The sequence below is a fragment of the Pipra filicauda genome, unplaced genomic scaffold, assembly GCF_003945595.2.
Source record: "Pipra filicauda isolate LSUMZ 115617 unplaced genomic scaffold, ASM394559v2 scaffold165_size2600900_pilon, whole genome shotgun sequence".
Classification (NCBI taxonomy): domain Eukaryota; kingdom Metazoa; phylum Chordata; class Aves; order Passeriformes; family Pipridae; genus Pipra; species Pipra filicauda.
In genome coordinates this window covers 814,133-1,091,792 of record NW_024104162.1, presented here as the reverse complement: position 1 = coordinate 1,091,792, position 277,660 = coordinate 814,133, and the positions used below count along the sequence as shown (strand labels likewise).

Genomic DNA, 277,660 nt, shown 5'->3' with positions numbered 1-277,660 from the left:
TACGATAGGCGCAGACTTCCTGACAAAAGAGGTGATGGTGGATGACAGGCTAGTGACAATGCAGGTAAGGAGGGACCCTGCTCCCTGCTACAAGGGGTACCTGGCTGCCTAGACCCCACTTGTGTGGAAGCATCTGCTCTGGTGTAGTCCAGACTGTGTAGGACTCAGTGTACTGTGTGTGGACCTCGTTTGCACTGAACTTTCCTTGGCCATAGGTGCTTCTGGGCTTCTCTAATAATTTGTGCATGGGCTGAACAAGAGAGGGCAAAGATTAGTTTGGGCTCAGCTAAGATCAGCTTTGCCGGGCCCAGTTTAAAAAGCAGAGTTCGATACTGTAATCTAGATCTTGCTAGAAAGATTTACTTCCCTGGTGCTTAAGAACTGGAAAGGCTGGGAAAGGACTCCTAAGTCAAGTCAACTGTTTGTGTTGCCCCAAGTCCTGTGGGTGTAGTGTTAACCTGCCAGCCTGCTTATATCTCTGGTTAGGTGAAGCTTTCATCTCTCCATGGTGAGACTGCAAGGCAGCAAAAGCCCTGTTGGAGCCCAGGTGCACCCAAGCACTGCAGGCAGGTCACCTGCTCACCCTAATACCCAAGTCCTGCTTGCCCAGAACAAGGATCTATCCCTGGCTGAGGCTGAACACTAAAAGGGTCAACTATCTTTAGAAGGTGTTTCTGGCTCTTAATGGTTAGTGCCTACAGAAATTCCCAAGCCTTAAGTTGCTGCTGGCTGGGGACAGTATGTGCCTGGTGGGGAGTTTTGGAATTAATGTCCTAATTGTGGACTGACTGTCAGAGTAGAGCTGGCTTATCTGCCCTCTCTTTTGCTCCAGATATGGGATACAGCAGGCCAAGAGCGGTTTCAGTCTCTGGGAGTTGCCTTCTACAGGGGAGCAGACTGCTGTGTGCTGGTGTTTGATGTCACGGCCCCCAACACATTCAAAACCCTAGACAGCTGGAGGGACGAATTCCTCATTCAGGCCAGTCCAAGGGATCCTGAGAACTTTCCTTTTGTTGTGCTGGGAAACAAGATTGACCTAGAAAACAGACAAGTGAGTACTGGGACTTAACTAACCTCCTCTTAAGAAATCGCTGAAGTGGGAGACCTTGTGGGAACGTGGGAGGGCTCTCTGGGAAGCAGGAGTGGGAGGTGCCTGATTGTGGCTCAGATGTTGACTGCTACTGGAGAAGGGTTTCTCCTGCCTGGAGAGGTCAGACCCCTGGGCACAGCATGCTCCTGCCCACTGGTGGAAGGATTGCAGCAGCTTCCTGGGGAGATGCAAGGAGAGGAGCTGCTTCTCCTCCCCCAGATGTGCTGAGAAGCTCTTATAGGAGAAAGCCAGTGCTCCGTGGGTGCTGGATCAGGCTGTGCCCTGTGGTCTCATCTCCCTCAGCCACAGTGCTCCTTGCCCTGGGGCCGGGTGTGTCTGGTGGTGGGCACTGGTCTCCTGTGTTCTGTATCAGGGCTGTGGCTTTGAGGTCAGAGCTGCTCAGGTTGGATATGAGGGGTCTCTGCCCTTGTCCTGGAAATAAAACCCCTTCCTGTGCAGCAGAAGGTGATGCTGCTCTCTGTCCACCCAGGTCACCACAAAACGGGCGCAAGCCTGGTGCTACAGTAAAAACAACATCCCCTACTTTGAAACCAGTGCCAAGGAGGCCATTAATGTGGAACAAGCTTTCCAGACGATTGCACGAAATGCACTTAAACAGGTAGGGAGAGAGCCGGTGGGTGGCCCTGTACTGGTCCTGCCTGCAGAGCTCGCCTGCCGTGGGCAGCCTGGGGCTCATCCTTAGTCTTTCCCTTCCAAGAACGGCTCCTTGCATGCTCGGAGCTGCCTGCGGAGCTGTGGCACTGACTCCTCCTTCTTTCCCACCAGGAAACCGAAGTGGAGCTTTACAATGAATTCCCCGAACCCATCAAACTAGACAAGACTGACCGAGCAAAGGCTTCCGCGGAGAGCTGCAGCTGCTGAGGGGAGAGGGAGGGGTTGAGCACAGTCCTTCACAAACGAATATCACACTTAGGCCTTCAAACACACAGCCCCTCTTCTGTGTTTAAAATGAAATTTAAAAAAAAAAAATTGCATCTCCAGCTGCCAAAATCCACCCATCTCCCATGAGCGTCTGAGTCCTGCACTTCAGAGCTCACGTTCCCACACCATCCACATCACACTTCATGGTAACAGACCTTTCTCTTAGTTTAAAATGGAAACTCTTATGTATGTTTGGAACTGAATCTAATTCTGGGTGTCCAATGGAGAGAAACTGTTTACAGGTAATCTGTGTAACAAGTTACATACATTTTTAACTGTCTCGTGTTTTCCCCTGTGAAGGCTGCAACTGGAAAGGCTGATTACCCATAGTTCATTGCAAGCTCAGCACTCAGTCCGACTAGGTTGAGTTTTGTATGTATCTCTGTTAATGCTTGTTACTTTTAACTAATCAGATCTTTTTACAGTATCCATGTATTATGTAATGCTTCTTTAGGAAAAATCTTATAGTACATGTTAATATATGCAACCAATTAAAAATGTATAAATTAGTGTAAAATTCCTGAATTACATGTTCAAGTACTGAAACACAGGTTGTGTAGAAAGTGAGGAGGACACTTGTGACCTGCAGTGTGCTAGCAACACAGAGTCCAGATAGAGGCAGTATTCTGTACAGTAGAGATGAACTATGTAAGCCTTCTTGTTTTGAGGCCAAAAAGGCTTCATCTTCTGGAAAAATCTGTCTGGCTTCCTTGTATCTAAATTCTCAGATTCACATAACAGCATTGATATGCACACTGGATTATTGGATTTAAAATTAAATACAGCTATGAAATGACCTCATTTGTTCACCTCCCCTACTGCTTAACTCCTAACATCCTGGAGCGAGCGTGAGGAGCCAGAGCTGAGGTGTCCCTGTGGCTCTTTGTGCTGTGGAAGGAGCTCCTCTCCTACCTGGGGTGTGGTAGCTGTTTCTTGATGAATGACCTGGACTATGAATCTTCCCTTTCTTCTTACAGACTGCTAATCTGGATTTTTGGTATGGAAAAACTTGGCAATCTAGTCCCTTTCCTCTCTTCCTTTCTTCCTGGTATTTGTTCTTGCGTTCGTAGCTTGCTTAAATGGAGCCCTTCTACCTGTTTTCCAGAGGTCTACATTCTAGTACGTAGGCTGAGCTCTTATGTAAAGAGACAAACATGATGCCAATAAACTTAACAAGAACAAACCTTCTTGTTTACTCCTGTTTCTGACTCTCTTTTTTTCCTTCACTAACATGCTTGCTTTCCTCTGTCTCTAGTTGCCATTCGTAGCCAGCCAGTGCCTGCTAATTGAAGGATATTTGTGCTTCTTACTTGTACCTTTCAGGTTGGTTTTTGTGAGTGGGGTGAACTGGCCCTGCTTGCTTGGTTGGCTGGGGAACTAGGAGGGGGTTACCCCTCTGCTTCTCTGGAAGCTGCTTGCAGGGCCAGGAATGGTGCTGGATCAGATCCCTCCTCCATGAGCACAGTCCTTCAGCCCTGTCCCAAGGACATGAAAGCCTCTGTAGAAGGGGGGCAAGGAGGGCAGTGCTGTAAAAGCTCTTGCTGCCCTCCTCTGGGAGGGGGTAGTGAGAAGAGCAGGCTAAGCCCTTCCAGCTCAGCAGCCAAGGCTGTTCTGGGGTACCTTGGAGTGTACCCTCCCAGGCCCTTCCTTGGTTAAGCCTTTAATTTCTCAAGGCTGGGCATGACCCTCTGCTTGCACTCATGAATGCTGAGCTGAGTCCTGTACCCAGAGGAAGATGGAAAACAAAGTTTAGAGAAATGAGGGCAGTTATTTCAAGAGCCTTCTAACAGTCTTTGTGCTCCATATCCTATTTTATGGCTTTGTCCTATAACGCTTTTCTCACTTGACTGGGCTTTTGCTGTCCACATCAATTTCGAATAACTCTGTGATTGCAACATGGCCTAGTGGGACTCTTCTGTCTGCTTCTTTTGAAAGACTTGGACCTTCTGCTCATCTCCATTTAAAGCAGTGCTCTGCACTTGTTTTCTCTGGATACAGTTCTAATGTGGAGAAGGCCAAGCTGGGGGAGGGGGAGCAATAACCATGAAGTTTTGGGCAAAGGGAATGGTCTGAACTCTTCACCTACCTCTGCCTTCTTTAGCCTTGGGTGGTGGAGCCGAGGCTGAACCCCTAAGAGACCCTGTGTTTAATGCCTTTCCAATCAAATAAACTAGCACTGACCCAAGGCAAAGGGAGAGTCCTCCAGAGGAGGTAGTACAGCTACGGAGCTTCTTGCCACAGGATGTTACAGATTCTAAATGAGAGGGGAGGATTCCATTTGCCACCTACAGATCAATGTTTTTGCAGGTGGGAATACACACGAGTGTACAAAAACCAGTGCATGAGGCAAGCACTGTGGGAATTGGTCCCCTGCTGTTACACTCAGGACACTGATGGTGTCACAGATGGGGACTCATGTTCCTGCAAGAATCGCTCGTCATCACTGTGGTCTGGAGAATCCTGGGACTGGAGAAGCTGGCTGGACAGTGTCCCTGCAGGGTAACAATGCACTTAAAACCACTCCCTGCATCAGTGGGGCCTCATGGCTTTTACTTCTCCTCTGACCTTTTTGCCTGAGGAGTTGCTGGTGCAATGACCACGTGTGCAAGGGTGACTTGCTGCTGGGTGAATCCCAGAGGAAACCTGGCCCTGGAAGAGGCTGAGCTGTTCACTGGCTCATGGAAGCAGCTCAGCTCGAGGGCAGGAGGGAGAGACCAAAAGAAGGAGCTTGGCTGGGTGAGGGTTGGTTCCCCAGTCCACACCAAGTGCAACAGGCAAAGCTACACCCAGCCCTGAGCTTGCAGGGTGGGGGAAGCCGTGCGAGGTCACGGCAGGGCAGGTGCTGAGTCTGGCGGCTGCGGCTGCTCTGCCAAGGGGCTGGAGCCGTTGGGGAGGCAGCTGTGTTTTGTGAGATGCTGGTGCAAATATGAAAGTTGGGGAATCACACAACCACATCTGTGCTGCAGGGGCTGCGTGGGGTGAGCAGCATCAAAGGAATTAAAGGCCAACTGCCATCGCTGGCACGTGGGAAGCAGCACGGAGACACCGACCTGCGAGGCCTGGGGCGGGAAAGCTCAGTGCGTGCCTTGGCAGTGCCACCAGGCTGGGCTTTGGGGCTGGACATGTCCTGTGCTGCAGCCTGCCCTGACCCTACAGCAGGAGCCCTCCTGCGGCAGCCACTGCGGGCAGGCAAGGTGCCAGCCCCATCCCAGCACACCTGGAGCCCCAAACAGCTGACACCACACCAGCCTGCCCTGCCCCAACACCCAGGTGTGCAGGGACCCCCGCCTGGCACACACCCCGGGGTGCTCAGAGGGAAGCGTGTGGTATAAACACAAAAACACGTTCAGGATTCTATGGGTACACAAAATGTTTTTAGCTAAACACTGGCACGTACGAGGTTTGCATTCTCAGAACACACACAGGCAGAAATATGTGTGTGTATTTGTTTATCAGGACACGTCTTCTGCGAGCTGGAGAGCAAAACAGCAAGGAAGTGCAAACAAGACAGCACAGAGAGAGTTGTGTGTGTGTGTGTATTGCTGTATTACACAGACACGTCTCCCAAGGCTCAGAGACAGAGCACAAGTGAGCTTGGTTACAGTTTTCCATTTATGAGACACATGTGGTTGCAGCCTTACCCATGTACATACAGCAGCATGAAGTATTTCTTTCTTCATATACCTATATATTCAGAGAATGAGAAAAAATTATCTCACACGGACATATGGCTATCCTCATATCTATTTTATTTATATTTTTATATAAAAACATTTAAATATTAATTATATAGATATACACATATGCAATATGTATTTTCTATCATCCCCTATATGGAGAGACAGAGATGATCATACACAGACACATTTTAAATTATTTTATATGCTTTGTGTATGTGCATGTGTGCTTTTTCTCTTTGTCTACACACATTTTTCTTCCACATGCTTATGTGTGTGTGTTTTATATATATTTAGATTTTTTAATATAGTTATGTATTATTTCTATATTTCTGTCTGGTTTATATAGAAAAGGGTCGTTTACATGCAGGTGTAGTTTAGCTATTTTTGTAGTTCTTTGAGAAAGAGGAGGGGGAGGGAGGTGGGGACAGAAAATAAAAGAAAATGCAGACTCATAAATAAATATTTAAATAAATTGGATGTAGAGGTGGATATGGCGGTACTTGTGTGTGAGTTGGGAGAGGGGAATGACTGGCTCCCCTTGTGCTTGCTTTCCATATACACACATACAGGTAGTCAGAATATATGTCAAGATCGATACATGAACACACACACATATAATCATAGAATCAGCTGGGTTGGAAAAGACCTCCGAGATCATCAAGTCCAACCCTTGATCCAACACCGCTGTGGTTACCAGACCATGGCACTGATGCCACATCCAGTCTCATCTTAAAAATCTCCAGGGACGGAGAATCCGCCAATTCCCTGGGCAGCCCATTCCAATGGCTGATTATTCTTTCCGTAAAAAATTTCTTTCCTAATATCCAACCTAAACCTCCCCTGGCACAGTTTAAGACCATGCCCTCTTGTCCTACTGCTGGTGGCCTGGGAGAAGAGAGCGATGCCCACCTGGCTACACCCTCCTGTCAGGTAGTTGTAGAGAGTGAGGAGGTCTCCCCTGAGCCTCCTCTTTTCCAGGCTGAACAGCCCCAGCTCCCTCAGCCTCTCCTCACAGGACTTGTGCTCCAGTCCCCTCACCAGCCTTGTTGCTCTTCTCTGGACCTGCTCCAGCCCCTCAATGTCCTTCCTGAACTGAGGGGCCGAGAACTGGACACAGCACTCCAGGTGTGGCCTCACCAGCACTGAGTACAGGGGAAGAATCACTTCCCTGAACCTGTTGGCTACACTGTGCCTGATCCAGGCCAGGATCCATTGGCCTTCTTGGCCACCTGGCACACTGCTGGCTCCTGTTCAGCTTCCTGCCAATCCAAACTCCCAGGTCTCCTTCTGCCTGGCTGCTCTCCAGCCACTCTGTATATGAATATAATGCATATAAATCCTAGATATTATACATGGGGATCAGAAGAAAGGGTGAGAGAGACCAGAGTCTCACACACATAGATACCCTATGTGCATTTTTAGGGGTGAGAGGATGTCGGGGTGGTATTTTTTACCATTCTCCGTGTAAGGTCTTTCTCTCCCTCTTGGGGGGGAGAATGGTAGAAAATACAGACACACACACACACACGGTCAGTTACACATATAAATAAAATAGTGGAGAATGCTCAGTGTGTGAATAGTGCATGCATGCTTCATGTATGTATATATGCACATATGCGTGTGTATGTAGAGCAAGAGAAAGAATGAGCAGATCACAATCTCACTGTAAGGATGTATGTATCTATGCAGGCAGAGAGAGAGGGTGTTGTGTGTATAGATGGGGGGATATAGTATGTGTGTGTGAATATCTCTAATTATATGTGTTATAATATATGGAAATATATAGGCATATATATGCGTATATATAGCAAGAGAGAGAACAGTGCTCTCTCTCTTGGTGAGTGTATATGTATATATGCAGCAAGAGGTGAGTGAACAGGTCACTCTCCCCTTTTTGTATAAGTATATATGCATATATATGTTCTTGTATTTACAGCAAGAGAGAAGTGTGTGTGTGTGTGTGTGTGAGAAGAAATCTCTATATATACACATGTATCTATGTGTGTATATCTATCAATGTATCTAGCTATATCTATATACATATATATATATCAGATTTTGTGCATGAAAAGCTCTCTATCCATTTCTAAGTATGTGAATTATGCAGATTTGTGAACAGCTCACGTGTTCTTGCTCTGTATATACATATGAGCATGTAAATGGCACTTTAGTTATATATGTATATATATATTATCTGTGTGAACAGTTTATATGTATATATATATGTATATAGATTTATCTTTTATAAAAAAGAGCAATGTGTGTGTGAGAACATATGTATATACATACAGAGAGAATTTATATCAAAATATTAACATATGACTGTATATATTTATGCATCCCAGAAATTATATATGAGGGGAGAGAGGGCAAGAGGTAGAGAAAATGAAACAAAATGTGTGTATGGGTGTGTGCTTTAAAATGTATTGCTCTTTTTCTTGAGTATATGGGTAAATGTATACTTATGTATAGACCCCCATCAGGAGAGGATAATGTGTGTGAACAACTCTCACCGTGTGTGTGTGTGTCTATATGTATGGCAAGAGAGACTCCTGTGTATGTATTTGTGCATGAACAGCTCTCTCAGTATAGATTTATACATGGGGGGGGGTGCAGAGAGAAGGGGAGGGGAGAAAGTGTGAAAATCCCTCACTCTCCCTGTATATGTATGTACATGTATTTACATATAGACAGAGACTGAGAAAGGAGGGGTGTAGTGGTGGGGGTGTGAACTGAACTCTCAAAGAAATTAATGCCTATATATGTGTGTGTGTACACATATACATATTGAGAATTATGTTTGTGTGCTTGTGAACAGTCTCCTCTCTGTATATATATGCATATATATATGTGCATATACACATCCAAAAGTGTTGTGTGTATGAAAACAGTTCCCTGAACAGCTCTTTCAGTGTGCATATATATACATACCATCTATACACACACACACACACACACACACACACATATATATATATATATATATGCAGAGTGGGGGAAGAGTGAGAGACCTGCTACCTCATCCCCCCAATATCTAAGTATATATATGTATATATGTATATACATATACAGAGTGTATGTGTGTGTCTGTGTAAAGCAATAAAGAATTGTGTAATTGTGTGAGTAAACAGCTGTCTCTGTATATATGTATGTGTATAAATATATACATATATTTATGTATATATTGTATATCTATGTGTATATATAAGAAGAGAATTTTGAGTGTTAACAGCTTTCTATATCTGTAAGAAGTGTGTGTGTGAGAGAGAGAAAAGTAGGCTTTCTATATGTAGATCATATATATATATGTGCATTCATATGCATATATATGTATTCATATAGAAAGAGAGAAGAGTATCATGTGTGAAAACTGAGTATATACCTATGTATGAATAGAATGGAGAGAGAATAGTGTTTCTCTGTAAACAGTATGTGCTTTAATTATATGTGCATATATGTACATTTGTACATATGTAGATATGGATAGAGAGTGAGAACTGTGCATGAACAATGTCTCTGTGTATATATGTATATATGCATATAAATATTCATATATAAGGCAAGAGAGATTAGTGTGTCTGTGAGAATGGCTCTTACTATCTCTACTTATGCATACACATACAGAGAGAGACTATTTCAACATATGTACTTATATATGCATATATTTATGCATCCCAGAGAATATACACAGGGGGAGGGGTGAGGGAGAGTGATGGAAACTGTGTTTGTGTGTATGAATTGCTCTCATACGTATATATATATATGTATATATACACATGCACACATATATAGCTATGGTATATAGGCATGTGTGTGTGTGTATATGTATATATGCATATGGAAAGGGGGGTAACTTGTGTGTGGGAGAACAGCTCTCTCTGGATACAGACATGTGTGTGTATATATTTATATATCTCACAAGAGAATCTGCATGTGAACAGCTCTCTCTCCCTAAATAAATGTAATAAATATACATGCAGTGAGCAAATTATGTGTGAACAGCTCTCTGTATACATGTACACCTCTGCATATGTGTATATATATGTGTGTATAGCATGAGAACTGTGTGTGTGAACACCGTCTATAATTTAGTGAGAGAATTACATGTATGAGAACAACTCTATATAGAATATATATATGTATATATATGTATCCATATAGTAAAAGAAAGGACTGTCATGTGTGTGAAAACAGCTCAGTATGTAGGTATATATATGTATATATGAAGAGAGAACAGTGTTTGTTGGTGTTTGTGTAAGCAGCACACTAATTTTATTTATTTATATGCATTATGTGTGAACAGTCTCTCTGTATACATGTATATGCATCTATAGAGATGGTATTGTGTGCGTGAGAAAAACTCTCACTTGCTCCCTACAGAGCAACATATGTATGTCCATACAGAGAGAGAATATACATACATTCATATATATATATATATACACACATATATATATACACATTTATGTACCCCAGATACTATACATGTATATGGGGCAAGGAGAGAGACAAGTGATAAAAAATATGTGTGTGAGAGACAATAGCTCTTGCTCTTCTTCTCAGGTTATGTGCACGTGTATCTGAGACAGCAAGAGAGAGAATAATACGTGTGAACAGCTCTGGCTCACTCTGTGCCTGTGTCTCTCTGCATATGTGTATGTGTATAGTGAGAGAGAACAGTGTGTACAGATTTTGTGTGTGAATAGCTAAGTATAGATTTACATATGCAATTCCTTTTATCAAGGGGGTAGCATGTGTCTGATATCACACAGTTGCTCGCTCTCACTGTGTGTGTGTACATAAATATATGTGTATGTGCATACAGAGAGGTCAAGAGAGAAAAGAGTGTGTCAGAGCTCACCCTCATATATATATATATATATATGCATACATTATACATACATGTGTGTGTATAGTGAGACTGCTGTGTGTTTGAATAGCACACTTGTTCTCTCATCCCCTGTTTCTATATATGCCTGCATATGTGTATATATAGTGACAGAGAACTGTGTGTGAACCTCTTACACTCTCTCTGTAATATGTATATCTGTGTATGTATATGAGAGATGTGTATGTGAACAAGACTCACCCTTTGTGTCTATATAAGTACACATGTATGGGGAGAGAATGTGTGTGTGTGGTGGGGCTATTTTCTCCCATTCTCTGTGTCTCTTTCACATACACACGCACAGCCTCCCCCATACATTCAGCTCAAATATTTATACCTCCATATATTTATACATATGTGATCCATTCCCTACCCCCTCTTTAGGAAGGAGAGAGAGGAGTCCTCACACTGACACCCCTGGTGCTCTGCGGGATGGGGACTGTTGCTGGATCCCTGTGCTGGATGCGCTGCCAGCCACCCAGCTGGGGTGAGATCCGTGCACTCACTGCCCAGCCACATATATTGTATTTAAATATATACTTCTGTCAATATTTTAAAACTATATAGCTAGTTCTTTATGTGTGAGCATGCACTTACATTTATTTTAAATTTACATACAGCTTTCACAATAAATAATAACTATTAGATATCACTCATCTATAATACACGTATGACACACACATTCCCCCTATACAACCACTACCTATAGATGGCTTAGCTGTAGGCTTCCATTCGGCTACAGCGTTACCTTTACATGTCTGCAGGTACGTGTTTGTGTGTTACACACACACACGTACACATTATACATCCCCCCCGGTGACAGCCGTGCCGGGGGTGCCGTGTTCCAGGGGTGCGCGCTGGATGCTGCCCGTCTCCGGGGCCGAGCGGCTCCCGCTGGGGGGTCCCGGGGCCGCGCCCCCGCTCCTCGGGCTGCGCCCCCTCCTCCTGCCCGAGCGCCCCGCAGCCCCCAGAGGCCGGAACAACTCATCGCAGGGGTGCTTGGCCACGGCTGCTGCGGGGGGTAGGACCCCGCTGTTCTGGGGGGCTCTCTCCTCGAGGGGGGGACACGCACCCCGCTGAGGGATGGGGACACACAGACACACGGCCGGGCAGGATCCGGCGGCTGCAGGGACCCCCCCACCACCGCGGGCAGTCGGGGCGGGGGCTGGGCGAGGGAAATGGCGGAGGGAGCCGGGGGATGGGGAGAGAGGGGGGCGGAGGAGGAGGAAGGGGAGGCGGCGGGGCTGTGCGGGATCGGAGCGGCGTGCGTGGGCAGGGGGCGGGGTGCGAGAATGTGTGCGGGTGTGACCGTGTGTGTATATCTCTGTGTACATGTGTGTGTTACACGCGTGTTACATGTGTGTGCATGCCTGTGTTATATGTGTGTTACACGTGTTATATGTGTGTGTTACATGTGTGTACATGTGTAGGCGTGTTTGCCCGCCTGTGCACACCCCCGTGCTTGCTCCCCGCGTGTGCCGGCTGCGGGGATGGCCCCGCGCACTCACACCCCCGGCCCACCCGTGGCGGGGGCACACGGATCCCACTCCCAAGGAGCGGGAGAGAGGGACCCCTCCAGGCGTTGGGGACGTCGTGCATCCTCTGCCCCCCTCTCCCCTGAAGCCGGGTTCTCCCGGTGGGATTTGGGGGTTGGGGTGAACTCGGGGGGGTGTTTCATACCACCGCTGCTGCCCCCCTCCCAAGCCCACGCGGAGCTGCGCCTGCAGCGGGGCTCAAGCCCCTCGCCCCCCTCCCACGGCGCGCCGGGGCTGCGGGGGCGGCAGCGATTCACAACCCCCCACCCTCCCCCCCCGCACTGAGCCAGGCCTGGGACCCCCCCAGCCTCCCGCTCCAGACCCCCGGCCTCGCCGCGCTCCCCGCATCCCTCGCTGCGGGGCGATGCCCACGGAGGGGGGGGGGGCCACAGGACACGCACCGCTCCCCCGTCGGGGGCCCCGCCCGGGCGGCCGCGGGGCCGAGGGTCGATGGGGGGGCGGCCCCAGTCGCCGGGGCGGAGACCCCCGGCCTCGGCGCGGCCCCTCCGCGCTGCTGCCGGCGGCCGCGGGAGGGCGTCGCCTGTGTTAGTTCCCTCCGGAGAACCCGGGGCCAGCGCCGCCGCCGCCGCCCCCCGCCGCCCGCCGCCTCCCCCCGCCCGCGGCGGCCCCTCTTGGGCGGCGGGCGGCGGCGGCGGCGCCGCGCGGGGGGGCCGCGGCGAGGCCCCAGTCGCCGCCGCGTCGGGCACCCCCCTTCTCGTCGCCGCCGCCGCGCCGGGCGCGCCCCCGAAATCCGGGCGGGGGGCGGCGGGCGGTGCTCGGCGGGGGGCGCGGGGGCGGCGGCGGGGCCGGGGCCGGGGGGGCGCGGGGCGCGGGGCGGGCGGGGCGGCGCGGGGGGGCCCGGCGGCCGCGCGGGAGCCCCGCGAAGAGGCCCCAAGAAGCACAAGTTGGGGCTGGCGGCGGACCAGGCTGTTGTTGTTCTCAACGTGGTCCGCCCCGCGCCCATATAAAGGGCGGCGGCGGCGCCCGCCCCGGCAGAGCGCGGACCGAGCGGAGCAGATACAGTGTGCCCGCCGGGCCCGCTGCTGCCCCCGCCCGCCCCCGCTCCGGCCCGCGGCCCCCCACACCCCGCATCATGTCTGTAGAGCTGGAAGAAGCCGATCTGCCCCTGACTGAGGCGGAGGAGGCACCGCTCTCCCCGGAGAAGAAAGCGGCCGCTAAGAAGGCGAAAGGAGGCGGCGGCGGCTCCTCGTTGTCGCCGTCGAAGAAAAGGAAGAACAACAAGAAGAAGAACCAGCCGGGCAAATACAGTCAGCTGGTGGTGGAGACGATCCGCAAACTGGGCGAGCGCAATGGCTCCTCGCTGGCCAAGATCTACAACGAGGCCAAGAAGGTGGCCTGGTTCGACCAGCAGAACGGCAGGACCTACCTGAAGTACTCCATTAAGGCGCTGGTACAGAACGACACGCTGCTCCAGGTCAAGGGCACCGGCGCCAATGGCTCGTTCAAGCTCAACAGGAAGAAGCTGGAAGGCGGCGGCGAGGGGGGCACGGGCAGCAGCGCCCACAAGTCCCACAAGAAGGCAACGGCCTCCACGTCCCGGCGGGCGGAGAAACCCGCGGCCAAGAGCAAGAAGCCCGAGAAGAAATCGCACAAGAAGGGAGCCGGCGGCGCGGCGGCGAAGAAGGACAAGGGCAAAGCCAAGAAAGCCACCAAGAAGGGAGCCGCGTCTCCCGGGGGCAAGAAGGTGAAGAAGTCGGCAAAGCCCAAGGCGCTCAAGAGCCGGAAGGCATGAGATCGGGGCGCTGGGAGCCCCCCGCCGCCCCCCGGACTGTGAGCCCCGCGGCACAGACTGCTCTGAGGACAGACCCCAGGGGACCCGCTTTGTCTTTGTGTTGCTGACTCGGCTCCGCAGCCGCCGCCGTGCGCGGTGAGCGGGGCTGCGGCCGCCCCAGCCCCCCTTTCTTCTCCGCCGCCTTATTTTTTTTCTACCCCACCCCCCCATCCCGCCCCGCGGCTTCTCCCCGATCGCGCCCTTTTGTTTTCGGCCGTGCCCTTCCCCGCCTGTAGACGGTTCCCAGCCCCCCCCCTTGTCCGCCCGGTTGTTCCCAGGGATTTTTCCCGCCCGGTTTCCATAGCAGCCATTTTGCGGCGGGGCCCCCCCGCGCCACGTGGGCCGGTCCCGCTCCCGCCGCCCGCGCGCGCCCCGCCCCGCCCCTCCCGCCGCGCGCGCGTCCCGCCCGGCCCCGCCCCTTTCCCCGCCGTGCGCGCGCGCGCCCCGTGCCTGCTCGCGGCCGCCCCGAAGGGACACGGCGCCCCCTGCCGGCCCGCGGCGCCCCCCGCTGCCATGGCAACGGCGCGGCGCGTGGGAGCGGGCGCCCCCTGTCGGCCGCCGGCCGCACCTGCGATGGCCTTCAATGTTTTTGTATGGGTGTGGGGTGGGAGGGGGGGTCCGGGTTAGCGGGGTCTTTTTTTTTTTGGTTTGGTTTTTTCTTTTCATTTATCGTCGTTTCAAATAAATTGTTACAAAACACCGCCGCGCTGACGCGTGTGTGCTCCCTGCAGGCGCGGGGGAGCGGGCGGGGAGGGGGGGAGGCTGGTCCCCGCTGGCCGGGGGTCCGCCCGGCTGTTGATGTGCCAGAGGCCACGATTCCCTCCGGGGGAAGGGCAGGAGCAGAGGGAAGGTCCCCTGCCATGGAGTCGGGGGAGGAGCGCGGTCCCTGCATAGCTGAGCTCCCAGGGGGGCACCCACAGCACAGACCCCCACCCCAACCTGGATCGACCCCCCCGCACCACCCTGCTTGGAGGGGGAGCAGCTCCCAGGGCTCACCCCCACCTGCCTTCCCGGCCTGGAGCGTTCCCCCCCGGCTGGGTCCCCGCGGAGGGAGCGCCGGAGCCCCCCGCGGCCGTGCCTATTTATAGCACCGGCGAGGTTGCGTAAATCCCGGCAGGGATCTGGGCCATCTCGTTCTGCCGGCTGCGGGAGGGCTCAGCCCTCGCCCCGGCTCATCGCCCTCTGCGCTCCGGGGACCCTCGGGGCTGCAGGAGAGGGAGGGGACGGGAGAGCAGCCCCCATGTCAGATCCCTGCCGCAGGACGGGCTGTGAGTGCAACCCAGGCCGGCTGTGGTTAAACCCATCCCGCACCCAAACCATCAATACCAACCCCACACCAGGGCCTTGCCCCACTGCCCTCACCAGTCTCAAGCAGGAGCATCACCCCACAGCTGCTCCAGCCCCGGCGAGGTGCTGTGCCCGGAGCATCAACATGCTCCCAATGCCTGGGGAACACAGCATGGATCAGCCCCATGCACAGCCATCCCCGTGACGAGGGGACAGAAGGACAGCAGCCAGAGGGGACAGAAGGACAGCAGCCAGTGGTGCCTAGGAACGGCCACAACACGAGGCCATGGCAGGGCCTTTTAGCATTCCTGGGAAAGGAGCAGCCCCTTCCTCCAGGGCCCAGAACCAGCAGGGAGAAGGGAAGAAAGTTTTATTCCCTGAAGCAAAGTCAATCCACTAGATCCAGCAAGAAAAAGCTGCTGGAAGAGACCAGCAATGCTCTGCTCTGCTCCAGGAAGCTACAGCCTCCCTCCAGGTCTGTATTTAGGACAGGCCAGCCACCATCCCACTGCCCATGCGAATCTCACACCAAGCCTGGGCGCCTGCCAGCAACCTCGGGTCCCAGGAGAGAGCTCTTGCTGTCCCAGGAGAGAGCTGCTGCATTCCAGCACCGACCTGCAGCTGTGTCTTAGAGAAGAGCTGACACTGCAGGTTTGAGAGGGAACACCCTCCCCGAGGGCTGACAGTGACACCTGGGGCAGGGGGGTCACCCCCTGTGGTTGGTCAAACCAACCACGTCTCAGGGCACAGCTCCCCTTGGCACTCACCTGCGAGGCAAACAGTGGCTGTAATAACCACCCCTCCAGGTAAACCAGCAGGGCATTCCTGTGGGCAGGTAAGGGCAGTGGGAAGGCAGTGAGCCTCCGGCTGCCCAGCACAGGGACAGCACCACGGTGACACACTGTGCCAGCCCAACTGGAGCTGTCTTACCTCACAGGTTGGGATGCCAGGAGCCACGATGTTGGATCATCCCCGAGTGAGCTGCCAGGGGTGCTGCCAACCAGAAGGGCCAGGCTCTGGAGAGAAACCCAAGCCCTGAGGACATCCAAGGGCCAGTGACTCATCTCACCACCCAGACAAATAAAACCAGTCCCAGAGCTGAGGGACTCAGCTGGCAGAGATCCTGCTGCACGTGGCACGATGCACAGCAGCCTCCCAAGCAGGCAGCTGCAGCTCCAGATCTGTGCTCCTCTCACTTTCATGTACCCAAGGAGGCAGGGGAAGAATCCTGCAGCCCCCCTGCCCTCTCCTTAAGCACAGATCAACACTCTTCCAGGCTTGCTTGACCTTTGAGAAGCCTCTACCGAGCCAAGTCCTTCACATTTTATGAGCTCGGCTGCTCTAGTGCTATTAAGCTTTAGAAGAGAGAGCCAGCACCAGCAACACCAGCTCCAGAAAGCTACAAGACCAGTCTCTGGAGCTGCAGGATTAAAGGTGACCACATCCACTCCAGTTTTCTAATAAAGATCAAGACTTCCAACTCTCCTGGTCACAACAACATTCAGCTGGGAGGTTCATGAGGTGATAAAGGCCAAGCACTTCAGCAACGCTTGGTGCGACAGACAGGATTTCCTTCAGTCTGGCTTCCAACAGCCCAGCTTTCCCAGCTGGTCCGTCATATGTCTGCAGAGGAAGCTCAGACCCCGGCTGGAGCTCAGTGTTGAGGGCACTACGTATACACCAGCACCCAGCCATAGTGCCCACATCACCCACAGTCCTGGGCAGAGCCACACAATGGCCAGGGTGGCTGCAGAGCTCCTCAGGAGCAGTTTCCCTGTCCTTGTTCCTGCCTCGAGTGCTGGCAGTGTGGTTGGCAGGGCAGCAGGCAGGACACTGCCCCACAGAGACTGTCCCAGCACCCCCAGTCCAGCCCCACACCTCCTACAGCCCAGCACAGACCAACCAGCACCCAACCATGACCCCACTGGGAACTGTCCAAGCTTCCCACAACCCTTCCTCCCCAAAACCCAAGCAGAGCAATGCTGGTCTGCAGAGTAGCCACCAGGACAGCAAACTGGGAATGTCCAACAAAGGAGAGGGTATGAGACCAAGAAATAGTCTATCTCCAGGTTCCTCCCTTCCCTTCAGGATCAGCTTTTCTCATCTCTACCTACCTGCCTGCAAGGTCACCCTGAGGGTCCTGGAGGAGCCCACTGGGAGGAGAAAGTGCCTCCAGCACTGGGGGAGGGTCCTGGTCCAGCCTCACTCTTTCTCTGCTGTATCCAGCCAGGAGCAGCCGAGGCTTCCTGTCACTGGTGACAGAGCAACCAGGCAATGTCGCATTCCCATAGCAGGGAGAAGAGCCAGACAACAGTATTATCTGCTCCCGGGATAAGAAAAGACTGTCTGAGAGAAGGGCCTACACAGCCTAACAGTGGTCCTGTCTGGTGTTTTACTAATCCTTCCTGTTGGAGAAAACTGAGCCCAGACAACAAGCTGCCACCAGAGCCTGCCAGATTCCATGGGTTTTGTGAGGTGACAAGACACAGCACATTTGACAGCATTCAACAGGGAACCAGTTTAATCAGATATTGGGTTTGCACCGTTCTTTTCAGTATCACAAGTTCTGCATTTTTCTAAGAAATACAAAACACTCTCGGGTTTACAGAACACTGGTCCTGGAGAAAACAAGAGGGAGAGAACAAGACACTCGGATACAGACACATCAACCACCACACTGGGCAGCAGAAAGCAAACTGCTCATCCCCACCTTGCTGATTGTAACAGTCCCTTTACAGGAGGCAGAGAGATCCCAGGGGGGCTGTGCTGCCACAGCAGGGCTGTGCCCCTCACCCATCCGAGGTCAGTAACCGTGGGACACCTCCACACCCCCATTAGCACACCAGCAGTGAACACACCGCTTCCACATTCCAGAGTGAAAACCCCCTTCCTAAAGCCAGTTGACAAGCGTCCAGGTTCATCTACTCTAGATCTAAACATTACACTGAGAGCCGGGGTAAGTTACTTCATCCACGAGATTAACAGCTGATTCCATAGGTCGAACACATGCTACTTAACAGCACATAAATAGGAGATGCTCTTTTTTTACTTAAAAAACACGTGATGAAGGTCTATGGTCGGGTTGCCTCGACACTGCCGCATGCACACGGGCTCACAGAAGCGGCTGCGCTGGGCAGCCAGGAAAGCTGCCTCTGCATCAGCTATTCCAGGGGTCACGGGACAGCTAGCCTGCCCCCATGCTCGCACACTATCCACACAGCCATTAAATAAATACAGTGCTAGCTAGGAGTGGGCTTTGATACAGGTTTTGAAAAGAAATATTAATCCATAGAGGGTTTACAGTTAACACATATCATCGTCACTTTATTTCTCAGAACCAGAAATAGTGCTGAACAAACAAACAAACAACAACAAAAAGGGAGACACAGGATATCATTTTCCAGAAGTGCAACCAGGGTACAGGGGAGCTCTCAGCGAGGCGAAGGGCTTCTGCAGCTGGGAGAGGAGGGGAGCCACAGCAGAAGATGGCAGCTCCCGCTCCCGGCGGGCGCCTGACCTTGCGACGCTCTCCGAGGGGATTTGTCACCGCAGCCTCCACCCCACCCTGCCAGCAGGACCCACGGCATGTGGGACCACCGAGCCCCCCAGCACCCACCGAGCCAGGGAGCTGCGGGGAGGTGACTTTGCAGGGGAGTACCCCAGAATAAAAGAGACCTCAAAATAAATAGGACCAAAGCTTCTTTACAGTAGGCGATGCACTAGCTTTACCAAGAACAAAACTAAGACTAACAGCCACTTCTTGCCAACGGAGAAACTTTTCCTCCTCTTCACATTTTCCAGCCCCCCGCTCTCGCAGCTGCAGTGCGGCCGGAACGGCATTGCTGAGGATGGAGGGGGGGGGCACGGCAGCAGCGAGTCCCATCCTCACACCAGAGCGAGCAGGGCCAGCTGGGGGGGCCCTGCACAGTCCCAGGGCTGGCAGAGGGGAGAGGCAGCCGGGGATACCCGTGTCCATCCCCACACCAGCCAAAACAATCCTCAGCAGCTCCCAGCAGCTCTGCACCATGACCCAACCATACAGCTCCAGATATCACCGCTACCAACAGCTGTGATCCAGCTGCCTCCTCCAAAACCACTTCTTCCAGAGGGAAGAGGGGCAGGGTGGGGGCACAAGTAGGGCCTAACCTCACCCATGCTCCCCCAGCACCCTGCCGCAGCCCAGGCCGGGGGGGCTAGTGGAGGGCTGGTAGGGTGCTGCCAGGGCTCACCACCCAGCCCGGGCTGAGGGGCAGGACGGGGAACCCCAGCCCCATCGGGAGGAGAGGTGAGGCAGTGGTGAGAAGGGAGCTGGGGGCAGGGGGACGGGGGGCAGCGCTCACTTCTTGGAGCTCTGCGTCTTCTTGGGCAGCAGCACGGCCTGGATGTTGGGCAGGACACCGCCCTGGGCGATGGTCACGCCGCCCAGCAGCTTGTTGAGCTCCTCGTCGTTGCGGATGGCGAGCTGCAGGTGCCGCGGGATGATTCGCGTCTTCTTGTTGTCGCGGGCCGCGTTGCCCGCCAGCTCCAGGATCTCGGCCGACAGGTACTCCAGCACCGCCGCTAGGTACACCGGCGCCCCGGCGCCCACCCGCTCCGCGTAGTTACCCTTCCTCAGCAGCCGGTGCACCCTCCCCACGGGGAACTGCAGCCCGGCCCGCGACGAGCGCGACTTGGCCTTGGCCCGCGCCTTCCCGCCGGACTTCCCCCGGCCCGACATGGCCGGCAGGCAGCGGCCCCTCGCCGCCGCCTCTCAAAGCAGCGCCGCGCACAGAGAGTCCCGGCGCCTGCGGGGAGACAAACGCCGTTACACCGCGCCGGGGCCGCGCCGTCCCCGCCCGCGCCGCGCCGCCCTTACCCGCAGGAGCCGCCGCCGCTCCGCCCTGCGCGCCGCCCGCCGCCGCACTGCCCGCGCTGCCGCCGCCGCGCCGCGGATATCACCTCCCGCCCGCCGGGCGCCGCGCCCCATTGGCTGCCGCCGCTGCCGCCGCGCCGCCGATTGGTCTCCGCGCCGATCCCTGATTTGCATAGGGCTCGCGGCGCCCCGGCCGTGCCGGCGACCAGCGCGGGCAGCGCCGCGGCTCTGCCCCGGCTCCGGGCGGGCCCGCTCCCCAACCCGCGGAGCGCTTTCGTGGCTGCGCCGCAGCCGAGGAGAGGGGGTTTGGCCGGAGCCCCCGTGGGTGTCCCGGCAGCGCTGCTCCTCACCGGTGCCCCGCTTGCCTTGCCCGAACTTGTGGCCCCCTCCCCGGCCAGCGGGATGCCTCTCCCGGGAGGATGCCAAAGCCTGCGGGCGGGGGGTGATGTTCCGGGGGAAAGAACCCCCCTCTGGGAAGAGCTGCCCGCAGCAAGCACTACCTTCTCTTGTGTCATCACGCATCAAAGGGGCAAGTTGCTCCCCAAACAGTTTTTGGGGACAGGTCACGCCGGGTGGATTGACTCCTCGCCAGGTTGCTACAAACAGCGTTCGGCAAGCAGCCAGGCTCCAGTTTAAAGATGATGTAGTTCAGCAATAACAACTCCTCATTAAACACTCAGCATAGGGGTTTTTTTGTGATGCTGCTGCTGGAGCTCACAGCCTGGAGGGAGATAATCTGTACCCTGCGTCTTTGCATCGCCCCTGACTCCCCAAGGGAAGGATTATGTTCCCCAGAACAGGGAAAGTTGAGCATCCCCAACTCGTGCTCAGCATCTTCACTCCCTCTACAGCAACTAGAGACCTGAAATGAATTTGAGATGAGCTAGTGACCTTTGGAAAAGCCTGATCTGCAGTTAGCACCGACCAGGCTAGGTCAGCTGAGCCGCTCATCTTGGAAAAGTGATGGCTGGGCAGGGAGAGAAACCTCCTGCAACAACAGGTACCACGGTGACAGCCCACAGCCTGAAAACCTATTTATTCTGCCAGGAACTGCTAATACAGTGATTCTCTTGCCTCAAGTCATGGTGGGAGCAATGAAGAGCCAGCTAGCAAGAGGCTTTCTGGCTAGAAGTCCTAATCCCATCCCTGCTTCCCATAAGCCAGGAAACCTGGGATCAGCTGCCTCCATAGCACGCGAGGGATTCAGAGGCAGATTTCGCTCCAAGAGCGCTCAGGTCTCCCCAGGTATCCATCCAGGGCTCCTGCCCTGGCTCTGCTATCCCTCCCCAGGGACAAGCCTCACCTACAGCCACCCCTGCAGCTCCCTAGGAACAGATAATTCAAAATAAATTCCCAAGGAGTATTTTCCACTGGCAAATGGAAATGCTCCAGCAACGTGGTCCTGCCAGTACCATCAGAGCTCAGCAGTGGGTAGATGGTCTTCCCCTCAGCACATGGAGAGGAGGTACAAGCTCTGCCTGTGAAAGAGGAGCACTGGGCAAGGGGGGACACAGCCAGGCACACAGACAAGGGCACTGCACAGTCAGCCAGTGAAGCCCATTTTATTGTTTCCAATACAAAGGAAGTACTGATTTCCAGCAAGGATTTCACCGTGTAAGGCTTTTGGTCTGTAACATCTGGCTGTGTTTACAAAATCCCTGACCTCAAAAACATGCTGCCCTATGCTGCTCTGTAATGGCACTTTGGTTATCTGGGCTTTAATGAATGACCTTTATGAACAAGGCAGAGTGCATCCCTCCACAGATCAAGGAAATCCTCTCTAAGTCTTCAAATCCCATTAACAAAATGACTGTACAAACAACGTGACTGAGACACACTGTCCCACCCCACTGCCCGTAGGGAAAGCCAAGCTAAGTGTAGTTCCTCCCAGGCACTGCCTAAACATCTCCCTGTTTAGGAGCCATGGATGTATGTGGCAATGCTGGTGCAGAGCGGGATGGCTCTGGCAGATCTTCCCAGCCTGGAGTTTCCTTATAATATTTACATCTTGTTTCTCTGTACTACAGCCATCTTTTGAGGGAGAGAGTATTGGAAAGGAATTTGTACAGAATCAGTGTGGAATTAAGTGGAAAAGAGGTATCGGTTTAATACCAAAAAAAGGGAAGAGAAAAGCAAACAGAAGGAGACCTGAACTATGAACGCTGACAGGAGGCAGAAGCTATTCCTCCCTGGCAGACTGAGATGCTTCTCAGGGCTTTATCTGTGTTTGGCACGAGTGACTGGCAGGGAGGGAAGCCAGCAGGTTATATTCACTCCCGTCAGCACAAGACAAAGACAAAATCTTTAAAGAAAAACACCAACTTTTAACAAAACACAAAGAACAGAGACAACAACCTAGAGCAGCGGATCAACACCTGAGAGGCAATCTCAACACCAGTCTGCAAAGCCTTCCAAAAAAACATGACTCACTCCACTTAGGAAAATCAGGAGGTAAAAGGATGGCCAACCATCCCAGCTGGTGCCTAAGCCTTGTGCTTCTTCGCAGCTGGCTCTCCCTGCTTCCCCAGCCACTGCTGCAGGATATCTGCACTGGTTTTCTTGGGCGAAGGGCTGTGGATGAACTGACTCTTCCACTTGGGCAGATCGTTTTCTTTCTTCTGGGGAGAGCCCTCCTGGGAGTTTTTTAACCAGCCCAGCAACACTTTGTTGCTTGGGGTGGCTTTGACCTCCTGGAGAGACAAAAGGCAGTGTGGGAGAGGTCAGAAGCGTGGTAAGAGCAGGGCACTGCGAGAGCTGGTCCAGAGCAGGATGTGGAAGCTGAGCAATGGCCCTGCCTGCAACCAGGCACATCTGCGGGAGGCTCCCCAGGCTGCTGGGGAACAGGCTTGTTCCAAGACCCGTTTCGCATGGAATTTGCCTCATTTGGCAGAGAAATCCTGGCACGAGGTGACAGTTTATTTCTGGAAGCGGAGGGAAGGGAATCTGTCCAGGGCTCTGCACTCCAGCATCAAGCACGGGCATGCCCTGCAGTTGCTGCCTGCTGCCACCCATCCTGCAGCCTGGCAGCTCTGTCCCAGCCCAGGGACACCACCATGACCGAGATCCCCCTTGCCAAGCCCCCACCAGCACCCACCTTCTTGGCTCCCAGCTCGATGGGTGCAACACACTCGGGCGTGTTGTTGCGGATGCTGTTGACAAAGGTGGACACTGGGTGGAAAACAATGTTCTCTGTGGGCTGGATGAGTTTAACAGCTTCTTGGGTTGGCACTTCAGCAAAGTCCAGCCATTTCCTGATGGCTTCATCCCCATCCAGGATGGCTGGCATCCTAGGGCATAAGACAGTTGGAGCTAAAACTCAGCACCGACACAGCAGTGTGTGGTGGCAAAAGCCAGACTTGTAGCTAGCAAGGAGCTGGCAGTCTGGGGGGGGAATGGGGAAAACTGAAGCAGCAGGATGCTCTTCTGCAAGGCAGAGCACACATTCGCTTCACCAAGGTAGCTGCTCTGCTGGAAGAGGCAGAGAGGTTGACTGCCAGGCTGTGGTCAGGCAGAAAGTGATCCAACTCCAGAGAGTGATCCAACTCCAACTGCCTCCCACAGGGCACAAAGATGGTGATTTATGGAAAGGGCATGAGCTGGTGACCCGAAACAAGCCGGTAATGTTGTAGTGTTTTTCTCTGAGGGCAGGAAGAGGAGGCAGGGCTCTCTGCCTGCATGCTGCCAGGCTGGTGTCCAAAGGTGCAGCTCTCCTCCTCCGCCCCCCTCTGCCCTGCAGCCCCTTTGCCTGCTCTCACTTACCTGTGATGGATGAAGCTCACGTCCTTGGAGGCATCCACAGTGATGATGGTGTAAGTGTACAGCATTTCCCCTCCCGACGGTGGCTCCCAGCAGTCAAAAATTCCAGCCATGGTGAGCAACCTCCATCCTTTCCACTCCTCATCTCCTTCCGTTCCCTCATCCTGCAGGAGAGGCCCCATCACCCCGGTCAGTGCTGGCCCATGGGCAACCAAAGCAGCACAGATTTTCCAAAAACTAATCTGAGGGCTTTCCAGGAGCCTTTTTCCCGCAGGGAAGCCATCACTCCCCTCCCCTTCTGAACATCCCAGCCACCAGCTCAGCCGAAGGAAAGAGGTAGTGAAACTCCCAGCCCAGTCCCCTGTGAGCCACATTGCCCACCCATGCAAATACCCAGCACGTGGGGAGCAGTGAGCGTGACGGCGGGGACGCCGCATCACCTTTCACAGCCCGGGGACCGCCAGCTCCAGAGGGATGCCAGAGTGCCGAGCCCACTGCTAAACACAGCCCTATTGGGAAAGAGGCTCCTAGAGATGTGCACAGCTGGAGGGAAAGGGGCTTTTTGCCAGGGAGTTGGCAGGAGCAGGGGCACAAGTGTTAAGACACAGCGAGGGACTCCATACCACGGCGTCCTTGGTCTGAGGGAAGTAAATGAAATACGGCTGCTTCCCCCCACTCTGCTGCTGCTGCCACTCATAGAAGCCATCGGCCAGGACCACGCAGCGCTTGCCCTTGAGGAGAGCACCCTGGGGAGAGAAAGCACAAGCGAGCGGTGAGCAGCAGCCTCAGGCAGCCTGTGAGGGAGGACAGGGCTCCTGGGACCACTCAGCCCACTTGCTCCCTCTCAGGGCTTTCCTAAACTGCCCCGTGGGGTGCACAAATGCCACTAGTGCTAAATGAGCTTTACCAGCAACTACCCTTTCAGCTCTATTTTAATGAAATCCACCAGTTCCACAGTACAGGGACTCGCTCCCCTGTGCAGCAAGCAAGTGGAGACCAGTACTCCCAAGGGAGGTGCTTCAGCCCTGGTTCTGCCGACTACAAGATCTCTTCAAGCGGGGCACAAAGCAGCAGCTCACCTTGTAGGAGGTCTTTTTCAGCATGGTGTCACTGCGACAGTTGGAGGTGTTGAACTGCAGTTTGGAGGGATCGTCATTTTTGAACCAGGAGGGCACCAGACCCCAGCGCATGTCCATGAGGACCCGCTCCGAGGAGTCGGCATCCTTTTGAACGAGACAGAGAAAGACCTCAGGTCAGAGCCACGTCACAGGGACCATGAGCATCCCCACAGCTTGAGAGAGGGGCTGTGGGAGGTCCTGTTGAAGCAGCTTCTCCCCCTGCAAGGGGGAATCAGCCAGTATCTCTGCTGAGAGCTGAGCTGGGGCTCACCGCCCCTCCAGCACTAACTCTGCCTCAGTTCTCCTGCAGGGATGCCCCTCACAAGCCGTGCAGAAACAGCCACTGATTATAACCCTCTGCATACCTTTAACAACTTTCCTGTAAGAATTAATACTCAGCAGAAAGCATAAGAATATTTTGCAGGAATAAATAACTGTCTCACTGAAGCTCACGTGACAACTCTCTGGAAGAATTAACACAGGTTGTTTTCAGTGGAAGTGGCTGGAGACATGAACTCCCCAGCTCTTGAGTAAACAGCCATGTCAGGCTGGTGTCACAATCCTCAAAACACCCCTGGTGACAGTGGACATCCCAAACAGGGTAAAAGCCTCACCTTCATTTTAATAACGTGATTTCTGCCGACCTGGTGCACTTCCACTCATGTTTTGCATATTACCTGCCTTAGGACAATGGAAACGGCTTGTGGTTTTCGGTTCTCCCACAGCTCACTCTCGCTTTCTGCCCACACGTGCCAGTCCAGGCAGCGCCTGCTGGGGCGAGTGGGGCCCCAGGGAGCACTCATGTGCTCCCATGGGACTGCAGCACATACACACACATATACACCTGCCACAGGTGTGTGCATGCAGGGACGTGTATGTGCCCAGTTTTGTGAGGTCTTTCAGAGCCTCCTTCAGAACAGGAGCGGCAAAAAGGAACACCCTACACCGCACCAGCATCCCAACAACTTGAACAGCGATGGACAACCAAGCAGGTGTCTGCCTGTGTCCTGTATCATGTTCCCAGACTCGTACTCCTCTGCTGCATCAGCTTATTGCCTGCTCTCTGGGGGATATGGGACCCCCAAGGCAGGAAAGGAGGGTATGAAGGATGCCTGATGGCACTTCAGAGCGGTCCCACCGAGGTGTCCCACCGAGGTGTTACCCTGTGCTGGTAACAGCTGCAAAGTGCAGCAGCCCCTTCTGCTGCCCCGCCAGCTGGGGAGGGAGAGCAGAGGGGGTTCAGAGCAGAGTGTTTCGATTTAGCACACCCTGTTTCACCCCACTGAACGCCAAAGAGCAGCAGTTGGCCGGGCACCCTCTTATGTGGAACCAAATGAGCTGCTCAAAGAGTCGTACAGGCTGCCCAGGTTGTCTGGGGGAGGTCGGGTGAGGCTTAAATTAGCCAGGATAACGGTCACCACAGGTGTGCAGCTACTGTACAGCTCTGAAGCTGAGATTTTTTTTCTTTTTTTTTTTTTCTACTCTCCCCTACCATCAATGTGACCTGGGCACATGCAGCAGTGTTATGAAATGCAAACAAACAAAAAAAAGCCTCAGGAAAGCCGATTAAAATCAGCAGAGAAATTATAGGCATTTGGAAAAAAACCCCACAAACCTCTACTATGGTTAAGCACTCATATACACATTTCTGCAGAAAACATAAACAACATGCTGGAAGCACGGTACCGATTCCCCCCCTCCTTCGGAACACGTAAATAATGAGACATTTTTTCAATTAGAAAATGCAATACCTGCCACGTACAGAGAGCAAAGCGAAACCAAACAAGCCGCGGCCGCTCTGGCCGGTTCCTACACCCTCTCCCCGGGACCCAGCACGGTCCCTTTCCCACCGCTCCGCTTTGAGCCGCAGGATGCCCATCACCCGCCCCTCGCCCCAGATGGCCCCCGCCGAGCCGGGAGGAGGTACCTGGTGGAGGTGGCGGCGGGAGAGCAGCACGGGGCCGCTGGACTGCGGGCCCTTGTTGTAGGAGGGCTGGTACCGCTCCCCCCGCACCCAGTCGGGCTGGCGGCGGCGGCCCCGGCGGTCGCGGTAGGCGCAGGCCCGGCGGAGGTTGTCGGCGGCCAGGGAGCAGGCGGTGCGCCCGCACATCCCGCCGGCTCTGCGGGCCCGGGCACCGCGCTCCGCTCCGGGCCGCCCGCGGGGAGGGGCCGCGCCGGGGGCAGGGCCGGTCCGCGCCGCGGAAACGCCGGTCCCGCCCCCGACACAGCCAGGAAGAGCCACAACACGGTTTTATTGGAACGACACCGGGAGGAGGACACCGGGAGCGGCGGTCAGGGCCGCCCGCCGCGAAACGCTGCGGTGCGGGGACAAAGCGCGGCGTAGGCAGAGCTTAAAAACATGGTGGTTTTATAGACAGAGACCCAAGTACAGCTGTACTGCAGAGAACACAAAAGCTGCTCTAGTGACCGCGATTCCTATTCTGCTGCCGGAGAAAGAAGCGTTGCCCGCGGGGGCTCGGAGTCAGGGCAGTCCTGGAGAGGGGGGTTTATCCGACGGAGGCCATGATCACATCCACGGGCAGCTCCTCCCCGCTGCGGGCCGTGACCTGCATCGTCACCGTGTCGGTCAGGACCAGACGAGACCGCACCAGGAGGTCATGGCCACCCCGGAACACACCTGGGAGGGGAGAGGGGAAGGAAGGGGTGAGAGCGCTGCAGGCTAAAAATGAACACTACTGCTTGGCACGGACAGGTTCCCCACAGGTAGCCTGTCAAATCCCAGCACTGGGCCAGGAGAGACCCTCAAGCAGCATTATTCCCATTCATTATAACATATCTGGGACTCCTGCTACTGTAAAACCCATGAAAGCAAAGTGTAAAATAAACTTCAGGTGAGAAGAGATCCAGACACTCATCCAAGAGCTCCAGTACTGATCCGTTTTGCTGGGCAAGGCTGCTCTATTTCCTGCCCCAGACTAATTCCAAACCAGGATGCCACAGATAACTAAGATAGTAAATTCCACCCAGCTCAGCCTGGGGCTAATCCGACATCCCCCCACCACAGCACCCTCCCTGATCCCAACACCAGCTACTCTACACTGCAGAGACAGAAATCATGGCAGGCAGAAGCCTCCAAATCCAACTTGAATTGCAGTGGGTTCCATCAGAAACTCCTGCCCCGATTCTCAACAGGCAGCTCTGTGTGACCTCCCAAAGAGCTGCTCCTCATGCAGAGAACCTCACTCCACAGCTCACCTGCCAGGTACAGTGTGTGAGAGTTCTTGTTATCTGGCACTTTATCCGACCGCTCACAAGGCTGCATTCCCAGGAACTTCACGATATTGCTAACTGCCTCTGTTAGAAAAAAATAAATAAAAGGGGCTCCATGTCACAGGTATCTTAACAGGGGCACCTAAAGGTGACTCAAGCCTTTCCAACATGTTAGGGTTCGTGCTCATTGTCTTGAGGGACACACAGCATTAGTCAGAAGGGTAGTTTTAGAAGGGAGGCAAAGGCAACACACAAAAAACCCACTGCCATGAGAGAGTTCTGTGATGTAGCAAAGGTGCAACAGAGAAGGTGAAGGAGTCAAACAAGGGCAGTAGGAGAGTGCAGCTGGCTGCACTTACTGCACAGCCCTGACAGTCTGTTCACCTCTCTGGAGAGAGATGCAGAAGGAAGGAAATATCTTGCAGAAGTCACAGGTCTTCAGGAGGAATCTGAAAAGGCCTCAGGGAGGGTATTTCAAACCCCAAGGGGCTGTGCAAGGGAGCACAGAGATGGTTACAGGACAAGGACACCCTCCTAAGGCATCAAAAGCACTGAGTTTTCATAGGCTTCTCAGTGAAAATAGGACTCTTTAATACATGATGAAAGACAAGAGGGCTTACACCACCAGCCTGCCCACCAACCTCATGTCTTCTGCTTTTTGCATTTTTTCTTACTGGCCTCAAGAAGAATGGTGAGAGCCCACAGCTGAACTATGGTCTGTCTGCTTGGGAGGGTAAAGTGTGAAAACAAACCAAGATATTCTCTTGCCTCCCATAATCCTGGTTTCCACTGGGCCTAGAACACTCATTTGTTTTTTTTTGAAACCTGAGCTAATTTGTTATCACAGTAACTGTAGCTCCACATTAAACAGCTCTGGTGAAAAGCTTATGAAGGGTTTTGCCCCATTAGCTTTTCTGTGAGAGCTCTAAAGTGAGCCAGATTGGGCCTCCAGACTCTGCCACTGGAGGGAACAGTACAAGCTCTGCTGTGCTCAGACACCCCCTTCCTTACCTTCAAGGGTTTTAATAGCAGATAAAGTAAAGGTCTCTTCCTTTTCAAACTCGTCACCCACTTCATCCCAGGCTGCTCCAAAGTTTGGCTTCAGAACTCGCTGGATGTGATCAGCCACTGTTACCTCCAGGTCTTCAAGCTGGTGGTAGAAGAGGTTCAAGTGAAACATGGTTGTTCTTGACCCTGTTCTCCACAAAGTGAACCTTAGACTGGATTCCCTGAGATCAGGTGAAGGCAGGAGACTGCCTCCACTTCCACTTCTGGTTTGCTTGAGCAAACACCGCTTGTTTGAGCAACTGCTAGGCCTGAGAAAGGCCCTGGTGATGCTCTTTCCAGGGCTTACAAATCAGGTTCTCCCTCTGAGCACAGCCCTCGGCCTGACAGAGATCAAAGCCCTGGACAAACAGCCAAAACAGAAGGAAACCCAAAAGCTTAGAAATAGCTGCTTGTGCTCACACAGATGCAGCATTTTCCCCTGAAATGCACATAAGCTTGTGTTTTGCTTTTCTGGCTTATCGTTTTGTAGGTTGGTAGTGAGACACTGTCAGACTGCTATCACCTAATACTGGCACTGGGGTAGCTGAGCTGCTGCTGTGACTACACCTGTGCAAGGCAGAACTGGGCTTGTCCCTCCAGAGTGCATATTGAAGGGCAGGCAGTGCCAGAGCTGGCTGCACACCAGCCTGCATTCATTTCAGCAATCGCTGCAGGAAAGAATCTCCTCCTGATTCCAGTTGAAACACATGGAAGATTTTGTTTAAATATCACTTGGTGACTTGGTGAGTGGTGGGAAGCTGAGAGAGGGGTTAACCTTGCACATTCCATTGAGAAAAACCCTCCCCACTCCTGCTGGGAAGACAGTGACTCACTGCACAGCAGTGCCTCTAATCAGATTCACAGCAGTGACAGGCAATGCATAGAAAACAGTCTCTGGAGCTAACAGGGCAAGCTGAGGCTGTGTACAACATCCCTTCCTCTTTGAGGAAGAGAGATGCTTCTGCAGCATTGATGCTTTCAGCAATCTCACTGCTGGGGAGTGAAAGCCCCACGTTCCCCAGAAAAACGACAAGGATGGCAACTTTCCTGTACCAGGCAAGCCTCTAGACAATTAACTGTGCCACCATGGGAGCAATTCATGGAGAACAAAAGATGCCCAACAGCCCTCTGTCTCCACAACCCTGAGTGTGCCATTGCTGCAGTCCATAGGGCACAGCCAGCCAAACCTGGGGGATGCACTGTGGCCCCCAAAACTACATATCCTGCAGTCAGGTGTCCATCTGGAGAGCAATAGGAGAATACTCCAAATGAGACAAGGCAAGCTCTGCAAACCCCCATCTGCATCCTTGGACAGATACCAGAGACAGCAAGAACTCTCTCCTCACGTGATGCTACCCACATCAGTGTCAGTGGTCACATCATTGCTTGCAGGAGTCCAAGTTCAGATCACAAACCCCTCAAAAGGACAGGAGTTTCCATGACCAGGTACATGCCCAGCTCCTTACCACATACTCATCCTCGTAACCCTCGTCGTCTGTCTCCCCCGTGTTTGGGTCACAGTCCTTGACAGTGAACTTCATCATGCAGCTGAAGGTACAGGCCACTGGAGGCAGGGAGACAAAGGCAAAACCACAGTTGCCACCACATCCCCATAACTCTGCAGAAGGGGCTGGGAGGTTTGGGGCAGCCAGGTTCTCCCTGTCACTGTCAGCAGCACAGGTTTAGCCAGTGACCTAGAAAGGGCTCTCCAACAGTTTCTGTCTCTCATGCACAAGGTATTTATTTGTATATTAAGGCTAGCACACAGTGATAAAGACAGGCTCATGATGGTTCTACGAGACGATAATCCCCAGATCAAGTGCTATTACTGATGAACCTCATGTTGTTTTGGGAATACTAACTAAACATGTCCCACCAGCACATTGTGAAGAGGCAGGATCCGCATCTAGGGATGGGTTCACGCGCCTCTGAAATGAAACCACCTTGCACTGCAATGCTGCAGCTGATTAATACCACTGAGCTGGGATGGGAGAGGAAGCGATGACTCATTCCTAGGAACTGGGTACTGCTGAGTGAACAGCAGCAACACACACAGGTGAGCAGTGCTAGAGCACAAAGCAGGGAGACCAAAGCACAGGTTCATGTTCCGGACAGTGGCAAATGGGGGGATGTTCAGTTCAAATAGGCATCCCTGAAATTCTAGTGGTTTGTCTGAAATACCCCTTTGCTCCTCAGAGCATTTGGGGACTCAGAGCACTTTATAAGTACCAGCCTCCCCTCATCAAACATAAAGACAGACCGAAAAACATGCCAGAGTGCATGGGAGACAACTCAGCAGAGAGCTGAATGCTCATCTGCCAGCTCTCATAGCCTGACTCGACAGTGCTACAGTGCAGGGGAACCAGGAGAGGAGAAGGGAGGCCTGACAGCCCCCAAACAGCAAACACAAGTCATGCTCAGCATCACTCAGGGCTGCACCCACACAAAGGCTATAAATATCTGGCTAGGATGCACGGTAGGATGTGTGGGGATGAACAGTACAGGAAAAAACAGAGTGCAAACTGTTTACCTGCTGTCGGATCCTCTTCAGACAGTGCCACCAGCGTGTAGCAGGTTCCCGGCTGGTTGTACACCAGGGTTTTGGCAGGTACATAGCCAATGACCTCATACCCCTCTGTTGGCTCCATCTGCACTGTGACATTCTCCAGGATCTGATCGTTCAGGGTATTTGTGCAGTCAAACTAAACAGGGAAGAGGAAGGCAGCAACAGCTTGAAGCTGTTCACTACTCATCTGATAGCAGGCTCAGCTTAGGCAGAGTGGGAGCGTGGTGTCACCTGGTGAACCTCCAGCTCTTTGTGTTTCCACCGTGCTCCTTGCTATCAGCTGGGCAATCACAGAGCAATTTACAGGAGAAACCAAAACCCTGAAGGGGAGTCCTTTTTCCTCCAATGCCCTGGGTGGTCATTCCTGGGATAACTCTTTGCTCTATGGAAATGCAAGTATTGTGTTGCCTACATCATCCCACCCGATGCTACAGGGACACAGTGCCCCATAGCAGGTGGGAAGATGATCCTTTGCATAGCTCAAATTGGGGACAGCTTGAGCAAGTTTCAGCAAGCTTCATGTTTTTAGCAAGTCTGAACTTTCTGATTAGTCTTTGTTCCAGCTGCAATGCCATGTCTTTTAACCTCATACAATTGCATCTGGTGGATGGACAACAGAAACAAAGATCAACTCCTGCGAGGGCTGTGTAAGCAGTTCTGAGCTTTTGAGGAAGGAGCTGGCGAAGGACAAAACACGGCCCTTCACAAGGTACTGTAGGACTCACTGTGCTTCAGAGTCCCTGAGGCCCAGGAAAAGATGCTGACACATCAATCCTAACACCTCACATGTACGGCCAAGGCCAAGATGTACAGAAAACAGCACGTGTGCTACACAGGCTAAAACAAAAAGAGCATGAAGAGCTCTGCCCCCCCACCCCGCCTCCCTTTCTTGGGTACCCTTTTCAGCTTCTCAGATGTAGCAAGCTTTGCTCTTTGATGCTCAAACCACGTGCTTGGGGACTCTGAGGGAAGAACACAGCCCCCCTTGCCAACTGCTCAGTGAGAACAGCCCCATCTAGTGCTTGTTGGATTTGTTTTGATTGTACCTGTAAGCATTGTTCAGCCACACACCCCCCCCCCCAAATTATTACTTTTCTCTGAGGCTCTGCTGCCATGGATAAGAAACTAAGGACTCATCATTGCAGTGTCCTGCTTTGAACAAAGATATCCCTTAGTTATTTCTTCCCAGTGGAGCTTTTAGCCAGTCAGGAGCTTCTTTTCCAATAGTTTTCAGTACCACACCCCATAGCTACCCACCTGGAACACCATGTGGTTGACAAACGTGTGCTTGGTGCAACGAACCACATACTCTGTCTCCAGCTCTGTCAGGGCGACAGGCTCTGGGGAAGACTTGAAGAGTGGGCCCAGTCCCCGAAACTCTGGGATGGCCCCCAGTTGCTCTGAAATAGAGGACACAAACCATTGCCTTCCTCAACCCACAGGAAGGTGTTAGCAGACTCAAACCCCTTGTTTCAGCTGCCAGAAGCTGCTACAGCAAGGAACTATCCATCAAATACCCATAAACATTCCCTAGGAACTTCTAAAATTAAAGGCAGAGTCATACTTTGCCCACATCTACTGCAAGGTAGAATGAACAGGACTGCAGGCACCCCCACCCCTCAGGAGTGAACAGCTGATCTTCAGATGGGAGCCTGTGTCACTCCCTGCAAGAAGATGAGAGAAAGCCAGAGGGGCTATGGCAGGCTCAGCAAGAGGTGGCTGCAGAGTTCTCACACACAGACACAGAAGAAGCCTTGCATCAGTTTACCTTGGAATATTTCTTGCCGTGTTGCTGCCACCTTCTCTGGCTGTTTCACTACAGCAACAGGGGCATTTTCTGCAAAAGAAAGAACCAAACATATAAAAACAAACCCAAAAAATTTGAAGGTGAAGAGTAAGAAGCAATCAATGTCTGGAGAACGATTTGACTAAGGAAAGGAAGGGAGCTCATTTCTCATTTTGATATAGACTAGTCCCCTGTATTTGGCTTCCTAAACACCTTTAGAACTGCAGCAGCTACAGTGAGGATTGCCAGCTACTACTATTATTAGCAGCTGGACTAAACTGAAACACTAATGTGGGAGCAGCCAGATTTGCTGGTCTTAGTCTTTACAGAAGATGTAATCCCACAAAATTCAAATAGGATGGAGTTCAGCAATCCCCAGCAAGCTCAATGCAGAGAATCACTAGCATCCAGGGGACTGTTCCTCACCTGGTCTTTGCTCGATGATAGGAGCTGTTGCCAAAGGAACAGATTTCAAGTCAAAGGGCTTCTCGGAGGGCTCCAGGGTGTACTGATGCAGAGCCCTCTCCAGGCCAGGGATGGAAACCGTCAAACCTGTGGATGGAAGGGACAGGGCAGTGAAACCGCAATAATGCATTTAACTCTTGTTAAACCAGGAAAGGGGTGCAGACTTTTTTTAGGCCTTCCTAAAGGCCTAAAGCCTTTTTAGGCCTTTAGACTGTTTTTAGGCCTTCCTGCAGTACCATTCAGGATGTAACCAGCATTGAGGGCTTTCTGCTTCTGCTCCAGAACGTTCAGGTAGAAGGTGGCTCTGTCTCTCACTTCGTTGTCGTCATCCATCACACACCTGAGAGGAAAGTCGAAAAATTTCTTCAGAGTCCACGTGAATAAATCCAGGTGACTAAGCCACTTCACAGGGCCAGAAAGAACGTGCCACAGGAGGGAACCAGCAGTCTACCAGTAATTGTATTAGAAAAGCAATAATCTGCCACACATGGCTTCTGTCCACTATGTGGTGCTGAATGCAGTGGTGATCCCATCACAGGATCCCAGGAACAGACTGTACCTTCTCAGATCCACAGCCAGAAGAGACTAGACATGCATGGGGATGCTAACAAGACCTCATGCAAACAGTGTTTTTCACCTAGGATGTTGAGAAACTCTGAAGTACAACTGACCTTTTCAGTAAAACCAGGATACTGGGTAACATCTCCTCGTTCTGGGCTCCAAACTTGGCCAGGGCACTTACAGCACCTGTAAGCACAAGTCGTGGAAACAGAATTAGAAAGCAAAAAAAACAGATGAAGTTTCCTCCATTTCTTGGCCTTGATCAAATGCCATATCAGAGATGTTACATTAGGAAAGCATTACTGTGACTAGAAGAGGCAGAGGTATTACAGCAGAGTGCCTGCAAAACTCTGTCTAGTTTCAGAGCCAGTGCATATCCCTTCCCATTTCTCAGCTGCAGGCCACCTCTTCCATCAATACTAGTGCAGGATCTTTGCTGTGTAAAAAGATCTGCTTAGGCCTAGAGCAAACTACAACCCTCAAAAGCAGAGGTGTTCCTATGCTATAGTTCTTGAAGATCTGTCATAAGGCAGACAGTTTTGCAGGTCTGTCCCTTACCTGCCCGGACTTCTTCATGCTCCAGAACAACCCTGTTGTAGATGAAACGAATGTATTTGGAGGGGTTGTTGGTTTTGGGCCCTTCCTGCCCCAAGAGGTGGAGGATTCGTGTGGCCAGCACAGTGAACTCGCAGTCCTCGATGAATTCACAGAGGTGAGACAGGCCTGTCTCTTTGCTCTCCGAGTTCTCCTCAATGATGCTGATGATGCAGTCCACGATGGCCCTCTTGTATTCAAAGCCACCCTAAGGAGCAAAAGGGAACTGCTCAGCTGGAAATCTCAAAGTATTTTAGAGACTGAGCTAGCTAGACAGGAAAAAACTTCCTTAGAAAAGGTCACCCACACTCAGTTCTTTTAATCTGTGTTTTAAAGGAGAAGGGTGGTAATGTTGCCCCCACTTCTGACCCTCTTTACACCCAGAGGGCCAGCTAACATTCAAGCTCTCTTGCCACAGCCCTTCAGAATGGCTGCAGTGAAGAGAAAAAAACCCCAAGTCCTAAAGAGGGCAAAAGAATCCATCTGCCTGAAGAGTTTATATCTCCTTCAAAATCCTCTGATGCCAGAATTAGTGCTTAAAAACAGCCATATGGGAGGAGAAAAAAACCCAACCCTCTCCCCTTTAGCACCAGACATCTGAGGATGAATCACAAGAGAAATATATGAAGGATCATATCTGCCACAGCAGGATGCAGCACATAGCCCCATTAGTGTGGGATGACAGACAATCAATACCTCCCCAGGTACAGCCCATAACCCAGTAATGCTTGCTTATCTTCAGACATTATTTACTGGTGTCCTCAATACACACCAGAGGATTAAACCACACGCCATCCTTTGCCAATTACATGCACAGTGCTGGCCATTTGGATCTTTCCGGAGCTACTTTGGATTAAAAAAAGCTTTAAAACAGAATGGTTTGAAGTACAAAACCACATTCAAAACGATACCATCCACCCACAGAAAATCTGGGAAAGGAGAATGGTCCATTTTTCACAGGAGCAAAATGAGATGCTCTGGTTTGTTCCCAATAGAGAGGCTGTAATAGGCAGAAAGTGATGTCAGAGCAAGCAGCGGTGCCAGTTGTGTTGCAGGCATGTTTGCTCATTTAGAAACGGCCTCAGCAAACCTCTGTAAAGCTGTCTTTCCGCAATTTATGTCTGACTGAATGCAGAGAATGGTTATAGGTACTCATGATCCCTTCACTGCCACAGCACAGACACCAGAACAAAAGTGGTCCCGTGTCATCAATAAATAGGTTGTTACCGAATCTTTGCGTACAAGACAAAACTTCTTGGAATTTGCTGTCAAAGTATAAAAGAAAGCTGGTTCAAATGTGAAACACACATGGACTGCCAACAGATCTGCTGTTGCCTGCATTTGCTTTGAGAGTTAATAAACCCCCAGGAAAAAAAAAATCAAAGAATGAAAACCACACTAAAAATATGCCTGTCAATATGCTTATAACTGTTGTGCACAGCTGGGCATATCTGCAGTTAGGCTGCAAACCTCTTAGAGAGAGGCTCTTACCGCACAGCATTATCAGCAAAAGCTTGACTTGCACAAGGGCCACGGTTCACGCACACAAACAAGGAACACATGGTTGTCCTGCAAACTTACCTCTTCCCGAAGCATAGTGAAGAGAAAGTTCATGAGGACGGCGTGCTTGCGAGGGTACTTTTGGCACAGCGCGTTGATGGCCTGCACCACCACCACCTGGGGGAAGAGGGTGGGGAGTAAAAAACAATTCTGTTTCACTAGGCAGGAAAAACTATATGAATTGTGTCAACTTTGTGCTGGTCCCTGGCCTGGAAACCACGATTTTGTCTTTACTGATGCAACAAATGCAGTTCCAGGAGGTACAGTCCTAGGAACCGGAAGAGATTGATCTTTATGCACAGGTTAGCCCCCAAAAAACCCCCACACTCACTGGAAAGAAGGAAGAGATTTGATTCTCAAAAGGCATCTCCCCAGAAGAGAGCATGTGACTTTAGAGCTAGGTGCTGTACAACCAAGGCATATAGCTTCAAATTATTTCTCTTCCCTGCAAGTATTCCATGGCCCAGCTGCTGGAAGCAGTTCCATGCAGGTTTCAGAGTGCACACACAAACATGGACAAAGACCATGGGGTTTCTTCCGGAGCCTGGTGTCCCTCCCTCCTCCCACTTCCTTACCTTGAACTCATCTGAAATTTCTGACATGAAAGAGGAGATCTGTTTCATGAGCCGGTCAATGCTGCTCTCACTGCCGGTTTTCAGTAGCGTGGTGATGGCCAGGGTGGCGATGCTGCGGTTGGAGTCTGTCACAAGGTTCTCCAGGTCCAGATTACAGGCAGTCACAGCAGATGGGTGCTTCATGGCCACCTACAGCAGAGGAGGAAGAATGAAAATCACTCAACAGATGCAAAAGGCCCAGCTGGCAAAACCCACCAAAACTCACTCCCTTCCTATAGAAATAAATGGTATAGACTGTACACGAGGGGCATCTCAGACAAACAGCTAATCTGGAGTTAAGGTAACAAGCTCTCATTTCCTGCAGAATTGCACTCATTGCCAGAAGAGAAGCAGTAGTAAAATAAACAATCTTTTACTATTTTTAACTCTCTCATTCTCTTCTATATAGAAAGAAAAGAAAGCTATGAACTCCCAACAAAAATTCAGCCAGACTAGCTGGGCAAAACACCTCCGTGGGTGGAAGCACAGCAGTTACCAGACATTGACATTCTCTTTTTCTTTTATAGACTTTGTAAGGTGAAGGGAAAAGCAAAGACTGCCATGGAGCAGGCAAGAAGCAGCATCAAGGTTTGATCCCTGTTTTACAAGGAGCTTCTTCACCATGGGAAGCTCAGAAGTGAAAGCAGTAACACCAAGAGCAATGACACTCTAAGAGACCTGTGAAAATTATTGGTTTGTTTTTTTTCTTCCTTCTGTAGAGTGTTCTTTGAGGTTTTATTCCACTCAGAAAGCAATGAAATGTAAGGCTGTAGCCACAGAGTAGAGGTTATTCACACAAAATCATCACATAATCTGGCCCCTTCTTCTTCTGAAGTCTGCACCTCCCTAACACAAGGCACTGTGGGAGCTCCCAAGGGACTGGCTCCTACCTTGTTGAGGGTACGGACGGCTGCATATCTCAGTGCTGCCTTCGGGGAGCTGCAGAACAGCTGCAGAACTGCAAGGTGGGAAAAACAACAAAGGCAGACATTTAGGCACTCTGTTATTGAGAAGTGTTTCATACCCAGAGAAGAGCTTCAGTGAAAAGAGACAGCTGCAAGCACAAGGTAACTAGAAGCATGTTTAAGAAGCAACTGTGAATTTACCACCTTCCTCCCTTCTTGTTGTCCCCTTTGCCACACATCCCTGCTAGCAACTAGCTCCTTCTTTTTCCATGGTGCTGCTGTCCTTCACTCCTCGTGAAAGCCAATTTCATCACTTTGTCATCTTTCCGATTAAGTCAATTTGAACTGCTGTTCTCCATTTCATGCAAACCCTGCTCCTTTCCCAGGGCTGGCCCATGAAGGGCACCCTCCCTGTGCAGAGAGGTGACATACAACCTCCCTGCCAAGAGTCTCAGCTCAGAAGAACCTTTGGATGGACTGAGCTGATAAGGCAGGACCCCAACACCTTGGCTTCTTGCACAGTTACACTCAGCCTAAAGCAGGGACATTTATCAGTTATAATTCATCCCTGTTTCACAGAAAAAAAAGAGACCCCTCTAGTAACCTACACTTGAACACACCAGGAAATACCTTTATACAGGAGCAAAGCTATTTACAGACACCACAGGCTCTCAGCAGCAGCATAAAGCAACAAAGGGTACAGCAGCATTACAAGCCTGAAACTACACAAGGTCCTTGTTTCTTGGGGCAATCAGCAGGTGTCCCCTGTAGGTTACCACAGGCCCATAATTCCATGGCCAGGAGCACCACACTTACCTGAGACAGCTGGAGCTAGCTCCTTGGCAGTGCAGTTGGGCAGGTTAACAATGGCAGATGCAGCTTCATACACCACCATCTCATGCTTGTTCCTTAGGCAGCTCTCGATGAAATCAAACAGGGGGCTATCGCGGCTAAGGGATAAAAAACCCCACAAGAATGAATTAGAGCAAAGGTACTAACAGAAATGAAGAATTCAGCAGCAGAAATGGGCAGGTACCATAACCTGTAGAAAGGTAGAAAGGTAAAAGCAGCCATAAACCCACTCTGTCCCCGGATTTTGCAGTGATCATTATACTGTACTTTCAGCTTGCTTGAAAGTCAGGCTGTCTTCTGAGAAGACACCCTCTACCTCACTAAAGGGAATCTCCCTTAACCCTCACACACTGAGAACTGACCGTACACACCACAACTCTAATCCAGGAAGCCACACTGGATACATGGTCAACAAGTAATTACAGAAGAGAAAATTAAGTAGAACATCTCCATAAAGAAGAGCTGAGCAAAACAGTCCAGAAAAACAAGAAAGCATTCAATGTGCTAGCACACAGACAAGACTCACAGAAGCCATCTCAAAGCAATGAAAACATCCTCTATTTTCTCTGCTTTTTGACCCAACAATAAGAGGGTAGAACCTGCATGCTGCTCTTCAAAGACAGAAATAATGAAATGGCAAGGGAGCCTGCAAGAGGAGATGGAAGCAGGACCTGAGGAAATTCTTCCAGCAGGGCAAAGGAGCACCCCCACCTGCCAGCCTCCTCCTCCAGCAGCTTTGTGGCTATCCGGATCATCAAGCAGTAGGCAAACGGGGACTTGAGGCCGTGGCGCGTGAACTTGCTGAGCATCTTGTTGACTGCCAGGCGGTCGTTCTTCCGCACGTGGTAGAGCAGGCCCAGAGCGTGGTACTGTGCAGGGAAAGAGAACGTCACAAACCCTTTCTGTCCCCTCTGTTGCCCAGAGGTGGCTGGCTGAGCTCTAGCAGCTTGCTCCACTCCCAGCTGCTGCTGGCTATTCCCTGTGTGTCCTACCTGCACCATGATATTGTCACTGGAAGCTGCCTCCTGAGCCTCGTTCACCCAGCGTTTTACCACATCGTAACTGGTCTTCAGCAAGTGCTGGAGGGAGATGAAGCCACGGACAACCCATGAGATAAGGAAGCTTTGGGAATTGCAGCTCATATTAAGAAACAGTGAGCCCTCCCCATGAGGGTGCTGGCAGCAGCAACTTATAGAAGAGCAAGGCATCAGCACGCAGAGACCTGGACATGATGGCCGAGGCCTCAAGAGGTCCACAATCTCTCTCAAAGTCAGCACCACTCCCTCAGTTCACAAAGACAGGAATAGCAAACAGGAAACCCTGAAACTGTCAAGGTGTCCAGTCCCGCCACAGATGACTTCCCAGCTTGACAGAGCCTCAGGCCTGTGCTGCAGGGAGTACATACCAAGGAAGACACGAGAGCGGAGCTGGATACACTTGGCACTTTGTCAACAATTGCCTGCTTCATGTAGCGCTCAATGGCCTGCAACATGGTACTCTGCAGGGAGAGGGAAACAAGAGCTGATATGGAAAAGCTGTTAGGAGTGTGAAAGGGGAGATGCAAAGGCATGAAGAGCAGAGTAGAAGGTGGGATGGGGTGAAGTAGGAAAAGGTGAAGGGCCTAGGGCTGCCCCAAGGGAAAAGCAGCACTTACATCAGTGATCTGACAGAGCGCTCTCACAGCGGGGCCTCGGTAATTGTCATCCTTCCCAGTCATGTCTTTGGTTAAGCTGGGAAAACAGGAAGCTCTCAATACTGCACTCCTGAGCCAGCAGCTCCCAGGTGCACACACAGTGCACACAGAGCAGCAGGCAGCCAGCATCACAGCTGAATGCCAAGCAGGCAACTGCAGGCCTTGGGCAAGTCCCACCAGGGTGGGCAGGCAGGAGGAGATCAGCACCCAGCTCCAAGCCCATCAGCAGCTGCATGGGCTCCTGTTCACCAAGTGGGGCTGGAGCACACACACGTACCCTCTGAGGCATTTGTCTTCCTGCTCATTCCTGCCCTTTCCCCAGGGTCCTGGTCAGTGTGAGACAATCGATGAGCCCTCAGCAGACCCTATACCCTCAGGCTCCTGATTCCCCACAGGGCATTTCAGTGGGATGATCAGCAATTCAAGAATGAATCACAGAGAGAATTTTGTTCCCTGGTGAAGTTGCAGTCTGTGCTGCTACAGAAGTAGTAAATCCTTGTCTACTTGTTGAAAGCCTTGGGATTTATGTCAGAATTCTTCAAAAAGCTTCAAGGCATTCAGACAGGAGTTAATGAAACAGCCTTTTGCAAAAAGGGAAAAAACAGCAGTGCTGCTGTATCAGGTAATCAAAAGAGACAATCCAAACACCCATGGGCATAGGATATGGGGACACAGCACATTTCACATATATCACTATGAGTCCCGTGTCTGTATTTTAATGATCTTTTATAAAGGAAAAGTTTTTCCTCACCAAGGTCGTTCCCTATATAAGCACACTGCTTAGGGACTACAGTCATCTCCAAGAGGTTGGACAGACATTGCTGGAGGGCATGTCAATATAACAGTAAGAGAAGTGAAGTGACTGACCTGCTGGTAACAATGATCACATCTTCTGCAATTGAAGACATCTCTTTGATAGTTAGGTAACACATCCTGCGGAGAGTTGGCTGACAGGGAAAGAGGGAAGAAAGACATCAGCTGAGATGATCCCAGATAGGAAGGGATCTCAGTTTTCCCTGCTTGCATAATTTTATTGCGAAGATCACACGAACCTGATACCTTCAGAGAGCCCCATTCCCCAAGTGTAAAAGATGTACAAAACCCATATTGATTAACAAAACACCTCTTCCTCTTCTAAATCCCTCAGTCTTAGGGTGAATCCACTTAGCTGGATCTACAGTTTCATTTTCCACTTGTCATTCACATGAACAAGGAGAAAAGCTTGAAACCATTAGCTGAAAGCACCGTGTAACTTCAAAAGCAAAAAAGCAAGTGACTTATATTCCTGAGTCTGGGGATTTCTACACTGGTCTCATGATTTTAATGCCTTGCGGTTTGGGGGACAACTAGTGACAGTACTACTGCTGTGGGTAGGCACTAATTCCTGGCCTCCTCCAGGACATGCAATCATTGACTATCAGCAGGAAGTAGGATCTTTTAATGCTGGGCACAAAGCACAGAAAATTCCAGCTGATCACACGTTTTATCTGTGCCTAGTACAATCTCAAGAGTTAAACATCAATTCAGAGGTAGGAATCTCTGTCTCAAGAGCAGAGCATGTTTCAGTTAAGCTGCTACAAGGTCTAGGAAGGGCAAGGAAGCTGATCACTGTTTCTAAACTTTCACCCTACTCTTCCCACTCAGATCGGGTACCTCCAGCCAGGACGGAAAAGCTGTGTATAAAAATGCACATCTCAAGGGACAACTTGTCCCACCAGGTAAATACAGAAAACAACAAGCAGACTTACATCATTGGACTGAAACAGCTTCGTCATAGCAAAGAAGGATTCGGTAGCTTCCGTGACACCAAGGTGTTCCCCCTAGAAGATGTTTGGAAGGAAGGAAGTTAATCCCAGCTATCACAACCAGCTTTAGGCCTGATGTACATATTTGTATAGCTGTACATTTTCTCTCTCTTACCTGGTTTATGAGATACAGGATCTTGGTGAGGATATGAGCACATTTTCGTGGGTTTATGGGTGTCTCATTAAACACTCGAGCCTGGAAACAAAGCACAGACAAGGATGCTGCCACCAACACCCCCTAGTAAACACTGTCCTGTCTGGTCTTGGACACTGATACAAACAACACACTGTGAGTGAGGTATGGCAAGATCCTCAGTGACTTTGGATCAGGTTTCCCCTTAATTCCTGTTAAACATGGAACCCTTTTAAACAGCGGGTTGTGCAGTCTAGGATTGCAAATCCAAGTGCAATGAAGGTTTAAAGGCTAAATCCTCCCGACACTTTCACCCACACAAGTCTGGATTGTGTGCTAGCTGAAACACCACTCTTCTGACAGACAAACAGGAGGTCGGGCGCCAACACCGAGCAAACAGAGAACACTCAAACAACAGGGTCTGGGGATAGAGACATTCACCTGCTCTTGAACAGAAAGCCATTTTTTCAGAGGGAATTCATAGATTATTCAATAACCACTCACACCCCACTCACTAACTTTGTCATCCACAAGACATTTGGGCTGCTCAAGGCCGATTTCCCATCCTTCCTGTTTTAGGGTGAGCTTTCCCAGATAATTTTATTCCTTTTATTACCATTTATAGTTCACAGTCTTTAATTTGTTACAGAGACTATTTCAACCTTCTCCCTTCCTCTGTCCAATAACAAAATAAGAACTGTTGCCCAATTCTTTCAGAGCTAGCAGGACCGTAAGAAACCCCCACTTCCTTGCTGAAGTTCTCCAGTGACCTACTCAAGGGAGGGAGACACTTGATCCAGAAGGGGGTACACAAAAAGATTGTCTGAGGATTTACCTCTTGCAAGACTGCACTCTTCTCCAGGTGTTGGAATGGGTTGGAACTCCCACCTGCAAAATAAAGAGAGTAAAAATCTCTCCAGGGATGGTGCTATGGGGAAGCAACTTTCTAACCAGACCCATACTTTAAAAACAGACTGAGCATTTCGGGTTGATTTTTTTCATGAACACCAAGCAAACCAGAGCTCCCTCTTTAAGTAATATTAATTAGATGTCTTCATGGCAGTCAGGGAAGTCAGAGCAGACAGGACATTCTTCAATTTGTCATCCCCTCCACAAGTAACTGACTTTGAGCCAAGGTAGACTGATTAGCTGTAAAATAACTGTGCTCCACTATATCCCCAAAGACCTATTTCCAGCCCCTGGGCTGGGAGCTTGCTGACAGTTAGAGCATCAATAAGACAGGCCTAGAAACAAAAGCTTAGACAAAAAGAAGTATTGCTTGCCAGACTGGTGAGTCAGGAGTGTTTTATGCCTCCCATATAAACCAATCAGGAATCCACCAGTAAAGTATTTTTGGCTCTATCACTAATTAAGATAACAAAACAGCAGACTAGATACACTGGACACAGAGTCACTTTCATTGTTCCACTTAACAAAATAAATTATACTAAATAATTAAAACCCTCACCAATTAAGGACAAAATAATCAGAGGGAAAAGCACTATCATTCTGCATGGCCTGGATTAGCTTGCCTCCCAAGCATTTGTGAGCTGCAGCTTTTCAAAAGCTGCCAGTTATTGATAAGCAGGTTTTAATTAGTACCTATGTTCAGCCTGGCCCTGGGACAAAACGCAGCCGTTTTCATGGCTGTGCCAGTGCTTGTTCCAAAGCCTGATCTGCCAAAGAAAACATGTCCCAGGGCCAGATCCGACCTGACCCAGGCATGAGGCATCCTAGGCTGGTGCCAGGAGCCCTGGCTAGAGTCAGCCTTACACCCAAAAGCAAACACATTTGCACTCTGGCTCCTTCCTGCTTGATAAACTGCCCTCCTCTGGCTCGGGAGAAGTTTGTAAAGGCAGCAGGTGGCTGAACAAAGCACGGACTTTATGTGGGGTTGAGGAGAGAAAACAAGGGAAAAGAGCAAAACCACCTCTAGTGTGAGTATGAACCAGTTCCAGTTTGAGCATGTGAATGTGTTCCAAAAAACCTGCCAAGCAGCACAGTATTCCCAGAGTCTACAGTCCCTAAATCAGCCATGAACAATCAGCCACAGCATTGGCTCTTCATCTTTCACAGCACTAAGGATCTTGAAATACATCGTACATGAGGTCTCAGTCCTCACAGCACCTTGTGCCAAAGTATTCTTCCATAGAGAAGGAGAAAGATGCAGGGGGGGCAGAGGCTGTGTGTTCAGGAAGCTCCTAATATTGGACGACTAGCAGCAATTTGTTTTAATTTGTAGAGAGACAGTCACTGGCAAAGCAAGGATCTCAGAACAATTTTATGCCCAAAATAACATGTCAAAGGGCATTTCTGAGCGGAAGCAGCCCATCCAAAGCTAGCTAAACTATCCACGGAAAGCAAAGAGACAGAAGCAATTAAGTGGATACACTCATCTCAACAAAGACTGTCCTGTTAGCCTTTACATGGAGAGAATGAGAATTCAAGGCCTGTAAATTCAGGGATGATGCATTCCACCTAATACTGAGAACATCAAGCACTCAGGATATACATTTTGGACATAGATACAGTCCACAGAAGAAAGGCAGGCACAGTAAATGCTAAGAATCTTCATTCTAGACAGAAGCAACAGGATGAGAAGTAAATGCAATAGCAAAGAAAAACTGCTGTGAAGCCACAAGCAGCAGTGGCAGAAAGAATAATGGAGGGTTCTCTGAGCTCCTGGCATGAACAAAGCCAACAAGACTCATCACCATAATACAAGGAAGTGCATCTCCTGCCAGCCTTGGCCATAGGTAATGTAAGTACCTTGAAGAGTGTGGCAGACGTAAATAAAGAATATTTCCCAAAAGGAAAGTAAAGAGCAATTCCCCTCCAAGAGCTGCCTCACTAAATTCTCTGCTTATCAAGATGTCACTGGAGGCTTTGGACAAGGGAAACAAGGGCAAAGCATTTAATGCACATTAAAATAAAAAGCAAGCAGAGTCACGCAGAACCATCACCAAGATTTACACTGAATCAATTTGCTGCAGGACAGGCTGATTTGTTATGCAGAGTAGTCTGCACAGAAAGCTTCATAGGAAGATGAAAAAGATACCACAAGGCACAATCATGAAAGTAAACGCTGTCTTATGAAGCATCAGTTCCACCTGAATTACACACCACAGAAAATATCAGAGTTTTCCTTACTACTCAGTCTAAAGTTCTGAAAGGTCAAGCTATCACTTCATGTTCCTTTGGTGCTCTCAGCTTTTCCTGATCCACTGAAAGTCGCAGTGATTGCATTGGAAGAGCAGACCATACGATTCAGAAAAAGTGCCAGAAATTACGAATAGGATTCTGCCTGGCTTTAGCACCTGGTTTGAGAGCTAGGCGACTGTGAACAGAGCTAATATGCTCAATATTTAGTCTCAGACCTTGCATCTGGTGATGTGGCCGGGTAACCTCGGCGTGTTGTGCCAATGCAACCGGTTTAGCCCCTGGCTGCAGCTGTGAGGAGACGGCAGCAGAGCAGAGTGCTTCTATGGTGCTCCTATGGTGCTTCCACGGCGTTTCCCACTGCGCTCCGTGCGCACCAGCTCCCGCTGCCAAGCTCTCCTGGGGGTCTCCCCGCACAGCTCCCCCCACTACTCACAGGAGGGGTCCCCCCTCACAGCCCCCCTCGCACCCACAGGAGGGCCCCCCCCTCACTGATCCCCTCCGTAGCCACAGGAGGATCTCTCCCCTCACAGCTCCCCCCATACCCACAGGAGGGGTCCCCCCCTCACAGCCCCACCCCGTACCCACGGAGGGCTCTCCCTCCTCACAGCGCCCCCCGCCTCCCCTCACCCGACTCTTCGTCCTTCTTGTCGAACTTCTTCAGCATGGTGCTGCCTCGCTGCGGCCCTCCCACCCCGTAGCAGTGGCAGTGGTAGTGGTAGTGGCAGTTCCAATCCCGGTCCCAATCCCGATATCCCGGTCCCGGTCCCGGCACCGCCCCTTCCTGCCAGCCTGTCACTGTCACGGCGGCGGCCGCATTGCGCACGCGCCAACCCGCCCCCCTGACGTAGCTCGCGGGGGCGAGCAGGAGGGGCGGGGCGCTGTGGCTTGATTGACAGGGGAGGAGGCGGGACCGGGCGGCAAGAGCGCGGTGTGATTGGCGGAGAGGCGGGGGCGGGGCCAGGGATCTTGGAGCTACCCTGGTTCTGGGGTTGTGCTGGGAATACTGGGGACACTGGGAGTGGGGTTAGGGGGAGCACACTGGGGGACTCGGCCTGGCGCAGGGTGCACTGGTACCAGAGGAAATACTGGGACTGGGGAGGGGCCCACCGGGATTCTTGGGGAGACACTGGGCAGGGGAAGGGCGGAGCGGGACACTGGGCAGGTGAAGGGACGCTGGGGACAGAGGGGGCTGGAGCGTGGGGTCACACTGGGGTTGGGGAGGGGAGATGGGGCGCTAGGGCAGTACATGGGAAGGAGATCCTAGCAGGGGCTCAGCACCCCAGGCGGCAACTGGGGGTGGTAGTGGGAAACCCCCTTCTCGGGATGGGCAGTTGTCACCTGGGCTGCCTGCCCTGGAGCATCCTGCTGGGTTGCACCGCCTCTGGAAGCGTCTCCTGGGCCCCCTGTCCCCACTGCTACCGGCATCCTGTACCTTGCACCCACAAACCCCAGGCCCAGCCCCGGAGCACCCACCTGCTGCAGTGGGGTGTCCTCAGGGGTCAGCGCTGCCCGACCATCCCCCGAGCCCTGAGACAGGCAGGGATGACAAAGGACCTGTTGGCCACCTCACCACCTCACCCCAACCCACCATCTACTGGCACGTCCCTTCACCAGCTACTGAAATATGTCCCTCCCATGGAACGTGGGGTCACCTGAGTTGCTTGGCCCCCTTTCCAAAGCCAGTGCCCGCTCCAAGGCCAAAGGGCTCACTCACCCTGCACCAGGTATTCCTCGAAGAGCATGGCCGTGTCCCCCACCAGCTCCAGCGGACCTCCCACGGGTGTCCCCCGGCCTCTGCCTTGCCTGCACCACCCTGTACTTTGCACGGGGCGGCCGCACTCTGCTCCGTGCTGCTCTTATCTCCCATCTGTGCCGAAGACGGTGGCTCTGGTGGCACAACACAACGTCCCTGCTAGTACAGAGCTGCTGTGAGCTCCCTGGGCCGGGGGCTGGCCCCACTGCTGGTGCTGCTGACACCCCTCATTTGGAGTTTAATGAGTTCCTGTGCTGGACCCAGCCCAAAACATGCCCTTGTTGCAACTTTGGGGAAAGGGAACACGAAATGGGGGTGTAAAGGGGTGCAAAACCAGTATAAACCAAAAAAAGTTTCATTTGATGCTGCATTTTATTGTGCATGCTCACCAACTCCAGCTCCAAGGCTCAGCCAAGCTTTGTGGAGGGTTTTGTATGCTGCAGTCACACAGGGAGAAGCAGCACACAGGAAAAGATGCCTGGCTGGATGCAGCCCCTTTGGAGACATCCCAGTGGTGGATGAGCAGGGAGCAAAGCCAGGCACAGAAATCCCCGTGGTTCCTGAGGCTGGGACTTGGCTGTGCTCCAGCGCTGGCCTGGGCAAAGGCAAACCCGGCTGTGTCTTCTCCAGTGGTGCTGAGGTGATGGTTATTAAACCAAATCCTACCATGGCTGCTGCTTGTGCCATGAGCACCGGGACTAGGGGGATGAGATGCTGTGTCCACAGCCCCCTGCAGGCACACCAGTGCCACTCCACACTTCCCTCCATCTGTGCCCCCCTGCCCTCTCCGGCCCTGCCTGAGCAGGCATGTCCCAGCCAGGGGAGTTCATCTCCTACGCCCGAGCTGGGCCATCAGCTCGGCATTGGCGGCCGCCTTGTCCTGCTGCTCCTTTTCTCTGGCCAGGTCGAGCAGGATCTCCAGTAAGTGTGTGTGGACATCAAGTGACAGGGACACCTTCCTCCCCTTTTTCCTGGGAGCAGGTCTCTTCGTGGCTGGGCTCGTCGGCCAAGGCAGTGCTTTCCTTGCTGACCCCTCTGGCAGCAGCGGGCTGGCTTTGTCTGGATGAGACCCTTCCCCAGAGCCAAAGTCGCCCCTCCTCATTTTGGGGAGAGCTGGCAGCATCTTGTTAGTGCCGGTGGTTTCCTGGCTGGTCACGTTACGTCCATCCCCAGCTCGGGGGGCTGGTGGGAGCCGCTCGAAGTTCAGTTCCTTTTGGGCTGTTGCTGGTGCCCCGAGGACCACCAGGAAGGTGAGCAGCATCCTGCCTCGCAGCACGGCCGGGAGCGCCTGCAGGGAGCGCGTGGTTGAGCATCACCCCCCCACCACACTGCCATGGCCCCACAGCCCCTCCAGCAGGACACATCCCCACCAGGGTGCCACATGTAGACCCTCCCTACTCCCCATGCCAACTGGGGTGGTTCACCTCCCTTTTGGGAACCCCTAATTTTTCCACCCTGATTGTAACCTTTTTGAACAGGGCGGGAAGTTTTGAGGAGGATGAAGGGGATGTGGGAATCAAATCAGTGGGGTGCCCCTGTCCTTTCCCACAGCCCCTGGCCAGACACTGGCTGTCAGCTCCATTTCACACTCTCCTTTGTCACCCAGGGTAGGGGACATTCCTTCTCAGGAGGCTGCCCTGGGAGTGTGGCTGCTCCCCAACCCATTACTGCCCTTTGGCCAGGGAAAGGTGACGTGCCCGGGATTTTGGGGCTGGGCAGGCTGTGGGGCTTTCTTCCTCCCACGCCTTCCCACAGGGTTCCTGGGCTCTCTGGGGCAAAAGCCAAGCTCCCTAGGAGGGATATGAACCACCTGGCCCAAAATACACAGCAGATTGGTGGCAGTGGGGTGACAAGGGCATGAGTTGTGCTGAGCCTCCACCCCATCCCTCACCCTCGTCCCAAGGAGGGCCCTGGGGGTTCCAGGGTGCTGTGATTGGAGATGGGAGTCAGAACAAGTGCAGGGGTACTGCTGCACAAATCCTGCTGTATTGGTGCCTCTCCCCCAAATCAGTCACCCAGTCAGGTTTGTCCAGCTGGAAGGAGAAAAGTGAAAGGCACCCAACCTGCTGCAACTTATCTCCTGGGTGAAACCCTTTGGAAAGTCCCAGAGCAGGTAGCCAGAGGTGGTTTAACTCACCTGGAAGTGGGCAATGAAAAACATCCAAACCCTTGCAACCTGTTTCCCAGCTAAAAGCCCCTGAAAAGCACCACTGAGGGCACAGCCTCACCATTTCCAGCAGGTCTTCGTCTCCCCGATGCTCAGGCAATGCTCCTACAGTGCAGGGACCACGAGCTGGGTATTTGCCCTGCTCCCTGCCAAGCCCTTGCTCTTATCCTGTCCCAGCTCCACCTCTGACCCGCAGAGGGGGTGACGGTGACATGGGGAGGGGGGATGGGGGAGGAATGTTATTAATACATTTTGTCTAATAGCAGATGAATCATCCCGGGATGTGGGTGGGTGTGTGCCCCCTTGCAGCTCCATGAGCTGCATTTAGAGGGGGTTCCAGGAACCTGGGGCATCTCAGTCATAATTGTTTCATATCTGACTTGTGAGATGTTTCTTCTCCATCTAATTAGGCCTGTCAGACTTCCTGCTCCTGTCAGCCTTAAGGAAGGGAGAAAACATGCATACTGGTGCTGGCCAATGGCCATGGCACTGGCTGTGAGTGCCAGCCCTCTGGGTATTGTGCCTCAGGAGGCTCCTGGATATCTCCTGGTACTGGTCTGATGCTGTGTCCTGATAGACTTCCTGGCCCTGGCCAGCTGGAAATGTCACCTCCCTGCTGTTCCAACTGTTTTGCAGCCCACCTTCACCGAGTCTAACTGTGATGCCACCAGTTTGCAGCCTACCTGTACCAGTCCAGTCTGGCCCAGCCCCTCTACCAGCTGCCCGTGGTAGGTAACAGCCTGTAGGCATTGCTGTGGGGTGAGTCCCACATGGAAGGGCTTTGCCCCAAAGCCCCCTGCTTAGGGACTGTGGGAGCATCCCAGGTCTCTCAGGCCAGGCAGGAACCTGCATGAGATGAGCTGTTGAGTGCTCAGCCCAGAGGGCTGGCCAGGGCAAGAAGCCAGGGTGCTCTGGGTTCAGACCACTGGGGGTCTACCCACCCTCATGGCCGCAGGGTGACTGGTCCTATGCCACCCTCCCCAGCAGTGGCCTGGAGTAGAAATAATGCTAGCTCTGTTCCTCCTCCTGGGGACAGTCAGGAACTCACACCCAGCAGCCAAAATTAGCACTGATTCACACAGCACATCATGCAGCACCACAGACTCATGTGCTGACACGTCAGGGCCTGGACAGGGGTCATGGCCTGGCTTGCGTCAGCTGGGCACAGGGATGGGACACTGGGTTCCCTCAGGGGGGTGAGGAACCCCAGCCACTGCTGCCAGCAATGGGCAGCAAGAAAGGGCAACCCAGCTGGGGTGGGCAGGGGGCATACCTGACTCAAGAGCCGTCCCCAAACTCCACGGGCATCTCCAGCAGCATGCCAAGAAGCATGACACCTCCCTGTGAGCACAGCTTTAATATCACATCCCTCTCACATTGGTACACATATACATTCGCTGTATACAGATATACACAGAGAGCAGCGGTATGTGTGGGGGCCACAAAGCCCCCCAGCGGCCTCTCAGGCCCTGGGGCAGTGAGGGGCACATTCCTGTCAGCCCTGGGGTTGGAGGGAGGCAGGGGCTGCGACCCCGGGAGCCGACATCGCTTTCACAAAGCCTTTGAGAGTAAGCGTGGGCAAGCAGGAACCTCTTCTAACATAGCACCATCCTCAGGGTTTCCCTGATGGGCCAGGGATGCAGGTGAGTACCCCCCCGACTACAGACTGATGTGCTGCTGGCAGTCATGTGAGCTGGGGGGCAGCACATGGAGAAAGCCTCCAGTCTCCCCACAGGTCATTGCCAAACCATCACAGCCACAAAAGGGGAACTGGGCCCCAGCTGAGGTTAAGGTGAAATTCATTCAGATGGAGCTGGTTGCAGGGTGGGGGTGGGGGATGATATGCAGGGGGGTACTGCCTGGCCCAGGGATGCAGGCAGCTCTCCCAGCAGAGAGAGGAGGGGAGCCCAACCCTGCCAAGTCCTTCTGGGCTGCCAGAGAGGGGGGACAGGGATAAGAACCATCCTGTTGGCAGCAAATAATTTAAAAATCAAACTGGAACAGCCCAGGAAACCTCCGTGGGGGTTCAGAGCCTTGGTGGGAGGTGGTTTCCCATTTGATATAAATTTCACCTTAACAACAATAAAAGTGGTGTGAAATGAAAAACCCATGAGCAGCATAAAGACACGTTAGAAATAGCACCAGGTTCCTGCCAGGGGCTGGTGGGTACGTGGCCCCCACCACCACGGGCAGCCCAGCCCCAGCTGGGGTGGCAGCCGGGCCCCACCTCCAGGCAGCCCTGCCTGCCGGGACACTGCCCACACCTACACCTTTGGCTGCCCTCCCATCTTGCCACCGGCAACATCACGGGCACCTGTGGAGAGAGGTGAGGTGGTGTCAGAGCCAAGGTGGGGGACCAGCATCGTGCCCCCAGCTCTGCACTGCTGAGCCCACGGGCACCGGGTGGGGATGCTGCCAGGCCTGCTGGTGCCGGTGGCTGTGCCAAGCCCTGCCTACCTGCCCCTGGGCGCTGCCTGCAGTGCAGCTCACACTCCTCCTTGCTGTCGAAGCGGTTGAGGTTGCCCTGGCAGCCACTGTAGACAAAGGGCCGGCACTCAGTGACTCTTTGGTTGTAGTACCAGCGCAGGGTGTAGTGCTGGCAGTGCCCCTCATCCAGCGGCAGGCTGCAGGGCTCAGCTGCGGGGGCAAACAGTGATGGTGAGGGCAGGCAGGAGCTGGCAGCACACTGGCCGTGCAGGCAGCCAGGCACACTTGGCAGAGGAGGGGAAACTCCAGAAGGAGAAGGCAGGGGATGGCTCCCAGCTGAGCATGGGCAAGGTTTGGCTGGAGGGGGCATCTCTGTGCTCTGCCCAAGTGCTGGAAGTGAGGGCAGGAGATGCCGCTCTAGGCAAGCCCTCTTCCAGGGGCAGCCAGCAAAGGCTGGAGATAAGAGCTGGGAGGGAGGTGGCATGGCCACAGCACACCTTGGAAGGGTTGTGGGGGGACCTTCTGCATGCTGCTGACACTGGGGCTTCCCTGATCTCCTGGGGCCTTTGAGATCCCCTCCTGCAGCTCATGACCAGGAGCACAGGAAACCTGCCAGGGGCAGCAGATCCCACAAACACAGCAAACCACCCATCACTGCTGGTGATGGCTTCAGCAAGGGGAACAGAGTGTGAAGTCTGCATGGCGTGTACAGCACTGTGCTCCGATGGGGACGGCACAACGTACCCAGATACCAGCAATAGGGCTGCAAATCCTAAATCCCCACAGCCAGAAGGCACAGGGACCCAATGCCAGGCAAAGGCCTGGGGCAGCCCTGGGGTCACCCCAGGTCATCCTCAGTGTCAGGGAAGCTCACCATCCATTGCAGGTTGCTCCGAGCTGTCCATCTCCGGGGCCTCATCGTAGTCCTCCTCCTCCCCATACATGCTGTCGTACTCGAGGTCATCGGTGTCGAGACTGATCTCCCTGTCCTGCCCTGGGAGACAGCACCAGGCATGAGCAGCTCTTGCCACACATGTGGAGCAGGGAAAAAGGAGGACAGGGAGATGACAGACCCTCCTCCTCTTCAGTGTGTGACAACTTGAGCACAGGGACTGTGTGAGTGCTGCCAGCGGACTCTGTGAAGGGGAAGAACATGGCACAGGCATCAGGGAAGAGGTGAGGAAGTCTGGGGCACTTTCCCCTTCCTTCCCAGGGGAAACCCACGCCTGTCAGGTGCAGGACAGTCCAGCACTACCACAACACTTCTGCAGCCTGACAGGATACATGGACAGGGGTTGGGGACCTGGGAACACCCTGTCCTCTCTGTGCACCACAGACCAGGGCTGCCAGGGGCTTCTGGAGGGCAGACAGGCAGGAGAGGCCCGGGGAGACAGCACCCACTTAGAGCCCAGCAGGATGGGGACAGGGGAGGGCACAGGCAGGCACACATGCCCACGGGGCCAGATCTTGTAGGTCCTCTGGGCTCTCCATCACCTGTTTGGCCATGCTCCCTCTCCTGGCGAACGATTCTTCCTCCTCCCTGGGCAGAGCGGAAGCTGCTCCTGGCCTGAGCCCCCCAGCCTCCTTGGAGAGAAAGGACCCACCTCATCCCAGCCCACCCCTTGCTTCCATCCCTCCAATCCCACTCCTCCAGCCCACCCTCCCCTCCAGCACTCCTGACCCCCGAGAGATCCCTGCCCCAGCTCTGACACCCAAGCATGGATGGGGTGCAGTCCTCGTGGTCCATTCACAAACGGGCAGACCCTGGCAGCGCCCAGACCCCACTGGTACCATCCCAAGCCAGCTGTCCTTGGGGATCCCTGCTGAACCATCACTCCTGCCACACACCATCCCTTCTCCCTGTGCATGCTCCCACATGGATGCTGACCCTGAATGAGGGGGTCATGGAGGGCCCAAGCCACATCCAGCTCCCCAAAACTGGCGGCACACCCGGGTGCCAGGACCCTTTGGTGCCACACGTGCAGGGCAGGGGGGTAGAAAGGAAAAGCCACAACCTGAGTGCTCACGTGAATCCAGGTGCCGTGGGAAGTGGCCGCCGCAGGCTGTGGGAGAGACAGGACGGGGGTCAGGGGCAGCAGGGCCAGACTCCCAGCCCCAGGGCAGCAGAAGGGGTGCTCACCACAGTGCTGGCTCATCTCCTGCCTGACGAAGGCACGGATCTCGTCCTCCTGCCGGGCACATGGAGGGGCAAAGGTCCCACATTGCAATAGGGGATGGTGCAATTAAAGAGGAGAAAAAACCCTTTCCCCAGGCCCCAGCAGAGCCCGGAGGTGGGGGCAGCCCCTCCATCAGTGGCAGTGGGATCAATCCAGCACCCCTTCCCACCCCGGTGACCCAAGTGCCATGAATCTATGCTGGCTCCCTCCTGGTTCCTTACCGTCAAGCCCGGCTCCCCCTTCTCCCCACGGAGCCCACGGGTGCCAGGACTGCCCTAGGGACAGTAGAAAGAAGGTGGGACACTGGCCCTGGCTGGGGCTCCACCGGGCAGGGCCAGGCACCCGCTCACCCACCTGCTCTCCTCTCTCACCGGGGATGCCAGGAACGCCACGTGCACCCGGCACTGACTGTCCAGGGGGGCCTCTCTCCCCCTGCAAAGGACACATGCTCAGGATCTGGCTGGTAGTGCTAGAGTCTCTCTGCTCTCCTCAGCACTATGGATGTGCTGCTTTCCCCACCCCTGCACCCCGGAGATGCCTGTGCAGGCTGGGATGGGGATGGGTCCAGCTCACATCAAGGACAAGCAGGGTCGCAAACCCCTCAGGCTCCTATCCACTGGGCAGGGGGACACAAGGGAGGACCCCAAAGCCAGTGATCTGACAGGGCAGGACAGAGCCGAGACATAACTTCAGATGCCACCAATCCCTCATCCACTCAGGGGACCGGGCCCTCCCTTCCTAACAGCCCCCAGAGAGGGACCAGCCACCCATGGTGAGGACTCACCTTCTGGCCCTGCATGCCCTCAGGACCTCGTGGGCCAATGTTCCCTGGGGGGCCAGGGGGGCCAGGAGCACCATCATTACCCCGGGGACCGGGGCCACCAATAATGCCAGGGGCGCCCTGCAGGAGAGCAAAGGGTGAGACCAGGGGTGTCAGAGACCCTGACCCCAGAGTAGGTATCATGGGCATCCTCTGACCCCACAGCTGGGCATCCCTGAAGCACCGGCACTGGTGCCTTCTTGTAAAGAGCGGGGAGAGTTTTTGTCACTCATAGTTCAGTGATATAATTTAGAGCAGCGCCAAATGACTCTTCTGGAAGCGTCAGGCTCTGATGTGCTTCTGACCAAGGCCATATCCTGGTACAAGCAATGAAGTGCAATGCATCCCATCTCTTTCCAGCTCACTCACCCGGTCTCCTTTCTCCCCCTGATCTCCTTTAGCACCCTGCTGCCCGTCAAATCCCCGGTCACCCTGCAAAGAGGAAGGGACAGGCAGCAGGGGACAGGCAGCAGGGGGGAAGGCTGAAGTGCCAGCACAGCTTTTCCCAGCACTGCTCTGACCTACCTTGGGTCCCATGAGCCCTTCCTTCCCGGGGATGCCCGGTGGTCCCGACAGACCCAGCTCTCCCTGGGGGACAGAGCAGATATCCGGCAGCCATCGGCCATGTGCTCCTGTCCCACCCTGGTGTCAGTGAGGTACTTACCGGCTCACCTTTCCTCCCTGACAGCCCTGAGCGCCCCGGGATCCCCGGATCCCCCTACAGCAGGCAGGAGAGAGGCAGGACAGTCAGTCCTGCACCCCTCAATGCTCACCCCAGAGCCACAGGCTGAGGAGGGGACCTCATGACCCTGTTGCAAGGTCAAGGTCCAGCCTCAGCCATCTCCCTGCTCCCACTGGCTGGCGGAGGGGATCCAAAGGGCCACAGCCTCCAGGTAACATCCAGGCTCCTGCAGCACCCTGTGGGCACCCACTCACCTTCTCACCCTTCTCCCCATTGAGGCCACAGGCACCTTTCATGCCCCGTTCACCCTGTCAGGATGAGGAGGGGAGTCAGAGCTATGCCACACTGGCACTGGTCCTGGCCAGGAGAGCACCAGCAGCCAGAGAGGACAACCCACCTTGAGGCCACGCATGCCCACGGGTCCCATGTCCCCCTTCTCTCCCCGAGCTCCAGGGATCCCATCACGGCCAGGCTGACCCTGTGGGGAGAGCACACAGCATGACAGGGGTCCGCTCCTGTCCCACAGCAGGGTGGCAGCAGCACCAAGATGCAGCTCCTCACCGGCTCACCAGGCTCTCCCAAGGCTCCAACCTCTCCCTGGGGAAGGCAAAGGCATTGGTCAGGGCAGGCAAAGGGGATGGTGCCACCAGCAGTGGGGTATGTTCAGCTCCTTACCTTCTGCCCACCAGGGCCGCGTGCCCCAGGAAAGCCCATGGAGCCCTTCTCGCCTTGCTCACCCCTCATCCCCTGCAAGAAAACCCCCAGATCAACACAGGACAGAAGGAAAAGCTCCAGCCACTGTGTGGCCACAGTATAGCTGTGGTCACCCCCGAGGCTGGATCCAGCAGCTCCCCTTGCACCATGTCAGGGTGCCCAGAAGCATCAGCCCATGGGGCACAGGGATGCCGTCATGCCCTGCTCCTTCTGTTCAACATCCTGTCAACAGCCCTCCATGGTCCCCAACCCAGCCACCCCCAGTCCTGCACAAGTCTCCCCAGCCCTGTACCTTCTCTCCAGGCATGCCTTGCTCCCCCTTGTCCCCCTTGTCCCCTTCTGTGCCCTTCAGGCCTCGGTCTCCCTGCAAAGGGGGAAACACAGGGAGGGGTCAGGGGATGGGGAGAAGCTCAGACACACATGAGGGTGGGGGGACAGATTCTCTGTGGGCAGGGACAAGGGAGTCCATAGCCAGGCTGAAGGAAAAGAGAAAATGTGCTCTGCAAGGGAGGGTCCCTCGGCAGAAAGAAGTTCCCTCAGCACCTCCCAGAGGGACAGTGAGGATGGGAAGGGGAAGGTTAGGGACAGCTCTTACCGGCTCCCCTTTGCTGCCCCGTGCTCCAGGCGGCCCCTCCACCACCACAGTATCGCCCTGTACACCCAAAGGAGAGAGACAGGTGGGGATGAGCAGCAGGGTCAGGGCTGCTGTCTGCTCTTCCACTGCCCCCCCCCCGCTCCAGGGACTCACCTTGTCTCCTTTAGGTCCTGGGGCCCCAAGGTCCCCCTGTGAGGAAGGTGAGATGCTGCAAGCACGCACAGTGGGGAATAGGCAGCACCTCCCTGGAGGCCCCAATCCCTGGAGGTGCATCATTTGCCCCCCCCAGTTCCCCAGCCCACAGATTCCCTTACCTTGTCCCCACGCTCCCCCCGGTTCCCAGGCAAGCCCTGTGGGAGAGAAGAGAGGGTTGGTTAGGGAGGGGTCTGGACTGGGGTGCAGCTGGGGAAGGGAGGTACTTACCACTGGCCCACGGTCCCCTTCTGGCCCTGGACGCCCATCTTCACCCTGTAGGAAGGAAAGGATGTGAGAAGGGGGCTTGGAATGGGGGCACTCCAGCATCATCTCACCCCAGGAACAGGTGCAGATCTGGCTCAGAGTACCCTCAGGGCTGATAATGTGGGATTTCCTGTCCCTGCCTGTGGGCACACAGGGGGCTCTGGCAGTACCTACCCGTGGCCCCGGGTCTCCACGCTCGCCTCTGGCTCCTGGCAGCCCAGCCCCTGGAGCGCCCTGCCAAGGGAAGGCAACAGCTCATACCTGTCCTCCCAGCCCTGTCATGTACCCCCCATGCCAGGGGACACCCCACAGTCCCCAGCATCTCCCCGGGTGCCTGGCACTTCTTCAGGCTCCCATGTGCCACCATTCAGAGTGGGCTCAGCACTCTCAGGGGGGAGGTGGCTGCAGGGACACCCCACAAGAGGAGCAGCATCACACTCCTCATGCTATAGGGTTGTCCCCATCCTACCTTGTCACCCTTCAGGCCAGGGGCCCCTTGTATGCCCTAAAAGAAAGGAGAAGGGTGAGCAAGCCACAGGAGGAAGACACTGCCAGGTGCACTGCGAAGCATTCCTTAGACTCCCACAGTGGTTCTCACCCAGTACCAGAGACCCTGGCAACCCCCAGGCTCAAGGGCCAGGGAAGTGCAGGGTGGGTCCCTGTTCCCCTGTCTGAGCCAGCAGAGGAGCCAGGGCAGAGCCTACAGCCCCAGGACTGCTGTGGCACCATACTCACAGCTGGCCCTGGGGGCCCCACAGGTCCTGGTGGTCCAGCAGTGCCATCTCTGCCTGGAAAGCCGATCAAACCCTGGCAGGGAAAAAACAGTGAGTGGGCAGGGACTGTGGCTAGGAGGCAGTGGGGCTTGCAGGGGCCTTGCTAACACTGCCCAAGGGTCCAGTGTCACCAGGACCAGGTTGTGGTTGCAGTCTTTACCCTCTCTCCTGGGGGACCCGGAGGGCCAGGCTGCCCATTGTCCCCTCTCAGGCCTGGCTGTCCTGGCGTCCCAGCAATGCCTGCTAAGCCTGGGGGTCCTGGTAATCCTGGCAAGCCAGTGTCCCCCTGAATCAGGAAAGAAGGAGATGGGGCCCATGAAAGCAGCCCCTTAGGACTGTGCTTTTCCCTTGGCCAGCCAAGCTAGGGCATCACCTGGGCATTGGGGATGTGATGAGAGCCAGGGTGACATGGGGACAGGAATTACCTTCAAACCTGGAGGCCCATCCTGTCCTGGTGGTCCCCGTGCACCGACACCCGGTGATCCCTGTGTGGTGGCAGAGAGCATGTGGCACATCCCCTGGCTGGTGGGCACAGGGGTGCCAGGAGCACTGTGACATCCAGAGCATCCCCCCAGGGCTGAGGAGCCCCTCTGGGAGCAGGGAACATGTACCTTCTCCCCTTTGGCTCCGGAAGACCCCTTGGCTCCCTGTGAAGACATCAAGCCCCCAAGAAGGGCTGGGCAGGTGACAAGGGCACAGATCCCACACCCCGACAGCAGCCCCTGCCCCCAGCATCCACATGCCTCCTACTCACATCTTCCCCAGGATCTCCTGGATCCCCAAATCTTCCTGGCTCCCCCTGGCAGGAGAAAACAAGGAAAAAGGAGACGTATGGGACAGTGGATTGGGGGAGCAGCTGCAGCTGGATCCCCACACTATGACCAAGCAGCGAGGAAGCCCAGGGCCCCCAGAGCCCCCTCCTCACCATCCTCCAGGGTAGCACCCACCTTCTCGCCCTTGGGGCCTGGCAAGCCTCTGTCACCCTTGGAGCCCTGTGGGGGGAGAGCAGTGTTAGGGGAGGGGGCAACCACAGGGCTGGCTTGTCCCACAGAAGGCAGGGGTGGTGGGAGGGGGAATGACATTAATGGGGGGTACAAAGTTAATGCGGGGGGAAAAGTTAACGGGGAGAGATTAGGTTAGTGTGGGTGATGAGGTTTACGGGGCCAACTCACGGGCTCTCCCAGCACACCCTCCAGCAGCACTGGCTCTCCCTGCAGACACACAAGTGATCAGACGTGCCCACAGTGGATGCCAGCACCCTGCAGGCCCCTGCCCGCCCCAGCTTTGGGGGCTTTGGCAGATCCCAGGGCTGGGGATTCCCCCACCTCCCACCCTGGCTCCTCACCTTCTCGCCTTTGGGGCCGGGGGGGCCAGCGATGGCCTGGGGCACAGAGGAGAGAGGGGGCAGGTGAGCAGAGCTGCATGGGGATGCTCCCCCTCATCCCGGCCAGGAACACCAGGCAAGGCAGCTCTGAACTCACCTGCCCCGGAGCTCCAGCATCCCCTGGCTCTCCCTTGGGACCAGCAGGGCCCGAAGGTCCTGGCATGCCCTGGCACAAGCAGCACAGTCCTCAGCCTCAGCCGCAGACACCCCAGGCTGAGCCTCGTGGGGCTCCCGCTGGGATGGGACAGGGTGAGTAGCAACATACCATCTTCCCAGGCATCCCTGCCTCGCCGTCCTTCCCTGGCACACCATCCCTGCCCGGCACACCAGGCTTCCCACTCTCCCCCTGCAGACAGTAGTAGTGGGGTTGGGCCATGGGAGTCCAGGCAGCCCCCCAGGCAGCCCTGAGCACCCACAGTGAAGGCAACCAGGCAGGAGGGACACAACACTCACCACTTGTCCCGGTTGTCCAGGGACACCTGGTGGGCCCTGCAATGGAGACATGAGCAGAAATCAAGCAGCATCCCAGGCACCAGGAATGGCCAAGGGGCAGGTTCGGGGGGTTGCAAGTACCTACCCCTGGGCCAGGGGGGCCGGGGGGCCCTGGCAGCCCCATGCTGCCCTGGGGACCTGGCAAGCCCTGCAATGGAAACAGCCTCATCAGAGAGGGGACAGCACAGCCAGGACCTTGGCTGCCCCTGTGGGAAGATGTGTTGTGGTGGGACTGGCTGATTTTGGGGAGGCTGGATGGCTTTGGAGGGGCCATGTGGGTGCTAGTAGGGATGGTGTGAGTACTCACACGGATGCCGGAGCCAGGTTCCCCTGGATCACCCTGAAAAGAATGCACTTGCATCAACCCAAAATCATTCCAACCCACCGGCTGCCGCGGTCATAGCCATGTCTCCACACCTGGATCCAGGCCAAAATGTCCCTCCCTCCAGCCCAAAACTTCCCAAAATTTGGCCCTCCCTCCAGCCCTCAAATCTGGCAAGGCACCATTTCCCTCTGCCAGGTTGGAGATGGCAATGCCAATGCAGATGCCAATGCCATACCTTGGTCCCAGCTGGGCCCTGGGTCCCTGGTGGGCCAGTGCTGCCCTGCAGAGAACAAGGAGACATTATTGAGGTGGTGCTTGTTGCTGGCCCAGGACAGGGAGAGAGAGGGCAGCAGGGCTGCTTGGTCCCAGCACTGCCACCCCACCCCTGCTCCCTGGGGGAACACCCGGCCTGGCTGATGTCTCCCTTGCATGTGGTACAGGGTGGCACCTTACCGGAGGTCCTGGGGGTCCTGGGTCTCCCTGGTTGCCCTGAAGGGAGAAAGAGATGGGGTCACTACAGGGAGGGGTTTCCACCAGTGAGGAGGGGTTTCCATGGGTGAGGAGAACCAGACAATGCCAGTGGCTCTGGAAAGCACCCACACCAAGTAAGACAAGCCTAAATGGTTCCTGCTAAGATGCAGGGGGCCAAACACCCACCCCCACAGCAGCATGACCCCACAGCTTCACCAAGAACTCATGGCTAGGAGCCCCCAGGTGTGTGCTGAGATGGGGAAGGCACAGGGACACAGGGGACACACAGACACCTACCGGGCGTCCCAGCACGCCAGGGAAGCCTGGCAAACCCTGCAAAGAACCACATCAGTCAGTGGGCAAGCAGGAACACCCCACTCCCACACAGCCCTGCCTCCCTCCCAGGGATGCCCCCCATTCCTGGCATGTGGTACCCAGCCAGGGTGCTTATGGGGGGTAGGTGTGGGGGGAGGCCCCCTAAAGGCCTGCAGGGCCTGCCTGGGGTGGGGGGAAAGGAGATGAAAGAGGCAGGAACACTCCCACTGGTGTTGGTGGAGGCTGGTGTGGGACCACAGGACCTTTCCCCACTCCCAGCCTGCATCCCTCCACCATGTCCCCACTCACCGGCTTCCCCTCGGGGCCAGCCAGCCCTCTCTCACCAGGGAGACCCTGGAGCAAGAGATGGAGACAAGGTCAGTGCCAGGCAGGGGGCTGAGGTCAGTGCTAGGCAGGGGAACAGTGCAGTACTCACTGGGGCACCATCCCTGCCCTTCTCACCAGGCTCCCCTCGGTCACCCCGCAAGCCACCTTCACCCTGCAGTTGGGACAGGCACAGAATCACAGGACAGGCAGGGACCTTCCCATGATGTTTCAGGACCTGCTGACGCCCAAAGAGGGGTGCCCCCAGCAGTGCCCCCATGCAGGGCTTTGCTCCATGAGGCTGCTACTTTGGCAATGGGACAGTTATGACCTCAGACCTTATCTCCTTTGGGTCCCCGCTCGCCCTCGACTCCAGGCTCACCCTGTGTTGGGAAGACAGATGCCATCAGCCCCTCTACCCTGCCATCATCCCCAGCCCTAGCTGATCATGTTGCCCTGGCTCAATTGCCTTGGCTGCCCCCCTCCTCCCTGCCCAGCCACACACCTTCGCTCCCTTGGGTCCAACGGGGCCACGCTCGCCAGGAAAGCCCATCAGGCTGCCCTCCACCACATCTGCCTGTGGGCAGGGAATAGTCAGGGCCAGCACCCAGGGGACCCCAGGAAGGGGGCAAAGCCCTCCCCAAGACCCTGTGCCAAGGGACTGGACATGACTATCCATCCCCAGAGGCGCAGGCTGGCATCCTGAGGATGGTCACCAGCAACAGCCATCACCTACCTTGGGTCCTGGGGGTCCTTGAGGTCCAGGCAAGCCATCCCTGCCCTGGGAGGGTAGAGAAATAGCTTGAGTACCAAAGAGGACAACAGGGCATGGGGGAGCAGAGCCATCCTGGTATGGCCGCTCCTGGCCTCCACAGGGCATCTGCCAGCCCGTTTGAGAGCCCTGTGTCCCTTCGAGAGGGACACAACACAAGGGGAGATGGAGTGGACCATCTCCCTCTCCCAGCTCACCTGCTCACCTCGGTCGCCCTTCTCGCCCCGGTCGCCCTGTGAACACAACGTGATGGCTGTCACAGCGCTGTCCCCAAGCCCCTGGACCAGGTGCCCCAGCCTCCCCCTCACACTTCCACACACACTCACCTTCTCACCGGGCCGCCCGGGTTCCCCCAGCTCCCCAGCCCGGCCTGGCACCCCGGGAATGCCTGGCTTGCCAGGCTCCCCAGCCTGCCCGGGCAGGCCCTCGGGACCCCGTTCACCCACGGCCCGGCCCATGGGGCCTTGGGGGCCAGGGGTGCCTGGGTCCCCCTTGTCACCTTTGGGTCCTCGTTCACCAGGGAAGCCTAAGGAGCCCTGCAAAAAATAAGCTGTGCTGCAAAGCAAGCCCTGCAGTTGTCAGTCCCCCCGAGCCTCCCAGGGCTGAGCTGGCTGCACACCCCTCCCAGCCAGAACAGGTACCACGAGTGGGGCAGCATGTTGGGGCTTGACATCGAGCCTGGCTCCACTCACCTCTCGGCCTGGGGGCCCCCTCTCTCCTGGATCCCCCCGACTGCCCTTCTGGCCCCGCAGTCGCTCCGACACGGGCAGAAGTGAGTCTGAGCTCCCATCATAGGCACCCGTGAGCTCCTTCAGGGATGAAATCTGGGAGGGAGGAAAGACACACCAGTCAGGACATCAGTGCAACCCAGCTGTGGCAGCATCCCACAGCCCTGCTAAGCTGCTCTGGATTGCTCAGATCTCCCACCACCTCCCATGTCCCCCTCCTGCTGCCATGTGGCAGGAACAAATCCCAGCCCAACAGCCAGGAAATACATACCTTGATGCCAAGCGCTTCCAGGCTACGTTCGACATTCTGCAATAAGGACATTAAAAACCAAGTGGGTGTTAGCCTGCTCCCACTGTCAGGGCTGTGGACAGTCCTCTGTCCCCCAGAGCTGATGTCTCAGTCCAGCAGTAAGGACAGAGACTCACCACTGCAGTCCCAGGGTCTCCACGTACTCCAGGGCTACCAGGTCGCCCCTAGGTTTGCAGAGAAAGAGGAAATGAAAAGACGTGCAGAGGTGCAGTAGGTGAGGTGAGCAGTGCTGGTGCCGACCTCAGAAGGCTTCAGAGTTAACACTTTTGGTGCCGCCTGAACAGGGGCTGTGGTTGCCACCACCCTGGGGTGCTGGCAGCTTGTAAGGCTCAGTGCTGGGTACTCACCGGCTCTCCTTGCAGCCCAGGCTCTCCTGGGTCCCCCTGAAACAAAGCAAAGGGGTCAAGGGGGGCAGAGTCAGGCTGCCTGGCACCGACTGCAGCACCAGGGTCCAGCCCTGTCATCTTGGGAGCCTGCCAAGGACTTGTTCCCTCTGGCACAGGGCTCCCCAGACCTTTGCCTTGAGGGGCTCTGGGGCAGGAGCACACTTACCTTTGGTCCAGCCACCCCACGGAGGCCTGGGGAGCCCTGAAACACACAGAGGGGACACAGTGGCACGCAGAACCCATGAACACAGGGCAGTGCCCTGAAGGAGCCGTGGACAGGGGTCCTGCCTGACTCCGGGGTCTGGTGCTGGGTGGCACTGTGGGCTCGAGAATTACGCACCTGGCCTGGGGGGCCGACCTGCCCTGGGACACCGGGAAGGCCAGGGGGGCCGAGAGGGCCTGGCACACCTCTGTCCCCCGGCTCGCCCTTGGCACCGCTGCGGCCCTGATGAGAGAGCTGTGTCACCCCCAGGACCTGGGACCCAGGTCTGTCCCTGGAAGGGACATGTACCTAGCAGCTCCCATCAGCACACTCCTCTGCAGGGAGTACTCACCTCTCTGCCAGGTGGTCCTGTATCACCTTTGTCTCCCTAACCAGGAGAGAAAGGAGTTAGAGGGGTGCTACCCCATTCACATGCCCCAAAATGATTCTCCTGGTCCAGGCAGGGAGGAGCCACCAGACTTGTGGGGATCACAGGGGGACCGTGCAGGGACCACACAGGGACCACCCATGGCTCATCTCCTTACCTTTCTCCCATCCTCTCCTGGCGTTCCATCTTCTCCCTGGGGACAAAGGCTGCCAGTCAGAGCCCAACTTGACCATCTCAGCATGGGCACCACACAGGACAGGGGGTTGGCTCAGAGCTTTGCCACATCCTCCCTTTGCCTTTATGTTGTACTGGGATCACTGTCCCTCAGCAGCCCTGGGAGAGCTCCAAAACCCAGCCCTGGTCCCCCTACTCACGTTCTTGCCATTGAGGCCGGGTTTGCCATCCTCACCAGGTTTGCCCTGGGAGGAAGAAAAGGCAGTGAGAGAGGCCCCCTAGCTCTCCACCAGCCAGGGGCCCCTGGGCCTCACTGCAGCCCCAGGGTGCAGGGAATGGGGAGCTGGGCACAGGGCAAGCCTCGGAAGATGGACCCAGCTGGGATTCAGCAGAGGGCATGGGGCAGGATGTGTCCCAGGGTGGAGGGTGGCTGGTACTTACAGGGATGCCAGGTGGTCCCAGTGGGCCCACAGGACCAGGTGGTCCCTGCTCCCCACGCAGCCCAGGCAGCCCCTGCAGGGAAAGGAGATGGAGGGAGCACAGGGCAGCAGGGCATCCATCTGCCCCAGCCAGCTCTGGGAGGAGGGAGTATGACTGGGACAGTGGCACGCTGCTGGGTCGTTCCTGCTGCACTGCCCCAGACCAAGAAGAATGGAACAGGACATCAGTGCCTTGCAAGTACAATGGCCCCAGCAGGAGCACAACCAAAACCTGCCCTCTCCGGAGGTACTTACATCTCGGCCAGGGTCCCCCTGCTTCCCCGGGTCCCCCTGCAGACAAGGAGAAGGTGAGAGCAGGGACACCCCTATCCTGCCAAAGGCCCCCCCAGGAACATCCCCAGCCTTGAGCAGAGGGTGTCCAGGGGAACAGCTCCTCCCACACCATCGTCCCTCTATCCCACAGCTCCCAGCTGCACTGCCCAGGGACAGCCATGTCCCCCACCCCGGACCATGCTCACCCGCAGCCCAGCAGGGCCCGGTGGCCCAGGCTTGCCTTCCAACCCATTGCGGCCATCCAGACCTGGTGGGCCACGGTCTCCCTGTAAGAGAGTAGGGCAGGAGTGTTGGAGCTGTGAGATGGGATGGGGGTGTCATGGGGCAGCCCCCAGCCCCAAGTCCCCTCACCTTCTCTCCTGGAAGGCCTCGGTCCCCAGGGTCACCCTGTGGGGTGGGAAGAGCAGTGAGCATCATCTCCCATGAACAGTAGATGAACAGGGCACAGGTCCCCTACCCAGATCCCTGTGGGAATGGGGACACTCACCCGTGCGCCAGGGGAGCCACGGGGGCCCTCCACACCCTGCAAGAGAGAGACACGCTCAGCACTGGGGCAAGGGGGGAATAGGAAGGGATCCTGGGTGCTCACCAGCCACCCTCTGCACACCAGGATCCCCAGCTCTCCTGCAGAACATCATCGCCTGCCGTGCTGTCCCACCACTTCCCGCACCAGGGACCCAGCACCTACCCTCTCTCCAGGCAGGCCAGGGGAGCCGGAATCGCCGCGGGCGCCCTTCGCGCCATCCTCGCCAGGGTCCCCAGGGTCCCCCTGCCAGGGAAGGGCATGGTGGTCAGAGGGTACTGCCCTGTGCTGAGCCCGTGCCTGAGCACACGCTGAGCACCTCTGTGGTTTAAGGGTGGGATGATAGCAAGGGTCTCAAAATAAGAGATTGAAAAAGAAGTGTCTGGACTCAACACAGCCCCTGAGGGACCAGAGAGCAGTCATAGAAGAAATGCACTGGGCAGCACTGCTGAGCCAGGAGCCAGCTTGGTCATGGCTTGGGACCATGATGCCACCCAGCACAGAGCACAGCCCGAGGCCAAAACTGCCCTGACCTAAGCTGGGCCATAAATGCAGAATGCCAAGAGTGTGGGGTGCTGCCACAGGACCCCTGTGGGGCTGGGGAGCTAGGAGCATGCTGGCTCCTTTGGGGACCTCAGCCCTACAGGGACCTTGCAAAATGGCACCCTCCTTTCAGCACTGCGCAGGAGCGTCAGTCCACATGTCCCCCAGATCCCACATGTCCCCCAGATCCCACATGTCCCCCAGATCCCACATGTCCCCCAGATCCCATGTGCCTCTCAGCTGTGGTGCACATCAGCTCCACATGGCAGGGGCTGTTTCGGGCAGAGAGGGCTTGATGGACCATGATCCCAGTGCCCAGGCAGAGTCCAGCAGGGGACAGAGAAGGGTATCCCAGCACCAGCATCCCAGGGACTCACTCATTACCTTCTCACCCTTTTCCCCCACTCCTCCAAGCCCCACATCGACCTGTGGGGCAGAGAGGAGCTGTCAGAGCACTCGGGGCAGGGCAGCAGCCCGTGGGCAGGGAGAAGAGAGGGCAAAGCTTACAGTTCGTCCTGGGGGTCCAGTAGGCCCCTGAAAGAAGGGCAAGGGAAATGGGTTAAGAGGAGCTGGCATGGGCCCAGGGAGGGCAGGACTGTCTCTGAGGCGGGGGCCACACATGGCCCTGCGTCACTCACCGGCTCTCCACGGTCACCCTTGTTCCCTGGTGCTCCAGGGCTACCCTGTGGGAAAGAGGGACTGGGTGAGAAGGGGAGAGAATGGGGGACCCGTGGTGTGGTGGAACCCCTGGGGTAAGTGTGGGTGCAGGGCGATGGGGTGCGAGGTGTGGTGGTGCCCATGGAGCAGTGGGCACACACGAGGGGGTACTCACGTTCCTGCCTTCAGGACCTGGGTCCCCTGGGTCACCCTTCTCCCCAGGGAGGCCACGGTAGCCAGGGAGGCCCTGGTTGGAGGGCAGAGGTGTGCATTAGCAGGAGCCACCCCAAAGGCCACAGGCATCTCCCCTACTCCAGGGTGTCCCCCAGCCCCGCACTTACCCGGGGACCCCTGTCTCCAGGTTTGCCAGGTGGACCAGCTTCACCCTGTGGGGAAAGAGGGGGTGAGTGGGGGGCAGTGGAGAGGGGGACAGTGGTCCTGGTGGGCCCTCACTTACCGGGGTGCCTTCATCACCCTTCTCTCCTGGTTCTCCCTGTAGCACAGGTCAGCAGGCACCGGCCAGGGTAGAAAAGCACAAGTCACCAGCATCCCCCTGCTCCCTGACAGCCCCTCATCTCCTCGGGGCCACAGTGCCCCATGGCCCCTGGTCCCACCTCCCTTTTGCCCCATACTACCTCCTTGCCTCGCATCCCAGTCTGCCCCGGGGTGCCCGCTCGGCCCGGCTCCCCCTTCTCCCCTGGCTCCCCTGGGTCGCCCTGGGCAAGGGAAGAGGCAACAGGTCAGGGCAGCATGGGGGCAGCACAGGGGCTGTCAGGGGGAGAAGAGGCACAGCCTACAGGGACAGCCCCTCCAGAGTCCGATGGACAGATGGATGGATGGACAGATGGATAGAGGGCAGAGCTTCCTGCAGTGACAGTACCTTCGGGCCACTCCTGCCTGTGAGGCCAACGATACCCTGGTTGTTGAAGAGAAGAGCATGTGTCACCAGGAACCTCAGTGACCCCGTGCCAGGGTAGGGACCAGGACCATAAGCCAGTGCCCTGGGGTGCACTCAGACTCACCCGATCGCCCTGCTCGCCTTTGGGACCGGCTGGTCCCGGGATGCTCAGGCCAGGGGCGCCCTAGACACAAAAGGATGCAGCGTGGAGCAATGGCACAGGCACCATGAGTCCAGGGAGGTCTGTGCTATGTGCCCTGTGCTTTCCATCCTCAGGCAGTACTCACACGGGCACCTTTATCTCCTGTATCGCCCTTGGGGCCAGGAGGTCCTTCTGGTCCTGGGAATCCTCTGTCACCCTGGAGCAAACAAAATCAGCACGCCAAACCACCCCTTTTCCCCACTGCAGCTGTGGATAGCCAGGCCTGGGACTAGGACAAGCATCCCCTCAGGTCAATGCCCAGCTGTGCAATCCCCCTCCCAGGCCATGGCCATGCCCAGAGGATGCTGTTGCAGGACAGGAGGGCACAGCTAGGGCAGGGTTACCTTCTCTCCTCCAACACCAGCCACGATAGGAGCCTGGGGGGGAAGCAGAGGAGACCGTGCTGGGTGCTGCCCGTTGCTCCCTGTCCTGGGGCTGGGACAGGCAGAGGTGGACCCGCTGGGCAGCATCACTTACTGGCTTGCCAGGTGGTCCTGGATCGCCCTGTGGAAACACAGGTGTCATCGCCAGCCCCTTCCCCACCCATCCCTTCCACCCCACTGGGACCCCACTTTGCCCTCACCTTCTCTCCACGGGGGCCAGTCAGCCCTGGAGCTCCCTGTGGCAAGAGAAGAGACCTCAGGGGCTGGAAGTGCCTGGGGACATGCCCCCAGGGCATGGCAGCCCCTGCTCCACAGCACCATGACCGCTGCCTCAACTCACCTCTCTGCCTGATGGCCCTGGGCGCCCCGGGGCTCCTGTCTCACCCTGCAGGAGAGGAGGAAGAGGAAGGTGTCAAGGGAATCCTGCCACCCCATTCCAGGGTGGCTGCTCCAGCGCAGAGCAGGCATCGCTCCAGCATGGCTGGAGTCACCCCAGCACACTTACCTTCTCACCCTCAGGGCCCGGCACACCACGGTCGCCCTGCAGAGCAAAGTAAAGGAGGGTTTCAGGGAGCCTTCCTCCCTCCATGCCACACTATTCCCACCCCACACTGCCCCAGAGCCCTTCAGAGCCCAGCTGAGCCCCAGAATCCCATCCAAGACCACTGAGTTCTGACAGCAATCCCCAGACACAGCCGCCACGGAGCCACAGGGACATCAGGACCTGACAATGCTGTTGAATGGCACAGTCCCTCTCCAGTGCCATCTCACCTTCTCTCCCGTCTCTCCCAGCTCTCCTGGCGCCCCACGGTCTCCCTGGTGCAGGAGGAAAACAGGGTCAAGGGCAGCAGGACCCATGGGGGGACATCATGGGTCCTGACACAGAACCCAGAGCCCTTCTCATCCTGCCGAAGGCAAGGTGAGAGCATCCCTTCAGTCCCTGCACCACTCACCTTCCTGCCCTGCTCCCCTGGTGGTCCCCGAGGGCCCTGCAAAGGAGGGTAGAGACTGTCTGAGGCTGTCCAAAGCGGGTGCCCTCGGGGCTTGGCTCACCAGCATGGCAGCTCCTGTTCGCCTTACCTTCTCTCAGGAAACTCACCCGATCTCCTGGGTCCCCGGGGCGGCCAGGTGACCCTGGGAAACCTTCTGTGCTATCACCCTGGGGATTAGGAAAGGTGACAGCCACTCCCATGACAGGGGGATGCCCATGAGGTGGGGATGGGAATCCCCCCTGGAGAGTGGTGTGAGGTCCAGCCCCAGCAAGGGAGCATCCTCTCTTACCTTCTCTCCCTTCAGGCCGGGGGGCCCGGCAGGTCCCCGGGGCCCGGGGTCCCCAGGCAGGCCCTGCAAGACAGAACAGCTCAGCCCCTGGGGATGCAGCTTGGTCCTGGGGACACATGGCCACTGCAGCCCTGCTCCCTTCTGCTGTCCCTGCTGGCCTAGGGGCCGGACTCACCGGGGATCCAGGCTCCCCTCGAGGTGCTGCCCCATCCACAAGTCCAGGGGGTCCCTGCAGAGACAGGGTTCAGCTCCTGTATGGTTGCACTGGGGGCTCAGTCCTTCCCAGCACCCTAAAGGGCTGCAGTGCCCTTGGACATTCAAGGGACCTCCATCCAGGAGAGCAGAGGAGTTAGGGAAATGCAGAGACACTCACCCTTTCCCCTCGGTCACCCTTTTCTCCCTGTGAGGGCAAAATTGCAAATAAGGGCATGTCCATGCTCTTCCCATGCCCTACTCAAATAGAAGGGGAACACACTGGGCGGAGCCCATCATCAGTGGTATCAGGGCACGTGCACACCATGTGCCTCTCCCCACACTGCCCAGTGCCAGCCACAGCTCACGCAGGTGTAAGTGTGTGCAGATACAGCTGGTGGGGGCACAGCCCACAAGCAGGACCAGGAGGAGTCCACAGGGGAGCAGCTCCAAGCTGCTGGCTGTTCTCCCATCCATCTGCCCACACATCCTCCCAGCCATTCCCATGCAGCACCAGGAGGATGTACCTTTACAAACTCTCCTGGAGGTCCTGGTGGCCCCATGGGTCCAAGTGGACCAGGGGGGCCTGGATCACCAAGAGGCCCCCGTGGGCCGGGGATCCCAGGGGGGCCGGGGTTGCCCTGGAGGACAGAGATGCTCCATTAGCTGGGCCTGTGACGTGGGCTGGGGGTTCCACATCCATACCCCCTGACCTACCGGCACACCTGGCTCCCCTCTCCGGCCTGGCAGCCCCTGTTCTCCGTCTGTGATCACCCTGGCCTCTCCCTGAACAAGGACAGGGAGGAAAAATCAGTGTTCCCATGTGCCCTGTTGTGCCCTCAGTGCAGGACAGGGGCCACAGTGCCACAAGACCAGGAGTCTGGCAGGGAGATGGGGAGACCCTGGGGTCACCCAGCCACCAAGTATCAGGAGATGCCAGGGACCAAGATATGCCCACCAGGGTCCCCACTGCTCCCCAGGGACCCCCATGGGGCAGCCCCTGCTCATCACCTACCGGTTCGCCTTTCTCTCCCTTTGGACCAGAAAGTCCCATTGGCCCCCGTGGTCCCTGGGAAGGAAAGATGAGAGTGAGAAGGGGTGTTGGGTGTGAGTGAGTCCGGGGAGGGCTTGAGGCCATACTCACAGGATCCCCTCGGGGACCAGGGACTCCCTGGATGCCCTGGAAAACAACAGCTCAGGAGGTGAATGCATGTCCCTGCCAGCTGGGGGAGCAGGGATGGGATGGTATGGGATGGGATGGGATGGCATGGGATGGCATGGGATGGGAGCTCCAGCCAAAACAGGGAGAGATAGTCCCTTCCCAGTACACTTGGCCTGGGTACACACACAGGAGACAGCAGTGACTTTGCCAGCTACTGAGACAGTACAAGGAAAAGGTAGGCAGAGGTCGGGTCAGGGAGCAGGCGGGGTGATGGGAAGAGCTGACCATGCAGCAGCAAACCCAAGGGACATCCCCACTCACCGGCTGCCCAGGTGATCCAGGATTCCCTGGGCGTCCAGGGCTTCCTGGTGTTCCATCGGCTCCAGGGAATCCCTGCAGGACAGAGAAGTATCACACCAGCACCTGATGTTCTCCAGCACTGCCAGACCCCCCCAGTGCCCCAGGCAGTGCTGCTTCTGGCACTGGGAGCCCAGGGCAGCCCCATGGCAGAGCTGGGTTCAGGGGTGCCTTTCCCCTGTGTATTGAGCTGGGATGTGAGGGACCAGTGTGGGGCTGGACTGGGGCTCTTCAAGGGGATCCCTCCTCCAGCCTGGGTGAGGAGGAGAACAGAGGGATGAGGGGCACAGAGAGACCCTGGGGGTCAGGTTATTGTGCCCAGGAACCCTGGGGTTCCTGGGTGAGGGAGTCAGCTGTACTCACCCTGTCCCCCTTCTTGCCTAGACGCTCGATGCTCTCTCCTGGTGGACCCCGTGGCCCTGGGGGTCCTGAAGGGCCAGGCAGCCCATGGCGACCCTGGAGGGAGAGTGGAGAGGATGGGCTGGGTGGCAGGTGGTGGTCAAGAGGTGCTCCCTGTCTGCCCCTGTGGCAAGGGTTGGACAGGTTCTTGCCCCACTCCCACCTGCTGGCAGGACAAAGGGACAAGGGAACAACAAGGAGATGGGAACTATGTCACTGCCCCTGCCAGAGATCTGTCTCCCATCTCCCCCCCTTCAGCAGGATATTACCGGCTGGCCAGGGGGGCCTGGTGGTCCCACCCGTCCTTGTTGTCCCTGCAGAAACAAAGCCAGTGGTGAGCATCCCCTGTGGGCTGGAATCAGTGTGGTTTAGGGGATGCAGATGCCCCCCAGAGCCATCAGCTGGGTGGGGACACCAAAGCACTCACTGCCTCGCCACGGTCTCCCTTCTCGCCCTGCAAGGGGACAGAGGGAAGGGGTTATGGGCTGGCACCCCAGCTGTTCGACTCCTCGCTGGGCAGCTTCCTCTGTGCATGGCAGACAGTGGGGATGCTCACCTTGGGGCACTGCATAGTGCAGGGCTTCGGCTTTGGCTCTGGCTGGCAAGACAAGACAAGCCTGTGTGAACCCAGGGGTGGGAGAACCCCCTGGCTTATATAGGGCTGCCCCCAGTCCACACCCCCTGAGGCACTCTGACCTTACCCTGGTGGAGATGATGGTGCAGAGGTCATCGGTGAGCTCTCCCTCCAGCTCTGCCAGGTTGTCACCATGGTAGATGTACCGCGGGTCCTCGCTGGTGACCATGCGCCGGAGCTGCTCCCGGTCTGCCCCCTCCAAGCCCACCGCCAGCACCTGCACCCCTGAGCAAAGAGCACCCTCAGCACCCCACAGAACTCCCTGCACACCCTGCTGGGATCCCATCCATTCTCACCCCCAGCCTTGACATCCCTGGCTGCAGCGATGGCATCGTCCCCAGAGGGGCCATCAGCCAAGACCACCAGCACTGCTGGCACCCTGGGCCGGCGCCCTGCGCCAGGGCTCAGCAGGTAGGTCCTGGCAAAGGTGATGGCTGCCCCTAGAGAGGGAGAAGGAGGAGGGGACAGTCAGCAGGATCCCGGCAGCCACTGCCCCAGCTCCCAGTGCAGCCCCTCACCGATGGCATTGCCACTGGGCTCCTCATAGCGCATGGTGCGGATCTGTTCCAGCACGGCGGGCAGGTCACTGGAGCGGTTGAGGAGCAGCCAGGGCAGGCTGCGGTAGCTGTATGTGGCCAGAGCCACCTGCAAGGGTGCAGAGGAGCAGTGGGCACCGTGGCCCATGCTCTCTGAGCCCCCACCGCTGCAGCAGCACCCTACCTGGGTGCCCTCAGGGCCCAGGCGCCCCAGGGCAGACACGGTGTTGGAGAGAAGGGTGCGGACAGCATCGGCACCCGAGGAGCTGTCACGGGTGCCATGCACCAGAAAGACAACATCACCGTGGGCATCCCTGCAGACTGTGGGCAGGGAAGGGGTGAAGCCACCATCAGAGGGGAGACAAACCCAGCCCATCCCCGCAGTGACCACACCGTACCTGTACGCTCGCTGACAGATGTCTCGGTGCCTGGTGCACTCCCCAGGAGCGGGCGGAGGGTGAAGGTGTAGCGCTGGCCCAGGCGCAGCCCGGAGACCTGCTGGGAGCTGGCAGCGCTGGGCAGTGTCCGCCCCTTCTCCCCACCAGCTGCCGCCCAGGGGACAGTCAGGGGGATCAGCGTGCCCCCATGGGGATGCTGCCCCCCATCCTGGGGCCACCCATTCATCTCACCTGCAGGAGGGCTCCAGGAAAGGACGTAGCCAGAGGCACCGGGGACTGGGGTCCAGGTGAGTGTCACCGAATCTCTCCGCACCTCCGTCACCCGCAGGCTGGTGATGTGGCCTGGGGCAGCTGCCAAGGAGGAGGAAATGATGTCCCAGCCCCATGGGGAAGCCCTCAGCCTGCTCCCAGCTCCCTCCCCAGCCCAAGGCTGGGACAGCCCAGTTCCTGGGTGCCCCTCTGGGCTCAAGCCATGTGTCAGGGAGCTGATGTCACCTTGGGACCAGGCAGTCCCTTACCAGTTATGGCAGTGACAGTGGCTGGCTCGCTCTCCCGGCTGCCAGCCAGGCTGGTGATGCTGATTTGGTAGCGCCGGCCTGGCTCCAGCCCCGCCAGGTCATAGGATCTGGAGGTGGCTGGGAGTTGCTGGCTGCGCTGGGGCCCCCCTACAAGGGGCAGAGAGAGGTTAGCAGGTGTGGGTGGGGGCTGTTGGGTTTGCAGGAGTGCTGGCCGGCCACGCTCACCTTCAGCCAGGCGCCAGACCAGGCGGTACCCCGTGCTGCCATCCGCCGGCAACCAGGCCAGGCGCAGGCGGTGCTCCGAGGCTTCTGTCACCTGGAAGCCACTGACAGGGGTCAGTGGGACTGCCTCCGCTGTGGGGCAAAGGGACAGGCATTAGGGGCAAGGGTGCCCAGTGCCATCCTGGAATGCTGTCACCTGCTCCAGCACTCACGGGTGGTGACGACAATGGAGACGGGGTTGCCCTCTCGGTTGCCAATGAGTGCCGTCACCTTCACAGTGTAGGAGACACCTCCCTCCAGGTCAGGGATGTCAAAGGAGTTGGTGTGTCCAGGAACTCGCTGGCTATTCTCCGAGCCCCCTGTTGAAGACTGCGGCATCAGCCCACCCACCCTGTCACACTCACAGCCCAGCCCCATCCTCATCCCACATTACCATCCCTACGGCTCCACACCACACGGTAGGCAGTGGCTCCTGGCACACCGACCCAGGTGACACGGGCAACGTTGCTCCTGGATGCCTGGACCTCCAGCTGGGTCACTGTCCCCACCTGCTCAGGTGCTGTGACACCAAGGGGGTCACTGTCACCAGGGTTCACAGCAAGTGGCACCAAACAGCACTGACGGGCAGGAGGACACCTCACCTATCCGTCCCGTGGCAGTGACAGGGCTGCCCTCGCGGCCATCCATGATGGCCGAGACACTGACTGTGTAGACGATGCCAGCACGCAGCCCCTCAATGGTGAAGGTGGTGGGGTCAGCAGGGAGGAAGCGGGATTGCTTCAGACCTAACACAAATGGCTGGGATAGGAAGGGCTCCACCAGTACCACCACAGCATCTCACAGTCCACACACTCACCGTCACTGCCTCGCCACGTCAGCAGGTAGCCCCCAGCGCCTGGCAGCCCTCGCCAGGTGACCCGTAGCTGGCTGGGACCGGCCTCTGTCACCCGCAGCTCCGAGATGCTGCCCACAGCTGGGTACTCTGCACCCCCCCATGGCACCACAGCGTCACCTTGGGGAATCCAGAGGGACCCCAGAGCCACCCTGCCACCTCAAGGGGTTGCAGGGGGATAGAGGACAAATGCATGCTGGAGTGGGAAAATCCAGGACCAGCAATCCTGGTGCCAGATGTGGACTTACTGAGGCGGACGGGGAGCGTGGCAGCACTGCCTTCCCGGCTGCCTGCCAGCGCCGAGACACGCACCAGGTAGGTGATGCCCTCCCGGAGGTCACCCAGCTCCAGCCCCGTCTGGCTGCCTGGGATGCGCCTCGTCCTCTCCGTGCCATCTACCGGGAGCGGGACAGTGCGGACCCTCAGTGTCAGCTGGTCAGAGTCCCCCAGGTGCCACCCCTGCCCCTGCCCACAGACTCACCCTGGTTGTTGCGCACCACCACTTTGTACTCGGTGGCACCAGGGACGTTGGTCCAGCTCAGCCGCACCCGCCTGCCTGATTCCTCAACAAGCCGCAGGTCTGACACAGCACCCACGGGCCCCTCCACACCTGCGAGGGGACACGTGAGGCACAGCTGGAGCTGCACAGCCTGGACAGCACAGCCCCTCATAGTCATCCTGGGCCATGACCAGGCAGCTGAGGGGTCTTGTGGCCAAGGGGATCCCCAAGCTGAGCAATGCCATGTGGGGGACAACCCAGGGGACCCACAGCAGTCACTCACCTGTCTGGAAGGTGGTGACGGGGGTGGCCACCTCCCCACCATCATAGAGCGTGTAGAGGGTGATGCGGTACTCGGTGCCTGGCTTCAGCCCAGTCAGCTGGTAAGTATTGGTGCTGCTGGGGAGAGACACTGTTCTGGGGGGCTCTGGTCCTGTGGGGAGGAAAGGGTTACTGCCAGCTGCTGGAACGGAGGGTCCTCAGGGGCAACGGGCACCCTGAGCCCACCTGTGGCTCTCTTCCACTCTAGACGGTAGCCACGGGCATCATGGGCACTGGTCCAGAGCACCTGGATGGATGTGGGACCCAGGATGTTGGTCTGCAGCGTCTGGTCCGTACCTGCCTCTGCAAGAGGAACCCCATGGGCCAGGCTACCCTGTGCCACTCTGCTGCCAGCCACAACGCCAGCAGGTCTCCAGTCCCCACACACAGCAGGGTAGGCAGCATGTGGGGCGATGGCAGACGGTCCCGGCCTCATCCCAGGGCAGAATACAGGCCAGCAGAAGGATGGCATCACCTGTACCAAACACCTACCTGTCCTCTGCCGCACGGTGGCTGTGGGTCCCTCCAGTTCCCTGAAGAGCGGGGCCACTGTCACCACATAGTCAGTGTTGGGCTGCAGCCCCACCAGAGCGTGTGACGTTCGACCGGCATCCAGGTCCACCCTGTGCTTGTCCTGCCCTGTGGGAGCCAGTGCAGCAGTCCCTTGGGGGCTTTGGGCAGCAGGTGCCACCAGCCCCCTCCTGTCCCTCCTCCTAGGGGCCACAAGCTCTGGGACAGGCACCTACCTGCGAGGGTTGCCCAGGAGAGCCGGTAGCCGGTGGCACCACTGACAGGCTGCCAGGCCAGCAGCATGCTCTGTGCTGAGATATTGTGGACAGCCAAGTGCTGCACACCCACTGGATGTCCTGCGGGAAGAGAGGTGCCTGTCCATCCCCCACATGAGAGGGGCAGGGTGAATCACCTTCGTCTGCAAACTGCCTGCTTCAGGGGCAAGAAGCCCCTCTTGCCCCTGCTGACAGATGCTGAATTGCATTGAGGTCACTGAGCGCAGCCCGCGCCCAGGCGGCTCCTTCAAAGCACGAAACTCCTGCAAAGTGGAGCTCAAAGCCTTCCTCTTAATGCCTTAAATAGTTTCTATGGGTTAAGACTGCCTGGGGCAGCTGAAGGAATTGGTTTGCCAAAATTTGAGGCTTGTAAAGGTGTTGCCCCGGGGGCCTCACCCTCACTTCTACTCACTTTCCACCACTCTTTCCTGGTGGAAACCACATTTTCCTCCTGCAGAGCACCACACTCAAATTAAAAAAAAAAACACCACTGCATTTTTTTCAGTCAGAATTTTTTACGTCATGCGAGGAAAGCTCTGGTCGACACACTCCCAGAAGGCTGCAAAGGAAATTGGAAGCACACAGCGCTGCACCCTGCCCTGGGACCAACTTTTGGGGCTCAGAGCATCCCCTTGTAGTCATGCTTACCTCCATCCCACCCCCACAGGCAGCAGTGGGCCTGGCAGCCCCATCCCAATGAGGCACAGTGACTGGAGGGACTGTGCTGGGAACCCATCCCTAACCCTGGCTGAGCCCAGGGCCAGGCAGTGCTTACGTGTCCGGGCGGTGAGGGTGGCAGGGACAGCAGGCTGCTGTGCGTAACGGGGTCGGAGCATCACCACGTATTCCGTGTTGGGGCGCAGGTTGCTGAGTGTGGCTGATTGTGCACTGGCCCCCAGGCTCTTCTCCTCCCCCTGGGCTTCTCCTGAAAGGACAGCAGAGGAGTGTGGGTGGGCGCAAGGACATGGAACACACCAGGCCCGGCAGGGAAGGGGTGTTTATGGGCTGGCATCCTGCCCTGAGGATGCCAGTTGTTGCCAGGGGTGGGGAGTACCGGGAGAGGCTGGGACATGGGCCAGGGCAGGGGCACCCCTTGGATCACCCAGGGCCAGGGTGGGGCTGCCAGGTGTGCAGCTTCAGCCCAGCCCCTGGCTGGGACGGGGGTCTGCTGCCTGCCCCCCCCCATGCAGCAGTCATAGGGGCAGATATGTGCCTGTGCTCCCAGCCCTGAGTTGGGGTGCACACATCAGGCCCCTGGCCATCAAGCACACCCAAGCACATAGAATCATAGAATCATAGAGTCGATTGGGTTGGAAAAGACCTCCGAGATCATCGAGTCCAACCCTTGGTCCAAATCCAGTCCATTTACTAGATCATGGCACTCAGTGCCACGTCCAATCTGCGTTTAAAAATCTCCAGGGATGGTGAATCCACCACCTCTCTGGGCAGCCCATTCCAATGCCTGATTACTCTCTCTGTAAAGAATTTTCTCCTGATATCCAACTTAAATTTCCCCTGGCGGAGCTTAAGCCCGTGCCCCCTTGTCCTATTGCTGAGTGCCTGAGAGAAGAGACCAACCCCCACCTGGCTAGAACTTCCCTTCAGGTAGTTATAGACGGTGATGAGGTCACCTCTGAGCCTCCTCTTCTCCAGGCTAAACAACCCCAGCTCCCTCAGCCTCTCCCCATAGGACTTATGCTCCAGTCCCTTCACCAGCCTTGTTGCTCTTCTCTGGACCCGCTCCAGCACCTCAATATCCTTTCTGAACTGAGGGGCCCAGAACTGAACACAATACTCAAGGTGTGGCCTCACCAACGCAGAGTACAGGGGAAGGATCACTTCCCTGCTCCTGCTGGCCACGCTATTTTTGATACAGGACAAGATCCCATTGGCCTTCTTGGCCACCTGGGCACACTGTTGGCTCATGTTGAGCTTCCTGTCAATTAGTACCCCCAGGTCCCTTTCTGCCTGGCTGCTTTCCAGCCACTCTGTGCCCAGCCTGTAGCCTTGAGCCTTGTGCATGAAGCCTCCAGGAGTACACAGGCTGCCTCCACAGCCCTGCACACACGTGTGCCCCACAGCCCACGCACGCGTGCTGGCTGCTGCAGCAAAGGCAGGCGTGCACACACCCGCAGCACTCTGGGCACGCATCCCTGCATCAACCCCCATCCATGCACTCTCCGTGCCCATGGGGCTGCTGTGCAAAGGCAGGGCATCCAGGCAGCACCGACCCTTGTAGGACCATCCCCTCACCTTGCACAGTGTAGCTGAGGCTGTAGCCCTGGGGGAGCTCAGGGCCAGGCTGCCAGGCCAGTCGCAGGAAGGTTGGTCCAGTCTCCACCACGCGAAAATCCAGCATGGAGCCAGCACGGCTTTCTGGGGGCAAACAGGAGCAGGGATGAGCTCCCGGCCTCATGTGCTGTGGGCACCCAGTGCCTGTGCTCGCCCCTGTCCCCAAGTGTATGGACACTCACGGGTCCGTGCTCGGCTGGACACTGACTCGCCGATGCTGTTGGCATACTGGGCGGTGACAGTGACCAGGTACTCCGTCCCCACACGCAGTCCCCGCAGCACAGTGCTCGTCTCCCGTGGCCCCAGACTCACCTGGGCAGGAAGAGTGTCACCCCCTTGCCATCCCTAGGTCACATGTAGAGCCACCAGGGACCCCCAGGAACTCTGAGCAGCCAGGTAGGAGCACTCACCTCCTGCCTCTCTGCCATGATGGGCTGTCCCAGCCCCGTCAGTGGCACGTGTTGCACCCGGTAGCCAGTGACGGGACCGCTGGCTGCCGTCCAGCGGATCCGCAGCTGGTCAAAGCCCCGCTCCAGGATCTCCAGGTTGGAGGGGCCAGTGTGGGTTTGCCCATCTGTGGGGAAGCAAGGGCTGTCGGTTCCAGGGTGCATGAGGCAGAGGGGAGACCTTGCTGGGGCAGCACAGACATGTGTCTGTTGGGATGGGATGGCCAGGAGGGCATTTTGGGTAGGGATGGGTGCTAAGAGTGCACCCATGGTGAGCACAGCCTGGCTCCTGTCAGGGAGGAGGATGGGGGCCCATACCCAACAGACGCAGAGTGCCCCCGACACTCGTGCACACCCTGCGTGTCATCAGTGGCACCAACGTGCTCAGCAGCTTGAAGTCACCAACATAGAAGAAGAAGGCCTCGGTAGGTGTTGAGGCCACACGAATTAGCTCCTTGTGGTCAGCGTTCTTAACCCCTGGAAGGGATGGAGATGATGGGTGAGGGAGGGACCCGAATCAAGCAGGAGACCCCCTCACGTGGAGCTGAAGCCTCGCTCACCCACGGCAAAGATCTTGATCCCCTGGCTCTTCAGCTTTGCTGCCGGCCCCTCGGCATCATCCTGGGACTTGCCATCTGTGATGAGGATGCAGATCTGTGGAGGTCGGGCAAGAGATGTGAGACCCAGCACGGGGCCCATGGACCGAGTACTTCTCCCCATGTTGCCAGAGCCTTGCACGTACTTGGGGGACCCCGGGCCGGAGCTGTGTGGGGCCAAAGAAGTTGTCAGCAACGTAGCGGAAGCCAGCACCAGTCCGCGTGTTGCCGCCCTTGTAGCTCAGCTGCTGGATGGCCCTCCGGACACTTGTGCCATCAGTGTGCTGGGAGAAGGTGAACTCCACCCTGGGGGGGTGCAGAGGGACAGTGTCACCTCCCAGCCCTGCCACCTTGTTGCCCCACATGCCCCCTCCCCAGTGCTCACCGTGGGTCGTCACTGTACTGTGCCACGGCAAAGCGCACCGCCTTCTCACCCACCACCTGCACAAAGGGCCCCACCAGGTCATCCATGAAGGTGCGGACGGTGCGGAAGTTGTTCCTGCCGATGCTGGATGAGCCATCCACCAGGAAGGCGATGTCAGCCTCTAGCACATCCTCGCACACGGCTGTGGGGCAGTGACAGTGCTCAGGGTGTGGAACAGCAAAATGGCACGGTGGTGCTGGCCCTCTCTCATCATCCCACCTCTCTCATCATCAACCCAGTGCTCAGCACCCACCTTGGCTCCTCTTCTGCGCCATGGCAGGCAGGGGACCCAGGAGCAGGGGAAGCACAGCCAGGAACAGGTGCTGGCCGCTCATCCTGGGAGCCTACAAGAGAGGATGCTGCCACCATTGCCCCACAGCAGCCCCACACCTCGGGGACAGCAGTCCGGGAGGTTCCCAGCACCACCTGTGCCAGGACGCCTGGCAGCATTAGGAGGGCGGGGTGCCAGTGCCGTCCCAGGCACCCCACGGCGCAGGGAGAGCCCCGCTTCAGGCCGGGGCAGGCGGGCAGCAGCTGGCCCGTGTACACCCGGTGGGGTTGCCCAGAGTGCGGGAGATACGGGCAGCGCCTGGCCCCACTCTAGCCCTCCCGGTCCAGCCCGGGCTCTGCCTCCCGCCAGCCCTTCCCCTGCCCATGCCGCGGCACCGGCAGCAGCGCACCCCGGCCGCCCCTGCCTCCCAGTCCCCCCACCGCCCGCAGGGGCTCCCTCCGCCCCAGGAAAGTGCTCTAGGGCAGCGGGGAGCCAGCGTGGGCAGCCCTGCCCACCAGCCCCACGCCCCGCCGCTTCCCACCCACGCGGCGCCGGGGCACACCTGGCCCGACACCCCCGCGATGGCCACGGCGGGTCCCAGCCCCAGCACCGCCCGGCCCGGGCGGAGCGAGCCCCGCCGCGGGAGGGTGGGCGAGCGCCCGCGGGTGCCCGCGCGGGAGGCTCGGTCGCCCCGCAGCGCCGCCCGCCCGCGGCGGGACCCCCGGCCCGGCCCCGCGCTCACCCGCCGTCCCCGCGGGGACGCTCCGTCCCGCACCGCTCCGCGCCGTTCCGCGCCGTTCCGTGCCGAGCCGAGCCGGGTGCAGGCGGTGCCAGCGCGCACCGGCCCCCGGCGCTCCCGCCCCTTTATGGAGGGCGGCCCGGAGCGCGGTCCGGGGGGGGAGCGGAGCGGCGCGGCCCCCGCCCAGCCCGGCCCCCCCAGAGGGCTTTTCCCACCCGCTCCCCTGGGAGGGAAGAAAGGGAAGCGGCTCCTCGGGCTGTCCCCCATCAAGTGCCGCCCTTGGCTGCACCACGCACAGGGGCTGAAGGGCTCCGAGGCCGGGATGAAGCAGGAGAGGGCTGGACCCCGGGGAGCGTTTCTGATGGACTTTCTACCGGGACCTCGTTGAGGGGCCGAGTGGACTCCAGTAAGGCCCAAGGCAGTTTTCCCTCCAGCATCTGCATCCTCCGGGAAAATGAGCAGCTCTGGGACCTGCCAGCCAGGAGCTGGCTGCTCATCTCCATCCATCTCAGGAGAATGTGACACCAGGGCCTCACCTTGGGCAGAGCTGGATGGAGCTGCCACAGGGACCTGAGCCCCTGACCCCCTCCGTGTTAGAGGCTGACTCTGAGCGCCAGCCCTGGGAAGGACGATGGTGGTGAAGGGCTGCTCCCCACACCAGCAGAGCTCCCACAAGGCTTCAGGACCACCAGGCCTTGGCTGGGACCTTTCCTGCCCCCACAGCTTGGGGGCAGGAGCACGTAGGGCTCTAGTACCCACGGTTCTTGTACAGGAACTGCCCTGAAGCCATCTGTGGGGCATCCTCCTGCCCTGCTCTAGACATCATCTCCCAACAGTTATCAGAGCAGACCAGTACCTGAAACCTACCCCAGAGCTGGAGAAACTGTCCACTGAAGATGTGGCTGCAGTTGCTGGGAGGAGGCAATAGGGAAAGGATGCCCAGCAAGGTGAGCAGGGACCTCATGTTGCCCTGGTCTCACTTCCTGCCCACCCAGTGACTGGTGGAACTGTGCCCTGGGGCTCCTCCACAGCCCAGGGTGCACCCCTGACCCTCAGGGCGCCCCTCACCCCCAGAGCACCCTGTGGGGCCACGCTGCTCCTTGGGGCACATCACACTGCACCCCATCCTCCCCCCTGGTGTCTGTGCTCACCTGAGGCTGACCCTGGCTCATGGCCCTGCCCTGCACCTCATGCCACCTGCGCTCTGTCCCCTTGGTCACCCAACATTTCCCTGTCCCCAGCACCTCACATACCTGTGCCCTCCCAGCCACCGGTGCAGAGGCTCCCCTCCGGCTCCTGGCAGGGCAGTGGGTAGGTCCCGGGGCATCTTCTTGCAGGCAGCAAGGAGAGCGACAGTGGGGGTCGCTGGGACCCAGGGCCACCTCACAGCTGGGGGCCCGGGGCAGGGCCACCGGCCACGGAGCAAAGATGCTCCAGGGTCGGCTGTAGGCAACTTTCCCAGGCACACGCTGTTCCCGAGCAGGGGAGGAGTGGCGATGCCCCAGCTCTTCTTAAAGGCGCAGCAAGCAGTGCATCCCCTCCTCTTCGTTAGCCCTCCTCTCCTTAGACCCCAGCCCTGGCCCCCACACTTGGCCGGGGGGTTCCGAGGTTCACCGTGGTCACAGGTTTCCCCCTGCCTGCCCCAGCCCTGTGAGTCCGGCCGTGAGTCCCGCATCCTCAGGTCAGGACCATCCCCAAACCCTCCTCCAGCCAGAGCTCGTTTAATGAAGACAAGGCAGCCTGTCCCAATTAGACAAGGGGCTTCGTTAAACAGGGAGCGGAGGGGCCTGCCAAGGGCGCTGTGTCTGGCCCCGGGCCCGGAGCTGGTGGAGCAGCCCCAAGGCGCGGTGCCGGCGACAGGGCACGGGCGGCCGGGGGTCACTCCGGCAAACGGGGGCAGCGCTGGGGCGAGCATCGCCCAGCGGGCACCGCAGGCAGCGGCACCGGGACAGCGACACTTCACAGCCATGCCAGGGGCTCTGCCTGCCACCTCGGCCCCCACGACTGTGGAAGGCACCAATTTGGGGTGGTCCCCAAACCCCAATCCCCCATGGACAGCATCTTGACCATCTTGCCAGCAGCATTCCGCTTACGTTGGCGCTGGATGGGGGTACGCAGGTGTACTGGGTCCCCAAAACCAGAGTGCCTCCCCCTCTGCGGTGTTTCCCAGCTTCCCCTGCATACCAGGGCCAGGGAAGGAATCCGCGGCCCGCGGCGCGGGACGGTACTGCCTCTGCAGAGCGAGAGCACCAGGTGCGAGTGACTCACGCGGCGCACCGCGCCGCTGCAGCCTGTCCCTCCGGGAACATCCCGAGAGGCTGTCAGCCCTTCCTGAAGCCTGGCAGGCTGGCAGCCAGGCCACCAGTCACTCCTGTAGCCCAGACTTGGGGTTCCCCATCTCCCAGCTGGCTCAGCCCCAAAGCACGCTGACTCCTCTTCCCTGACACTAATAAAAGTTTGTAGGGCTGACCCTGACCCCAGCTTCCTGCCTGTGCATGCCATCCTGGTCCCCAAATGCCACTCACCAGCCGATCAGATCACGAGAAGACAAAAAACATATCCCCAGGTCCCACTGACCCTGCTCAGGCAAGCAGGAGGTCACGCCACCCCCAGGCATAGGAACCCCCCCAGTTTGAGAGTGCACACAAGGGAAGCACCAGGGCTGAGCTTCTCCCTGCCCACACTTGCCAGGCGTGAGGCCTCACCACTGCTTTAGTGGGAAGTAAGAAGTGAATCTGTTTTCTTCAGCCCCAGGTGAGGTTTTAGCTCTACCGGGTGAGATGAGTCATACATACATCATGGTGAGATGCTGCACGGTGAGACGGGTGCTGGGATGCAGAGCCAGCTGTGCTTGTGGTGCTGTGGAGTCTGTGCCCTATCCTCTGCTCACCCCCTCCACATCCCACAGCCACTGCCTCTGGTGCTGATCCAACACAGGCTGGGATTCAGCACAACTCTTACAGGATTTCAGTTTTCTAGTCCTACAGTGATCCTGCAGTGCTCCTCACTCCAGCATGACACAGGCCTTCCCCAGCCAGTGGGAATGCATGGGGCAGCTCTGTGGGTGCTGGGAGAGAGAAACCCTCTCTCCAGGCACTTTTAAATTGGGAAGCTTTCAGACAGAGGCGAGCAGTGGGGAGCTGGTGCAGAGGCGGGTGAGGAGAAGAGAAGCTGGCCAGAGCCCGGAGGGGGAACATCGCCTGCCACAGGGGCCAGTTGGGACACGCTCCAGGAATGTCTCCTTGCACCACTCACTGCCAGCTCTATGCTGTGGCACCCAGCCACCCAGTACCAGCATCCTGGGAAAGGGACCCATGACCCCTTGCCATCATCTCCAGTCAGCTCGGGGACAGCCCAGAGGGACAGCATCACACTCACAGTGCAGCCCTGGGGAACCCCTGTGCCACCCCATGGGACACCCCAGCAAGCCCAGGGGCCACAAAGTAGGCCAGAGTGGGTAACTGGTCACCCCTTACCTCCTACTGACCTGTTCCAAGGGATCTGGGGTGGGAGACAGCTGTGCCAGCCCCTCCAGGCTGCAATTCATGCAAGGGGAACAGACAGCAGACCCTCAGCTCCTCCATGCCGCAGGGGACAGCTTGCAGCACCCCCTATCCTGCTGCTGCCCAAAGCCACATCCCTGCAGGAAAAGGAATCAAAGTATAACATCAGGGTGAAACCATGACCCGCGAGCTGCCCTCTCTGCCCAGTGGCTCTGGGGATGCCCAAAGCGAGGGGGATGCTCCCAGTTGTGGGGTCGATGGAGGCAAGTGGTCCCACTGCAGTAGGGCTTGGTTAGGATGAGCCCACTGTGCCCCCAGATCAGGGCTCCACGTGGGGTGGGTGCGTGTCCCAGCTGTCTCACAACTGCTGTGCAAGGATGGGAAGTTTTTCCTGCCCATAAACTGTTGTGTCTGGAGGCTGCTGCCAGCACGGCCGCACACGGCATCGCACGAAGCTGCACTGGAATGCGGCCAGGCCCTGCTGGCCGCACAGAACAGGCTCAGGGAGAACGGTAACACCATGAGGATGTGACCCCCCCTTGGCTAAGTCGGGCAGGAGAAGGCAGCCCTGGTCAGAAGACAGCAGGCTGGCTCTCAGGGACAGCGAGAGAGAGGAGAGCCAGGCACCGCCAGGGCTCTGCAAAGGGCCAGCGGTGCTTTGCAATGGCATGTGGCCAGCATGCCAGAAGGGGAAGGTGATGATGGGGATGATGGAAGCAGGACGAGGAGCCAGCAGCACTGCATGGAGTTCTAGAGTTGCCAGTTAACAACTTGCCTTCAGCTGCGTCCTGTGTCTGGGCTTTGGGTGATGCTGGGGCTGCACAGTGGCTGGGGGTGGGTGTCAGGGACCCAGGGAGAGGCAGGGAGAAGGGTTAAGCAGGCTGCAGACGGGAGCTGCAGGTGACCACTTACACAGCCCGGCTCATCTGCAGGAATCAAGCTTCTCCACTTACTGAGGCAAGAGCTGCTTCCCTTCAGTCCTGGCCCTACAGCACCAACTTTGCAGCAGGGTCCAGGCTCAGTAAAATCAGCCTTGCTTGCCCTTGAGGATGAGGATGCAGGAGACAGTGGAAATGCAGGGACCAGTTGCAGCAAAGCTCCTTCAACACCTTTGTGTGAAGCTAATGCTGCTTTTCCTCATGCTGAGGATCCCATGGGGTGCTCATGCCCTAGAGATGCCCCAGACAGCCCAGCACACACAGCTATGGAAGGGAAACTCCTGCTTCTTCGTACGGGCAGATGAATTCCCTGCCTTGGGGTTATGAGGATCGAGGTGCTCCCAGCCCAGCCCTGGCTGCAGGGTTTGCAGGCAACAGCAGGCAGTGTCTGGCAGCACCTGGGGCACAGCCAGGCTTGGGGTGCATGAAGGGAGAACCAGGGACCCAAAGCAGTGCAAGAGCAGGGACTGACAGAGCAGAGGGAGTGGTTTCCCCTTGGGTGTCTGCAGGAAGGAGGAGATGAAGGGAAGCCGAGGGAGCGCTGCCAGCCCACGCTGTGCACGCTCAGGGCATGTGTAGGCTGGGCGGACGGTGCGCAGAGCGTGACTCGACAGGCAGGGTGGCTGAGCCAGCCCGTGCCCGCCTGCACCCACCAGAGCTGCCCAGCCTGCCTGCTCAACCCTGCGGGGGTCCCCAGGGACAAGCATCATCGGCAGCGCAGCACCTCGGGCCAGGTGATGAGATGCAAAGGTGAAAGGTGGCATTCCTGCTGCCCCGTTCCAGGGAGAGCAGCCCGGGGCAAGGCCAGGTCACTGGTGCTTCCCTGCAGCGCTGGGGAAATCGAGGGGATCATCTTACCTGCAAACACTAAGGTGCCGTATCTCTGGCTGCCTCAAGCCCTCACCAGCATCCCTCTGGAAAGCTGTGCGGTAGATAGGACGGTTCAGCCCCTGCTGGGTGCTGGGGGGCTGTCACTTGGCCTTGCAGGGTGCTTGCCACACTGCTCCAAATCTGGCTCCCAGGGGCACACGGCTTCAGGGAACTGGAGGGGCACACAGGAGCCACAGCACTGCTGCCAGGTACCTCACAGGAATGCAGACCAGCACCACAGGCAAGGTGGTACCACAGCTCTCTGCTTCCAACCAGACTGACCTGGGAGCAGCCAAGCAGGGGTGTCCACAGCAGCTCAGGACAGAGCCCAGCCCTGCAGAGCCGGGGCACTTGCAGCAGCACAGTAGCCCCTGCCACAAGCTGCCTGCCAGATCCCAAACCTAGCACTGCCCCCCCACCACATCAGAGGGGACAAGCACCACGAAGCCATGGCTGCCCCATCCCTCCCCATCCCGTGCTGGGGAAGGCATCACCACCTTCCCTGTCCATGGGAGCTGCTCTGCTGCCTAACATTGAGCTCTTCTGGGAAACAGCAGTTGCCCAGCTCCCAGTGCGGCACCCAGGGCCACAAAGCCAGCTGTAGCCTAACCTGGCTGTGGGAGCCCTCACAGACCCTGAAGACCCTGCAGGAGTGGGCAGCAGCATGGCAGGGGGTGCCAGGGGAGCAGCACGGTGGCAGGGGCTCACTGAAACTGCTCGCCAGGCAGGGAGGAGGAAGGGCAGACAGGCAGCACGCAGGCCTGGGAAGCTGGAGCCGTTCCCGAGATGCTGCCAGCTGTGCTGCAAGAAGCTGCTCCTTGTGGGGGGTTCACACAGCTTGATGGGGCTGGGAGTATTTGTTCCTCCCTCCAACGGCAACACCAGATGCCTCCCCGGCTGCAGGGGCTCAGGGCAGCTGTATTCCCAGGGGAGGAGCGTTGCCAAAAAGAATAGCTGTGAGTCCGAGGAGCCAGCCCTCAGGGGCTCACTGTGGACTGCCATTTCCTTCCCAAGAGATGGAAATAACGAGTTACTAACGCCTTGTGCTCAGTCCCTCCTGCTGCCAGCCCACAAGCATTGGCACCACCGCCCGTGGCAGAGTAGCACACTGGCCTGTGCTCACAAGTGACAGCAAGAGAGACCCGCTCTGGAGCCGCCCAAGAGGGAGTTTGCTCACCTCAGCTCTCCAAAACCAGTTCCCTTGTGCCAGGGAAAGGCTGTCCCTCACTTGCTCTGCTTTCAGCTGATCCTGCTCTTAGTTCCCCAATTCTGCATCTGGGATGCAAGTCTGGCATCTGGGAGGATGCAGTGGTTGCTCAATTCTTCCTCTCAGCCTCTATTCAAGTATTCCACAACCTGCACCAACACCCCCCTAAAAAATACCTGCAGCTTCTTATAAAGTTCTGGCAGGACTCATGAAAAGAGCCCCCAGCTCACTCTTCCTGGGGCTTGGCTGCTTCTTGTGCAAGGGGTGCCCAGCAGAGCCATGGAAAGCATCCCCTGCAGCTCCGAGGGCTGGGGAGGAGACGTGTTTGGGGGGGCTCTGCAGCCCAGCAGACACTTATGGGCATGTGCTTCACCAGGGAGGGGACGGCACAGCTCACACCCTGCCTGTCCCAGGCAGGGGCACAGGACAGGGTACTTACCTCTGGAGAGCTGGGACCACGCTGCAGCCTCTGGGGAAGGGGCTTTGGAAAGCCTTGTGTGCTGGTCAAGGCACATGGATGACACAAGCTCTTTTACCTGCACCTGCCTGTAGAAAGGGTATGCTGGCTAACAGTGCTCGATCCCCAGCAGCTGCAGGATGCTGCCCTGAGTGTTTTACACATGGGAAGGACGATAAAGGTCTGGTCATCAGTCTGCTGGGGTAGTGAGGAAACTGCAGGGACCCCACACCCAGGGGACCAAGGCTGCAGGAGGGGTCAGGATCGCCCCTCCATGTGGGGCAGCAGCCAGGCTGCAGGGGGGACTGTGCTCCAGAGGAATTTGTGCAGTTCACAAGACCAGACTTGTCCTCATGTCTCTCCCCCGCGAGGCTGGGCCATTGCTCCTTCAGCTCTTTGGCTGGGTGCCCGACTCCAGAAGAAAGGAATAAAAAGGACGAAGCACCCGCCCTGCCCCGTCGGGTGAATCGCTGTCTGTCACCATGGGAACTCCTCCCTCCCCAGGCCCCCCCAGGATGACTTCATACCTCCACTGAGCAGGAGGGTGCGTCACTGGGATGGCACAAGGCGGGGGGACACGTACACCCCACACAAGGACCCTGTGGGGTGGACATGGGGCAGGATGCTGCAGAGCTCCAGGGGGAATGCTGAGCAGCCCAGGTGGGGGACCCAAAGACAGTGGGGGTACTGCACCCAAGAGAGTGCATTCCCAGGGGAATGACAATGGGGGGCTCTCAGAGCTCCAGCTCCTTGCAGAAAAAGTGTCACCAGCACCTCTGCACACCCCCTGTGCTTCCATGAAGGAGGGAAGAGTGCAGCATCCTGTCTCTGGCCCCTCACCACCTTCTGGAGTCACCTTGAACCACGAGGACCTCATCCTCCATCCCCCTTAGCAAAGCTGGGGCAAGGTCACCTGTGAGTCACCGCTGTGCGTGTGAGGCAGGAACAGGAGATACTTGTGTTCCCATGTCATAGGGGCTCCTGCCAAGCACTGCACATCTGGAACAGCTGTAAACAAAGCAGAGGAAGACTGAGAACCACAGCGGACAACTGCCAGGGGCAGCAGGGACCTCCAGCCTTGCAGCAGCCAGTGGGGGAAGGGATGGAAAAGCAGAACTGCCACGTGGATCCTGGATGCCCAGGGCTCAAGCACACTCACGGGCTGCCTCTCCCTCACAGCCCCTTGGCACACCAGGGCATCCTGCTGCCAGGGGAGCAGAGGCAGAAACTTGCCACAGACACAGTGCCTGCTACTCCAGCTCCTAAAGCTACTGCTCACCAAGCCTTCCGTGAGAGACACCAGCCCTGCTCACCATACCCATGGGCAGTTAGCCCTACCTGGAAATCCCACCCTCCAGACTTCATGGGTAGCACCAGGTCTGTTTCTCAATCACTACAAGTTCTGCTCAAGAGCGACTCGGTCTGAATGGAGGGGCCATGGGTTTGTTTATACAGCAATCTGTACGGTGCCAAACTGTGCATTGCACCCTGAGAAACTCAGAACGCATTTTTCTGAAGCTGAAATACATCAACTGCTAAATCTTGAAGCAACATAACTTTAATTCCCTGGATTAAACATTCAAATAAGGAAGAAAAAAATACCCCCCAGAAGAGTAAACTCATCCTTCTCTGAATGTAACAAATCAAAGATAAGCAGCACGCTCCCTTTACAGCATTGTCCAAGTGCCTACTCTGGATAAAAGTCACATGCAAAGCAGAATGCAGTGAGTGCACACAGTACTGGGGCTGTTTTACAAAACGCTTTGCACACCTGAGTCACCGTGTGCTGAGGGCAGTGCACAGGGAGCAGCTTTTCCTTGTGCACTGCACCTGGTGTCAGCACCCACCATCACAGCAGGACAACACAGCACCCAGAAAAGCTGAATGCATCACATTGCAGGCTCTTGGCAGAACCAAGAACAGCGCTCAGATATTCAGGCTCCTCTTTCAGTATCTTAAGCCTTGCTCAAATCAGGCCATGTGGCATTCAATCCAGCCTCCTTCACTGTCCCTGTGCTGTCTGTGCTGTGCAGTTCTTGCATCAGAGCAGGATATGGAACCTTAAATAACCCCAGAGCACAGCAGAGGCTCAGCGATGGATGGTGGGACACTGAGCAAGAGCAGTGTCTTCAGGGCACCTGAGAGGTGATCCAACACTGTTGATACCTCCTTGTACAGAAAAAGTCCCTCCTGCTCTCACAGACCAGGGCTGGAACCTCCCTGTGCTGCCATCCCAGCAGCCCAGCGCTGGGTCAGCAGCTCCATTTTCCATTCCTGGGCAGGTAAGGAACCTGGGCAGATCCTCCTCCAGGTCCCACGCCTGAAGTAGCTTTTCTGGGCATCCCCACTGATGGGCTGAATGGACAGCAAAGCCAAACCTCTGCCTGGCAGCCCCACTAAAAACCTCAGAGCTTTGAGGAAGGAAAACATATAAGAGGAAAGGACTGGAAAGCAGAGACTTGCATGGAAAAGTGAGAACCACTGATCCTCTTTGGATGGCACGTGGGGTAAAGCAGCTTTTAATGAGGATGTTCAGGGCTCTGAGTCACCCCTTCCTGATACACCATTGAAGACAGAGCCGAGACAAAGACAAGTCCTGCCACCATGCCTCGTGCCTCAGAGCAGCCTGGGTTGGCTGTAGCTGGCAGTCAGGCCTGGATGGGCCTTTTGTCCACTGCTTTTCCACGCAATGAACACGCTAAAGCTTTACACGAGGCATTTCCTTTTCCAAATAGGAAACAGGATCTCTGTATATGTGTCTGGATACCACTGCTCACTGCTCCTCTCTTCTGGTGTATAAAGCCCCAGTAGTGCACAGAAGGGTAAGGTGAAGTGTAGGAGCCCTGGGCAGGGCAAGTCTGTGAGTCTGCCAAGCACCAGGTACCACCCTCCGCCTGGCAATTCTGCAGCCCCGCTGAGACGCTTCATCACAAGGAGAACCCATCCCTCTTCTGAGCAAACCACACCCCCTCTCAGGGGCTGGCTGGGGGAGAAGGCCCCTGGTCACAGCCATGCTGATGCACCAGGGGTCTGAGCAGAGCCAGACTCCAGCTACACGATGCAGCACAGAGCTGCACTGCTGCCCTGTCTCCTAACCCCCACTCACCTATGGCTCCCACTGCTTCACCAGCCTTGGCAGGAGAGCAGGTAGAGAAGCAGGCCCAGAGGGCTGTGGGCTCTCCTCCCAGAAGCTCTCTGGCACCAAAGAGTGGCACAGCTCCAAGCCTCTCATTTCTGTGAAAGCCTCCCTGCAGCTCCCTGCTTCCCCAGGACAGGCTTGGCTCAGCACCTATGATTAGTATCAACTGTACTTTCCAGGGCGGGTAATTAGTTCAGGTGAGGCAACTCTGACAATTGGCTGCTGTGGCCCCTCTCTTGGCAAGCACCCGGATCCCAAACAAGCATCTCACATATCAAAGGGGCTGCCTGCTCCACAAGCAGATCCACCCTGTGCATCTGCCCAGCCCTGCACTGGGGGTACTGGCAGCTTTTCCTGTAGAGAACAGGGAAACACGGAGCGCTCAGCACACGGCTCTAGTGAGTGCTCTCCATTTTCACTGCTGGAGTTTACATAGCTGGAATAGCTCTGCATGGTGGACACAAGCCACTGTGCAGGTAAACTGCACAGAGCCTTGCACAGGATGCCACAATGAGCACAGTATCCTCCTTTCCAAATCCTCCTTTTTGACAGCCAACAGACAGAATGTCAAGGTGTCATGGAGGAAAGGAAACTGCCTAGAGGTAGGTGGAAGGTGTGAGGTTCAAAGAGGGAATTCACCAGAAGAGGATGAGACCGTGCAGAAGGGGAGAGAGCAAAGGCCAATTCATACACCAGGCTAAATTTATCAGCACAGTCTAATGGGATCCCAAGTAACCTTCCAAGTGAAGTAGCAAAATAAAACACTTAAGCCATTGAAAACTAAACTGGTCAAAGAGCCCCGCTGAACAATCCCGCATTGTCCATGGAGCCAGGAAACAGATTTATTAGGTCACCCAGGCCATCTCCAGTTACAGTGAACTTGGGATGGTTCTAGGGATGGTTCCAACTCCCTCCTCTGGCACTGCCACTGTCCTTCACTGGGCAGCGGAAACTGCAGGAAGGGGAGGGGAGAAGTCCAGCAAAAGATCTCACTTTTCCAAGGTTCAGGAAAAGCACTGAGGTTGGACACTTCCATCATGCCAGACACTTCCCAGTTTTGATTCCCTTGGACTGAGGCTGCTACAGTGGAGCAACAGAAACACCCTTGGATAGCTCAAACAACAAAGGACCTGCCAATGAGATTAGAGCTTCAGTTCCTCCAGCATCAAGGGACTCAGCTGCCAAATGCTCAACGACTCTGCACCAATTCCAGGCTACACTTTCCAAGTCCCAGACAAGGCTTAGAGCCTGGGTGTCTTTGCCAAGCAATAACGCTCTTGACTCCTGAGTGGGTTTCCCCCCACCATCTTTTAGATTCCCAATCTGAATGCTCGTTGTTTACCAAGGAAAAGTTATATGGCAAATCTCTCAACCCTTGGAGCTTGGAAGATGCCTGTGTTTCTGGAAGCATGGAGTGCCACAGCACGCAAATACAACAGGCACTCACTACAAGGCAGAGTGCCATCAGAACTGCAGCCAGAAGATGCCAGCATCTCAACCTCAACTCCTAGCAGGCACCCAACAGCCCTCTGCATCCAATGCCAGTCGCCTGGGCATGGCTCCTAGTCCAGATCAGCCCAGATACTCGAGTCCTACATGGAAAAAGCATCTACAAAATCCACCTTAGGCTGCATAAGCCAGGCACCCTTGAAGAGCTGCAGCCCTTTAGTCAGGAGTTATCTTTGCTGCGGTGCTGGGAGCACACTGCTCAGCACAGCCAGCTGCTTTTGCAGAGAAACAGAGCAACTTGGAAAGCAGCAGTTGCAGAGGGGTTTGAATCTCTTCCTAGTATAAACTGGTGCAGGAGAGCCTGAGGAATTAATTACTCAATAAAAAGATACCTCCAAAGAAGAAAACTTGTAGGAAATGCTAAAGCAAGGATACACATCTGCCTTCCCTTGTATTTCTCACCAACTGCAAAACACCCTGGGAAGCTCACCCGGGAGGCGAAAATATACAGCAATGGAAGACAAAAGAGGATTACAGTCTGATTGCAGTCACCGAACTGAGACAGAACCATGTATTGGTTCCACAAGGCTTGGGCATAAGTGAGCTTGTTTAGTTTTTCAGCCCTCAGTGCACTTGTAACGAGCCAGAGCTTGTGATGTGAAACCCAAATTGCATCAAGAACATTTAACAGTTTCAAACTTGCCTTGTATACGCAATGAGTTCAGACACACTGACTCTCTGATCAAGAATCCAGATTCAGCACAAATGATTTAGTACACTGGATTAGTCTCAAGTGTAATGACTAACTCTGAGAAACTTTTACACTATTTTTAAATCTCACTTGTCAGGGCAGAACCTGGAAACTAAATGAGAATCCCAGAGACATTCATCCCAAGACAAAAATCAAACAGGAGTACCTCGCAGCTTCCAAGGGTAGCTGTGTCAGGCTAGTGCCACCTGGTGGGAAACTTTTCTCCACCCCCCTTGCTCAGTTTCATCCTTTCTGTTCCACGTTCCAGCTTCCCAGAGGCAAGACAAGGGAGTAACAACCAGATTAACACCAAAAAAGCAGAAAGGCTGCATAGCTCTTCCAACTATTCAGATTATCTTCCAGGTATAGGCCACAGATTCTCAGCTATTGTGTAGCTGAGCCTGACTGGATGGATGGAGGCTCATCTGTAAGAAGAATGTGTAGACCAACACCAACACACCTCACAACAACCTCTGTGCATTATTAAGATGGTTTACGGATAACCAGGAAGATTAATTGACACATCTCCCTATAGAAACACATGGGTTATTATAACACAGCTCCTCTGGAGAGATGTTTGTCTACCAACAGCTCCAGCTCCTCACACCATCCTGACTCTGCTAGAGCAGCACCAGTAAGGCCCAGCTGACCACCCTCAGCAGGTGGTGGGGACTCAGCTGGCCAGGTCTGGCTGCAGCTGATGAGGGATAAAGGGGTTGCACAAGCTGTCCCACCACACTGGTGCTCATTTCAACACGAGGGTCAATACTAACACCACAGCCCAGGGACAGGACAAGGACCCACCTTCCATAGATGCATTTTGATCTCCTTGGTGAGCAGGAAAGTGCAGAGGTTCCCCCAGACAGTGCCCTCTACTCTTAGGTCAGCACAAACAGCACAGCTCCAGCTCCAGTTTGACCAGGCTGCTCCTTGCACAGAAGGGCACACTGGGCATAACTTGAGGTACCCTGGCAGCCTCATCCCAGCGGAAAGATTTCATTCAACCAGCCTAGAGACAAAACCTCTAAATGATGCTGCCAGCGCAGGACAGAGAAGGCAGGGCTAATGACAGACACATAGACAAGATTCTAGCATGAGCCCTGACAAATGAAGACTGATTGGTCCAATATCTCCCCAGTTTGGTAAGATTAACAATGTCTACATACACAACCCAGCAAGAAACACTTGAATCCCAGCAGAACCAAGTCCACATGGGATGTTTTTATTTTTATACATTTAACACCGAGAAGACAGCTGCTTTGAATGGACTCAGCCTGCCCGTGGTGCACAAGGCATTCAGTGGCAGAAGGAACCTGTCACAGTCCACAGCTTCACTCCTTCCAACCTGCAGGCACACATCCTAGAGACGGATCCAGTACATGGCACTGCGGAGACGGTTGTAATCCAAGAGCTGTTCAATGGGACCTGAGTGAACAGAAAAAGAGTTAGTCACTGGAGACACAGTTAAAATCCCTGTGCAGTTTCTCATGGTCTTAAAGCAGATGGTAGCAGAGCAGACCGTGTTCACAATCCAGAGCAGTTTTGCACAAAACCAGGCAACCACAGCTCAAACCTGCATCAGGAAAACCAGGAGATACTATCTCCTGACAGAATAAGCTATTTTCTCACACTGCTCAACAATGCTCAGTACAGCTCCACATACAGGTTTGCAATACAGGGAGCCACCAAGTCATTCCAACTTCCTGTTCATAAACTCTCCCTTTCCAAGCTGCTCCACTTTGAAGGCCAGAGGAAACAGCTGCCTGGAGGAGGGGAATTTACAACACACAGGAAGGAGGCAGCAGAGCGGAGCTGAGCTGCTTAGGCAGGTTTTCCGAAAGGAATTTGTCCTTGGCCAGACAGACATGCCAGAGCAGCACAGGAGAATCAGGTCCCTTCACTTCCCTTACATAAACCACCCTGACCCCAGGGTAAGGACACCTGGCAGACGTGCTGGGCCCGCACCCAGCTACAGGACTCCCAGCCTTAGTCACAGCTCCACAGCAAGGAGAGGTGGGAGGACAGCCAGCAGCTCCCTGCCACTGTGTCTCCATCACCTGCAGGTCTGATCTCCTGGAAAACGTGCCTTGGCACACCTCATGTGCACAGGCAGGAGGATACCAGAAAAGAACCAGAGTGGTTAAGGAGGTCAGGGCAGACACACGAGAACTGCCTGCAACTCACTTCCGCTCAGCTCTTGGCCCCGTCCTGTTTTTTAAGCGAGTACTAATTGCCTCACACTACTTACCCACTGCTGCAATTGCCGGGCATTTGTCATAAATGTATTTACTGCAGACATCTCTCACCATTCTTGCATCAACAGCCTAACAAATATCAAAGAACCAATTAATGACTCTTCCAGCACATCTGCACTTCTCAAAGTTGCAAGTTTGTTGCCATTACATATCAAGATCATTAAAAAGATACACTCAGACTCTTGGGGACCAACTGCCCAGCTCTGCCTGCGAGGATGGCCAATGTCACACACACAGCACATTCTTCTGAAGGTACAGAAGACAAGGCAGTCCAAAATCTGAAGCCTTCGAAGGGAAACATTGGCTGCAGAACTACACAAACTAGGTGTTGGACACCTCTAGGGGAAATATTAAAGGGATTTCAAGTTGTGCTGCTTGAAACACATGTATGCCCCTCTTTCTGGGATGTCCACACAGACAGAGGATACAACGAGTCTATGCCAGAGATTCGGACATCTGTATCAGTGTCAGTGGAATAACCACCCTGGACTCCAGGCAGTTTAAGGGATAAATAAGCCACACGTTACTCCCCAGCAAACTAAGGCCAGAAAATGCTGACACTAACCACGCTCAGGTACCCCAGCCAACACAAATGGATACTTACAGAAATCCTGGCATCCCACTCCTCCAGAGGGATACGGCGTCCATAGTTCAACAGATGGCTTGCAATATTCTCACACACTCGTGTAGTACCTAGATATTGAAAATATCACATGGTCAGTGAAGCAGAAAGCCTTCCACAATAGCACAGCCTGATCACCAGCCAAAGCACAGAGAAGAAACTCTAACCATTAAACTATTGTTAACAAAGCACAGTCCTAATTCCCACTCTATGCAGCTCCAGCAGGAGTTAAGCAATACAGAGATTGCTTCAGTGGTCTCCAAAGTCTTACAACTAAGGCAGACCAGTCTGAGGGTCTCAATGTTTAGGTCACCAGGCAGTATGTCACCCGCTGGAGCACAGTAGGCTGGGGTTAGCTGCTTTGACAACATGGCAGAAGAATGAGGAGCAGGGAGAGGAAGTTTTGCCCAGTGCCTGCCAGCAGAACTGCAACATCTAGCACAGCTCCTGCTGCCCAGGAGAGACACAAGCAATAACCCTCTGAAAGCTGCGCAGTGGTCCATCCATAAACCAGAACATACCGTCCAGTTGAGCCACCATGGCATTTCGGAGATAGTTCTTGGCTCTTGTCACCTCTGACTCTGTGGTACTGGTGCACAGACGCATCCTGGAGAGGAGATGGAAAGACCACGAAAGCTCTTAAAGTTGCTTGTCTGCTCAGACAGAAAGGGAATTCCTCCCTTTCCCAAGCCTCTGCAAAAATAAGCTATTATCAACGCCACTTGTCTTGCAGGCTGAGATTCATCCTTGATCACCACAGAGCAGCTAAGAACTGGGGAAGCACTGAACAGCAGGAGGTAAGAGCTCAAGCTCACAGGCAGGGGATTCAGCCAGCAGGATACACGCTGAGTTACACTCACAAAGGTCTGAGCAGCCCTGGTGCTGGCTCTGGCTTGCCCAGCAGGCCCAGCAGCATGTGGAATGTATTGCCCTATCACAGGAGAAGGAAGGCGTGTCAGCCATTCCCACGCATGGCAAGCTGCTATGGAAACTGATGCTGAAAGAACGAGACAGCTCCACAGAGTCTGTTTGGACTCCAGCTGCTAAATCCCTTCCTCCCCTGCCAACGGCAATGTCTCTGGGGCAAGGGCTCACTCCACCTGCTCCATACACAGCACAGCTTGGCTCTGAATCTCAGATGTAGCCTCAAACCATTACTGGTTCGTGGACACAATAAGATGGACAGCCAGAAGGTTCCCAAAAACTGGCATGACTCCAGCAGCAGGACATTAATCAGCTGCAACACAACAGCCTGAGTGGCAACAACTCCGCCTGCTTTGCTTAGGCTTAACAAGACAATGGAGATATGTCTCTCGGGCACCCAGGAAAGCCTTGTCTCTGAGGAATGATCTCCACTGTATATAAAAAAACCCCAAAGCCTCGGTGCTAATACTTGAAAGTCTGAACAAAAGACGTGAAGAGCCTTAAGGGATTAAAACAGCTCCTCAAAAACCACATCCTACGAGATTTACAGAAACCACTTACAGGATCACTTAAACAGAATGCAAGTTACCAAGAAGTTCATAAAGAGACACAGCTCTCTGCAGACTTAATATGCTCCCCCAGCAGCTCAGTCTCCCACGAGAGGGTCAAATCTTAAATGCAACTTCTGCCAAAGTTGTACTTACCACTCCCCCTGAGCACAAAACATCATATCATCTATGGACAGAGGATCGGAAACAAAATGGAAACCGAAGAGGCCAGTGTCAGAGTAAGAGGTGTTGAATGTCTGGAAACTGTGGCAGAGATTATGCTCCACAGCAAGTGTAGCCAGCCTGCTAGACTGATTCTGTAAATAAGGAGATACTGTCAGCCATTTCGCTCGCAGCTTCCTCACAGCTCAAATTCTTTCCCACTGAGCTGTTTTCACAAAGACCACAGACAAGACAGAGCGGAACACTTTGCTGAAGGGGATCTTAATTTAGACCCTTCATGTGGTCAACAGATGAGAATCACTGCTGGAAAAGCCACAGACAAAGGCCTAGGAGTCCATCCAGCAAAACCATTTCCTTTCCCAGCTGCAGATGAGGAGCTGGTATGCATACCACCGTAGGAGTGGGAGAAAATGGGAAGCACACGGTCTCCCAGCAGCAGGGGTTAGCACAGTTATACAGTCCAGACAGATTCCAGACAATAATGGATGCAATACTGGGGTTTTGAACAAGTTCCACTTGCTCTGCAGTTGTAAGGCAAGCTTGCATCATGAGATTGTAGACTACTCAATGTGCTTCCACCACCACCCCCACCAAGTGGTTAGTTGTGAGAGTAGGAATAAGCTGCTGAGAATTCACCAGCTAAACCTCTTCCAAACTTAGCAGAGAAGGCTCAGTTCATCTCCCAGCATCACCCCTCAAGATCTGGCCCGGATTACCCTTGATTACTCTTCTATCCTATTTTCCAGGCTCCTAACCCCTTCACAGTTCGAAGCTAACCACAAGAGCCTTCCCTAAGGCACATTCACACCTAGAATCCCCATAGTACTTCATATTAAAAGGCTCCAGGCTCTCCCTGTCACACTCAGAAGCCTCTTACCTTCCCACCTCCAAAAGTACGGTCGTAGCGCCCGATGATGGCATTGGCCACGTTGAGGACAACGTTGTCTGGATCAGCCCATCCTGGCCCCTCCACAGCAAGAGCAATATGGGCAAGGGGCAGACCATCATCTCTGGCACGGATCTAGGAAATCGTCAAGGAGTGGAGGAGAACAGCATGAGCACTGTGACTTGCCCGCAGCCTGCTGCAACGCCAGGCTGACAAAGTAGGGTACTTGATGTGATTCCAGTGACATGAAAGAGTCTCAGGCATTACTGAGCACACACTGCTCTGATGTGAGTTTTCCAGCAGATGATGTGAGCAATGGCCTCTCATTCCTAATGGATGTGGGTCCCATCTAAAACCCAACACGTGGCAATAAGCCCCAAGAACAGAACATGGGAGCACTACCAAGATGCTGCATCATCAGCTTCTCCAAGATACACAGATTTTTTTCCCTCTCAGAAGCAGCTGTAATTGGTTTCACATTCATTCAACAGTTGGGCAACACCTGCTTGTTTTGATGGGGACCAAAACAACTTTACCTCACTCCCTGTGAAGCGACAGTGCGGGAGGATAGGCACAGCATCCTCTTTGTACGCGACAGGCACTCCACTGAAGTGTTGCTTAGCTGCATCTACCAGCTCTTTGTGTGAAATACCTGGCAACGGCAAAGAGAGAGACTTACAGTCCTAGAGCAATTTAACAAAATGATCTGATTTTACATTAGAGATGCGTGACAGGGGTTTGGGTATTTGAAAATACCAAGGCTTCCCAGAATCACAAGGATCTAGAACTTACCTCCAGCAGCTGCCAGGACCATACGGGGTGCCTTGAAGTGAGTATCAACATATGAAGCCAGATCTGCTCGAGTCAGCCGCCTAGAGAGAACACAGAGAGAGAACGTCAGCATCTCTGACTTGGAGGAATGAGAGGCTTAGGAGAAGCAAGTTTGCAGTGCAGAGACAGCAGTGATTCTCTTTGTTGTGGGGTAACAATACCTTTTAGAAACAATACATTCTAGAAACAAGACTGTGCACTGTGTTTTCCCCGTGCTCTAAATCTAGAACACAAAGAAGGGGAACCAGCAGTGAAGATGAAGAGTTAAGGATAAAATTCAATGCAGATTGGAGAGTACTGAGCCCGGTCACTGACCTAATGCAAGGCCACTGCTTCAATGACCACCCTATCTCTTAATTTCTCTAACAGTGTCAAATTGACAAGCATGGGAGAAGGTTCAACCTGTCCCTTCTAACCTCAGGTCTTGCACTAGGGCTTCTAAGGAATGTGTGCAGCATTATGCTTTCACCAGCTCCAACGAGGAAAACACAGTCAGGGCACAAGGAGAGCCCCATGGGTACAGATCACCTCCGTGCACACACTGGTTTCCTTGGGCAGTCACCACAACCAAGCAGCAGCAGTCATGCACCCCATGGACTGAACCCCTGGGCTGTGCCCTGCATCCAGCCTGTTGCTCACTTGATGTTCTCTGTGGTCCCCTCAACAGTGTGGGCCAGTGGAGTGCCCTGGAAAGCAGTGGCATGAAGGTAATCAAAGGTGACATCCATCAGGTTGCTGTCCATTTCTTTCAGCTCCCGAAGAATGACGCCACGTTCCTTCTCGATCTGAGAGTCCTCCAGCGCACAGTTCTGTACAACGTCAGCCAGGAGTTCTACAACTGCAACACAATTCCCATGTTAGCATCCCACTGCCTGACTGCCACCCAGTGCTGCTGAAAGAAGAGACACAGAGGAGGAGTGAGCAACAAACCACACTGGGGAGGGGATGCAACATAAAGAGCTGAGTGCTGCCTGTTCCCACAGCACAAACAACACCAGTTTACCAAGAAGTCTTCAAGTCAGATCATCACTGCCAGTGGAAAGCGGGCAACATTTGCAGAAAGTGAAGCATGTCAGAAGCAGGGCACTGCTCCAGAAACACACTGAATCCCTACAAAGGGTTTGTGATACCTACAGCATAGCCCATATCTACAGCAAGGCCCACAGCTCTGACTCAAATCGCTGCCTCTGGCCAAAACCAACCCAGAGGAGTCTGCACATGGCAGCAGAGCACAAGCTGCACTCACAAGAGCTGCAATGAGCACTCCTCACACAGCAGCTGTTGCGGACCTCAGTTTCCCAGCTCCATAAAACAACCACAGACTCCTGAATCCCCCCGTCCTCCCTCCTGGCAACACAGTCCAGCCTGACATAACTAAAGCTCTTTGTTTAGGAACACATGAACTTGCAGCCCTGAAGCACCATGTCACTGCACTGCTCTCTTCAACTACCAACCAGAACCTCCAATTTACCGTTCAGCTACTTCAATCCCTGGTTGGTAGAAAGGATGCTTGGGGAGAGAAACACAAGTACACGCACTTCCTTAAGTTCCCGATCAGACTTTGCCCCCTGGCCATCCTACCTTTGGGCATGTCCTTGGACAAGGCTTTTATGTAGAAGGCAGTATGCTCACGGGATGTGTACCCATTCAGGTGAGCACCCAGACTCTCCACTTCCTTCTCAAAGGCAGAGCCAGGACGCTTCTTTGTGCCCTAGAAGGAAACAGATAAACTAAATCATGAAATGAACAACTTTCCCCCCACCAGGCAGAATTAAAGCAAGGAAAATAACAACAAAGACCTAAAGCAATAAAAACTGTCATATGATTCATAAAAGCCAAGAGCAAGCACAGAAGGCAAGAGATTTAAAACTTGGCTTATTTTCCCTAGATAAAGGATGGGTGAGGTGCATTTTCAAAGACCAACAAAAATTCAGCAGGGAAAGAGAAGACTTACACTGAGAGACAAAAATGGTTGAAGAGCACATCTGTGGAAGTAAACCAAGAACAAGCCTAAACCAAAAATAAGCAGGCGTATAACTATCCAAGCAGTGAAACTCAGATGAAGCAGAAAACTTCTTCTAAGATCTTATCTCCTAAGGAGCAAGCCAGATACTGCAACTGCCCATGAAGGCACAGGCTGGACTCAAGTCAGCAAGTCCCAGGCTTAGATGCCCTCTGCCCCGTTCAGCAGAGACTTAGGTTATTTAAAAAGCAACAGCTATAACCCCTAAGTTTCCCTCAACTGCTAAGAAAATCAAAGAAAAACAAATGGCTGTAAGAAACACTGCTTTGAGTTCTCTCTGCTAACCTGAGGAAACATGCTTCATACCACAGTGCTCCAGGTGTGTTATATAGAGGCTGGGACAGCCAAGGATTGGAACCAAGATGTCAGACACTCTGTCTGAATTATCAATTACAGCATTTTTTACTTTAAGAGGAAAGACAAGCAAATAGCAAATAAGAGTCAACAACGTATGGACAGAGCATTCGGCGCAGCTCTGTGCAGACCCAGCACACCTCCTTACCTTAAAGGCCAGGTGTTCCACAAAAAAACCAGCCCCGTTGTTCTTTGCGTTTTCATAGCGGCTCCCGGCCTCGATCCACACACCCACCTGGCAGCAAAAACAGGGAGTGACATCAGAGAAGAAAACAATCAGCATCCTCGTGCCACAAACACAGCAGCAGGGACAAGAAGTCTGCTACCCATACATTACACCAGTAGCATCAAAAGAAGCAAACACAAGCAACAGTTTCCTGCATGTGTTTTGGCTTTTTATCCGTCAGCTTCACCAAAGCTGGTTTTGCCAGAGAGAGAACTCCTACTGATCACTTACTGCTCACACAAAAAATGTAAGCCTGAGAAAACTTGTAGAGCACAAAAGCTTGACTACAGACTTAAGACAGCACCAGGCTGGGCCTTCTGCTGTTACATTAATCCCACCAGTTCACAGAAAGTAACAATAGAGTTACTGTCAAAAGCTTTGGTTCAGACAAGGTTTGTCACTTTTTAGAGACCAGATACAGGCTTCAAGGAAGCCCTCAACCTATCTTAAACTTACCGTGCAGGTTGGCTGCCTGGACTCCTCTGAGGCCACACGGAGCCCGTTCTCCAGGGTGGTGACCTGGGTCTCGGGGATATTTTGGAGTGTCTGGGCATAGGTGGCAGCACCTCGCTTCCTTGTCAAAGTCAATAAAGCTGCCTGAAAAGACAAAGGCTGTCACGACCACTAGCTAGGAGCTCCCCTCGGCAGGGCCGGGAACCCGCCGCGGAGCCAGAGGTTTGGAGCAGGTTGAAAACTCCAGGGAAAGCCCCACGGACAAGTCACACCTCGGCACTGGGGTGTGGAGCGGACGGCGGGCCCTCGGCAAGCCCCGCACCTGGAAACAGTGACAGCCGCCGCCGCCCCCCCGCCCGCCCAGCCCCGCTCCAGCCCCGGGGGTCTCACGGCCACCGCCGCCCGCCCCGCGCCGCCCGCCGCGTCCCCGTGACCTTCCCGGCCGGCGCACAGGCTGGGCCCGGCGGCAGCACCACTGCACCGCGGGGCCGCCCGCGCCCTGTCCGGACTCCCCCGCCGGCGCTGCCCGCGGCGGGCGCGGTGACTCACGGAGGGGCGCGGCCCCCACAGCAGCGCCCGCCCGGCCGCGCTGCCCGCCCGGCACACCGAGCGCGCCGCCATCTTGTCCCTGCGCCGACCGACCGACTGAAGGCACCGCGCCTGCGCGGGGGGCGGGACCTGCGGCTGGGGCGGGGCGGCGCGGGAGGGGGCGGTAGGGGCGGGTGGCGGGTGGCGCCCCCTGGTGGCGGGAGGGCGCGGGGGGGTGGGCAGGGAATGGGGGTCCCGGGGAATGGGAGTCTCAGGGGAATGAGAGTCCCAGGGGGTGGGGATCCCAGGGATAGGAATTCTGGGGGATGGTGGCCCGGGGGACAGGGGTCACAGGGAATGGAGGTCCTGGGAACGAGGATCCTGGGGAAAGGGGGTACCAGCTCATTCCACTCCCTCGGCTGCAGCCCCACGGCCCTGGAGGGGTCACGGGGAGAAGGGGCAGAACAGAGACAGAGGGTGTCAGGGCAGCCCACCTGCAGGGCGGCGCTGGGGGGCAGCTGGGTGGCCTGACCCAAGAGCGCTGTTATTGAGAAAAGAGCATTGAAACCAACCCTGAGAAACACCACGTGGCTTTATTGGCAGTGCCAGCCCACTGCTGGCAGCAGGACCCCCTTGGCCCCTCCACCACCCCCCAAACCACGTCCTGGCCTGGTGGGACAGGCCCGTGCTGGGGCAGTGGGAGCACCAAGCGGGTCACCAAGCGGGAGCACCAGGCAGCCCCTCGGTGTGAGGGCCAGCAGCAGCTCTGGCCAGCAGCAGCCCCATCACAGGGGGTCACAGTCAGGGCGGGACCCTGGCGGTCAGAGTCCGGAGGGGCTGGTGGGGGTACAGGGCCTTCGGGCCCTGGGGCAGGCGAGTCAGTGCCATCAAGGTGGCAGAGTCCTCCTCGCCCACCCAGCTCTTGGGGGAGACGTCTTCCTCTTGCACGGCTACATCCTGGTGCTGTGGTCCGCCTAAGGGGGATGAGACGGGGAGAGGTTGGCTTGGCTGCCCCCTCCGTTCCCCCCCACCCGTGATGGGGATGGTGGGGCTGGGTGCTCACTGAGGCCTGGCGCCGCTCCCTGCTGACATGCTCCACGGCGTCGTGCACAGAGGGGAAGAAGGAGTGCTTGGTGATGGTTGAGCTGAAGAAGTTGCCCCGTTCCAGCTGGGCCAGCACAGGCCCTGTGTGGAGGGAGAAGCATCTAAAGTGATGGCACCTAGCTAAGCCCCCCACCCCCCACCTGAAGCAGCCTCCTGCCTCCTGTGTTGTGGGGGAACACCAGGATCAACCCTAGAGACCCACGCTCAGATTGGATCCATGGGACAACCTGCAGCACCCATCCCCTGGGGAAACCCTGGGCATTGGAACACCATGGAGGGACCCCCAGGCCAGCAGCTGTGTGCAGGAGGGGTGACCATGCCCGTCAGGGGCTCATGGCTCTGCAGATCCCCCTCACCCGGGCAGCTGGCAATGAAGACATCCACTTCTATGTCACGGAAATCCCTGAAGATCTGCAAATGGCAGAAAATATTTTACAAAGGAGGAGGGAGGGGGGGCCACCCCACGGGGCCTTGGAGACGCCCTCGATGAGGCTGCTGCCCTGGGCCCTTACATTCTTCAGGATCTTGATGGAGACAGTATCCACGAAGTTGACAGAGCTGAAGTCCAAGATGACGGCGTGGAAGCTGGGCTGGGGCAGCCCCAGGCTGCGCAGGGTGGGCTCCGAGGACGCACCGCTCTCCCCTGCACTCAATTCAATCACTGCCACACCTGGACCGTCCTCTGTGTTCTGGGGGAGGGAAGGAGATCCGGTGTCACTGCTCTGGGGCTGGAGCCCCCTGGGGTCACCCTGCCCTACAGTGCAGTGTGGCTTGGTGAGGCTCTTTGGCTGCACGAGGGCATGGGCAGTGGGTGGTCCCAGGAGTGGGTGCCCCTCTCACACCTTGACCCGCTTCTGGGCTCTTTCCAGATGTGTCGAGACCCACCCCTCTGCCCAGTGCTGCTCTCTGGAACCGGGCTCATTAGCTGGCACCAGGCCAACCTTTGCTCTTGCTCTTAATTCTGATTAACTTACCAAAAGGTTAATGACTATCTGGTTTCACCACCTAATCATTAACAGCCTGGCTTTCCCCACCGACCTTGGGTATGACGGTGTGGCCCAGTTCAATCCCAGTGCCTTTCTTACCCATTGGCCCCAAACTGAGCTGGGAACTCTGTGGGCCACCAGGCCTGGCCAGTGCATGGACAATAGGGCCAGAACCAGGCAGAGAGGCAATGCTAGGTGGCACCAGAGCGGTCCCCTGTGTCAGGGAAGCACCTTTTCCCTCTTTGCCTTTTCCTTCTCCGCTTTCTTCTGTTGTTTCTTCAGCTTCTTGAGGGCTTTCTTCTTCTTCTGAATGAGGCGGTCCACATCGATGCCACTCTGCGAAGCAGCGCAGCTTTGTGTCCCCAGCTGCCCCACTGCTATCCTGGTGTTGGCAGGCAGGGGGACACGGGGAGCACTGTGGGGCTGGTGATTCTCCTACCTTCTTCTTCAGGGCATCGGCATACAGCTCCACATTGGCAAAGTAGAGGGTGCAGGAGGAGCGGAAGATCTTCACGCCAGGGACCTCCTGTGCCTGGGGGCAGATGGGCAGGGTACTATTCCCAGGGATGAAGCCACCTGCTCCCCTTCCCTCCCTTCCCCAAAATGCCCCCAGCTCCTTTCCCCAGTGAGCAGCCACTGGGGGTGCATTGGAACGCCCCCCCGTTGCAGGTGGCTCTTCCCCCAGCCCGGTGCTGTTACCATCTCATATTCCGCCACATCCCTGTAGACATCGGTGTTGGAGATGCGCCCCAGAATGGAGTAGTGGGGGCTGTGGGGGAACACAGTGAGGGGCTGAGGTCACCACGGGCTTCTCCTGCCCTTGGGATACAGCATCAACCCCAGCCCCAGCGTACTCACAGCTGGGTGCGGAAGATGACCGTGAGCAGCCCAAAGGCCACCGAGGCCGCCAGGCCAATGTCCAAGTTCAGCAGGAGGGTGGCCACAAATGTCACAATCCAGACCATCTGGAGAGGGGACACGGTCAGCTGCAGCATGGCCTCCCCCAAGCACCCACAAGCCTCAGGGAGGGTGGAGAAACCCTCTCCAGGGACAAGAGCACAGCCCCAAGGCTGATCAGCACCTTACCAGGTCCACTCGGTTGGATTTCCAGAGCATACTGAGGTCACTGAACTGCTTAAACATGCCCTTGAGGTTGATGATGATTATGGCAGCTAAGATGGCCTAAAAGAGAAGTCTCTGCAGCTATGAGGAAGCTGAGGGCAGGTCTAGGAGTGGGCTTTGGCTGTTCCGCTGCCACACTACCATGCCATGGGATAGGCACAGGGGTGGGATGTGGCACAGAGGCCATGGGACTAGTTGTACCTTGGGCAGGTCGTAGAAGAGCTCTCCGATCTTCAGGATGGTCACCAGGATGACCAGGGATGAGATGACACCAGCTACCTGTGTGGAAGGAGAGAGGGAGGTGAGGGGTGAGCCCCTACTGCTCACTGTGCTGCCTGCCCCTGCTCCAGCCCCACAGAGGGAGGCAGTGTTGCCCAGACCCACCTGACTGTTGCCACCTGTGGTCTCCTGTACCAGGCTCCGTGACATGGAGCAGCTGATGGCAAAACACTGGAAGAAACCTCCCAGGAAGTTGCAGAGGCCCAGCGCAATCAGCTCCTGTAGGGACAGAGCAGCAGGAGGGCAGCACCATGCTTTCCTCTGGCTGCAAGGGGAAGCTTGGCTTTCACCCAGGGTGGGGGGCCCTGCACCTCAGAGCATCACCTGGTTGCTGTCCACTTTGTAGCCATGCTTCAGGGCAAAGATCTTGCCCAGGGAGATGCAGATGGCATAGCCAACCACAGCAATGGCAAAGGCATTGCCTGCCACCTGCCCAAAGTAGCTGAAATTAGGGACCACAGGTGGCTTCAACCTACATTCAAGACAGAGAGATGTGGCTCAAACAGGGGTGCTGTGGGTGGCTGTGCCCCTGCCCAGCCCCCACCACCACCTGGCCCTGCTCACCCGCTGGGGATGGTGCCCACCACGGAGATGCCAAACTTGTCACTCAGGTTGACACCGTAGGAGATGCCAGTGGAGATGATGATCTGGGGGAGAATGACTGGGTGAGGCAGGGCCTTTCTGCACAGGGACCGCGGAGAAGGAGGAGGAGGAGGAGGAGGGCATGACGTGTGCCCTGGAGCTGCACTCGCCAAGGAACCCCATCCCACGCCTCCCCTCCCTGAAAGGGACAGGAATATGCATGGCTGCATCCCCACAGCAAGCTGGGGCAGCTCTGGGTACCGTGATAAGCTCGATGGGGATGGGCATGGGCAGCTTGGTGGCAAACTTGTGGTTGAGCTCTTTCACAATGAAGATGGCCACCATGGCAATGATGGCGGTCACCAGGGTGCCCACGTTGGTCTGTGGCAGCTTCTTGCAGATCTCAATGACAGTCTAGAGGATACAGAAGGAGGGAATGTGCTCAGGAAATCAGATGTCTCCCCCAGAAGGTTTATGGAGGACTCTATGTGCCCCACAGGTGAGCCCCCAGGGGGTCCTGGGCAGCAGCGAGCCCCCACTTACCACAAACAATGAAAGTGGCCCTGAGTACTCGCCCACGGAGACCCCGAAGACATTCTTGAGCTGGGAGACGAGGACATGCACGGAGGCAGCAGTGGTGTAGCCACGCACCAACGGGTCCGAGAGGTAGGTCACCACAAATCCAAACTGCAGGAGACCCAGGGCCACCTGAAAGGAGAGGCACCAGAAGTGACCCACAGCTTACAGCCCACTGTTCTCTGCTAGACTAGGCTGGGGCCACCTTACCTGGAAGATGCCTGCCAGGACAGTGACGGTGGCCACCAGCTCCACCCTGGCAGCATCCCGCAATGCCTCATTGACTGTGGCGTTGCTGCCATTGACGGACTCCAGGAAGTCCTCACTAGGCAGCAGGGACTCCGTCAAGCTCCCGATCATGACAGAGATGACGGCGAAAGGACCTGAGGACAGGTAGAGTGTGGGCAGGGAGCCCAAGGTGAGCACCAGGACCTCTTTGAGGGTACCTCTTAAGGGGTCAGCTCCTTTCCCCTCTGGCAAGGCTCAAAGCCCACCCACTGTGCTTTGGCTCTGGTTTGGCCAATCACCTTCTTGATGGGGCAAAGTAAAGACAAGAAAGGCCCCCCCCAACCATTCATGTGGCAATGCTGTGCCATGGATGAAGGATTGTCCCTCTCATCCTCGCTCCCTCCCTCCCCACCGTTGCTGTCCAAGCACATGGTCCCTCAGCTCACCCACAGAGTTGTGCCTTGATGTCCCAAAGAAGAAGTAGAGGAAGACAGGGTAAAAGGAAGAGTAGAGACCGGTGACGGGTGGCAACCCAGCCAGCAGTGCATAGGCAAGACCTGGATGGTGGAGCAGGGAGAAATGTCATGAAGGGCCAACTCCTGGCCCTCCCCAACCCGCAGGGAGCCCCTGGAAGCCTGGGCATCACTCACCCTGGGGCAGGTGCATGATGCCCACACTGAAGCCTGAAGTAATGTCCCCCAGGAGCCAGTCCTTGACTGGGTAGCGGGGCAGCCAGTACAGGAAGGGCAGGAAACGGAACAGCAGGGACTTGGCAGCGGAGCCTGTGCATCTGGAGGGAAAGGAGTAGGAGCTGAGGCTGAGCACAAGTGCAGGGTTTTGGGGACATCAGTAGGGGTAGACAGGGCCCCATGAGATGCAATGGGTCCCATGGGACACCCAGCTCCATCCATTGGAGCCAGGTGTCCCTCCAGTCAGGAGAACAAAGTAGGGACACGGGTACTTCAACTTAGGGGAAAGGATCCCCAGGTCTGCAGCTCCCCGTGGTGGTGGGGCTGGGCTGTACAGTGCCTGGTGAGGTCCAGGCACATCCCCCTGGCGATATGGTCCTACCTGATCTTGCGGAGACGCACCGAGGGCTTGGCGGGAGGTTTCCTCTGTGCCACCTCCTCCAGTTCAGCCTCACTCAGCACCTCACGGGGTGCTCGGTGGCTCAGTGCCATCTCTGCTGCCATGCCCACCTGACCTTCCTGTATGCCAGTCTACTGCAAGGACATCAGGGACAGCTCAGCTACACCCCCATAGCTGGGGACACCCAGCACCCTACCCGCGCCCCAGCCCCTCCTCCAACTCCATTCGCCACACAGAGCCATCCCATCTCGGCCAGGCAGGCAAGATTGGCCCTGAGGATAAGCATGAGCCAAGCTTTGGGAGTCCTGAAGCAGCGGCAGTGGCTCACAACGGCAGGTGGGCAGGGAGGGAGCTGAAGCTTCGGCAGTCAGTGCTGCCCGCTCCTGCCCCGCACCAGCCCCCTCTGCGCAATGGAATGCAGAGGCGGGGTCTGCCAGCAGAGCTGCCCCAGGGGGCTCCCCCTCTGCCTGCCCGTGCAGGACCCACCTTGGTGCCCGCCACCCTTCCCCTCCGTGTACCACAGCAGGGCAGGGCACAGCCGCCGAGCAGAGCCCTGGCCATCCCACAGCCCCGTCTGCAGACTTTGTCCCTTTGCGCATGAGGGGAGCAGGAATGTGAACCCCCGGCAAAAGTCACAGCTTTTCATGTCTCTGGCAGTGTCCTCCCCTGACCACTGCACTGGAGAGTCGAGGTGAGCCTGTGGTCAGAGGAGGGAGGCTGGGCTGAGGTCTCACCCTTCTCAGGGCTGGGATGGTGGGACTGAGGCATCTCCGTATAGATCCACAGCCTAGTCTTGATCAGGGCTCAGGCTGAGAGCTGCACCATCCTGCTGGGCTTACCCAGCTGGTGACCTGCCTGGTCCTGAGGTACAACTGGACCCAAAATCCCCTCACAGGGTGCCTGGGGTTGTGCCAGCCCGAGTCCCTGTGTTGCCCCGTTATCACTCCTACCTGCTGTGCCCAAGCTGGTCAGGAGCTGGCAGGCAGGTGCACGCTCTGCTTCCTCCTATTTATTAAAGCCAGCCCACGATCTTTGAGACACCGCTCCCTGACTCCTGTCCTTCCTCCTGCCCTTCCTCCTGCCCTGCCGAGAAGCTGCCTGCTTCCCAGCCCCACTGCTGCACCCATGGCACCCACCACGCTCCCCTCCATACCCTGATGCGCTGAGTTCCTCAGCTGTGGCAGGCCCAGAACTGTCACCACTGTCCCCAGAACCATCCCATATTGGGGACTGTCCATTCCAGTCTCAGCTCCTGGTCTGCAGCCATACCCAGGGTGCTGCCATGCCCAACCACCCATGCCAGGTGCAGAGCAGTGGTCTTCTTGCCATTGGGCACATCCTAGTGCCAACCTCCTGCCAAGAGCTTCTGGGCACTCACCACCCCAGGGCACTGCTCAAGGTCCTGCCATCATCCTCCTGTGCTCCCACGGCTCCCATGGGTGGCCCTTCCCCACCCCATGTCCCAGAGCAGGAGCTCTGTCCAGGACAAGAAGGGCTACCCACAGCCTCAGGTCATAGCATCCAGAGTATTTTCCACAGCCCCTTGCTTACCTTGCTTGGAAGAGGTGTGCTGTGCCCTGTGGACTGCCCCGCTCTCCCACAATTTGCACAGACCCAGCCGTTATCTTGTTCCAAAGGTCCCCAGCGGGCACCAGAGTCCCACTGAACCCCTCACTCCTTCCTGGGCTCCATCGTGACCTAGAATTGGTTTCAGAGAATTTCTGAGTCATGCTTGGCCCGGTCCCATAGGGACATGACCGAGGAAATCCAGGCACCCGTAACTGACTGGTACCAGGGTGTGGGGTGAAGGCAGTGGGCAGGGCCAGGCATCAAAGAGTCCTGGGTCCCCTGGGTGGTGGGATAGGGCTGGAGAGCAGAGTAAGCGGTGACATCCAGGGCCACAATTTCCAGAGTCAGAGCAACTCGTCCCCCTCCCTGGTGCAGGGTAACCCATGGCCACCCTGGCTCTCCCTGTGGTGAGCATGACCCAGGTCCCACAGCAGCCACGCACCTTTCAGGTAGCAGGACTGAGCCTGCTCCCTCAGCCTCTCCCACATCCCTGGCCCCTGCCGTCCACCCACATGCCCATCAGTCCCACTGTGGCCAGGTAAAGGCACACTGATGCTGACACAGGCACCGTGTGACTGTTGCCTCCTCATTGTTTATTCACTCACCCAGCAGAGTGAATCAGAGGCCATCCTAGGGCTCCTGCTCGGAAGCAAACAGCACCAGTGTCATTTAGTGCCTTCCTTATCGCTGCTCCTTGTCCCCACCCGTGCCATTCCTTCCCACATCCCAGCATCCAGCCCCTGACCTGCACCCTGGGCTGGCCACTCTACCTGTGACTCCCCTTGCCACCCCAGCCAGCTCTCCCTGGCCCTTACCCACGCCCCCCAGCCTCAAGAAGGGCTGCAGGACAGGACCACAGCTCCTGGCACTGCCGCTGCAACTCCCAAGGGCCACCCTGAGCTGGCCCCCAACTGCTTAGAGGATGGAGCCTGTGAGGGACAGAGGGACGGCAATTGATGGTGACCCTTGCTCAGGGTGCTGTGGATCGATGCTGCCCTTCGATCTCCTGCTCTTTCCTCTTCAACAGGAAGGGAGGGACAGAGGGCATCAGGATCACGCTTGGCCTCTCCTCCACACACTTTCTTCTCCTTGCTGGCAGCCAGCTTGACACCGCTGAGGTCAGGTAGCCTTTGGACAGTGGATCTTCTTCCCTTGGTCTAGGTCTGATTGGGGGTGCCAGCTGCTGCCAGGCACAGGCCCCACGGCTAACCACAGCCACTCTGGCACCACAGCCCTGCTGGCAGTGCTGGGGCCACTGGCCACCACTGCAGCTGATCCCAGGTCTGGGTGAACCGGCCTGGACACAGCCCAGTTCAGGCAACTGACAGCACCTGAAGTCCCTGTCCCCTGGTCACCTCACTCTGTTCCAGGCAACTCCCCTTCAGCCTACGAGCTGGCTGGGAGCTCCCACCCAAGCCTCCTCCCACCATCAGCTCAAGCCCAGGCGCTGCACTCATTGCCCCATCCATGGATCCACTGCACAGGGAGAGATGGCAGAGAGGCCAGCACCATTTTATAGACTTTTATTTCCAAATCTGGTGCTTCCATGATACACTTTTACACAGCCAGAGAGGGGGCACGGGCATCTCCCCGCTCCCTGCCAACAGAATCGGGAGACAAAGAGAGGAAAAAAAACCCAACCAAACCCCGCAAAGGAAAAAACCCAAACCCAAGGAGGATGCTTCCCAGAGCCCAGGTCACAGCACTACAATCAGGGACCAAGCCAAAGACTGGTCTGCAAGAAGTAGACTCCTGCTTCTTGACCGGCCCAGGTCTGCAGGGACGGTCACCAGCTCCGCTGCTCTCTTCTTTTTGGCACTTGTCACTTGCTCTCCATTTGGCACCAGCATTAAGAGCCCCATACCCAACTTGGCAGAAACATGGGCCCTACAGCACCATAGGCAGGGAATCCCAAGACTCTGGTGCTGGCACTGCACAGCCGGAGAGAAACATGTAAACGAGCTTGTTCCCAAAGGCAAAGATGGGCAGCATGGAGGGGCCTGGCTGTTCCCAGCATGTGGGGCCAGCAGGTTTTCCCTCTGCACACTGGTTCCGAATGGCATGTAAACATGTCAGCAGGCCCTGCTGTCCTCATCCCTGGGAAAAGAGTGAGCCTGTCTCATCAGGGCTGTGCCGGGGGGCCAAGGCACCCCCCCAGTCACCAGCCCTTCTGTTCCCTCCGCGCTCTTCCCACTGACTCTGGGATGTAGCCAAGAGGCCTTGGCTTCCCCAGGGGCCTGGAGGACAGCAGCACAAGTCCTCTTCTGTAAACATGTCAGGCTGGGCTACAGTAAGATGCTACGGCAGTGTGGCAGTAAGGCAGTAAGGGGCATACGGTCACACAGCCCCAAGAGCACCACGCTCGGCCAGTGAGAGGGAGCATGCCAGCCCCCTGAGCCAAATGCCCTGGCCCGAGGCTGGGGTAGGCACAAAGGAGTGTTACTTCATGGCAGGGCTAGTAGGAGCCCCAGGCCAGGCCCCAGGCTGAGCAGAGACACCATCAGGGCAACCTGAATTTCCAGAGAGGGCAAAGTGCTGTTTATCTCCATCTCCTAAAATCCAGGCCACTCTGATCTGGGGTCCTCTGTTAGAGGATAGCAGATATATGCAGAGCTCCCAGGGATCCAGCTAGATACAACTTTTGTGGGCAATAGTGGACCCCAAGACTGAAGCCACATCATGCTCCTGCAGATGCTAATCCTCTGCAGAGGGAGCACTGGCTCTGGGAATAGCCTAGCCTGCTGCTGAGCAGGACAAGGGTCATCCAGCTCCTTGCCTGGACCTACAAACCAACAGAGATTTGCTTTGTAACATCCAGGTTAAAGAGCACAACACCCAGTGGGTAAAAACACAGTGCTCCCTTGCTGAACAGAGGTAACCAGCATTGATGAGATTGGGACCATCCTGGTACAGGACAGGGCTGCACAGCAAAGCTTGTCTCCTCCCCAGCAGGTCCCTACTCCTGAATTTGCTGCCCCATTCGTCTGTGCTCTCACTGGCACACAGCCCCTCACCGAGGTGGGGCAGCCCCAAGGGGGAGGGTTCCATGAGAAGGCAGAGGGAGGCCTGGCTGCATGGGGCTGAGGGACACCAGGCAGGAGGAGGGTGGCAAGATGTGTGGAGCTGCACAGTGGGAGGGTGGGGGGCAGCAGGGCCAGCTGTCCTGCAATGGGGCTTGGGCAAAGCAGTGCCAACAAAGACTTAAGGACTGCCTGGCACTGTCTCTCCAGTCCACTGGGACTGTGGTCCTCATAACCCCAGGGAAGGTGGTAAAGGGCTGTTGGTGAAACAAATGCTCCAGGTCCTGGGAACAGACCATCCGTAAAAATAACCATAGAAATTTCTTTTCTCTCTGATTACAAAGATACAAAAAGGTAGAAAACCCTCCCCTGCTCCCACGTCCTGGGCTCCATCTCTGTCCCTCTGCCACCGCCCACCCTCCACACACACACAGGCACACCCCATGTACAAACAGCTCGCGGAGAAAGAGCTCAGCCCTGGTGGGTTGGATTTGCCCAGTACCACCTGTCACACCGGGCAGGTGATGGGGAGCACAGCAGCAGTTGAGAGCCTGGAGGCTCCTGGCAGTGGGTGGTGTGCACTGCCGGCCCCTCGGCCCACAGGGCAGGGGAAGGCAGGGTTGGTTTTTGGCCTCTGACCACCATCGGTTCTGGCCCCTGCCCCCTGGGGACACCAAACCTCAGCTGGCAGTGCCTGGCGAAGGGCTCTGCTTCTTCCATCTCTCTTCTGGACAACTTCGGCCCCTCAGGAATGGCCCTCGCTTCTCATTATTCTTCTCAGAGGAAAGAAAAACAGCATTAAGACATGGCATCTCCCCTGGGCTCCAGCATCCTTCCCCTGCTAAGCCAGATGGGGACAGGGCAGAGACTCACTCCCATGTCAGGGCAGGAACAACTGTATCCAAGTCCCTGAGTTCAGGGAAGAGGAAAGGAGGGATGAGGTGGGGTGGGGTGTGGTAGCAGCAGTACCAGCAGGGAGCAGAGCTGGAGGGGAAGAAATGACAGAATGGGACAGGGTCCCTGGGGAGAAACATGGCTGGGGCAGGCAGAGCTCCGCTAGGATTTGGGCTCCCTCCTCTCCAGCCAGCCTGGCCCTTGCATACATCCACTCACTGGGACTTTGAGCCAGCATTGACCAAGGGGACCAGCCATGAGGCCAGCCTGGCTGCACAGAGCATCGTCCCCAAATCCCCACAGACCACAAGCAAGGGCCATTGTCTCTGGCAGAGTGGGCAGACTCACATACACAGATGTTCCTGCCCGTGCTGCACTGCAAACACCCAGAGCTGTCACACCCGAAGCTTCTCCCTGCCCAGTCACTGTTCAGGACCAGGAGACACCTGCCGTTCACCCTGGGGACTCACCCTTATACAGCCCTCTCCCTCCAAACCAAACCCCTTTCGGGAAGAAGCCAAGCAGGTGGACAATGCACAAGATCAGCTGAGGAATGCACAAGAGCTGGCTGAGGAAGGAAGGAACACACTTACTCTGAGTCTGGTGACAGCTCCGAAATGCTGTGGGAGGTGGCAGAGCGAGGCGTCGAGGGACACATTGCAGAGGGTGTTGAGGTCTGCAAGGCAGAGGGGGTGGCAGTGGTCTGGGGGCCTGAAGGCGTGCTGGAAGATTGCACTGAGGACAGGACGGAGGAGTTAAAAGAAGCAAGGATAGAAGAAAGGATATCTAACTGTTCAGTGGAAGGATGTCGGCTGGGAATGGCCTCCAGGTTCTCCCTAGAAGGGTGTCTCCTCGACAGCGGCTCTAGGCTTTCCCTAGACAGCTGCCTCCGAGAGAGACTTCCCAGGTTGTCCTGTGAGGGCTGCCTGCTAGGCACTGTGTCCAGAGGCTCTCTGGAATTAGATCTTCTGGATAGAAAGTCCAGCTGCTCCCTTGAAGCTTGTCTAGCTGATGCTAGCAGGTCCCTTGAAGGCTGTTTTCTAGAAAGTAAATCCAATTGCTCTCGAGAAGTATCTCGACTTGGTAACATGTCTATTCGGTCTCTGGACACTTGCCTACTTGGCAATGTGTTTAGCCACTCTCTAGAGACTTCTCTTACTGGCCCACAGTCTAGCTGCTCTCTTGACCCAAATCTGCAGGGTAAAGTGTCAAGGCAGTCTCTGGAGCCCTGTCTCCGAGGCAACGTGTTCCCATGATCTCTCTGACTGGGTCTAGCAGTGAGTAGATCCAAGTTTTCCCTAGATGCATGTCTGCTTGGGATACTTTCCAGGTGTTCAGTAGACCCATGCCTGCTGGGGATAGTGTCCAGCTCCTCCCTGGACCCATGCCGACTGGGCACAGCTTCCAAGCACTCTCCTGAGTTGTGTCTGCTCAGCTGCTCCCGGGACATCTGTCTCCTCATCAGCATGTCAAGCTGCTCCCGTGACGAGTACCGGCTGGCTGGCTGCGACAGGCTGCCAGCTCCAGAGTAAATCCTGCCATAGGAGGCAGCAGGGACAGCCCTGTGACCCAGCGTGGAGGTCTTGTACCACGTCAGCTCGTTGGTCATCCTGCCAACGGATGGCAGGCCCTGGAGAGTCGGTGGGTACTGGAGACGGTTCTTCAAAATCCCTGCACCAGACAGAAAGAGAAGTCAAATCTTCGCACAAAAGCAAAAAGAGCAGGAAAACCAGGGAGATAAGCCATACCTCCCCAAGGGCACAGCCAGATGGATCTGATGCTGTCAGGCCAAGTCATCCTGACACAGGCAAGGCCACCCTTGCCCGCTTGCTCCAGGCTGTTACCTTTTCTCTGCCGTTGGGTCTGGGTGAGGGAGTTCTCATCCCCACTGGTCAAAGCCAGGTCTGGCTGATTATTGTTGGCTGCATCCTTGTTGATGTCAAATCCCAGCTTCCGCTCGGAGCCCCACTTCTGCAGGGAGCAGGGGTGAACCTCACACTCGCCCAGAGCCGGCCAATATGACATGAGGTCATTGCCGTCCACATCTGAAGGATGCAGCAAAACAGGCCCCAGGGAAGAGGGAGAGAATATTTCCTTGAGCAGCAATTGAGCCATCACAAGACATGGCCTGTCCCCCAGGGACCTGAGCTCATCCCTTTCCCTGCCAAAGCCCTGGGACTTGCCTTTGGGAGTGGTGTTGGCAGGGTTAGTGAGGAGGCGTTCGCTGTGTGCCGCCCGCTTGAACTGGCGCTGGAAGCGGCCCCGCAGGCGTACATTCTCCTCGCTCTCCGAGGATGGGATGGAGAGGCTGCGCTCTTCATCCAGAGACAGGTCACTGTCAGAGTCCGAGTCCTGGTCTGCAGGAGCACAGTGTGTGTCAGGGAGATGTTTGGAATGAAGGTGAGAGAGCCTTCTCGTGGCAGTGCCAGGAAGGTGGCAATACCCTAGAGCTGACCACACTTATGAGAGTGACTTACCCCTCACTGCCTTTCCCTCAGCAGCAGCCTGTGCCAGCTGCCCTGACCCTATCACCAGGTACCCACGAGGAGCCTGGCTCCCTCTCACTGCACCTCCCTGTAAGGCAGCTGCAAACAGCCATATGATCCCCTCTGCCTCCTCCTCCAGGCTGAGCAAACCCACCTCCCTCAGCCTCTGCTTGTTTGCTCCATGCCCCAGCTGCGAGGGTGGCTCCTGCTGGTCTCACTCCAGTGAGTCAAATGTCTGTACTGTCCTGGACAGCCCAGTATTCCCACAGATCCCGCAACAGCCAATGTTCTCTCTCTTGCTTTCTCCATCTCTAGCCCCTTGGGGCTTGGCTATGCCCTTTGCTATCTGTCCAGGAGGAGGCTGTGCTAAATGACACAGTAGCTGCCTTTCCCTCCTATCCAGTGTTTGGAAGTCACAGTTGAGCATGGGGTGGAGGGTGTAACCATATAGCCAGAGCCTGCACTGGGAAGAATTTCCTTAAGCCAGGAGTTAATTTAGGATGCACAGAGTTGGCCCCAAATCCAGGCACAGGGCTGAGTCTTACCTCCCCCAGCATCACGGTGGAACATGGCCACGTCGATGTCCGTGGGTCCAGCATGAGCCAACAGGCTGTGATCCAGGACCGAGCCCTGACGTGCCGTCACGTTGTCTCTGAAACACAGGAGGCCCAAATGGTCAGGAGCCTCTGTCTGCCCGGGCACTGTGGCCCCCCAGAGCCCCGCTCCCTACCTGAGGTACGCCCGCTGGCTGGAGTGAGTGCGGGCAGAGCGCACGCTGCTCACCGAGGAGACTGTGGAGGCCCCCAGGGTGATGCGGATGAGCCCACTCTCCTCAAACAGCGCTGTGTTGTTGTAGGCACTGGGGCCCTGGGAAGGGCAGGGAGAGGGTATGTTAAGGAGTTGCTATGGCAGCTGCCATGGGGAAGTGGGGACATGCCTGTCAGCTCCAGTCCCAGACATGCAGCCTGACCCCAGAGCCCTGGGCTGCTCTGCCCTCGCCCACCTGCGTGCTCCTCGTGGCCTCCTCGCTCTGCCCTTTCTTGCCGAGGCAGGCTAGCTTCCAGGCCTCCCACACCTCCTCATTTAGCACACAGAACAGAACCAGCACAGCCAGGCCCTGTGGGGAGAGATGCCCTGAGAGACAGCCCCTCATTGCCAGCTGACCCGCTTGCCCACAGCACCAGTGGAGGGACAATCCCTGGCTCCTCAGGAGCCCAGCACATTGGCTCTGGCGGCCACCAGGACTGGGATGCACCAAAGATGCCCCAAAGCTGATCAGAGGTACCACCCATGGTGGCCATGGGTGAGAGAGGAAAGGGTGGGGTGTCCTCCTGGCTGGCAGTAGCCAAGGAGCAGATGGCAGGGTCCCCTGCAGCAACACCAGCCACAGTGGTACCAGGAGGTTGGCAAGGTGCTGCCGCGGGTCTGATTTTGGGTGTCCAACACTTCTGCTGCACGCTGTCCTCTTGCTCTGCCCTCTGAGAGCATGGAGGTACCTTCCCTCCAAAGATGGGCCTTGCTATCCCCTTGGATGTCACCTCTGAACCAAACACCTTGCAGCCACCTCCTACTCACCAGAGGCACAGCAGCAAGGACTGGTAGGAGTCACTCACTGCCAGTCACAGTGTCACAGTGGTGACAGCAGAAGGGACAAGGAGCACAGCAAGATGCTGGGAGCTCAGCGCAGGCCACCCACTCTCCACAGATGGTTGTGGGGACCACAGGGACGCTCTCCTGGGCTGACCCACGCCCTCCCCAGCAGAGGCTGGGCAGTTACCTGGAGGCTGCAGAGGACAGTGTAGAGGTAGTGGAAAGCCAGGACACTGTTGTTGACAGCCAAGAGGCCAAAGAGCCAGGTAGTGCTAATAACTAGAAGCAGAACAAAGGAGCTCCGTAACGTCATGCTGGAGAGAGAGAGACAGACAGACAGACAGGCACACAGACACACACCAAGAGGTTAGTGCGTACTGTTAATCTACAGTCTAGTGCTCACAGACAGAGATCCAGAGGGGAAAGCAATCCTCTCCAGCCCTCCCTGTCATTCCCAGCACTGTGGGCACATCCCTGCAAAGCAGTCCAGCTCCTGCCAACTCCCAGGCCTTCCCTTCTGGATCACACATGGCAAACACAGGTCATTTGGAGCCACAGAAAGCTGAACCATGTTCCAGGGCTGGCTCAGAAGGGAGTGGGAAAAGGTCCTCAGGAGCATGTAGGAGAGGAAGAAGCAGGTGCTGGTAGCTGACAAGGGTGAAGTGTTGAATCCAAGCAGACACATGGGGTGGCTGTGAGGGCAGGTGGTGAAGGAGGACCAGTTGGTGGGTCAGTGTGGAGATGAGGACGTAGGAACAAGAGGAAAGGACAAAATTTAGGAAGGGTTAATGTGGCTGGCAGGTGTGGGAGAGGAGAGTGGCTGCGAGGCTGACACTGATGCACAGAGGGGCCCTCTGTGATGGTGGAAGAAGGAGGATGGTCACTGAAAATGCTAAAAACCACGAGCTGTCGGAGCTCTGCTGGGAGTTTGGCCACTAATACTCACAGAACCGATTTCTTCTTGGTCTCCTTTTGGCCTGGGGAACAGGACATCTTGGCCACAAGCAGGAACATGACCCCATTCATCTGAAAGCGTTGGCACCGATTAGAAGCTGTGCCAAGGGCTGGCTCTGACCTGACTTCCCCAGTGCAGAACATGGGCAGACTCCAGGTCCACCAGGCCCATGTAAACATCCCCTCCTTTCCCCTTCATGCCCAAGCCATGGCCTCCCCCAGATTTGACTGGAGTGAGGAGGGACAAAAAGAAGGCCTCTAACTGAGGGAGGGGTGGGTACATAGAATGGGGCAGGCAGTGGGCAGCCAAGGAGGAGCAAGTGCCCATGGTGCGGAGAAGGGAGGCAGGAGAGGGTTGTGGGTGAAACAGGACAGGGTTTTACCACAATGACGACAGTAATGGGGCCTGCAAAGCTCCAGACCAGCTTATCATGAATGGAAATCCAGCAGAAATCAGGGTTCCCATAGCCCTCAGGATCCAGGCCAACAGCCAGCCCTGCAAGAGGAAGGGAGAGGTCAGGTCCAGACCCAGCAGCCTTGGACTCGTCCGAGCCATATCAATCCCATTGCAGCACTGAAGGCAGTGAAGAGGCTCTCTCCCTGCTCCTTGCCCTGTGCACAGGCTTCCCCACCACAGGGAAAGAGCCAGGACTGCGAACCCCAGCACTAAGGGCCTTTATTTCCTTTTCCCCAGGTATCCCTGATACAGCCCAGCCCAGCAGGCACTCACTGCCAGCAACAGGTCACCCAAGCATGCAGGCTTAGGAAAGCAGGAGACCTCAGCTACAAGTCCTGGGATAAGCCATGGGGAGGTGTGCTGAGAAATTACTTCTCCCCAGGAGGCAAGAAAACAGCCCTTGATACATGGTCCCCAGCTGACCACCCCAGCACTGCTTGCTGCCAGCACTGCTGTCCATGGCAAACCCACCTTCAGCTCTCCACGCTGGGTGAGCTGGGCAATACCAGGTGGTCAGGAGGCTGCTGAGAACCAGCACAAATGGTTTTGGCACGGCTGCAGGACAAGCAGCTCTTACCAGTGATGATGGCAGGCACTCCCCAGCCGATGGCATAGTAGAAACGCATGGCCCCGAAGTTGACGTTGCGGGCTTCGGTCTGCATGCGGTAGATGTGGAGGCCCTGGACGAAGAGCCAGGCGAAGGTGGAGAGGAAGAAGCAGTGGAGGAGGATGGCAATCACAGTGCAAAGAAACTGGGGAGACAGAAGCCACTCAGAGATGGTGCCACTGTGCCAATGCTAATGGCATCATCCACACCTCAGCCTCACCCCACGGGCATGCTGGTTCAACCACAGACCTGGTTCTCAGTGCGGTTGATCCCCAGGAGAAAGAGCAGCTCAGAGAAGAAGAGGGTGACTGATATGTTGGAGTGGATGCCACGGGTGTTGGACTTGAGGCCTTTGAGGCAGGTCAGGAAGGAGAAGGTCAACAGCAGAGACACCAAGGAGAGAGACACCAAGGAATAGGTGACAATTGCCAATGTCTCCAGGTCACCTTCCAGTTGCTGAAGCAGCAGAGAACCAAAAGCAAACAGTGGTGTTAGGGGAAGACACAGGATGCTTGCAGAGTTCTCAAACTCTAGTTGTGCCCACAAGAAATTTTCTGCCTGTGCCTGTTTATTATTATTTAAGTCTCCACCACTGCCCACAGCCCCACGGGCAGAGTTTACCTCTCGGTGCGAGCTGTCCATCAAAACCCCAAAGGTGCCAAACTGGGAGCACTGGCAGTGGACGTGCGTGGTGTTTCGGTACACAAGCTCGCAGTCCCTGGCTGTCCAGAAGCCAGAGGGGTTGGTCCTGCAGCCACCAAAAAGCAAAGTGCACTTAGGAGAGAAGACAGATGAGTGTGGTGTGTGGGGGAGGAACTGCAGAGAAGATGGGTGACTGGCAAGGCTCTTCTGCCAGCAGATACAACTGCACTCCTACAGCTTAACTACTGGAGCCAGAGTGTGGATGTGGCACTCAGGGACATGGGTTAGTGGTGGGCTGAAGAGTGCAGGGTTAACATTGGACTCAGTGGTCGTAGAGGGCTTTTCCAACCTAAATGACTCTGCTGTGCCCTCCCAGCAGGGAACCCCACCAGGAGAGAGTGGAAATCCCCCACATCCCAGTGCTGCCCAGGTACACGGACTGTTACAACCAAGGAAACCTGGGGAATGAGGAGGTGTCTGGGGAAAGCAGCTCAAAGAGAGCGGCCCAGCCATGCTCGACTCACGGGTTGGAGTGGTTCCACTGGACACAGAGAGGTTTACTCCTGTTGGCTGTCTCCAGCAGGTAAAATTCCAGCACAAGAGGGGTGTCCAGGGGCCCTTGCAGGAAGGTGTGATTGCTGAATACAGACACACTCACGATGGGGGAGTTCATCACAGGATTCTTGGGGAGCCTGCAAGGAGCAACAGAGCTCTACCATCACTGTGCATGGCACCCACAGACCCTTGGGGACTTCCCAGACATCCTGTCCTGACATCTCACAAGGAACAGGTCTGCATAGGCTGTGCACAGGTCCACATCAAGGGGCTGGGAAACATGGGACAGAGCAACACCAGGGTGGGGAACAGGCAGAGCACTGTGGGACTGCCTGGCTGAGAACCAAACCCACACCATTGCAGACACTCTTGGCAATTGCTGGAGGGAACAGAAGAGAGTCCAGCCAGCCCCTCTCCACGAGTGCTTGTGGGAGCAACAGGGAGGGGACGTACCTGACACTGCGACGATCCACCTGGTAGCGTGCAGGCAGCAGCCCCCCGAGGGTGCGGTACATGATGAGAATGACCACAGTGAGAGTGGGCTCAGGCTCTGGCAGCGCCTGCCTTGGGGAGGAGCTCTCCACAGTGTAGTTCCCTTCGCCCCCAGCCAGTGTGGGCATTGCTGTAGGGGCAGCTGAGGCACACAAGGGGGTGGTGAGAACACATACACACGTGCTGCTCCGAAGACAACTTGCAAGGCCATCAGGAGCCTTTGGGATGTGGTGAAGCCAGAAGCTCAGGCTATCAGGGGTGACTTGTGGACCCCTGACAAGAGCCAGGTCTCAGCAGGGTATACCTGCAAACTAGGTGGCCTTTAAAGGTCCCTTCCAACCAGAACCATTCCGTGATTGTACATCCTTCCTGCCAGCCATACCCACCCAAGCTGTTCCTTGAGTGATGCTCGCATGCTCACCTTCAGCTTTCGGCGGGCTCAGCACGGAGAGTGGCAGCACAACGTGGGTGTGGGGGTCCCAGGCGGGCTGGCCCCGGAAGAGGCTGCTGTGGTAGCGAGGGTAGCGCCGGCGGATATGGGAGTGGTTCTCCATGCGATCGATGCTCAGCACTGCAGAGGAGCAAGAGAGTGAAGTCAGATCTAGAATGGCCACCTGGAGAGAATCACGCTCCAGGGCACCTCAGGTTTCAAGTCGCTGGCGAAAGGACCACACGAGCCACAGGCTGGGTTGTGGCTATGTCCTGTGTTTGGGCATGACATATGACACAAATCTCAGCACCCACAGTGCTCCTTCCCAGCCCAGATCCATGCTCTGCTATAGGGCAGACTACTTCAGCCAAGATCCGCTGCTTTTTCACTCTAGACTGGGAAGTAACTGGGAGTGGGCAGCACACTCCTGGCTCTGCTGCTTTTGGTGGTGTGTCAGCTAGTCCAGGCAGGGATGGGCCCTGGAAATCTCTCATGAACACCTCCCCACATTTAAGAGAGCCACCAAGGACATTATCAGCACCCTCCCTGAGATGCAGTGAGATAAAAAGGGAAGCAGGTGTAATGGAGGAGTGTCTCTGCACCATCCCAACCAGCCCCAGCCCCAGACAGCTCCTACTCACTGATGTTGGGGGTGACGACACCAACGGGATTGAGGTAGGTGAGTTTCATGTTGCTGGCCAAGGTGCCTGAGTAGTCCCGCAGCTGCTCCATGAGGCTGGCGCTGCCGTGCTCTCCGTGTGGCAGCATGGCCCAGTGCTCCCGGTTCTCAGGCGCCAGCACGGAGCTGCCTGCGCGCAGCAGGTTCTGCACAGGAGAGACACGGGGGTAGGGGGTGAGGAAGCACTGCCTTTGGGACCTTTCTGGCCACCCCTAGACTGCAGCACTGTACTCTCTGCCCAACTTGCTGCACAAGGGCTTGGGGTAGAGAGGTACTTTCTGCTACAATGGGCCTCCACCCTCATCGCTCATCAACCAGTGCCCTACAGAGACATCTTCCAGGCACTCCTGCCATGAGGGACTTGCAGGCAGCAATAAGACCTCCCTTTGCCTTCCCAGGCTGAGCGGACCCAGGTCTCTGCCTCTCCTCAACCAGCTGGTGCTCTAGTCCTGACCATGCCTGTGACCTCGCTTTTGTGGGCCACTGCCTGTGTGGCACTGGGGAGCCCCGTGCTCCTGATGGGGTCTCACCATATCTTCAATGCCCTCAGAAACACAGGCTCACGGTGGCTGACAGGAGAAGCAGCATCAGAAGTCGCTGATCTGGGGGAAGGACTCACCTCATTGAAGTGGGCGTCCTGTGTGGCTGTCAGGCCGAAGCCACGCTGCTGGCTCTCGAAGGCCATGAGGCGGGACAGCAGGCGGAAGGCGATGTGCACGTCATTGCCAAAGTAGTGGTCCATGTGGTCTGTCACAGCCCGGAGCCGGTGGGCCAGCTTCTTGGCTTCAATTGTGTTGAGCTCAGTCTTGTTCCTCTCCAAGCCCTCCAGCTGCCAGTGGTGAGAAAAGAGGGGATTAAATAATTAAGCAGGTTCCTTATTGGGAAACTGGGATGCTGCGGGCCCCACTGGACACAGAGATTACTTTTGAAGCCATGGCACAAGCCACTGACAGTCACGGTCATGGTCACTAGAACAGGGAGCACTTCTGGCAGTCTCCAGCAACACGCCAGGAGCTGCACTGGCCCAGCTAACCCAGTGCCACACACAACAGAGGCCAAGATGAAAGGACAGGGCAAGGCCTGGCGATACTTCCCTGGAAACTCTCCTGGCTTCAGTTTCAATTCAGCCCAGGTGAGATGCAAGTATTGAAGACACTTGCCTGGAAATGTCAAAGGGATTTGTCACTGACAGAATCTGGGGGCTACAGAGCTTCCATGGAGCAGACATCCCATCAGCTTCAAACCACTCAGCCCAGCTCAGGGTTATTTATTTTCCTCTCAAATGCTGTGGCAGGACACAGGTAATTTCTGATGGGGACACTCAGATTAGACAAAGCCAAGTGAACTTAAGCTCAGACCAGTGCTCCCACAGGATGGGTTTGGGGGCAGGAGATGAAAAAAAAAGGTGCTGAGCACTGCAGCAAGTCCCTCTCATACTCCAGGCACTCCTGGAGAGCTGAGTGCTTTGAAATCTGGCTGTGAGCCAGTGTCAGAGGGCCCATGCTCTGTCAGGGCTGCAGAGCCAAGAGGATTACCAGCACAGACAGTTCCTTGAAGGCAGGTGAAGTGCAGTTGAAGAGATCTGGCTCCAGCCAGCCCTTTTCCTCATCACAGTGTCTGACAGCTGCACCTGAAGCAAGAAGGAAGGGCATGTTGGAAATTCAGCACAGGATACACATCCCCAGCAGGGACCCTCTGCAGCAGCTAATCATAAAGAACAGCACTGGCAAGTGATGGGGAGGGCCTATAACACCCCAGGGCCATTGTCCTGCAAGTGTGCAATTCATTCTACCCTTGGTCTGTAAAATCTGCAGCTGCTGCTGTCCCCTCCCTCCAGGAGCTGGATTCCTGTGTGCTGTGGGGCTGCATCACACCAGGTGCCATCACACAGAATTGCAAAAAGGACTAAGTGATTTGGCAGGACTCAGGCTGGAGAAGCTCCACGGCATGTGACTGTGTCCTCAGGGCACATCTCACCCGAAGCTACAGAAGCCCATGCAGCTCTAGGCATCCCCTGGCTGACAGCCTCAATGCTTGCTGAGGTCCTGCTCTCTCTACAGGGCAAAGTCACTCCAGGAGCACAACAGCCCTGCTATGGGCTGGCAAATCTGCCCCAGAGATGAGCCCCTGCAGTTGATGGGGATGGAGCAGTGGGATGGAGAACCCCAGTGTGGAGGATCCAGCACTGTGGGTTCAATATTCAGTGACAGACCCCAACCCCTGGCTGGGGCCCAAGCACTACTGCACAGCAATGGAGTCACCAGCACTGAGTGGGATCAGCTGTTCAACATCACCAGAAACCCTGCTAAAGCCGACACCGAGAAAAGTGTTCTGGGCCACTACAAACACTTTACACAAGAGGAAACAGGCAACCCCAGTGTACCCAGCAGGACTGTGGAGGAGGTCCTCTTGGGGAGAGCACCAGGGCACAGGAGCCCACCCGAGTGCCCATGGCTGGGAGAGGGCAACAGCATGGCCAGGGCAGGGAGAGGGAGCCTGAAGGAGACTCCAGTTGCTGCTCAGAAAAGCCCCAGTAATAAACGTGTCCCTCTCACCACCTCCACCTCCTAGCTGTCCTCCCAGACACCTTTCTCCCAGCTGCAGAAGCACAGGGACCAGTGGCACTGCAGCTGGGAGCAGGGAGGACAAGAAAATCTTCACACTGCTGGCCTTCCTCTTGGACAGAACAGAGATCGGCTCAGGATCTGACCCCCAGGTCCCTGTGCCTCCCCCCACCAGCTGGGCAGAGGGACCAGGACCTTGTGCTGTGCCTGCCCATCAGTTCCTGACCCTGTCCTACTGCCCCCCACTCTAAAAACTTCCCCCTTCCTCCACCCCACGGCCATTCAACCGTTGCTCATCACCAGCTCCTTCCCCTCCCAGCCTAAGCAAGCAGGTACCACCCAGGAGAGCCAGCATCCATCCCAGCCAGGGAGCAGGGCACGGGCCCACCCAGAGCCAGCACTGCAGGCTCAGGACAGTGGGTGGTGGGGGCTGCATGCGGCTGCAGCTGGGTTTGTGCTGGTTAGTGTGCTGGGAGCAGGGAAGAGCGTGTAGGAGCAGTAAGGCCAGGCAAAGCATTGGGAAGACTCTTGGCAGCTCCAGAAGCAGAAGGGAAAGTGCAGGGGTGTGCAGGGTGTCAGGCAGGGAGCAGGAAGGGAAAGCCGTGTGGTGCAGCCCTTACAGCACAGGAGGAAGGAGATGGGAACAACCTTACCTGCACCCCTCAAGCCTGAGCACGGAGGGCGAGAGAACCGGGGAGAGAAGCGACAACAGTTAGGAGCCGAACCTGCCTCCTCCTGGGGCGAACGGCTGGAGAAGGACAGGGTTTGTATTGTCCCCTGGGGCTCCCACTGCCCTACATCCCAGACACCCCGTCACCGAGGACAGCTTCGCCTCCTCCAGCTCCAGATGCTGCCTCCTACCCAACATTCACCTGCTTCCCTTGCAGGGCACATGGGGATGGGGCCGGTGGAGCCGCAGAAAGGCACTGTGCTGCTGAGCTGCTGTGCCAAGCCTGACCTCAGCCTCAAGCCCACTGAACCCAGAAAGCAGCAGGAACAAGGTGGGAATCGAGGCTGAGGGAACAGCACAGCCTCAGGGCTGGGTGATGTGCCTAGACCTCACAGCTTTTACCCAGCCTCAGCCCCATGTCCAGCCCCCTCTGTTCTCCCCCAGGCTGTGGCATTTTCTCCACCAACTTCCTTCTCCCAGACCTCAAGTCCAGCTAAATGAGCTAAATAATATCACAAGAACAGAATGGTATCACTGGGGCTGCCACAGCCCCTGGCAGGACAGCCAGGCTGCCCCCTCCCCTCCCCATTGTGTCCATCACTCACCCAAGGAGCCTTTGGGACACAGCACTGCAGCTGAGAAGCCAAACTTGGTCTGAGGCCACCACACACCCGCCTTCAGGCTTTTGGGGCAGCCGTCATAGAGCACTGTGGAGACAGGCAGCCCGAGGGGCTGGTCACATGGGGAAGCCACTGACACTGAGCCCCACAGCACCAGCTCCCCACTGTGCCCACACTCACCCTCACAGCCGCTGGGTGTCACCTCAGCAAAAGGGCTGTCACAGCTGTTGCACTGGCGGCCGATGACCCCAGGACGGCAGTGGCACCGGCCTGTCTCCCTGTCACAGGAGCGGGAGGTGGAGCCCACGGGGTAGCAGTCGCATGGCAGGCAGGTGTCACTGCCTCTGGGGCGGTAGTGGAAGTCCTGGGGGGAGACAGGGACAGTCATCCAAGAGCCCCTTGGAACAGCAGCTGAGGCCGGTGCCTGGGGAACCTCTGGAGCCAGAGCAGAGAAGAGCCAGGCTCTCCTGATTTGCAAGCACCCACAGTGCCCCCACTATCACCATGCTGGGGCAGGAGGGCCACACAGAGGAGCTGAGCAGGGATCCAGCCCAGAACTGGCACACAAAGCAGGGCCTGGGCAGCTGCCAAGCCTTTGGAGGGGACAAGGAGCAGCATCAAAAATAAGCAGAGCTTCAGGCAAGCCACGGGCCACATTCCCATTGGCACAGCTGCCCCTCACCTTGCAGTGGCACTGCCCGTTGGTTTTATTGCAGTCGGGGTCAAAGCCCTTGTTCGCATCACAGTTACAGGGCCCGCAGCTGGGGTTCCCCCACCAGCCCTTCGGACACTGCTGGTCCATCCTAAGGAGAGAGACACATTCACTGTTACAGCCAAATCCCCCAGACCTTCTCCCTCCCACCAGCCCAGCTCTCAGCAGCTCCAAGGAGCCAGGTGGCACTGAGAGGTGCCAGGATGAGAGGTCAGCATAGAGCCGGGCACAGAGGATACGGCTGTGCCCTGTATCTCACCTGTGCTCACAGTACTGCCCAAAGAAGTTCCCGCTGCACTCGCACACGTAGCCCAGGGAGGAGCCTGGCTTGCGGCGACACACAGACTTGTTCTTGCAGGGGTTGAGGTGACACACATCCACACAGTCCCCTCCGTAGTACCCTGAGGTGTGGACAGACACCACCATGTAAAGCAAGTATCTTCCCCCTGAGAGGGGCCAGAGCACCAAGGAGTGGACTCAGAGGGCTCAGGAGGGATTCTGCCCTCCAGGAAAATTGATGACTGTCTGACAGGGATGTGACTTGCTCAAGGGGTGGACAGGAGAGCAGTCACGGGCCAGGAGACAGTCACGGGTAGAGGAGAAGACAGGCAGGCATGGAGAGCAGAGGAGTGGCAGTGTGCTGCAGGTCCTACCTGGCTGGCAAACACAGGAGTAGCTCTGCCACTCATCCTTGCAGATGCTGTTGGCTGGGCAGGGGTTGGAGTCGCAGGGGCTTGGCACACTGCAGCCAGCCTCCACTCTCAGGGCATGGCTGGGTTTGGGCAGCACAGTCCCAGTGACGCTGTCACCCAGTCGCACACCCTGCAGTGCAGGTGACAAATTCACAGTGAAGCTTTGACAGATACACAAGGCTCCAGCTCCCTGCTCTCCACAAACCCCCAGCAGCAGCCACTCCCCACCACCCCTATTTATGGCTGCCCCACAGCACCTCAGAGCCTTGAATGCTCAGAGGGAGAGTGACACCAGCAGTATGGATGCTGACAGCAGCTGCCAGACCTGTGTTTTCACCCCTTCAAGTAACATACCCACTGAGGAAGGATCAGAGCAATGGACTCACCTGTATGCAGCCCCTCAGCCCGTTCTGCACCTCGCCAGAGCCCAGGACTCCCCCCACATGCAGGTGTTTCACCTTCAGGCCATGTAGTTCATTTCCTACGACCACTGTATCCTGCAGAAGGAAAGGGAGTAACATGAGGCAACCGGCACCAGCCCTGCCCCAGCCCTCTCTGAGGGTGCAGAGGCACAGCCTGGTCTGTGTTTGCCAAGCACCCCCTACAGTTCCTGTCCTGGTGCCGGGGTCTCAAACAGCACCTACCTGGTAGAGCCCAAAGTCCAGGGTGAGGGTGATGACGTAGCGCGAGTCTCGCCCACTGCGGACGTCCCGCAGCTCCAGCTGGAGGTCGTGCCATTTCCCATCACTGAGCTGCAGCTGGTCCAGGAGGAGGCTGGTGCTGCGCCCGGACCCCCTGCTCACCATGAAGGAGAGCAGACCCCCAGCCAGCTGCAGAGAGGCAACCAGCAACGCCAGCAGTAAGCAAAGACGGCGCCAACTCTGGCTGCTTCCTGCCTATCCCCTATCCAAGAAAACCCAGCCCTCTAAATGTCTCTCCCCACAATCACACTCTGCTTGGGATGGAGCCAGCAGGGAGAGCAGTGTCCCCCTGCTCTCCTGGGGCAGACAGCAACAGAGGCTGAGGCTGTGTCCCTACCTGGCAGAGCAGGGTGGTGTACTGGCCTGCATGGGCCTGCAGAAGCACCCCATCCATCTGGCGTGTCCGAAACGCCAGCCCCAGGTACCACGGCACTGAGATCTTCACATCTGTCTTGAAGTCCCAGGTCAGGACACTATTGCCCTGGAAATAGTGGGCATGGTGCATGGCTGGAAAGGAAAGTGGAGGTGAGGAGAAGGGACAGGCACTTCACAGGGAGCACTAGGTGCAGGGACAACAGAGCTAGTTCAGCTCACACAGATCCCTTACTCTGCTTCCACAGCAACCCCAGCACAACCTTGCATATACCCACCCTGCCTGTGCCCAGCAGTGCCCGCTCACTCACGGTGGTGGCAATCTTTGCCCCCGAAGCCAACAGGACAGAGGCAGGAGTAGGTTCCCCAGCTGACAGAGCAAGTGCCACCGTTCTTGCAGGGGTTGGAGTCGCAGAACGTGTGCTTGGCGTGACAGCCTAGAGATAGCAAAGTCACCTGTATCAGCATTAACCCGCTCACCACCTCCCCCTAGCCCACATGGAAAGGGGGAGAGCCTGCCAGCCTTTTCCCTGGCTGCCAGAGGGGCAAACCCAGACACTCAGTCTCTCCACACAGGCCCTGTGTGCTCAGCAATGAGGGTCAAGGCTGTCACTACTCCTTATGCCAGAATCAAGACAGGGTAGAGCTGAGCTGACTATCTAGCATCTCCCAGACAGGCCAGCTCTGCAGGCTCTGCACTTGGGATCAGGGGACATTCCCGGAATATTAGCTGAGGTGGGCATTGGCTCATTTAGGAGGATCTGGAAGGTCCATTCCCCAGTGGGAAGCTGCTCAGCTCCAGCTGTGCTGCCATGATGCTGCTACAGCCCAGCAGTGCTGCTGCCTGAGCAATTCCCAGGGCAGGGGCTGGCAGGAGCAGACAGAGGCACTGGCACCTGCAGTGGTTCCGTTGTTGGCGATGTAGGAGGCCAGGTCGATGCGTTTGCTGTCAATATACAGGTCTCTCATGCATCCCACAAAGTCACGGTGAGTGATGGGGAAGTTTTCCGGAAGGTTGGGGACCCCTCCAAGGAGTAAGGGACCTGTGAGATCCAGGGACCTACAGGAACAGAAGCCCAGGGCATTAGGAGCTACAGCACCTCAGGCTGGCCCAGCCAGCTCCCCAGTGTACAGGGCGGGGAAGCAGACATCCTCGGGAACAGGCACACGCAGCCAAGGTCCCAGATGTGAAGAGCTGGCTCCTTAGGGGACCTCTCCCCACCACAGTAGTGCCCATCAGTCTCCAAGGAACTCACTTCTTCGAGCTGGTCTGTACACCTTCTGCAGCACAGGAGTAGTTCCCAATCTCGCTGCCGAACTGCAGGGCCACCGAGGCATCGCATTCATCTATTGTCAGGATGGCCACTTTGTCCTTGGAGGGGCCCTGCACTACCCCCAGGGTGCTGACCTTGGGCTGAAAGCAAATGCAGGGCGTCAGCAGCACATGTGCCCCAGACCCAAGCACTCAAGGGTTCACACAACAGCAAGGAAAGGCCTGAGCATGACTCAGGCACCGCTGCACTGCTGGAGGTTTGAGCAATGCAGGGGGGACACCTCTGGCTGAGCCCAGCAAGCAGCACCAGAGAGGGGCATGGGCAAGGACACTGCATGGAGAGCATTCCTGCAGCCTCCAAGTGCTGTCCTGAGTTTCAATCTCCCCCTGCACCTGGCTGCCTGTTCCACTGAATCCATCCCTAAAGGGCTGAAAACCACCTCTACCTTCTCTCCACAGCCTCCCTCAGAGAACAGGAGAGCCAGAGCCACTCACTGGTGGCAAGAGAGAACCAAACGTACCTTGTTGTAGTAGCGGAGCTGCAGCGTGTGCCACTGCCCATCACTCACACCTCCTGGCAGGTAGGGGCTCACCACCGTGCTGGACTCTCCTGAGGAGACAGGGATGATGGCAGGCTGAGGGAAGCTGGACAGCCCTCAGATGTGCCTGCCGTTCCTGAGGCACCAAGCCCACTGTGCTGCCCATGGCCTTGTGAAGTTTGTGGTGACATAACGGGCCAGAACAGCAGCAGAGACCCCAAAAGGGTTTGTCCTGGTTTGTGCTCACAAAGCACTGCTGCACTTGCACTCCCGAGCCCAGGGAGGGTCCTGAGATACACACCCATCCCCTGTGTTATCCAGTGATGCTCACCAACACCTCTCACCCCTGCCTCCCTGAGCATGAGCTCCATCCAGGGCAGCACTCTGCTCTCCCCGCTCAGCACAGGCCTTCTCACAGCTCCCGTGACACCAATCCCACAAGAGGCAGGGCTGAGCATACCTGTGGAGTATTTCAGTTGGACCTGCCCCTGGATGATCTCCACTGCCAGGAAGTCATGCCTCTCGTTCAGGCGCCCATTGTAGAGCAGGAGGCCACTGGGCTCCACAGTGCTGAACCTGGGGCAAGGGAGGAAGCAGGAAGGCAGAGTGTGTGCAAGGAGCACGTGGAGATCCCCGCTCTCCTGTGGCATGCACCAGCATCCCAGCACAGGGACACTGAGACCTGAGCAGGGAGGCAGTGAGCTGGCAACATGGAAAGTCTGAGGCACTGAAGGGAGGGATGAGCTGATGCCAGGGCAGATTCAGAGCCCTTTGGTCAAAGGTGCCACGGCAGCCCCACGGGGAAGCAAAGCCAGTAACACACAGGTCTGGAGACCATCAGCCAGCCCCTATATTGGCCCAGCGTGCACAAGAGCCACCAGAGCAGGGCCAGGTGAACCGGGGACACTGGTGTCCAGCAGAGGAAGGAGAGCACTCACGAGAGGGCCAGGGTGAAGTGGAAGCGCTGGCGCAGGCCCCGGAACATGACGAAGGATCGCGGTGGGAAGGAGCGCGTGGACACCTCGCAGAAGGGCATCTCGAAGCCGCCCGCCGGGCACTGGCAGCGGAAGCCCCCGTCGGCAGCGTTGGTGCAGGTGCCACCATTGCGGCACACGCCGGGCACACACCGCCCCGAGCGGCTGTCCACTTCACAGTTCTCACCTGGGGGAGCAAGGAAAGAGTCTTGGGACACAGGCGCAGTGGCCACTCATCCTTGTCCCGGGAGTGCAGACCTCAGTCAGGTTTGGGGCAGGGCAGCCAAGGGACAGGACTCTGTGGAGCAGCTGGGGGCCAACAAAGGATATGACAACCCAAGTGTCACCCAGGTGTTCCCCATAGTAGCAGTTCCCCACAGGTAACCAGTGAGCGAGCTACCACTGCCAGCCCTGCAGCACAAGCCACTGGGCTGGATGTGATGCCAGCTCTGACTTAAGGGGCAAGTTGGATCCAGTATGGCATGGGAATGGGACAGCAGGCGTTGGGCTGCACAGTCCTAAGGATGAAGAGGCAAGGACAAGCCAAGGAAGTCATGGGAGAAAGTACTTCCTTGGTCCCTGCCACCACACAGGCCTGGGAAGGCATCTGTCTCTGGGGTATGGGGACAGCCCAGTGCCACTGAGCTCCCTTGCCAGGTGCCTCTGAACCCTGTGTGCAGGCTCTGACATAAGGAGCAAAAGCCAAGTGGAAACCAGTCAAATGAGGGACAGCAAATATCCTTGCACCTTGCTGCCATGGGTAACAGGGATGCCTCATGCCAGCTCAGCAGTGCAAGTGCAGGGGGTCCAGCCAGCCCCTTTTCCCATGCTATCCCCATAGCACACTCAGCTGCAGTCCTACACCCCCAGCACTGCTCCCACTACTTGCTCTGTGGCACGCAAGGAGGATGAGGAGACAGCATGAAGTGACGGGGAAATGAGCTCATTAACCCTTCTGCTAATGGCTGTTCACGCTTCAAATGCTAGGGGTTAATTACCACTGACTCTGCTTATCTCACCAGGAGCCACCAACAGGAGAGCAGCTCCGAGGCAGCCATCTGCTGCCACGCTCCCTCCCAGCAGCAAGGGCAAGGCAGGGGATCCCTCCTCAGTCGCCACAGACCACCTCCCCTTACCCACAGTCGCCAGACATGGGTCTCCACAGCCTGCTGGTGACTTGTGGGAACAAGACACTGGTTGGACTGGAAATTTGTCCCCCACAGCTAGCACCAGATCTGCCTGGATCAGATCCTACCTGGTTGGGCAGCAAGGTCCAGCCTCCCCTTCTGTTCTGGGTGGGCAGCAGCTTACCCATTGCACATGGGGCCAGTGTGGGCTCCACACCTCTGCCAGACCAGCTGAAGCACAGGCAGACACCAGCAGCTCAGATAGCCCCAGAGCCTGCTAGCATGGAGGATGGCCAAGAAGCCTCCTGTGCCCCAGCCTAACACAGTCCAGCTTAGTCCTCCTGCTCTGTGAAAAAGGCTCCCCAAGAGCCTTTCATGCCACCTCCCAACAAGACAGATTTCTATGGCAACCTCAGCCCTGCACATCCAGCACCATGGAAACACGGAGAGCTGGGCTCCGACACTCGCTGCCCTCCTGCGAAGAGCACCCTGCCATGGTGACAGCAACGCCAAGGGACCTGCCCACCTGTCCCCCCACAATCCCCCAGCTCAGCACTCACCGCTGAAGTGCTGGCGGCAAACGCAGGTGTATCCCCCCTCCTTGTGGGTGCAGATCCCACCGTTCAGGCAGGGGTTGGAGTAGCAGAGGTTGATCTCCGTCTCACAGTAGTCCCCGGTGAAGCCCTGCGGGCAGCGGCACCGCAGGCCAGTGATGGGGTGGATGGGCCTGAAGAGGGTGGAGGGGGAGGCGATGAAGGGGGCCGAGCTGTCAAACTTGAGGACAGAGATGCACTTCATGTAGTTCTGGCAGGGCTCCCGCAGGCAGACGTTGTCGTCGAAGGGCAGCACCTCCAGCATGGAGGCGCCCGTCAGCACCATGCGCTTCATGTACAGCTGCTCCTGCAGCTCCTCCGAGCTGAAGTAGCGCCCGCCCCGCGGCGCCAGGGCCGAGAAGCTGACGTTGAGCACCGTGCCGCCCACGTCCGTGTCGTTCTGGATGTTGAAGATGAAGATATCCTCCTTGGGCGTCGCAAGCACGGTGGCCACCCCTTCCAGGAAGGTGGACAGCAGCGGGGAGAGGAACCGCTCCTGCCACATGTTCTCCAGCCGCACCGTAATGCTGTTGGCCAACATGTCCTCCGTGATGATGATCACCCGCAGGACGCACTGGGCCGTCACACTGTGGATCCCATCTGTTGGAGGGAACAGGGACACACTGCAGGTTTCTGCCACTTGGGGGGTTTCCTCCCTCCCTCCCCAGAGCAGAGACCTGCACCCCAGTGTGGCCCTCGACAGGTCTGAGTCCTCGGCTAAGGAAGCCTGGAGCCACAGCCCCAGAGGCCAGCAGGGTGCCACCTGGGCTGGAGGGGGAGTGGCTGGTGTGGCTGCACCCTCTCCCTCCCATCAGCCTCTCCACTGAGAGAACTCTCAGGTTTTCTCCCTGTCCTGAATCTCGGCAGCAAACTGAGCTCTGAGGAACAAAGGTGCTCAGGAACAGAAGGAAGTCCCAGCAGGAGGTTTGGCAAACACAGAAGCCGATGCCAGGGCCCGGGGTGTTTTGCTTCCCTGCTGTGTCCTGTCTGCCTCCCCCACGCTGCCTTTCCCCTCGCTCTGCTCTCCTCCTTCCGTTTCCTTCTCTCCTCCAGGCTCTCCCAGGCTTTTGTGCTGGTCTCCCTGCTTCCCCCCTTCCCACCATCTGCTCCGCATCTCTTCCTCCCTCGGTCCATCTCCGGTTTGTTTAATTCCCTTTAATCTCTATTTTCCTTGGAAACAAACTCCCTCCCTTTGGGACCCCGCGATCTCCCAGGCAGGAGCACAGGAGCATGCAGACACTGGGGCGTGCCCGCCTGCTCTCTCCCAGGACCTTGGCCAGCAGCAGCAGCTCACCCGCCCCACGTCAGGTGCACTCACAGGCAGCAGCTCAGGCTGCAGGGGCACAGGCAACACAGCACAGCTCAAACGGGCAATGGCAAAGCTCCCACCCCAGCAGTTCTGTGATCAGGGGCACCTGTCTCACCCCACCTACCCAGCTCCCAGTAACCCAACAGATCCTGCTACCTTGGAGGGTCATATGTCCTCCCCACCAGGCCACCCCGGACACCTCTGCTAGAAGCTTTTGCCAGACACACAGCAGGGAGAAGCCTGTCTGCTGCCCCCAGGATGCCTCCTTTCTCCTGTTCTGCTTCTTCTGGGCCCTCTAGCCCCAGCACAGGCTCTGGCAGGCAGAGCCAGCCTTCAGCATAGCAAAGCAAGGACCACACCAACCTCTGTGGCCCCAGAAATGTTCAATGAGGCTCATCAGGAACCTCACTGCTCCTGAAATGAGGCAATCCATCTTCCAGCCCATTGACAGCAGCCCAAAGCTGGTGCCTCACGGGCATCAGCAGCACATAGCTGTCACCTGTTGTTCCCATCTCCCCCCCCACATCCACCTGAGAGCCCTAAACCCCCACATTTCCTTGGAAACCTGGCTCTCCATCATCATACCAAGACAACACTCACACTCACATCAGCACATCTCAATAGTGACTACCAGGACTAACCCTGGATCCCAAGCCTTGCTGCAACATCCCCTATGTGCTTCACCTCCTCCAACCCAGCGCATGGAGGCACAAAAGGCAGCAGGTTTCCTGGCACCCTGGTCAGCCCCAGTCCCAACAGGGACCAGGAGTGCAAATGCCAGCCACCCGTTCCCCCATCCATGCCCCAGCTCCAAGCCTCATGTGCAAAGGTGCCTTTACTGTTCCCCTCTTCCAACGGCTGCTGTGCTGCAAAGCCTTTTGATTTCCCTCAGCCCTGTTTGAAGTTTGCAGCGTAGGAGGATTTAAAGATTGTAACGTCTCCTTTTCTTCCCGCCTCTCTCTTCTGCTCTTCAGAAGGTGAAAGCTTTCTGGCGACCCTGCAAATTCCCGCGCAAGCACCAGCCTGCACACCGGGACTGCTGCTCTGGAGATAAGGCTCGCTCCAGGCTGGGGGAGCAGCGTGCCAGTGCAGTCACCCAGGAGCTAATCTCCTGCAGGAAAGGGGGGGTTGCTTCTCTCTGAAATCAAACTGCTCCCCACCCCACATGGAAGCAAGGTGAGAAACCACCCCTCCGTGTGACACCCTGCCAGCTCTGACATGGAGGGCAGCACGAGCAGCAGTTACTAAACGGCTCTGTCTGGCACCTGGCTGGACATGCCAGCAGATTTAGACCTGCCTGGGCTCAGGGCAAGGAGCTGGCATCATCACTTGCATCCCCAAGGCACCTTCTCTTTGCAAGAGGCTCATGGGGTGCCAAGATCACCCAGACCTTGAGGGGCAGGAGTGAGAGGAAAGCCACAAGCCTGACTCAGTGGCATTTGGCATAAGATGCTCCCCAACCCACCATCAGCCTGGCGTCCCTCCCTGAGGGGCCACTTGATGTTGGAGCACCCCGGGATGCCATCACTTTTTCACCAGCTTCCTTCTCAGCACACAGCTGGGTCATGTCCCAGCTCCCCCTCCTCTCCCTTTGTCCCCTCCTCACAGTTTGCTTCTCTGGCCAAGGCAAGGGTGAGCTCAGCCCAAGCCCAGCTCCCTTCCCCCTCCTCTCTTTGGCTCATAGTTCACCCGGAAGCAGCCATGAGGCCCTGGGGACAGCTCTCTCTCTCCCCAAGGGCTGCTCAGTGCCCAGACATCTGCCTGATTTATGGCTGTTATTAGGCCTTGGCTGACACGATGCTGAGTCCTGGGGCAGGCCAGGGGCTAGCAATGCCTCCCAGGAGCAAGAAGGCTGTGCCTGGAGAAGAAGGTGGCCTGCAGGGTGCCTGATGCCTTTGGCATTGCCCAGCCCATGGCAGAAAAGCCAAGCACCCCCTTCCCATTTCCCCACATCAATGTGGAGCTGGAGCCAGCTCCAGCCCCACAGCCCTCCTCAGTAAGCTCCCCATAACACACTGTCCCACCTCAGCATCACACCCAGGGCTGCCTCCAACCTCAGCTCCGTGCAAGGAGAAGCAGATGGTTAAGAGAATGACCCGCTGCAAATGGGGAAAGCAAAAAAAAAGGCAACCAGAAGAAAGCCCAAAGCTGGCTGGAGGCGCTGACCCCCCATGGGAGGCATTTTAATCACAAATGCTCAGCCTTTCTGATTAAATCCTATGGCTGGAGAGCTGGTGCCTGGTGAATATTCATGTAGCAGAGTGAGGAGTCCTAGAAACATGGCTACAGGGAATGGAGCAGGGAAAAGGGACAAGGGGCTCTAACCCCCGTGCTGGGCAGCATCGTGTTTGCACTTCCAAGACTGACAATTAGCAGCTTCAAAAGCACCAAAGCTAAAGAAAGAAGAGCTCTGTCTGGAGAGCAGGATGGACAGCAGACTCCTCCTGGGAAGCTGCACTGTCAGTCTGGGAATGGACATCTAGGCTTGTACTAGAAACCTTTTGCAGGGAGCAGGTCTGCCAACCGCTGCCAACCACTGCCCTCCTGGGTCTGCCAGAGTGAGAGCCCATCTCTCCTGTTCCTTTGTGCTGCCAGTGGCTCCCTGGATCCCCGGGCAACATCTCAGCCTGCTGTGTGGCATGAGGCATGGACTCCAGCCAACACTCCCACCCCAACAGCCATCAAGTCACTAGCAGAGGTTCCCCTTCCCCTATAGCAAATGGTTTGGCCTTCAACCTCTCAGGAAGCTCCAGGGATTGGGAAGAAGGCAGCTCAGCTCCAACAACCTCCCTGATCCTGTCCCTCACTTGTGGGGACCAGAAGCTCACAAATAGGCTCCAGTGTATCGCTGCCTGTCCTGTTCTGAGTGGCAGAGACAGTGTCCAAGAGAGCGAAAGCCACCACTCTGCCTGCAGTGGCCACCCTAGGGACAGCGAGGGTGTTCTGGGGACAGACAGGGTGGCTTTCACGTTTGCAGCTGAGGAGCAAGAAAACATGTCCAAAGGGAGAAGTCAGGAAAGAAGGAGATGAGTATGGGTATGGTGAACATTCCTCACCACTGCTGAAGGGCTTTGGCAGACCTTTCAACATTTTGATGATACTTTACCAGTTAAGAGATCTTGGAAATAAATTAGGCTCCCATCACCCAGCACAGAGGAAGAACGTCACTGTCCCACAGCTGAGCCTCCACCCTTGCCACCAGGCCCAGAGAAACTAGTCTGAAATGGTTGAAAGTCAACACGATGTCAGTCTCCTACACTGTCCTGATTTCACACAGTAGTGCTGGCCCCTCCACCCTGCTGTCCTGCATCCTCAGCGGTCAAGAGCAGATTTTAGCAGCCATAGGTGTCCACACACCTGTGAGAAGCTGGGGTCAGTTTTGGGGCTGTCAGTCCCACTGAAAAGGCACTGGTTTGTGATGGCCCAAGTCCTCTCTGTCTCCTACAAGGGACTGAGCTAAGGATACACGCAGCTTATAGGCAGGCAGGCAGAAGGGCCCCTTGCCCTGTGTTTTAGGGGGATCCAGCCTCCCCCAAAGGGGTGATAAAGCTCACAGGCAGGCAAAGAAGCCACTCCCTCCTTGGATGCTGACCTTGGGGTACCCACCTAGGTGCTACTGCTGCCTTCCAGCAGCAGGAAGGTGCTCCGACATGGTGCTGTGCCCGGGGCAAACAATGCAGCCAGGTCTGAATGTCCTGGCTGCCAGCTCTGTAAACCCACCCTCCCTCTGCACACAGCAACAGCATGGGGCTGACAGAGCTGCCAGCTGGGCGGGGGGCTTCCAACAACAAAGACAGAAAAAACAAACCAGACTTCCACCTCCACAGCCAACACCAAAGCCAACAAAAGGCCCGTTTTCCAGTGTCTCTCTTCCCTCCCCGAAACGGCTCTTCCCCTTCCATCTTCCCCCTTCCTTCATGAGCACACCTCTCCCATTCTCCCTTCCCACTGGAAGATGACGACATTCTAATTGCAAGGGCCCCCTTGCCGCGAGGCGGCTCGATACAGGACTTCGGGATGTGATTGTCTCCTGCCTTTGTGCAGGGTTAAGTGTGTGAGGAGGCAGGGCTTGCATAAACACACTGGGGCAGAAGCTGGAAAGGTCAAAACCACCCCCCATCTCCAGCGACGGGCATGTGTGCGCCTGCACCCGCTCTCAGCCAGCCCTGTGGCTACAATTAGCCCCCACAGAGCCCCAGCCCACCGCTCGGCTGGTGCTGCCCATGCAGGATTGCCTTGAACAGGTCTCCTCTTAAAGCCCCCGCTCCATCTTTTGAAAAAGATCCTCCTCTCACTGAATAAGCCGGATAGAGAGAGGTAAAAGGGAGGGCACCTGGTAGCCGATGGTCGGGGGAGCATCATGATTTAGTGTACGGCTCCCCAGGCACTCTTGGCAACTCGGTGCTTGGCCCCTCCGGAGAGGGCTGTTGCCCTCCCTCCCCCAGAGCCACTCCACGGTTCAGCGATGGACAGACGCCTCCATTTCCAGTCACACATCCGCCAGCAAAGAAAGGCTGATGGTGAAGGCAAACCTCAGACTTTGGGAGCTCCAGGTCCAAACCCCACTTGCTGATGGGCAAGGCCCTAGGTCCATCTTTGCCCTGTCCTCAGCTGGGCTAGAGAGACCCCAACACTCTGCAAAGCCATCCCGGCAGCTACCACTAGCATTTGCATTTGGATACTCCGACAACACACACTAGGCAAGAGTTCCGAGCACTGTGCTCTGGTTTGTCACAGCTGTCCCTGGCAACAATAAGTTGGCCACAGAAAGGTAGTACCAGGCTTTAGAAGTACAGGTGTTGGCAGGTGCCACAGCCAGAATCGAGACTGAACCATTTGCTACCAGCAAATGGGTATTTTTAGGAGGGTTCCCTTTACACTGAGTTCAGTCCCTCTCTCCCACACTAAGTCAGAGGAGCACTCAGTCCCAGCTGGGAGAAGAACCACCCAGGCTTGGGAGCAGAGCAGTGTACCAGCCCCTGGGCCAGCAGCTTGGCCTTCCTGGGAACTATCTGCCTGCCTGGCCAGCAACCTATGGCACACAACACAGCCTGGCTGGCCACAGCACCTCCAAAAGTGCCTCACTCGCAGCTACAAGCGATCCCCGCACCTGAGTAATGATGCTTTGTTCTTGCAGACCATCTCCAGCCTCAGCCCCTTTACAGAGCACTCCCCAGCACCCTGCCTCCAACTCCCACCCTTCCCACGACTCCAGTAGTATTCCCTGACTAGAAGGGACTCCCAATCCAAATCTTGTTGCTAGTCCCCAACCCGTCCCCGACACAGAATGGGGTCCCCAAGGGGGACTGCATGGAGCTCCCCCTAGGTACTGCATTGAAGGTTTAATGATTTTTCACTCCCTACCTGTGACAGTCACCAGCATGGAGGCCACAAGTGGACGGTTGTTATCCAGCTTACGACTCAGCCTCAGCTCCCCGCTCGATTGATTTACAATCAACAAGTGCAGTTCATTTCCCCGCTCAAAGGTGTAGAAGAGGTGGTCAGATGCATCTGGGTCATACGCTGGGACCTTCCCTATGATCCCTGAGGGGAAGGTGTTGGACTTATTGGACACGTAGTTATTGAACAGGATTTGGAAGTTCTTGAGAACAGGGCTGTTGTCGTTCTGGTCAATGAGTTTGATGTGGACTGTGGCTCTGCTGACCAGAGGGGCAGAGGTGGCCTGCACTACAATCACGTACTCAGGTTTTGTCTCATAATCCAAGTCTATCAAGGCTGTGAGCTCCCCAGAAAAGATGTCCATCTGGAATATCTCGGGGATGTTGCCCTCCACAATTTGGTACATGATCTGGGCGTTGGGTCCCTCATCTGGGTCAACAGCTGTGATTTGGGCCACCACAGAGCCTACAATGCTGTTCTCCTTTACCAAGACCTCAAACTCTTCAGCAGGAAAGACGGGGGCATTGTCATTCACATCCTGAATGGTGACCTGGATGTGGACAGGAGTTCGCTGAGGAGGGATGCCCCTGTCCACAGCATACGCAGTCAGTTCGTAGACGGGAACGTTCTCTCGGTCCAGCCTGCGGACAGTGCGAATGATCCCCGAGGTGGGTTCTATCGTGAAGTCTCCATCTCCATCCTCCCCGTTCTGGAAGGTGTACTGCACTCGCCCATTGGTGTGAGCATCCCGGTCAGTGGCAGAGATCTGGAGCACGCTGGTGAAGGGAGGAGCATCCTCAGAGATCACGCCCTGGTAATGGGGGCTGACGAACTGGGGGGCATTGTCATTAACGTCATTCACCATGATTTCAACATACGTGGTGTCCGCTTTCTGGGGGATCCCATTGTCCTTGGCAGTGATAGCCAATGTGTACGTGACCTGGTCCTCATAGTCCAGTTCTGCCTGGAGAGTGATGGCCCCAGAGTCTGGATCAATGCGAAACTGAGGGACGTTGTCTTCCAGGTAGTACGTGATGCGGGCGTTTTCCCCCACGTCATCATCTGTGGCGCTGATCACCACCACGGTGCTGCCCACAGGCCGGTCCTCGTTGATGCTCACAGAGTAGTGGGCGCTCTGGAACACAGGCCGGTGGGTGTTGGCATCAGTGATATTGATGTGAACATGGCAGTTGTCACGCAGGGTGCGATCAGAGGCTGTCACGGTGAGCACGTAGCGCCTCTCCTGCTTGTAGTCCAGCGGCAGAGACAGAGTGATGAGCCCTATCCCACCTTGGGTGCTGATGGAGAAGCGGTTCCTTGTGTTGCCTCCCGTGATCTGGTAGGTGATGGCACTGTTCACATCCCGGTCGATTGCTGTGACGCTGAGGACGCTGGTTCCCACAGCTGCATCCTCGTTCAGGCGGATGAAGTACTCCTTCTGGGTAAACTCGGGGCGGTTGTCATTGACATCCATGACAGTGATGGTGACGCTGGCCGAGGCGGATAAAGACGGAGAGCCATGGTCACGAGCCTCTACTCCAAAAAAATAGTGCTCGACTGACTCCCGGTCCAAGGGCCCACTGACCGTGATCCACCCTGTGGCACTGTTCACCACAAAGGGTGTGTCAGCAGAGACCCCTGTCAGTTTGTACTCCAGGCGTGAGTTCTCCCCGTAGTCCGCATCCACGGCCTGGATGTGGATGACAGAGTGGCCGAGGGGAGCATTCTCCAGGACAGAGATTTGAAAAGGGGTGCTGACAAAAATGGGGGCATGGTCATTGATGTCCACCACCTGGATACTGGCCATGCCAGTGTTGTTAGAAAGGGGAGGACGCCCCGCGTCCTGTGCCCGGATCCTCAGGGCATACTCCCGCTCCACCTCAAAATCCAGCGGGGCCACCACCTGTATCTCCCCAGTGACACTGTCGATGGAGAACTGGCCCCGGCTGTTCCCACTGATAATGTTGTAGTGTACCAGCGCATTGTTGTCCTTGTCCAGGTCCGTGGCAGTGACGCGCAGGATCTCAGTGTGGGGCCGTATATCCTCTCTCACTTGGACAATGTAGCGCTTCTCACTGAACTGAGGGATGTTGTCGTTCTCATCAAGGACTGTGATGTAGACCTTGACTGTGGCAGAGCGGGGCCCCGGCTCCCTTCCCTGGTCATTGGCTTCCACCACGAGTGAGTACCTCTCCATCTTCTCCCTGTCCACAGGCCCGCTGGTGGTGATGAGGCCGGAGCGGGGGTCAATCTCAAAGACATCATGGGCAGCCCGTTCATTGACAAAGCGGTAGCGGATGTTGGCGTTGGGCGGGGAGTCGACGTCCGTGGCCCGTAGCTGCAGGATGGGGTATCCCTCCTCCACGTTCTCCCGGATGGTCTCCCGATACTCGCCCTGCTCGAAGACGGGGTCGTGGTCGTTGCGGTCGGCCACGGCGATGGCCACCATGGTGGTGGCAGAGAGCCGAGGCACCCCGTGGTCGGTGGCCGTCACTCGGAAGTAGTGCAGGTCCATGCTCTCGCGGTCCAGGGCCTGGGTGGTGGAGATGAGCCCGTCCCGCGGGTCGATGCTGAAGAGCTCCCGCGAGCGGCTGTTCATCAGCGCGTCCATGGAGTACACCAGCCGCCCCGCCTCGCCCCCGTCGGGGTCCTGGGCCGCCACTGCCACCACCGCAGTCCCCGCCGGCTGGTTCTCCGCCACCTCCGCCTGGTAGTTGTACTGGGGGAACAGCGGGTGGCGGTTCGGGGCTGCGCGCCGGCTCCGCCGCCCCGAGCCCGGCGCCGGGGACAAGGGCAGCGGGCGCGGCGGGGCGGCGCGGGGCGGGCAGCGCGGCGGGGACCGGCGGCGGGGCAGCCCCGGGGGCGCGGCCGCCGCCCGGCACGGCACGGCGGAGGGGCTGCCCCCGCGGGCCGGCGGCCCCCAGCCCGGCGGCGCGGCGGCCCCCAGCCCGGGGGGGAACAAAGGGAGCAGCAGCAGCGGCAGTAGCACCAGCAGCAGCCCCCGGTGGTGGCGGCGGCGGCAGCAGCAGCGGCGGCGGCTCGGGGCAGCCACCCGCTCCTCCGCCGCCGCCATGGTGCCTCGGCGGCCGCCGCCCGGCCCGGGCGCACGGCGGTGGGCTCGGCGCCGCCCCCGCTCAGCGCCGGCCGCCCCCCGCCCCGCCGCCGCCGCTGCTGCCGGGGGAGGCGGTGGCTCCTCCCGCAGCCCCAACATGGCTCCCGCCGCCCCGCCCCGCCGCGCCCCCGCCCGCCCCTGCCCGCCCCGCGCCGCCATCTTGGGCGAGGGACAGCGGGCGGCGGCGGCTCCGCGGCCCTGGGGACACCCGGGCACCGTGCGGGGACACCCGGGCACCGTGCGGGGACACGCGCCCGCCGGTGCCAGCCCTGCCCCTGCCCGCCCTGCAGCGAGGTGTGAGCCCCGCGGTGCCGGGCACGGCTGTGGCGGGGGGGCTGACACCGGCCAGCCCCGGGCGAGGGGCTCCCGGAGCCTCCCTGCGAAAAGCGCAGGGCCCGTGGACACCGACACCGTGACATGACACAGCACACACCTGCTGACCCCGCCGACCCGCTGCTGCGGCGCTGCCCCTGCACCAGCACGGTCCTTGTGCCGCCACCAGCGTCCCCAGGGCCAGGCTGCTCCCCCGGGGTGGCGCGGGTTTAGCTGTTCCACTCCTTTTCCCAACGCGGATCTCAGCCGCCACCAGCCACCAGGTGAAGCATCAGCACCAGCCAGAAAGTCGCACGTTTTCCTTCCTGCATCTGTGATAAAAAAAAAAAAAAAAAAAAAAAAAAAAAAGAAAAAAAAAACGCCAAACGCAACCAACATTTTTCCAAGGAGAGTTCAGTTTGGAGCCCTTGCACCGGGGTGGGTCATTAGCTCATCAGCCTCATAACTTAGCTGTTGGTTTGATCTCAATCAACTAATATCGCAGCCTAATCCACTGGAGCTTGTAATAGGTTTAGGAATAGCAGGGGTTTAAGTCCTCATTAGCGTTCCATGCCACAGTGGGGGGACACCCTTGTACACGTCCTGTTGAAGGAGAGGGCACACTGGGGTGAACGCTAGGGAAGAAATAACTGTGTCAGGGAGGAAAATAGGGCAAATCTGGGAGATAGAGGGGAATTTAGGATGGGGTAGGGAAAGGTAGGGAGTACATGGGAGGCACAGTGCCTCTGTGCACATCCCACCTCCAAGGGGGCTGCACGAGCCCCCTGTGCCACTGTGTTGGATGGGCTCTGGTTTGAGGTGGGTAGGCTGGGGAGCAGCCCTTGTGCAGCCCCTGCATAGCTCCCCAAAAACCTCACAAACTAACAGCGAGATGGATTCAGACTGGGGAGATGGGGCTTCGCTGCTCAGCCATCACTCCCAGCACAGCAGGAGCCACGCCCACTCTCCAACAACTCTCCCATCCCGCAGGAAACCACACAAGGCTGTGCAAGGTCCCACAGTCCCTTGGCAGAAATCCAAGTGGTGGCTTGAGAGCCACACACTGCTTTGGACAGCACAGGCCATCCGCACAGTGAGGAGGGGGTCAGAGGGACGTGCTGGCCCCAGGACACAGCAGGTCTGGGGACCTCGAGGGCGTCCAGCTGCCACTGCCATGCTGGTGCCCTCTGCTCCAGCTGCTGTAGCTGCAGCCCTGAATCCTGATGTCACTAGTGCCTTGCCTCTGCTGATGCCCCATGTTCCCCCCCCAACCACGACCACCACCAGCTCTTACCCAGCTTTGGTTCCACTGACAGTGACAGATGGTCCCCTAGAAATTATTGTTAATGTAGATGAGGGGGTGGGATGAGCACATGCTGCCCACTGATCGGGGGTTTGACAGCAAGCAGGCTTCCACTCCCAGGGTGGAAACTTAGCGAACACAACGTGGGGTCTGCAGCACACCCAACATGTCCCCAAATCACCCTGCATCATCCTCATGGCTGGTTGCTTTCCACGTGAGGCTGGTGTCTTCCAACACCATCACCCATGAAGAAGCCAAGGCCTGGCCATCACCTGGGCAGCCATGGGGTGGGCAGGGCAGGAAGGGCTCTTCCTTGCCCTAGAGCTTGTAGTAAGTATGGGTTTTAGGACCACTATGGGAAACAAGCAAGCTCTAAAGTGGTGGCCAGCCCAGCTCAGCACGCGCTGAAAAGAAGTTCCCCTGGTGCTTACACAATGCTCAGGGCTGATAGTCCCCGGGAGTGGATTTCTAACCCTCCAGAGACATTGGCATGTTAATTTATAAACTCCTGGGACTGGCATCTGCTGTGATTAACTCCTCAGCCACCACAAAACATCTCTGGCTTGGCTGGTCCAGCACCAGCACTGATGGGGCTGAAGCCATGCCAGCTGTGCAGGTGCAGTGCACCAGATTTACATTCTCTGCTCCAGACCCCCAAGCACCCACCTGAGCCCTCCTGGTGCCATTAGGCTGATGCCAGAGCAGCCCTGGCCCCACACACAGCTCACCTGAGAAACCTCATCTAACAGAGGGCAGCACATCACCCGTGTGCAACAGGAACATGCTGGCTGGATCATCCATCACGCCCCCTCAAACTGGAGATGTACCATCAAGAAACTGAATCAGGAGAGAGGCAATACTTTTTAAAAGTAATGAAGGCTTTCAAGTTTATTTGTTCTAATTGCCCAGCTGACAGCTCAGGGGAGGAAGAGAAAATTATCAGGGTATTACTGCCACAAAATAGTTGTAATTGAATCATTCCAGACAATAAAGCAGAAGCGCAAGTCACAGGCAACGCATCGCTCCCCCCACGCCAGCCCCCCAACTCCCTTCACTGTTGCACCACAATAAAAACACACCAATACACGGAGACAGTGCTCTAATAGCACCCTATTACAGCTAACAATCTCAAGTGTGTCACCTACATGGAGAGCAGGAACCGCTGAGCGGGCTGAGTTTACACACTGCAGTTCAATTTCCTGCAAATGTGCAAAGGCCTTTCCTGGGCAGTGAGTACAGCTTTCCCCTGGGATCCCCACAGCCAGCTCCCCCCCAGCTCTTCCAGACCTGGCTGCGGTGGCAGCAGGGTGGTGGTGCAGATGTGGTCCCAGCTGTGCAGCTGGGACACGGGGTGAGTGACCCCAGGGATGGCAATGGCTCAGGGATACCGACAGGAGGCACCAGCTCTGCCAGTCCAGGCTCCTGGCAAGCACAGCCTTGGGTTCTGCTGCTGCTGGGTTTGCCTGGCACAGCAAAGCCTGGGCTGCGTCACTGAGGGCAAGTGCCAGAGGAACATCCCAGCACGGCAGCAGGGCACGGGCCAACAAGCCCCAGCAGCACTCAGAAACAAGCCAAGGTTGGCTGAGGGGGACATGCAACCTTGTGCTGCACAGAGCAATGGGGCAGAGAAGAGCCACTGTAGGGGAGACACCACGGAGTGCTGGCAGCCCTTGTGTTGTGATTCTCCCCAGGTGTGCAGCTTGACACACTTCGAGGCCACACGCCTGGACACTTAGGAAACATGAGTCAAAGAGTCAGGAGCTGGGACGCAGCCCTGGCCCCATTTCTGCAGGCGGCTGTGCTTGATGCTGTCCTCATGTTTGGAGTGGCACAGCTTGCACCTGGCATTTACACCCCTACCCCTGGCCAGGGCTGAGCCCACTGCCTGGCTGGCTCCCTCAGCACACAGACCAGCTTCCCTGCTGCCAAGGCAGTGCTTTACCCAGCGCCCACTGCCCTCCCACCACACGCACCCCCGGCCATCCCAGGCACCCCCAAAGCTGCGCACGCAGGGCTGAGGTTTGGGAGCAGACATCCACAGCCAAAGCAATTCATTAGCACTTGATACAGACCATTAAACCCTTCCTGCCCGGGCTTGCTGCCTCGGCAGCTCCGCTGGGAGCTGGCTGAGGCTGCGCGTGCCTTGCAGGGAGCGAACTGCTGAGTCCAGCTCTGCCAAACCCTTAATCTGAAGCAGCCACACTGGGCAGGCCCCCAGGAATGATGGCTGTGCCCCTACAGCAAGGGCTGCTGCCCTGCACCACTCCTTGTTGGCCAGCAACATGGCAGAAAAACACAAGGCAAGAAGGTGAGTGTGGGAGAACTACTGGGTTACCCCCATTTGGATGTCAGCATCCACTGCTTTGCCTCAGTGGGCAGCAGGCACCCGAGTCCCCCCAGCACTTTGGTTCCCCCATGACAGGGCAGGGCAGGCAGGGCTACGCTCACAGAAATCCAGTTTAAGACATTTTTATTCCTCTGCAGGTTACACTTAGTGTTTAAGAAAATACAGGATCCCTTTTGACATTCATACATTTTTACAGGGGAAAAATAGGTTTCTCTACTAGGGTGGTTATTAAGCTTGGGCATTCCCAGGCTGACTTCAGGAGGTCCTTGCCTCCCTTGGCTGCCAAGCCAATCCCCTCTGTTCCCAAGCATCACTGCCCCAGTGGCCAGTCCAGGCCTGCAGAGCAGAGCTCATGTCATCACCTCAAGTTAACAAAAAAAAAAAAAAAAGTAAATAAAAAAAAAAGTCCCCAGTATTTCCAGTTCCACTTTCCAACAGCTCCTACATTGGGTACTGCAAAGGAAGACCTAGGGACAGAGAGTGACCAGACTGCGCACACAAATATCTAAGAGACCCACATTAGTGTGTGTGACTATCTCTAACAGGCAAATAGGTTAATCCCATTTACTAGAAACCTAAAGGAAATATAAATAAGGGTTCCCCACACTTAGCGTAGTCACAAACAGCTACTGGACACCAGGCTCACACTGCCTCCGAGTGCTGCCATGGGGAGATGGAGGGCAGCGAGGCAGAGCTACTATGAAGCTCAAGGCAAGAAATCCACACGCTTCATGAACAGAGCACACCTGCCCGCAGGCAGCCCCTCTGCTCGCGGGCAACGCTGCGAGAGGGCTGGCAAGCGGCAGCTTTCACTTGGCAGGACACGTCTTTGTGCTGTGTCTGGGCCAAGGGCTTCCTAAAGGCAGCATCATCCACATGGCTGTTACTTCTAGGCTGCCACAGTGTGCAAGAAATTCAAATTTAAACATCACTATAGAAAGCAGATTGAAAAAAGCAGCTGCTGGGGTAAGACCTCCGTGACCCAAGGTGGGCTGCTGCCTAGAGGCAAAGCTGAGGGCCAGGAGGAAGTGAAAGGCTCACTAGACGAGGCGTTAGACAGCGAGCAGCTACCTTCCCTTGGCAGGGCTGCAGCACATTGGCACTAGCAGCAGAAAACAAAACAGATGTTACGAAAGCTTCTTCCAAGCACCAGCAGACTCCACTTGGTCACTGCAGGGAGAGAGATGCACATGGAAAAGAAGTAATACTCTAAGGCAAAGGCCTTTCTCTTCAGGACCTTGGGACACCAGTGCAGCTAAACACACCCCCCCACTGGCTGCTAAGCCCCCCGCAAGCTCTCTGCCCTTCCCACTAACACCAGCTGCCCAAATAGCTCCTGCCCGAGCCTTGCAGGAAAACCACGCGCCAGCGCCCATCCCACTCCAACTGCCCCGGGCACCAGGCCCTGGGGGCACCACATGCCCCTTTCTGCCACTGGCGTTTCTAAAGGGCCAGTGAACGCTGTCCCAACCTTAGGCCTCGCACAGAGGGATATAAGGTATGAGCTGTACTGGGAGGGAATGGGGAGAAAGTGTCAACAAGAGACGTCATCGATCCAAGTGGTTCAAACTCCAGTCCAAGCTGAGGAGCATTAGCTGGTACCGGGAGAGATTTCTGGGAACTCCTTGTAAATCTCCAGGATGATCAGTTTGTCCATCTGGCACTGCTGGTCCTCCTCCTCCTCGCCCAGGATGCGCTGCAGGATGCCCTGCAGGTCAGCGAGGCGGTGCTGGTGCTGCAGATAGGGCGTGGAGCGGATGATGGCGTGCATCAGAGACAGATACTCCATCCTCAGCTGCCAAGTGGGAGGGGAGAGAAACCACAGAGCACAGTGAAAGATTTAAAGTGAGATAAACAAGCATGCCAGCCTCCAGTGCAGCATGAGCACAGGAACAGCTGCTGCTGCTCCACTAACCAGAGCACGACTCCAGAGGCACCTGCTTTTCCTTAAGGCTTATTAGTAACTATGGAAAACTCTGCTTTTCCCACAGCAACCCAGTGCTCACCCACCCTCAAACACGTGCACATCCCCTGCCTCTTGCAATACCAAACCAGAGAGGTTCCTCCTACTTCTACTACTCACAGAGGGTCCCTATTCCCAAAGATCTCTGGGCAGAGGGCTGCAGACCACCAGAAGCCTGGCAGATCTTTCTTCTAATATGCCTATGGCTGGGCAGGATAAATCCCCCCTTTTTTCTCAGCTCTCAAGGTTGATTTGAGCACCCAGAAACGTTGTGCCCAAGACTCCATTCTTGACTGCAGCAGGAAGCCCTACAGGGGGCCAGGAGAAACACCACTGCTTTGGGACTGTGCTCCCTTCCCCAATGCCCATGGGTTGGTGTGAGCACCTTGTCTCCTGGGGAGAGATCAGCAATCTGCCGCACCAGGATGTCTATCAGGACCATCATGTCTGTGTGATAGAAGATGCTGGCTGTGTCCTTGCTGGCAAAGATGTCCTGCAGAAACTTCAGCACGGAGTGTGGTGGCTGAGGTTGATGCTTGAAGATGCAAACTGGATCATCTGGGGGAGGCAGAGAGACTGTGCTAAGCCACATGCTCCCCATTGCCCCCCTCCTCCATCTTCAGAGTACATCCCTTCATTAGACCCTTTGGCTCTGGAGAAGAGGCTGCCCTGCCCTCATCCTGGCCCTCCCTGCCCACGAAGAGATTCATGCCCGCAGACCTCAGTGCCTTGCACGAAGGTGTGTAATCAGGATGGAAGCTCTGCAGGGTACCAAGATGAGACCAAACTCATTATGATTAGCATTAATCACTGTTTATGTCTCACCTACCATCCCAGGTGAGAGCTCATTAGCACATTGCCTCTCAGTGCCTCCCCTCTTTGCTCAACAGCCACCACTCATTTTCTCCCTGGTCTATTAAGTCTGGTCCAATGACCCCTCTGAAAAGCACATCAGAGCCTGTACCAAAATTAAGCTTTCACCAGAGACCAGGCTAGTACTGTCCCAGAAGCAAGAAAAGAAACACTTCCAAGTTTAAATGAGTCACCACATCCTGTTCTCTTCCAAAACACATCCCTGCACACCTCATGAGGGCTCTGGGCCACTGCAGCCCTGCCAGCAGTTGTCAGGAAGGCAGGCAAAAGAGAAGCATCTTCATTAGGTTGTGGTCCCCCCCTCTTTCTTCACCCAGCTCCTCACTGTAAGGTGATCCCTGCAGGGATTCTGGCAGGGAAAGGGCTAAACAAAGGCTTTGGGACGAGGCCAGACAGAAGAGCACTGAGGTGCCGGCTGCCCTCAAGCTGATATAGTGTGGAGACAGTGATTTGTTACCCCAAAGAGAACTAAAGCCAGCGTAAGATGAGCTGCAAGCGTCCCAGGATGAGTTATTTCCAGCAAATCAACAAAATGAATCTCAGGCAGCAAAGCCCCTGTGCTCCAGAAGGTATTAAAAAGCACAATAGTGTCGTGCAGCACAGGCTGAAAGACCTGGCACTGCTCTTCCTATGGAGATCTCCAGCTTTCCAGCAATCTGCTCTGCAACAGCTCTGAGGTGCAGTGGATTTCATTCCATGCCCGGATCCCACACAACGCTAACCCTCTGCTGGTGATTCCGAAATGCAAAGTTGCACTCTAGGCAGCATTTCGGAAGGCAACAGCTCCCTCTGGATCTCTCCCTCAAGGCAAATGATTGCCAGCACTGGCTGAGGTTTGTGTGCCAGCACTCACTGAGTCCTGCCTGTCCAAGGACAGAAGTGGCCCAGGACCAGTCTTCCTCCCAGACAAGAGCTTGCCCAGGTGGCAGCTGGCCATGCTGTGAGGTGGGGCTGATCTGACCCAGGAGTACATGGAAACCGCAGCCCAGAGGCCACTCCCCTCTTCCTACATGCCATCAGCATCACCTTATTCCTTGTGCAGCTCCATCCTCAACAGTGCAGACTGTCACCCTCACAAACTCACCAGGAAGCAGCACATCCTGCCTGAGCCGACAGGTCCTCAGCTACCTGCATCCCTGACATCCCACCCCATAATGAGAACCAGGCTTGTCTTCCCGAGCCAACATGAGCTGCACCCCCTGCCAGGCACACACAAGAGTGCCACAAACACTCACCTCCTCTGTTCAGCAGCAGCAGCAGCTTCTCTGTGAAAGTCTTGACATTCGAGTGCTTGCTTATTGTAGTCATGATCACACTGTGTTCTGGAACTGAGCAAGAAACCTGTTTAGCACATCCCTTTGTTTCCTGAAGACCATGGTAATAAAAACACATAATGGGGGGATCCTATTTCACATCAGTGCTCTGGGGAGCTTTGGGGAACCATAGTCTATCAGGGGTATGAGAAGTTTCAGCCCCACAGAGTGGATGGGCAGGGAGAGGGAAGGTGAAGTAAATCTGGAAACAGCACATGAAACACTTGGGCCTTGGTGCTTTCTCTGTACATCTGATTCCCACGTGGGCTCCCTAAACCTAACCCTGCTGGAACTCAGTCTTGAAATTTCTCTTAAGAAGGGTCCCAAGAGCATCCCAGAAGGGAAAAGTCCTTCCCAGCACTCAACTGTGCAAGGGTATGGGCTGAAGACTTCTTCTAGGAACTGTCCCCTAGCTTGCTTTGGGGGTGATTTGCTATAACTAAAATACATTTACCCTAACAGACCTTAACATATGTGTGTGTGTGCACTCAGAATCACACAAACAGCACAGCGCTGACTATTTCTGTGATCTGTAATATTTCACAGGCTGCAAAGTGCCTCAGGATCCTTTATATTGAAGGGCATCGATATAATATGGTTTTAGAAGAGTTTTTGAACTAATGCTGCACCAGTGAACTGCACAATAGATGAATCTTACAGACAGAGGAATAAAAAATTCAATCCACTAATAAGCAACCAGAACATCATTTAACACGTTCTTAGCAACAGAGAACAAGTCACTGCTCTCGGCTATGCCCCAGGTGGGCAATAATCCCCAGAAACACACTGCCTGTCATGCATTACTGCCTAATTACTGCAGCCAGCGAGGATATGGGTAAGTGTGGGAAAGGGTAATGAATGAAAGCAGCAGAGATATACTTAATCAGTCTCCGTGCAATCAACTTTCACATGAAATTAGAAACTTTCACATAAATTTTAATGATGCGCAATTCAAAATAACAGGTAAATTACTGGACACGTCACCACTGCTTTATCCTCCCCTGTCTTCACAAAGTCAAGGATAAAGCCATGAAGCAGAACAAGAGAAACAGAACAACTGGGAGCGACAGGAGACTCTGGGTTAAGGAGTGGCCTTCGTTAGCAGGACCTGGAACTACGCTCCAATCTTCCAACAGGATTCAAAACACACAGGCGGGTTGAGGGCAAGTGCCCTTCTCTAGGGACTTGATGCACTGCCTGTCCTCATGACCATATTTTCCTCTAGGATTCTGCACCATATTTAAACACAGTGTAGTGCCCAAGACTAGGGGAGCTGGAGGGGTGGTTATAGCACCATCAAGACCCAGTGAGATTCTCCCTCCCCATTCTTCACACCATCACTCCAGACCACTGAAATCCTGCCAAGGCAGAGCAGCACCAATTCAACCTGGAATGTGGAGATTGAAGGCCAGAAGGACGTTGACAAATAAGTCAGGCAGCTGGTCAGTGGTGTCCGAGGGCAGCCCGTCCTCAATCACATCCAGCAGGAACTGCACAAACTGAGAGTTGAGATGTTCTGCACAAGGAGAAAGGGGCATTTATAGCACAGTGAAAATAAACCAATCAACAAGGGACCATACACAGACCCCTTCTCTGTGCTTTTATGCTTGAAAACCATTAGTGGAGTGCTAATGTCAGCCTCCAGGGAATGAACAGCCCTACAAGTGGACTAGACAGACCACTGAAGTGTCTTTGTGTAAGAGAAGTGGCTCAGAGAACTGTCCATGGTGCAAGGGAACAGTGAAATTTGGTCCCCCATTGGCAATTTTTTTTGAGTAAATAAAACACCAAATCCTGCTCTAACTGTTTCAGCACCACTGCTGTCAGTGAAGGCTTCAAGGTAGGAAAAGATTTGTATTCTTGACCACTGGTTTAATTAATCTATTTAAAAAAACCCCTAATAATCTAGATCATTAGTAATAACCCTTTTTTCAATTTAGCTATTAGGAAAGCTCAGGAGCTCATGCAAATAAGTCCACCTGCAGGAAATAATTGCCAGGGTTACATGAGGAGAGAAAAGCAGGAGGTGTGGAAGCTCACTCTGGTCTCTATTGCATCAGTTTAAATCTTTTATGTGTTTACTGGGTGTTAAGTAAAGGTGCTGAGGAGATACTTATAAAAGTCTCTACTGCATTTCTAGGAAAACTAAGCCCAGAGTTTCCCAAGTACAGGGAACAAAACATAGCCTTGGCTAGAAGCAGTCAAGGGCTTTCTGGCTGAAGGCTGAAAAGACAGAGGAGAAAACAGGCAGAACATTTACAATTCATTATTGACTGCAAAACCCTTAATCATCTCCACTTTCCCTAAGAGCTTAAACTACACAGGTCTGCACTATTCTGTTAGAAGAGAGACCAGAAAGAGGCCACATGATGCAGCTGACAGCCTTAGTGGGCGTTCATGGAGGGATCTGGGATCTCAGTCTCATCAGCAGACAGTCTCTAAAGCAAGTAAGAAGTGTGTGCTTTCACAGAGGCCAGAGGTAAACCAAAATGCCACCTAGTTACAGTGATGGGCAAATCCACGTCTTCTACAGTATGGCATTCAGTCCTCCACTGCTCTAACCCAGAGTTAGAGCAGTGTGCTGCTGCAAATCTGGCATCTCAGCCCAGTGCTTCAGCTGCCAGGCTCCACTGACAAAGGACAGACCCTACCCTTGCTGAGCCTTCCACTGAGCTGTCCCCACCTTGGCCAAAGGTCCCTTCCCTGTGTCTGCCAGCACGCCCCAGATGTCCCACCATCAGCTCTGCTGTCCTGCCAAGCTGTGAGCACAACCCACTCTTACCATAGTGGTGATATGGCAGGGGCTCCCCCATGGAGAACATCATGGCCAGCACCAGGGCAGAGTAGCACATCTTCTGATGATCTGCAAGACAAAGGTCCTGCCATTAGTTCTTCTGAGGGAGTGAAACTGCTCCACAGCTGCAGCTGGGAAGCCACACATTTAGTACAGACATTTAACACTGGTTAGCCTGCTCCTCAGTCCTGTGTTGACTGAGCTGTAAGGGTGTTTTTCCCCCTGTTTTAGCACACCACACGCCTTCTGTGCCATGTGTTTCCAAAGCAATTTAAAAATAATCACAACAAGAATCCTTGATTTTTTTTCCTCTCCACTTCAGAGGATCTAGGCAAACTTAATCTGAATAATTAAAAACCTCCCCTGCACAGTCCCAGGACACATCCCATAGTTATGTAATTGCTGAACCCAGAAAAAGCATCCATCTGGCCACCTCAAAATACTGCCTGTTCCAACCAACACCACCCCCAGACAGCCAGGCTGCTTGTTACCATCTCTGCACTGCTCTATTTTCGCTACCTCAGCTCTGCCTGGAGGTATAAAAGGTCCCTGGGGAGACCAGATCACTGCTCAGGACTCAGGCTGTGCATCTGCCCACCTCCCAGGCCACACGTTTCTCCAGCAGTGATACATCCCACAGCCTGCTAGTCCAACACAATTTTCATTGGCAGCAGCTATTTGTGAATGTTCCCCAGAACCTCTGCCAGTGCCTTTCCTGAATTTTAATTAATGGATACGTCTCAACAGATATTTGCAGAAGGAAAAAAAAGGCATGGAATAGGATCTGTGTCACCATCTAATGTAGCCTCCATCCAGTTCAGCAAGTCTGAAGACAATAGGAAAGTGAATATTACTATGTATAGGTCACTACACATACTGGTTAAATACAGTTCCAGCTGCATCTGCCAGAAAGAGCCCAGGGGCATTTGTTACAAGGAAGCTGAGGGTCTATTTATAAAAAAACTGACCAAAACTACTTTTCATTAGAGGACAAAAAGTTCCCTCAATGTATGATGCTTCTCTCAGCTGTACTGCTGCCCTGCATGACACATGCTGGTTCCAGTACCCTCTCCAAAGGCTTTAAGGTATTTCACTTCTTCATGCACAAATCAACCCACCTCTAAGCACCTGCACCCTGCAGTTTGGCTTCGACTGCAAAGCCAGATGCCTTCACTGTCACCACATACTCCTGGACTTGGCCAAAAGACTTGCAACACTTGGCAGCTCTCAGATTCATTGTTAGCATGGGGGACAAAATGCTACTGAGTCATTCCAGCCCTGTGCCCCTGGAAAGTCAACTCTGTGAGCAAAGCCCCTATAAACAAAGCACACACAGACTTTATCAGAGCTCCACCAGATGCCTGAGTTTTCAAATAGCAAACACTTTGAGTAAAAATAGATCACTGGGGGCTTAACCAGAGATACTACAGCATTAACAAGATTAAGACTCTGTAGGAGAGCACTCCAGACCATGTGGCAGCAAAGGAAAGCTGGAAATGGTTGTTTACTCTTGGTAAACAGAGAGGGAGGATATTTAATGACTTAATTATAATTCACACTTATATAAGAAGCTCTCAGCTATAAGGTGACAGTGATGCCAAAGCTCTCTGTAGCAAAAAAGGGATCTGACAAACTGTTCACAATTTCTTCATTCTTTCCTCCATGGCTTCACAAGTTGGGTATTGGAGGCAGGATACTGCAAATACACAGGAACCTGCTGTTCCCACATTCCTAGAAAGGCTTTCATCAACAAAACATTTTCTCTCATCACGTCAGGAGCAATGAAATAATGAACTGAGAACCAGAAGCCAGTGATAAACATGGTTGTAGCAAATATGGAGGAAGAGACTAATTAGAGATGGAAGGGAAGAGGGCAGTTTTACATGTCCTTGGCCCATCTGCCATTAACTGATGTCCATTCATCTTGGCTGACAGCAGACTCCATGACTAGGAGGCAAATATTGGTCTATTTCCCTAAGGACAAAAAAAAAAAATAAAAAAAAAAAATCAAAGGATGCTGAAACCACTCAGAAGGCTGAACCTGGGGCAAATCCAGATTAACCACGGACACTCACCCTGCACAGACTCTACAAGTTTTTGGAGTGTCCCAGCTGCAGCAGGACTCATCCAACACTCACAGTGCCAAAGAACACAGTAATTGTCTGTCAAAACACAGCTTTTTTTTTTACCTTCCAGAGCAACACCAGTGGCTGCAAGAAAGTAAATAGCATTAAAGCAGTTCTCTTGAAGCAGAGAGACTGCTGATGACAGACTCATAAGCATCACTGAAGTAGCCATGAAGGGCAGGAGAGATGCAGCTGTTTTCATTTCTGAAGCCTGCTGAGATACTGGTAGGAAACTATTATGTATGAAAGGTATTTCTCAGAGGCCTTCAAAGACCTTGCTTCCACCCTCTAAATACAGCAGTGTAAAATTCAGGCCCTGGGAGCAGACACAAATGTCTGCAACTGAAGGGAGAGGAGCCTGAGAGCTGACTGGCGAGTACACTGAGCTGCAACAAGGGAGAAAGTCACGATTACAGACTGGATTATCCCCGTCTGTTTTCTTCGGAATTGTTCTGGCTAATTCTGACTCACTGTGGCTTATTATAAGGTCTTCTAACACTGATAGATGGGCAGGCCAGCTGCAGCAGAGGGAAGGGGCTGTCCAGAAGCAATAAGACCCAAGCATCTGGCAGAAGAATTGGCCAGCAGCCAACACGCCTGCATTAGTCCCAGGGAAAAGTCCTTCTCATCAAAGGCACCCAGCATCCATGCACAGAGCTTCTGCCTTGCCTGCTCTTCAGTAATAAGGCAGGAGGGATCCCACAGAGCTGCTGCAGTCAGTTCCACACTCCCCAGTTGCATAGTGCTGGCACTGATTGCTCTGGCTCCAGCCACCACAGAAAGGATTAGCTATTCTGCAGCATGTCACGGATCAGTTGCTATTCCCCAGTTTTTAGCACCAAAATAAGCTCAAGGATTCAAGGTCATGTTTTCACTGAAGGTACTGCTTGCCATTTGCTGGCAGAAAATGGAGCCATAAGCATTGAATGGTAGGAGGGAACTACTGAAGCCTTAAAACACCTCTGAAGGACAGACCTGTTTTGGTCAAGGGTGGTTACTTCTCTGCAGCCCCGCTGTGAAGACCAAGAGGACTGGATGCTGCACAGATAACACTGCACAAGCGCCTGCCATAAGCTCAGCACAGGGAAGGCAGCACAGGATCAGGACACCCATTTGTGAGGCTCCTGTATCCACACAGCAGTCTGTCAGCAAAGGAAGAGCAGCTTTTCACCCTTCAACTGTACTGGAAAAAACCCTCACCTTGAGATGAAGTTAGGGAAAGAGGAGATGCTGCAGAGTTGCAGGTTGGCAGTTTGGAGGACACAGCAGAGCCACTTCTCACCCACTTCCACTGCAATGCTTTTTGGGTCCCCAAAGCAGAACTAACTCTTGCTGGGAGACAGGCCTGCTCCAGCCGTAAGGGCTACTTGGAGATCAGCAGGGGTGTGCAGAATTCCCCTAGGTCAGAGCTCAATGCTCCATCACACCAAGAGGCTGAGTCACTTTGTGCTGTCTGGGATGAGACAGGCCCAGGCAAAACACAGCATCACAGTGACCAGCCAAGGGTTAACAAGGGTGACCAGCCTGCCCTGCCTGCACAAAGGCAGCTCAGGGACAGGGCAGGAGACAAAACCCTGTTTGGTCATGGTGCATAGGATGCTCAGCTGCAGACTATCTTTGTGAATTAGTGATGGAGGCACAATAAAGTTTATTTTTGGCAGCACAAAAATCAGGAGAAATGTTGCCACAGAAGCACAGTCATAGCCCCATAACCAAGTATTATTTGCTTCTTGGCAGGAAAACCTCAGCCTGGAGAAGATGCTTCTCATGCGTAACCAGATCAAACAACAGTGTGATGAGTTCATGACACAGAATTGGTAACAGATGAATTGATACAGCAGTAGCACAAAAAGAGAGCACAGACAACACTGGAGTAATGATCACAGTCATTCATCCCACCCCATCCCACCAGCCCTTTGCCCTGCCCCAAAACACTATTTTTCAGGCCCTCCTCACCTCTGAAATGCCTACATTTCAAAGCATCCGAGCAAAGATGAGTGCAAAGCCATGCAACAGGCGTGATTTCCACCTCACGTAGCCCTTTCCAGACACAAAGACACAGCCCCATTACTCCTGTCCACCACAGTCAGGTTGGCACAGTCTGTGGTGGGAAGCTGGGGACAGGAACAATTCAAGGTGGTCACCTTGGACGTTTACTTGGCTCACATGAAAGGGATGTGACGGTCCCTGGCCTGTGCAGACCAGTCAATTCCTACAGTCTTATCACCAAATTATACCTCTCCACAGCTCCATGACACCTGCAGCAAACCAACAGGCTACAGACTGCAACCAGGGCAGCAAGGCTGCAAACACCAGGCTCTTCTGATTTGATCCACATGGTCACCGAACAGTCGCAATTAGCACAAAACAACGGATTTTTTATATCCCTTTAAAGGAAAAAATAATATATGACACTGACAGCACTGGTGGCCTACAGTTTGACTTCAAAATGGGGATCAAAGCTGTGACTGATCAGGATTGGGCATGTCTGGGGAGCTGGGGAGTATTATTACACGTTCAACTTGTTCTCAGGTTCCTCCTGTGCTCCTGGCTGCTGGGCTAGACAGTAGCTCTGAGGGACGCCAGCAAAATCTGACCACTCTACCACCACCAAGTTTTAGAGCAAAGGGAGCTCAAAGGGAAGGAAGAACATTATTTTTCATGGCAGTGACAGGTCATCCTAACAAAGGGAGCAGGAGAACAAAGTAGAAGGAACCTGAAGGCAAAGCCTAGGTATGGAAAGCAAAGAGGTGGGAAAAGCAGGGCTGTGGCACTATCCTGCAGAGGAAAAGGACCACACCGCCATCTCCCTTGGCCCAGTGGTGGAGAGAAGGCCCTTTCCTTTAACTAGCAGACATCTAATTCACCAGGGAGAAACACCACAACGATCGGGTGTAGAGTGCTGAGAAAAACTCTTTAAGAAACTGCAGAGATCTTTCTTGAGATCTGCAAGTGTCTCTTCTCAGCATCATGAAACAAAACTGGAACAGCTCAAAATGTGTTTTAAGACATCTACAAGAAGCGACACAGATCATTAATGGGATGTTCAAGAGCTGGAGGGCCTCGCACTATTGGACTGAAACATCCCCTCCTGTGCATCCTCAATTTACAGCTGTAATAACCTGAACAACTTTAAAATCAGACACCATTCTGCCCAGAGCACTGGGCATGTAGAGCAGCCAGGCAATGGGGGGCCATCAGTGCTGCTGCAAATCATTTAATGGAAAGACACGTTCCAGGGACCTGGTTACAAGCAGCTCTGGCTCACCCTGTGTGTGGGTCTGCATGTCCCGGGCCAGCTCCATCGGCAGCACAGAGTTCACAAGCGTTGAGATGACGGCAGCATCCAAGTTGCACATGGCTCCGAAGCACTTCAACAGCAGCAGCCGCAATGGCACCCTGTGTTCCTGCAAAAACAAGGCATTAGTTCAAACCATGTCGCAGGTGAGGGCTGACTCTGAGGCAGAGACATAACTCCTAGAAGTTCCCGCTGTTGGGAAGCCTCAGACCCTTCCAGGGTGACAGTGAACCCAGAAGCTCTCCAAGCTGTTAACAACAGCACAGGAGTTCACAAGATACTGTTCACAACTGGGCTGGCTATGGGTGTTTTGCACATGTGGTCAGAGGGCATGTGGCAGCCAAAGCTCAGATCTCAGATGCCCCAACTCATCCACTAAATGTGATAACACACCAAAAACCTACACCCATCCCCAGCAAACAGGTTGGATATGCTGGAGCCAGGATTCCCTGAGCACACTAGGGTTTTGTGAATGCTGCTCTGATTGACGTTTCCTGACAACACAATTGTAAACCCTCATCAGCACATGATGGTCAATGAACAGGACAGGACCAGCTCCTCCACTGTGATGCTGTTGGGTTTGTGCTGGGAGCAGAGGGTATAACCAGAAAGTTCTGGGACACGTGAGGAATTTCAGCAAAGACAATGCTCAACCTGCAGCTCCCATGGAGGAACTCTGATGCTGGGGTAACGTTCGTACTCCAAACTCAGCCAACAACTCCAGGGGTTCAGAGAACAGAAGTGAGCCAAGCCCTGGGACTGGGCATGACAGCAGCCAGGACAGGAGACCCAACTGTCCCCACCTGGTCAGGCTTCCTTGAAGTCTTGGTCAGAGAAGAGCAGGCAGTGAAAGCCAACAGGCTCTGTTGTGCCCCGCCTGCCTTCCCTCTGCTCTCAGATGTGTTACAGTCCCCTGATGCTGAGCTCTGACACAGAAGTGCCAGATGAAAGTGAAATGCCACAAGACTTGATGTGCTGTAGCTGAGGACTTAGGGAGAAGATGGGAATAAGTTTCCAACCCCCACGGAATCCTACAAGAGCACATTCCAGGAAGGAGAGGGGCAAAGCAATGCTGCATAGGCGTTGAAAGCAAAACTTTCATTTCTTCCTCTGAATACTGATTTCATTTCTCATTCCCAAGGCTTCTACTCACTACCCACTTTCCTAAGCAAAGTTATTTACTAATGCACAGGAGTGCATCAATTAAAAGAGGAGCAGTCACAGCCTGTCAGCTTTCCCAAGGCATCCTCAGAAATATTTCCTCTAGATATCAGTGATGCCAATGCTGTCCCTCAATGGGCTGGTAAAAGCAGCAAGCTTTACCCTTGGCAGTGCTAGCTACTGCTTCAAAGTCTGCTCTTTCACACAATTTTCATGCATAGCAGTGACATTAGCCAACACTCAAAAGGGATATGCTGCAACTCCAGCTAGACCACAGAACTGTCCTACCCAAGGGAAACATCTTATATACATTCATCATACCAACCCTGCTCTTTTGCATCTTCAGGGAAATCTCAAAAAAGAGAGAACTGGTGCATTCTGTCACCTTACCATCTGATAATATGCCACAAGGGATAGGACAGATTCAAATTCATTCTTCTTGCACATTTTCTTGCAAACTTCTGGGTCTGCATCTGTCTGGAAGGAGGAATAGACAGGTCAGCCCAGTGGCACATCAAGACACAAGGTGCCTGCTGCAGGCACCTTGAGGGATTCCAGTTCCTTTCAGATCTTAGCAGCCGCAGCCCAACCACCTCACAAAGAAACTGAAGGCAGAGCTCAGGAACCACCACCCTTCAGATTCTGCATCAAAGTGAATTCTTGAGACACGCCTCTGTCATACAGCACATCTTGGGCTGGAAACATCTAAAACATGACCTGAGCAGCACCTTATTGAGTGCATCGTACAGTTACACAGGGCAGCTCCAGCACTGTTCCCATCCTGAGAAGTACATCTCCTCCCACTCCTAAGCTATGAGGAATGGTTCCACAAACCCCCACTCTGCCTTGCCCTGCAGGCCCACGGCGAGGCGGCGCAGGCCGTATGTTGAGTGACGAAGACCCCAGCGCTTATTACAGAAAATTTACCTGTTCTGCTTATGTCAGAACTGGAGAGGAATACAAAACAGTGCCAGAGCAAACCCCTAACACAGATCATGTCATTGCACTGAGGGCAGCTCCCATATCATCACACTCCCTGGACACAGATGGGCTTGCATGTGTATTCCCACTGCTGCTCACCGTGGGGATGTACCTCTCCTGTATGCACAGATATGGTGAGATGCTTTGTACTTTCTCACAGAAACAGCTTTAAAACTCACTTTCAAGGCAGCCAAAGAATTTTCTTCACATGTAATGAGCCCCACCCCACAGATACTTCCCAGCAACAGAGGATGTATTAAATGGAAGATGTTTTAAATGGGCCCAGCAGTGCAATAACTCTCATAGACTTCCAGGTTTTCTGTGAGAAGGTGGGTTTTTTGGAGGTGAGGGTTTATACTCTCCTGTGATAGGTAAATACCACAGCTACCATGAAAAATATCTCAGTAACACTTTTCAGAACAGCTCTGTAAGGTGGAGTAGAGAGTAGAAGGCAGCTCAAGAGCGCTGCAGACCCCATATAGGAGAGCAGGGCTTCACTCTGACAGTAAAGGATGCACAAGAAACCTATGCCCCCTGAAACAGCAGATCTGATGGCAAAATAGGGGTGAAGGAGGTCAGAAAAAGGAACTTCACCAGGGCTGCCTACTCTGCTCTGGCAGTAAAGAGAAAAATTTACTCACCAGGATGCGAAGTAGCTCCTCCAGGTAGCAGCAGATGACATTCTCATCCTCATAGAGTGCCCAGCTGCGCTGCTGAGCATCATCCTTGTGCCTGGCCAGATCTGCAAAGATCACCTCCAGCCGCTGCTCATCGTGGCAGATCTGGCCCGAGGGCAGCCCCGCACTCAGGTTCTGCAGAGACAGCAAAGCCACTGGTTAGTGGGGCCCTGACAGCTCAGTGTTGTTTGGGTGCCTGTTTCCTCCAATCTTGTCTCAGGACTGGCAGCTGACCTCATTCAGTCAGGAGCTGGCAGTACAAAACAAGTTTAAGACACATGTTATTTCGGGTCTCATACTTTTGGAGCCTCTACTCTCTGTAGATTCTGAAAATCATCCTGAGAATGGGAAAAGCCAAACCCATCTGGCATGAGTTAGGACCACTGCTGCACAGCAGCTGAGCACCCCCAGTAAAACAGACATGTCCTGGACACCAAACCACCACGCTGCACAACTGCCTCTAGGAAGGAGAAGTTCCCTTTGCTGCCCACTCCCTCCAGCCTTTAATCCTTGGCTCAAGAGCAAGCACTTGTATGGTGCTTCACATGCCAACTGTTCAATACTAGGTCTGGATCCTCTGCAGCAAGGACAGGAACCAATTCACCGTTGGCTGTTTTGGTTCTGCTTTCTTCCAAACAGCAGAGCTGGGCCACCATTCACCGCAGCTCTGAAGTGTGAAGCTACTCAGCAAATTTTACTGCACATACTCCTTTCTAAAATTGCTGACAACTGCATCCCCACCACTTCTACCTCATACACAACCTTACTATGAAGGCCTCACACTTTGGTTGTCTTTCCTTCACTTTTCCTCTCCTTCAAGAAAGAGAGGGGAGTAGTTGGGCAGTGTTTAATCTGCCCCAAGAGCTGCTGTGCTCTGTGATTTAGGATCAGCCTCTAGGACCCAAGTATATCATATGAACTACACGGTTTTCTGAAATCAGGGCAAGAAGGGGGCTCGGTACATGGAACTGAGTTGGTCACAGGTGATGAGCCCAGGCACCATTAAGAGAGGCAAAGATTAATTTATAGAAGAACTTAAATGATACACACAAGGGTCTAGCAGCAGCGACAACAAGCAGCAGGAGATCAGCAAGGTGGAAGAGAACCAAGCTGAGAAATTCAAACAACAGAGAAAACAAACTCACTGAGACCAAATTCTTAACAATTTTTGGATGAAGCTGTCTTATCACATGCAGCAACGAGTCATGATCACTCAGCGGGAAAGGGCCTTTACAGTGTCTTGTCCAGGAAACCCAGAGAAGATTTAGTCCTGTCCTGGTGCAGCTCCTTCCAACAGGCTGGCTGTGCAGGCAGGGGCAGTGGCGACACTTGCACAGTCACACACCCACATGTGGACGGCCAAGTGCAGGAGCTGCACCCTTCCTGATCACCTCCCACCCTCCAGCCCTCTCTGGGAAAACCACTCCAGGTTTAACAGTAGTGTCTCACCTGCTTTTTTAGAGACAGAATTGTTAGACACTTGTTTTGGGGTATTTGGGGTATGAATTATTTAGGACTTGCAGTCTATGCTTCAGTTATACAATGAAAAAGTTTTCTTGTTGTTGCTGCTTGTTACATAATTTTTGTGAGTCAGGTAATGAAGGAAAGACTGTGCTGGTTTAACACAAGCCTCTGTACAGTCTTAAGTTTTTGGGCAGCCGTGGGTGGTCTAGCAGAAAAGCAGGTAACCAGCTGTGAGAGAGCATGACAGCTTTCAGGAGCCGAGTACAAACACAAGAGAATCTTCCACTGAATGGTGATTTATCACAAGAGCAAATACATTAAGAGAATCACTTTATCTTGCCATCTCCCCCTTCTCCTTAGGAAGACCTACAGCACTGCAGTGTCACCTGCCTGTCCTCATGTGTCCCAGCTGCTTGGGAGGGTTCTCCACTTATGTACCTTACTTGCATCCTCCTCACCAGAGCAGTGCAGGGCCAGTCCTACCTTTGGGACACTGCTGGGACATCTTTTTGGATGATCATTTTAATGAGTACTTGTTTTAATGATCACTCTATTCAGCCTCTTATCACTAATCTGCTTTCTCCAATCCTTCATCTGCAGCCCTTGACAACTCTCCCCAGCATCAAGCTCCTAATGGACTTGGATGAGATCAATCTACTAACAAGCTCTTCCACCCAACCGGTGTAACTACATTCACACTGTCTCAGTGCAGTCTCAGCACCATTCTCTGCCCTCTCACCACCAGGGTCAGGTCTCTGCTCATTAAACATCTTGGCAGCTACAACAACCTGCAGCATCATCATATGGTGGTTTCCAGGAATCTGCTGGAGAGCCCATAAGCAGGAGGAGGTTTTGGTATTTCTAACAATGCCATTTTGCATTATCTTGCTGCTTCGAATGGTTCCTTCCCCCCAGCCCAGCAGAACAAGCTGGTGCAGGGATTTTGTTCCTCCTGAGCAGCCCAAAAACATTTTAGGAACTTTATCATACCCACACTGCTCAGAGGTGACCACACCTGCCATACAAACCCAGCTGCCGTCCTGCCCATTTCTTCTTCACCCCCTCCCATTCTTCCCTCTCCACCACCCCACCAAGTGTGATGGATCACCAGTGCCATGGATACACACATCTACCACCATTTTCTCTCCATATGAGTCCCAAAACCATATAGCAGGTTCCAGGCACCTGCAGTCCAATGCACATTTGCTCCACAGACGTTCCCAGCAGCTCTGGAGGACTGGGACCCAACTACAGCTCAACTGAGATGGCTGCACATGAAGACCCTGCCATGGACCTTCATAAAGTCTCCTCCAGAAATCAGCAAAGAAAAGACTTGCCTAAGCACTAATGTATTCCTCCCACCCTCCAGATTCCCTTTTGTTACAGTATTTCACTGAGGAGGAGCCCTCCGAACAGCCCAGCCAAAGGACTCAGCCTTGAAAGCACTCACCCTGCTGACCTTCCCCTTCTCTCGGGCGAGCAAGGGGACAAAGCTCCCATGGGGAGACACTGAGCCCTAGAGCAGCTTTTGTGTCTTGTCAAAAGCAAGTCTCCTTTCAGCAAAGCTGAATCAATGAATGAATGGGAAGGCAGCCCCATGGCGTCAGGGGAAGGAGAAGGGCTCAGCCACATCAGCCGTGAGCTTTTTCAGAGCTTGTTGGGGACAACAGGGGCTGGTGATGGGCAGCTCGGAGCAGGTCACAGCCCAGCACTTACAAGGGAAACCCCCTCCAGAAACATGTCACCTCCCACACCAACTTCCTGACTTGTTCCTCCATCTCCAACACATCCAAGAACGGTTTGACCCTGCTCAGCAGCCTGGGCTGATCTATAAGATCCAACTGCACTACACATCTTTTTCAGCAGTTTTCAAGCTTAAATTTAAGGCAACCAGAGATAGGTCTGAGTCACAACTACAACACAGCAATGCTAATGTAATAAGAAGCAGATAAGTGATTTCTAAGTGCTCCCTCTCAAGGAGCAGCCAGCTTGTGCATTGGGCAATTTTTGCTGCCACACACTGAGTTTAATAAATCCTCAAAATCAACCTCCCTAGACAAGACATCTACAGTGCTACTCCCTCCTCTGAGATGGGAGATAATCCAGCAGAGCTAAAGGTAATCACATATCACCAATACATACTAATCCAAGTGATTCTCTAGAAGCTCAAAAACCAGGCAGCATCTTTAGTTCTGTCCAAATTTTCAACAAGTTGCCTTGAAAGACAGCTCCAGTTTAGACAGTCACTGCAGCAATGCCTTTGAAAAGAGGTTTCATTTCCCTTTGCACATCTTGCCCAGTCACTGTGCCACTCAGGGACAAGAAGAGGGGCCATTTCCAAGGCCGGGGTAAATACTGACACAGGGAAGCCAAGTAAGCAATTTTGCTCCTGCAGATCAGGCTTCCCCAAATAGTATGGCACCTCTAAAGCATCTTTCCTAAGGTCTGAGCTCCTCAGCATGCTCCTTGTCTCTGCTGTTCCCCCATCTTAGCCTTAAGTCACCTCTCCAAAAGCAGGAGCAGGATGCTGTCCCAGCAGAAGAGTCTTTTATTCTTTAAAACACACATGCCTGGGCAGACTCCACACTAGAGGATCAGCAAGGTAAATAAGAAGGAAGTGCCACTGCCAGTCAACCTTCAGAAGGCACTGGGGATAGAAGCGAGGTAATGGATTCTGGAATTGATTTAGTAAACCACTGAGCTGACTTTAAATTAAGACTGGAATAGGAATAGAAAGGATATAACTAATTAAAGAACATGATACAAAAGGCTGAAGCAGGTGCGGTATGAGCAGACCAAAGCTTTAAATCAAAGCTGATATCTTGCTCTGTTTTAGGGAGTGGAAGAAAAAAAACCTTGAAAAATATGCAAGAGGAGAATTGCCCACATATTTGCATGGACTGGGGAGTAGAGGGATTTCAGAAGTTACAAATTAAAGAAAAAAAGTCCTTGACCTAGAACTGACGACTCAGCAACAATTCTACGCAGAAACCCTTGAGAATGTGGAATGATTTGGTTTAATGAACAGCATAAAGTCAACGATAATAATTTGTATCTTTAAACTACACTGGTGAAGCTATGGCAGTACAACCACCCTACAAGGACACATGACTGCCCTTCCAACTGCTAGAGCTGGTCTTCTACACCAGGTGAACAACCTCACCTGGGACCAGGCCCCCACATATCAGCAGAGCTACATCCTCTGTGTGGGACACTGAGGAAAAATGCACAACCACAACATTTACACTTGAGCACTCTGCAAGCTCATCTGGGCTCTCCTAAAAGCTATACTGCTCAAGATAGGTGTGACAAGGTATTATGAGATGGGACAGGACCTTCTGCTGCGTCTCTATACACAACTGGTCATTTTAAGGTCCCACAGATGTCCTAGGTTACAGATATTGTACCAGATATGAGTAGATCCATATTTGTCCCTGCACCAGCATCAGAATTTCTTACCATCTTTTTCAGGCTGGTCTGCAGCAATGGCCATGAAATTGAGGTTTTCAAATCCCCTCTGCAGAAACCTGGCACTAAATGACTTCTGTGGAATTAAGCTTATTGTATCCCGAGTACAGGTATTAACAATAAAAATAGTATTCAAATCTTGGACAAGGTCCAAGTAACAGAAAACTGAACTTCTCAGCACTCAAGTCAGAGCCGGAACATTTGCTTGAAACAGCTAAATTTTTTTGCTGAATCTAGATCACACATTGACAGGGCATTGTAATTGGAGTAGGAAGTAATTAACTGTTGGGTTATGGCCACAAACAGAGACTTGATGATTGCTTACAGGACCCTCTATTCAGTGCAGACAGTCAACCAGAATATGATTTGATCTAAAATTTGAATTCATTAGTTTTCCATATTCAAATACCTCTGAACTGTTCATTATAATCTTGCCATTAGCAATGGAATTCCAATCTTAGATGTTTATATGACGCTTACTCCTCAGGGTTGCATTCAGCAAGTGGGAGCTGAAATTTATTATCCCTCCAAACTAAAGCAGGCGGCTGCCCAGGTGCACTTCACCATTTCAATGACTGCTGCAGAAGAGGGAGGAATACAGGATTATTTTGGCATAAGGTTTATTTAGAACAAGCTCAGGACAGTGCTCTTCAGTGGCTGAAAAACTACTCTTCCGCAGTCTTTAAAAAACGCAGGGCTGAGGCATGTGTTACAGAACAGAGAGGTTCACATTCTGTGGAAACCAGTTTTCATTGCTGTGATGAAAGACCAGGCCAGACATATGGAAATTTTGGGTGCTCCATCATCCAAAGGGACAAGAATCTGTGCAGATTTATAGTATGCATAGGCATGCTGAATGTACACAGAGGACGTGCAGCACCATAGGAGAAGTTTCTACAATTCATTATTTTATAAAAGGTTTCTATACAGAAGCTCTTATGTTGCAGGCTCCATCTTCCTCAGCTTCTATTTGTCATGGTTATAACAGAACATACCTCTTTTAAAAGTCACTATTTATTTCTTTCTCTGATTTTATGCTGCCACGTAAAGATCTGTGATCTTTCAGAATGAGAGGTCAACAACTCCTGTCAGAGCTTTTCAGTGCTACAAGTCCTGCTGCATCCATTCCCACTGCTGCTTTGCCACCTTTGCCATCCGTGGGATCTGAAAGGTTGTCATCTCCCACTGGTGTGCTCCTGTGGTTCAATTCACTGCTGTCTATCTCATCACCCTCTCCACAAACTGCAGTTTCAGAGGACACCCATCCTTCCACCACAGCCTACCAGTGCTTCCCAGCACCACGGGTTCTCTCAGCTGGTTCCACCTCTAACCCTCAGCTCCAAATTCAAGGTTATGTCATACACCTGCAGCTCATCTGGGGAATAAACTCATTTGTTTTCCAATTCTACCAGTACTTGGACCCTGGTTCCTTTGGCTAGACAATTATCCCCCTCTAGCACCTTTCCTTTGGGATCTCACTGCATTTCTCATCCCGAACATCAGGAGCTCACAACACCTCACCCTCGATGCCAGGAGGTGGTTTGCAGCAGTCCCCAGCCCAGCCCCAGAGGCATTACCTTACTCTCCACCACGGAGATGAGAATCTGCTCCATGATGCTGCTGGTGGCGGGGATGGAGGTCTGGATGTGGCCGATGATGATGCCGATGGCGACGCGGGACAGCTCGTAGCTGAGGTGGGTGTTCCTGCGCACCAGCTCGATCAGTTCGGCACCTATCGTCTTGGGCACGGAGGCCACCAGGCCACTGGGCTCTGGTGGCATCGGCTCCACCGCAGCCGCCTTCTTGTCCTCCAGGCAGAGGTTGCTGAAGGCGTCCAGGCTCGCCGGCGGGGCCGGAGCAGCTTTCTTCCCCTGAGAAGTCTTCTCCCCATCCACAGCGTGGGACCTCTGGGTCCCCCCGTCAGCCGGCGGGGCCGGGGCAGTGCGCTTGGACTGGGGAGATTTGCTGGCCCCATCCTTTGGGGAAGTCCCGTAACGGGAATGGGACACGGGGCCGGTGTCCAAGTTGCGTGTGATCGTGGTGTGGACGCTCCGGCTCGGGACAGGGGGTGGAGTGTTGGCAGGACTGGAGGTGGCCGTTGGGAGAATGGTCTCTGACACAGAAGAAGCAGTGTACAAGGTATCCAGGGATGTCGTGCTTATAGAGGAGGCACTAGAAGCTGACCCAGGAATAATTTCAACAGCATCTGAAAGGGAACAATTAAACATGCCTTAGCAACAGCATCAAAGGAAGAGAGAAAAAAACAAATTGCTACAGCACAGTCCATTAAAAGGCTCATTGTGCATGCGACCAGAGCAGTTTAACTCCTCTTCCTGCCTCACTTATCTCAAAGCAAAATTGTACCAGTTCTCTCTGGAGCATTCCCATACAATCACCTCTTTAGAAAGGGGAAAGCAACTCTATTGAGATGAATACCCTTCAAAGGGCTTAGTGTTTTACGAAGGGGAAGGGAGGGAGGGAGGGACAGGACTAAGGGACAGAAAAGCCTTTTCCCCCCTGGCTTAGCAAGGGCCTTTTTCTGCATTCAGGAACTAAACCCTCACTTCTGAATGATGGTGCCTCAGAATTGCAAGACACCAAAGGCTTCACACAGCAGCCTGCACCTCCCTCTTGTACACACCTCATGGTTAGCACTGATGGTGAAGGAAACACTTGACTGACAACACTTCTAGTCTCTCCCTTTCAGCACTCTCCAACATTTGATCACGAGCCCTGCAGCCCTGCTAGCACCCACTGCTTTCACAAGCCTTCACATTATTTGCTCTACTGCATTTGTCCCCCCACCTCCAGTTTTGACTAGCTCTAGCAGTGGGAGTCCCACCTTCCAAGGGAAAAAATCCACTACAAGCAAGATTTTTCTTTCTTTTAACCTGGTCTAATATACAGTTTTGGTAAGTCTTATCTGTTAGTTTCTAGTGGGCAGAAACATATCTGGGTCCTTCACTGACTATGAAAACAGTTACTTGGGCAAACAGTGGGCTATCTAGAGCTTCACAAGAGCAGCTGGTGTTAGTGCTGGAAGAGAAGGAGCTGCACCCCATGGGGAGCCCAGCTCCCAGGGAAGGCAATTACTCCCCACCACACCAAAGGAAGGAGCAATGGGACAGACATTAAATGCCTTTGCTGCACCTCTGCAGGCAACTCCAACCCTTCCTGCTCCATCAGTTCTGGGAGCCCTCCACACTCCATCCACTGCTCCACCCTAAGGCAAGCACTGCCTAGGCAGGAAAACTGTGCCCTTCACTCCCTCAGGGGTTCAGCATCCCTCTTGATCCTCTTCCTCCTCGAGGACCATTCATGAATCACAGCTCCTACCGTGCTTCATTAAATCAAGACAATGAGTTGAAGGAAATTGACCTTTGCAAACTCCCACTACCACAGTGAAAAATGGCTCAATACCATTAAGTACCATTAAGGAAGCTGGTGCCAGTCCCAGGTCTCAATTAACTACCTGCAAGTCAATAGTTCTGCCCTGCTCCACGCAAGGGGACATGAGTGGGCTTCAGATGGGCTGTGTGTCACTAATGGCATCACCATCACAGCACAGGAGAGCACTTGGGCAAGCTGGCAGCAACTCTGCAGGATGACCATTGCCTCTGCAAGCCCAACCACGCTGAAGATAGAGAAATTCCTGCCCCATGGTCCTGATATGAAGTGCTCCTCACTAGCTGCTCCTCTGCCTGTTGGCAGCACACAGGCAGGTGTGCCCCTGGTATTATTACTGCTCCCTACAGGCACCAGCCACCGATTTTATGGAAATCCCACCACTGTACAGAGAAAGTGTCAGACAGATTGGGAGTTAAAAGCAAAACTTGAGACTGCATTAAAAGCCAGTGAGCACCCCTGGTGAGCACCTCTGCACTGCAAGGGAACACTCCCTCTGCCTTGCTGGGAGATGACCATGGAGTCTGCGGGAGAAAAAGGATCTTGAACCACTGAGGTTGTGCACTGGCCAGACCAGCCACATGAGCAGGCAGAAAGTTTGCTCCTTGGAGAGCACCACAATTCCTAGGGCGACAGACACCAGAGGAGCAGGAGAATGCTGTACCTGGCACCTATCCACAAGCATCAGGCTGCCCCGACTCTCCCAGATCAAAGAAGGCTTGAAGAACCATGGACCACCAGCTCAGGACCATTACATTAAAACCTACAGGAATCTAGGCTATACATATGCTACAGACAGAGATATATTTATAAGGATATAAATCCTATAGGAATTTACAGCATAGATTAGGATGCTCTTCTAAGCACAAAGCAAAAGCATCCAGGCATCCTGGCTGTTACGTCGCCCAGTGTTTGTTTTGTGCCTGAGATCTGGAAAGCTGTTTGTCCTTACTTTTAATGGGAGCAGCAATCTGTGCGTTCTTGCGCTTCTCCGGAGGTGGGGGGGTGACAGGAGCAGCACGCCGGGCCTGTGGTGGGATCTATAAGGAAACATTTCAGAGCAATCAAAGGAGGTTGATGATAAAGACATTCTCTGTTATGAAACCTTCCTTCACGTGTGCGTGTGTACATTTGTCCTTACATCTCTCTCATCATTCAGGGAAGTTTTCTCAGGAGGACAAATATTAATAGGCAGCTTCCTAGAAGAACAAAGCAGGACTCAAGCTGGCTTCATCCCCTCCCCGTGACAGGCAAAGCAGCCCTTGTTTAATTGCTGTGTTCAGCGACACACGGCACATACATCGTGTAGACCTGTCAAGCATTTACTCCTCCTTTATTCCAAATGCAATCCCACACACTCGCTGTGTCTCCGCATTACTCTCAATAGCTCCACAGAGGCTGCAAACAGAGTGCATATTTACACACTCTTCTGGAGAGCTCCATTACATCAGCTACAAATACCCCTGCAGAAAGACAAAGCCAAGGACTGGAGACATGTAAATGCCTTTTCCATGCTTTCAGAGCTACTTCTGTTCATGCAGGGAGAAAACAGGGCTAGACCCTCTGTGCAATACTACACTACCTATAGCAAGACCTGCTGGGAAAAGCTTTTGCCGGGGAGTTGCATTAATTCTCTCCATCTGGGATTTCTCCTGTAAGTCTCTTCTTCTAGGAACACCAAGCCAGCAGTGCACAAGCCCCAGATCCCGATTCCTACACTCATCTTTTCCTGTCAGATCTAAACACCACGATCAGCGATATCACTTTCACCCAGAATTACTCTGCTGAGATGCAGCCTCAGGGTTAAACTCTGATCAGTAGGACGTCACTGAACACAGCAGCCAAGACAGGTGGGAGCACACTGCATCAATACTCCAGTCCTCACAGCCCAACAGCTCAGGGCCAGGAGACTCAGTTTGGGACCTCTTAGGACTTGTGTGATTCAGAGCCTGCTGCCTGAAACATGTCTCTGTTTTTATGGGATATTGCAATCACTGTCTGGGGCAAAACCACCCAGGGCAGCACAGGAAGAGAAAGGAGGTGATGGCCTCAATGTCTCAGGTAACCCAGGCTGAAGCCCGTTGGAATCTGTAGCAAAATTTAGTCCATTACAAGGGTGAATTTTCAAGGTTTGTTTAGCTCTGGATGTGAAGTTTTTCTGTGCCTTGTCATTACTGAACAGGCCTGTAACTCCACACAGGGCACAAAGCTCTGCCACCCCACAGTGAAAATCTGAGACAGGGTCTATCTTACATATGTCTATCTTACATAGCTCAGTACAAAGAGAATGAAAAATGTACTTTTTCCCCCTAGATTCAGGAAGGGCAGAAACCTCCTCTGAAATGGGAGCGAAAATAAGACACTTCACGAGCCACCTCAAATGTTCAAGACTTGATGCCAAAATCTGACAATACAGGTGAGGTGCTCACAGCCCATGACTGGACCCTATCAGACAAGTGAAGATGCAGCAGTTTGCACAAAGACTTTTTAAAAAGCATCTCTCAGTCCCTTTCTCCAACCCAGCACCAAATACATCCAATCTTTTACTATGTCACTGAAGTCGCTTCTTTATGAGCCCCTTCAGCTGGTGGATTAGCACGAGACACTGCTGCAGACTCCCAGCCTGAGCTCTCTGCTCTTGTCAATCCACCCCACATTGTTCTCTGGGTGCAATGATACATGATACTTGCATACAGCTTCAAAAATGATCCGTGTCAGTCCAAAAAGAGACTGCACAGCTGAGAGAGGCCAAGCAGATCAGGAGGGGTCTCTGCATCGCATGGTTGGCAGGCTGGTCCCAAATCCAGAAGGCTCAGCTGTGCTAAAAGCAGAGCCCTCTCTGCAGAGGGATGGAGCTGACAGCACGAGTCAGAGCTGCTTGACATGGCACGGGATTTAACAGACAGGCAGGCTCGGAGCTTAGAGCAGACGCATAACATTATTTGGAGATAGCTAGGGTTGGGTCATTCTGGAGTACTTCCATGGCCTCACTGGCTCTTCCAAATTTACCACGCAAGTTTAACACAGTTATTACAGACTAATGCTTAAATTAATAGATGTACAGCTAACACTAGCTCAGCCCTGCCAGCCTCATTTAGATGGCCACGCACCACAGTCCAAGCGGCTGCGATGGGAACGTGAAGCATCACATGAATTTCCCCAATGCCTGCCCAGGCTGGGAGGTGCCACAGGGTCAGGAGTCATGAGGTATAACTGATGGCCATCCCCAGCCTTCACCCCACATCCCAGCCCCTGCCTGGGGCCAAGAGGAGGATGTACAACACCAACCCTCCCAAAGTAAGGGGAGAAAACATTTGTGCAGCTGCTGTGTGGAAGGTGACCATGCAGGAGTCCCTGCAGTTCAGATCCCCCCTGTTCAGAGGGGAGAAGATGAGGGACCTTACCAAATGTCCAGAGGGAAGCAACTATACTTGTGTTGTATACTCCCATTCCCTAGGCCTCTACAAGGGGGCCGTGAACTTCCCCAAATCTGCACATTTTACACATCTGCTTCCTCCCCCTTTCCGTTTTGCAGAGACTGATAGCAGAGGTTCTGTTCCCTGCACTGCTCAAGACAAGAGCTGACTCAACCATAACACTCCCATTCCCTTCCCAGCCAGGCAGGCAGAGAACACCACCACTCACTCCTTCAACTCCTGGGAACAATGCTATTACAGTAGGAACCTTTAAACAAAATAACAAAACAATAAACCAAACGAACAACCTCCCACCCACCACCTCCTCCAGGCAAACTCTGCCAAGCCAGACACACTGGTCTGCAGCAAAGGTTTCTGAGATGAGCATCACAAACCCACCGAGCATGCACAAACACAGCAGACTGACTAAAATACTCTGAGAGCCCAACCTCCTCCTTTGACAGCTGGTATGAAACTGCCCCAGCCTCCCACCTTATGCTAACTGTAGAGGAGCTGAAGAGAGACTCAGCACCATTGCCATCACCAAGTGCTTCAGCCAGTTCAGCCCTGGGAGCAAAGCCACTGAGAGGAAGTTTGCACCTCAAATTTTGCTTAAGTTTTCAGATGCAAACATTGAACACACCTGAAAATCCCAAGCAGTGAAAAGCACATGCCAGACCTCTGCTTCTCCAGAGTTAGTTACAAAGTTTGGATTGCAGTAGGTCTCCTCTTAGGCTGCTGCATAACCAGTGGAAGAAAGCAATGCTGCTTCCTCCACTTTGTATATTCAAAGCACACAGGAAATCCGTTAGCTGAACTGTTAAAATCTCAAGGAGCCCTTTCAGCAGAGGGCTAAGCTGGAAGCCCTTCGACTGCATCCTCAGTGCCACCCAGGCAGAAACAGTTCTTTGTCAGCCAAGGAATTTGTCTTCCTCCTTTTCTGACAAGCAACCAAACCACAGACAAATAAAGACAGGGAATCAGCATGGAGAATGGGATGTAAGGTGCTCCATTCACTCAGCCCATAATGTACAGGCTTGGGAATAGAGCTGGTTTGCCTGCCCAGGAACAAAAAAGATACCAAGGAGCAAAATGGGGTTTGTAGGGATTGATATGTTCTGCGTGAGCCAGAGCTACCTCTCATCTCCACAGACTCACAGTTCTTCAAGTGTAAAACAAGCCTCATCTGCTTGGAGTGACAGCATATCAGTAGCTTATAAACACACTGCCTCCAAACACTCAGCCCAGAGACATGAAGAAAAACTACAATGCACATGTTCATCTGTAGGAGAAAAAAATACCTCCGTGCTCATCCTTGCTTGGTGCCTTTAGCCCTAACATCCAGCTACACCTACACAGTGAAATTGGCCACATCCTTCATCCCCAACAACTGCTACATCCGTCCTGGGCTGCTACTTTGAAGCCTCACTGGCGCCTCACAGTAACCTTGGAACTCTGTGTCACCAAGATAAAAAAAATCTGCTCTAAATCGTATTTCCTCCAATTTACCTTTAATTCATCGTGACAAGCAACGTTCAGACAAAGCGGGATCTTTAGTTTTGTTTTTTTTGTTTTGAGCAGTATAAATAGGCAGCCACAGCAGATAAAATGCTTAAGGACCAATGATCTTGTTGTGCAGACATAACAAGGGGAAAACGAAGCAGAGCTCAGTACTTGGAGGGAGTTCTGCTGCTCACGTCAAAACTGCTTTTCAAAGTATTCTCCAGGGAGCCTGCAATCCTTTTAAAAAGTTGCCAAGAGACAGTCACCCAATATAGAGTGGATCTTACATGTTACTATAAAACCACGGACCCTCAAGGATTCAAAAAAAGCATCACAAATGTAAATGGCACAGGGACCGTTCCAGATTTCTTACACAGAGACACCACCACTTTACACTGCTGTACTCGCAGGCAAGCAGCACAAACGCTTGACTTGGGACCGAAGCTGCAAAGGCATTTTATTAAACAGGACAACCCATGTCGCACCACCAAAGGAGGAGCCCAGAAAGTGTCCAGCCGCTGTTACCTGGTAGAGACCTTCATCCTCCTCCTCGAACTCGGTGTTTGGAAGACTGTGGTGTCGCTCGTACCCTGTCCGGCACACCCCGTTGGGCTGCCGTGCCACATCCAGATGGTGGTCGCTGGAGGACTGTGTCATAACCGTCCCCTGCGGGGTGGGAGAGTGGCTTTTGCGGGACACAGTCTCCTTCCGGTGATGGATCAGTTTTCTGAAACAGAATGATGACATCAGGAAGAGCAAAGCTCAAGGGAGCGACCGCGCTGCAACATTTAAATTGTATTTTTAACTGATTTATTGCATTTGGGTTATATATTCCAGAATGGGCTACATTACTCTGAACACCAACTCCAGTTTCATTAACAACTAAGGAAGCACTTCTGGGGGAGGAAGGAAGAGGCTTTGCAAGAGCCCATAATTTATTCATCAGTTCGCTGGAGAAAAAATGCCTCTTCCTCGGGGGAGAGTCACATATTGCATCGCAAGCTTCAGAAATTGCATGCACTTTAGAAACACTGTTCAACTGAGATTAAACCAGCGTGCCTCAGCACAGAGTGTGAGGTGTCATAGAAAAACAAAAATCCTCCCACAAGCAATTATTTGAGAACATATTAAGGACCTTCTGCCACATGCCAACAACCCCTACAATTTCTGGCTGGTAGAGCAGAGAAAATGCAGCCAGAAAGGTTTTGGATTTCTCCTCCAAGCCTACAATGCAGCTGAGAGTTTCCTCTTCTTGGCATTCACAGGGAGAGAGGGGCAAGGCTAAAGTTCTGCTTTGCTGGACACGGTTGTCAAGAGGAGCAGGAGCAGTTGCCAGCTGGGAAGCTCAGAGTGGAGCAGTCACTTTGCAGCACAGGGGCTCAAATCAGTGATGTCCAGCTTGACCCCCAAGGATAGAATCACATAAGCATCACACACTGACCATCCTCCATCCACCAGCTCTCCCAGGTGCCCGTCGTACTTACTGGAGGACATCCCTCTGCTCCAGGTTGTATTTTCCCCCATTTTTCATGGCGGCATTGTGCACAGCCTCAATGGCACGGTCAATAGACTGGAGAACCACATCTTGCTCCAGCACCTGAGAAACAACATTCCACACGTTACTGCGCCGCTTCAGCTGAGGTTCTGTTGCACCAGAGCTTACAGCAGGAGAGACCACAGTAAGGTAAACTCCCAGAGTTTACATTTGGAAAAGAATGTCACTGTTACAAGCACCAAATTACCCTACAGGAACACCAGGGGCAGAGCTTAAGGACCATTCAGCAGCCTTGGATATTCAAACATGCCGCAGGGAGCTTTTGAAATCCCACTGCAAAGCCCAGTTTATCCCAAACTCAATTATTCCTGTTCTTACTGCCCTGCTATGGAGCAAATACACAGCTGTGAATGTGAAAGACAGAGCTGAAATCTGGTGGCCTCCAGAGTCTGTTGACTCTGGATTTGGTTTTTTTGCTCACTTTTTTCTTAATGGTTTTTATACTTGTTTTGTAACTTGAAGTGCCTTTTCCAAATCTCCACCCAAACTGTCACAGAAACATTTATTCCTCCTGCCAGCCACTTTAGTGCTCCTTACTGCATTTAAATAAACACCATCCTTGAAACAAGAAATACCAAAGACACCATTCCCTGGGCTCACACAAGAGGCTGGGAGAGCTGTAGTGAAGGGGAACGGGAAGATAAGGCAGGTTTCTACACTTTTGACACTCTTCATGGCTTCGTTTATCAGCAGTTGACATGCCTTCAGGAGAAAAGACCTTTACAGGACTAAGGCAGAAGGCAAAGGACACACTATGGAGTCTTTGCCCTGGATGCAGCAGACTCACAGGTCTCCCACAAGCTGCCACTGGTGCCTGCACTGTCCCTTTGGTCCTGCTGGTCCAGCTCCAGCCCACACACAAGGGGAGGAGGGGAATGTTTGGGCGCCAGTGCTCACTGCAGCTGTTTGAACACTAAACCCCCCTTTATCTTCACGTGCTTTGGCCCCCCTCCCTGCATCAGAGCAACTATTTATCCAGCCAAGGAACGGCTGGAATCTCATCAAGGATGCACCTTAATTGGCCTTAGGGGGCTACAGAGCACAGAAGGCAAGCCCTCCCCGCCTGGGCCGAAAGTGCCTGCCTCCATAGCACTGGCATGCAGTTTTCTGAAAACATGGTATGTATTATTTATATCCTGATTAATTGCTTAACCAAATGTGAATTAGCAGCTACCGCAGACTGTGGGGGAGAAAACAGGGTATGGATGAGAGGCCTCCTTTGCAATACTCAGCTTTGAAATATTTAGGAGGGTTTTTTCTTTTTTGTTGGTTTGTTTTCCCAAGAAAAAGAGATAGGAAAGAAAGCAACTGGGGAAAACTCAAAAAATAAAACCAAATTTGTTAAAGTATTGGGTCAAGGACAAAACCAACACTCAGAACTCAACTTTAGGATGAAGCCTCCAAGCAGCCCCATATGGCCTAGGGAGCATTTCACCACAACTACAGAACTAAGTAAGGAAACAGAGCAAAGCACATTTGAAAACATTCCAAGGAGGGTTGGAAGGAACGGCAAGTTATTTCAGAGAATTCACCTCGTTTTCTGAGAAGATAAGAGAAAATTACAGCAAGCTGCATGTTCTCTCTAGGAAGGGGAAGTGGGAGCAGTGCAGAAGCCTCCGGGGCTGCTGTCCCCAGGGGAATGCCAGTGCTGCTCCGAGCACCGCAGTCCCCCACCCTTTGCACAGCCCGCTCACGCTCCTGCAGTCCCACAGGAGCTCCCACCCCAAAATTCAACACAATTCCTCTTACAGTCTCCAAACACTGGCCCTGGTGCACTCCCTGTTCCCCTATTTGTAGTCCCTCCACATTCACCACCATCCTCTCCAAAACCAGCCCCTCCACAAGTTGCAGCCCTTTGTGCTTCCTTCTCTCACCCTCTCCATCCTGCCAGCCTTTCACACACATGGGTTTCAATCCTTTCTCAGTCTGATCATCCCAGGAAAGACTGCAGTAAGAGCACTGAATCCTGCTGAACAGCTCAGCACCTCTGCCCTCCTCCGGAGGGCACATCAGCACCATCCACAGCCCACAGGAATCCACAAAGAATGGTTTGGGTTAGAAGGGACCTTAAAAATCGTCTAGTTCCAACTCCCATCATGAGTAGGAATGTCACCCACTAGACCAGGTTGCCCAGAGCCCCAATTGCACCTGGCCTTGAACACTTCCAGGGATGAGGCATCTACAACTTCTCTGGGCAACCTGTTCCAATGCCTCATAGCTCTCCAAGTAGAGAACTTCTCTCTAACATCTAATCTAAATATCTCCTCTTCTAGTTTAAAACTGTTCTCTCCCATCACTACCTGCCTGTGTAAAGAGTCATTCTCCATCTTTTCATAAGCTCCCTTTACTGGAAGCAATGAGGTCTCCCCAAAGCTTTCTCTCCCCACTCTTTCAGCCTGTCTTCATAGGAGAGGTGCTTCTATAGAGCTGCTCCTTGCTGTGCAGTGCCATTTCTTATGGAGAGGGTGCTTCCTTTCTGATAAAACACGACATCTTCACACTAATGCAACAGTGTTGTGACAACTGGCTTTTAGCTGCCATGCTCTTTCCTTTGTTTCTGCTCCCCAACCCTCCATTAACAGGGCCCTGTCAAAGGGCTGGAATAAAAAAGTAGCATTAACTTGCCACTTGCACTTTATGACATTGTTGATGCTGCTCATAAATCATCTCCTCCCTTTCTCAGCTGAGCTGGGGGAGCAGCAGGGTTGTCAGTACAAGGGCTGCCTTGCATTCTAAGTTTGTAGGAAACCCAGCATTGGGGATCCCCTGAACTGTAGTCATAAAATTAAAAAATAGAAAATAGAATCCTGCATAGGTCATGTGGTTCGAAGGAATCCACACACTCCTCGGGTTAACCAAAATGACACTGCTTTGTTTGAGAAGGATGGATGAATATGCACATTGCAGTTGAAAGAAGCATGGGTTGCATGGGAGCAGAAGTCGGGTTTGCCAAGGTCTCACCTATGATCTCCTCCTCCCTGGGACCCAGCAGGAGCTGGGTCCTCAGAAGCCCCACACAGCCCTGCGCTGCAATCCTGCCCCATCCCATGCTCTGGGATACAGAGATGAAAAAACCCTGCTCATAGCAGACTAAGCTAAGGCTCACATGGAAGCACAGGAATGCAAGAAGAGGGCATTGCTGTACAGTGTGCTGTCAAAGGAGACGTACAAAGCAAAGCCCAGGAATTCAGCGGGATTTACTGGAGCTGCACGGGTGGGGGCTGGCAGAGCCCCGAGCAACCACCGCAGCACGAGAGCTGTTAACTGTGTCCTTCACCAGCTACCAGCTCACCAGGCACAGCCACGCCAGCGGCTCTGGAAAGGCGGAGAAGGGGGCAGGGACAGGGCACTGATGGCAGGGGAAGGTACTGGCCCTTTTGGGGTGAGCGCAGGGTTCTCCTTGGTCAGCATGAGGTGACAGCGCCCAGGCTGTGGCCAAGAGGCTCCAACAGGGCACCACCTTCTGCCCAATGTACCATGAAGATCAAGGGGTATTTGGTGAAGTATTGATCCACATTCCTACTGGCATCTCACTCCAGAAGGGAATGGCTGCCACCCCCTCTATCAGATATTTCTGATTTAATCAAATGAAATGCTGCAGCAGAGAAACACTGGGGTCTATATGCAGCCTCCCACAACCTGCCTGGCTGCAGCAAGGGGCAGGGGGAGAGCAGAGCAGTGACCCTTGACAATCACAGGCCAGTCTGGCTAGGGGGCACTGGATCAGAGAACCAAGGGCACTGTCAGCACACCCTGCAGGTGACCAGCCCTGAAGGAACAAGTTACTGCTTAATTAGAGCCATGAATATCAGCCAGGAAACTGAATTTCTTCCTTCATAGCCCGGTGTAGGAGAATCACAGAAGCATCAATAAATCATTACTTCCTCGCTCCTTGCTAATAACACGAGCAAACAAAGGGTCTCCCCAGAGCCTGCTGCCCATTTCCTCCCCACCTGACGACGACAGAGCCAGACCTCAGCACTGCCCTTGGGGTGCTCTGCACACCCCAGGGCAGGTGGGGAAGGATGCCTTCACCAGGGCCAAAGCCAGGCTTTTAAGAAGCATCATTACAGGATGTTTTGTGGGTATCTAAGCACAGCCAACACAGGGCATGGCCCTGCACAGGCAGGAATGCATCTACCCCCACAGCTCACACTGCTCCCATCCTCACTGCCCCAGCAGTCATCTCCCCAAAGAGAGCACACCCACACAGGACGTGTGGCACAGGATGATGAGAGACCTGACAGAAGACAATACTGGTGTCCTTGCACAAGCAGTACAACCTCCTCTTCTGCCCTCCCGGGCCTGTTGAAAATGTTGCCCCCTCCCTCTTCGTTTTCAGTCCTTCCACACGTACCACTGGAGTTGTTTAAATGCATTCACACAGAAGAACTTGCTCAACAGTCTAGAATAATCATACCTTTCAGAGAAGCATTTTCTAGACAAACAGGTTGACAGCTGCATCAGCTCAGACAGGCCGAGCCACTCTGCATGCATGAGGCTCCCACATTTATGAAAGTGGCCCATTAACGTATGGCAGTCTTTTCTTTGCCTCCGCAGGGGGCTGATACAAGAAAACATGGGTTTTTTCCCCCCCTGCCTCCCCAGTTTTTAGTGATCAAGGGCATTTGCTCTTCTGCATGTGCAGGAATCGGTGCCCTCATCCTTGCACCTGCCTTTGCAGCCAGAAGGGTGCCCAGGCAGGGCTGCTGATCTTCACCCTCATCTCATTGCTCCGGCTCTCACAACACAACAACAAAGGACAGACAAAGTTTTGTCTCCAGTGACAGCTCAGTTTTCATGCAGCTGCACTGACACGGACCACTGGTGAAATTAGGATATTTATCCTGCTGGCGTACACAGGCACAGGCTGGTTCTTTGTTACTCAAATCAGAGAGGAACACCACCTCTTAGGTCACATGCCCTTCACCCCCAGTCACCACCAGACTGTCTGCATGCTGTATTCCTTCCAGATTTAAATGACTGTGGCACCAATTTACAAAAATCAAGTATCCTTTGTCTGCAGCAGAGTGATGTGCCAGATCCAAGTCCCCCCTTCGGGACCACAGCTCAAACAAATGGGCTGAGTTTTGGGTTTTTGCATTGCTGGGGGAAATTCAGCTCCTTTCTCTTCCCCTTTTTGCAGCCTCAATCAGAAATGTGCAGTCCCCAGGCTGTTGGCTAAGAGATATGCATTAACTTATTCTTGTCGGCACGAAGATATTGCGCCTCACGGCACTTAAAAACCCACGATAAAAACGCAAGTGAAAAACAATGGGCAACTGTCCTGGTTCCTGAGCAAATCAGATGAGAAAAGCTCCAAACAAACCTGCAGCATCTCTGACTCGCTAGCGAGCAAACAAAGACATGGCTGAGCTCTTCTGACAAAGAGGCAGCCCAGGAGCAGATCAGGAATTCCTGCTGATGCGCTGTAGTGGGTTTCTAAAGGATCGGTGTTTTTCCACTGTGTGCTGACAGTAGCCGCTCGAGCAGACAGCCTGCACAAATGGGAAATGAAGAGAAAGGGTGGCTAGGGAAAGGGTTTAAGCTGTGCAAATCACGCTAAAGCAAAAGCCAGAGCTCCTGGCAAAAGAGATACATTAACTAGGGACAGTACAGGCACGAGAGGCATTTGGAACAAACAGAACCCTGAAGGCAGCAGAGGGAGGCACAGCAGCCAAACCTCCACTGATTTCTCTCCCAAGAGCAGGCAGCTTTGGAGTCAGGGAGAAGGGGGCAGAGACAGGCTGAGGGACAGTGGAATGCATGAAACCCACCACTGCACGCTTGGACTTCCCAAGGTGGAAAGGCTTCATCCCGGGTCTCTCCAGCCATGCAGACCCTGTTTACTGTCCACAATGACCAGAACTGGCCACTGATTCCTTCCCCTCGTAATTCTGTGCCCTTCAATAACCAGAACACGTGTCTCATGCCAAAACACTCTAAGAGGATAAAACAGAGACAGAAGTTTTTGAAATAAAGTAATCAACACATAATTACATATCTTGCTTTCTCTGCTGCCTCAATTCTGCTCTCAGTGCTTCAGGGAACTTCCAGGCTCAGCCTATCCCAGGTGAACAGCCTCCAGACAACAGAGCTGCCCCTCTGTTTAGGTTTACCTGTTCAGCATCCTTTTGGCACGCAATTGTCAAGCCAAGTCAATACTGACATGATCAACATGGCATCTGTGTAGGGGAAACTTACATTTCTACTGATATATACTTATATATAAAGGATATATACACACACACATATACATACACAGGAGTTACCATCTACACTGAAAAAGAAAACTGTAGATAGCCTCTGCTTTGATGAAAACTCAGGATTATGAACCAGGATATACCAAGGTGGAAGGAAAGACACTACAGGGAAGTGCTAGAAGTTATTCTATGATTTTTAACATATTAGCACTTAAAGTTGCAAAAAAGGCCAACAGAAGGGGCTGTGCCAGTCTTTGCAGAGTCTTCAGCTTGGCAGCCAAAGAAACAGCTACAGATGCCCTTTGCTCACTGAGATTCAGCACAGCTCCAAGATCACGTGCACACAATTAGCCCAGGTATATAAGAAAGCCCCTCTAATAATTATGATCAAAAATACAACTAACGTCTAAGTTCCCAGAATGCTGGGAAAAGTGCAAGGTGCTAATCTCAGCCCATCTTTGTTTTGATTGAGTTGGCAAAAACACGGACTGTGGGCTGAAGATCCAGTTGCAGAAACACCCTTTGCAGTTAATCAGGTTTGCCAAGCATTGCCAGGACAAGGGACAAGGTCAGAGCCCAGAGGAAGGAACAAGTCTGGGAAACCGTGCAAGTCCGGGCTCCTCTTTTAGCATTCAGAGTTGAAGGTTGAGTTTCCCTCCAAAATCTGTTTCCATAGCAGACATTGTAGCAAAATGCCAGAAAGGTGACAATCATATGAGAGGCAGGATGAAGAAATTCAAATTTCTGCCACGTTCAAGAGAACTCTCTCCCTTCCCATTCTCCTCTGCCTTGGAGCACATTTCCAGCATATGAGGATCAAGCAAGTAAAGTCTCCAAGGTCAAGCAGAAAAAATTGCAATTAAGTTGGCAATTCAACTGATGCACAAAGACAGATGCAGAAGAGCATGTATATACATGTTAACTGAAAGGGACTTTCCTCCTGCCTGCCACAGACGGGCATCGATTTTACAGCTTGCAGTTACATGTTTGAGAAAGAGGTAATAACTTGTGATGCATCTTGCACAGGAATTAATGATTTATCAGCTTTTCTTACGAAAATCCTCCCTGTCTCATGACCAGTGCTCTGGTAAGGGTCAGAAGGCAGCACACTGCAGTTATGATGTGCTTTGGGCATAATTATCATGTTGCCCAAACCTGAAACCAAGGGCAAATTACAAGGTATTGCTTATTGACTTCACAGAAAATGGGAAAATGGAAAATTAAATGGACCTGCCATCTCAGTCCCAGTGACCATGGGAAGGCAGATCTGGAAGTGGGCACAGACACGGGCTGGAACACCAGCCAGGCATGAAGGAAAAGGGGTAAGGAGGGTGTACAGGACATTATGCAGAAAAAGCACAGAACCTGTGGGCTTGGGCATGAACAACTCAAATCTGCCACATGGAGAACAAGTGCTGCTCTTTGGTATCCGCTGGGTGAGCAGCCATATATATTTTATTAAAGCCACTAATGAGGGAAAAGAGCTTCCATCCTCAAGGGGCAACCACAGGAAAGTCATCAGCGAGTTTCAGACCTGGACAGATGTAAGCTGCAAACCAGACATGAATCCCCAGGATCTTCTGAGCAGCATCGGGATCAGAGCTGCCAGGCCTGGCACAGCCAAGGCTCTTTTCTGCTAAGCTGTCACTGCAAAGATGAAAACCTGCCTTGCATTACCATGAGCAAACCTCAGAGAGGCCCTGGAAAGTTTTCCCGAAAGATCATTCCAGTCGGGAGGATCAAAGGGAGCTTGCTGCTGCGGGATCAGTTAACAGCCTGGCTAGAAAACAATTTTTCTGTGTTTTGGACTCTGCGTGCAGAGTAAACATTGCCTCTTCTGTCACAAAGGGATACAGCTCCCCTGCACACCCCAAAATAAAAATAAAGCCAGCAGGGCAGGATCAGAAAACATATTAACTGATACAGAAAACCCAGTGCTTGCCTCTGTAATGAGCATTTATCTTCCTCAAGTTACTGATGCATCCTACCCGAAACAGTTTATCACAGTGATGTGATCAGATCACATGCGCAACCTGCTCCAAAATAAAATGACCCACAAATCACCATATGGAAAAACCTGAGTATTTTTTTGCCAGGAGTAGAATTGCCCTAAGCAAATACAGAAAGGCTGGGTTTATGCTGCCCCTCTGCTCAAAGAGAACGGCTCCACATTCTCCTGGATCAAAGCTCATTCCAAGGTGGAAGGATCACTTATAAACAGTACTTTTACTGTCACCCTTCACACAACTCCCAAGCACATGAGTTTGAACAAGATCCTCGAAGATTTCTCCCACTAATGTTGTTTCAGACCAGGGACCCATGAGAGAAGCACACTTAACGTTTCTCCACAGTAGGTCCTCCCAAAAAACTCATTCCCATACAGTGTTCCACAGTATGGATCTCACCAGCAATTTCTCTTGTCCACAGTCTCCTCTGGGTCACAGGCATAGGTATTTGAAATATCAGTATTAGGAAACCCCAGGATAAACCTTCTTTCCAACATTTTCAGACTGCACAGACCAGCTCCCACCAGTGTGGAGCAAATGCAACTTTTCTGTGCTGGGCAGGTATTTCCCAAATGGGAATCCCAAACAAGTCTTCCACACAAGCAGAACGGCATGTCCAGACCCAGCAGGCTCCCTCTGTTTGCCAGGAACCTTCATGACTTAAACCTGGGTACAAGAGACTCATTAAGGGACTTAAGAAGTGTGACAGCCAGGCCCCCAGTAAAAGATAACCCTCGAATGCTCATTTGCTTTCAGGTGGGCCACTGTAAAGCCAAGGCAAGAAGGAACATCCTCTGGAAGAAAACAGGCATCTCTCTCACTCCCCTGCCATGTATTTCGGTAGCGATGTATTTTGACACATTCAGAGTAGCACTATCAAGCAGATGTTATTCATGCTTTTGGCTTATCAGCACCATACACAAGAATTACACAAAGTTAGGTGTGCCAGCTAATTATACTAAAGCCATTTTAAGACCTCTGAGGGTGCAGGTACAGGGCAGCAAGGGAAGGGGTATCAGAGGGGTTGAAATACTCCACGCAGGCTGTGCTGTCCAGAGGGAGATCTTGCTAATTGGCCACAGACAAAATACCCAAGTGTGCCAATGTCCTTGTTAGCTGAGAGCTGCTCCCACGAGCACATTTATTCCTGGTAAAGTGCATTTTTCTGCTGAAGCAATCAGCACCCTGACACTCACCAAATCCAGGGAGTCAACACAATTGAGCTTTACTGGGACAATGATAAACCTAATGCTAATTCAATACTCCAAAATAAATGAAGATACCACTGAGATCTACAGCAGTGTCTTACACTGTGACATGTGTGATCATAAAGACAGAGCAAAAGACAAAGTAAACCCCAGAAAATTATGAACTAAAGACCCTACAGTTGCTTTTTGACTGGCAGACAGGGGAATATGATTTTTCTGTGCTGCAAAACTTCGACAGACTGACAGTTTCCATTGACCTACAAAAGTACCTTGAGAATTGCAAGTTTAGCTCTGTTTATCAGAAGAATGAGGCTAACTTGCTGCTATCTCCAGATTCAGCTCAAGAACAAATTCTGGGGTTTGTTCAGTGGACTTTTTCCACCTTAAAAACAGATTAAAGGTTCAGCTGGATTTGCTGACATTTCACCTATAAGAAGGTAAGAGGTGAGTCATGGAAGAAAAGCAATTCATTAGTGTCCCACACTATCTGCAGAGGAAAACCAGCCTCTGCTTTAGCTGCAACTTAAAATCCCATCTCCTTTTGCAGCTTAGAGCGGCACAGGCTCCCCAGAAAACATGAAGAAATGGAGACAGGAAGGGAATGTCCTCTTAGGACATTGTGCTACAGGCAGCAAAACAGCCATAATCCTGTTTTCCACGCTTCCCGAGGCAGTGAACAAAAAACCTGAATTTGTTGGACTGTTCCGTTCTCATGCACAAAACTTGCTCCCAGCTCCCACAGCTCATTACAGGATCGATTTCTTCCATCCGCTTCTTCACATGCCACATTCACCTGTGTCAGCATCCACCTCACTCAGTGGCACCAGGGACAGCAAATTGCTGTATTTCAGGAAATCTTCCCAGCCCATATCAAGTGGGACCAATCCTCCAGGAAAGGAGATGCCCAGGACTCAGATCCCCTCCACCCAACCCATCTGGTGGCCCCTCCACAGACCCCTCCAGTGCACAAGGCCACCCTGGGGCAGAGAAGGTGGTGGAAGCTGCCTGACAGCAAGCAAGGGGTGACAGTAACTCTCAAGCTGCATGGTTTGCACAACCCATGTGCAAGCTGTCTCTCCCCCATCCCTGTAAACTCTTCCAGGTCAGGGCTGACCACTCCTAACTCCCCCCAGCCGAGCTGTGAGAGGTTTGGGTGGTCCTTCACATCTAAAGAGTTACACAAGACCAAACACTGCCAACAGGAGTTTTGCTGGGAGAACTTTTTTGCTCATTAAAGAGTGTTTAAAAGCTTTTAAAGCGACCAGAGCTCCATATCATTTTAAGATCTCAAGCTTCTGAATAAGAGCTTGAGAATACAGACAGCTCAAATGTGTTCATGAATGTGAAGGCTCAGATGCTGCCCCACACCACTAGGCAATGCTTCTAAGGCAGCCCGAGACCATAGACAAGATGATGCTTCACAAAACTGGATGCTGGAGGGGTTTCTTTCCATCCCTGGCATAAAGATTTATACTGTGCAGGTCCCTTGATAATGACTGCACAATTATTTCAATGCAGCTGCTATCTCTTGTCATCAAGCTAATGGAAGACAGACACATGAAATCAATTCAAAAAACAAACTAAAGGGGATGCATTTTACAGCTTAAGTCAATAAAGGTGATTCTGGGACAAAAACTTCATTACATAGAACCCAGCACTTCAAGGGACATTGTTTTTTTGATGTCAAATGGAAAAAGTCTCCAGCTACAAACACTTTGATTTGGCCAGGCTCAGAAAAACCCCTAAGCTTCTGCAATAAGTAGGTAATGAATCTTTACGATCACCATTCTTACTTGAGGTGATGTCTTTTCATGCAATTATTCTTTTAACATGCTAAAATTTGGGTTTCCCTGATACTTGAGCTTCTCCCCAAATATTCCCCAGGGACAGCTAAGCCTAAGCATGGAGGAAAAGGGCCCACAGACCTGCCTTCTGGCAGGTCATTTGGGTGCAACTTGATGTTCAAACCACAGTGCCCCACTCTATCCACCTGCAAACACACATCCTTTCCTCGGGAGAAGGAAAAATGGTATCTTCAATCAGCCTGGAAAAGCACAGAATGCACCAAGTTTACACAAAAAGAAATTGTCACCACATCAGATTGAGAGGCCACGGAGGTTTGCATTTGTCTGCTCGGTGAAGAGCTTCAACTTGATCTCTCTAGGCAGCCATCTGGTTTTCACAGGAGCTGCCCTGGTTCTCTGTAAAACCATCACAGCACATGCACTGAACTCGACTGACAGAGAGCCCTCCACTCTGAAAAGCTGTCCACCACCGTTTCCATTCCCCACATGCAAGCAGGGGAAAGGTGCCTGCATGGTCCATCAGGGCTTTCTTCCCACCTCCAGAGGAAGGGGGTAAAACTCAGAGGCTGAGTTCAGCCTCCTGGCCAGCAAGCTCAAGGGCAGTGGAGGGGAAGCAGGCAGCAGGAACAGTGGGAGGTGACAACCCAACCACATTAGCAGCTGTGGAGGTACAAACCCCATGGACAGGCATTCAAGACCTTTTCATCAAGACATCATCCCAGCTTCCAGGTGATTCCCGCCTCCTCGTGGGCAAGTGTCTACTTTTACAGCTCTTGCCTCATCTTCTCCCTCAACCCTTTGTTTTTATTCAATATAATAGAAGGTTTGGAGCAGGGGCCTGCCCTCAGGTTTCCATACTACTAGGTACTGTCCCCACTTGTACTAGGAAAAAACCCAAGAAATAATTAATAGCTATTACTTAGAAGTGATCTAATCTGAACTTGGAACCGGTGATTTAGCAAGAAACGACCCACAGCCTGGAATTATCTAGCATGCCTAGTCCAACAGCTTGATTTATTTTTTTTTATTTTTAATTATAACTCCTGAGCAGCTGAACAAGCTAAAATATCAGCCTATGGTGGCATTTCCAGATCACAGAAAAATGTGACACAAAAATCAACACCTTGCAGACCGCTCTCATGCACACCACCCAGCCTAAGCAGGGGAGAGGAACGAAGCAGTATGACAGCAAACAGACCCCTATCCAAAAGCACATCCCACCAGCATGAACAGCAGCCTGAGTCAGAGGAACGGGCTCACTACCCTTGGAGTTGGGCAACACTGTCCCTTCATCTGCTCCAGACAGACAGGAGGAAGGACAACGGACTTCGCAACTCAGTAATCAAAATGTGAGCAGCTTCCAAGGAGGAAGGGAGTGACAACTTCTTCTAAACAACTTCAACAGGCAGGCAAATAACCAGGAAAAACAAACCCATGAACTTCCCACCTCACCCTAAAGAGCACACACTGACAAAATTTTACTTCCCCTTCTCGCCTGAGGCTCGTGCAAGAAGGGAACAGGATTAGCTCTTTGTTCCCTTGGAAGGGAAACACACAGCTCTGCCACACGAGCTCTGCATTGCAGGGCATGAACACAGAAAAGCTCACATGAAGATGACCCCTCTCTCCTGCTGCAAGCGAGTAGATCTTGTCTTTGGGACAACTCTATCTCCCTGCTAATGCTGAAAGAGCTTTCCCCAGAATAGTGCTCAATATCCCTGTGGCAAGAATGCGATGGGGGGCTAAGGGGAGTGGAGACAAACAGATGCAGTCATGAATCGTGTCCTCTGTTCCACTTCTCACATGACAAGCTTAAAAACGCTTTTCTTAAAAAAATCAAAGGTCTTGCCATGTGATAAAAGCCAAGACAAATTAGATTTGACGAGACCTTCCTGTAAAGGTCAAAACTTCATTTATGAGCCACTGGCTGAGGAAGCAAAGCGATGCTCCTCCAGAAGCAGGACCAGGACACAGTTCCTGCTGTGACTCAGACCTGAGGCAATGAGGGAGCGCAGGGTCCATAGAAAGAATTTCCAGTGGATTGCCATTTCAAATGAGAATTTTTCTTCTAAATACAACGAGCATTTTGCAGCTCCAAACTCCAACTCGGAGAAAAAGCTCAAAGTGGGGTCCTCCAAAAGTGCCAGCATTTGTTTCCCTGTGGAGAAAGAGGGCCAACCCTGCAAACAGGACCTCCTTCCTACCAGAAGTTCTCACAGCAACAGTCACACAGCAACAGCAAGTCTGGGAGGCAGTGATCACCAGCCCAGCAGGACCAGCTGATTTCCCAGTGCAACAGGAAGCACTTCCAGCCCTCACAGCCCTTGCAAGTCCGCACACAAATCCACCTCTTCAGTGAAACAAACTGAGCCAACTGTTACTGCCATGGCCAAGATGAAAGCCTCAATTTAAGGTGTTGTCTCTGGAAGAAATACAATGGACATGCATTTTAATTTACAAATCTCTGCACACAGAGCTCTGTTAGAATCCGTGGCTTGTAAAATTTTGGTTACAGCACTGGCCACATGGGATGTTAGTGAAGTCTAATTTTCTTGCAGACTATCTAATGCTGTAGTTGCATACTAAGGCTGCCTGCACTTCCCTCCTTATAAACCCCTTCTGGAATTTGTCCTTCTACCAGGGCCCAGACTGACAGCTCATGTGCTGAATACATAATCCTGTCTGGGAATGACAAAGTTTAAATCCTTCATGAGGGAGTAAATCTGGGACACTCTTATAAATTCTGTTTGTTTTTATGTACATCTAAGCTACACAAGGAAAGGAAGAAAAAGAAGGTTGCTTCTGTTCCAGAACCAAAGCTCTCCTAACAACCACCTCAACAGACAGGTTCAGCTGTTTTCCATGTTTCAGCCATAGAAAAATGTAAATACCCACTTTATACCATAGGATTTGACCTTCCCCACAGGCATTAATATGCCTCAAGCCTTGCAAGGGATCGAAGGTCAGCAAGTGACCATGATACAGTCTTTGTCAAACCCTTTCCCAGTATACAGGCTGTTCCAAGCATGGAGGTTACTCTTCTCTTGCAAGGAGGAGGACTCTTCACATTGTTCTCCCACCATCACTAACACAGCACATTTTTATCCAAGGACAAGCAACACGAATTCCTCCCTGCTCTTCACTGTCTTGCTCCCTCTGTACTTCACACAGAGCAACAATTACAAGAAAATCAATTTCCATGAACTTTCTGGTTTGTTGGTTTCAACACAAATCTCTCCTCCTCTGTTTTGTTTCTGGTTTTTTTCTAGTTAAGAGTCCACCTGACAGGATGCTGGAAATCCTGAAAGGAAACAAAAGAGTGTGACTGTGGGAAGAGATGCACAAGCACAAACACAAAGCAGGATGCTCCTAGTTCAAAACTGCCAGTTCTTCCCATTGCAACAAGAAGGTGATCATCATCCAGATGTAAACCAGGGAAGAAAGTCTAGCCATCTTCTGATGAAAAGCATTCAAAAACCATACAGTAGGCAGCCAAAAAAAAAGTAAAATAATCACAGATTTGAACAGTAAAATTGCAAGATAAAAGCAGGTCAACACTTGTGCAACATGGTGAAAGGCTCATGGCAAGCCCAGCACTAGAAAGCAGGGGTGCTTTCTAGTAAAGCTTCTGGCAGACACTGCAACCCCACAGGGAAGCCAGGAACCAGATTGTGTCTGTCTGCTCTGGAAAAGTGCCTTTCCAAAAGCTGAGGAGAAGATGGCCCATTTCTTCTTTCCAGTCTGGCCCCTCACCCTGTCCTTCCTCCAAGGCAAACAGAGCCAGACCCACATCACTCAAGAGCAGACATAGACTCAGACATCTCCCTTATGCCTGCTCACGTCTGACCAAGGCAGCCTTCATGGTGTTCAACCCTGAAACAGGTTTGATGTTTCCAGCCTCCAGCAAACCCACTGGAAACATCCATGCATCCACCAGTGACACTCCACTTGTGACACAGCTGCAAGAGTGATAAGCCCACACCACCAATGCTGCTCATACATGGGTGTCCAGGTCACAAAGGCAAATTTTATCTGATATCAAAAAGCCTAATTATTTTTAATCGGAGTAAAAGTGAGAATGTGTCTTCACAGCCAAGGCTAAAGATCATTACCATAGTTCTACTTTAATCATTCTGGACCGTGAAAGATTGTAGAACTTCTGGCTAAAATTTCAAGTCTTTAGCTACAGTAATTAGAAATGGTTATAATTCCCCTGACAGTGTAATTTAGTCTCAAGAATAGAATTTCATCTCAAAGCATTAGCAGCTCTGACACAAGAGCATCTCTGCTATGGTGAGAGCCCAGAGAAAAATGCTTCATTCTTTCACTTTCTTGCATGCATCAAGAAATGCAGCCTCAGCTATAAAGCCCTACCAGCTGCTTATTCTCCAAAATAACACTTTATTTTTAGCCTAAGCACTTACTCAGGATCTGTGAGTATTGCGATTAAGCTCTCATGCCCATTGAAAGCTCTGTCAAATCTGCAGCAGATGACAAATAACACTGCAGGCTCCAGTGCAGGGGATGGTCCATACAACACTCTGTACAATCATCACCTTCTGTTCAGGAGCACTAGCTTTAAAACTGGATTTTGTGTAGATGGAGGGAAAAACTCTTGCAGCAAAGCACAGCTGCAAAAACTGTTTCCAGTGACTGGGGATTTGCTGTCAGAATGTCTCATGATCTGATTTGATAGCACTGCCCAGGAAGGTCATGGAGTCTCCCTCTCTGGAGGCATTCCAAACCAACCTGGATAAGTTCCTGTGTCACCTGCACCAAGTGACCCTGCAGGAGGGTTGGACCAGATGATCTCCAGAGCTCCCTTCCAACCCTAACAATTCTGTGATTGGCACCGTACAACCAACTGGGGTTTTGGAACTAGATGATCTTTCCAGTTCCTTCCAACCCAAACTGTTCTATGGTTAACTTCATGCTCCACGACCACCATCATCCCCATGTTTCCATGCTCCAAACCATCATTGTCTCCATGCTAGCGTGGAGGGTGTGACAGCACCTGAGCTATCACAGGTCACTGCTTCCACAGAGCTCCTACATGACACCAGCCTCGGCACGTGCTGCTCCATCACCGAACCCATGCACGTGCTGTGCTGGCAGAGAAGCAACCTGATTAGAAACAAAGAGTTTTCCAGCAAGCCAGTGCACTGAATTAACTGAGAGTGGGGCTGACAAGAGCAGAGGCTGCTCGGGGGAAGGCTGGAGCACAGGGCCAGGTGTAGGGTGTCAGATCAGGGTGAAGGAGTGGCCAGGAGCTGCCAGACCCACACTTTTGAGCCCTGGCATGCCCCGGTCTTCAAGGAAAGGCAGCTACCTCACTCTGTACCATGCAATTCCAAACCTGAACCTGGGTCAATGCTACAACACAAACCAGGGTTTTGGGAAACAGAGAGCACTCAAATCTCACTCTTTACAGAATCCTCTCTTCTCTTTGCAGCTCAGCACACACCACTCCTGCGTCTGCCTGGCCAGGACTACCTATACTCTGCCGCTGTGCACTCGCTCGTGCTGCAGGAGAATTTTAAGTTGTTGCTAGGCTGCACAAAGCAGTCTCTTATTTTTATCGCATGCCTGTTTATTCTTGCAAAAAAAGATACAGCAAACAGCAATCCAAGGCATCCTCAAAATGCTTGTTACACTCTGCTTGGCTCCATTTTCTCACCAGGCAGACCAAAGCTTCTTGGCCATCACCATACACACCTTTCCACCCAGACAGACCTTTCCTTGCTCCTCCAGAGTACCATGTGAAAGCATGAGCAGAGAACCAAAACTCACATTGCAAACAATTTTTCAGTTATTCAAAATAAAGTTCAAGTAATATTAAAAAGGTTATTCAGAGTAATTTCAAACCTATTTCCTAATGGCTTAGTACAGCCGAGCAGCTGATTCGCAGCAGTCAGCATGCTAAACCATTCCCACTTCAGCAGGAAACATCCCCCTGCAACTTAGCACTTATTTCTGCACCCCTGGCATTTACCAGTACATCATTTTACAGCTGCCATTCCCCTCCTCGGCATGCCATGTTAACACTTCCATTGACAGGGAATTCCGCCGGGTCAGCGCAGACATGAGACAGGGCAGGATCAGCTGTGGTGCCTGGTGGGGCCGGGAGTGAAGCAGATTGCTGCTCCCGAAGTGGGTGGCACAGCAGGAGCAAACCACCATGGCCAGGCCCTGTCCCACCAGGACAGCCAAGTGTCACCCATAGTTCAGTATCCTCCCAGGAGAGCCGCCTGCTTTTTGCTCCTTGCCCTGCTGTGCCACATCCAGAGCTGGAGTAACTCCACACTCCTGTTACAAAATTACATGTCCCATCATGACAGCAACATACAGGCTATTTAACCCAAAAGAAGGGCCCTTATTACTTGCTAGGCTCAGCATTTGTCCCTTCTTGACACTGAGTGAACCTCCTGCTCCTAAAGAAACTTTTCAAATGGAATCTTTTACAGCTTTACATAAAGCTCTGAAAGGCCTGTCTTCTGGAGTGACCATGTGGCTCTATTCTGACCTCATGTTTTTCTGCCACTCACACATTACTTAAGCATCAGCACACAGCTGGAGACAAAAGACCAACCTCATGCTGACAGGCACCTTTCCATTCAATGGTAAGCCCTGGCACTCGTCCTGACAGCCCTGCTGCAGCAGTATTCACCTGGCATTAGGTATTAGCACGTCTCTTGCTCTGTCAGGAGCTGGAGGCAATTACCCTCCATGCTGTCACCAGCCAGCATAGCACTGGGGACATGTTTTCACCTGTCTAGGCAGCAGCACCACCAGTCCCCAAGTTCATGACTTTGTTGGGCACCGCCATGCTGGTGTCACCGTCCAAAGTCTCTGCCATGTGTGTGCAGAACTGGGGCTCAGCCACACACGAGGCCACTGTTTCAAGAAGCAGCTTGCTCTGCTTGCAGTTCACAAGCTGCCCCTGTTCAGCAGCTCAGCCCAATCCTTCCCTCTCACTGCTTCACAGCCTCAGCATCTATCCCCAGAATGGCACTCGACTTGAAATGACTCCTAATAATCAACAACAGAACTAAAAGGGAACTACAGAAGGAACATCAGCTGAAGTTGGGCGTTTCTAATTGACTCAAATTAACTTCACATCATCTGCACCTTCTGGTGCTCTGGCTAAGCCCTAAGTTGTTTCTTAAGGGAATTTTTAAGAAAGATTTGTTGGTGGTGCTTTTTCCCCACCTACAACTAACCCTCTTTTAACAGCAACACTGAGCCCCAAGGATTTCAGTACGAAATTCTGCAAAAAGACATCAGCCAAGAATAAGCCTTAAATAATAACCAGGAATTATTTTTTCCTCTAGAGAAGCCAAGGCATCAATTTCCCATATCTATGAAAGCTGAGCAAAAAAACCCCCTGAAACTCAAGAGGAGCTCAGAAGAAAGGTAATGCTCCTACGAGTGCACAGCAACAGCAGCCCAAGCCTCCCTTGTGAGCATCCCATCAGCAAGGGGCTTTCAGGAGATGTGCTGTGAGGGGCTGTGACTGTTCTGCAACCTACTGCTCACCTGACTGCACTGCCAAAGGAGCCCAAACTTACCTTTACAATGGTGACTCCTGTTGGCCACTCTCTCTCCCTTCTAAGCACACTAACACTAATCATTAGCGGTGTTTTTTCCCTGCCGTGGTTGAGGCAGCGTTAATTGCCTCCCAAATCGCTGTCACTAATTAGTCTCAGTGCCTTTACTAAACCAAAACTGGGTGGCATATTGTTCGCACTCATCCTGGACATTGAGCAAACAGTTTCTAGCACACTTGTAGTGAGCAGATGCCTTCTGCCATGAATAAACACAGGTTTTGACTTCACATCAGCTCTTCAGAGCTGGCAGAACGCAACAGCAGAAAGTCAGTCACAGACACAGAGCATTACGGCAACTGCAGAGCAGCAAATGAGATCCTGCTGCCTCACACATCATCAGGTAAGTTCAGGTGCTAGAAATTTAATGGCCAAAATGTTTTAATGGCCAAAACACAGATGAGCAGATGCAGGGACGACTCTGGTTTCCTGCTACAGGGTCTAAGAGCATTTGGAAAAGTTACAGCTGAACTTGAGGAGAATGCTCACAAAGTCACCAGCAATGCTGCTTTAATATCAGTGCATTACTAAGAGCCTGGCAGGAGCCAGTCTGACAGTCTGCAAGCTGTGTTAAGGCTGTAGCAAAATATAATGTGAGAAATGAATGTAAAGTCAATGAAGAGATGCTTTTCCTGTAAGATTTTGAAACGTGTGCTGGTGAGGTACCTGTGAAAAAATCTGGTATGAGTGAGCAACCCAGGAGAAGGCTCCTGCACCCACAGCAGTGAGAAGACGTCATGCCACAAGCAAATGAAGCAGGGGACTGCAGATAGGAAACTCATGAGCAGCAGCCTGGAGCTCTGCCACCGTGGGGCTTTAAAATCTAGCAGTTCATAAGGTCTTTGCTGTGTAACTAAATAGCTCCTGTAAATAGCTTAAGGGCTTATTGATACACAAGATGTCCCTCCCGTCAGGCCATCCTGCCAGGCTGCGCAAGAGTCCCGGCCTTAAGGACAGACGGACGAAGTGGCCGACAGAGAGACCTGGCACTGCCCTAACAAACATATACACGCTCCCCAGATAATGCTCGTCTCACTGGAGTGCTCTGCAAAGCCCACACCCACACTTACTTACAGCCTGAGTTACTGCTAATCAGAAATTCAATGGCATCTGAAGGAGCAGCAGCAGCAGCACACTGAAATAAAGGGGTTTGTCACCACATTCAGACAGACTTCAAAAGGCCCATTTGTAAAACTCACGTGCGTTTCTGTGCAGTTAACCCACTCACTGATGCAAAGAGTCTTCAGCATCCAGTTCCCACAGCTATCCCCTGAGGCCCGAATATATAAATCCCCCATGAATTAGCTTTATATGAAAGGCCTATTTTAACTTCAGAAGCCTCCACTAAACAGCCCCCTCCACTGTACAAGCTGTAAGCAACCTCTTTTTCCTGTGACACCTTCATGGGCACAGGGCTCACACCTGGCAGCCAAAAGGTGCTCTCCCTCCTCTGACCCCAGTTAGAGCTTCAGCAGGTGCTTGGACCTCCTGTAATTCCCAGTATCACTGACTTGGCTGTAAGTGCTGCCATGGCAGGCAGCTGCCATGGTCTCTCCCGGCTCCCAGGACGGCGTGGGTGTGCCATGGGTGTCACAGTGGAAGGATGATCACCCCCCTCACTGCCCTGTCGGTGCGGGGGTGCCACGCACACAGAGCCCCCGGGGCTGAACAGCCAGCACAGAGACGGCCACGGCAGCACTGCTGAGTTACACCAACTGGGGCTGCTGGCCAAGAGAGTCCAGGGCACCTGTAGCCGTGGATGCTCCGGGGAGGAGGATCCCCCTCATCATCTCCTAGGGCATCACCCAAGCATTCTCCTGCCTTCCTCTCCCAGTTCTGCAATAATGAACAGCCCACCAGCCCTTCACCCCTGCGCTTCTGACCCGGACCAAGCACCCAGGGGACTCACACCCAGCCCCTCTCCTTGGGATGGTCCCGCTGAGCTCTCACTTCGTCCCTGACCCGGGGGGCTGGTGTTCCCCAAACCCGACACTCACGGGAGATATCTCCCGCCTCCTTGCAGCCTCCCGACTCCCACGCCACACGGTGTCCCACAAGGTTCCCGCCTGCCGAAACCACAGGAACCGCACTCCCGCTTCCCGAGCCGGGCCAGCGGCTCCCGAAGGGAACACGGGACGGACCGTGAGCGGCACAGCCGGGCTGTCCCAGCGCACCGGGCTGCTGCTCCGGCACAAACCCAGCCTGGTGCCGGCAGGAACGCCCCGCTGCCGGCGAGGGCAGCGCTGCCCAGACCCGGCACCCCCGGCCCCGCCGCCCCCGCCGGCCCGGCCCACCTGCAGCCGCTGGAGGTACGAGGCCGGCGCGTAGCCCGTCTCGCCGGAGCCGGCGCGGGTGACGAGCCACCAGTGCTGGTTGCTGCGCTCCAGCAGCAGGAAGGTCTCCCCGGCGGTGAAGGGCAGCGAGTTGGGCTCGGCGGAGCGGAAGCTGTACAGGGCCCGGTACATGGTGCCGGTGGCGGCCGCGGCCCCGCCGCCCCTCCGCCCGTCGGACCGGACCGGCCCCGCCCCCGCGCCCCGCCCCTCACGTCGCAGACAAGCCCCGCCCCCGACAAGCCCCGCCCAGCGGAACCCCGCCCCCTGCAGCTCCGTACCGCCCCCTGGCGGCGCCGCTCCCGCCGTCGCCTGTCCCAGCCCCGCCCCCGAAACCGCGTGCCGGCAGGGGGCGCCAACGGCCCGCGCAGCGCCGGGGGATTGGCGGGACAGACCGGGAGTGACCCCGGGAGTGACCCCGGGAGTGACCCGGGACCGACCCCTGCAGCGACCTCGGCACCGACTGGGGACTGACCCAGGGACCGACCCAAGGACCGACCCAAGGACCGACCCCCGGGACTGACCCTCGGGACTGACACCCGGGGACGGGCTGCCGGAGGCTCCATTAGGCACTGCCGCTTCCCCGGCGCCGGCCCGTTTGCGTCCTGGTGTCCCTCCTCCATCACGCTGGGTCCCGGGTCACCGCTGGGTCCCGGAGTCGCTGCTCCCGCCTCCCGCCCATCGCCCACCCGCCCCCAGCCCCCCTGACCCCGCCGTGCCCCGGTGGCCGCAGGACCATCGCTTCGCCTCCAAACCCCCTGTCCCCGCCACGCCCCGGCGGTGCCCCCCAGCAGCCCCTCCTCTGAGAGTCCCGCACGGCACTAACCAGCACCATTACATCCCCAAATTCCCCCCTGGGCACCACGGGGGCTTCACCTGGCAAGCCACCCGGGGCCAGTCCCTTCCCCCAGAACAGGAACAGGGCACGGCCAGGGCAGGCTCTGGCCCCATGCTGTGCCTGCAGCGGACACGGTGGCCTGGCACAGGGCCGTGGGACAGGGCATGCCGGGCCAGGAGCACTGAGAAGACTCAGATGTCCCCAGCCCCGTCCATCTCTTCTTTGATGCAGTATTCCAGGAGAACAACTGTTTGGGCCACTATCCCAAGCAGCCCAAGACCCCTGCAAGCCCCCCTCCCCAGACATCAGGAGCTTCCCTTGGGCTTCACTGTCCCTGCAGGGTGTCTGAGTCCTTCCTGCTGCTCTGGGGAGGTGAGTGGCAGCCCTGCAGCACACCACACACCCCCCTTACCACCCTCGCCCCCTTCTTCCCAAGCTAGGCCTTTCTCCATGCTGTCCCAGGAACAAGAGGAATTTTCCACCTGGCAAAGCCAGCACGGAGAGCCCAGCATGGGGCTGTCAGCACCAAGGCAGGTGGGGGCTGGTTACAGCATCCTGGCAGGGCTGGTACACACGCTCCTGCAACCAAGGCCACCACAAAGACACCCCTCACCCATCCTGCTCACCCCCACCCATCCTGCTGGGATGCAAGGATGGAGGGATGCAGGGATGGAGGGATGCAAGGATGGAATGGTCCATAGACCCCTGCTCACAGTGAAAGGGGAGTTTAATTCATCCAGAAACCATCCACAAACAGATCCAGTCTGTGGTTATATAACAAAAGCTAGGCTTGCAGTGGCCACAGCCTCCTGCCTGCTTCCAGCATGGCCCTTCCAGCCCCCCGCTTTTCCCAGCTCTGCCGGTGAGGTAATCCTGGCTGAGCCTGGTTACCGTGATGGAGGGTGGAGTAGGAGTGAGCGGTTGCCTAGGCTCCCCCTCTGCGGCGGTGCCGGGAATCACTGCTGGGAGCTGAAGCTGGGCACATTTGGACTGGAAAGGCGATGAGGGGCTGCTTTGATTGGGAACTGTGACATGCAACTGGGGCTGAATCCTTCAGGAGGCTTTCGGGGTCTGAGCTCCCTACCTGGTCGCAGTCCCTTCCAGATGCCTGGCAGGACATGGAGTGATGGTGGGCAAGGGGTGGGCAAGGGGTGGGCAGCCGTGGAGCAGCACTGTGGGAAGGAAAACCTTCCTGCTTGTGGGTCATTACTCTTGGTATTACCCATATCCCACAAGGCCATGATTCCCCACCTGCCCGTTCTGTGCCCGGTTTGGCTGCAGTATTTACCCTGCCTCAGAGTCCACTCGTAGCTGTGTCCCCACTCCAGGTGGGGCCACTCCCTGGCACATGCTCAGCTGCTGTTTTTGCTGGAATAACGGCACTTTGTTTCCTCGAAGTCAGCAGCACAGGCTGTGCTGGCAGGCAGAGGCAGCTGAGGGGGATGCAGGCACCCACCTCCCACGCACACGGCAGCAGCACCCCGGCCTCTCCCTCTGCTCTGCACAGCATCCCAGCTCTGCCAGACAGTGGCCAGGAAGGAGCCTGGATTTCCTCTGCAAGGGCTCCTGCAAACCCTTCTGCAGCTGGGTAGAATGCAGAGCCCAACACAGATTCCTGCTGCTCAGGAATCGGCTTTGAATTGTAAGTGCTGGGTGATTTGTATTGGACAGGGAGGGGCAACAAGCAAGGATCCCGCTGCATCACTTGCAGGTGACTTTTAAAGATGAACTTGAGACCTCAGGTAATAAACTTGCATCCCTTGCCCTCAGAGCCGTGGGGACCAGGATCACTGTAAGCTGCGAAGGGCTCTGTGTGTGCACGGCAGCCCCCACACTCCTGTTTTCCTCAAGGGCTGTGGAGGGGAAGAGTTGCACAACAGCTCTCATATGATTGGAACACAAACTTGCCAGCTCCACGTACACTTATATAATTCTGCACTGCCTGCTTGCCAAAACGTTGAAAAACAGCAGCAGGATCAATCGCTCTACTTTTAGGTATACAAATATTATTGTACTCCCACCAGCCCTCTCTGGGTGCAAAGTAATAGGGCATGTGAGGTGCTGTGAGGACCCTGAACCCACAGCTCCTGGCACAACACCGTCAGCATGTCCTGCAGGGATTGGCGCTGTCCATGAGCAGGATGGCCAGGCATTGGGATATCTCTTGGGCATGTCTCTATCTCCCAATATCCTGACAGTCCTCCCTTCCCGGAAAATCTCATCAAAAGGCTGTCGAGAAGACCCCCCGATGCACACACCAACATCAATTGCAGAACGTCTCACTCCTCCAACTACATCTGCTCCCTTATGGGAGAAGCCCCCAAACCAGTGCTGCCTGCCACCAGCAGGGAAGGGTGCTCCGCCAGGCAGGAGCAAACCCTGCTGCTGCCTCTTGCAAGGAACACAGTGATCCATGCTAAATTCAAAAACACCAGAGAGGGGCTGCTCTTTTGGCAGCTGCTTCCCCGTGGAGCACAACACGTGGAGGAGCCGAAGCCGTCGGGGTGGTGGGTGGCTCTGGGACCCGCTCCGCTCCGCCGCCCGCAGCGCCGGGGTGTCCGCAGGGCTGCTTGCGCAACCCGCCCTCCACAAAGCCGGGACTGGCTGGGGCCCAGGCCCCTCCTGCGGCCGCAGGAAGGAGCAGCCAGCGCCTGCCAACAGCTGTGCTTCCTGGAAATGAAGAAGACAGAAGGTCGGGAGAGTTGAGGGGTAGCGGAGGGGGGCCTGGGGGATGCTGCGGGAAGGATTGAGGCACTGCAGGTTGCAAGGCGAGCCGCACACAGCCCAGCCTGCTCTGCAGCTCTGCTTTGGGAAAACAAGCTCTTTGCTTTCACACAGCAGCACCCTGTTCTTCGTTAAGCTCTGCTCGTGTCCTGACCTGATGAGCCACTTGCCAGCCCACGCACTCTGCCTGCTGGCATGGCCCCTTCCCAGCTCTCCTCCCCCGGGGCAGCTCTGCAGGCTGTGGTAACAGCCTGGTCAAGGGAATGCTGCTTTTACTGCCATCAGCCTGGTAGCCAGGCTCCCTACCACACCTTGCCTGTGGTTAAAAACCTGGGTGTGGGCAGAAGGCATTTGCAGGATGAGGGAAGAGAAGGGGGTCGGGGGTAAGGTGCTTGGCAATGAGAGCACAGGGTGCCCCACGATATGCAGCACCGTGTCTGGGCTCCCCACGCTGTCCTTCCAGCTGCAGGGCTGCCAGGGTGAAGGAGACACTCCTGGGTTCACGTCTCCAACCAAGCCAGTGCTGCCTTGCCCAACCCCACCCTTCTCATGTCCTTCTGCTGTTTAATGTGTTGGCCTGGGAAGAGCTACAAAGTGAGGGGTTGTCTGGGGAGCAGCAGCAGATCCTGGTCCTGTAGGCTGGAGGAGCTCCTCTGCTGGAGGAGCTCCTCCCTTTCACAGAGAAACTGAAAAGATTCCACAGGGTCAACAAGGCCTGTCCCAGCTTGGCGGTGGAGACATTGCTGTGGTGCAAACCCAAGAAAAAGAAGAGGACAGAACCCATCACCCCATCTGGAGCTGGCAGCCTGGCATGGCAGGCACCAGCCTCCATCGTGTGAGGCTGCTGCCAACGTCACCCTTTGCTGCCCACACAGTTTGTGGGGCAGAGGGGATGGGGACTGTGTCCCTGTTTTCATCTCTTGCCTGAGGGGGAGCCCTGGGCGGGCGGGTGGGTGCAGCAGGCCCTGGTGGGCAGGTGAGGAGTGCTGGGACAGGGATCCCCACTGAAGGAACAGGGTGCTCGGTATGGTGTGGGCTGTCTCCAGGCACCCCCACCAGAGTCTCCTCTGCTCTCATCCAGGTGGTGAGTTTCAGGCTTCGAGCAAAGGCCAGCGAGAGGCAGCTGGGAGAGGCCCCTTAGCAAGCTCTCATTTCCATACAATTGAGGGAAGGTGGCTTTGCCCCGGCACTCCCAGCCAGGGCCATAAGACATTCATTGTCCCCTCTGCCCTGCTCTGCGTGACTCCAAGGCTGGGGCACCACTGCAGCTGGCCACATGGCAGCACAAGACCCATGCCAAGGATAGATTCCTGCATGGGATGGACAGACAGCAGCCCTCAGTCCTGCTACGGCATCACCATAGAAGAAGATTAAAACTAGTTTAATTAGTGTCCAGTTGCACAAATTGAGCCCATCACCATTAGACACAGGGAAGGTACAGCTGGTGGGACACACACAGCACCCGCTGTCCCTGGGGCAGTGAGTGGCACAGGGTCCCTCTGCCCTTGCACACTGAGAGCCACTGTGTCCCCACAGGCTCAGGGTAGCAGAACGTGCCCTGTGCCTCGCTGGGGTTGAGGCACTTTGCAGCCCAGGGGCCATGGGGTGAACCACTCTCCCTTGGGCAGGGATCACAATGACATCAGGCTGCTGCCCTTTGGGGATGTTACTGCCCAGCCACAAGGAAATATTTTGTTCTTGCTCCATAAAAGACATCTGTGTGTCCCTCCTCATTGGCAGGGACCCAGCTTGGGGGAAGAAGTCCAGCAGCTATGCAAGAGGCAACAGCACAGGATTGGGGACAGCACAGGGACAAAGATGCCCTCTCCTCCAGGTTCAGAGTCTCTCCCCTGACTCTCCTTGCTTCTGCCCTGCCCAAGGCCAGGGAGGCCACCTACCAAACCATCCTGGCAGGTCCATAGACCCCCACTCAGCCCCCACCTCAGTCTCCAGTGCCTTGCCATCAAAGCAGAGCTCAATTCACTGGAGAAACCGGTGCCAGCTGCAGGAATGCATTTCATCTCTGGCCAGCTGATGCGTGGCAATTCCCGGCAGCCACCCCAGTTTTGGGCTAGAAGTGACCTATTTAAATAAGGCAAGCTCTCCACAAGCCTGGAGCTGGTGCAGCATCTCACAGGGGCAGCTGTGGGGAAGAAGGAGCGGGTGCCCGGGGCCAGGGCCCAGCCAGGCTGGATCATTTGCTGTCTCTCACCAGCCCCTGCAAAGCCCCCGGTGCAGGGTTAGGCCTAGCATGTTGCAGCCAACCCTGGGTGATGGTCTTGCTAGGGCTGGGCTGGCAGGAAAAGGTGGGTCCTCTCGGAGCATCAGGAAGCGGACAGGGAGGAGACCAGACACAGGGGAGCCTTGAGGAACAGAGACGTGCACTCAGCATTGTCCTCCATGGAGCAGAGGCTGCAGCAACCCCAGAGCGCGGTGTCCCTGCCAGGGCACAGGCTGTCCCAGCTCCTGTCCCCCCACCCGGCTGCAGGGCTGCTCTGAGGAGGTGCCTCTGGCTCAGGGTTCCCCAGGACAACTCAGGGAGCCAGCCCAGCTGCCCTTCCCAGTGCTCCTGCTGGCACAGCCAGCACCAGTGGGAAGCTGACTGCCCAAGGACCAGAGCTGCGGGGAGCCGTGTTCAGAGCACACAGAGCAAGGGCAGGATCCATCCCTGGAAGGTAAACGCTTTCTGCAGAGGCAGAAGCACCAGTTCCCATGGCATAGATCTCCAGTCTGCTGGAGGTTTTCTCTCACAAGGGCATGTAGACCAGGCTGCTTCATCACCACCCTGCTGCCAGCCCTGGCCCGGAGGGTCATCTCCAGAGCTTCTGCCTCCAAGGTCAGCCTGGTGTCACAGCAACAGAAGAAAAACAGGGAAAAAAAAGCCCTTGCGTCTCTTCCCCAGCCCAAATGCTGCTCTCCCGTGTTATTCCATCACTCTGTCCTTCACCATGGTCCGACAGCAGGGTGAGCACACACCCCCTCCCCAGCCCCACACCCTGTTCATCCCAGTCCTGTCCTCTGAGAAGCCCAGGCACAGGGCCGAGGGGCAGCACGGCCATTTGCAGGGACCGTGGGAACCCTGTTCCCACCCCAGCACGTCCCAGGCTGGCAGTTACACAACTGCCTTTCCACAAACACAAGGAATTGCTCAGAGGGATTTGTGCAGAACAGCATAGAAGGAAAACAAACCTGCTCTTGAACTTTGCAAGATAGTATGTCATTCAGAGGGACTTGCATCTGGGTAACCCACTCTTCAACCTTTGAGGACACGGTGCAAGCAAGGGATTTTTCCTCCTGACATTTTGCTCTTATATCCTTTAAAGCAACTAATGAAAAAAGTCTCCTCTGTCACCACTCCCCCACTCCCACTGCTGCGGCCCAGGAAGCTCCCAGCCACCTTGCTGTTGCTTTGCAGCACTGGCACAGCCTCTCTTAATCCTCAGACAATATTGGCAAAAGGATTTTAGCAGCACAGGCCAGAGCCCGCAGGGGCAGGTCCCCCCACCTTCCTACAGCAGTACCAGTTCCACCTGGGGTTATTATTATATATGGACCCCCAAGTGCTCCAGGTCCGGCTGCTGACACCACACTGCTCTGTGACCAGGTCTAGACCAAGCTCACCGTGCTGGCAGCGTTTCTGCAAGGGCAACTCCCTGCCTGTACCCTGGGCCCTGTCTGCAGGCAGCAAAACAAAGAAGACTTGTTCTGGAGGCAGCTTGCATCAGAGCAAATGCGATTGTTCTCATCGGATTTTATGAATTCCCTCCAGAGTTCCTACGTAACACAAGTACATTAGGGGGACTTTATCCCTGCTAATTTCAGACCACAAAGTCAAACCGTGTGTATCAGATGAATCTGCACAGGCAGGCTTATTCATAAGCAGCAGCAGTGATAGGCGACCGCAGCGCCTGCCAAGAGGCTCGTCATTAGCTCGTTAGCAGAGGGCATCGCATCCTAAACGGGGGAACTGAAAAGGAAACATCATCTTGCAGCCACGGCCCCTCTCCCTGTGCCGGGCACATCTCGGGAACAGAAGGCAGGAGTGCTGCTGATCAATGCCCAAAGCATTTTGTAGTTGGGAGTGCCAAGAATAAATGGCCCCATCCTTCCCCTCCCCGAGGCTTTTTGCAGCCACTGCCAGGAGAAGCTCGAGGGGTGCCCAGAGGGCCCTGTCAGCTGCACCCAGCACTGGACACTCACCCAGCAGCAACAAAGGGCCTCTTCAGGCTGGACAAGCCCATCTCCAGGGAAAATAGCCCATGGGCTGGCATAAAGCAGTAAGGTGACTGCAAGATAAAAAACTACCTATTTAACACAGACATCAGTTTGCACCTGAACACTGTGGAACAAAAAAAAAAAAAAAACACACCAAAAAAACCACACCACAGAAAACCAAAAGCCACCACACTCATGTTGTATAAGCAAAGGTAAAAAAACCTCTTCAAAAGGTACAAAGGAGCACAGAAGAGCCATCAGAGACTTTGATCAGGAAAACTTGATAGCAACTGCTGGGGAATATGAAACTGAAGCTGCAGGGCTACAGGTAATTGATGAGGGTGACCTTCCACCAGCAGATCTGCAGCCTTCCTGTCACATCCCACCTCTCCTCTGCACGCCTGCAGGCTAAGTAGGGGCCAGGGAGATGATTCACCTGACTCTTCTGCACAAACTGACTCGCTTATCCTGGGCATCTGTAACAAGAACATCCCCACACTTACCTCAGCACTTCCACACCGTTTTCTCCTGCACTATCACGATGACATAAAAGCTTCATAAGGGGAGAAGTCATTTATCTAAAAATAAATAAATATCTGTTCCTCTTAAAAGAGACAGTGGTTTAGAGTTACTCTGTTATTTCTCTTACTCACTGCCCTCTCACTTTCTGATGCTTCCCAAGTAAGATTTTAAGCTGCTTAGGATACCTTTCAGGCCCTGCAGCTCTGCCCCAGTTGCTGCCACTGCAGCTAATCCTGGACAAATTTTACATGTTTGGCCTTAGTGTGGGTTAAAGACTGTCTATAGCTCTCTAGAAATAGGATACACAGCATAAGATCTAGTTACAAGACCATGAAACAAGAAATAGGTTGTTGGAGAATTTAAGTGCAAGTTCTCACTTATCATCAGTCATCATTCTGGCCAGAAAGGACCTCCAGAGGCCTGTTACAACCATTTCATCCTTCTGAGCAATATTTACCCCACCTCAGCCTCTTCTCCAAGGGCAGGTGCTCCAAAAAACAGCCCTCTGCTGGACTTTCTCATCACTCTTGATGGGAGGCCCACATGCTTACCCACAAAGTAGGTAAGCCTGGCTGTTCACACGCTGCTTTTGCATTACACCAGAGATCTGAGCTCCATCTCCTCCTCAGTCACCAGTAACAACAGAAGCACCACTTACAACGACCAAAAAGAATTTTATTGGAACATATACACACAGGGATAACAGAGGTATCTGAGTAATCAAATATGGAATGTTTAAGAAAGTTAAAATAAATAAGGATACCAAGTTTTGCCAGTGCTAGGTCCAGCACCAATATAAGTAAATGCCCTCTGAACAAGTCTGACTCTGACAGGACCATCCCTGCAGAGCCTGTAAAGATTCCTACCACCAGAAAGTGGCCAATAATTTTGGAATACAAAGAGTCACAATAGTGCTTTCTACTGATGTGCATTCACACTGTTTATTCACTGCTTTCGTCTCTTATTTCTTTAATAATATCTATTAAATTCTGAAGTCCAAAAACATAGCCCGTGTCTTGGCCCTCATGCACCACACTATCTTCTCCATAGTACTTGCAGGTCGTGTGGGCAAAGTCTATCATACGGACATCGACAGTACTGGCAGTTGGTTTGTAGGCATAGGCTCCTGCTGACTCATCTGAAGACTCCTCTGAAAGGTCCTCTAGGTCCTCTGGGTCTGAGTCAACAGCAACTTCCTGCCTTTCCTTTCCATCATAAATGATCAGCAAGGAGCTTGAATAGAAGCGGTAAGACTCCTGTTTCTCTAGGACAGACTTGAGTTCAGTCAGTTTTTTAATAACAGACTCAAAGAGTTCCCTGCGCAGGTATTTGCCGTTATGAAAGAACTGGTAAAGTGCTTCTTTAAATCCTTGGACTGAGAGTTTTCTTCCATGGTATTTATTCATGAACATCAGTTGGCCAGTGCCTGCCTGGTAGACCTGCATATACAAACACGAGAGAAGGAACAGTTAAAACTGCTGGTGATACCGACTCAAAGCCTTGAGGGGACAAAAAAAAAAATTAAAAAAAAAAGAAAAAACATGTTACAGAAAGCTTTTACAAGATGACATATTACTTGCTAAAATTACTCTTCCACTATTACACAAACTGCTATCAACAGAACTTGGAGGAAGTGGAAAATTCCTTCAGTTCAGATTTGAGCTTTTCCAGCAGGAATGTAAGAATGAGGACTTTAAGTGAGATTAGGAAAGCTGCGGCCCACATCTCCAAAGTCAAGCTACAACCTGTACCACAGCCACTAATTCAGCTCATTACTTGCCTCTGCCCTAGAACGTACCAGGCGACTGCCAGCATGCTGAGATCTGAGTGACAGCAAACACTTCTACACAAAACTAAGCTGTGCCCCATAATCATCTGCATTTAAATAAGTCCAAAGTGCTCCTGGCAGGAAGATGTCTTCCCATAAGAGAGTGGTCTATATACCCCATAGCTCAACAATGCCTAAATATCTGGGTCAAGGATTGCAGGTGCTTCCAGAGTTCCTCTTTGTTTTCCAGCACAGGTCAATACTGGCAAGTGAACAATGAGCAGGCTCAAATCCCAGCACACTGTGGTCATAAATGCAGCTCCCACACTTTCATTTCTGCCTCTTGTTTTTCTCCCAAGTTAAACAGTGGGCATGTGAACCACACATGCCAACAGTCATGCTACGGAACAAGTCCTAGCAAACACTGCTAGCATTCCTGGAATCTACTGGATGGGAGGAGAGAGGCTTCAGAAAAGCCTCAAACACAAACATGTTGTTTTTGATTTCTCATTCGCATGTCAAAGTAAACAAAAAAATTCAGGTGAAAGTTCATGTAACTGTCCCCTCATCTGGCCATGAGTCTTATCACATTGACCAAGCACTTCTCACCTGCACTTTTTAACAAGTCAACTTCAAGCAGTGAAAAATCTGTGGGTTTTCAAAGTCTACGAGACAGAACTGATTGCTTCTTACTATTCTAGCAAACTTCCACATCCTCCATTCAAAATTCACATACTGGCAGACCCTCCTTTAAACTGTTCCCTACGCTATCCTGAAATGTTAATAGTATCACTAATTTTGCTGTGGCTTTAAATTGCTGATATTGTGCAGGAGACTGTGTGTTCAGACTGCACTCACTGATGCAGAGCATAAGGCTGCAGGTTGCTCCTGCAGATGCTGCCACCTTCAACTCATCAGGGATACTCAAAAGCCTCACTCCCCTCTGTGAAGGAAACGGAGCACAGCACCTCAAGGGCAGCAACTCATGGGATTAGTACATAAGGCAAAAACCCCACTAACAGAAACGGGTGCAAGCCTGTTGCCCCACACATGGCCAGTTTTGCCCTCACCTGCATGCCACAAACTCGCACCCCAATCACAGCCGACGTGCTCTGCTGACACTTGCGGATCTGATTTGCCTTCTTCTCTTCCGACGCGTCGTCCCCGTGCTGCCGCGTTCCCATCTTGAGGTCCAGCACGCACGGCACTTCGTATCGGGATGTCAGGTTTTCCAGCAAAATGAATTCTGATTAGTTAAGGAACAATCCTCACGACGAGGGATACAGGTTTTAAAAACTTTATCACAGATTTTAGTGCCCCAGTCTTAACTTTAAGCATAGGCTACTATATACTGGGCACGTTTTGGCTATCAAAATTCGCAGTTACATTAACTTAGATATCCACTACGCCAGTTCCAGTTTTACTGGTCTCTGGAGAAGATTAGTGAATTTCCACATTAAGTGAAAAACAAAAGTAATCAGGGCTATACAGAAACATAACCTGGCAGCTGACTTTGAATTATGAAGTGTTTCGCGTCCAGCAAGAGAATTTGTCTTTTGTGGGAAATGAAGATTCTGTGTGCTTCTGTTACCATTCGAAACTAGTGAAGCATTTTCACACCACCTCTAAAATACAGAAGTAAAAAAACCACTTCAAAACATCTGTACTGATGCTGTTCCAAAGATATCACACATTTCTTAGGCAACTGAATAATCATTTACAGTGAAATGGTGAGGGTATCAGCCATAAAATGCTTTCTGTTGAACAGTTTATTAGTCATAGATGTTTTAGTAATCCATTCACTAAAAGTCCTCACACGTGAGAAATTTTTTTACCTGAGTATATAGACACTTTTGCAGGATGTATCATTGGCATCCAAGCATACATACAGCAAGATATTTTTCCACAGAGTGCTCAGGGTGGAGATGTTTGCCTACAGTTCCACAGCACAAAACCAGTGTGCTTCAGCTTTCATGGATTTGGTCACTGTTTTTCTTTCTCACACTCCAGTCCTACGTGACAGTTTATATTCAATCTTTTTTTTTTTTTTTTTAACCAAAAAGGTTCACTAAAAAGAGGGTTCTAGTAGCAGAAAACTCCAGGTATTGGAACATCCTCTATATTTAAGAAACTACTAAAAAGGGAAAGAGGATACTAGTTTTTAAGATAATGTAAACAGTAATAAAAAGCGACAGAACTCTTCTTTGAAAGCTCTCGATAGAAAACTATTTTTGTGGAAAACTTCAAACACAGTATGCTGTAAAACCTGTCCACTAACTAACCCAGAAGTTGTAGATTTTAATTCAGTTATCTGAGTTTCCCAGACTAGCTCCTTTATCACATGCTGGAAAAGCCCATTTCTAGAGAGCACTGGCAATCCCTTCAAAGCAGCCAAATAAATCACAGCTTCAGAGAGTCTCTCAGGACCACAGTTAAGCCTGCTCTGTACTTTTATCTGGCGTGTTCAAGAAATAAAAGGCAGAGCCCTACTCATTCCATTGTTATGAGGTATTTTCAGGAAAGGATACTGTATTGGTTTCGGTGTTTTGCGTTTTCCTTCATCCGCTGTAATTGTTGCTGGTGACATTTCATGCTCCAAGGATTATGGTGTTTAAACTGAGAACTGACATTTCCTTTTTTCTCTACAGTATAATACAAGACTTCAGATTTCTTCAGCCACTCAAATTCTTCCTCCAATTTGTGACTAGAAAAACAGAACAAAGCAGCAAATTACAGGTTAAGTAGAAAAATAAGCTTTTGAAAGGGGTTGTCAGTGGATTTAACTTTACAAGCTGTTTTGCTCACCTTCACTAACAGCTAGCAAAAGCTTTATTTTGCTACCTGTACAAATGGACAAGATGCCCATCAGTAATATCTCAACCTTTATAAAGCTACTTCCATACTAATAAAAATTAGCATGTAGACAAATGTTACAAAACGTAATAATTCTACTTATATATCCTTTACCTGTGTGAATTACTTCTGTGAAGTAATGCAAAAGGTAGTGATGTGCTTTAAGGTTTATCCTTTGCTAAGGTCACTGTTTCTAGCACAACAATCACAGCTCACGGTGGGCACAATTAACAGAAATGTCACTAACAGGGCTGAAGCAGGATTCCTACAAAGGTATCCCAGACATAGTAACACTGAGATATGCTTGGGATCGATTGGGTTTTTCTACAGCTATTGTGCCTTTGCACGTGGGTGGAAGCTTTTGTTTGTGGGCTCTCATTTTTTCTCCTTTCTGAAGCTTCAAAATAACACTGAGAAATCTGTTTCAACTGACCACTGCAGAAAAAAAATGAAAATATTGAACATGCTACTGGACTGAGGACATTCAATTTCACTACTGAACCTGTCTGCACTGAAGAGGTCAGGAAAAACAAAAGAAACAAGAGAAAAAAAGAAAATGAAAGTGAAAGAGTTCTGGAGAACTCTCTGAAAGTCTGAAGACCAGAAATGGGCAGCAAAAAATATTTTGTTTCAAGGCTCTGCATTCCAGTTCCCTCTGTCAAACTTACCTTTTCATTTTCTCCTCTTTCCTGTGCTGCCGGACCCATTCCTTAGATATCTTCTCATTTTCTAATAACATTGTTTTTTTGTTAGTCCATCTCAAGAGCTTACTTTTGGGTTCACAGTCAGAGTTATCTAAGTTCTCTAAGTTATCGTGGTCCCCATTTAGTGGATATGCTATTAGACATAAGTTTCCATCTTCGTCCTCTTCAAAGCTCACCGACACCACACCTGAAGAGAGAAAGGACCTGGACAGTTATGAATTGCTCAAGTGACAAGCAAGCCTTTTAGAACACATTATTTTACACTAAGAATACAGCAACTTTATTTTTTTCTCTTACCCTGGTCCTTAGTTTCTATCTTGCCACAGGCCAAACCTCATCTGCCAACCTAACAAATATCAAAAGAGCTAGACAAAAATGACACCTCACAAAAGACAATTTATCATATTGACAAAACAATGATACAGAAGGTCATTTTCTTTCTCTGAGGCAGTCAAGTAAGAATCAAATAATAACAGGACACAATTTCAATTAAGAAAATTTTTTATTAATTTAAAAAAACTGACTGGTCTGATTCTAAGTGAGATGTAAAACATTTGTTAACATCTTGCAGTGAAAAGTGACCTGCACAAAAAAAAAACTTACACCAAAACCTTTTAAGTTTTGCATGACAGCAAAGCAAAAAGCACTTAACCAAACAATAACTGGTTACTAGATCCCCAGGGGAAAGGAAAGATGTGCAAGTAGAGCAAAACAAGGAAAATGTCACATTACAACAGAAACTAATCCAAAAGCTTCCACTTAGAATCACCATGCTTAATTATACATTTTCTTCTTTTTTGGAATATACTTTATTGATACTGGTTTTGCGGCAATCTTGTGAAATAAGTAACAAAAATGCAATACAAAACAAATCTGTTTGTGGTACAGAAACACGGTGAACCTCGAAAGCATTTGTTTTCCTCGTGCTCCCCTCAGGAGTCTCTAGAGCACTGCATTGTGCTTTAAGGGTCCTAGTGGAGCGCTCTGACAGATGCACTGAGTGCTACATGAGCAAATTTCGGGGGTTAATGGAGAAGCAGCATCCATTGTCTGGACTGGGTTTTATTTTGTTTTTCAGTCCTCTCTTTATTCTCAGATCAATCAGTCTGCACAGTTCTTGCAGCTCATCACTAACTATGGGAGAGGTCTCGGTGAGAGACTGGAACTTCTGAGCTGGGCAGGCAAGTCCCAGACCTACAGTGGCTGGAACAGGGAATGCAGAAGCTCTGACAGTCCTGCTGTCACAAAGGAAAGGACAATGGGGAAAAAGCAGGAGAGGGGGAGGGAGGGGGGAACCAGCTAGCAAATGGTTTTGGCTTTACACTAGAAAAAAAAATAACAGCGAGGGACCAAGTGAGACCCCTAAATCCCTCCCCACACTTCCCAGAAAGCCACATACACTAGTACAATTGTTCTATTACATTTTGAGAAGTATCATTCAAAGACCATATTTTCTTGCAGTCCAACAGAACTTGTAATTAGACATGTCAAAAAGTCTCTGTAAGTGAGCAGGGAGCATTAACTCTGAAACATCTCTGAAGTCTTCCACCACTTTGACAAACAGTATGCAAAACTTCATCATCATTATAGTTGTTAAAATCAATGTGCTTTAAAAAGCAACTCCATTTAAAAAAGTGCTTTAGACATATTATTTATTAATCACCAGGCAGCAGTTGATGAAGTAGGAAAGAGAAAGAGTGTTCCTGTTAACTAGTGCAATTCTTAGGAGAACTGGAATTTCCACTCCTACATAACTTCTGACTCAGCCTCATCACGGCTACTTGATCCTTGCCTACCTAAATGCCATAAATTTTCATTTCCTTAGTGGCAGAAACAACACTCCGAGCATTCAACAAGACACCTTACTGACATGTATTTATTCAATCAAAATGAAAGTCAGAGGAGAAATCCAAAGCCGAAAGAGACCACAACTAAGCTTGCACAAAACACTGCTATACAATCTTATCAAATCCCTTGTAAACAAACATTAAACAAGTGGCCAAAAAAATTAATTTAGAAATCCACACAAAAAAAGCAGCAGATAATTACTGAAAACATTCTCAAGCTGTTAGCTACTTACCTGTGCCTAAGGGAGATACATGGGCTATCACCAGCAGAGTTGCTCTACTCTAATGCTGTTAGTCAGCATAAACACCAACTTGGCAAGCATTTCCACCCTGCATCTCCACAGCCTGCCTCAGACAACATCAAAATACATGAAAAGAAACCCCTAAAATCTCCTCCATACAGAAGAGATTTCAGAGAGAACAGAGAGCACAGCATGCTTGCATTCACAGCAACAAAAAGCCCAACCCCATTCAAAGGTTTGGTGACTTACCCTCATACTGTGGAGTGAATTTACGCATTTCTGTTGGGAGAGTCTCATAGAACTGGTGTTCCCTCTGAATAAGGGGTTTACAGATGGTCTTGTCATTAAACCGGAGGACACAGGAGTGTCCTCCAACCTGGTGGACAAAAGGCTCCAGCAGGACTCCCTTGGAATAGTGCTCCACTTCCATAGCTCCAAACGCTGGGCTCATCCTTGTAGCACATTAGACAGAAGGCGGCGACAGCAGTGAAGGCAGTTGGGAGCCTGACGCCTCCGAGCCCGTTGGTTGCGCTTGTTGCGACTGCCGAGTCTGCGGAGGCAAACACAGAGGGCGGCTCGGTCGGGGCCGGGGCCGAGGACGCGCCGCTCGCGCTCCGGACGGGCCGACTGAGAGCGCGCGGGGGGCGCCGCCGGCCAGGCTCGCGCGGACACGCCCCCCGCGCGCCGCGTCCAATGGGAGGCCGCGCGAGACGCGCGCGCGGGGCGGGGCAGCGGTTCCTTAAAGGGAAACCCACCCGCCGTGATTCCCGGCGGGTCCCGGCCATCCCGACCGCCCCCCCGCCGTGATTCCCGGCGGGTCCCGGCCATCCCGACCGCCCCCCCGCCGTGATTCCCGGCGGGTCCCGGTCATCCCGACCGCCCCCCCCCGCCGCTCCCGCGCTCAGCCGGGGATTAACACCGAGCGTACAGTTCCTCCCTTCCAAATTCTCACAGCAACCAGCCTGGACTCTCATTTCACCAGTTTATTCACAACAACATGTCAAACGCCGAAAATATTACACAGATGCAAACTCTCCAGAGGAACACCGTAACGCAAATATGCCATTTCCCAGGAATTTATTTTCGCGTGCATCCAGCAGAAGGCAGCGCTCCGTGCCAGCTGCATCCCAAGGATCTGTACTGTACCCTGTGACCGCACGCTGCTCAGCCCTGGCCCGCCGCCAGGGTCACGCAACCTGCACTTCAATAGCAATTAAAGGAGCGAGGCTAAAAAACAAATATGACTGTCTTGGTCTCTGCCTTCCAGTAAATTTTTAAGTCGAGTTACTCTAATTTTAGACCAGGGCTTTAATCATTAACTTTTTGAGGCTAAAAACAACCTCATATTTATTTTGCCTGAAGATCATTACACGAACAATAATGCACTTAATTCAAAGAGACTACAAAGTGTTCTAGGTCACGGGTCTATTTTTATTTGTCCTCCTTAGATATTTAACAGCTTTACATTAACTGGAAAAGCAGAGACCTGTGGGCTTAGAGCAGCAGCGCTACCAGAACTGCAGACGCCCACAGCATGCCCTGGACATAAGAGCATTAATTGAATTAAACAACTAAACTGCTAAAAGAAACAACAGGTCGATCAAGTGAATGAACTCCAGCTCCTGGAATGTTTACCTGAACCTAAGGATAACAGGTCAGTAAGAGTTGAGTGTGTTTGCGTTGCTGGTTTTTGGTTGTTTTTTTGGGGTTGCCTTTTTTTTTTTCCCCTCATTGCAGTCAGGCTTTTTTTATCTCCTTTTTTCCAAGCACCTTATTTGACAAAACGTTATCAGCTTCTTTTTAAAAAAAAAACAAAACATTTTTTAATACGGAAAACAAAACTCAGACCAACTGTGCAAGAGAATGAATGTAAAATTGAATCTGGAATAGTGTTTCCCAGAAACAGTACTCTCTTCTGATACTCTACATTTTAAGATTAGAGCAAGATCAGTAAAGTTTCACTCTCTTTTCGTACTACTTTTAATTTCCTAGTAATTTTTTATACTGCAAGCTACTGCACCCCCAGCCAATTTTCTCACCTACCTCAACACCAACAACTTGACAACCCAGAGACACACAGGTAAAGAAACTCTCAGTTCCACCCCAGAAAGCCACTTCCAAACCCTTATTTAACTGCACGAATTTGCCTTGGCCTTGACTGACACTGTCAGTGCTCTGGAGGCACAGATTTGTTCGATGGCTCCCCACAGTACCACCCCCTCCGTGCAGAGCCACAGGCTCCTCCTGTAAGGCTCCACTGCAAGTTGAGTTACCAGCACGTGTAACACACTTGGAGCCTGGACCATACACACACACCTAACAAGCCATATCAGCTCCTCAGTAAGCCCTGAGTTGCTTCCATTTTCTAGTACAAAAATTTTAAGCATCAGTCTGTGTTTGTGTAATGCACCAGTAATTTTATAACTCTTTTTCATTAGGATTTTCTAGAGCCAACAATGCCTCCAGTCTTCTGGAATTTCCCAGGGAAGGCCAGAAGCGTGCCAGGTTTCACTGGAGGCACGGTAACACACGTACATGATCTTGCAGTGCCAGAGCTTTACACTGGCACAGTCACTTTAGAGCCTCAGCAGTACAAGACCACTCTTCCCAAGACAGCATTACCATTCCATGGCAATCTTCCTAATTACCCTGATGTACAGACACCAATTTCCAGCTGCAGTTATTCAAACTGAGAAAGTACCTTGCAACATCCCTTAACCTCCAACATCTAGTTTGCTCCGTTCCCCCCTTTCCATCAGAGCTGCATCAGGAGCGAAGCCCTGAAGATGTTTACGCCACAGAAATTACTCTCTAGCAAAAATCACCTCCAACACACAACAACGCACAACACCTTGTTTATCCAACACATCTTCAGGGAGCTCATTAGCAGCAGCTCAACTTGTTTGCTTCCGTGTATGCTCAAGTGGTCTGGACAACACTTGGACTGGATCACCACGTTCACTCAGCAGTGAAATTGCTGAGCACAGTATTGCACAGGACTACTCGAGCTACTTCACCTTTTCCTGGAAAAGTGAGATCTGGGAGCACATCACACAGTCTAACTTCCCATTTGAGCAATAAAAAAGCAAGGTTTTTTACTGCTCTGATATTATAAAAATATAAGTTATGGAATATTTAGACAGGGTTGGGTTGGGTTTGGTTGTTTTGTTGGGGCTTTTTTTGAGAGAGAAATGTTAGAAACATCTATACATAGTCACAATGTACCCAGTCTGCGCTACCACAAGACAAATGTGAATCTACCAGACATAAAGGGGGAAGCTCACACAAGTAAAGGTGAGTTTACTGTGCCTGTATTAGTAAGCTCTGCTTCTGTTTTTATCTTCCAAGGCCACGGTGCAACTCCCACATGTTCCGTTTCTACAGCAAGATTTCTGTAGTACGAATCCCTGCTGGAAAAGCTCTATTAATAAAGCTCTGCAGCACAAACTGTGTGCAAGGCACTGCTGAGCTGAGCGTCAGCAAGGAATTCCTTGCTATACACCCCTTAACCGAGCTCCATAATTGTGCAAAGCAATTTACTGCCTTCTTATAAACCTAACACATGTATATGATCTGAACAGAGCAACAGTGCTCAACAAGGCAGCAGCAAGCCCACACAATCTTTTCCACAATTTAGGTTTCAATGAGACTTTAGTTTTTTACTTTGAACAATTCATATATTTTAGCCTTTCAAGATATGCACTTTTTACCTAATAAATTGTTTTCACCTAATGAAATTCTTCTTGCTTGCAAAAAGATTTGGAGCAAGCTGTTAAGTTTTTTTTCTGCTGCGTGCTGTAACATTACCACTACAAACAATCAGGATTTGTTTGTCATTTTGGCTCTCCTCAATATTTGGAATCTTGCCCTTCAGATTAACAACAGGACCTGGAGCACAACTGTAATGCCCATCAGAAATACTTTGTACTGTTTCATTTATAAATATCTTAATTCCATAAACAGCCTCACAGTATGCCAAATTGGTTGCACTTCCTTAGAAATAAAAGCTTTGACCTAAGACCAAGAGCTTCAAGTGGCATTGATGTTGACCAGCACAAGCACAATGCAGTTTTTCACTGCCTTTCCTCTGATTCTACACCCAGTTTGTTCTCAATGCTCTTTGGGTAAAAAAGAGCCCAGAACAGCTGTTTTTAGGCAATCTTCCCAGATATCAAACACAGATTCGGAGTACCCTGCCCTTTTCCTCCTATGTGCTTTTAAGCGCCTTTGGCTAAGAGTTTTTGTTCAAAGGACACATCAGCCAAAAAAAAGCAGATTTACTAATCCTTCACATGTCAAGCATTTTAAGAGAAAAATCTGACATAACTAGAAGGAAGCAAACAAAAATGTGTCTAGACACAGTAACATTAGCTTGAGCAATGTCATTCTTACAGTAAGCAGCAAAAGATGCTTAAAACCCAAACCTGCAAACCAGAAGTGACATAGATAGACATCTTATTCCCATCACGTGTGACAATGACCATCGAGAGAATACCGCAATGAACTCATGTTTTCAGACTCTTAACATTAATCCCAGGTGACGACATTCTTTGGAAGGTATTTCATGTCATTACAGATCCTCAACTTAAGTCCCACACGTAATTGCATTAATGAACACATCCTCTGGAGAGCACAGCTCTCAATTAAGCAGCAGCTCCTTCCTTCATAACAATCTCAAAATTAACACCTCTTCCAAAAACTTTATAATAGCAGAACTACTGATGCAGAGCTGCCCTTCTAACCAACCTGTTAAAACCGGGTTCTCTCTAGAGCAGACTTCTCATTTTGAGTGGTCAGTATCTGCAACTCCAAATAGCCATAAATCAGCTTTATAGTGACAGAAATAGCAAGGCAGCAAAGCTTTCTGCCTGTCCTTTTTTCTCAGTTCACTGGGCAGTGCAAAGAGGAAGCTGACAGGGTAGAGATTTGCAGAGCAGAGCTTGCTGGAGGGTGCTATAACACTGCTGAAGCAGACAAAGCAAAGCCCCTTCCTGAGGTTCCAAGGAAACAGAGGATTGGCACAGTCAGCCAAGAGGACAGAAAGAGTACAAGTGCTGCTCCATTAGAGCAGCCAAAGAGAAAGCTGCCTCAACCCAAAGATCATTCAGGAAGAAACAATATCAGCTGAGAAAGGACACAGGAAGATGAAAATATCAAGGTGGAAAATATATGGTGTGTTTTTGAAATCCCACCCACCACCTGTTACATGAACAAAACTGAGAAGGTACCTCAGGTCTGAGTTAGTAAGTCATCACAAAACTCAAAGATAACGACCCTTCAGGACTGAAGCAGGATAAACACACCTTAAGAACCTACACTATACCTATCAAACAGGAATTTTACAAGTCCTCATATGACAGAACTACATGTCCCACTACTAATAATGTGTTATTTTACAAACAGCAAGGTACGTTCCTTGAATTAAAAAAAACAGAGGATGCAACATCAGAATATTAAAAGCATTAGATATGTTAAGTGTGCTTAGGGTCAAAGTTCTTGCACAGCTTGTGATGAATTTTGATGAAAATCAATATCATTCTTCTACACAAAGTACTATTTTATTAGCAAATTTGCCCAGTCTAACATTGTCAAGGAGTTGCTTCTAACATTCACTGTAGCTACTGCTTGGCTCAGGAACTGAAGTTACTCTGGTGTGCTCTGTTCCAGAAGTTCTTAAGATTAGAATGGCGACAGTCATGTCCTCTAGTGTCCAGTCAGCTGCCGTGGAATAGTATCAGAAATACAAAATTACATTTTAAAGATGCCCTGCATAAGATTAGAGAGCAAACCCTGCACAATAGATAGGTTTAACTCTTAACAGAAAAAAGACCTCTGCACGCATTTATTACAACTGTTTTAATCGATTCCTAATTTTGAGGGTGCATTATACCTCTAAATATAATGCAAGTCCCGCACTAGGATGCTTTTTGAAGCCTTTTCCATCTACAGTAGTAGTAATATAACTAAGCAATAAAAGCTGTAGTTTCTAACGTTTTAACTCATTAAGATAGAGATGAAGAGCTCATGTAATAATGTCCCTGTATGAATCCTGGTTTTGGAAAAAGTCTTAAGAGAAGCCTTAAATTCTGCCCGATTACAGAAAGCAAACACTTATTCTGGTAACTAATTTTGAGGAAAAAGGTTATCTTCACTTGAAGAGCGTGCCGACATTGTTGAGTCTCCGACTTTTTTTAGTTATCAACAAAAAACTGGCCCCTAAACAGCAAGTAATTAAAATTCAATACAGCAGACTTAGCAGCCTTCAACATCGTGGGGGGAAGAGGAATAGTGTCACGGCATCAAGGGAGAGGAAAGACTGAAGTTTTTCTTTAAAATTAAGATTAGAGGGGGAGAAAAAAAAATCTTCTTTTTCATTAAGTATAACTTTAAACCAAGTGGTTGTGATGAAAAAAGGATGCTGAGCTGTAACTTTCTACGCAAGTCAAGGTTATTTAAGCTCTTCTGCTGCAAATCAATCAATGTAATAATCATTAAGTTACCTTTACATGACTTGTACTCAGAGATGAGTAAGCATGACGTTTTGTAAAAATACTCAGCAGAACACTTGCAAACTCAAAAGTGAGATACCAAATCCTTCGTACCTACACACTGGGACTATGTGTGCATTCCATTTCCAAGCAGGAATACTTTTGCTGTAGCCTTTAGTGGTAAATCATGCTGGGAGTCAGGCAGTATAGTGGCATGTCTGTCATAACCACCTACAGACACAAAAAGCCAAGAAAGCATATTCTTCATTTGAAGGTAGGGTGCTTGGGCTAAACCAACAAAATAAGTCACCTGCTTGTTAAAAATGTTGGTATAATGTAATTTTATCTTTTTTTTTTTAATTTATCTTTACTAAATGGCTAGTAATTGCAGCACCACATTGCTGTGGTTAAGAAAAATTAAGTAATTTCTCCATAAAAAAGGGGAAAAAATTCCTATAATTCTTTACTTCATCACATAAAACAGACTGAATCTGGTTAAATGCTCACTATAACCAATATTTCAACATCCAAAAAAGCAGCGGCTTTCAGCTTTCCCTACACCATTTGTAATCTGTAAGCTTAACACCTACATACACGAAGTTCTGGAGAAATGCCAGTTTTACCTCTCAAGTAAAGCTATTCTATCTCCCTGGAACTAAAATAAAACCAAGTTACAAGTTACTAAGCATATTCAGCCAGAAAAGAGCATGCAATTCTGACCCATGCAGTTTCTCAGGGATTGTGTAATTTAAGAACTAACCTCTTTTCCAAGTAAAAATGCTATGGAAACTAAGAAACCTGAACCACCAAAACTAAGCTACTTAAACTTCCTATTTAGATACTGATCCATCTTAAAACAGTATTCTGGCATCAGTGGCTAAAAACACCAGTTGCTATGAAAAGACAATACCGCCCTTTGTCGTGGAGAAACCGAAATAGCCTTCAGCCTTTAATCTTCTGAAAATATGACAGCAAGAGCTAAACTGTGTGGATTACACACATGAAAGTATTATTCAAGACACCAACACCCTCAGAAATTCCAGCACTGAGATTAAAATAAATCCAAGGCTATGCCTTTCTCATTACCATGAATTTAGCAGTCTGGGAACTGTATTTCCAGCCACTCAATAAAAGAACATGGAATCTTTTTGACTGGCCCTTGGGTTGTGACCCATTTGCCACATACGATAAACTGCTCAAGAAGACAAGTGTCAGGTCCCTTTCGAAGTTCACATTCACGTAACTACATAAAGAATTTCTCTCTATTTTCTTCAGAAATCTCAACCTCTAATACTTTTTATACCATAATAACTAAGGGCCAACAGGACAAGATTGCTTTGATGCCTAAACCCTACAATCCAAACTAACTCCTTGAGCAAAAACTTCCACGGGAAAGCAAAACAAAGATCATCCATAAATAAACTATTACAGGAAGAATGGTACCCAAAACACAGTAACATATTTCATGTATCCCATTTACGTGTATATTCGTCTATACCATCAATATAACTCAAATGAAGTTTAGTCCCTTTATGAAGAAAAACAGTTGAAAAGTAGCCCAGAAGGAGATACAGTCATCAGATGTGAGATGCCCATCCACATTTTTATCTGTAATTCTTCAAGTGTCAGTTCCAAGACTACTTCTGATGATCATGATAAACGGAATTTTTGCTCCAGAACAGCCCGAGTTAATGAGATGCATTTAATATATTTTTTAAAATTGTATTTATGTTTTAAAAATCTCAACTACTGAAAACATCTCAAATCAGACAACACAATCCAGATTTGCATCTTAAAGGGAACAGTTTATATGATTCAGTGACCTCTATATGCTCTTTCCCTAAAGAGTTGAATGTAACTGGGTCCTAAGGCCTTGAAACACAACGCCCTGCAGGGTTGACAGAGCAATTATAGAATTTCAAATGCAAAAGATACGACAGAATAATTTCAATGTGCTTCTTGCTTAAACGCAGCAGATTGGACAAGAGCAAGTAAGGACAGGAGAGAAGTCTCACATGACAGACTCTCAGGCGGCACCACAAAACCAAGGAAAAAAATTGTGACCATTTTCCCTGGTAAATGCAACTCATTTTAAGACTTTTCCTCCTAGTAGAAGGGACAAGGACCTTTTGTACAAGCACACCTGCAGCGGACTTCAAAAATGCTTTAAAAAAATTATGTACGTATTTCGTGCTTCCTCGTTGAGTGATCTCATAGAACACCATCTGGGGCCAATTACAGGCTCACCATAATAATCACTGCCAAAGAATTAATTCATTTTAATCCCATACAGTTTACATATTCAAACAGCAGTACAAAACCACTTGGAAAAAAATCTTATCAATTTCAGTAACCCAGAAAAGGAAGCTTCAGCAGGAGCCTGGCTGCACTGCTCTCATCCTTGCTGCAGCTGAAGAACACAATGATGCACAGGAGCAAGCTAGTTTTATTAGCCCAGGCAATGGGACACAGCCATAGTATGTCTTACTCCCATAAAAATATCTGTTGCTTTACAGGAGTTTTTATAGCAGCCAACAAGTGTGTACTCCATGACTGTCTTCAAAGAGAGACCATCACTCACCAAAAAGGGAACACTCAGACAGGATGACTGCCAAAAACCTATTTTCTCTTCAAATATCTGCAACATAGCACCACTACTCACAGTGTGCTCACGTTCCAATTCTGCATTTCCAAAAATCAGCACACTGGCAGCAGAAAAAATACTTCAAGGAGTCAAGCTTATGAAAAAATCATCTTATTTTTTGAATGCAAACTTTGTGGGTAGTGATGTTAAATCATTATTTGTACTTTAAAACATAATCACCATTCAGCACTTAGGTTTAAATATGTGAAAAGCTTTCTTTAAACAGAACAATGGAAGAAGACACTCATCCTTGCACCACACAACTCACTGCAGCTCCATCAGCATTTACTTCATCTTCTCATTGAGAGACTACTCATTTCCACAAATTCCAAAACGAGTCTCCCAACCCTTTTGCTCCCTCCCTATCTAGACTATGCCCTCAACTTTAATACTCACAGATGTCTCTTCAGAAAACTGACTGGTGCCATAAAGCCAGAACCAATTTTCCTAAGATAGCTTGAACAGATTCCCAGTTACAATGACAATTACGTCAGTATGAACATACACACCCATCAATTTAACCTCGTATCTCCTGTTAAATTGAATCAACCTTCTGAAAGTGCCAACACCTCAGAGAGGTCAAGATGATGCCTATCATGCCAGCAATTTAACTTCTCATTTTTGTAACAAGGAACCTCATTAATCTGATGTCATAATGATTAAAAAAAAAAATCACTTGTCATCACACTGTCTCCATATATCCAAAATAAAGGCAAATAAATTACTGTTCTTCTGGAAAAAGATATGAAAAATGAAAAGAGCAAATGTTAAAAGAAAAGAGGTCATCTTCAATAAGCATGAAATTAAGCAGCACCCAAAATTCCTGATAAGTTTCAGGCACTGTAGAAAATTTCTGCATCACAGCACTGCACAGCTATTTGGGTATGCTTAAAGCCCTCCATGCTTCAAGAAAATAAAATCATTTTTGCTGTGCTCATTCTAATACAGACTTTGGTATAAACCCCCAAACTCTTGTGTCTTCTAACTATGATTTTCTGACAAAAAATTGCCTCAATAATTTTATCATCTGCCCTTGAGCCTGTTTGTTTTAAGTCTCAACAACCTGGGGCACAATTAACCAGCTTCAGCAAGTCATCCAAATGATTTTTTTTTTTTCAGTTCCTTCCAACCTTTTGGATGTCAACAGAACAGGACAGAAGAGAAGCAGGCAAGAACCAAAAGAGACAGTATAGCTGAATGGCTACTGCGTGAATTCAGGACTTCCCTGTTCTGTTTGGGCCGTTAACTGGCTGATGAGCACGTGCACAGCTCCAAACCAGGCACAGCCTGTGTTGTCTCTTGCCCTACCATCCATCATGGCACACACACAAAGTTTGCCTTCATAAAGCAAAACTCTCAGTGGTCAAAACCATTTTATAAGCAAAGCTTACTTTTTCCAGTAAGACAATGCAAAACTGGGATCTAACTGGTTCCAGCCATCTCCAAGAGACAATCCTCCACTTGCACGAGCAATCCAGATACTGGGTCAAAGGCTGCAGGTTAAGTATCTGATAACAGTAGAGTGGTACATTCTGTACCTATTATGAAGATTATCATTACTTTATTCTAAACACAGCCTGTCTTTCAGAGAACAGTCAGGACTTCAAAGACTGTGCTACGCAAGCCAAGAATTTGCAGAACATTTCAGATTTCAAGCTCCTAAACACCCAATTAAACACAAGCAATGTTGGACCTTCATTTGAACAAATAATTTTGCTTCCATGATGCCTTCCAGTACTTCGGACTTTGCAGAAGGAGAAATTTCAAGTTACTTATAGCACATGATACAATGTCACACAGTTTTTTGCAAAGGGGAGGGGAAGAATTATTTTGAAATTAAACAGTTACTAAGAAAGGCCCCAAATTAACATTCTAATGAGACATTTTTAACAAAAGTTATAGAAAACACACATCTGCAGTTATACCTTAAAGCTCTTAAAATGTAACCTCTTAATATTTGTAAACTACCCTTATATTGTTTCAAAGATGCAGTAACCTCGGGCAAGACAGGAAGCCAGATAAAAAGAATTAGCAAGAGGAAAAATCCTCTCCCCGCAATGGAAAATTTTCATCTCTTCAAGCAAGGCAGAGATGCTCAGCCGGACCTGCGTTGCCTGGAGACCAACCGCAGTTTCTTGCCAACAGGGACGAGCTCAGCATCAGCAAATTCAACAGCTGATAAGTGGATGAGCTGAATGAGAGGCGGCAAGTTTTTTCCACACATCAGTGTAAAAACCTGACAGCTTTCAGATAATGGTTCTAGCCCATGCTCACTAGAAAAACAAGAATTATTGTGAACGTTAAATGTCAGCTTAAGAAAGCTTCAAGCTCCGTCGTACTTGGCTCTTATCCCTACATGCAGTAAAGAGCACATCCAAGTTAAAATTTTTAGTTGCACCTCGATTTCTGCCCTCTCCATCTTTTGATGCAGTATCAAAACTTTTGGAATATGTTCTGCCCATTCAACGAGTTCTCAGTCTAAGCACTGGTGCAGAAATATTAAGAAAACCAGTGAACTACATCAAAAAGGAAGAAGCTACAGCTTAGCTCTAAAAGCCACATCAAATCTTGTTTCACTTCAAAACCCAGCCTTTCTCACCTAAAGTGCAGCTCCCTGGGCAGGCCTGCATCAGATGTATTACAGAGGAGACACTTGTTTTGCCTATTCTGGATCTGGACCTCAGATCCCAGCCTCAGGCAGGCATGGACAAGGCTGCAGGAGCAGCACTCTTGACCTCTCAAAGAAACACCTCAGCTGCCTCCCAATCTCCAAGCCATCAGATAAGAATTGTTGGAAAGAACTGATATTTAATACCAGTTACTCCAGAATTTCCCCAGATCTTATCTAATTCAACTCACTGAACATATTCAGGCAGTAAAAAATTAAGGGATTTAAAAGAATGACTTCCATTTAATTTATCCCGTCTGACAAATTCCATGAGTAAAGTAGGTCTTCCACCACCGACCTGACAGCACACACTTCCCTGCCTCCACCTATGCCTAAAACAAAAGGGCAGACATTTGTGTGTCACCACTGCTGACAGACTCAGACACCCTCAGTGCCTCGAGGTTTGCACCCTTCCCCTACCCTTCAAAAGAAAAAAACATCTCCAAAATAGCCTCACACTCCCCAGCTGACCGGAGAACAACTAAAGTACTACCATAGCAGTGACCTGGATGGAAGCCCATCCACTGACAGGCAGCAAAGAGGTTCTTTCTTTAACATCTTTTCTCATCCTGGTTTTTCCCAACCTCATGCCTAACAGATCCAAAGTCCTCTTTGCAAGCAACTGGTAGGGAAAGAATTTTTGAGAGCACAAAGCCCAGCATTCATATGACTGACCACCATCCAGTTTTCCAGCTGCTTCCCAAATTACCACACCACATGGTTATGACAGCTCTGATCCACCTTTCCTCAAGAAGAAACAGCAACAGCTTATATTGCTTCTGTGACCAAAGTACCACAGATAAGCTAACAGACCGTTACTTCAGAAAGGTGTAAATTTCAAAGACGGCAAAGGCTGAAAAACAGCTTTTCAATTAAACAAATACAAATTTATGAAAAGATACACGGACAAGTTTAAGGTTTGAAATTTTTCACAAACACATACACGAGTGGCTGCAATCCCTCCCATGGCCCTTAACCAGGAGACGCTTCTGAGCACTTAAAATTATTGTTTTTTGAAGAAACTTTCCTGAATTCTGGCACTTAAATTATTACACTCTTCCTCATTCAGTAATATACTTTAATTAAAAAAAAAAAACCCAAACTATCTTGAAGATGCCAATCAGCCAAATGTAAATAAATCAATCAGCCTCTTTTTAAAACACACACGTTTATGTGTGGACACATGTGTACATAAATCCAGTTTCCATTCCTTAATGCTATTATTAAGTCCTGAAAAAACACAAGTTAATTTCAACTTAAAGAAATTTCAAAACTAGTTTTTATCTTATATATGTTTTTATTATTTTCTAAGCAAAATTAAGAGCAAAGATGCCAATTCCTGGCCAAAATAACCCTGATTTTGTAATTCTCAAGTGTCAAATTTGAACTGCTCTACTCTCACTTCAGTGTTACACGTTGAGCAATGACCAATAATACATCATTTGAGTGAAAAGTTAAAGCAAACATTAATATTCTAGAACTATATATTAAAGCAAAATTCTAATAATAATGTTTGACACACAACTGTCCCTTTAGATGTTCATGAGTCTAAAAAAGCACATGGGCACTGGATGAATTTCTAAAACACCTGAGTATATGGGACAACTAAGGCACTGTATCAAAAGACAAAAAAGAAAAAATACAGCCTTGAAGTGGAGGGTGATTAAATTCCAGCACATATCAAGAAAGATATCAGTGTTAAACACGCATACTTTTCACAGTGGAATTAAGGCCAAGGACATATCAGGGTGTAACTACCAAGTTGTTATTCCATCAACAACGATAACATTTATTTTCTTACGCTGGATGCCTATTTCCAAAGCCTCAACCGTAAGTTTTTGTTTTAACGCCTGCACGTCCCAAGCCACGTTAACAAGGCATTATAAAACCGTGATGCTCGCACCAGTTCCTAACAAGGCATCACCCACCACTCCCATTTTACACGGGAAAAAAGGGTATCCGTGAGCAGCACGTCCACTTATGCAACACATCCCGCAGCACCCGTTTATCATTGTGAACTATTAGCGAGAGTACAACACAGCGGTCAGAGCCGCAGCACACCCATCACCCGGGCAGAACGGGCAGACAACGTCCTGTGATTCAAGGAACCGCCGAGCAAGGGGTGACCACCAGCCCCGGGGCGGGCAAATACCAGTGATGCGAGGCAGATACAAGGCAGACAGAAGCGATACAGGCGCGGCCGCCCCGCGCCGGGCCCGGCCCAGCCCCAGCCCCAGCCCCGCGACCCCCGCGGGGGGCGCAGGAAGCGCCGGGGACGGGGATGCTCTGCCAGCGCTGCCACCGCTATCCCCCCACCGCCGACCCGCATCCCCGGGGTGCCGCCAGGACAGAGCCCCTCCTTTCCTCCCCACAGAGCCCGGCAATGCCCCGAGGGCGCCGCCGACCATCCCCGCCGGGCAGCCGCCCTCCCCCGCCTCCGCCGGGCCGGGCACAGACCTGCGAGCGGGCGGGGCTGCGTCCTGCACAGGCCGCCCCCTCACAACTGCTCCCGGGGGAAGGAGAGGGAGAGGCAGCACCAACGTGCGGGGGAACGCGGGGAGCGGGGCGCGCCCGTTACCTGGAGCGGGGCCGGCGCCGGCGGCGGCCTCAGCGCTTTTGTTCCTCAGACGTCAAGATGGCGGCGCGGCGCGTGGCCGGCCCTCCCTGCTCCGGCGGGCCCCGCCCTCCTGCGCGCCTCCCCATTGGCTGGGCCCGCGGCGCCGCGCGCTGATTGGGTGGCCGCCAGCGCCGCTGTTGCCAGGGGAGCCGGGGCAGGGGAACGGGGCCGGGGAACGGGGCCGGGATGCGGAGGCTGATCAGTTCCGCCCGGCCCGGCCCTTCCACGGGAAACGCGGGGAAACGCCGGCTAGAGAGCGGGGCCGTGGAGAGAAGAGGGACCACGGGAAGAAGCGGCCCCTCCGTGTCGGCCCTTCCGCCCGTGCGGGCCCGCCGGGCACCCTCTCTTGTAACCAAGCTTGGAGCCACCCCCCAGCACCCACAGGCAGGAGCCAGCCCCGTACACCTCCCTGACCTCTGGGTTATTACATCTCCCAACCTGTGGGTTATTACGGCTCCCTGACCTGTGGGTTACACCTCCTCAGGCCGCAGCAGCCATGGACAAAGCTCTCAGTCACCTCCCCTCAGTGCCTGCTTGGAAACCATTTCTCTGTTGGCTTGTGACACATTCGGACGTGACCAGGGCACTTCCATCACTCGCCCCGTTGAGGAGGCAGAGGAAGAACATCTGAGCGTCCCTTGAAGCTCAGAGGGCTGTGTGACTGAGGTCACTGTTCATCCCGTGCTTCTGTTTCTATTCCACCAAAACTCTCACTTAGGCAAATGCAGCCCAAAGTCCTGGAAGCTCCCCCTACTTGGCTTTACCCTGGATGACTTCTCCGAGCCAGTGTCTGATGTCTGAAATGCAATCGCAGTTATGAAGGTTTGCATACAAGGCCATGAACTGCGGGTAACAACGGAGCCACCAGCATTGTAAGAAAAAAAAGACGGAATAATGAGATTATCGCAGTTTAAATTACTAAGCAACAGTTTCTCTGACAATGAACTTAGTAACGCTCTGCCATCTATTTAATCACGCTAATGAGACAGAACAACTCCACTTAGATACAAATTACTCTGCATTTCATTTAAATAAGGGTCAGGGAGCTAAATGCCACACAAGCCACCACACTTCTGCTGTACAGCACATCCAGCAAAAGACCTCCTTTGTTTCCAGAATGGACCCAGGCTTTCTGGCCATGAGCTGCCAAGGCAGGGCTGCACAAGGCATCTTGCTCAAACCTCCCACCTCCACTCCCCAACCGCCTGTGCGTGGGCCCAGAGCCTCTCTGGCTTGGGAACAGCTCCTTGGTTTGGAGAGGTGAGCATTGGTTTACCAAACAGATTCAGAGGGCAAGAGATTTCTAATTTGTCTTTGTTCTAAAGTAATAGCATGCACAGTCTCTTGTGTAAGAAACAATTATATCCCCCAGTTCCCACTGCTTAAAATATGCCTCTTGTTCATCAGGCTGACAGTCGAAGCCAAGCAGCACGGCTTGTTGAGAATCTTCTCACTTATCCGGCTGGTGCCATCATGATCGTCTTAATATAAAAATCTGGTTTGGTATGTGTCTCTCACCATTTAAAACTGATGACTTCCCTTGGATATTTAAAAATTTTGTTTCAAATCCATGCCTCTTGGGCTGAAGCTGGTCGTGCGAGAGCAGGTCTGTAATAAACTGAAGAAAACTGACTGGCAGTTACGACTGGATTATTCACACATGCTAGTAGTCTTAATCTTTACTTGGAAGCCCAGAGCTGGCCCAGGGCTCACATCTGATATATGTTCCCTGGCCACAGGGAGAGGGGAGCTAAGGTGACATCCCATGGGGCCCTTTCCCAGTGGGTGGCTGCATGATCCCTCCAGAGGCCAGGAATATTCCCACATGCTCACACCAGCATTAGGTTTCCTCAAGCCTCACTCCTTGCTGCACTTCTTTCCATTCCTCTTAATTAGCGGGGGAGTAATTCCAGGCTATGCAAGTCATTCAGCATCTCCTCCCTCCTCCACGATCAGCTTCCCCAGTACAGTTCATGCCTGTAATAAGATGTCAGCCTCGAGCTCAGCTTGGCAAGCCTTTCATTCCCGCACTGCTCTTGCCTGCACATGGCTCCTACTCACTTCCTAAACTTCCAGCCCCCCATCCCATCAGCTCTAGGATGAACCTCCAGCTAGCTGTGCTCCCAGACACACAAGGCAGGCTGATCCTCTGGCTGCATGGCTGTCCAGGTGACCCCACAGCACTTCTTGAGAGCATTTCACTCCGAGCAATGGTGTGAGGCCGGTATAAGGCGCTTTAGCTGCAGGAGCCACTGCAACAGCAACACAGCTCAACCCTCCTCAGCCCTCCTCCTCACCTAGACAAAGGAGATGAAGCATTTAAGCCGGTGAGGATCTGCTCCTGCAGGCAGTTTCTTCCACTGCCAAAACCATTCACAAAATAAACAGGCAACAAACATTCAAATTCCACAAACACCTTCCTCTCTCTTGTGTACACTGTGTGTATATATACATACACATATGTACAATTTTTAAGAGCTGGTGAAAAGTGCCAAACTGACAGTTTGAAAGAAAAAGCACTTCCTGTTATTTACAAAGCTGGTACAATATAGGAAGCAGCAGAGCAAACTTCTCCCTCTTGCACTGTCATCTCCACAATCCAGAGGGAACACTCTTAAGCATAAAGTTAATGCATATTCATATTTTTCATCTTCCCTGCTAAGGACCTAAGAATTGAACTTTTTACAGGGAGCAGAGAACTGTTATGCAGTTCCCTAATTCGGTATTATTCTTACCATGTGAGGGTTGCAAATTTCATTTATATGAAAACCAAGACCCTGAATCAAAAAAATGTAACCCTCCCCAAAACTCAGCCACTTCTCACCAACCCAGTTCCAACACAATACAATGTTCTAACTGCATATTCCTCACCCACAATCTTAATCCCATGCTCTGTCTGCATGGTGTGGTCTGTGCCATTTTTACGTGCCTGTGGTAGTTCAAATTAATGCACATGGTTTTAGTTATTATTTACTTACAAAACATTTCATCAGAGGATGTGTCTGATTCAGGACTCAAAAAGCCAGGCCACTAAAGGAGGACAGCACTTAATGAAGCAGCGGGAAAATGTCATGCTTTAAAGGTGTCTTGCACGGAAATAGATTCCATGCTCTATCCTCAGTCCTCCCGAGGTCAAAAATAATAATTATGAGAAGGGAGCTGGAAGAAGGAGGATAGGAAATGGGGATTTTTTGAGCAGGGCAGCAGGAAAGCTCCATCAGTTTAGTCACCTGCTGGGCAGCCCTGTCCCTTGCCAGGCACTTTCTATTACTCCTGAGCAATTACATACTGATGAATGAGTCACAGAAGAAAAACACAACTGGACTTTGTTTACTGGGGTGCAAGCTCAGCTCTGCGATTTCTCAAGAGCTGCAGAGATGCAGAGCTGGCAGTTCTGCTCCACTAGCCAAGGTGTGAGGGACCGCAGGTGAAGGATCTGTGCTTTCCTGTGAAAGGCTGTGATTAATGGTAAGGGTTTTCTCCACCCCAAGTTCCTTCTACCTGATCTGCCCAGGCCCAGGAACCACAAGCAAAAACATCTGTAACTTATGGTTTAAGGTTTAATTTGTTGGCTGTGCTTCGGGCAAGCGGGGAGCACACATAAACCATGGTGTGCTGACAGCAGGGCCAGTGGCAGTGCCCAGTGGGCAGGCTGCTCTCCTGCTGGGAAGGGCTGAGAGCCACGACCTGCACTCAGTGGGTTTTTGCAAGAGCCTTAGACTGGCTGTGTGTGCCTGTGTCCGGCTGCCTGAGGAAGAGGAAGGAGAGCAATCAGAAAAGACAGCAGCAACAAAGAGCTGCCTCTGAGCCAGCCACACATGCAAACTCCCATGCCCATCCTGAGAGATCTTCAGCCTCTTCAAAAACCAAAGACTATTGCCAGATCCCCTCTTGGGGGTTGTGGATGAGTCCCTCAGCTCCAGAAAGCCTGCCTTGCCCACTCAGCCATATGGAGCCCTGGAGACAGTGTCCATGGGCTGCTAACGGAGATCCGGCTTGGGCTCCTGACAACAAAATGCCAGTTACAGCCGTGACCCCTTCACCAGTCCTGTCTGCTGAGGCTGTAGCTCTCCAGCAGGACTCTCTTACCTAGTGATCTGCTGCCACGGCAGAATTCATGTGCTATTGTAGGATAAACCAACTTGCCAAAAAAAAAACCAAGAAGAACAATACTTAGATAGCAAGTGCCCAAAGGTTAGGAGAGGCCAGAGGGTTTTTTCCATACAATCTTTTCTAAGTTTTTCTGGTGGGCAAGGCAGAGCCTTTAAATTCACGGGTAGGACCCCAGCTCCTGATGTGCACTGGTAACACTGGAGGTACACATCTGTGGCTGCCCTGGCACAGTGGCATCACTCGCACGTGGTCTTCTGGCACTTCTGGAAAAGTGTGCTGGGAATCTGTCAGGCTAGTGGGGACTGTGTTTGGGCAGCAGACTTTGCAGCCAGAGTCAAAACCCAAATCCACAGGTTTGGGTCAGCCCCTTGCTCCTGCCTCCTGTGTCAGTGCTGCTGTGCTCCATGGGCGACCATCTCAGCTGCCACTGAAGCCAGAAAGAGCCAGCTGTTTCCATTTCCCCTTGCATTCCTAGGCTGAAGCAGCACCATCCCCCAGTGCCTCACCTCCTGCAGCTTTGCCAGCTCATTCTGCTCGTTCTCAGCCTCCCTTGGGCACTCCTTGGTAAATAAATCCCCCTGCTTCTTTCCCTATCCCATAGGGCCAGGCAGTAGCACAAGGGCCATTCCAGCGGGCTAGAATAATTATCTCCTTTTGTGTTATTATTTGTGGAACAATTATGTTTATCATGGTGATGCTTAGGGCCAGACCTGTGTCCAGGATTGTGCTTTCTACTTCAGGCTTTGCCCAGAGACCCTCGGTCTTGGTTGGGGCACCCAGACCTGTGGCACTGCTCTCTGCCCTCTATGCAGTCACAATTTCATGGCTTTGCCTTCAGCAAAACAGTCCCAACTCCCAAGTGTGCATAGTAGCATGACTCAGAGCTGAAACTCCTCCAGTGAACATTTTGGGAACTTCCCAATCTGAGTGATACTGGGCTTTGGCTGGTGTCCCGCAGTCACACACCCCACCACACCTACCCACCTGGCACTGCCAAAATGTCACTGGCACTGCTCAGCACAGCACAGCAGTGCAGACTATTTAGGCAGGGAAAAGCCAGTTCAGATAGGTATATCAATCAAAGTAAGTCAGCTTGCCCTTCAGCTGCTTTAAACCTGCCACCCCCAGCCTTTGAATACCATTTTTGCTTCTGTGGCCACTTTGCACAGCCTGGTTTTGCCCAAAGATAGACCCAAAATCCTGCTCCCACTGCATTTCTGTGGGATCGGGGCCAGTCCCAGCAGACCCTTTAGGAGGTGTCTGCAGGCAAGAGAAGGTCAGAAGCTTTGGCTCGGCAGCTGCAGACACCCCTCACTGAGTCCCTCAAGCAGAGAACTGGTTACAGAAAACTTCATGTCCCCATTCAACAAACTTAATGCTTGCAAGATTTTGCACCACTAAGTCAAACAAGATAAATAAAAGCTGGCAAAAATAGCAATTGAGAGGGGACTGTCTGTATTTCACACATCACAGGGCACCTTTTGTGCAGGAAGGAAAGGGCTCGTGACGCCTCACTCACCACCATCCATCTCGCTGCAGATGGGCCGACGCTGTCTGTGAGACCTGCTTCCTCACAGAAATCAAGTGTGGCTCTGGCTCATGATGGTACAGACTCACCAGCAGCTCTGTTTCCTGCCCACCAAGCCTGCAGCAACCGAATAACCACAGGCTTGGGCTGCAGATGCTCTGGCACTAATGCCCCACTGCAGGAAGCAAAGCCTCCCTCCTTTTCCCCTTCCCCTTTCAGTGTGCCCCTGTGGGCAGCCTCCCATTCCTCCCTCATTTTATCTCCTGGAGAGGAGCTTGGATATCGGTTTCCTCCTGTTCCTTCCCTTGCCTGCTGCTCCCGTTAGCTTTTCTCTGAGAAGCCACCTACCAGTGTGCCCCTTACTGTGGCCATCAGGGAAGAGATGACGCTGTAGAAGTCAGAACATACTCCCATGTACCTTTTAACTTTGCAGATGAGCATTTTCATCTCACCTTGAAGGGAAAAACTCTGCCAAGTTCTCCAAAACAAGGAGGTCCGGCCTGCCTCAGAAAAAATCCTCTTCAGTCATGGAAGAGCAAAATCCCTCTCTTTGATGGATTTGTTCCCACTGAGGAGCTGATGGTGCTCATGGCAGAGCCTGCAGTACTGCAGGGCAGGCTGGCAGTGGCTGTGAGCTCCAGGGTTATGAGCCCCCTCAGGGCCATGGCCATGCAGGGAAGCTCAGCCTCATGTGATGGGCACCATGGAGGAATGGTCTGAGCTCCTGCAGGTTCCATAACTTAGTTCATGGGGGCTTTCTGAGCATATTGCTCCACTCGTTAGCAGACCTGTCCCAAAAAAGCACTGTAATATGTGTCCATGGCTGTGACTTGCACCCTCCTGCCTCTTCTGCAGGCTCTCCATCCTGGCTTACTACCCAGCTATAGTTTTCCCCACCAGCTCTCCATGGATAAAAGTGCAAACCGGAACACCCACATGAGAGTCAGGAAGGATGGGGATGATCAGTGCTGTCTCCCAGCTGGGATGAACACGCTCCATCGTGTCTCCAGGCCCGAGGGAGCCGGCAGCAGCAAGCACTCCTGGCCCATTGCCCCTGCAGCAGCAGCACTTCAGGCAATGCCAAGTGGATGGACTGAATCAGCATTGATTTGGAATGTAATTTCTTATGAATTCTGCCCTCCCATCTATCCCTTCCCTGCAGTTTCTCATGCTGCTTCAGGAACTCTTCCTCAGGCTATTTTTAGTACCTGGTTACATCACTGCCAGTTTCTGCTGCTTTCAAACAGGCACCGGCTGAGAACATCCAGGCATCAAGCCTTCGGGGCTGTAAGGATGGGAGCTTTATCACTCAGCCAGCAGACAACCAGGCTGCACTCGCCAGCTGCCGGATGGAGCCTGGTTTGGGAAAGCAAACACAGGGCATCTCAATGGTGCCTGACAGGGAGGAGGAGCACCCTGCTGCGAGAGCCCCCGCTTCCCCCTGGACTGGGGGATGCTTTCCGGCAACACTGCCATTGCCTGGCTGTGCAACAGCAAGCAAGTTAATTAATCCTCCATGCTTCTCCTCTTCCCAAAGAGAGGGTTTATGCTGACCTACTTCTTACAGAGAAATTTGAAAAGGGTTTCAATGTCCATGATGAGCAAGTGGCACCAAAAGTGCTAATTATGCTGGCTGTTCACAGAACCCAGAGCACTGTTGAGGCAAAACAAGAACATCACGGAGCAAGTAACAGAGAGAGCTCCTACTGCAGGGAAGTCAGTCTGGCAACTGGCTCATGCTTTCGGGCAAGAGCAATTCACGTGCTGACCAGCCATGTGGAAGGATGGCTCAGGTTGTGAGGTGGCACAAGCAGCCACGTGGCAAAGAGGAAGCTTCGCCTGGCACCTCTTTGCAAGGAGGGCACAGAGGTCCCTGCAAACCCTGAGGAGACAGCTGTGGGCAGCTAGCCTAGGGCAAGTGATACAGCCCTGGGGCAGCAAGGAAAGGCAGGGGATCTCCAGCAAGGCCTCAGCGTGCTGGAGAGGCTGCAAATGCTTGGCGTGCCTCCCCAGGCATGCTGACACTGTCCCTGTGCATACCAGCACCTCTGGGGCCCTGCAAGGGCTGCCTGAGCCACCGCAAGTTTTAACCTCTCTCCTCCCCACCTCTCCATCTCTGAGCCTCCCTCGTAGCCAGGGCTACAGAAACCTGTGCCAGAGCTATTAGCAGAAATGAGGAAATCAGGGAATCCAAGTTTGGCCAAGCACCCTTACCCAGAGGCATCCCCGTCTCCCCATAGCCATGCTCTGCCCTCCCCCTGCATCCCAGCTGGCCAAAATCCTTCTCCCAGAAGAATCTGACCAGAACAAGAGCTGGAGCTCTTAAGGAGGAAATTCTGAGTTAAATTCCTTTCTCCCAAGTCATTTGCAGAAGGGAACAACATGTTCTCCCAGCACAGAGATGACGTCTTGCTGGCCTCCTGCTGCTCTCCAGCTGCCTGTCACCATGGGGCCAGGGCTTTCCCTGTGAGGCAGCAGGAGGGTTTGGCCGATGGAGAAGGACTGGAGGGTGTATTATGGTGCCTCTGCTCCAGGAAGGGCTAGCAGGGGGTGCATTTTGGGTGGCATGGGATGAACACCTCACCAGAAAAGGCCTGCATCCCCCAAAGAGGAGAGGATAGAGAAGAGAGGATACATCAGAGAACTGCAAAGATCCTCTCCATCCTGGCCCTGCACAGGATAACTCCGGAAAACCACACTGTGTGCCTGAGAGCATTGTCCACTTTGTGAATTCTGGCAGCCTTGGTGCTGTGACCATTTCCTTGGGGAGCCTGTTTCAGTGCCCAACCACCCTTTGGGTGAAGAACCTTTTCCGAATATCCAGCCTAAATCTCCCCTGACACAGTTCCATGCCATTCCATTGGGTCCTGTCACTGATCACCAGAGAGAAGAGATCAGTGCCTGCCCCTCTGCTTTCCCTCCTGAGGAAGCTGCAGACAGGGATGAAGTCCCCCATTAGTCTCCTTTTCAGTTCTCAGCGAGGGCTCAACAATCAGGATTAAGCAGAACTGAAGCCTCATCTGGCGCAAACAGCTGCAGCCATGTGAAGGCTGCAAGCCCCATCCTAACACACCCACAATTCCTCAGCAGGAATACTGAAACAGTTAAACCAGCCCAAGGAAGCTGTTAGTTTTGCATTTACATTGAGCTGCTTAAAAAGTAAACACGGCGTAAGGGCGTGCAAGCTTGCCAGCAGCTGTCACTGACCTCAAAATCAAAGATGTTGTGGCTGATCCAAAGTAGGGCAGGCTTCGCAAGCTGAGCGAGCACAGCAGCTGTGCCAGAGATGAGAGGAACGTGAGCTCTGTCTGGCATGGAGCAGGGCTGCTGCCCCCTCCCTAGGCCAATCCATCAGCCGGATTGAAGCCAGATTCAGAGCCGATGAAGTTCTCTGAAAAACATATTCCTGATGTTTTTCTCTCTCTCCCTCATCTCATGCCACCCTGATCTGGGCAATCTGTGTAGGGATTATTAAATCAAACTGTAACTGGGCCAAGGTTAATGAAAGAGCCTGCAAAATCCTCCTGGTTTTGGTTCCCTCATTGCAAGTGGCTTGGCGCCATGCCGGTGGGGAGGCACAAGGCCTGTGGCGTGTGCACGTGCCGGGAGCCACAGGGAGCCAACCAGGGCTGGCCCTGGGTTTCCTGTCCTCACAAAGTTGACAGGAGGCTCACTTCATCCTTGCTTGTGAAGCCCACAGCACACCTCTGCTGACAACTGGCAGGGATTGTTGTCATCTGTTATCACCATCACCCCACAGGGACACACTTCGTGTGCCTCAGCAAGGGCTGCAGCCCCCTCTGAGCAGCTCCAAGGTGGGAGCTACTTGCCTCAGCCCAGGCTTTCAGGGCAGAGCTTGTACCACCCTGCCATGGACAGTGCCACACAGGAAAGCCACAGCTGATCAACACTGCAGGCAGAGCACCCATGTGATGTGTGGACATCCATCCAGGAGAGTTTTCCTTACTCACCTGAAGAGTCCCAAATCCTCCATCTCTACTTGAGCCACATCACTCCTGTGGGCTGCCCTGGGGAAGATGGGAAACATGCTCAAGCTCTTCCTCTCCTTTATTTTAGGTGAACAGAGAAGTTGCTTAAAGTGTGGGTTTGTGGTTCTTTCATTTTCCTGCCTTTCTCATCATGGAGGGCTTTGGAAATGGCAAAGCAGGGACATCACAGCATGATCTCGCACATCCCCGCCCTGACGGACTCCTTATCAATGGAGCAGTTTCCAGCATCTCAGCCTTGATGTTAAAACCAGTAAGTCTCTGGCCATCAACGCAAAGCAAAACTAGAAACCATGGCACAGCAGTCATCAGGGCAATAAGGTTTCCTGCTTCCACCAGCTTGAGGCTGCCCGGATCCTGCTGCCTAAATCTGCCAGGAAACCCAGGCTCTCCGGTCCCAGCCGCTTCCCTAGGGTTCTCACCAGGGTGCTTCCCTTCCAGTGCCAGCTCCTTAATAAATACTGGTTGTTCCCATCACATTTCTCTCACACTGGCTAGTGACGCCAGCCCTGCTGGCAACTGATCAATTCCCTATTCACTGAGTCATGCAAATTCATCAAAAATCACCCCAGATCCATGGAGATGGGATCCTCAGTGTGTCGTAAGAGGTTCAAGGCACAGCTGCAGTGGTGGCCTGTGGCCTGGAGATGCAGCCCCATGCTTGGTATGAGCCATCTGCCCTCATCCTGCATGGCAGGGCCATGAGGAGCTGCTGCAGAGCCCATACCCCATCTTTTGTCTCTTCAACATCCACCCTTCAATAAGGCACAATTATCTGTTTACTTAAGAACAAGGGTAATTAACCACCCAAATGGTGACCGAGGAATGCGAGAGTCACAATAGTCCCTATTATGGAGCAGACCCACTAAATGGAGATCATTGTTCTTCCTGGCCTTAAAAACCTGGCAGCACACCCCAGAACCTTCACCCACTGTGACTGGCACTAAAAACCCACAGGGAACTGGTATCCCACAAGGGCAGCACTGGGAAGCAAGGCCAGCTGGGTCCACGCTCTTCGTGGCAGGACTGGAGCTGGGCAAAGCTGCCACCAGCTTGCCAACATTTCTGTACTACATAGGAATCAGTGCACAAGGTTTCCCAACCCAGAATATCACAGCACTAATTTGAGCGCTGTAAATATTTGACTTTCATCTGCAATTTAACCTTGCCTGCCTGCAGCTGAGAGTAATTTCCCAGCAAATAGCTGACTTCACCATGCCTCGGGGTGGGAACTGCACCACCAACCCCCAAAACTCTGCAGAGACCATTACCCCAGCAAAAAGCCCTGGCACGACAGCACTCACTGTCAGGGTGAGCTCAATCCCTGCCACAATTTTCAATGTCCTTAACTTCCTGGGTGTGGATTTGCATGGAGGACAAGGAGGCTGAAGGCCCCGTCAGCTCTGCTGACTCTGCCTGCCATCCTATCAGAGCTGCGGGCTCTGTCGGTGCCTCCATCCCACTCCCCACCTCACAGTCACGCTGGGATATTTATGTCACTGGGCCACACTTTTGAGATGCCAGTGTTGTCATTGAGCTGCATTTGGCGGACACAGCAGCCACCTGCATTTACCCGCTCCCATCTCGTGCTGGCACGTACACGATTACAGCTTTTGGGCTGAGCCGCCCATCTGTTTATAGCAAACGCCTTTGAGCAATGTGCTGACGCCTCCCGTGAGTGTTGCTGTGCCAGGCCATCCCGCCTGGCACCTTCTCGTCAGAGATGGCTGTAGGGCGACTCTGTGCACCTACACAGCCAAAAACCCTCCTATGATGGTATTCCTGCCCTCCTTGGTACACTTACGGGTCTCTGAAGCCCCATTCAGGAAATACATTGGACGCTGCTGACATGCGACTGAAGTGTGGGATGCCAAGTGGCTGCACTGCCGTTGTTCCCTGGGACAGGAATCTGCCATGCTGCCCAGCTGCTCTCAGCTACTGTAGAGCAAGGTCACAGCCTGGACGGTTTTGCTCTGCAGTCCCAGGACAGGCAGGAGTTGGGCAGTGGGGCCCTGGCAGATGGCAGTGGGATTTTGGGTCAGCACTTGGAGGACAGAAGAGATGTGGATGAGCAGCAGCAGAAAGAGATGCTGCAATGAGATTCGGTCAGAGGCACCCTCAGAGCTATTGCTATCAAAAATAAAAGGAGGAGACAGCCCCAGACAAGCCCACCCGCCCACTCCCATTCCCAGAGACATAACGAAACGTTACACAACCGTGCCGGGAGGCTCTCTGCTCACGTCATGCCTGGGCAAGAAACGGTAAGAGCTGGGCACATGTAATCAGGAGCAAACCCTATTTATAGCACCGTATAATAAGCTACATCTGAGCGAGAAGATGAAAGGGAAGATGAGTCAACAGGGTAAACAGAGCTGAACTTTCCTGCTAGCAGGGCAGTCAGTTCATGTAATGAGAGACGTTACTGGGAGAGCTCTCCCCAGCAGCATCACTTCCAGTGGATAAAGGCTGACAGCTACATCCTACTCAGCTCCCTCAGAGGCAGCCCTCGGTGCAACCCTGGGGAGAGAGGCAGGGGCTGGGCAGACCCAGCTACTGAGTTAATGGCCCTTTATCTTCATCCTGCTCATCAGCTCCTGGCTTTCTCCTTCCTGAAGGTGGGGAGTAGCTGGGGTCTTCAGTACCCCCACACTGGCACTGCCTTGGCTGCCCTGTGCACCTGTGCCATCTGCAATGGTCCCATGGGATTCTCTGGGTCCCCATCCAGACAGCAAGAGCTCACATCAGGAGAGGGGGCGTCTGCCGCAAATGCAGCATAACCAAGCTCAGCTCTAGAGAAAAGCAACCCCGAGCTTGGCCTGTGAACCAGCCACATTAAGCACCAAGGGTTAACCATCAGCGAGGGTCCCCTCAGACATAGCCCTAGGGACCACCAGGTCCCCTCCCCAGCTTAGCAAGCAGTCCCTGCCCAGCCCAGTTGCTCATGCAGCCAGCGGCTCACACAATGCTATTTTTAGCCTCCTCACTCAGCCTTTCATTTTAAAGCCACCCATGGGAAACATTTCCATTTTATCATGAAAACAACTCTGCTGCAAAAATAAATTATGAGGACATCAAAGTGCTAAAATAAAGGGGGAGAAGAAAGGCCTCCTTATGCCAGGGAGCAGGGAGAGCAGAGGGGTGGCTCTGCTTCTTCCCAGCGGGATGGACACAAAGCAACCTCCTAAAGCTCTTTCAGAACAAAATAACAATGTACCAAACAAGAAAAGCAAATTAAAATGAGAGAGGAGAGCTGCAGGGTGAGGACGCATTGGCAGCAATGCAGTGAGCCCTCATGGGGCAGATGGATCTCCTCCATCCAGGCCAGGGTGGCCATGCCCAGATTTCGCCCGGTTGCATCCCAGGGTGATGCTGCACATCACCCCCACTCTGGGTCCCCAACAGCTAATGAGCACCAACCCTTGGCTCCTTGCACCTCTCCAGGTCATGAGGAAGCCGCTCTATTAATGCCAGTTCTTTGCTAACCCATGGCATTGGGAATACAATGTTTCTGGGCTGTAAAAATAGTTGTGGGCATGCTGAAATCAGGGATGGGTTGTGGCCAGCGCTGCCATCCTGCTCCTATGACAGCTGACAGCATGTGCCACCTCCCTCACCTGTCAAAAATGGGAACAGCCTGAGCATGGGGTGATGCCAGTCACCCCAACGTCCATCTGGTCCCTCATGCCTTGAACTGGAATGCTGGGGGATGTCCTGGAGACACTCTGTGCTCTTTCACCATCCACAAGACCCCAAGGAGCAGCTGCTGCACCACAAACAGCCATACCACACATGCCAGTCACGAGCCCCGACACTTGCCAGTGCCAAGGGCAGGGTAGGCAGCAGAGATACCCTTGCTGCCCTCGCAATAGCCTTGGGGAGCACAGCCCTCAAATGAGGGCAGGGGACAAGCCAAGAGCCTGACCTCTGTTTGACACCACTGAGGGTGAAACCCAAACCTCAATCCACAGTGTCCATTACTTAATTAATGGGTTATAACGTGCTTGAGGAAATAAACCTTTCCCAGCCCAGTGGTGAGGGCTCTTGCAGAGAGGAGGAGGCAACTGCCCATGTCCCCACACCAGTATTGTCTTGTGCACGTAACTGGGCAGGAGCAAGTGCTGGGTTCGCCTGAGCTTGTTTCAGCAATTCAAAGCCTTCAGCCCCTGCAGAAACTCCACAGGGAGAAATCCCTAGAGGAGCAAGACCCACTGCCTGGGCTCCCAGGGCAGCTGCCACCACCCTCACGGCACCCAGGGCACAGCAGGGAGGGGGACAGACAAAATTGGATGTCAGCTGCCAATGTTCTGGGGAGAAGCCACAGAGAAGTCACCCCCCCAGGCTGGTGACGCACAGAGCAAAACCCAAAGCCTCTGTCCCAGCACACGCACGGCTCCTCCCGGCATGGGGTCCTGCACACCCCGAGCTCAGCCGGCTGCAGGGACCATTTAATTGTGGTTTATGAGACGTCCCACTGTGCTGATGCCGTGGGAGGAAACAGTGTCCCACACAGGGGCGTGACCCTGATGGATGTGCCGTCACCTCCCTGCAGTACAGCTCAGTGGGGACCAGGCTGTGCTTGCTTCTCTCTGGACGACTTGAGTCAAACACTTAATGATTTTCCAAGAAAAAGCTGCACTGATGCTCCCTCTCCACAGCCATCTGATGCTGGAGCCAGCCAATGGCTTCCCAAAGGAACTCACCGGCTCCAGGGTCCTCTGTCCTGGGCAGCCAAGGCAGGGCTGCACCACTTATTTTTGAAAAGTGTTGTGAACTTACCTGGATGGGAAGGGAACACTGCATTACCCTGGCTTGCTTGCTCCCTCCCTCCCTCTCTCCTTCCAAGCATTAGGGCTGGCACCTTTCAACTCCCTGCTCCTGTTAGCAATTAGCTGTTCTCGGTGGAAGGTCTCTCCTCAGCCCAATTTTTCTAAGAAATACCCTTAGGGAGAAAATCCCCACGTGTCATATCATTAACAATGACACCAGCCTATATTCACCCCAGAGGAGTGAGTTGGGGTGACACAGGCATGGGCAACCTGGACGTATGTGGTTCAGCCTTGTAAAATGTCTCAGTCTACAGTGAGATGGGTGAGGCAATGCTGCAGCTTGGCCGGGATGCCTGCACAGCTCTCCTGGAGCCCTCCCCTTCAGGACCATGCCAAAGAGAAACTGCCTTTGTTTTACTCTCCTTGCACTAAACAGACTTGCTATCTGGTTATTTTAAGAAGTTGGCACAGACAGATGTACATGGGCTTTCTTTGGAGTACCGACTTGTGCTGGCCACCCTGAGAGCCAGCCAGCCCTGTCATTAGCAGAGGTGCAGATCTGGGGGCTGTGGGTACTTCTGTTTGCTTTGGGTTTTGCACATGTTCCTGTATTCCTTGGTATCTGCTCCTGCAGCTCCAGCTGGACACTTACCAGGGCACAGCTCAACCAGCTACCCCTGAGGTTCTGGTCTCCTTGGTGCCACATTCCCCTTTGCTTCAGTTACAGGTAAATTCCGACTATGCTGGCTAAAAATACTGACAAGCAATTAATCCCTCTCTGTGAGGTGGGACATTCCCCCCTCTGCAGAGAGTAGGTGAGGAGGTGAAGCCAAACCATGCCAACATAACAAAATCCCGAGCAAGTGAGAAGGTGACTGTCGAGGCAGCACATTTCTGCTGGTAAACACAGGGCTGAAGTTCACTCCTTCTCAGAAACACATCTGCTGTAGTTCAAAACCCTTCCACCAGCTGGACCCCTGTCTCTGCACAGCCAAGGCTCAACTCCACCATTAACTCAGAAAACGTGGGAGGAAAACAATTTCTAGTGCTGCTGACACAGGGTTTCTGTGGCCCTTGGCGTTGGTACCCTGGTGCCCCACCATGGAAGGTTATTTTGTCCTGCCAATAGCCCTGTTATCAAGTGCTGACCCCACAGGCAACTTTTTAGTTGCTTTTGGCCACAGGAAAGCTGCAGTGGGGCTGGAGCTGGGCGAGATCGAGCACCATCCCTAATGGAGAATGTTCCAGCAGCTGCACAGAAGCAGCCCCAGAAAACCTGCTGGCCGGTCCCTCATCCCTGTCCTGCCCCAGCAGACAGGACAGGGTCCCATCCTCTTCAACATGCCGCAGGGGCTCCCTGTTTTGCAGCACTGGGGAGCCCTTCAGCTCCTGCTGGGGTTGACACTGGGGGTGTTTCCCAGGTGCCCCTCAGAGCATATAGAAACCTGCTGGAACAGGTTGCAGACCAGGACAGCCCGTGCTGTTCCCTCCGCAGGTACGGATGTCTCACACCCTCCTCCCCGCTGCCCAAACAAACACATTGCCGCGCTCATTAAAGCAGCTGGTTTTCACATCCGGCTCCCTGCGGTCACACCTCCACGGGCAGTGCCAGCATTACTGTGACTCACCGGAGGCCTTTCAGTAGCCGCGCAGCGAGGCTCAGCATCAATCGGAGGTGGCACTTTCTGCCACTTCACCTGGCAGCACGGGGAGCTGGAGGTACCTCCGCTGCAGCTCAGCTGCCTGCTCTGCACTGTGCAGTGGCACCCCCCGGCTCGGGGCTTCCCTGCCTGCACGGACTTGCAGAGGAGCTGCAGCAGAAACACAGTTGAAGAGGACGTCCTGCAGCAGCAGCAGGACCCGCACCCCTCCCCTCAGCACGTACAGTGCCAGGCAGGGGTGCCACCACCGCACACCCTCCCACAGTCTTTGCAAGGGCGTCCCCAGGGTGTGCTGACCCCCGAGTTACCGCTACCAAGGATGGTGACATGTTACCAGTACCAGCAACCATGCTGGGGACAACAGCAGCCATTTAGGGTAGCATGAGAGTGGGGGTGATGGGAAGTGACACTTCCCCTCCTCCAGTCCTGGCCACATACATCAGTTCCTGGGGGGTATGTGGCCTTATGGCCCATTTGGGTCCCCAGCTTCAGTCCCACACAGAGCAGGCAGACATATACACATATAAACCCGCTGTATAGAACACAAGCAGATCCCCTCCATGCAAGCACTCCAGCCCTGCCCACCCAGGACGCGGGCTGGCCCCGGCTGCTGGCGCAGGGCTCAGCACGGAGTGAGGTTATCCTTTATTGCACAATGCTGGAACACAGCGGGTTACCTCCCTCCTGCCACCCTGGACTTCACCCCTCCCTCCCAGCCCTTCCCCAGCTCCTCCAGCTACAGCTGCTGGCGTCCTCGGCTCTATTTTAGCACACGAGCCCGGTTGTTTCCCTGTCAGAGGTTCATGTTTTTATTTAACTCCCTTTCAGCTTCCCAAATTAGCACGGACAGGCTCCTGCACTGTTTGCCTTGGAAGAAGATGCATTGCCACAAATTATTTTTGATTTAAGTAAACAGAACCTCTCCTCTCCTTTTTTACTTCACTTCTCTTTGATGTCAGTGGCTAATTTCAGTGCCCAGAGAAGCGAGAGCAAGGGCACTGGCCAGGACCCAACACGAGGCACCGGGGACACCGTGGGCTCCCTGCCCTGCCACTGCTGCAAAGCCAGCAGAGCCCCAGCCCTGCTGCAAAGGGCCACTTGTGCCCCTAAGCCCCAAAACAGCCCCAAGCTGTAGACTCACCCCAACAGCAGCACCTCGAGCTCCGTTTTCCAACCCTGCTGGCCAGACACATGGCAGCTGGTGCAGTGTCAGGCTGCTCTGTCCCTCCTGCCCTGCTCCTGCATGTGCCTGCTGGTGCCAGGACAAGGGCCAGGCTCCCCACTGGCATGGGGAGATCACTGCAGATCACTGCATCATTTCTCCCACCCAGTGTGCCACTGCATGGGTTTCCCAGTCTGGAGCAGCTGGGGAGAGAGACAGGTGGGTGGACATGAGGGCGGGGTTGCCACAGGGCATCATCCAGCCAGGCCAGAGGACACCACGCTTTGCAGCTGGTGTGATATGTTCCAGCTTGACATCATTGCCTGGTGGTGGGGATGAGGACAGGTGGACATGCTGCGAGGGGGCAGCAGCCCATTCCCAGCAGATACATGCGGATACTGGGATTTGTCCCAGTCTGGCAGTTCCAAGTGGCTGAGCCAAGAAATTAGCCAGTGCAATTCCCAGCCGGTTTCTCACCCTCCTCACTGACCCATCCAGCCCTATCCCTCTCCCCTCAGACAAAGTTTCTTTTGCTGCCTCCCTACCAAAACTCCTCTGCATTTGCAGCTGGGAGGAGGCACAACTCCCTGGAGATGGGGAAGGTTGGCAAAGAGGAGCAGCCAAATCTGGAGTGTAGATTTTAAAATTGAGGGTGCTGGGAGCCTTGGTCATTGTAGGACAACACAGGGGCTGCAGCAAGCCCTGGGTGGCACAGCACAGCATGTCCCTGTGGGTGAGACCACGGGCAGCATGAGGCCAGGTGGGACCCCACAGTGGCCCCTCAGGGCAAGGTCCTGCAGTTGTAACGGTGTTGAGAGATTTTTGAGTAACATGTCGGGCAAGGTCCCATGTCAGAGAAGATGCATGGGGTGATGTTTATCCAGCACTCAGACTATTTTTGGGACCTGTTTTGCAACAGGACAGAGCCTCCTCACCCATTGGCATGCAGGTACCTTGGGGGCACAGCCCCTCCCAGCACAGCAAGTGCCTTGGCCCCATGGTGGGGGCAAAGCAGCAGCTTTGCAGCCTGGTGCAGAGGCCCCCCTGCAGCAAGGCCAGCCCCCACAGGGGACAGTGACCCCACTGCGCCCCATCCCCTGCAACCCACCTAGACATACTCATGGCTATTTATAGCTGGGGCTGAGGTTGATTTGGATCAAGTGGAAGATAACAAGGTTATTTTTAGGTTTATCTCAGCCTATGAAGGGAAATAGGCTTTGCTGGCTCAGACAGTCGCTGCCCAACCTGTCGAGGCACAGCCAGGCTCTGGGATGAGTGACTCCCATGGTGGGGTTGAAGGAGGGACACACTTTGAATGCAGCAAGGGATCAAGGGCACAGAGGATGCAGTAGAAGAGGCCTTCACACACTGGTCCCCATTGTGCCACCCTGCCTGCCACCTTCATCGAGGGAGCAGCAGAACAAGGAGCCCTTGGCTCCAGAATGTCAGGACTCAAAAAAACCGGAGTCCACTGCGTCTGTGCCCCTCGAGCCCCTCCATCCCTCCTGACATGGTGGGCAGGTACCCACAGGGATCCTGTCCCTCCCATCACAGCCGTGCCCTCCCCAGGACGGGATGCTGGCGCCGCGCATAATTCTGTGGGAAGGCGGTTTCAGACCAAGAGCTCCAGGTTGGCAACATCCGACTGCCAAAACAGTTCCTTTAATTACAAAGTCCTGACGCTGGGCTGAACAGCATCTAAAAATATCAAAAATACTAACTCACCCCGTAATGAGGCATTTAGCAGAGGGAGCCACCACAAAAACCAAACCAACAGCACTGGAAGGATTTTCCATTGGGAAAGCTCATGGAGCTGCCATATTCTCCTGCAAAATGCTCCAGTGAAACAACAGCTTTGGAGGGAGGGGAGACATCTTCCCCATAGCTGCATATCCCCTTCACTTCAGCTCCCTGCATGAACCCTTGGGGTCCTGGCAGGACAAAGCCTGGGGGAAGTGAGATGATGCCCCAGGTCAGGTCAGACTCACCCCACAGGGTTCCAGTGCCTGTAATGCCAAAATATCTTATATTTTCTTTTAGATTTTATATTTCCTTTCTGATTATGCAGAGGTAATGAGGGGTTTGACCACACCTAAAATGATTTCAGCAACAACTGCCTTAACTTGTCCCATACACTGCCAGCCCCACAGCTGAGACTAGGTAAAGCAGCAAGCAGTTGCAAATAAAGTTTCAAAAAGGGAATTTCTGGGCAATTTGAACACTACATAGTGCCAGTCAGTCCAGCCTATGACAGCAGGATTGCCTCGCCAGTGCTTGGAGAGGTTTAATGGTCAAAATTTGGTCACGCTGAAGGCAGTGCTGGCAGGCCTGTGGTGGGGTGGGTGTCTAGCACCAGCTCTTGGGTGCCCTCAGCTCTGGCAGGGGACCCAGAATTACTCTGGGGAAGATTCCTGAAGGATGTGGGAATCGTTAAGAACGGGAGGTAGTGCAGAGCCTGGAAATGGGTAACCAGCTCCCGCTGGTGATAAAGATGAAGGAGTCATTCCAGCTGCAGTAATGGTCCTGGGAGACTGACTCCCACCTCTGATGACTAAATCTTACACAAACTATTCCTGATTTCCCCAAAAGAGCTATGAGAGCCTCATAGCTCCTGGTATCCAGGAGAGGAACAGGGAGGCCCTGCTCTCACCACCCACCAACTTTGGCCCTCCACAAAGGGAAGGGGACAGGACACCAGCCATGTCCTCGGCACAGAGAGAGGTGTGACTATAATGGGAACAAGCTTTGACAACAAACATGCTGCATAAGAGTGCTGGCATCACATCCCATCCCTGTGGTCTGGGACTCAAGGGCACGTCTCAGGAGAGCTCCTGGTTGTGGTTCAGTTTTTGATTTACGTCAGCTCTTATCAAGAAAGCTTTCTGTGTTCTTTATAACAGGAAAAACACAGCTAAGACTGTACAAAGGTTTCTGCCACTCTTTCAGTCCCTCCCAGCACCACTGTCAAGAGGCTGGCACTTCCCAGTGGCCCACTCACACTCATCTCCCTAAGGGCTTGCCCTGCCCAGAGCAGGGGTTGTGTTCCCATTCCAGGAATTGGCTGATGCCACTGAAGTGGCTTTGTTCCCTTTCCTGGAGATCCCTCAGTTACTTGAAGAAATGCAAATGACTCCAGCTGAACCCACTGGCACAGCCAACAACCTTCCCGATTGTAGGAGCAACTCCCAACCCCGATGCTGACACACAGTTTCAAATACGCGGTCCTGCCTGTGCAGCTCCAAGCGAGCAGGAAGGTGCTGCCTGGGCACACCTCCTGCCAGCCCTCAGTGGCCTTTCGCACGCCAGCCTCCCTCGGTCAGCAGGGCAAGATATCATCCTCCCTCCTCCCGTGCCTGGCACGGGATTGCACCTGGGAGATCTGAAGCTGACCCCAATCTGATCTTTGGCAGGCACCTCGCTCACTCAATTAAAGGCAAACCCACAGAGAGCAGTGTCCCAGGGCAGTGAAGTCAAGTGACAAGCGTTTGGTTTGTGGTGCACAAGGGCACGGTCACCTCGCTCCTGGGGGCCTTGGGGTTGAGCTAAACAACAGCCTGAAAAAGCCAAGGAACTTTTTGTGGGCAGCTGCTCACTGCCTCATCTGATCCACCATTCCCAAACCAACCCTGGACACCTCTCAGGAGCTGGCTGCCTTTCACTGGTGGACCACTGGCATGGTGGGAAGGGCTGGAGGCAGTGGGAGGAGAGCACTCCTTCCCCACAGCACCCATCCAAAAGTGAGAGGCCAAGGGGAGCACCTGCCCCGTCTCACAGCCCCCCACTGCCAGCCATGCAGAGGTCACTCTCTGCAGCACATGTGCCAGTGGCACCATGGGCATGAGGGCTTCATCCCTCAGGGGCCAGGACACCAGTGAACACCAGGCTCCTGCCGGCATTAGCAGCCTCTCTAGGGGTTATTTTTCCAAACACTGCCCATGCCCTGATGCCCCCTGAACCACAGATGGCATGTCAGCTGCACACCTTTTGCTCTGGCCCCTGCCCTGGGTTTTGCAACTTTTCCCTGCCTTTTCCCCCCATGCATTACAGGTGGCTTCACCTTGGGAAGTTTGATGCTCACACCCTGGATCCCTGTGCCTACTCTGGGAACCATAACCAGAAACACAGCAAGGTCAGGTGTATGCACAGCCAAAATGCCAAATGCCTGAAATCCAGTAAATATGGGTCTTGCTAGAAAGATGCTGGTTAGAGTACACAGCACTGTGCCTTATTCCTTGGTCCCAGCTGCACCTCAGGATCAATGAGGAGAGGACCAAACCAGAAATGGGGAGCAGGGAAGTGGCAAAGTGGCAGGTTTCAGAGCAGAGAGGAGCTCAAATCTCAGCCCTGCCCTGCCAAGAGCCTGAAGCCCCATGGGCAGAGCTCACCTGTGGCTCTGCACACAAGTGGGATGAGCTCAGCCATCCCTTGCCCCTGGCACAGAGTGTGGAGCGGGAGGTGTTGGTACCTGAAGCCCAGGCCCCACCATGTGGGTTGGATGAGTGGGCTCATACCCAAGCTGAACTATTACATAGGGGCAGAAACACGTGTGGGCTGCCACGCAAAACTTTAAATAATGTTTGTGCCAGAACCCAGCTCCAGAGTCAGCAGGACTGGGGAGTCTTGCCCAGGGCTGGGCAGGTGAGGGCAGCTGGGATGGGCACGGAGAGCCTCAGGAGCAGCACATGGCACTTCAGGGTAGACTAGGCAAGGTTCATGCCCCCTCTCAGCCTGTAGTATTTAAATCCCTTGGTTGTGAAATCAAGACCTGACACAAGCAAATAAATATTATCTGAAAACACAAAAGCCTTGACAAATCTCCCAAAAATTCTCTACATGGGCTGCACAACAGTTGCACAACAGGAAGAGGCTGTTGATCCCATTTCTGTGTGCCGGCACAGCACCAGCCTCCATCCAGAGCCGCCTGCTCAGGCTCCAAATGCAGCTAAACCCAAAGTCAGGCGCTGACACAGAGAATAGTGGCAGGTAACCCATGGCCAGATGCATCTCCCAGTAACTGAATCCAGGTCAGTAGCTCTCAAGCACTGCCAGGAGATTTGCAGGAGCCCTCTTGGCCACAGTGCTCTGGTTGCTCAAATGGGAACTGCTAGCAGGGGAGCAGGTGCTGAAGAGAGATGCAGAGAGGAGAGGAGAATGCTGCACAGGCTCTCCTGAGCTGTGTGGGATGGGAGGCCTGACATCATTTCTCCAGGGCTAAAAGGGGTAGATGCATCACCCCTGTCTCCTCCAACCCACAGGGAATGGGATGCGCAAACTGATTTCACTCCCAGCAGTGGTGCTCTGGCCCAGCATCACCTATTTTTTCCTTTCACATCCCTCACATCATCCCCCTCTGAGCCAGAGCCCAGAAACAGCCGTCAAGAGCTGCTGACACAGGGAAGTTTTCTTGCAAGCCAAATCCAGTAACCTGAAAACAAGTTAATTATTTAACTCCTTTCAGGGGTGACTTGCTCTTAAACTTCAAAGTCTGGGCATCTTATGGAAGGAGTGAATTTGACCCCGAGAGCACCCAGCTCCAAGCATAGGAATGCTGGGCTTTGCCCTTGGATGGGTGACACATGGGTTCGGCACATATGGAGGGTATAAGTCCCAGAGAGAGACCAGACCCTGCCTAGACATCAGCCCAAAGCAAGGAGCAGAATTTGCGGTTTGGAGCTGGGGGCGAAGCTGATTCCCCCAGGCTGCTGCAGCAGCTCCCCATCCTGGTCCCTTGCTGCCACCTGGTGCCACCTCGCTACAAGTGCTAGCAAAATGGGGTGTTGAAATTTGGGATGCCACGGGTGTCGTGGCTGGGGACTGCATGGGCACAGAAGCGCCCATGAGGTCCTCATCCACAACATCTGTGATCCCAAACAGCCTCACTTGTCCTCCAGCCTTCACCTGGATCTGCAAACAGGCCAGTGACCTCTCTCCTGCCTACACGGTCAAATGCAGGACTCCAAATATTTCACAACCACCTGGACACCACTAAGGTGTTATTTATGCTAAGGGTTATTTATGCTAAGGCAAATATGTTCCAGGTATTGGATCTGGAGGTGGTCCCCACAGCATCCCAGAACTGCTTGGGAACGGAAATGCAAAGCACTTAGAAACTGTCAGAGTGGTCAATAACAATAATTACTCTTGTTACTCCAAGTCAATTTTCTTTTGCAATAGGGCAACAGGCCCCAGTGGCAAAAAGAGCAATAAAAACTGTATTTCTTTAGTAGGGTTTTTGCTAAGCAAAGCTCTGTCATTCCCACTGGAAAAATAAAGAAACTCAAGATTAACTCAAGCCCTGCAAGGTGGCTGCAAAATATGCAGCAAAATTCTTCTCACTAGTTACCAGTGATTCCCTGTGGAAGTGGAAGGAGGCACACTGTTTTTGCCAGCTCCATCAGTGCCTCAGTAATTGAGCTGGAGGCCAGGGTGCTTAATGAACACACAGCTGATATCACTCCAAGGGGATGTGCCGTTGGGGTAGGATAGATCTTGGCAAATAGACCAAAAAAGTGTGGGCAAAGAAAGGAAGATGTGGTTCTGGAAAGACTTATGCAGTATCCTGCTTCCAGGTATGAATAACCAGTGTTCAAAGGCGGGCTGGAGATCAAGGTTCCAGGAAAGGGTGAATCACAGGCTGAGCCACGTCATTTGGGGGGGGGGGGTGAGGGGATGTTATTGTTACTATTTATTTATTTTAAACCAAGCTGACCGGGGGTGTTTGCTCTTAAAACACTCATGAAGCCAGAAAAGTCTAAGCTCAGAGCTTGTACCCTCCAGGTACAGGAGCAGCTGGCAGAGCCTGCAGGATTCTACTCTGGATGCAGAAAGTCTGTGAACACGCAAGAGGGAGCTGCAGGGAGCTGTGAAGAGGCTCCCAGCATCCGATGGGAGAAGTAATAAGCTTGAATTTCAGCAGAGTTTCAGGCTACTCGTTAGGATGCCCTCTGAGCGCATGTCCAAGACCAGTGGGGACATTCAGAACTCATGCAGGAGATGATTTAGGGATGACCTGGATGGCCTCCCAAGGTTTCTGCCAGCCCTGCATTACTGCTATCACATGAAATGGCTGTGGAGCACCATAGGCTGCTCCTTCAGGACACAGACTAACCTGCTTCTTGAGCTCCCCCGGCTTTCCCAATGCTTGGGTGGCAAAGGCAGAGGCCATGGCAGACCTCAGTGATGCCTCCCCTGTAGCTGCACGTGCCTGTGCCTTCAGAGGACCCTGCGTTACCCACCCAGGAATGCAGGACACCTGCACAGAGGTGGTCCAGAGCCTGGGCCAAGGGAATGCTCTGCAAACCCAAGGGGAAGCACAAATCCCAGTTCTATTGCTGGAAACCTGCCCTCTCACCCAATGCTCCCGTCCAGCTTTTCCTGGAAAGCAAGAAAACAAATAAAATCAACAGAGCCGCACCCCAGGGCTGTGCGTGAGTCCTGCTCTCTAGAGCGAAACAGGTTTCTGGGAAAGAGTGGGGTTCAGAGAGGGGTGTGAGGGCACTGTCTGCTGAGCACCTGGCTTCAGGCAACAGCCAGAGCCCTTGTCAGACCACCCTGCTCACAGCTATCTGGTGGGCTTAAAAAAGTTGATGAAAAAGGCCTTTGTCAGAAAGGTCTCTTCAGCCTGTCGGCTGAAATAAACCACCAAGTGAAATTTTGTTTCAGCCAAAAGGCACACCTCAAGTACCCAGGAACAGCTGCCCCCAGCTCTGTCCCACCACAGACCTGGAAGCTCAGCAGCAAGAGAGCTCGCTCAGAGGCATTTTTAGATTTATTTCAAGCCAGCCCTGTTGTGTTTTGCAGCCTCTCTTCAGGATACAGCAAAATAGCCTTAGCAAGACTCACAACAACCAAGGAGCCTGTCGGCTGAAGACAAAGTTTCTCTGTAAGAAGGGAAAATCGAGGTTTGCTCTGCATGTGTGCAGCTGTGGTCAGAGGCAGCAGACAGGCAGCGCTGTCGGGCAGGGAATGGCAGGGAGAAGCCACTGAGCACTAGTAGCTCAGCGAGTATTTAATGAATAATCCCAAACCACCCCCAAGTTTCCTGTTCGGAAAAGGGCCTCCCAGAAGGAAAAACAACCAAAACCGTCCCCCCACCAGATCCTTTATGTTTTTCTTGCATTTGCTGCAAGTCTCAGCTGGAGGGTCCTGGCAGGACACCCTCGTCACAACACAAGGCAACCACAGGCATCACAGGGAATATGTGCCTCCACCACTGCAGGGACATGGGTGGGGGGCTGTGGTGCCCCCCCCCCCCCCCCCAGTGGGTGAGAGGGACCATGCTCCAGGGCACTCCTATCCAGGCTTCCGCAGGAAAAGTAGCATGTCCAAGAGGATTGTGAAACGCATTGAGTCAAGGGAAGGCTCAGCTGGTTGATGAGCTGCCAGGGTGGGGGACACCCACGGCAGCACCCAAACCATTGTACCAGACACCCTGAGCATCACTCTGCCTGTCAGAGAATGCTCTGTGCAGGGCTGTGCTGGTGAAACCCTCCCACAAGGCAGCAAATGCTATTATTCTCCTTTGCTGGAAAAAAAAAAAAAGGAAAACGATGCTTCTCCACTGCAGACAGGCATGTGTCTATAACTGTGTGGAGCAGGACCCAGCCCAGGTTTCCCTGAATGTCCATGTTTCAAGGACACCACATTTTCCCCTTTGGCAGCAGCTGGGTACACACCAAGTATCACCCTGTCACCAGCTCTGTCCCTCCTGCTTCCACTGAGAGTCAGGAGCAGGTACCACCACAGACCAGGATGTTCAGCAGCAAACCAGCTTGCTCAGAGGGATTTTTATCTTTATTTCAAGCCAGCCCTGTTGTGTTTTACAGCCTCTTTTCAGGATGCAGTGAAACAGCCTTAGCAAGACCCATAACAAACAAGGGCTGACTCCTTAGTCAGCTTTCATGTGAACCTTTACCTCCATGAGCCTCATAACCCAGTCCAGCCCAGCCCAGCCCTGGTTTATTCTCATGATTATAAGGAAAACAATACTTATAAATTGTGCAACAAAGTAAAAGGACACCTCCTCCCTCCCACCTCACCAGGATGCTCAGGCTATGTGCAGGAGCCCAGGCTCACCACAACTGAGATCCAATTATTTCCTTGTGGTTCCTCCATTTCTGCCCTCAGGCCACCCAAACCCACCAGGAGGAGCAGGAGCTTCTGCCCTTTCCCAAGCACAGTCCAGACACACAGCTTTACCTGTAGGGTGGTCAGGGCTCACTGGAGGCTCAGTGCCAAGGGGGCAGCAGCTGAAAACAGGGGAGCAGCCCTTGCGTAGTGTGGGGACTTTCTGGCTCCCAGCAGGAAAGAAGGATTAATGGGAACAGCAGCCAGGTGTGTTTGTAGGTGCAGGCAGCTTCCCATCCTGCCTCTCCTCAGTGGGCTCAGCTGCTGCTGTGGGGCCACCCTGGGCACAGACATGGCCAGAGCCAGAATGAACAGCAGCTGCCCTTAACTGTGCAGCTGGAGTGAGCTTCGGATCAGTAGCCAGAGCCCCCTCTCATACAGCCCCCTCTCCTCTGGGGGAGAGAAGCTCCCTCACACCCCTGCGCTGTGGTCATTAATAGGGTCACCTTGACCTGTGCATCACTGCAGCAGTGGAGTAGTGGCAGGGCAGGGGCAGGGGAATGAGGTGCCAGGAGGATGCTCCCCAGTCCTCCCTGCAGCTCCTCTGTCAAAAAAGCAGCTGCCGGGCCTTGAGAGGCCCCCAGGGAAAGGAGAAACACAAATACATTTGCCTGGATATTGATGTCAGGCTATCACTAGCACAGTGTATGAATTCAGTAAGACTTGTAATTACAGCTGAAATTGGTATTTCACACACTTGCAAGAGTTTTAAGAGGAATCTTGGTGCTTAAAACCCAACTACCCTGCCCCTTGAGGTTTTATTTTCCTTCCTGAGCGTTTGTCGCTATCTCGTCTTAATAAAAAGAAAAAAAGAAAATTGGTATTGTCTTTGAAGAGATGAGACTTGAGCCTCCCCGCTCTTCACCATCTCTCTTTCTGTTACCAAATATTCCTCGAGCCAAAACCTTCATCTCCCAGAAATGTGTGGAGGAAAGAAGCAGCAGAGCAAGGCCCCTGTGCCGTGTATCATCCCACATCACAACCCCCTTCCTCCTCCAAGGAAAAAATAGTCATGGCACTGTGGACTCCTTAAATCACTAGATTTTAATAGCCATATAAATCCTTTGCATACAGCAATCTGTGGCATGAGAAACCATATAGATACCCAACAAGTTTTTCTGGCTTTCACCACATAAAACTATCATCAATTTTTTTTTTTTTTTTAAATCAACTCCTGTAGTAGAAACGATAACCAAGCAATTAACAGCAAATTTCTAATTTTCTAAAAGAACAGTGTTTCTTCTCTTAAAAAGAGCAGAGAAGCTGGCGAGGAGTTTCAGATGTATGTACAGACGGGGGTACCTGGGGAAGCCGTCGCGCAGGTGGCTGTCAGCACCGCAAGCCTGCGTTCCCAGTCTGGGGGGGGCTAGAGCAGCACCTGCCGTCAACCCCCCAGGAGGGCTGGGGGTGACCCAGGGGTGACAGCCACCTGGTGCTTTGCCTTTGAGGGCACCACACACTGCCTTGCCCTCCAGCACCCACCGGTCCTGCCCGCGGCCGGGACCAGTGCCCTGTCCCTGTGGTAGGCAGTGAGGGACCGCACCTGGAGAGTTGCCTGTTTCTACCTATAATTTCACTTGATCAGGAGTCATAATCATCAAAAGCACACTGTACCTTTCCACACCACTACCCAGCACCTCGGGGGCGAGCTGACTCCGTCCTCGCTGCCCAGCGAGCCCAGGAGCCCACATCCCCTGCAGCAGCCACACACGCAGCCCACTCCCACCCCTCACGCCTCTCTTGGTGACATTGGCTTTTGCAGAATTCACAGAATTCATAAAGAAAATCGTTATTTACATCAAGGTGTTCAGCAGCACGATGTGATAGAGGAACTGAGACAAGAATTCGCCCATGGGCTTATTGCTGACTCGGGCCCAGTGACTGAATCACCCCGGGCTGTTTCCATTCCTCTGGTTCACACAGCGGTGGCAAAGCTGCCGTCTGCACCCCGTTTCCACTGGCTATGTTCATCCTCAGGGAGAACCATCCCTGGGCAAGGCGGGCTGTGCGCGGACGCCGCACCCTGGGCAACATTAAGGCATTTACATGTACACAGGAGCTATTCAGGGATTTAGAAAAACCCACTCGGAGTGTAAACATTTTTGCACATACAGTCATTGGACTTCCACACGTGAAGTTTTCTGTTGTTTTCTGCATAAATCACGAGTTAAGGAGCTACACAGAGAGCACTCAAGCAGACACCTGGAGCACTGGGGGGCTCTCTTACAGCACAGCAGCATGCAACACGACGGACTCTAAGGAGTAGAAATACTGTAAGTCTCAGTCCAGGATGCTCCCTCCTTCCTACACTTCATATATAGTTTAGGTAAATGTCATGGATAACTACGTGCTGGTAACCCGGGTAAGATGGGCGGCTGTGTGAGGAGCGCTGGGTGATTTCAGCTCATTTCTACTTTAAGTAGAAAAGGGAAATACTCTGCTTCCATTTCTGTATCTATGGAGGTTGCTCAATGACCCCTAGGTCACTGTGCCAGTGGTGCTATAGGTTTAGGTATCAGTGATTCTGCCTTCCTCAGGGACTTTGGCACATTGACTCCGATTTGTACAAGATCCCTGAGAACTTATCAAATCTGCAGTACTTTACAATTTAACAGACCCGGCATGGGCACTCAGCTCCCTGCCATGCTCACGCCTGCTTCTTGTTGTTGTCTATGCTGTGCAGCAGTGCCAGGAACTCCAGGATGAGGTTGGCCGTCTTGCGGGGACGCTCCACCACCACTGAGTGCCCACAGTTCTCCAGGATGTACACGTGGCAGTCTGGGATTGCATTTGCTAAAACACTGGCGCCAGAAACATCCAGGACCTGGATGGCAGGGGAAAAACAGTCAGAGCTGGGGTTTGCTGGACACCATAGAAACCCTGCTGGAGCTGCCTTTGCAAGTCCAATTAAGATGCCGAGCAGAGATGCAGACACAGTCCTTGTGATGCCAGCACCCTGCCTGGGGACACGGAAAGGAGACTGCTTGGTGCCAGTCTCAGCATGCAGCAGGGAACTCTCTAGGATGTTTTTTGGCTGTCAGCTCAGTGCAAATGGATCATTGCAAGGAAACACTTGCATCCTTGCATTTATAGAGCCCTTTGCATGCCTGCAGCTTGCTTTCTCCCACTTCTTCCCTCCCACTCGTGCTTCCGAAACCAACCCTACAACTTTGTCTTGAAGCCTGCCCACAAACAGCACATCTCTTCCCAGTTGCCAGGACAACTCTCTTTGCTGACACTTTATTCCTCTTCCCAGCTTCGGTGCTGGCAACTACCCACCCACCTGCCCCCTGCCCTCCCCAGCCCCGGCTCTGCCATTTTCCCCTCTCTGGGAAGCTGACTGTCAGCTTTCTGCCCATCACCCTGCCAAGCCCCCATGCCCAAAGCCACCAGGGACAGGGACACACAGTGCCAGCTCCCTGCAGAGCAGTGCACAGCTCAGCAGCACAGCCCCCGTAGGAGGGCACAGGCAGAGATGGAGACATGGTCCATGGGGGATGAGGAGGGGGCTGCATACCTGGTCCTGCTTTCCCCAGATGACCTGTGTCGGTGCTTTGATCTTGCTCATGTTCTCATGGAGAGAGTGCCTGGACTTTTCATCCGCAATTTCTAAAAACACTAGTGGGGCAAGAGGAGAGTCAGTCCTACATGAGAGATGTTTTGCCTCTCGTTCTCAAAGGGGCCCCTGTGAGCCAGTCCTGCCAGCATTCCCTCACTGGGAAACCCATGCAATGGTGACGAGCTGTCCTTGCCCTGCCGCCAAGCCCAGCTGCAGCGGGCTCCTCCACCAAACCATCTCCTCATCGGTACTGTTAACCCAGATGGGATGGTGAGGGTGAACCAGTGACCCCATCACCTGTGGGGGTGGCAGTGGGGGTGGCAGCGTGTTGCTACCAGCGACCAAGGTGTGTCCCCAAATCTGTTAATGATGTCGCTCCCTCCCACCCTCAGCAAGGCAGCAGAGGGGTGCTGGGGCCGGGCAGCGTGCAGGGGACATGGGGGCAGAGGACAGCCCATCCCCACACCCTGGGGAGCCTGCTGGAAAGCCTGGTGAGGAGGTGCTGCCATGCACTTACGTTTCCGGTAAAATTCATTGTGTGGGATGCGAACATCAACGAGGCCCTGGAGGATCTGCAGGAAGAGCAGAGGAATGCTGCTAGAGGGGACACGTGCCTCACACAGGGCTAAGCATGCCCGAGAGCACCTCAGAGCAGCCCCTGACACCCCAACGTGCCCTGCACAAGCCTGGCCCCAGCATGAGCTTCTTCCTAAGCATGTGGGACTGTTGAAACCACACTTAAGCAACATGTATTTCAGCAACAAGTAATTCTGTCTTCTATGATGCAGACCCAATTTCTCCCCCTGGCAAGCAGCCACCTCAGCCATCACTGCACTTTTCTTCTTTCTTGTATTCTTTTGCCAAAACCCCAAAAGAATACATTTATATTTTTTTCTTACTCTCCAATCTACTCATCCCAGACTTCCTAAGGAAACTGAGCCTAATAGCCAGCCCCTTGCCAAGTTCCTCTCACCTGACAATGAGGCAATTAACATTTCCATGGCTTTTACTTAAAAAGCAGCAAACAATCCCCCTCCACTCCGGACAACAGCTGCCTTAGTTATTTAATGCTTCCTGACAGCCATATTTACTAAAAAACCCTTCTACATCCCAGCCTGCTGCCAAAACCTTCATGGGAGGAGGAATTCCAGTGGGCGCTGCCAGAGGGAGCTCAGAAAAGTGGGTTTGAAGGGAAAGTGCTGGAAAGGTGGTGGGAGTGGGGCCAGGGGTGTCTCCTCTGGGTGATGGTAGCTCCAGTTCCACTCCCCACACCACCATGTAGGCTCAGGGGGAAGCAAACCCACTCACCACCTCCAAGCCCCCTTTCCCCACCAACCGCAGCATCAGCTTCTCACCTGCTGTGGCACCTTGAAGCGAACGTAGGAGCAAAGCTTCAGCATATCCGCCATCTCCTCCGGTGTTGAGGGGATTAAAGGGATCCTGTCAATGCGTTTGGACTCCTGCAGCTCCCGGAGCTGCTTAATGAACTTGCTGTCAGTGGTACTTGGCAGGCCTGGGTGAAATGAGAAGGGGGGCATGAGCTGAAACCCGGATGAGACTCCCCAACAGCCCAAGCAACAAAATATCCCTGCACTGACCTCCCTCATCCCTGCCTCTGGCTTCCTGCCTGCTCACTCATTAAAAAAAATATAAAAAAGTGGGGAAGAAAATATCTGTTCATTCAGCAACCTCAGTATGCACCCAGAGATACCCTAATCTCCCTCCTGCTCCAGGGACCCCTAACCCCAAAGGCTGACACAACAGAAGGTGTATCCCCTGTAGACATGCAGGAATACTTCAGTAAAAGCTATAGCACCTATTTTTATGTGGTCAGCAGATGCAAACACTAATGCCTAGGCTGCCATTGCACAGCGTTGGACAGAAAATTTCAGCAGCCCCATCTGCATGCACCACTGAGGGAAAAATCCCCTGGCAACAATCCCACACAGAGGGAGCTGTGCTGCAGCCCCCACACAGAGGTTTCACATGAAGAAACAGCCGGAGAGTCAGTTGACACCTCTCCCAGAGGGGAGTAGGAACCCTGACGCCCCCAGAGCCCGGTAACTAGGTAACGTTTGCTTTGCTTCATTCCTTAGTTCTTATTTGGAAGCTGCTTTCCTGGCGTGGGAGGGGAAGGAGCTGCTGTAACAACTGGGATGCAGCAAAGCCCTCCCCAGCAGAGAAGTTCCCTGCCCCCAGTGCCTCCTGCAGCACGTCATGCCCAGGCTCCCCTGAGCCCCCTGTCCAGAGGATGGTGGGGAGGAAGGGGATGGTGGGAATGGGGGGGATGGCGGGAATGGGGGGGATGGCGGGGTGCTGTGCAGGCACAGGGACACCTCGCTGACCTGTGCCCAGCACTGATGTGCTTTTCCCACTCACAGAACCCAAAGGTGGGAGGTCAGAGCTCTCCAGCTCCCAAAGAACCAGTCCTCCAGCACACCAGAGCTTTCAGGAGGCCAGGCTGGGAAGGCTTTTCCTGTTGCAGTCTCAGTTCCCTCTCCAGAACTGAGAAGCTGCAGACATGCCATGTAAAATACCTGCCATCCCAAGGGAAAAGAGCAGGACTTGTCCTGTTTGCCCTAGTCTCATCTCTAACCAAGGCACAGTGGGGCAAACGCCAAACCCCTGAAAAAGAGCAGCAAGTACAAGGCTGTGATTTTCTCCCATGCCCTGCCAGAGATTTCTAAACTGAAAATACAAATTATTTCAAAATGCTTTGCACTAAACCCCTCTTCTACCTCCAGCACTGCCCTGGGTGTTTGCACTGGCTCCTGATTGCCCTCCCTCTCTCACCTCCCCTGCCTTGCCCACCTGCAGGACAGATTAGGGTCAGGCTGCAAATGTCTTCTGGGTACTGAGCAGCATAGACACCGGCAACATTTCCCCCCATGGAAGTGCCAACCAGATGAAAGGGCCTTCTGTTCAGCCTGATGCACTCCACGAACTGGCAGGGAGCAGAAGGAGCATTGTTAGGGGAGAGGAAACAACAGCGTGGGGTCATTAGAGAAATTCTACTCAAAAGCTTGAGGCTGGTGGCTCTGGCTGCCTGGGAAGGGGGGCAGCGGGGCCGTACAAGGCAGGACTCACAGGGCTTAGCATCCCTCACGTCCCCACCTCCGTCACGTCCCCCACGTCCCCACATTCCTCTGCAGAGGCAATGCAATGCTAGGGCTTTACCTGGTGTATTCTCTTAGCTTGCCCACTGATGGAGTAATCGTCCAAGTCTGAGCGGGTTGTGCCCTCGTGCCCGGGCATGTCCACACACACCAAGTGCAGGTTCTTCGGCAGGAACTGCAGAAACAAGCCAGGGATGGTTATGGTACAGGGAAACCGCTGCAAAGCCCAGGGGTGGAAAGTGGTGACCACAGGTGGGAGCAGGGGGCTTTGCTCCCCTCCTAGCAGCCCCAGTTACTTGTGCACCAGAGTAAGTCAGCTCATGTACCAGGGATGACACGATGAGAAAGCACGACCAAGACTTGCTTCCCATGGAGGCAGCAGGTATGTACTGCTCTTCCCCTGCAGCTCTGCATGTCGTAGGGATGAAGGGATCCAACAAGCAATGAGAATGGAGTAAGGAGGGTGTTGGTGTTCCTAGCACATTACCACAACCATCCCATCCCATGCATGCAACTGTTGGGTCCCCACACTGCCCCTAAAACCAGGGCCATCAATTCTCACTAAGAAGCAACATGATAGAAATGGAGTCCCACCTTGACTATCGACAGCCACATGTCTTTGTGGGCCGAGAACCCATGTAGCATCAGGATGGATGGTCGGTATCCAGGTCTTCCTCTATAGGAATAACAAAACTGATAGTCATCGTAGTTTGCATATCTAACCTGCATGCCCAAGGCTCGGCGCCAGTACCTGGAAAAGAGGAGAAAACACCAGTGAGCGAGACAAGACCAGGGCCCAGCTACGATATAAGCCAGGTGACACTCCAAACACAGCCACAGATGGCTTGCTAAGGCCAGTTAGGTTGGGTTCACGCTGGTGCCATCATGGGACTACTGGGATTAATCCTGAATATCTGGTCCCTGGACCAGATCCTGTGCATACATGCGATCCCTTACAGGTATAGTACTAGTGGCTGGCTATTCATGGATGCACTGCAAGTGGCTTGTGCATGTAAAGGATTTTTAAAAAGGCCCTAACTCAGTTGGCAATGGAAATGGGCCAAAATGACAATCTTAAAACTCAAAACACCCAAAGATTGGTCTGAGAAGAGAGACTCCAGGGAAGGGCAGCACATACGGCGAGGCAGCGTGCAGGGTGGGCAGGCCAAGGGTGGCAGTTCTTCTAGGTGGGTAAGGTGAATCTGTCACAGAGTTATTTGGACACAGTCCTGCATCAATGGGAGAACATCAGCCCACAGACAAGCACACCAGCCAAAATAACCACATCACCTGGGAGCACCAGCCAGGGAGAACCTGATTCCTATGGACCAGCTAAATAACACTTAGAAATGTATTTATATACACACAAAGGACCGGAGGGGACCATCCTTATACAGGGTCTAGCACCCTAGGAGATACCAGGCTAACCCCAGGGCTGTTCCTCTGAAAGCAGAGGCAGACAGCTCCTGCCAGCACACTCTTGCAGCTCAGAGGATGCAGTGAAACTGCCAGCCAGAAGGACCTGGACAGAGATTATCGGTGACACTTTGGACACATGATGTGTACGTGCGGCCCAAGACGGAGAGCAGGCTCTCTTTCTCTGCATTTCCCCCATGCTCAAACATAACCCTTGTCAGGACAACTACTGGGCTACTCCTGATGGCCAAGACACTGGAAAATATATGTTGTACCAGAATTTATTTAAGACACAAGCACAAGGTCACCAACGCTTCTGGACTGTCCTACCTCTCAGCCCACTCAAAGCTTATGCATAGTGAAATCCTCTTTTAGCATAATCCCTTTCTCGAGGGAGCTAGTAGGACTTAAGCAGCATCTTGGCTCAGTGCTGGTCCTACAAGGAGAGGTGAATTTCTCCCTAATAAGTGTCTTAAGAGTCCTTGCCTCAAAAGCACTGGCGTGAACTACCGATGGGCAAGATGATAACATTTTTAGCAACTGATCCTAATGGATCAATTCAGCAGAAGGCAAAATAATCTGTGCAAAGCTGAACTGATCCCCCAACAAGGTGTTAACTCGCTTAGTGGCAGTGGCTAAACTGATTAACCCCTGTCACAGTGCAGCCAGAGCGGCTCCAGGCCGGGTCAGTGGGGCAGCCCTGGACATCATGCCAGGGAAGGAGGCGCATTAGCAGCAGGGAAAGCAGTGAGACCAGGGGTGAGGGGGACCCAGCCTGACCCTTGACTGCTCCGGCTGAGGACACTGCAGACCAACAGCGAGGAGAAGGAGGGGACAGGGAACTGTGGGAGAAGGGAAAAGCATCCCCTGGGACCTTCCAGGGATCTCCCAGGAGCAGCGCCGCAGAGCTGGAGCTGCATGGGGCTGGAAGGGGAGGGCAGTATGGCATGCTGCCAACGATCTCACCCCAAAAAAAGCCAACTCAGAAGGAAGCCAATAAGAAAGGAAGAGTAAAGAGCAAACCCACCCTTCTCGCCCACTGTCCCTAACAAAAGAGGTGCTCATGACACACAGGGCATTGCAGCCACTTCTGCAAGATGCCCATACTGCCAGAAGTGCTGGGAGAGAGAGAGATAGGGGCACTATACCCTTCAAAAGAAGACAGCCCTTCTGATCCCTGCCCACACACTCCCTCCTTCAGTCAAACACAGACCAACTTGCCCACAGTGCATTTTCACCCGGTTCCTGATCTGTAACCAAAAAAGAACAAAAGCAGCAGAGGATTCTCTACCTCCCTCTCACCCCGGCTCCTCCAAGCTCCCAGCATCAGTCCCTGCACCTCCTTTGCCCTGTCCTGCCACTCCTGATTGTGGCCATAGAAGGCTTTGCCCTGACCACAGGGCAGGTCTGCTGCAGCAGTTTCTCCAGCAATCTTGCTTGGAATCTCAGCCCATCAGGGTCCACCCTGGCTTCCAGCAGCTGCTCATATATCCAAAGAGAAAAACCACTTTGACTGCCAAACCTGATACCACTTGGATATCTGTGACACAGAAGGCTGTCACACCACCTGCTCTCCTTTGCAGAGCAACAATCCCATTCCTGGGGTTTTCATTCCATGCCCTGTCCTCTCTCAGCCTCAGATGCTGTGAATAAAAGCCTGCTAATTAAAGTGCCATTAGAAACAGGCTTCATCCGAGTGCTGCGGTGGGCAAACATCTTCCTTTCACAGGTCACTTGGATTTGGGAACACCCCATGAGCTGAACTGCAGAAGCCACCATCTGCCAGCAGCACGTGAGGAGGCCTGATGTGCTGCCTGCTCTGCCTATTCTGCCCACTCTGCCTGCTCCATGCTGGGTGATGAGACTCTGCCTTGACTTCTGAAGGGAGTTATTCCAGCTTTTCCCTGCAACAAACCCAGAGAGGAAAGCTGCCAGAGTGCTTATCACTGATTTCCAGGGACAAAGGAGGACTGAAGGACGTAGTGCCTGCTTCCTGGTAATCAGAAAGGATAACATGCAAGGGTGTAAGGAAAAGCATCGTCCCACCTTCTCTGATGCTCCATTCCAGAAGAAGAGGAGAGGATCAGAAAAGCCTTGTTTGTAACTACTTATAAGAGAAAAGCCCTTGCCTGATGAGCAGGGAGGGAGCATGTGAGCACGGGGACACCCACACCATGGCCACATTGATGAGGTGGGAGGTCACCAGACTGCCAGGGCTGCCAGGCTGGGGCACAGGCAACAACGGCTGTGCTTTTTTCAGCCACAGTCCTGTCCTTAGGGGAAACAACCCAGAAAGGTTTGGAGAGATCCTGCATGCTAGCACTGCAGTGGCAGCCTGGCCAAGAGCCCCTTGACACGGTCCAGCCAAAGCCCTGGGACAGCAAGGGCCAGAGCAGCCCTGTCAGAGATAAGCCTCAGCAGCAAAAATGCAATAAGAAAACGTCATTTTCTTCTTACAGAGATGCTTAAAGCTACACACAGCAATGTCCACCTCCACACACACCACTGTGCATGGCTGTGGGGCCCTGCTGGGAACAGGAGCCATTCCACCCCTGTGCCACACGGAGAGCAGCCGGGCTCAGGAACTCACCAGTAGTAGATGCGGATAAGTGCTGAGGGCCACAGGAGGAACGAGGCCACGAAGGCCAGGATGGGGATAGCCAGGGTGCCACCGGCGATGACGAACATGTTCAGCACATCCAGGTCCATGCTGCTCTTCACCACCCAGCCTCACCTGCCTGCGTTTAGGGAAGGATCAGAGAGGTTAACCCCCAGAAACGATGACAGGTCAATGCGAAATGAGAACTCTGCTGCCAGGGGAAGAGGAAAGTGGCTCTGCAAGAGGCAGAGGATACTGCTTAGGAGCACAGCAAAGTCTTCTTAAGTTTTAAAACCCAATTATTTCTTCTGGCTCTTTAATGGATCTAATTATTGCAATGTTATCCTCTCAGGAGAGCACATCTCAAAAGGGCAATGAGCCTCCTAACAAGCATGGAACATGTTGAAGGTGACAGGTAACAATATGGCCCTTGGGACACTTTGCAGACACAGGAAGCACAGCCCTCCGATGGGTGCAGGCAGCCTTTCCCCCCACCATGAGTGCAGGCAGCCTTTTCCCCCTGATGGGTGCAGGCAGGGCTGGCTTAAGGCAGGCTCCACATTTTTTTTGGAGACAGGCGTCCAGCTCCTTCTCTCCTCCCCCTGCCCAATCCCAAATCCCCAGCACACAACCACTGACCTAGAATTGATGGGTTGAGCCCAGCTCTCGTTATCGCTCTGCACAGACACCAACTAATCAAGGAAGCAGAGCCTATTAATGTGCTCAGAAACTGAAGGAAACAACTTGGCAGGACACTCTTTGGTGACCAACCCTTATCTGAGACAAATTTATCCCCATCCCCACCCCCACATCCTCGCTTCTGCCCCACATTCTGCACTTGATGTGGATTACAGATGCCTGTCCCAGCTCCCCAGCATCCTTCAGACAAATATCAGGGACAGCAGGCAGAGGACACTGGGTGCAAGGGCGAGCTCCCACACAATGCCATGCTTGTCCCTGAACTCTCCCCACCGCAGGCAGCTGGGATATATTTTTCTCATTAAGAGATTAAACGCTGCCACACACTCATCTCCTCTAATTCCCCTTGCTAACCAACTCATGGCTCGCTCTTTCCTCGGCACTTCTGTACCACATTGATAAAGCAAAACATCCTCAACGCCTGCTTTCCCGCCCCCCATCACCACCCCCACGTTTCTCTCTGCCAGGACAGGCAGATTTATGCCTGCTTCCTGCAAAACTCCCGGTGGTATGTGGCATGTTATGTCATGAAACAGGAAGAGAATTTATGCCTGCTTCCTGCAAAACTCCCGATGGTATGTGGCATGTTATGTCATGAAACAGGAAGAGAATCACCACGGCTACAGCCTCCCGCCCTCAGACACCGTCACACTGGACCTCATCGAACCCCCATGTTACACTCGACCAAGAGAAACGGGTTACAGAACCTCTGAAGCATCAGCCAGATTTGCCCTCTTCCCCCAGGGAAAATAGGAACAACTGAAATTCGAGGAAGACTGTAAATATTTCCACACCAGTCACTTCCTTAACAAAGCTAAACCTCACTTCCGTCTTCAAACCACAACAACACGCCGTTATTCGTTTAATTAACATTTTGAAGAAAGATCCTTGATCTCAGCACGGCTTATTCATAAATAAAAGCTTCGTGCAACCGATAAACTTGTCCGTGGGAGCAGGGCTGCCGGGGAGCCCACCCCTGATCGCTCGCTGCCTTTCGCTACATCACTAAAACAGGGCAGAAATTAAGCACAGAAAATCGCCATTGTTCCCAGTGGTGACCCGTAACGAGAGAAGGCAGCAGGCAGGAAAAGCGGGGGCGGTGGGAATCCCTGTGCTCCCTGGCGCGGGGTCGCCACCTCTGCCTCCACCTCCACCACCGCTTTTAGAAAGCAACACAAGAAGCCGACAACCTTTAAAAAGCCCGGCTTACCTTGCAGAGTTCCCCTCCTCCTCTCGGCACAAGTCCTGCTCGCTGTGGGCAGCGGCAGTGTCTGAACAAACTGTCAGAAGAGGGAAAAAAACAAGGTCAAAATCGCGGTCCTGCTTTTTCTCCGCCCTTCAGGCTCGGCAGCCCGGCGAGTTCGGGGTATTTAAGTCGCCGGCTTCCCTTCCAGACGCCTCATATTCACCTTCTGACTAACCTTTCTCCCATTTATGTAATGGGGGATACGATAAAGCCAGTCGAGTGCACTTGTGCCAAGCAGGAGCAAAGTGCAGGCGGCCATCGGGGAGGAAGCAGGGCCGGGGCGGTGCGGCGGGGAGGGCCAGGGCTGCGCGGACCCGGCGGCGTGGGCTCATGGTCGCCCTTCAGGTGATTACTGCTATTAGAACAAAGCCAGCTAAGCAGCTTCTCTTCCCCTTCCTCTTCGTCTTAGAGGTACTTTTCCAAGCACCCTCCGTGCCCCCCCTTCCCTGTGCGAGACTGGCTGAAGCGCGGCGCAGCCGCAGGAAATTACTGGAGAGGCAGGAAAAATGCTGGCCTGAACTGGCAGGCAGATTTTGGCCCTGGAAATTCACGGTGGAGGATCAGTGGGAGCACCGGAGCCACCCAGCACGAGAGCCAGAAAACCCCTGAGAGACGCCCCCCCCCGCCACGGCCACAGGGCCAGGGGCATCCCGAGGGGCTCCCGTCCCCACCGAGCCGGAGCATTTCGGCAGGGCCACGGCAGACACCGCTCACCACGTGAGCCCCTGCGCCCAATGCCGGCCCCGCGCACCCAGCGAGCCCCGCTCGGGGCCCCTGCTGGCCACGGGTGCCCGGGGGCGAGGATGCTGCCGAGCCTCCTTCCGCGTGGGCAGAGCATCGCCACTGATCTCCATGGCTACCTCCGATGGAGGCAGCGGGAACGAAAATGCCAGCAGGCCCAGCTATGCACTCGGGGGCAGCCACACCATCACCACAGCCCCCAGCAACCCCAGCCCCATAAAGCCACCTCTGCACCCAGCAGTGCTGCAGGGACACCGGCTTCCCAACGCCTCGTGAGAGCACCCACAGTGCCAGCCCCCTGCGATGGTGCTGTGCCCAGGGGATGATCACCGTTCGTGCTGCACTGGTCCTTTGCTACCAGCTAGAGACACTGTGGACTTAAAAATAAAGGCGAGCTCCCTGGTAACAGCTGGAAGTCTTCAGATCACAGCTCATCCATCACCTTGAGGTGCCCTGTGACCAAGAGTCACAGCACGTGGCCTTGAGTGTTGCTACCGCTTCTCAGAAGGATCTCCACGTATTTCATAAATTAATTTGCAAACATCAATTAGGCAACTCTGATAAATGACATATGATCATGGCAGTAATAGATCACCTGGTGATAATGTCAAGTGTGTTGTGCACCTGGCAGGGCACAGGATGCCAAACCAGGAGCACTGGTTCCCACACTGGCAGCCGAATGACAATCACTAACCTCTGCAGCCTTCAATCTGGGAGGACTCCCCAAGAAAGGCACCCCAGGTAATGGGATGGTCCTGGGACAGATGCTAAGGGGAGGCTCTACATCTCCACTTACTTCCTACCCTGTGCCAAATTCAAACAGGAGCCTCATCACCTGCAAACAGAGGGGCCTGGCAGGAGGGGGCTGTGGGTCACATGTTGGTGACAGTCCCCAGGGCCATGGGACAAAAGTATTTTTTCTCTTTCGAGCTCAGTGGGTCATACCAGGGAGGCTGGAGAAGACCCAACAGTGTAGCTCAGGTGTATCTATTGATTTTTTCCAAGCCCCACATAGGATGCAGAAGCAGCAGCAGCAGCACAAAAACCATCCCAAGGTGGAGGTGCTGGGTTGGGAGAGTGGCAGCCCTGAGCAAGGCCAGGGAGGGATTTCACAACACAGGAATGACACTGTGCCCTCACTGACCAGACATGCCAACATTCAAGCACAAAGGTTGTCCTGGGCTGTGCTCATTGGGACTTCCCTGCACCCAGGGTTTTACTTACCCCACCTGCACCCAGAGCAGTCTGTGTCTGATCGACAACAGAGTTAAATCGCCGAATAGCTGAAATCTAAGCAGCACATTTAGGTATATGTTAATTTTTCTTTTAAGATCTGAAAAGGAAAAAATATCAACCAATTGTAAGATCCCACTGCAGAAACAGGGAGCTTTGAGGGACCTCAGTGGCTGAGGCCCCCAGAAACCTCGACTCACACCACTAACCATGTAAGAAGAAAAACCCAAAACACGAAAGTGACCCCTTTCCCTTGGAAACTGCTTTACCCTTGGCATTCTCAGCAGCCAGAAAAATCATATTGACCATAAATCATGACATAACTAATATTACAATTCCCCAGTGGTGTAGTTTGCTGGGTGATCCTTTAGACGCCAATCACAGTGAAGTTGTAGTTTAATATCTATTAGTGAAAGATCTCTGTCTGTCAGCCAGACAGCTCTCAATCTTAATCCAGCCTCCGGAGAGAGCCGAGAGTAGGAAATGCGCCCTTTCACCTTCATTTATTTATAGATGGCAGAAATGAGGTCATTATTTCTGCAGCACCATTTCACAAAACATGCATCTCTGATCCATTTGTATCTGTGCAACATGGCTCAAACATGAACTGGAAAGTCCGGGCTGGCCCCCGACTCTACTGCTTCACCACAGGCTGGGAACATGCAGGGACGAGCTCTCAGTGTCACTGCCAGCCAGCCTGGGGACAAGGTGGATGAAAAGCACGACCGAAGCAGGCTGTGCTGCCAGCCAGCTGCTGTTTTAGAAATTCATAACGTGCCCATCCTCCTTCCGGACCCCGTCGCCATCCTCATCCTGCCGCACACGCACGCAGCGGAGCATGCACGGCACATCCGATGTCACGAGTGCGCCCGGACTCAGCCCTCTCCTGGCGAAGAGGGGGTAGGAAAGAGTTGGGGAGGGATGGGGTAGGGGTATCCGGGGGCCACATCCCGGGGCCCTTCTCCCAGCACAAAGTTCCTCCCTCCCCACAAAGCATCCTCCTCCAGCCAAATGACAGCATCCTCCAAACAGCAGCAGCCGAGACCACAGAATCGTATAGTATCATAGAACGGTTTGGGTTGGAAGGGGCCTTAAAGATCATCTTGTTCCAACCCCCGTGCCATCAGATGATTAATTGTTGGAGAGGGGGAGAATTTAAAGACAAATTAATTAAATCTTTAGAAATATACATTTGAAATTATTGCTTGCATTTTGGCTTTGCTCCCGCTCTCCAGCCCACCGCCAGCGATGCCAGGGTTGGGAGGGGGGAGACCCGCACGCCGGAACGGCTGCCCCCTCGGTCGCCCCCCGGTTCTGTCATTGCTACTGTCAGCCCCGCATCCCGCCCCCCCGCCTCTCACCGTGCCGTGCCGAGCCGAGCCGAGCCGTAATGGCAGCGCCGAGCGGCGAAACGCGGCGGCTCCGCTGCGCCCTCCCCCCGCGCCGGTGCGGCTCCGCGGGGCGCAGCGAGAGGCGGGGATGCGGCTCCGCGGGGCGGGATGCCGAGGGGGGATAGGCGGGATACAGCCGGGGTGAAAGGGGTATGAAATAGGGGGGGAAAGGGAGGGCTGCAACGCGGCGCAAGGGGGGGATGCAATAGGGCGGCTTCGGGGCTACAACGGGGGTACCCAAAGGCTGAAAGGTGGCTACAGTGGGGGCGTGTAAAGGGACGTCAATGGAAGCTCAAGGAAGGATGAAATAGGGCCGTAGTGGGGGTACAAGTGGGGAATGTAATGGGACTTCCATGAGGGTACAAGGACGATTGCCACAGGGATGGAAGGGAGGCTGCAATGGGGGGCTGCAGATGGGGTATAATAGGGGTGAACACGGGCTACGAGGTGGCTACAGAGGGGGGATGTGAAGGGATGGCAGTGGAGGTGCAAGGGGAGGGTGCAGTGAAGCTGCAGAAGGAGCGCAAGGGGAGAAGTAATGAGGCTTCCATGGGAGGGAACGGGGTGGAAAGGGGGGTAGTGGGGGGGATGCAGTGGAGCTGTAATGGTAGATGTGACAGGAATTCAGTGGGGTGGCAGGGGGGATGCAACTGAACTGCAGTGGGAATGCATGTGGTACATAACTGGGATGCAAGGTGGGATATAAAATAGGGATATAAGAGGGATGGAAGAGGGGCTACAATGAGGTGCAAAGGAGGAGATACAGAGTGGCAACAGAGGGATGTGATGGGACTTCAGTGGGGGTGCAAGGGAGGGCTGTAGTTGGTTTAGAGTGTGCAGGGGGTACAGTGGGGGATACAACAAGGATGTATGCAAGGGACACACAGCAGGGATTCAAGGAAGATCCAATGAGATTACAGAAGTTATACAATGGAGTTGCCATGGAGATGCAACAGGGATAAAAAAGGGAATTTGATAATGGCAGCAACAGGGTTACAACAAGAAGATACAAGGGTGGATACAACAGGGAGGTAAAGGGGATGCAATACGACTGCCAGGGAGATATGAAGGGGAATGCAGTGCTGCACCCCACAGAGAGACCTCACAGTCCCCTTGCACAAGGCCTGGGAGCAAACACGGGAATGGGGAACGGCTGTCCCCTTCCCAGGTCCTGGTGTGGGCTGTGATCAGAGAGCACGGAGATCTGCCCTGTTTCCTGTGGAAAGGGCACAAAGATTAAAATCAGAGCATCCCACTGATAAAAGTCCTATTTCCCATATAAGAGTAAGTCTGCCATTTAGGTTACAAGCCTGTTACCTGCTCTCTCTTGCCAACAGATGACACTGCTTGCTCTCAGGAGCTGCATTTCAACCTGCATTTAAAATCTACTCTGTTTTTTTCTTAAAACTGCCACCCGAATCCTTTTGCTATAAGCAATTTACATTCATTCCCCTTGGGTCATATATCAGGCTGGTGCGTACCTTTAGGATATGCCAAAAATATGAGGAAACTTAATTAAATTGGAAATGAGATCAGCTCCTGAGTAAATGCAAATTGGGTCAAATCCTCACCCCACCTGTGCTTTGATAAAGGATGTCCCTTTGGTCTGCTCGGCTGGGAGAGATGAGATAACTGGTATAAATGGCTTTCCAGGTCAGAGTTTACTGCAATAACCATAAGCTTTTGATAACATGAGCTGTTAGAAGAGATTATAACTAAAATCAAGGGGTTTAGGTGGCCTGGTGAAGGTGAGGCACAGCCTGCTTTGGGTTTTCTTTAAAGAGCTTCCCAGTCAAGCTGGGCAAAACAAAGTTGAGCTTCTGCTAAAGTGACCTAATCGGACATGGGAGGTACTTCACAGGCCTCCAAGCATTGTTTATAGTTGTATTTGTTTGTTCAGCTTTCTCGTGCCTGGCCAAAGGCTCCCGTGGGACACGTGCAGGGCAGCGCTGACTCACTCCAGGGATGGATTACCCACACCATGGCTATTCCAGGCCACCTGGTGGGAAGTCCATGGAGATAGTCATGGTGAATTATGGCTCTTAAAATAGCTGAAGCAGAGACGTGCAGTGGTTTTATGTTGAAACATGGCATGAGCCAACCGGGGAACCTGCTCTTGCAATCTCAGCGCGCAGCCACAGGGAAGAGTCATTGGGAGACTCCTTCACTGGCGATGGGGAAAGGAGGGATCATCAGGGCTCTCCCAAGCCAACCACCATTGGGATGAGACCACAGCTTCAGCAGGTCACAGCGCTGGTGAGGCAGTTTGCAGTGCTCTGGTGACTTTGCCAGGCAGGGGCTGATCCTCCGTCCCAGCAAAGTGGAGGAGACCTTGGGCTCTCCGGATGCCATGGGGGGCTGTGGGGAGAGCGCAGGGCACAGCTGGGCTCCCTGTCCCTGCAGGGAGCAGATGAGCTTCAGGGGGAGCCCCAGCAGCTCCCTGAGCACCTCCTTAGGACCCTGTGAGGCCATGTTTGGGGTGGCTGCACTGTGGCAAGCCAAAATTAAAGGCCAGTGCCTGCACTGACCTGCCCCATGAATTTTGTTTCTCCTCTCAGCCCACAGACACAACTCATCACACAGATGTGGCAGCTGGTGAGGATCGAGTCACCCCTGCGTCACCCCTCAAGGCTGCTGGCATTTCGGAGCCCAGTGCCAGCTCTCCTGGCCCTCAGAGGAAAATTACTCATTCCCAATGCCAGGGTCAGAAGCTGGGCTCCCCACCAGCACAAGAGCACAACCTTGGTGCTGTGAGCAGGATGTAGGATGACCACAACAATGACTTATGATCCAGTTAGAAACAAAATGTCTCCCTATATCAGAGCAACCGCAGGATAAAAAAATTAAAAATAATCAGAATTAGCTGTCCCATGGCAGAAACCACTAAACGAGACTTTCATGTAAGCAGTCTTGTTTTCCATAGGAAGGTGGAAGCTCTGGTTGGAATCAGGCCAGGGTAGCTATGGAGAACTCCAGCTTCTGCCTCACCAAGCTGAGAAGCAGTATTGCTCCACCAGATGAAAAGTTTCCATATTATTTCCCACTGCTGGGTGATGGATCCCCAGGGCACATGTGAGGCTGTTTGTAATCATAACAAGTGACGGCACGCTGCTTTGGTGAGGTGAATCATCTTCCCAGGGTGACGAGTCCCCATGTATTTCCACTCACGTGGTGGTGGCCCTGTGGCACGATGCCGTGAGCAATCCCCAGGGGACGGGAGAGCACCGGGGCAGGCGGGTGCCCCAGAGCCCACCGTGGGACCTTGCCATGCCCAAAGCAGTGTGAGACTTTAATAACATACAGCTACCAAAATTCACCCCTCAGGACAGGGATAAGATCTTGGATCGCTCCAGTTTGCAAACAGCAGCTCCCAGTGAGCACAGGGGTAAATAACTCCTCTGGGCACCGCTTTCAGCAGCTGCCCTGTCACTCTTCAGTGGCTTCGTTGCACAACCTGGGACAAACACATACCCCCACCTTTTAGAACATCATAAAGCTAGACCTACTTTCCATTTAATAGCTTTAAATAATACTTTCTTAACTCTACTGAAAGTTAATGCATATATTACACACATTTTAATTACATCTTTCCCTGCTAACAATGCGGGTGTACTTAATGTCACAAAACCTGCTTATTTGGTGGCTGCAATATCTTTCTGGAGGGATAACTTCAAAGCCTCATCTCCTCGTCACGCATCAAAGCCTGTATTTCAGATTACCGTGTGCTGCCCTACAGCTCAGCTAAACGACTTCATTCAAGAAACTGAAAACATGATGAGGCATTTTTCCTTGCACTGCCTTATAGCAGGCAGGCTGTCACGCTTCAAGCCACTAGTTGAACAATACTGACGTATGAAGTTGAAAAAGAAAACCCTATCAGAGTCCTGGATCAGCAAAGGGATTATGCCCTAAGAGTAATTAAATAGAACACGTACCTTCCAGAATTATAAATAAAAATTAAGCATCAAAAAATTGATTCAAAACATTCCATGTGTCTTGCACACCAAATGCTTTTACCCTCCATTACTCAAAAATTCCAGACGTCATTCCAGGACTCTTATTGCCATTACATTGGCACTGAAGGCGCTTCCCAAATGACCATATTTGGTCTGCAGCCCAGCTATGAGCTTTAGAAATACGAAATGGCTCAAGTGCTTTGCTACTTATTAACTTGAAATTCCAGGAGACTGAGGTAAAATACTCTGCCTCATGGTTGTGATGAGGTCACCAAGAAACCGAAGGTCGTTTCATTTGCCCCAAAGAACCTACTTTCATGATGATGCTGGTGACTTTGGGGTTGGTCCTTTCTGGTCCTCCCCTCACCACAGCAGATTTAGACAGAGCTGCAATTTGGGTAAAAATGGTAAAAATCAAGAAACACAAAACACCTTAAAGCCTGGTATGTGGAAGGGGAAGCCCAGCTCTGGAAAACAGAGCTGTGGTGGCACCTGGAGAGAACCAGTGTGGCAGTGCTCGTCCCCACACTGCCCCCTTGCACCCAGCATCACCTCTGCCTGTTCTGCCTGTGCTTCCCTGGAGCCGCATGCTCCCCTTTGGGGGGACAGGCTAATGGGGCTGTTTAGTGGGGCAGGAGGGGCACCTCAACAGACCAGGGCTCAGGCAGACTGGCCCAGCCTTTGCACCCTTTGTAGAAAGGACACAGCAGCACTGGTAACCCCAGCAGTATCAAACCCCTGACCAGCACAGACACCACGTCTTGCCCACAGAGGAGAAATGAAGCTTCAGCAGAGTCCCAGGGTGAACTCATACCCCATAGGTGCTCCCCCCCACTGAACACCCTGTGAGTCACACGGTGCTCCAAGCCCAGAATAGGCTTCCTCCGCCAGAGCAGGAGGGGATGTGGGCTCATCCCCCAGTGTCTGCCTGCAACCCTCACAGAAAGGCACAGGAAACCTCAGAGATCCTCTCAGTCCATCTCTGCCAGGAAAAACCATTTTGTGGGTGACCCAAGGGCAGCCAGGACTGTGACCAAAAGGAAGAGTCTGTGCCTGAAGGCAGAGGAGGAACCCCCACATCACTGACAGACCCTCGTACCCCACTGTCCCATGGGGACCCTAAACAGGCACTTACACATATCCATCCCACAGCACCTTCTTGGGAGCAGAAAGAAGATGGAGGGCTGAACTGCTGCTCCAGGGGTAGCAACACACCAGCCACAGCCCCCATGCCCAGTAGGTGCTGTCAGCAAAG

The 277,660-nt window shown here is 53.3% G+C and overlaps 13 protein-coding genes and 1 long non-coding RNA gene across 18 annotated transcripts in view; 3 read left to right on the top strand and 11 right to left on the bottom strand.

Moving 5' to 3' along the window:
- Positions 1–3,227, top strand: part of RAB7A (RAB7A, member RAS oncogene family) — a 20,579-nt gene extending 17,352 nt beyond the window's left edge. Inside the window, exons 3-6 of the mRNA XM_027729115.1 lie at positions 1–64; positions 833–1,051; positions 1,581–1,709; positions 1,877–3,227. The exon at positions 1–64 is cut by the window's left edge and continues 63 nt beyond it. Of these exons, the coding sequence (XP_027584916.1) occupies positions 1–64; positions 833–1,051; positions 1,581–1,709; positions 1,877–1,972 (508 nt within the window). The 3' untranslated portion in view covers positions 1,973–3,227. The remainder of the gene's footprint in view (positions 65–832; positions 1,052–1,580; positions 1,710–1,876) is intronic.
- A 9,820-nt stretch (positions 3,228–13,047) lies between these two features.
- On the top strand, positions 13,048–14,349 carry LOC113992410 (histone H1.10). Its single transcript, XM_027729648.2, has one exon. It carries the CDS (start codon positions 13,229–13,231, stop codon positions 13,886–13,888), a length of 660 nt encoding a protein of 219 aa, XP_027585449.1. The 5' UTR covers positions 13,048–13,228; the 3' UTR covers positions 13,889–14,349.
- A 3,363-nt stretch (positions 14,350–17,712) lies between these two features.
- LOC113992267 (histone H2A type 2-B) lies at positions 17,713–20,101 on the bottom strand. Its single transcript, XM_027729392.2, has 2 exons — positions 20,070–20,101; positions 17,713–19,998 (listed from the first exon to the last, which is right to left on the bottom strand). The coding sequence occupies exon 2, from the start codon at positions 19,929–19,931 to the stop codon at positions 19,551–19,553; it is 381 nt and encodes a 126-aa protein (XP_027585193.1). The 5' UTR covers positions 19,932–19,998; positions 20,070–20,101; the 3' UTR covers positions 17,713–19,550.
- A 1,501-nt stretch (positions 20,102–21,602) lies between these two features.
- Positions 21,603–27,126, bottom strand: HMCES (5-hydroxymethylcytosine binding, ES cell specific). The gene is made up of 6 exons (XM_039379390.1): positions 26,868–27,126; positions 24,902–25,045; positions 24,446–24,568; positions 23,826–23,986; positions 23,161–23,353; positions 21,603–22,756 (listed from the first exon to the last, which is right to left on the bottom strand). The coding sequence occupies exons 1-6, from the start codon at positions 27,048–27,050 to the stop codon at positions 22,550–22,552; spliced, it is 1,011 nt and encodes a 336-aa protein (XP_039235324.1). The 5' UTR covers positions 27,051–27,126; the 3' UTR covers positions 21,603–22,549.
- Positions 27,127–27,291: 165 nt separating this feature from the next.
- On the bottom strand, positions 27,292–46,724 carry COPG1 (COPI coat complex subunit gamma 1). The gene is made up of 24 exons (XM_027729081.2): positions 46,542–46,724; positions 43,588–43,640; positions 42,735–42,815; positions 42,563–42,634; positions 41,682–41,761; positions 40,776–40,851; positions 40,527–40,619; positions 40,114–40,200; positions 39,833–39,990; positions 39,086–39,219; positions 38,255–38,322; positions 37,326–37,514; positions 36,772–36,867; positions 35,155–35,398; positions 34,707–34,782; positions 34,272–34,375; positions 33,997–34,122; positions 33,553–33,621; positions 33,042–33,184; positions 31,749–31,920; positions 30,685–30,782; positions 29,183–29,321; positions 28,157–28,255; positions 27,292–27,578 (listed from the first exon to the last, which is right to left on the bottom strand). The coding sequence occupies exons 1-24, from the start codon at positions 46,576–46,578 to the stop codon at positions 27,448–27,450; spliced, it is 2,625 nt and encodes an 874-aa protein (XP_027584882.1). The 5' UTR covers positions 46,579–46,724; the 3' UTR covers positions 27,292–27,447.
- A 1,296-nt stretch (positions 46,725–48,020) lies between these two features.
- On the bottom strand, positions 48,021–50,781 carry LOC113990854 (urocortin-2-like). Its single transcript, XM_027726683.2, has 2 exons — positions 50,776–50,781; positions 48,021–48,955 (listed from the first exon to the last, which is right to left on the bottom strand). The coding sequence occupies exons 1-2, from the start codon at positions 50,779–50,781 to the stop codon at positions 48,494–48,496; spliced, it is 468 nt and encodes a 155-aa protein (XP_027582484.1). The 3' UTR covers positions 48,021–48,493.
- A 391-nt stretch (positions 50,782–51,172) lies between these two features.
- Positions 51,173–83,149, bottom strand: COL7A1 (collagen type VII alpha 1 chain). The gene is made up of 120 exons (XM_027726673.2): positions 82,949–83,149; positions 80,939–81,029; positions 80,647–80,827; positions 80,408–80,567; positions 80,226–80,319; positions 79,984–80,142; positions 79,630–79,793; positions 79,402–79,531; positions 79,181–79,303; positions 77,703–77,852; positions 76,889–77,008; positions 76,635–76,781; positions 76,329–76,445; positions 76,105–76,254; positions 75,804–75,932; positions 75,571–75,717; positions 75,287–75,442; positions 75,072–75,215; positions 74,864–74,989; positions 74,643–74,789; positions 74,434–74,562; positions 74,209–74,355; positions 73,922–74,041; positions 73,691–73,837; positions 73,477–73,613; positions 73,275–73,401; positions 73,053–73,196; positions 72,824–72,981; positions 72,679–72,720; positions 72,550–72,576; positions 72,392–72,436; positions 72,087–72,179; positions 71,688–71,759; positions 71,349–71,384; positions 71,220–71,273; positions 70,922–70,990; positions 70,732–70,845; positions 70,386–70,412; positions 70,188–70,241; positions 70,013–70,075; positions 69,831–69,890; positions 69,685–69,720; positions 69,503–69,547; positions 69,237–69,272; positions 69,072–69,116; positions 68,932–68,967; positions 68,826–68,852; positions 68,693–68,725; positions 68,434–68,505; positions 68,271–68,330; positions 68,129–68,164; positions 67,884–67,964; positions 67,706–67,741; positions 67,590–67,634; positions 67,424–67,495; positions 67,230–67,274; positions 67,099–67,125; positions 66,976–67,017; positions 66,214–66,294; positions 66,013–66,048; positions 65,877–65,912; positions 65,711–65,791; positions 65,487–65,522; positions 65,194–65,265; positions 64,953–64,997; positions 64,736–64,771; positions 64,543–64,578; positions 64,329–64,433; positions 64,155–64,190; positions 63,950–63,985; positions 63,719–63,766; positions 63,564–63,599; positions 63,257–63,388; positions 62,891–63,100; positions 62,762–62,797; positions 62,529–62,573; positions 62,298–62,369; positions 62,131–62,175; positions 61,905–61,967; positions 61,778–61,822; positions 61,451–61,486; positions 61,136–61,171; positions 60,918–60,962; positions 60,665–60,697; positions 60,443–60,505; positions 60,319–60,354; positions 60,131–60,211; positions 59,963–60,031; positions 59,827–59,862; positions 59,654–59,692; positions 59,429–59,473; positions 59,236–59,280; positions 59,093–59,128; positions 58,907–58,966; positions 58,642–58,767; positions 58,444–58,515; positions 58,178–58,213; positions 57,883–57,942; positions 57,673–57,717; positions 57,564–57,599; positions 57,403–57,438; positions 57,250–57,306; positions 56,947–57,018; positions 56,616–56,687; positions 56,502–56,537; positions 56,338–56,418; positions 56,195–56,248; positions 55,923–55,976; positions 55,784–55,846; positions 55,628–55,690; positions 55,223–55,339; positions 54,793–54,870; positions 54,660–54,713; positions 54,402–54,450; positions 54,277–54,324; positions 53,756–53,845; positions 53,335–53,397; positions 53,136–53,255; positions 52,292–52,471; positions 51,173–52,148 (listed from the first exon to the last, which is right to left on the bottom strand). The coding sequence occupies exons 2-120, from the start codon at positions 81,018–81,020 to the stop codon at positions 52,099–52,101; spliced, it is 9,105 nt and encodes a 3,034-aa protein (XP_027582474.2). The 5' UTR covers positions 81,021–81,029; positions 82,949–83,149; the 3' UTR covers positions 51,173–52,098.
- Positions 83,150–95,188: 12,039 nt separating this feature from the next.
- LOC113992102 (cytochrome b-c1 complex subunit 1, mitochondrial) lies at positions 95,189–103,951 on the bottom strand. Its single transcript, XM_027729067.2, has 13 exons — positions 103,864–103,951; positions 103,318–103,458; positions 102,784–102,870; positions 101,840–101,969; positions 100,898–101,096; positions 100,220–100,299; positions 99,964–100,079; positions 99,419–99,562; positions 98,515–98,675; positions 97,408–97,493; positions 96,869–96,957; positions 96,258–96,333; positions 95,189–95,434 (listed from the first exon to the last, which is right to left on the bottom strand). Exons 1-13 carry the CDS (start codon positions 103,933–103,935, stop codon positions 95,370–95,372), a joined length of 1,446 nt encoding a protein of 481 aa, XP_027584868.1. The 5' UTR covers positions 103,936–103,951; the 3' UTR covers positions 95,189–95,369.
- A 465-nt stretch (positions 103,952–104,416) lies between these two features.
- On the bottom strand, positions 104,417–110,484 carry SLC26A6 (solute carrier family 26 member 6). Of its 2 annotated transcripts, XM_039379388.1 has the most exons (20): positions 110,295–110,484; positions 109,791–109,939; positions 109,370–109,509; positions 109,166–109,276; positions 108,702–108,874; positions 108,459–108,623; positions 108,177–108,329; positions 107,898–107,980; positions 107,658–107,805; positions 107,439–107,552; positions 107,256–107,333; positions 107,019–107,114; positions 106,791–106,897; positions 106,632–106,701; positions 106,372–106,464; positions 106,164–106,268; positions 105,459–105,635; positions 105,303–105,357; positions 104,906–105,027; positions 104,417–104,816 (listed from the first exon to the last, which is right to left on the bottom strand). In XM_039379388.1, the coding sequence occupies exons 1-20, from the start codon at positions 110,367–110,369 to the stop codon at positions 104,793–104,795; spliced, it is 2,238 nt and encodes a 745-aa protein (XP_039235322.1). In that variant the 5' UTR covers positions 110,370–110,484; the 3' UTR covers positions 104,417–104,792. The 2 variants fall into 2 exon arrangements, with proteins under 2 accessions (XP_039235322.1, XP_027584825.2); XM_027729024.2 differs by lacking the exon at positions 104,417–104,816 and having other exon boundaries at positions 104,945–105,357.
- A 2,399-nt stretch (positions 110,485–112,883) lies between these two features.
- CELSR3 (cadherin EGF LAG seven-pass G-type receptor 3) lies at positions 112,884–144,813 on the bottom strand. Of its 2 annotated transcripts, XM_039379387.1 has the most exons (36): positions 141,694–144,813; positions 134,988–135,620; positions 133,265–133,487; positions 132,787–132,902; positions 132,309–132,397; positions 131,771–131,928; positions 131,411–131,574; positions 130,826–130,951; positions 130,480–130,649; positions 130,086–130,271; positions 129,828–129,938; positions 129,403–129,571; positions 129,009–129,150; positions 128,720–128,840; positions 128,218–128,401; positions 128,023–128,124; positions 127,401–127,415; positions 125,719–125,813; positions 124,803–125,012; positions 124,146–124,329; positions 123,496–123,645; positions 123,036–123,216; positions 122,552–122,719; positions 122,007–122,133; positions 121,635–121,841; positions 121,356–121,530; positions 120,705–120,817; positions 120,314–120,393; positions 119,555–119,681; positions 118,781–118,894; positions 118,508–118,644; positions 118,323–118,429; positions 117,475–117,648; positions 117,136–117,336; positions 115,885–116,962; positions 112,884–115,170 (listed from the first exon to the last, which is right to left on the bottom strand). In XM_039379387.1, exons 1-36 carry the CDS (start codon positions 144,800–144,802, stop codon positions 115,143–115,145), a joined length of 9,474 nt encoding a protein of 3,157 aa, XP_039235321.1. In that variant the 5' UTR covers positions 144,803–144,813; the 3' UTR covers positions 112,884–115,142. The 2 variants fall into 2 exon arrangements, with proteins under 2 accessions (XP_039235321.1, XP_027584798.2); XM_027728997.2 differs by lacking the exon at positions 127,401–127,415 and having other exon boundaries at positions 141,694–144,521.
- A 2,503-nt stretch (positions 144,814–147,316) lies between these two features.
- Positions 147,317–200,134, bottom strand: NCKIPSD (NCK interacting protein with SH3 domain). The gene is made up of 13 exons (XM_027728963.2): positions 199,921–200,134; positions 178,730–178,842; positions 177,771–177,972; positions 173,279–173,366; positions 170,499–171,127; positions 163,954–164,124; positions 162,722–162,808; positions 161,141–161,279; positions 155,735–155,815; positions 154,340–154,468; positions 152,875–152,967; positions 151,152–151,324; positions 147,317–150,598 (listed from the first exon to the last, which is right to left on the bottom strand). Exons 1-13 carry the CDS (start codon positions 200,089–200,091, stop codon positions 150,395–150,397), a joined length of 2,280 nt encoding a protein of 759 aa, XP_027584764.1. The 5' UTR covers positions 200,092–200,134; the 3' UTR covers positions 147,317–150,394.
- An 8,775-nt stretch (positions 200,135–208,909) lies between these two features.
- IP6K2 (inositol hexakisphosphate kinase 2) lies at positions 208,910–230,116 on the bottom strand. Its single transcript, XM_027728932.2, has 6 exons — positions 230,048–230,116; positions 215,919–216,219; positions 213,545–213,767; positions 212,552–212,727; positions 211,094–211,269; positions 208,910–209,694 (listed from the first exon to the last, which is right to left on the bottom strand). The coding sequence occupies exons 2-6, from the start codon at positions 216,118–216,120 to the stop codon at positions 209,197–209,199; spliced, it is 1,275 nt and encodes a 424-aa protein (XP_027584733.1). The 5' UTR covers positions 216,121–216,219; positions 230,048–230,116; the 3' UTR covers positions 208,910–209,196.
- Positions 230,117–230,255: 139 nt separating this feature from the next.
- Positions 230,256–235,633, top strand: LOC113992422. The gene is made up of 2 exons (XR_003542246.2): positions 230,256–231,346; positions 231,494–235,633. It is a non-coding gene; the product is annotated as an uncharacterized LOC113992422 (long non-coding RNA).
- A 21,842-nt stretch (positions 235,634–257,475) lies between these two features.
- ABHD6 (abhydrolase domain containing 6, acylglycerol lipase) lies at positions 257,476–272,508 on the bottom strand. Of its 3 annotated transcripts, XM_027728859.2 has the most exons (11): positions 272,420–272,488; positions 271,050–271,115; positions 269,049–269,118; positions 267,131–267,278; positions 263,719–263,875; positions 263,186–263,299; positions 262,820–262,952; positions 261,364–261,521; positions 260,526–260,580; positions 259,967–260,067; positions 257,476–259,273 (listed from the first exon to the last, which is right to left on the bottom strand). In XM_027728859.2, the coding sequence occupies exons 4-11, from the start codon at positions 267,247–267,249 to the stop codon at positions 259,097–259,099; spliced, it is 1,014 nt and encodes a 337-aa protein (XP_027584660.1). In that variant the 5' UTR covers positions 267,250–267,278; positions 269,049–269,118; positions 271,050–271,115; positions 272,420–272,488; the 3' UTR covers positions 257,476–259,096. The 3 variants fall into 3 exon arrangements, with proteins under 3 accessions (XP_027584660.1, XP_027584685.1, XP_039235313.1); XM_027728884.2 differs by lacking the exon at positions 271,050–271,115 and having other exon boundaries at positions 272,420–272,508; XM_039379379.1 differs by lacking the exon at positions 272,420–272,488 and having other exon boundaries at positions 271,050–272,372.
- Positions 272,509–277,660: the final 5,152 nt, after the last annotated feature.

Excerpts from the sequence above, each read along its gene's own strand:
- SLC26A6 (XM_027729024.2), bottom strand. The coding sequence starts at position 110,369 with ATGGCCAGGGCTCTGCTCGGCGGCTGTGCCCTGCCCTGCTGTGGTACA. Across the intron at positions 106,898-107,018 it reads AATCCAACCGAGTGGACCTG|ATGGTCTGGATTGTGACATT; the intron begins GTAAGGTGCTGA and ends TCCCCTCTCCAG. Across the intron at positions 106,702-106,790 it reads GTCATCTTCCGCACCCAGCT|CCCCCACTACTCCATTCTGG; the intron begins GTGAGTACGCTG and ends GTTCCCCCACAG.
- CELSR3 (XM_039379387.1), bottom strand. The coding sequence starts at position 144,802 with ATGGCGGCGGCGGAGGAGCGGGTGGCTGCCCCGAGCCGCCGCCGCTGC. Across the intron at positions 121,531-121,634 it reads TCAACCGCACTGAGAACCAG|TTTCTTTGCACTGTGATTGC; the intron begins GTCTGTGGTTGA and ends CTGTCTCCCCAG. Across the intron at positions 118,430-118,507 it reads AGCCAGCGGGCGTACCTCAG|AGACAACGTGACGGCACGTC; the intron begins GTAGGGAGCGGG and ends CCTGTGTTTCAG.
- COPG1 (XM_027729081.2), bottom strand. The coding sequence starts at position 46,578 with ATGCTGAAGAAGTTCGACAAGAAGGACGAAGAGTCGG. Across the intron at positions 40,620-40,775 it reads CGCTCTGTCAGATCACTGAT|AGTACCATGTTGCAGGCCAT; the intron begins GTAAGTGCTGCT and ends CTCTCCCTGCAG. Across the intron at positions 39,220-39,832 it reads CTGGAGGAGGAGGCTGGCAG|CCGCGATAGCCCCCTGTTTG; the intron begins GTGGGGGTGCTC and ends TTTATCCCTTAG.
- NCKIPSD (XM_027728963.2), bottom strand. The coding sequence starts at position 200,091 with ATGTACCGGGCCCTGTACAGCTTCCGCTCCGCCGAGCCCAACTCGCTG. Across the intron at positions 161,280-162,721 it reads TTGTGGCATATTATCAGATG|GAACACAGGGTGCCATTGCG; the intron begins GTAAGGTGACAG and ends TTGTTTTTGCAG. Across the intron at positions 155,816-161,140 it reads CATGCAGACCCACACACAGG|ATCATCAGAAGATGTGCTAC; the intron begins GTGAGCCAGAGC and ends TTTGTCTTGCAG.
- LOC113992102 (XM_027729067.2), bottom strand. The coding sequence starts at position 103,935 with ATGGCGGCGCGCTCGGTGTGCCGGGCGGGCAGCGCGGCCGGGCGGGCG. Across the intron at positions 97,494-98,514 it reads TTTTGTGCTCAGGGGGAGTG|GATGCGTCTGTGCACCAGTA; the intron begins GTAAGTACAACT and ends TCTCCTCTCCAG. Across the intron at positions 95,435-96,257 it reads CCCGGCAATTGCAGCAGTGG|GTCCCATTGAACAGCTCTTG; the intron begins GTAAGTAGTGTG and ends CTGTTCACTCAG.
- LOC113992267 (XM_027729392.2), bottom strand. The coding sequence starts at position 19,931 with ATGTCGGGCCGGGGGAAGTCCGGCGGGAAGGCGCGGGCCAAGGCCAAG.
- LOC113992410 (XM_027729648.2), top strand. The coding sequence starts at position 13,229 with ATGTCTGTAGAGCTGGAAGAAGCCGATCTGCCCCTGACTGAGGCGGAG.
- ABHD6 (XM_027728884.2), bottom strand. The coding sequence starts at position 267,249 with ATGGACCTGGATGTGCTGAACATGTTCGTCATCGCCGGTGGCACCCTG. Across the intron at positions 261,522-262,819 it reads GACCCTAATCTGTCCTGCAG|GCCTGCCAAGTACCACTGAC; the intron begins GTGGGCAAGGCA and ends CATTTCACCCAG. Across the intron at positions 260,068-260,525 it reads CAATGAATTTTACCGGAAAC|TGTTTTTAGAAATTGCGGAT; the intron begins GTAAGTGCATGG and ends TTGCCCCACTAG.
- COL7A1 (XM_027726673.2), bottom strand. The coding sequence starts at position 81,020 with ATGAGCGGCCAGCACCTGTTCCTGGCTGTGCTTCCCCTGCTCCTGGGT. Across the intron at positions 73,402-73,476 it reads TGGGCCCTGAGGGCACCCAG|GTGGCTCTGGCCACATACAG; the intron begins GTAGGGTGCTGC and ends GCACCCTTGCAG. Across the intron at positions 61,968-62,130 it reads GGGGACCCAAAGGAGATAAG|GGTGAAGGTGGCTTGCGGGG; the intron begins GTCTGAGGTCAT and ends TCCCAACTGCAG.
- IP6K2 (XM_027728932.2), bottom strand. The coding sequence starts at position 216,120 with ATGAGCCCAGCGTTTGGAGCTATGGAAGTGGAGCACTATTCCAAGGGA. Across the intron at positions 211,270-212,551 it reads AAAACACCGAAACCAATACA|AATTCATTTTGCTGGAAAAC; the intron begins GTATCCTTTCCT and ends TTAACTAATCAG. Across the intron at positions 209,695-211,093 it reads TGCGAGTTTGTGGCATGCAG|GTCTACCAGGCAGGCACTGG; the intron begins GTGAGGGCAAAA and ends TTGTATATGCAG.
- HMCES (XM_039379390.1), bottom strand. The coding sequence starts at position 27,050 with ATGTGCGGGCGCACCGCCTGCTCCCTGGCCGCCGACAACCTCCGCCGG. Across the intron at positions 25,046-26,867 it reads CCCGCCGCCACCTCCACCAG|GATGCCGACTCCTCGGAGCG; the intron begins GTACCTCCTCCC and ends CTCGTTCAAAAG. Across the intron at positions 24,569-24,901 it reads TGAAAAAGACCTCCTACAAG|GGTGCTCTCCTCAAGGGCAA; the intron begins GTGAGCTGCTGC and ends TTCTCTCCCCAG.